This window comes from Phytophthora cinnamomi, assembly GCF_018691715.1.
Source record: "Phytophthora cinnamomi strain GKB4 chromosome Unknown Contig10, whole genome shotgun sequence".
Classification (NCBI taxonomy): Eukaryota; Oomycota; class Peronosporomycetes; order Peronosporales; family Peronosporaceae; genus Phytophthora; species Phytophthora cinnamomi.
The window spans coordinates 185,747-469,416 of NW_027150943.1; the positions used below are offsets into that span (position 1 = coordinate 185,747).

General features: G+C 52.5%; 34 protein-coding genes across 34 annotated transcripts; 16 read left to right on the forward strand and 18 right to left on the reverse strand.

Moving 5' to 3' along the window:
* Positions 1 to 15,968: 15,968 nt before the first annotated feature.
* Positions 15,969 to 19,963, reverse strand: IUM83_05602 (Pyruvate kinase; the record flags this gene model as incomplete). The annotated part of the gene is made up of 4 exons (XM_067929749.1): positions 15,969 to 16,136; positions 16,466 to 16,555; positions 19,543 to 19,597; positions 19,665 to 19,963. The coding sequence occupies 4 exons, from the start codon at positions 19,961 to 19,963 to the stop codon at positions 15,969 to 15,971; spliced, it is 612 nt and encodes a 203-aa protein (XP_067798244.1).
* IUM83_05603 (uncharacterized protein) lies at positions 19,863 to 20,090 on the forward strand (the record flags this gene model as incomplete). Its single annotated transcript, XM_067929750.1, has 1 exon — positions 19,863 to 20,090. The coding sequence occupies one exon, from the start codon at positions 19,863 to 19,865 to the stop codon at positions 20,088 to 20,090; it is 228 nt and encodes a 75-aa protein (XP_067798243.1).
* Positions 20,091 to 21,401: 1,311 nt separating this feature from the next.
* IUM83_05604 (uncharacterized protein) lies at positions 21,402 to 21,722 on the forward strand (the record flags this gene model as incomplete). The annotated part of the gene is made up of 1 exon (XM_067929751.1): positions 21,402 to 21,722. One exon carries the CDS (start codon positions 21,402 to 21,404, stop codon positions 21,720 to 21,722), a length of 321 nt encoding a protein of 106 aa, XP_067798242.1.
* A 33-nt stretch (positions 21,723 to 21,755) lies between these two features.
* IUM83_05605 (uncharacterized protein) lies at positions 21,756 to 21,977 on the forward strand (the record flags this gene model as incomplete). Its single annotated transcript, XM_067929752.1, has 1 exon — positions 21,756 to 21,977. One exon carries the CDS (start codon positions 21,756 to 21,758, stop codon positions 21,975 to 21,977), a length of 222 nt encoding a protein of 73 aa, XP_067798241.1.
* Positions 21,978 to 21,985: 8 nt separating this feature from the next.
* IUM83_05606 (uncharacterized protein) lies at positions 21,986 to 22,759 on the forward strand (the record flags this gene model as incomplete). Its single annotated transcript, XM_067929753.1, has 2 exons — positions 21,986 to 22,213; positions 22,292 to 22,759. 2 exons carry the CDS (start codon positions 21,986 to 21,988, stop codon positions 22,757 to 22,759), a joined length of 696 nt encoding a protein of 231 aa, XP_067798240.1.
* A 5,285-nt stretch (positions 22,760 to 28,044) lies between these two features.
* Positions 28,045 to 29,454, reverse strand: IUM83_05607 (eukaryotic translation initiation factor; the record flags this gene model as incomplete). The annotated part of the gene is made up of 1 exon (XM_067929754.1): positions 28,045 to 29,454. One exon carries the CDS (start codon positions 29,452 to 29,454, stop codon positions 28,045 to 28,047), a length of 1,410 nt encoding a protein of 469 aa, XP_067798239.1.
* An 894-nt stretch (positions 29,455 to 30,348) lies between these two features.
* Positions 30,349 to 47,788, forward strand: IUM83_05608 (Coiled-coil domain-containing protein 57; the record flags this gene model as incomplete). The annotated part of the gene is made up of 3 exons (XM_067929755.1): positions 30,349 to 31,076; positions 44,488 to 46,090; positions 47,453 to 47,788. 3 exons carry the CDS (start codon positions 30,349 to 30,351, stop codon positions 47,786 to 47,788), a joined length of 2,667 nt encoding a protein of 888 aa, XP_067798248.1.
* A 196-nt stretch (positions 47,789 to 47,984) lies between these two features.
* Positions 47,985 to 49,026, reverse strand: IUM83_05609 (serine/threonine-protein phosphatase 2A catalytic subunit beta isoform; the record flags this gene model as incomplete). The annotated part of the gene is made up of 2 exons (XM_067929756.1): positions 47,985 to 48,057; positions 48,158 to 49,026. 2 exons carry the CDS (start codon positions 49,024 to 49,026, stop codon positions 47,985 to 47,987), a joined length of 942 nt encoding a protein of 313 aa, XP_067798247.1.
* Positions 49,027 to 49,370: 344 nt separating this feature from the next.
* On the reverse strand, positions 49,371 to 50,673 carry IUM83_05610 (tafazzin-like protein; the record flags this gene model as incomplete). The annotated part of the gene is made up of 5 exons (XM_067929757.1): positions 49,371 to 49,753; positions 49,830 to 49,911; positions 49,989 to 50,085; positions 50,163 to 50,216; positions 50,288 to 50,673. The coding sequence occupies 5 exons, from the start codon at positions 50,671 to 50,673 to the stop codon at positions 49,371 to 49,373; spliced, it is 1,002 nt and encodes a 333-aa protein (XP_067798061.1).
* A 9,534-nt stretch (positions 50,674 to 60,207) lies between these two features.
* Positions 60,208 to 61,215, forward strand: IUM83_05611 (Gag/polymerase/env Polyprotein; the record flags this gene model as incomplete). The annotated part of the gene is made up of 2 exons (XM_067929758.1): positions 60,208 to 61,079; positions 61,158 to 61,215. The coding sequence occupies 2 exons, from the start codon at positions 60,208 to 60,210 to the stop codon at positions 61,213 to 61,215; spliced, it is 930 nt and encodes a 309-aa protein (XP_067798062.1).
* A 6,971-nt stretch (positions 61,216 to 68,186) lies between these two features.
* IUM83_05612 (Integrase catalytic core protein) lies at positions 68,187 to 69,178 on the reverse strand (the record flags this gene model as incomplete). The annotated part of the gene is made up of 2 exons (XM_067929759.1): positions 68,187 to 68,515; positions 68,593 to 69,178. 2 exons carry the CDS (start codon positions 69,176 to 69,178, stop codon positions 68,187 to 68,189), a joined length of 915 nt encoding a protein of 304 aa, XP_067798063.1.
* A 317-nt stretch (positions 69,179 to 69,495) lies between these two features.
* IUM83_05613 (Integrase catalytic core protein) lies at positions 69,496 to 69,992 on the reverse strand (the record flags this gene model as incomplete). The annotated part of the gene is made up of 2 exons (XM_067929760.1): positions 69,496 to 69,824; positions 69,887 to 69,992. 2 exons carry the CDS (start codon positions 69,990 to 69,992, stop codon positions 69,496 to 69,498), a joined length of 435 nt encoding a protein of 144 aa, XP_067798064.1.
* Positions 69,993 to 70,172: 180 nt separating this feature from the next.
* On the reverse strand, positions 70,173 to 72,173 carry IUM83_05614 (Copia protein; the record flags this gene model as incomplete). The annotated part of the gene is made up of 1 exon (XM_067929761.1): positions 70,173 to 72,173. The coding sequence occupies one exon, from the start codon at positions 72,171 to 72,173 to the stop codon at positions 70,173 to 70,175; it is 2,001 nt and encodes a 666-aa protein (XP_067798057.1).
* Positions 72,174 to 108,727: 36,554 nt separating this feature from the next.
* IUM83_05615 (uncharacterized protein) lies at positions 108,728 to 109,617 on the reverse strand (the record flags this gene model as incomplete). The annotated part of the gene is made up of 2 exons (XM_067929762.1): positions 108,728 to 108,753; positions 108,849 to 109,617. 2 exons carry the CDS (start codon positions 109,615 to 109,617, stop codon positions 108,728 to 108,730), a joined length of 795 nt encoding a protein of 264 aa, XP_067798058.1.
* A 330-nt stretch (positions 109,618 to 109,947) lies between these two features.
* On the forward strand, positions 109,948 to 112,869 carry IUM83_05616 (uncharacterized protein; the record flags this gene model as incomplete). The annotated part of the gene is made up of 2 exons (XM_067929763.1): positions 109,948 to 110,696; positions 112,536 to 112,869. The coding sequence occupies 2 exons, from the start codon at positions 109,948 to 109,950 to the stop codon at positions 112,867 to 112,869; spliced, it is 1,083 nt and encodes a 360-aa protein (XP_067798059.1).
* A 31,316-nt stretch (positions 112,870 to 144,185) lies between these two features.
* Positions 144,186 to 150,385, forward strand: IUM83_05617 (uncharacterized protein; the record flags this gene model as incomplete). The annotated part of the gene is made up of 2 exons (XM_067929764.1): positions 144,186 to 144,827; positions 150,059 to 150,385. The coding sequence occupies 2 exons, from the start codon at positions 144,186 to 144,188 to the stop codon at positions 150,383 to 150,385; spliced, it is 969 nt and encodes a 322-aa protein (XP_067798060.1).
* Positions 150,386 to 164,454: 14,069 nt separating this feature from the next.
* On the forward strand, positions 164,455 to 165,847 carry IUM83_05618 (NPP1 protein; the record flags this gene model as incomplete). Its single annotated transcript, XM_067929765.1, has 4 exons — positions 164,455 to 164,944; positions 165,002 to 165,271; positions 165,358 to 165,443; positions 165,506 to 165,847. The coding sequence occupies 4 exons, from the start codon at positions 164,455 to 164,457 to the stop codon at positions 165,845 to 165,847; spliced, it is 1,188 nt and encodes a 395-aa protein (XP_067798065.1).
* A 3,967-nt stretch (positions 165,848 to 169,814) lies between these two features.
* IUM83_05619 (uncharacterized protein) lies at positions 169,815 to 170,169 on the reverse strand (the record flags this gene model as incomplete). The annotated part of the gene is made up of 2 exons (XM_067929766.1): positions 169,815 to 170,057; positions 170,140 to 170,169. The coding sequence occupies 2 exons, from the start codon at positions 170,167 to 170,169 to the stop codon at positions 169,815 to 169,817; spliced, it is 273 nt and encodes a 90-aa protein (XP_067798066.1).
* A 498-nt stretch (positions 170,170 to 170,667) lies between these two features.
* Positions 170,668 to 171,414, reverse strand: IUM83_05620 (Serine/threonine-protein Kinase rio2; the record flags this gene model as incomplete). The annotated part of the gene is made up of 2 exons (XM_067929767.1): positions 170,668 to 170,717; positions 170,811 to 171,414. The coding sequence occupies 2 exons, from the start codon at positions 171,412 to 171,414 to the stop codon at positions 170,668 to 170,670; spliced, it is 654 nt and encodes a 217-aa protein (XP_067798257.1).
* A 4,980-nt stretch (positions 171,415 to 176,394) lies between these two features.
* On the reverse strand, positions 176,395 to 176,736 carry IUM83_05621 (uncharacterized protein; the record flags this gene model as incomplete). Its single annotated transcript, XM_067929768.1, has 1 exon — positions 176,395 to 176,736. The coding sequence occupies one exon, from the start codon at positions 176,734 to 176,736 to the stop codon at positions 176,395 to 176,397; it is 342 nt and encodes a 113-aa protein (XP_067798256.1).
* A 170-nt stretch (positions 176,737 to 176,906) lies between these two features.
* On the forward strand, positions 176,907 to 177,791 carry IUM83_05622 (uncharacterized protein; the record flags this gene model as incomplete). The annotated part of the gene is made up of 1 exon (XM_067929769.1): positions 176,907 to 177,791. The coding sequence occupies one exon, from the start codon at positions 176,907 to 176,909 to the stop codon at positions 177,789 to 177,791; it is 885 nt and encodes a 294-aa protein (XP_067798259.1).
* A 17,606-nt stretch (positions 177,792 to 195,397) lies between these two features.
* IUM83_05623 (Neuron-specific calcium-binding protein hippocalcin) lies at positions 195,398 to 202,726 on the forward strand (the record flags this gene model as incomplete). The annotated part of the gene is made up of 10 exons (XM_067929770.1): positions 195,398 to 196,120; positions 196,236 to 196,274; positions 196,339 to 196,542; positions 196,616 to 196,765; positions 197,258 to 197,302; positions 197,366 to 197,539; positions 197,621 to 198,063; positions 198,128 to 198,221; positions 198,287 to 198,351; positions 201,091 to 202,726. 10 exons carry the CDS (start codon positions 195,398 to 195,400, stop codon positions 202,724 to 202,726), a joined length of 3,573 nt encoding a protein of 1,190 aa, XP_067798258.1.
* Positions 202,727 to 203,104: 378 nt separating this feature from the next.
* IUM83_05624 (transcription elongation factor 1) lies at positions 203,105 to 203,504 on the reverse strand (the record flags this gene model as incomplete). Its single annotated transcript, XM_067929771.1, has 3 exons — positions 203,105 to 203,169; positions 203,245 to 203,315; positions 203,392 to 203,504. 3 exons carry the CDS (start codon positions 203,502 to 203,504, stop codon positions 203,105 to 203,107), a joined length of 249 nt encoding a protein of 82 aa, XP_067798261.1.
* A 538-nt stretch (positions 203,505 to 204,042) lies between these two features.
* Positions 204,043 to 205,114, reverse strand: IUM83_05625 (atp synthase subunit mitochondrial; the record flags this gene model as incomplete). Its single annotated transcript, XM_067929772.1, has 3 exons — positions 204,043 to 204,610; positions 204,685 to 204,809; positions 204,881 to 205,114. The coding sequence occupies 3 exons, from the start codon at positions 205,112 to 205,114 to the stop codon at positions 204,043 to 204,045; spliced, it is 927 nt and encodes a 308-aa protein (XP_067798260.1).
* A 1,478-nt stretch (positions 205,115 to 206,592) lies between these two features.
* On the reverse strand, positions 206,593 to 208,692 carry IUM83_05626 (Transmembrane prolyl 4-hydroxylase; the record flags this gene model as incomplete). Its single annotated transcript, XM_067929773.1, has 1 exon — positions 206,593 to 208,692. One exon carries the CDS (start codon positions 208,690 to 208,692, stop codon positions 206,593 to 206,595), a length of 2,100 nt encoding a protein of 699 aa, XP_067798263.1.
* Positions 208,693 to 211,312: 2,620 nt separating this feature from the next.
* Positions 211,313 to 212,299, reverse strand: IUM83_05627 (DNA replication complex GINS protein PSF1; the record flags this gene model as incomplete). Its single annotated transcript, XM_067929774.1, has 6 exons — positions 211,313 to 211,486; positions 211,566 to 211,653; positions 211,750 to 211,824; positions 211,919 to 212,014; positions 212,083 to 212,150; positions 212,228 to 212,299. 6 exons carry the CDS (start codon positions 212,297 to 212,299, stop codon positions 211,313 to 211,315), a joined length of 573 nt encoding a protein of 190 aa, XP_067798262.1.
* Positions 212,300 to 212,413: 114 nt separating this feature from the next.
* Positions 212,414 to 213,303, forward strand: IUM83_05628 (tnf receptor associated factor 4; the record flags this gene model as incomplete). The annotated part of the gene is made up of 3 exons (XM_067929775.1): positions 212,414 to 212,894; positions 213,146 to 213,187; positions 213,266 to 213,303. 3 exons carry the CDS (start codon positions 212,414 to 212,416, stop codon positions 213,301 to 213,303), a joined length of 561 nt encoding a protein of 186 aa, XP_067798102.1.
* Positions 213,304 to 222,546: 9,243 nt separating this feature from the next.
* On the forward strand, positions 222,547 to 224,688 carry IUM83_05629 (Transmembrane prolyl 4-hydroxylase; the record flags this gene model as incomplete). The annotated part of the gene is made up of 1 exon (XM_067929776.1): positions 222,547 to 224,688. The coding sequence occupies one exon, from the start codon at positions 222,547 to 222,549 to the stop codon at positions 224,686 to 224,688; it is 2,142 nt and encodes a 713-aa protein (XP_067798255.1).
* A 73-nt stretch (positions 224,689 to 224,761) lies between these two features.
* On the reverse strand, positions 224,762 to 225,706 carry IUM83_05630 (uncharacterized protein; the record flags this gene model as incomplete). Its single annotated transcript, XM_067929777.1, has 1 exon — positions 224,762 to 225,706. One exon carries the CDS (start codon positions 225,704 to 225,706, stop codon positions 224,762 to 224,764), a length of 945 nt encoding a protein of 314 aa, XP_067798089.1.
* A 1,277-nt stretch (positions 225,707 to 226,983) lies between these two features.
* IUM83_05631 (1-phosphatidylinositol 3-phosphate 5-kinase FAB1) lies at positions 226,984 to 229,083 on the forward strand (the record flags this gene model as incomplete). Its single annotated transcript, XM_067929778.1, has 1 exon — positions 226,984 to 229,083. One exon carries the CDS (start codon positions 226,984 to 226,986, stop codon positions 229,081 to 229,083), a length of 2,100 nt encoding a protein of 699 aa, XP_067798090.1.
* Positions 229,084 to 229,399: 316 nt separating this feature from the next.
* Positions 229,400 to 232,105, reverse strand: IUM83_05632 (Lateral signaling target protein 2; the record flags this gene model as incomplete). The annotated part of the gene is made up of 2 exons (XM_067929779.1): positions 229,400 to 231,865; positions 231,974 to 232,105. The coding sequence occupies 2 exons, from the start codon at positions 232,103 to 232,105 to the stop codon at positions 229,400 to 229,402; spliced, it is 2,598 nt and encodes an 865-aa protein (XP_067798087.1).
* Positions 232,106 to 238,971: 6,866 nt separating this feature from the next.
* IUM83_05633 (uncharacterized protein) lies at positions 238,972 to 239,628 on the forward strand (the record flags this gene model as incomplete). Its single annotated transcript, XM_067929780.1, has 1 exon — positions 238,972 to 239,628. The coding sequence occupies one exon, from the start codon at positions 238,972 to 238,974 to the stop codon at positions 239,626 to 239,628; it is 657 nt and encodes a 218-aa protein (XP_067798088.1).
* Positions 239,629 to 249,091: 9,463 nt separating this feature from the next.
* Positions 249,092 to 249,382, forward strand: IUM83_05634 (uncharacterized protein; the record flags this gene model as incomplete). The annotated part of the gene is made up of 1 exon (XM_067929781.1): positions 249,092 to 249,382. One exon carries the CDS (start codon positions 249,092 to 249,094, stop codon positions 249,380 to 249,382), a length of 291 nt encoding a protein of 96 aa, XP_067798085.1.
* A 15,023-nt stretch (positions 249,383 to 264,405) lies between these two features.
* Positions 264,406 to 264,642, reverse strand: IUM83_05635 (uncharacterized protein; the record flags this gene model as incomplete). Its single annotated transcript, XM_067929782.1, has 1 exon — positions 264,406 to 264,642. One exon carries the CDS (start codon positions 264,640 to 264,642, stop codon positions 264,406 to 264,408), a length of 237 nt encoding a protein of 78 aa, XP_067798086.1.
* Positions 264,643 to 283,670: the final 19,028 nt, after the last annotated feature.

The window sequence follows — 283,670 nt, forward strand, 5'->3', positions numbered from 1 at the left end:
ATTTCACGCAGCGGCAATTTATGGCAATGCAGTACATTTGGAGTATGTTTAAAGCATGAAGAGACGGCATGTCGTGCTACTCGTGGCTAACGAGCCAAATTGATGAATCGTTCGAAGAGGAGGGGGAAAATCAGCTAGCAAAGCGGGTCATTGCATCATGGCCGCACGAACGACTTGATGGGTTTGGAGATGGGTTTCATTTGGATTGGACGCATTTGTATTGTGCTCGAGCCAAAACCTGGTATCACGACAATTTGATCAATGTATTTGCGATGACACTTGCGGCTAAGTATCAGAACAATACTACCATCTTCCTACCAGAGTTGAGCACACCGTCATTTGGCAAGGGAAAACGAATCCCACCGCGAACGCTGAGCGCTTTAGCTGGTGTTGATAAGGATATGGTGTTTATGCTCCTAAACATCAATGGCAGTCATTGGACTTGCCTAGCAGTTGATCGATCGACGGAGACAATCTACTACTACGATAGTTTTAACAAGCGAGCGCACCAGAATCTACTCGCAGAGCTGGCTGATGAACTTTCGAAGAAGAGCCTACCCAGGTCGTACAAGGTAACCCCAGTTCACAGTCCCGTGCAGAAAGACAGTAACAACTGCGGGCTGTTCATTCTTTTGTTTTTCTGGCGCCGCTTGGATAAGGAGGCAGCGAACGCCTACAGTGCACAGGGACTATCACGTCGACGTTGGAATATCCTGCAGACCGTGGTGAACTTCAGCGACGAATGCAACGATACCAACAACACGGGCAAGTGACAACTTAAGATCGTTAATACATGTCTCTCCATGTTATTGCTGGGTTGACCATGTTTCCCCGTGTTTTGCCCACATCAACAATGTATCCATTACTTAAAGCAGTTTTAAGTAATGCATCTGAGCTAAGCAGGCTCCGACAAGCCGGCACACCGGTCAGTCTTCAATTTTCATGTTGTACTGCCAACATGTTTTGGTCATGTATCGAGATGGAAAAACATGGACGTCATATATTACCATCACCGTAATTTATCCGTTATCTATTTGTGTGTAACATGGTCGAAACCTGGGGAAACATGGCTATTGTCCAGGTTCCGGTTACCTAACCCTATTTCAAAACATGGGCGCTCTCTTCTGCCTTTAAATTATACTTGAGGACTAAAGTATATTTTATTCTGTTTAAAACTAATCTACCGCTTCCTGATACACGTAGCGCCACGTGTAAGCTTAAGTACTGAGCCAACGTAGGTCCACTGCACCTTGATTGTCATATCCACACACTTAATGTACTTCTTTGCGCTCCTCATAGGCCGGATCTACCCCTTGTAATAATCTGCTGTCACCTCTTGGATCTGGATCCAGCTATGTTAGTCTTGCGGTTTTATGACGTGGTCCGGATCCCTCATTCTCACATTTCCAAATTCTTTGAGAACCACTTCACCACACGGGTGTTGCCGTCTCTAATAGCCCAGCAAGCAAGTTTGTCCTGGAGAAACAGAGCACCATTCGGGTCGTAAATAAATCCGCCGTAACCTGTTTTAAAAGATATTGGATATGCTATTGACGCAGCTCGTTTGAAAATATAATCGCCCTACTTCTTCACCATCGAACTATCAGCACCTAAGTTATGTATTAGACTTAAGCCTTGTGTAGTCCGTAAGTACCAGGACGCTTTCACCGCGCTCTTCCATGCGAATGATAGTGCGCATGCACAAGTTAAGCAATCTTGCAAACGTTTACTTGTTCGCACGTGGCTAACCATCTTGGATCAACCATATTCGTAGAGCCGTCGCAACCTGGTTTAGAAGATGCAGCACATCACTATTGACACAGTTCGCTTGAACATAGAAGTTTACAACTCGTCTATCGTTGCTATAGTACACACGGACTACATTAGCCTAATACGCCTACTGCATCACTTAAGCACGGGGACTCTCGTCGCGCTTTTCCACGCTAACGATAAGCACACGTTGTTTCCAGCGAACCCACGGTGGCCGGATCATATTTGTAGGTAGAGTCGCCACGTGTTTGAAAAGATACCGGACATCACTATCGACGCATCTCTCTTGAAGATAAACTTCCTCAACTAATGTATCGTCCACATCGCTTTGCCTGCGTATCCATTACCTGTGCATTCATTACCTGTATAAGCTACCCTCTCCTCGAACGATAAGCGGCATGAATAAGATATGTTTATCGAAGCACTTGATATTTACAAACCTGCCGTTCAAGACTCACTAACACGTCGCCCATTGACTCGTTATGCAAGCCCCCCCCACCACCACCAAACGTTTGCTACGAAAGGCTACATTGTCGTCTATCACGCCACTCCCCACGACAAAGTCCACGAGTGGCGCAGCTTGGCCCACAAGGAAAGCTCCAGTGTCGTCTGGTTCAGCGATGTATTTGATCGTGTACAAGAAGCCATCTACCGCGAGGAAGCGTATCTACCGGATTGATCGAGAATCGCGCAGGATATCTGCTTCTATCAAGCACATATACAAGTCATTTTCCGGTAGTCGAAGCGAACGATTGGCGCTTTCTCAAAACCGCCGCTAGAAGCGTCGCCCAGCCTGTTCGACGTAATTTCCTGCCTGCACCGTTCCCTGGTCGATCATGGTAGTGTTGCAAGATGACACCTATCTACATGGGTATGGTTGGAACGTGCCGATGTGATGAAGTTGGTCCAAAGTCTTCGTATCAACCCATCAACAAATGTCAGTGACCCCCCTCTCGGTCTCAGAATCGAGTGATTTGAGACATTACAAGTACGTTTGGAAACTGGCTCGATAGTGTACGACAAAGTGTGCACCGGCAGGGTGACTTCCCAGTTAGGTCTCCGGATCCCATAACTGAGCAGCGAGGTGGTGAACTTGCGCGCGAGCGCTGCAGGCATGCCGTTTTGATGTGGTGCATTCCGGAAGCCGATATGGTGAGTAGAATCTGTGCGTACAACCTTGGATCCCAGAGATTGATGGGGATCCCAGGGTGCGATAGTGTAATGAAGGCCTTGTATACTGGGAAAACCAGTGAGGTTGCGGTGGGGCCACGGCGTCCTGGGAGAGTATTTGGTGTGCTGAAGTGTGTGCAAGTACCTTCGGATCCCAGGGTTGCGTGACAATCCCAGGGTTGTCTTAGCATGGTCGCTCGGATCTCGAATTCCAGTATGGGCATGAATGCATTTCGATCGATTCCAGATCAGCTTGGTCGATCCCAGAGTTACGCGGTGGTCCCAGTATTTTCACACACATCCCAGCGTGGGCCCTCGGATCTCGGATTGCGGTGTGGGTCTGAACATGGCTTGGCAGATCCCAGATCAGCGTGGTTGATCCCAGTACCGGATGGTTGATCCCAGCAGTGAGTTCCCGATCCCAGATCGCCATGTACCTATGCGACAAGAATCGGGTCGGTGTCGCGGATCCCAGTGTTGATGGTCGATCCCAAGAAGCGATTTCCGAGTTTCAGGTCTCGTGGTGTGGACCACTCCAACTTGGTGGAGATTTCGTGTGAATGATATCTTTGGCCAAGGAACGGTCGGCACACTCACTCTCAATCGAAGGGTCAATGTGGGTACAACTCAGGTGAGGCGCACCCGGCAAGATTCGATGATCTCACTGCGGCCAGCCTATCAGGTCGCCGGATCTGGGTGACGGCGCTTGGCGCTTAACTCAGGTCCGGGCTTTTGACCAATCATGGGATAGTGGGACGGCTGACATGATGAGACGCAGGCTGCCCCGGCTTTCGGCCAATCCCGGGATGGGTTGAATAATACTTTTGACCAACCCCGGGATAGCAGCCAGTCTATTGCCAGCTATTTGATGTGGAGCGGCGCCCTGGCGCCGGTAGGCCTCCGCTTGCATGTGTTAATTATAATCAGAGTTCAATTTGCCCCTAAGGACGTAAGAGAGTGCTGCGGATTCGCAAAGGGTCTCAAGCGGCACTAGGACCAGGCGCGCGCCGGTGTAAATACCCACTCCAAATAAATTCAAGTTCGTCAATGAAGTTATTTTCGAGTTTATTTCGTTATTGGCTTGTTGACGTGCGCCCCCACTCATCGGTTGACTGGCTTCGGTTAGATTGCTGGTGGTGCTTCATGTTTCGGGTCGAAGGTGATCGGCACTGAGGTGTCGGCAGAACATCGCCACGTGATAGTGGTTCGCGTGCATTGCTGGGAAATCCGTGTGGCTCGGATCTCAGGATAGTGGTTCCTGGATCCTTTTTTGTTTCGCCCAAGTCGGCATGGCGCGCGGTTGCCCCCAGAGTGCAGACGCAGAGCTCTCGACAGACCCATTCCGGGTCAACCTTCTCTGTCTCCTTCGGATCAAGGGGCGAGTGCAGATCCAGTCCGCGGTTCCCAGTCTGAACCGCCCGGAGGAAGTGGAGTGACTGAATCGACTCGAAGCCGGAGTCGCGAGGAGAGCGGATGCTGTTAAGACCCGAGTCCAGGGTCTAAGAAGAAGTGGACAGGAGTTTGTGTGGAGGGTGAAGTTTGTATATTTTAAAGGGGAAATCCCGGGGGAATTTCAGGTTCGAGCAGACACGTGCAAACTGGAATCTACTGGGTCAGGGCCAAGCTTCGCTCAAGTGGATTTGGAGATTTCTGGGATCAAGCAGCAGCTGGTGTGGCCGACGCACGTCTGGGCCAACAGCGTAGCTCCCGTCAGGACCACCCAAGGGATTACAAGCGAGGGAACACACACACACTCCCGACGCAGTCCGAGCTTCGATTGATCCCGGGATCAAGGGCTCGGGTTCTGGAATTCCTGGATGTTTAACCTGGGATTCTGAGATCTGAGTTTGTGATTCCTGATAGGCGCGTCACCACAGCTGGTGCGCGTGCCCGGATCAGGTAACGCTTGTGGACAGAAGTGGTGCGATCATGTCGACTACTGCTGACTCAAAAGTCTCCAAAACAAGTGAAAAGAAGGCTGAGACTTCGCTCCGGCGGAGTCTCAGAGTGGCCGGCCTCCCAGGGGAGGTAGTGCCGGAAGCGGCTGGATCGTCCAAGACGTGAAGAGCGACTTCGCGGGTTCCAAAGCCCGGTGCTGGTTCGAGTGTGCCGCCTACGAGTGAATCGGGCCCAAGTTCTGGAGCTGAGGTGCCGCCTACAATGGGAAATTTGGAGTCACCACCTGGTTCTCCTGTGACGAAAGACGACGGTGAACCAACCGGCGATCCCAGTGACAACCAAGTGGTGTGAATGTTTGCTGAGGGCAGCCGCCTCAGATCCAAGATTTGTCGGCGAAGAGCGGCCCGATGGATGTGACTCCGGGATCTCAGTCCCAGAGTGCCAACCCGAAGCCAGCTGCTACGGATACCCGCAGTAGCCAAGTCGACGGTGTTGCACTCAGCGTTCTAAGAAAACGCGAGTTGCAGGTTAAGGCGTGGAGCGTACCCGGAACTGGGACGGATCGAGTTCGACTGGGTTTCGCACCTAGGGTTTTACCTCCCGAACATGTGGGCAGTGGCACCTGGTCGAGTTTACTTTGACCGGAGCAACGCCGGTCGCAGCGTCTAAGAGATGTCCCGGACGTCGGAGGGACTGGAATGACACTTGCACTACTCCCGGATATGACGGATGCTGAGATGGTTTCATACGGCCAATCTCAGTTCGAACGATGGATAAGGGTACCCCCGGATGTGGTACTCCCGCTTGATATTGCGTACACACCGCGACATAATGGTTACGATTTCTGGGATTTCATTCGATCGGCAGGAACGACCGCCAGACACTGGATGTCGGTGGCTCGATCCCCATCCTGGCGTGGGCTCAATGTCTTTCGAGCCGAGGGTCGCTGGATCCCAGTGGTCCCCGATCTCCGAGCTGTGAAGGTGTCGCTCAAGCTGATGCCGCCGGTGGTATGTGTCGCTCTACTCCAGACTCTGCTGTGGGAAGCTGGGTTTGAATTCCTGAATCGAGTGCTAGTATCGCTGTCATTGGTTGAGGTAACTGGAATACCGGAGTCTCGAATCCGATCTGAGATTGAACGCATCGGTAATTTTATTGGTATTGAACTCGCTGCCTGGAACGCTGCTGTCGGGGCTACGCCACATTTCGTGCGGCTGGTCACAGACCCGCTGCTGATGGCATCTGCGACGATGGCTGTAGATGGAGATGGTGATTCGCTCATGGATGAGGACACCCAGCTGTTCCTTGGACTTGATGTCGTGACGCGACTCCAACTTACCGGTCTCAGACCTCGCAGTCCAGCATCCAGTGTGGAAGGTGAGCCGTTTTGAAAGAACCTCAGATACTCTGATCGGAACCTGGGATGTCGATTCCGACTTTGAACGGTTCCAGTGGTGCCTCTGGCAACACTCAGTCTGGGATCAGAGGCCCGGTCCCAAGTGTGGTTGGTGTGAATAATGGCTCCGACGCGTCTATGAGATGTTGGACGAAGCAGCGACTCAATTTGGATTTAATTGCTCGGATTCATCACTTATGTCCGTCACCGATTGCATGTGTGCACTTGGGATGGCTACCTCAACACCAAATGCTGCCGTTATGATGGAACCAGTCGCAGCAGCTGCGAGAAGCTCGTTCCCGGGAATGATGATTTCAGTTGCACCTCAAGCGTCTCAAGGTGACCGGCGTTTTGTCCAATCTGGATTAAATCCGGCTAATGTTCCGCTACCTGATACCCCTCGGTATCGGATGACAACTGTTGCTCGTAAGTCGCAGTGGTTGTCCTCAGACCCGCGTCGCTTCAGCGGACAATGTTGGTTTGAGCCAGTTTGGCTTCACCCCGAACGTCACGTTCCAGTCTTGGAGCCAAGTCCAACCGATTGTCACTCAACTCCGTGCAGACAGATTGGCTCAGATCGAAGTTCGTCAGAATCAGAAGGTACATTATTTAGAACGATGACTACGAGCGGTGATCTCCCAAGGTCGTTCAGAGCATGATAAGTGTCTGGCAGAACAGATGAAATTGCAGTATCTCGTCCCTCAGATGAACAACCTTCAGCAACGTGCCGAGACGGACCAACAGGATCAGTTGAGAATGCAGGAGCGACTAGCTCAACAGCGTGCCGCCAGCGAGGCCGAAGCCCGCAAAGCTGATGAAGTCCGGGCCCAATACCTCCTTGATGTTCAGCAACAGATCCAGGAGTCTGGAGCTCGAGCTCGACATGCCGAGTTTCAGAAGGCAGATGATGCTGACGCTGCTCGTTTTAGCGCTGAGTATGAGGCGGAGCTGAAGCAGCTGAAGGAGAAACATGACCGAGAACAGGCTGAGAACGCGCGAGTGGTGAAGGAGGAAGAAGATAAAGTATGCCGTTTCCAAGCGGCGCAAGACCAGCTTCGCAATCTCGCGCACTCCAACTCCCAACCAGCGACCCAGTCAGCCCCGCCTCCTGCCCTGCCTGGCGCTCCCCAGATTCATGACCCAAGTGACCCTTTGGTCGCTCAAGTCGCACAGATCGCTGCTATTGTGCAACAGTTGCAATCGAGTCAGGGACGTTACGACTCGATAGGGACGGGTCGCCCATTTGAAAAGTCGCGCGGAAGGTCGGCCATTGGTAACGTCCGAGCCTCATCTCAATCGACGATTTCAGTTTCAGGACGGCGTTCCGGTGGTCGACCCGTGCATCTAAACAGCCCAAACAACACTGGCTATGACTCAGATGACTCAAGCCCGAGTGGTGCATCGCAGGACTACCTTGAATGTTAATGTAGTGCCACGTCCCCAGCTAAGGGTCTAACGCTGGGACTGAGACGAAGGTGGTGGTCCAGGCGATCGTTCCACGTGACCCATTGGAGAAATTTGACGAGCGAGCTGTGTTGGAGGATCGTGTTAATTGGTGGGAGCGGCTCATGTATTTCGCTACCATGGCTCCCTGGGACGAGAAACCCCGGATTGTCCAGTTGAGGATGCTGGTGTGTCCAACTTCCGGACTATGTCCGTTCCGACTGGAAACACCTTCCCCTTGTTTTCAAGAAGGAGTGGTACCGATCTGTGGGTTCCCGGTCCGAGCGTTGTTACAACATGGAGATCCGAGATGGTGAGACTCCCAGGATGTTCTTGTATCGGCTGAACCGTGCTGCTACGAGAGCGAGCATTGCTTACGATACACCGAAGTCTGACCGAGAGGTGTATATCCGCCAGCTCATCAAAGCTCTGGGAAATTCTCGGTCGAGGACTACGCTGCAAGGCCAACGATTCGATACTCTGAGTGAACTGGAAGAAGCCTTGAAGCGAATTGACCATTGCAGTGAGATGAAAGTAGTGATGATTCGGATTCCCAGCAAAAGTGGCGCCCGGCTCAAAACCTGCAATTCGGGAGATATAAACCCCAGCACTGGCGACCCGAGGGACGAGTTTCATGGCGGATGGAATTAGAAATATCCTAGTCTCGGAACGTCATGCACATTTCGAGGATGACTGTGATCCCAGAGGTGAAGTTGGTACTGAAGGGATGAACATTCAGCCGGAACCGGTGCTGGTGCCAGAATCTACTGCTGAACGGCTTGAATCAGTTCCAGAACCGGTGAGTCCCCGTTTGGCAGAAGCTGCGATTGAAGAAGTAATTTTCCGAGTTGCGGATCAACTGGCTTGGAAACTCCGATCAAGATCCCAGCCATATGGAGATGGAGGAATCCAGCACAAGTAGAAACAATATGAACAATGTGGAAGCACTCGCCATGCGACCGAGTAGTGATGGAGTGGCCTCATCTGTGGACGCTGTCATGAGGAGGGACATCCCATTCAATATTACAGACGTCAGGCGTGTTCAAAATGCGGTGATTATCGTCACCGGGGGTTGTGTGGCATGTGGTCGGCAGTTAAGGCGGCACAAAACGCGATTCGAGCTGGATGATCGATCGAAGGCCTGGATCCTAGGATCCCCCAAAACCTGATGGACGGTCCGGATCTCAGGATGCCGTTAAATGACTAGGCTCGCTGGCCCGGGAACCAGTGCTTGACGAGCCGAAGCCCCAAGTTTACTGTCCACTGCCCAGCCCTTCCTTATTGGCGCAGTGATAACCCCAAATGTACGTCTTCATTTGAGCAAGGATTGTGTATTGCGTGGATCTCGCAAATCCGGTTTGGGCCAAGAACCTGAGAACCGTATCGGGTTCGCCCTGGTGCCCTGAGAGCGATACGGTTGATGGAGTGATCACATCCTGGCTCAAGAGAAGCGAGCGATGGCGATGGTGCACGGAGTTATCTTCAACACTCGGACCCAGATCCTATTGGATTCCGGGGCCACGACTAGCATTATAAGTTTGGATCTTGCACGCAGACTCAAGCTTAAGCTGAGACGTGGTTTTAATCTCCTTGTGACTGGTATGGGAGATGTTCCGACGTACGTGTCGTATCAAGCTCAGATCAAGCTGACACTGGGAACACGTCTGGTCTATGTGATGGATACCTGGGCCAAGACTGGATCACTCGGTGGAGGAGGCCTTGGCGTTCCAGCTGAGACTCGGGTCTGAGCTGAAGGCAGAGCTGAGCCAATCACTCTAGCGTTTGAATTAGCACGAGTGTTCAACTGCTCTTAAGCCATCTGGAATCTTTGGATCTTCTCCTCTTGTTCATCAATTGCACGCTTGTGGTCAGCTTGGGCTTGAGCATTCTTCTCCTTCAGTCTCAGCAAGTCGACTTCATACTCAGCTCGGATCTTCGAGGCACGTTCTTCATGAGCCTTCTGCAGTTCAGTCTGTCTGGTTCTGGCTTCAGCTTTTTGAAGTTCCTTCTGCACACCCAGGAGATACTGAGCCCGAGCTTCGTCTGCCATGCGTCTCTCACCTTCTTCGGCAGCACGTTGCTCAGCTAATTTCTCCAAAGCTTCTAACTGCCTTCGCCGTCCTATCTGAGCCCTTTGCTGGGTTTCAGACATCTGGTCGTTTGTAGCTTGCAACTTCTGATACTCCTCACGAAGTCTCTGCTGCTCAGCTTGGTTATCCGCTAAAGCGGCGTTCAGCCGAGCATCTAGCAGCTGTCTCTGATCCCGCTCAGCATTGATTCGAGTCCACACATCAGCACCGTGCTTAGCTAAGTCCCGCTGAAACTGTTCTTCCATCATCAACGCTTCAGCTGAGACTCCCGTACCTTTGGCGGGGGTCCAAAGTTAAAGCCAACAGATCCAGGAACCCGCTGATCACCAAAACCAGTATGCCTAATATGAGCCAGTCTCCTCGATTCGGGAGTGCCAGACAACGGTATCTGGGCCGGGTTCTCAAGTCTGAGCGTCCCAATCTCAGTTCCGGCTGAAGCTGAGCCACCTCGGAGAGGCTGAGACGTGACTGATATCACCATCCCAGGGTAGGAACCTCTCGGCATAGCCGTTGTTGATCCTCGCATCACCGTGGCACTTGACATGGGCATATGCGCCCCAGTCCCAACCATATAGTCGGTCACAGACATAAGGGACGACCCCGAGGAACTTAATCCAGACAGGTCCGCACCCTCATCCGTGGCCATCACAGATAGGTCGGCACCGGCACCGACCATGCTAGGCACGGGACCGTTTCTGGCACCACGAGTCGCTCCGGAAGTGGCTTCACTTCAACTATGACAGCTCGGAATCGAAATCCCAGCCTCACACCCCGTCACCAATGGTCGCCTTCGCGAAGGCTCACCTTCATCACGTAAAACAGGACTCCTAGGCCTGAACCCTGTCAGCTGAAGTCGCATAACCACCTCAGGACCCAAGAACAGCTGGGTGTCTTTATCCATGATGGTATTGTCGTTGCCACTGGTTAGAGTGGCATGAATCCGAGTCAGAGTTGATGGCTCGAGGCAGCGCTGATAACCTGAGGTGCCCTGTAGGTACAGGTAGGACGAGGGTGAGCAGGCCATTGGGAAAACTCAGCGGTAACTCAGTCCTAAACTCACCACCTTCACGACAGGTTAACAGCCTCTCTTGCTTGTTGAACAAACGGAGGTGTCCTCGCACAGATCGAATGAATATGAAGAAGTCGACCGTGAGACTGGACCGCGAACGGAAGAAGACGGGGAAGCTGGCCAAGGCGGGGAAGCCGATGAAGCCACCGTGGAGATCGCAAGTGAACCTAAGCCAAACATCAACGTAAAGCTCGTCATCGTCGAGAATTTCTCCGGTGCGATACGGGATGGCTACCTTGACGCTGGTGCTCACGAAAGGTTTGAGCGTCTACAAGTGCAAATTTAGGATGCACAAACTCTCAATGGGCGTACGACGGACTGTAGTGGGCCTACTTTGGTTCACTACTTTAGCTTACACGTCGCGCTACGTGTTTGAGGAAGCGTAAGTACTTAGTAATTACTTGATTTAATTATACTTGAGTCCACAAGTATAATATAAATCAAATAAAACACCAAGTACCTAGTTTAAGGTAGAATGAGAACTGTATTGTTTGTAAATTGATCTTCCTCCTACATCTGCTAAAACTGTTTATCATCTATGAAAGGGGTTGACAGCGGCTGGCTGTCAGAGCCCCGCCAATATGCACGTCTCTAATTGGTAGAAAGATGCTGCTTTCTACCAATAGGATCTTTGGGTAGGTGTGGACCACACATTGTGGTGGCCCTCTTCAAGGTATCTATTGGTGTGCCTCACACCAATGTGAGGAAGTATCTAAAACCTTTAACAGATATTAATCTGTTAAACAATAAGTGACAAATGTCATGCACAAGTGACTGTTGTCACTTGTGTCTGTAACCCCGTTACACGGATCGCTTGGTATTGTACACAACGTGGTCTACATACCATCTCTCGCTCGAACGCTCCTCTCCGTATCGGTGCTTACAGCAGATGGATACAAGTGTGATTTCGGTGATAATGGATGTACCGTGTACGGACCGGCTATCTTTCCGAACGCTATCCGTGACGGAGCGTACGTGAACACTAAGACGACTGCAAGTGAATTTGCAGCGACATCGCACGCAGTAACTCTCCCGACAGTATCAAAAGATTCACTTGAAGACTGGCATCGCTGATTGGGTCATTTGCCTTATCAAGCAATACTGGACATGGAACGTGGTGGCCTCGTCGAAGGACTCCGCATCAAAACGAGACACCCGAGGACGGGTATCTCGCTCGCCCCGAAGATACACTTCTTCAGGTTCGCGTAGAGCTTATGCTTTCGCATAAGCTCAAGTAGCTTCCGGAGATGCACCCGGTGCATCTCAATGTTGGTCTTCCCGTCCACAGCCTGGCTGTGGATGAACACATCATCGAAGTAGCTCGGTGCGAAGTCGCGCACCGAGCGCAACAAGTGTGTAACGCACCTGTTGAAGGTCGCAGGGGCGTTCGTAAGCCCCTGCGGCATTACCAGTCATCCCCAGAGCATGCCGCTTGGCGTGCTCACTGCCGTGAGAGGAATATCGCTCTCACGCATTAGGATCTGATAGAATCCATCTCGCAAGTCGAGAGCACTGTAAACGGTGCTCCCGACCATCGAATCGATGATAACATCTTTTCGCGGTATCGGCGTCTGCGCCGGTACTGTCGCATCGTTCAGCTTGTTATACGCATGAACGATGCGCCATCCGCCCTGTGGCTTTTTTACACAGAACGCCGGAGCACTGTGCGGGGACTTTGATTCCCGCACTTGTCCTGCTTTGCGACGACTTTCAAAGAAGTCGTCGATTGCTTTTACATGCTCTCGCGGCAGTGGCCACTGCCGCGTGACACAATACTTCGTGCCCGGCACGAGATCAATCTCGCGCTGAATGCCCTTGTCCAGCGCAAGCTCCGCAGGAATCTCTTCCGGGAGTACGTCTTTGTACTCCCTCAATAATTCGTAATAGGGACTCGACTTCAGCGAGTCCCAACCTTGTTCCTCGAAGCGCTCTCGCTTCGTCTTCGCACTGAGAGTGTCTTCCCTCTCAGTGGTACTTCCCATGAAGAGCCGCCTTAGCTCTTCGCCCTCGCTCTTCGTTCTTTCGCTGTTCGAAAGAACGCAGACCTGCTCGATGCGTCCATCGTGCAGGTCGCGTTTGAAGCGCTTCCAGCTCATGACTGGAAGCGACGTCAACTCCGACGCCGTCGTCGGAGGATTAGCGAGCTCCATCTCACGATACTGGAATCCAGTATCGGTGCGCGTCAAAACACTTAGCGTCTCGACTTCCGGCGTCTCCGCCTCAGTCTGCCCAGCAGACGATCCTTATCGCGTCTCGGTCCCGGGCCGAGACTTGCGCAGCGTTCTTCGCATGCGCCGTCTTCTTGTTGTGCGGAGCCCGGCTCCGCACAGTTATTCTTCTGTTCTAGGCCCGGCAGTGGACAGTTGTTCGCCGGCAGACCCTGTCCGCGGGCGCGCGGTATCAAACCCGGAGTAATAGTATTAATCCAATTACTGTCAATCCCTGGCTACAACATCTGTTTGTTGACTATCTTCGTACTACCATCGTGACACTGAGCAGCTGTGAGCATTAGTGCTATTTTGCATTTGGTACACAGGTCTGTGCTGCCACGAGAAGAAGGAGTGGTCTCCGATATGGCACTCTAGTGACGAAATCGAGGGGTGATGAGTCCTAACAGCAGCGGAGACCATTCGCATAAGTATGGATACATTAGTAGTGATAATAGCACTACTATTTATGAGTTTTTGGCTATTATTTAAAAATCACTACTAATGACCTCAAACCCGGTACTATAATAATAATAATAATAATAATAATAGTAATTGGGGCGAAGCCCTCTCTATAATCGTGATGCCCTTATTTACACCCTGATTTATTGTCTAGTTTACTTCTTACCACTGGTACATATTAGTTCTTCGAATGGGTTAGGCTTACGTATTGGAATCTTGCTCACTAGAGGCCCAAAAACGCACAAAAAAAAACTGTGTTGAAGAACATTTTCTGATATGGGTTCCCTGACATTTCTGTTCAAACTTGCGGTTTCATTTCCCATCGACGGGTCGCAGCCATTAAACTGAGGGGTTGTGTTATATATTATGGAAATCGGCCGTTAGCATGGGACGCCTAGAAAATGGGATAAAACGGTATTTTTTAGACTGGTGCACCCTCGATCCGCGCCCCGATCGCACTCTTATATAGGCCCCTAATATGTAGCACTATCGGTTATGTATTATACGGCCCGTAAAAAAGTCGTAAAAACTTGGGCATGGCGTGCGTGCAGCAAGCACAGATGAGCAGGAATCAAGAGCTCGAAGCAGCCCTGGCCTGAGTAGAAGACAAGAGCTCCGTGCAGCCACCCAGGCAGTCGCCCGTGGGTGGAGAGCGTGCTGAAGCCGGCCGCGCTATCCAGTAACCTGGTGGCCACCAGGGCTATAGCTGCCAGCCGCAGCGCTATGTGAACGGGCTGTGTGACCTGCACGCCGTGCTCGAGGAGGTCGTTGGAGCGCTGGTGTGGAACCTGATTCCGGCCTTCGCTGGTGCTGCATTAGGATGCTGTGAAGGGGTTCATGCTGCAGAGTAAAGGACGCAAGGACTGGATGCTGTTCCACCCGGTGCTGTCAATAAGTGTTGCAGAGTCTTCTCGCGCTTCATGGCGCGCCAGGGTTGCTGCCCGCGCGTCGTACCGCCCAGCAGCCCGGTACGTTCACTGTATGTTGTCGAGTATGCGAGGAGCATAAGACGGGTGACCATTGTTGCGTGTTAAGGCCTCACGATCATAACGTATGAAGGCGTTATATGATACTATGCAGCAATCAATAGAAGAAGCTAGAGGTTCAACGAGCGAAAAACGGTGACTGTTGTTCCTAACAGGTTCCAGTGATTTTCAAAGGCGATTCCGCACAACTCGATCATGTAGTGCCGCATTCATTGTCAACACTCCTTTCAAAAACTAAAAATCCAATTCAAAGAATGGGACGAGAGATCTGGGAGGGAATTCAACATGTGTGCACGTTGACGAGTCAAAACAGAGGAAAACGGATCTAGAGTGGTTTGCAGCGTTGCGTCGCCTTCGTCGAAAGTGCCCCACAGAAGAGGACATTGCCTTATTTAATACTAGAGCCTGCAGCACTTCAGAGATGCCGGCTTGGGCTGCAACTGCAAAACATATCGCTTACAAGAACATTGACGTCGTGGAAACAAACCATCGGAGTCTTCAAGCGTGCTCGTATTCAATTCTACGTATCCGACCAAAGCATATTGTACAGTTAAAGAGACTAGCTAAACAGCGTGAGATCTCACAAAATACGATTAAGGAGCCGTTAGAGGAAGTTGAAACATTAGACTCGAGCAGAGACAGAGTTGTAGCAACATGTGTAAGATTTGCGGTCGGTGCACCTATAACATTGACTTTCAACATAGAGCAGAGTGCTGGCCTCTGCAACGGCACGAATGGTATTATTTACGACTTCATTTTCCCCTCTGGCACCGATTTGCCTATAGTCTTAGTACAGATATGGGATTTGTATGTCGGTCGGTCGTTTTTTTTCTGACGTACCGAATATGATGCCAGTCATCCCGATAAAAATTAGTTGGAGTAAGAACTCAAGTGACTTGAGCGTTTTCAGAGAAGGTGTCCCTGTTCGACTTGCATACGCACTGACGGTTCACAATGTACAAGGCTCACGTGCGCTAAAATTATGTGTTCACTCGTCGTCAATTCCTAATCTTCCTTTGCGTATGTGGCTCTCTCTAGAGTTCGATGCCGCGACGATATTGTGCTCACGACCCCGCTAACCTTGGAGAAACTATCAACAGCGAGTGAAATGCGCTCAAGTTTTTCGAACGAGGAACAACGTGTGCAGGAAGCCGTAGACAAAACTAACAGTACGGCTTGCTATATTGTAGATGCATGAAATAAGTAGCTTTACTTCACAAGCAAACATTGGGACCAAGGTGATCTGATCACTACGCTTTATTTGTACGCACAACACAGACCTTGCTGAATCAACCAATTTTTACTTTTTGCAAAAGATAAGCCAAACAGGATGTCCAAACTTGCTGTTTCACACACCTTCTAGTGATAGCAACATCTTGCACTCATTTGAGACTCACCCACATGTCGATCCCCAGCTTCTTCATCATATGGGAATGGAGTTCTTGGACGTGCCGCGCCTTCAGCATGTTCATCGAGTCAGATTTGAAATTCCTGAATGTCGTGAAAGGCAACGTCGCTCTTCTTCATCCCGCCCAGCTTCTTGCCGGTCTCCGTGGCACCGCACAGGATTGAGTCGGTTTCGATCATCGAGCCCACGCAGCGAACCACAAAGTCCTTCAGAAGATCGTCCGAGTGTCCGGCCGTCTACTCCAGAGCACCAGCACCAGCATCGACATCTGCGGGTGTAACTTTGACACCAGGTGGGCAGTGTTTCCCGTATCCGTCAGCACCAACAGCATATTAGATGACGCCACGACCTCTGTCGTCTGCATCGGGCCGTTCACGACCAGCACGGCGTTGTGCAGCGACTGGTGTACACGTCGTCGTAGTGAATGGCGGATCGGCGTGAAGGCACGTCGCGGCCATGACTTTCACGGTCTGGCGCGGGTAGTCGCCGTTGGCGTTCTCACTCGAAAGTATCACAGCGGCCGTGCTGTTCGTTGGCCACATCTATGGACTCGGCCAATACGCACCGGGTGCGGCCCCTTGAGCAACGACTCATGTATCTGCGAGGCCGTCACCACGGGTTTGCCGGCCAGGTTGGCTCTGGAAATCATCCCCGTCTGGGCAAAAATGCCGTAACCCCATGGTCAGTCACCACGGGCACTCATGACACCATCCGTTTCCGGCATTTATATCATGTCCGCTGCTCGATTACCCAGTCGACATAAATCTTCAGTCCCAAAGGAGCACCCATTCACGGCTCACCATCCGCGTCCACGTCAGCGACGCATTGACCGCTGGCACCCTCGGCCTTCGCACGCTTAAAAGCTCTCGCATGAGCGACTTGCTGGACTCGCAGTTTGTATACCTCCTTGACTATTGTCAACATACTCTTTTAGCATCGCAAACCACTCATCTAAACGGCACATGCACAACAGCACTAACGGCGCAAATGCTTTTCAGCTTCATCATCGCATAGCGAGTCCAACCTGACTTCGCTCTGTTCTCTTGACCAGTGTGGGGCTCGATAAGCCCTTGGTTATCTGGTTCTTTCCCTGGTTTGCGTTGGGTGATGCGATACAAGCACAATGAGGTAGGACAATGCATACACCACGCGGATACGTGCTCATAGCATATTACTCTTAGTACTACGCTGCTTGCTTCCTGCAGCCGACATTGTCTTCATCTTCGCCATGGATGGAATTGGTTGAAGTCCGCCTAAAATTGTGTGTACACAATTTCAGGCGATCGCTCCCATACTAGTAATAATAACAATATGGTATTGTCTTTTTCACCCAAATTTGTAGAACCTGGATAGAAATGAGGAGCGTTCAGAATGGATTCGAACCGCTTTTTGACCAATCAAAGGTGGCTTAGGACGCGCACTTCACTTTGCATTCTTCTAGTAAGTAGTGAGCACAGCAACTCCGGTGCAGCGCAGCTCTCCTCGACGCGTTTCGCTCGATGCTAACACACCCAACCAAGACCAGGCAGCCCAAATCACCAATCGTCGGTTCTCGCCGTACCAGAGCCGAAGTCCACACCAAGTGAGGAGAAGCCCACGTCTCGAGCAGCAGCGAGAGGAAGTTTCTTCGCACGATCCGTTGATCAAACTCTCAGTCGATGTGCGATTGAAGAACACTGTTAATCAGCGTCTATCATCGGCAGGGCGGTTGGGTACGCACAGAATTCATTGTGACACATGGGACGAGGTGAAGACCAGGCTTTGGGACATCATCCAGCGCGAGTTGAAGCCTCTGGCTGTTCTGGATGGAACCCCACCATCCTGGAGAGCTGATGAGCATGAGCCAACGATCGAGATGTTCGAGAAGTACACTTCGATGAGGATGAAAACCAAGATACTGGATCCATGGACAAGCGCGAAAGATCGCCGATATCTGTCCAAAAACAAGGATGAATCGGTATTGTTCTCCGTCTACAAGTACGGTAACGAGATATCAACTGTTAGTCAGCTTGTGGAATTTGAAGAACAGTGCATTGGTCCTGCTGCAACTGACCGAGGAGGCGCTGCGACGGAAGAACTTCATCAACTCATGATCACTACACTGAAGGAGAAATGGGGCAGTACGTTCACAGCACAGGACATGTCGTGGCGTCTGTGGGCTTCTCTCATTCTGAAAAAACCAAGACCTCAGCACGATCGAGAAATCGCTAAGGGGCCGCCACCAAATCTGGTCGTTCAATTCAGATCTGCAGCAAACGCGAGCGACCAACACCTGCACCGTGTGCAGCGTAGTATGAAGATGGCGAAGAAAGTCGTGTAAGGCATGCAGGCAAAGATCAAACACTTTGAGCAAACTGTCCAAGTGCTGCAGACAGCCATCGTGTCGATGAACCAGATGCTGGAGAACCATTTGGATGTGATTGAGGCAATGGGCGAGGATGTAGTGATACAACCAGATAGCATGGACGTCACGTCCGCGTTGGCCGCCATTCCGAATCAAGAGGACGTCGACCATGACTAGCACAACCAGTTCTTGCTCAGAATAAGCTCGAAAGCTAAATTACATCTCTACTACACTAGTTCAGTCTTTTCCACTTGAGCACTCGTCGTCATAATCAGGATCACCTCGCTCTGAAAACTCCAGCAAGTCGTTCACAGCGAATTGCTCAGCTCGCGGTGTGCTTACGTACTCGTCCCCCAGAGCCGACATAGGGTTAAACTCGCCGGTAACACTCCACCCACAGTGCTAGAAAATGTTGGTCAAGTCGAAGTCTTGGAACTGCTGGAGCACATTTGAAATGAGAACGGCTTGGTTTTGCTTGGAACCCTCCACATATTGTCGCTTGAACGCCTTCTTAATCAAGCCAAACAGGTACTCGATGGGGTTGTAGAATGGGCAGTATGCAGGAAGAAAGATGGGAATTATCCCTAGCGACCGCAGGTAGTAGACAATGTCAGGGTGGCAATGGATCTTGGCGCCGTCCAGAATCCACACGGAGCCGCTTCCTGGGTACTAGTGCACAGTTTTCCCTGAATGGGCATGCATACAACAGCACTCAACAAACTTGGAGCGGTCAAATGTCCCGTCCGTGTGGAATGTTTCCACGAGACCATCCACAGAGATAAAGCAAAGCAATGACACGCGTGCCTTCCGATTGAACTCGCCACGAAATGCTAGTTTATTTCCCTTTACGCAGTAACCACGCGAGCGCAGCATGCCCCTGTTGTCAAAGCTAACTTCACCGAGGAATTGAATATGCATTTGACACCACTTAATCGTGCTCAGCTCCAGCGTAAATCGCAAAATGTCGTTGATCTTGATGTTCATCGCCCGTCGCTCAAGAGCTTTCCATGTAAGACCATGCTGCTGCAGTGCCCTCCACACCGTAGAAATTGCAATAAAGCGTGTAAACTTTTCTTCAAATGCAGCTTTCGCTTCATCGAGAAACGCAACCGGGTTCCTTGTGTAGAAGTCCAGCAGCCACTCTCGCTGCTCTCCCGTGAATCGGCTAGTCTGTTTAGTAGAACATCGCTGGTAGTCATTGTCAAACTCGAAACGCTGGACCCAGTTTGAAATGGTGTTGATGTGCTTGTTGTAGATCGTTGCCAGTTGTTGTTTTGACAGGCCCAGATAGAAGTAACCATAGAGAGCATGCATGATGGTGTTTGTCGACGCGTGGTGGCCATTGACTGCTTGCTGAATGCTTGTCATCGTTGTCGGTTAGCTATCTGAGGTGCACTTCGGCCGACCCAAGCAGCCTCACCAATTCCACAAATGCAGCTCGGCCAACTCCAGCTGCGGTAATAGTGCAGCGTGGGCGACACCAGGAGCTCCAACAGTACAGCGCGTCGACTCCAGCAGCGGCAACAATGCAGCTCGGCCGATTACAGCAACTCCAACAGCTCCAGCAAGTCCACGAGGTGCAGCTAAGTCGACCCCAACAGCTGCAGCGGGGGACAGCTTGGCCGACTTCAGCAGCGGCAAAACGTTTACGACGGGCGACACAGCCGACTCCAGCAGCGGCAACAAGTCCACGGTGTGCAGCTCGGGCGCCTCCAGCAGCGACCACTACTTCACGAGGTGCGAGTTGGACGGCTTCAGCAGCTCCAGCAGCTCCACGGAGTGCGGGCCAGCAGCTCTGGGATGGCTCGGCAGGGGTGGTGGCTACACTGAGAACGCTGGCAAGTGACTTCTGATTGGCTGAATATCGCCTGAATCGATTCGAAATCGATTCGTGAAATCGATTCGATTCAGGGCATCCTCACAATTTCGAATGAAACTCACAATACTAGAAAAAATATCCTTAATAATACGTTATCAACTTAAACAGGGATGCTTAGCGCGCGTCCACCACTCGCCGCAGACTGGCTTCTGAGCGCTGTGGCCCCCTTCCGAGGGAGCAATGGGACGCTGGCTGACGATCGAGAACAAGCGCGAGCTGATTGACAAGAGCGCAGCGGAGCCTGGCATGACCCATTCGGAGCTAGCGCGGTGGTCCAAGCGAGCATTCCGCTTGCGCAAAGCCCCAGCCCGCAACACAGTATCTGACATACTAAAGAACGCAAGCACTATCAAGAAACCAGAGTACGGTGAGGGCAAACGGCGTAAGCCGCTAAAGGTAAAGGCGCCTGCTTTAGAAAAGAATTTAGAGGAGTGGGTGGGTAGCGTAGAAGCGAGGGGGCTCTCGGCGACATGGTGCTGACGAACATCAAAGTTCAGAAGCTGCCGGCCAATACTACCACCTATCTGCAGCCTCTGGACGCCGGTGTTATTGCGTCCTTCAAGGCACGCTTTAGGTCGTTACAGATTGACCACGGGATCGAAAGGTTTGAGGCTGATGCAAATGTTAATGGGCAGTCTGCATACAAAATAGACCAGCTTCAGGCGACGCAATGGAGCTCGCTGTTGTGGTCGTCTACGGAGGCCAAGACGGTGGCGCACTGTTGGCAAAAGACAGGTCTTGCGACTCCCCTTCGTGGAAACGACGAGCCGGACGAAGACGGCGAGGACGAGGGCGTTGAAGAGGGCGATGCCGACGGCGAGATTGTCGATCTGATGCTCAAAGTGGCGTCAATTAGTCTGTAGTGGCTAAATCCTGCAATAATTTTTCATGTACATGAAAAATACACAACAGCTGGTGTCGGAAGTGGTAGTACTACCTGTAGTAGTCTCAAGAATAGTAGCGATACAGTACATGTACCAATCCTTCACTCTCATTAGTCGTGCTTCGATTAAAGTTGTGTTTTCGTACTTAACCGCAGTTTCGGCTGATTTGTTCAGCCTCAAATCGCACTGGTGTCTCTAGTGCGATTTGAGCCTGGCGATAAACGCTTTAATAGCCCGGCCATTTGTCCAGGGACGTTCGTTTCATGCATGAGCACCCACTTCTTCTTCGTAGGCTGTGGGCACGCGCATGGCAAGACTAGACTAGACGATGCTAGCAGCACGAAAGCCGCAATTGTAGTGCCTACTGCCGGTTCTCGCACTATACGTGGTCGGCATGACGGTCGTCCTGGTCGGGAATATGAGCAGCACGAGCAGCTCTAGGAAGAGCTTCCTCCGGAACCGAGTCGCCGGAGAGTCCCCGTTCCACCAACGCAGTCACGCCTTCGATACCAGCATTTCTCGCGACAAAGCCATCGTGCTGTGCATCCACGACGGCGTCTTGGCCATGGGCGTATCGCTAGTTCGAGAGTTGCGGTGCCTCGGGAACGAGGAGCTGATTCAAGTGTATCACTGCGGTCTGGAGGAGTTGTCCGATGAATCGAGAGACTTGCTCTTCAGCATCGACAACCGACTAGAGACCGTGGACGTGTGCTGAGACCTTGTGGGGCGCGGAGTGATCAAGCGCGAGATGGCAGGCGACTTCCGTAGCTGGTGGATCAAACCGCTGGCCATATACCATACCGACGTGCGCCACATCATTATGATGGACGTCGACGACATCATCATAAAGGACCCCGCCGTTCTGCGCAGCATGAAGCCATACGAGACAACGGGCACCACTATCTTCTATGATACAGTGCACGCCAACTGCAGCGAGCACTTAAATGGCGAGGATGGGGACATGCAGTAACAGAAGAAATGCTGACCACGTTCGACTACGGCCGGTTCCATTTGCGCGAAGAGTACTGGCACGCTCCCTCCCGTCAAGTGTTGGAATCGTTCGCATACGCGGGGAAAACATGCCACGAGATGGACTCCTCATTGCTACTAATAGACAAGGAGCGAGCAATACAAACCGCACTGGAGATTATGCTCTGGTTTATAACTGAGGAGCGCCTTCGATTCCGATATTCCTTCGGTGACAAGGTACACCCTGATTACATTTACCAAAGTTTAATCACCGGAACTGAAGTATCTTTTGTTTCTTTTGTTTGCTTGTATTAGGAGACATTTTGGTTGTCCTTGGAGCTGGCACACGTGCCGTACGCATTCTCGCCGTGGGGCGTCAGTGTGGTTCCGTCAACTCCGAGCCAAGACATGGAAAAACACCCCGATTCACTTTGCGGTAGCATTCTGCAGTACATGCCCACTGATGATCCAGTCCCTGAAATGCTGTACGTGAATGGAAAGGCGTTACTGGACCCGTACCCGCAGGGCATCGCGTTTGTGCGACAGGCGCAGTGGAACAACATGTTTATCTCGCTCCCAACACACATGACACCACGCTTGCCGCGGACAGAGCTAAATCGGTTTGGGCACGACAAGAACATGTTCTCAAAGTGCCTTATCGGTCTGGGCGCCACCCCATTACCCAAGCAATTCGCTGGAAGCCTGCTTCGCAGGTGGCTACATTACTGGGGAGTACGCGCAGGCGTTCCAGGATCTCTGCAGCAGTGTGACATATTTCAGTAGTACAAGAAGCGAAAATCGCTGGATTCATTGTACAAGTGAGATATATTGTGTTCATTTAATGCTATTATGCCCTAACGGCCTTAAAAGAAGCGAAGACTAAATTTTAGCTTGCGTTCGACGACCACCCTGCTACTCGCAGTGGTAAACGATCTCTTTGATCATCCTCAGCACCTGAAGCCTAGGAAATGCGCAGATCCCTTGAGTCTCGATACCACCATAACCCTCTGCACCCCATTCACTGCCAATAACACAAGTTTGTGGGAAAATTGACACCTTGGCGGTGGACGTCAGCTCGCACATTCGGTCTCCGTATAGAGGTCCAGCATATTTCTTGTGCTCAACGGGCCCGGTACGAATCCGGTGGACAGAGGTGGTCGAACCTTGCGATGACCCACCCACGCGTTTCGATCGTAGACGTCCCAACCGCCATCACCAAATTTGCTTGCGACCAACGGGTGTATGATATCGAGTCCAGCTGCATCATCACAGACACACTTGGGCGTTAGACCCCCGTTATCGATGGCATATTATACAGAGTTTGGACGTACACTGAGTCATTTTGGAGAACAGGCCTGGCGGGATCGAGGCGACGTCTGCGTCCAGCCACACCACGTGTTGGTGCCAGGATTGAAGAGTCAGCAACAGTGCGTAGTTTCGATAGCGAGCGAGCATCCGCCGACGGCTTGCCTGGAGATCGTCATTGTGACGATTTTCGCGGGTCAAACCCTCGGAGGCGAAATCGTTGCGAAATACTACCGATAGCTGGGCGTACTGGTGAATATGGTCGTTGAAAACACTCTTCACTCCCTCGAAGTCCATCCCGGAGGATGTCAGCAGGGTGATTGACGTTTTCTCTTTCGGGTAGGCCATCGAGCCAACAAGAGAAAAGAAGTCGGCGACTGTGCGGTTCGTGCCCCAGGACTTGCCGTCATTGAAGACTGAGATCAATAGTAACGCATCGCTGTCCCGGTTCCCACCTTGGGCAAGAAACTGCGTATTTTCGATGCGGTAATGCTATTCTGGTTCAGCTTTGCAGTACTGTGGGAACGATTCCGAATACTCGGTGAATCGCGAAACTACTGATCGGCTGGAGAACGCGATATCAGGATCGAGAGACGCGTGCACGAGCGCTTCGGATGCAAAATGCTCATTGGTGGAGGAATAGGTTCCGTAAGTGTCATCATATATACGGCGCGAGGCGCCACGGAGACTTTCCCCCATAGGATCAGCATTAGGATGGACGTAGCAACGAAAACGAGACTTCGTCGGTAGCCTGCTGGTTGCTCGCAAGCGACAAAGGTGGAGGCGCAACAGTAAATCCTGCCACATTTCGTTGGGCGTCGTTCCAGCTTTCGTAAATGCGGGTCGTATCTCTCTGCCGTGAGGGTTTTCCTGCAGAATACGCACTGAGGCCCTGGCTGGCGATGCAGTGCGGAGTTTCCCCGTAACGACATCGGGACTCGACTTAAAAAAAGCGGACGTAAAACAACTCCGTCGAGGCATGATTTTCAACCGGTTAGGACCGATGTACGTTCAGCGCAGCCGTTAAATCACCGGTCGTGGTGGCCTGATCACATACTGTGCGATCTATATTATGCATCTCAGCGATTCTCACCTACAGTACCCACCTCCCCCGCTTCCAAAATATTTTTTGTGGGTGGGTAACATAACAGGCAAGTAGCGACGACCCTAGTCCGCACATATACAGCTAGGCAGCGTCGTCATGCGGGGGTTTCGCCCGCCTTTCGTCGGCGACTTGCCGGTGCTCTAATCGCGGTAAGCTCCGAATACTGTATACGATAGCCGTACCAATGCCTACTAGGCTAGCGGCTGTATTTCCTGTACACGTGTTTCCCGGAACCACTCTCTTTTATATACCATACGACTGTGTGGTAAACTTCAACATAAGTAGCCTATCAAACGCAAGTAAGAGTCATTCCCCTACTGAAGATCTCCAGCATATCTCCACCTGAAGATGACGCGACGAGGCCCTAATAAGCATCTGCTCCCTTGCGGGGTTAGCGGCGAAACGTTTGTCGTTAACAGGGTTACGCGTGATATTTATTCTCCTTAGCGTGCGCTCCCTTTGGTTTTTCTTGTTTTTTCTTTGCATTGACCTTCAACCGCCGTTAACTTTGAGAAAGCAATTCCCATCCCATCGCTTGGTGTAGTATGCGGCGATCCTGCGGCCTTCGTCACGCCAGGACAACCAATCTGTTTGATCGTTGGGAGACTGCTCTGGAAACAAATCTATCAGCACATCGTGGTCACTTTCGACATTGTGCAATTGCATCCAGTCCGTGATGCCATCGAAACGTAGACGTAGATGACCACGAACCACTGACATCTTGTAACCTGGGACATTGCTGAAGACGCCTCGGTCACCAAAGTGGGCCTTACGCTTAAGTGAACGCCCGACTCCATTTTGTATAAAGCCTCCGTCGGGTACACCAGTAATATCTGCCAAAGTGTTGAGAATATCGTACTGTTCAACCGCGTCTTCGATCACAAGTCCCGTAGCATTACCCAGTCGACCTTCAGCAACGATCGCTGCAGCCACACGAGTTACAGATAGCTCATCGTTATGAATAGAGTCTGCTTCGGGTGCTTGTCCGTGATCACCCATGATAACGACAATGGTATCGTTCAATACGCCTGCGTCGGCCATGCGATTCATGAATTTCCCCAATTCCAAGTCCGTGAAATATCGCATCTCCAAATAATTCTTAATGTCCTCGGCATATTTTTCACCTTCATAAAGTGTAGAGAAGTTGGGTTTATCTGACTCGGCATACCACGTCGGTCGCGCGTCGAATGGCGCGTGGCTGGAGATTGTGTAGTGCGTGATGAATAGGGGTCTTTTTGCTTCGCCACTAGCGCGGCGCTCACTCTGCTCCCGCGTTTTGTTCACGAGCAGATTACCCAGAAATTCTGGGCCCCCCAGAATTTGCAGATTGAGATCGTCATGCACACCCCAGGTAAATCCTCGATGCTGGTCGCCATACCATTCATCGTGCGTAATACCCAAATCTCTCTCTGCCCATTCCGCGATATCTTCCTTTCCCCAAACGGTATCGAAGCCGTGGCTTGGAAGAAACATATTCCAGTTTTCGAAGTCTGTGGCACATCCGGTCGTGAAATATGTTTCGTACCCATTAGCTGTGAAAAGTTGGGGTAGGCCTACAAGCTTAGTATCTTTCCTGACTCCAGTTATGCCTGTTTTGACAGGGCTGTCGTAGGGAATCTGGGCGAACAGCATACTTTCCAGCGAGCAACTGGTTGGATTACTTGACCACATATTGCGGAGAGCCACTCGGCGCTTTGCCCACCTATCGAAGTTCGGCGTGATTGTCATGTTTGCACCTTTAAACCAGTTGGCAGAGTCTTCGTCCCCGACTAGGTAGCGCGAGTCGTGAAATCGGAACGACTCCACCCCGATGACGAGGACGTGGGGTGGGTTCTCAGCCGTGACGTTGATATCAAACGCCAGATCCCCTTGGAAACCAGTAGTGCGCCGGTAGAGCGAGTTCTTCCCGAAAAGTGTGTATAACTCCGTTGGGTGGATGTTCGTCTCTATCGGAGGCATGTTGAAGTTTTCGGTAGAGGTGGCAGTAGGTAGCAAAGCATGCCCAAAAAGTTCGTTCAGAGTCGCGTTCATTGCCGAAAACGCAACAAGAGGGGGGCTCGCACAGCTCACAGCAATTGTAATCATGGGAATAATGATTAGCCCCACACAAATGACTGCGGCTTGTAGCGCGCGGAGAGGGGGGAGGTTTTGGTGGATGAAACCTCGCATATTGTTCTCAGGTGCTGAGGTCGAACCTTCCTCTAGAGAGAGCTCAATATATGTTACGCGTTTGACCATATTGACTTTATCGCCGCGCATTTGAGAAACGAATAGATGCGTTGGATTCCAGCGGCGTAAATTGCACCAGCGAGTCCACGTCCGCACAATCGCGAAAAAAGTAGACATGACCGCAAGAGATGCCACATTCATGAAGCCTTCCGTGTACTCCTCGCTTGATATCGGAGCAGCACTGACGTAGTTCCGCTCGTTGACAGCCATGATGACGAAGTCGAATGTGAAGCGCATCTCTCGGCGCTGCACCAGCAGCAAGTCAGCAACAAACGGAGTCATCATCGCGATGAATAACCCCCACGACGTGATAAAAGTGGCGTTCGTCCACACCGTGGGCGCCGTAATGCACTTGTGCTTGCCACTGCTCGACTTGCACCATTTGGACGCGACGTGCTTCAATGTATCAAACAGCCACAACACACTTGCGAAGTAAGTAGTACACACGAAATCCTCAAGAAACCCGAGGCCCATTGCTGCCACCCTCGCTCCGCTCGTATGGTCCGTAGACGTGCTATACATGTCAACCAGCGCGTGGAGTGCCACACATCGGTGGCCGGAAAAGAAGACAAGCGCGGTAGTGTAGACGAACACCCACCCAAGCCACGGCACGTTGCAGATTTCAGCAAGTTGAAGTCGTTCTTTGGGACGTCTCCGCTGGCGATTTGCCGTGGTCACTGGGGCTGAGGCAAGTGCATCAGGCAAGTCTCCGCTCGCAGTCGGGGTGGAATCCACCAGGCCGCTACTGGTGCGTGACTTCGTCTGCGTTGAACGTGGTGAAGGCCGCTTTGACGTCTAAGTGAGTTACCTAAAACGATTCCTAGTGATCGGTTTCCGTTCCTGAGGTGGTGGTGGTGTCGGTTTGAGGGGATGCGGTTGCACAGGTTAGTCAGGAGTTTCATTGTTGGCTGACTTCGGGATTTCCAGGGGATATAGTGATGGAGGTAGCCGAGGTCGGAAATAGACTGACATGGCGTTTGTATCGGGAATCGCTCGAATCCTCGCTTCGTCTGAACAAATAGTAATAATAAATAAACAATAAAGAATGATCGTTCCTCTAAATTGATCCGTTAATAATAGATCACATAGTAGTGACGTCACCCGGCGCATGACTATTTTAATTAGTTGTGCACCTTTTTAAAGGTGCACAACTAATAAGAATCAGTTTCCCAAGGCCTGCACTTTTGAGTGATCGATTGTGGCGAAGGCACACGAGATATCGAATAGAGTACGAACTACGTAGTTGGATTCTCAGTAAAGCGTAGCAATCTAACGTTAGTGGGATACCGCCTCGTGCTTTTTCGCCCTCAAGATGTCGATTTATGGTCCATCACAGCGTGGTGAGAAAAAACTAGAGAGGGGTGCAACAACCTACCGACTACTTTCGTGCCTACTTCTGTGCTGCGGTGGATTTCTCTACTTTGTTGCGCTAATAGGCCGTCACACGATCATTTTCTCTCTGCCAGACAAAAGTTCTCATCTCATTTGGATGCTTCTGCGCTGTTGCAGCAGTACTGCCGGCCACATCTGGTCGCTGGAACCATTTGGGGTTCGTCTTCGAGTTCCGATGGATGTCTACAGATAGCAAAGCAGTGCGGTGGTAAATCTGCAACGCGTTCCGTTTGTCGGGATCCACACTTTTGTCGACATCTGCTACCGTTATGCCCTCTGGGCTGAATAAGTACAAGGTTCTTGGTAGCACGTTGTTCAGGATGCCTACCAGGGATAGTATGACGTCCGTCGCGCCGGTTTGGAACGGGATCTCAACGCCCGTATTCGCTTGGCCATAGCCTTCGCGCATGTTGAAGTAATGGATAGGGTGTTTGATGTTGGGCTTGGCGCTGTAGTATTCGCAGTTCGTCCTGTTGCACAATTGCTTTGCTGCGAGTATGAGACCGACAACGTCCTGGTCCTTCGCACCACGAAATACAGCCGCCGTCTTACCAGCTTCGCACCATGGCGCCACCTCCGGAGTATCGCTGGTAGCTGTAGGACAAGCATCCAGCTTTTCAATGAATTCTTCAATGTCGCTAGCACTCTCAGCGTAAACCAGCGAATCCAGCGGTTGCTCCACGTTCGCAACTTTGTTACCGCGACCGAGCTGGTGGTCGAAAATGTACTCACGTAAATCCAGCGCGGAGCCAACAGTCGCAGCATAGTCCTTGCGCGGTAATTCACGAGCCTCGAGGGCCACTTTTCCGCCGTACGTGTTCAAATTCAAGTACTTGCGCATAACATGTGAGAGGTGCATGTCTTCCGCTGTCTCCCACGACGGCGGACGCTCTTTCGCAAAGTACTCGAGCCACGTCTGCTCTAGAAACCACATCCCGCACAGGTAGTCTTGCTCGACCCAGTCGATCGCACCGAGATCGTAGCCTACATTTGGCCAGCTCTTGTACCCAGCGAAGGTCGGTGCCCGAAGATGTCCAAAGTTCCCCCACACTCCTTTTTGCAGGTTCATGTACTGGATGTAGTCGTGCACAGTCGTCGAGTCGATGTTTCTGTCGTCGTCCACGACCAAAACGTACTTGGTCGTCGCCATGTAGGCTAACAGGAAGCGTCCATGGAACTTGTGGTTGTAGTTGGAAACTGTCATTACGAGCTGGCCTGATCGTCCAGGGTATTGTAGTCTCATTGATTCAACAACATCCCTATACGCGTTTTCGTTTGGCGAGTTGAAGCTCATGACCCAGACGTGTGGCGGCGTCACATTTTCTTGATTGAGCGCTGCCTCCAGTTGAAGTTTCAGCGCGTGGGGGCTGCCTCGGAATACGTTGAAGATGATCGTCGTTGAGGTGTCGTTCTTGTCGTAGCTCGACGTGTAGAACTCGTCGCCCATGGGAAGTTGCTCACTCCGCGGAACCGCATTGATACGAGAATCAATGCTTCGCTCGGGCACATTTAGCAAGACCTGTTGTGCGCCGACCCCATGGATAGATGCTCGCAAGTTTCTGCTGGCGAGCTTGGCCAACCCGGACAGCGATCCCACAGACCAACACACGGACGCAACCCAGAGCCCGATAACGAAGCAGCTGATCTTGGGTCGCTGCCGCAGTGACTCCAGCAGTCTAAAGCTTGGGAGTCGTCTTGTATCCATCCCGCCGGCCAGGAAGAAGTTGCCGAGTGGGACCCATACGGACAGTCTCACATGCGTGGCAAAAGGTGAAAACGGACGCACTGTCCCGCAAGGAAGAGCAAATTCCGTTGTAACTAACTACCATGGGCAAAAGCCCATTCGGGCGTTACTTTGTTCCAGCATCACATTGGTGGGTCCAGGAAGGAGTAGGAGTCTTCTAAGATGACATCATGCCTGAGGTCGATCTTGCATTTGTCGAGCGCGCGCACACACGTGCGGATACCAATGTACTGCATGCCGGGAACGCCAGTTGCCAGTATGGCAGCGATGTTAGGAGCCATCTTCTTGAACAAAAAAAGAAAGTTACTCAAAAACTCTAGTTGTGTTGTCAGGCGCATGATACATCTCTCTGGCATCTCTAGCTGACCGGAGACCAATTCTCGCGGGTATCAAGTTGCTCCGATGACCAAACTAGTCATCTGTGGTCCGTTGCGGTGGTTTCACTGAACTCAAATTATGGAAGTCGTCAGTGGTTACACAGCGAGCAGTTGTTGCTAAAACGAAAGTGTGGGTAGTCCTCGCAACGGACAGCAAAATATGCAGCCATGCGCCAAACTCATTCACCAACCGACCATATTTCGCAGCTTCGAATCCAACATGTCGGCAGCGGACCTTGCGGAACGCGCGAAGACGCCCACCAAGAATGGAGCCTACCGTTCTGCCACCGCCGTCTACGAGTACGAGCAAGTCGGCGGAGAAAGCCCAACCTGCCATCTTCGCAGTGACGCAGCTCTGGTTGCTGTCAACGGCGACGAAGACACCATCGATCTGGAGAAAGCCAAGATTCAGGACGGGGAAGACGATCAAAAGCAGAAGCTGGAACCCAGCGGAAAGATCAAGCTCAAGTTCCTCAATGGCTTGCGGGGCATCGCCAGTTTGATGGTGGTTCACATCCACGCAGGATATTTGAGCGAGTCGACAATTGCGCCGAGCGGCGTCGACACCTTCTTCGTGCTGTCGGCGTTTCTCCTGACAATGCTCAACGAGTCCAAGATTAACCGGCTGATTAGTCGCAGAGATGGCCTCCGCCAGTGGTTAGTCACACTGCTGGACTACTTCGTCAAGAGAGTTCTGCGCGTATACCCGCTGTTCGCGTTCGTGGCATTTGTGCTCACGTGTATGCCGGAAGAAACGCGCACTCATTATTACAACCTTGCGCACTACCACATTGAGAACTGGAGCATCTGGGATATCCTGACTTTCAAGCGGCGATACTACCTCTTCTGGACCATGCCGATCGAGATTACCTACTACTTCATTATCCCGGTCTTCCTCGTCGGAGTCTTCCTCCTGGGCAAATTCAAATGGGTCGCTATCGTACCGCTGTACGTTTGGGTGTATTACGAGGGCGGGCACATGAACCGAACCGGTCACGGTGAATTCCGACCTCACTTGTCGACATTTCTGGCCGGGTCACTAGCTGCCGTGGTGTACTCAGAGCTGAGCAAGTGGATGAAAGAACGCTGCTTCAAACCATGTGCATGGCAACTTGCTGTCATTCGTGCGTTCGAGTTTCTCATGATATGCTGCGTGCTGAGCAACGTATCCCGCGGAGATTTCGAGTCCTGGTTCCGGTTATTCCCCAGCCAGAGCCCACAGGTGCCCTCAATCAGCCTTCCTGTTTCAGCAATGATTGTAATCGAAACTTTATTTCCATCAGCGATCTCGCGTGGGCTCGAGTGGAACTTCCTTTGCTATACGGGGAAGATCAGTTTCTCGATGTACTTGCTCCATCCGTTCGTCAATTTCACGCCGTTCCTTACCGAACTATCGCGAATTGATCAGTTCATTGTGCGACTGGTCTTGGTGTACGCTTTAGCGTCAGTCTCCTATTTTCTCATCGAGCACAACTGCCAGTGTCTTGCGGTAAACATCGGCAAGAGATTAGCCAGATTCGCGGGATCTGCGCCAGCTCATGTTGAAACTGCATCGACGACTCCGCAGACATTCGTCGCTCGTTTGATCGCTCGATTTCGATACGCGTAAAGAAAAAAAGAATAGCCAAATCCGATTATTTGAAGCCGAATCAGATGAAGCCTTCTTTAAAGTTGACGTCTTACGGTCAGGGGGCAGGCCCTGCACTTTGTAAGCCGTTCCATCGCTTGTTTTCCCCATCTACTACAGATTCAGGTACGGGACGGCAAACGTCGTCAGCCGGTTGTTGATCGTCGTATAGATTGCCAGCAAGAGGGTGCGTTGGGCGACGCACACGCTGAATGCTCAAAAAGAAGAGGTGGTAGCCCTTTTCCCACAGCGCAACGTCTAGTTCGTTGTTATCTGCGATTTCTCCATGTGTCTTATTATTATTATTGAGCCATTGCGAACTGCTCCTAACAGAGTGGACGTCACCACTGAGGAATGGTTTAGGGCTTGCAACTCCTCAAACACGGCGAGAAGTAAATGAAGAACACTGGCGTAGGATCGCGTTGAAGTCGACTTGAGGCATAAGTAAATCCATGCGATCGGCACCGGGCAGTGGGTATTGACGAATCGTGATTAAAGTTTACTAAAAAAAAGACTGGAGATTAAGAAAGAGTGGTCGCCATGCAAACTGCTGTTATTTCTGGAGAATGCTCAAGAATTTGTCAGCGCCAGGCGCAGACAAATAGTACCGTAAAAGTCACAATTTTGACTGTAGGATATCGTCGCAGCGAGTGGCCATTTATGCGGTCCTTAAGTTGTGCAATGACATTTGTATTTCCGAAAAGTGCGTTCTGACGAAGAGGATGGTTTGAATGCAATGTGCACGATAGAGAATGATGGTGGTAAACAAGTGATGTAACGGGGTTACACTCACAAGTGGCTACAAGCCACTAGTGATTTTAACAGATAAGATATCTGTTAAAGGTTTTAGATACTTCCTCACCTTGGTGTAAGTCACACCAATGGACACATTGAAGTGGGCCACCACAATGAGTGGTCCACACCTACCCAAAGATCCTATTGGTAGAAAGCAGCATCTTTCTACCAATTAGAGACGTGCATATTGGGGGGGGGGGCTCTGACAGCCAGCCGCTGTCAACCCCTTACATAGATGATAAACATTTTTAGCAGTTTTAGAAGGAAGATCAATTTACAAACAATACAGTTCTCATTTTACCTAATCTAAGTCACTTGGAGTCTTATCTGATTTAAATTATATTTGTGTATTCAAATATAATTAAATCAAGTAATTACTAAGTACTTACGCTTCCTCATACACGTAGCGCGACGTGTAAGCTAAGTAGTGAGTCAGGTTAGACCCACTACACCTGGTATCACTTTGTAGTCCGTCCAACGACCGACTGCTTGACGTTCGTATGAGGTGTACGAACGCGGAGCCGAGAACCACATGAGCACGGAGGTGCCCATGGAGAGCTCCAACACGCCTGCAACGCATGTTGTACGCGCGGACTGCCCCCACCTGTCAGACCCAGAGTGGGAGGCCCTCCAACGACTGTCAACAGTCATTGGAGAAACGGCGATAGCTACGATGCTGCGTACGCTATCGCCGACGGAGCAACATGGTGTTGGTCTAGGATTCATCATGAAGGAGCAGCGTGATGCTGCTTCCTCAATTACGGCGTCGTCAGGGACGACACAGCGAGCTCAATCATTAAAATTGAGCGTGAGCAATTACGTGGGATGAGAGGGCGAACCTCTCCTCCGGTGGCTTGTCGAACTCGACACAGCCATAGCGGCTCGACGCATCGTCGACCCGCTGTCGAAGGTCGCGTTCGCCATGTCCTGCCTTGGCGGACGAGCGAGGAGATGGGCGTATGGACGCTGACTCTCCGATCCTACGTGCTTCAGCACGTACGAAGTGTTCAAAGAGGAGCTCAGACAAGCGTTTGAGCCCCCGCAAAACGAGTTCCGGTCGAGGGCGGAGTTCCTCGACCTTCAGCAGGGTAAGCATGACGTCCATGCTTACGCGCAGTGCGCACGATACTTGGTCTCAAATATCGTGACTAATCCAATTGACGAGGCGACTAAGGTCGTCACGTTCATGAAGGGACTTCGAGATGGGCCGGTGAAGACCTATCTCTTCCGAGAGTACCCGAGTACTCTCGAAGCTGCAATCACCCTTGCCATGCAAGAAGAGTTTAGCCTGCGGCAGGCTAAACTGCATGCGAACGCGCCGAGGCCGCAACCGCGCCCGGTAGCGTGGACGGGAGGTCCAGAACCAATGGACCTCTCGAACGCAACAACTGCTGGTTACCAGCAGCAGGGAGGTAACGTGCGATGCTTCCGTTGCGGAAGGATCGGTCACTTTGCACGGGAGTGCACAGCTCCCATGCCCCCTGGAGGAGGCCGTCGTTGCGATGCTAGGCATCGCCGCGGACCAACAAAAAACGCGAACATCCAGTAGGCGCGGGGCGCCCTACTGGTAATGCAGTCACGCGTGCCGACATCGGACACGCGACACTGAGGACTGTAGCCCCCAGTGAGACCAGCTCTCACTGCAAGAAACAAGATGACAGGCCGAACCTAGTCATCTTGAAGGTTTACTCGAAGAGAGCGAGCGACTCTCTTCGAGCATTGGTAGATTCAGGCGCGTCGAACAACTTTGTTCGACTACGGAGCCTGCCGAGTCTTGACTTCGAGGAGGTAAATGTACCTCGAAGTCTTCTGGAAGTGCGACTGGCAACAGGTGCCATCGTGAAGACCGAGAAGCGCGTCGTGAACGTGCGCTTCTCATTCAAACAACGAGTGTTTGTCGAACACTTTATCGTCCTGGACCTGGACGATAAATTCGACGTGGTAATGGGCATGCCGTTGCTTGTACGGCATGATCCGGTAATAGACTGGATGAAGCGCACGCTCGTGCGCTTGGGCCGCGACAGCGGAACAGAGAGCGATGGCCCTGTTACCGCAGCGCACGCACCAGCAGGTGCGCGCGGCTCACCAGTCGAGACAGCGCTTAATGCTGCTGTCCCGGAGTGCCCAGGAAGTGCGCGAGGGCGCGCACAAGTGAGGCCCACGTCGGCGGTGCTGCCGACGTCGGAAGATAATGATGTGTCGGTTCCGGGAACCAACACTCGCGTTCAAGTACGCATGGGACAGTCCCTGACCCGAAGATGTCAGGTCGATGACGACGCGTCGACTCCGGGAGCCGACGCACCCTCGGTCATGAGGGGCTCCGCCAATGAATGGCGTCGAGGTGACGAAGGCGTGTCAACTCCGGGAGTTGACGCTGCAAACAGTGCGGACGGTTGCAAACGTACCGCACTCACGCAATTTGCATCCTGTCGTGCAGCCGGACTGCACGACGAAGCGCCATGCGATCGAGCCGGGCCTGATATCGCACGCCCGCAGACAGGGTCTGCCGGCAAAGGAACACATTTCCGTGCAGCCGGGCTGCACGAAGGAACATGCGGTCAAGCCAGGCTTGATACCGCGCGCCCGCGGACAGGGTCCGCCGGCGAACAACTGTGCGGAGCCGGGCTCCGCACAGCAAGAAGACTGCGCCCGCGGAGAACGCTGCGCAAGTCTCGGTCCGGGACCGAGACGCAACAAGAACTGTATGTTGGGCAGACTGAGGCGGTGACGCCGGATGTCGGGACGCTAAGCGTCTTGACGCGCAACGATACTGGATTCCAGTATCGTGAAATGGGACTCGCTAATCCTCCGGCGGCGGCGTCGGAGTTGACTTCGCTTCCAGTCGTGAGCTGGAAGCGCTTCACGCGCGACTTGCACGATGGACGCATCGAGCAGGTCTGCGTTCTTTCGAACAGCGAAAGAACGGAGAGCAAAGAGCTGGGACAGCTATTCATGGGAAGTACCACTGCGAGTGAAGACACTCTCAGTGCGAAGACGAAGCGAGAGCGCTTCGAGGAACAAGGTTGGGACTCGCTGAAGTCGAGTCCCTATTACGAATTGTTGAGGGAGTACAAAGACGTACTCCCGGAAGAGATTCCTGCGGAGCTTCCGCTGGATAAGGGCATTCAGCACGAGATTGATCTCGTGCCGGGCACGAAGTACTGTGTCACTCGGCAGTGGCCACTGCCGCGAGAGAAAGTAAAAGCGATCGACGACTTTTTTGAAAGTCGTCGCAAAGCAGGACAAGTGCGGGAATCAAAGTCCCCGCACAGTGCTCCGACGTTCTATGTCAAAAAGCCACAGCGCGGATGGCGCATCGTTCATGCGTATAACAAGCTGAACGATGCGACGGTACCGGCGCAGACGCCGATACCGCGAAAAGATGTTATCATCTATTCGATGGCCGGGAGCGCCGTTTACAGTGCTCTCGACTTGCGAGATGGATTCTATCAGATCCTAATGCGCGAGAGCGATATCCCTCTCACGGCAGTGAGCACGCCAAGCGGCATGCTCTGGGAATGGCTAGTAATGCCACAGGGGCTTAAGAACGCCCCTGCGACCTTCAACAGGTGCGTGACGCACTTCTTGCGCTCGGTGCGCGACTTCGCACCGAACTACTTCGATGATGTGTTCATCCACAGCCGAGCTGTGGACGGGAGGACCGACGTTGATGTGGACAGGGTGCATCTCCGGAAGCTACTTGAGCTTATGCGAAAACATAAGCTCTATGCGAACCTGAAGAAGTGTATCTTCGGGGCGAGCAAGATACCCGTCCTCGGGTGTCTCGTAGGGAATAATGGTGTTCGCCCTGACCCGGAAAAGGTCAGAGTGATAAATGAATGGCCAACGCCTTCAAGTGTCAAGGAACTGAGACGATTCCTTGGCTTGGCCACGTACTTGTGCAAGTACGTGGAGGATGACGCGGGCAAGATCCGCCCGCTGTCACCGCTTCTTAAGAAGGAAGCTGTGTGGAATTGGACAACCGATTGCCAAAAGGTATTCGATGCAGTCAAGCGGGGCTTGACTGAGGCGCCGATCATGGCAGTGGCTGACCAAGATCGCCCATTTCACGTAGTGTGTGACGCATCCGATTTCGCAATCGGATACGCGTTGATGCAGAACGATCACGAGGGCCGTGATCGTGTCGTCTACTACCAATCGCGTCAGCTGAAGCCAGCTGAGCGCAACTACCCGGTGCATGACAAGGAACGCCTTGCCATGAAATACGCACTCGCAAAGTTCCGAGTGTATTTGCTTGGAAGTAGACCGTGTGTGGTCTACACCGACCATGCATCACTGCGCACCGCAGTGAAGTCGCCACACGTATCACAAAGAATGGCGAGATGGCTCTCATTCTTTGCAGAATATAACTTCCGGGTCGAATACAAACCCGGAAGATTGAATGTGGTGGCCGACGCGTTATCACGTCGGCCGGACTATGCAGAAGCTGCTGACGTCAATGCCATTGACGTCATGCGAACGAGCACACCCACGTCGTCTCTGTTGGACGATGTGAAGGCCGCGTACGCGCACGACGCGGACACGAAGCTCTTGCTGGCCTATGGCACAGCGCCTTCTGACAAGGCTCGTCAGAAGTTGCCCAAGCACCTTCGAGCGCGTGCACACCGCTTTCGAGTGCACGACGGAATACTGCTTTATAATGCAGTCGAGGACAACGCGGACCACGTTGTCGTGCCGAATGACCATGACCTGCGACTCAGGATCATGTACGAGTATCACGAAGCCCCGACTGCGGGACATCTCGGACGTGAGAAGACATACGTCCTTCTCACGCGCGACTTCTACTGGCACCACCAGTATAAGTGGGTGCGCAAGTACATCCGTGCTTGCGAGGTATGCCAACGCGTAAAGCCCGCGCCATTCGCGCAGGCTACTTTACAATCACTACCGACTCCGTCGGAGTGTTGGAAGTCCATGTCTTTGGACTTCATCTTTGGTCTTCCCCTGGACAGCGGAGGGAATACCGGTGTTGTGGCCTTCGTCGACCGCTTCAGCAAGATGGTACATCTTGCTGCGGTGCCGGCAGAGGTGACAGCGAACCAGACGGCCCGTCTGTTCGTTGACATGGTGTTCAAACACCATGGCATGCCGACCGACATCGTGTCGGACAGAGACCCGCGCTTCACAGCGCACCTGTGGCAAGAAGTGTTTACACTACTTGGGAGCCAGCTTTCAATGTCGACTGCGGATCATCTGCGGACGGACGGTCAAACCGAGCGCGTGAATCGCGTGCTCGTCGACATTTTGAAGAGGTACGCTCACTCGTTCCAATACTGGAGCGAGTGCTTATCGATGGCAGAGTTTGCCATCAACAACTCAGTGCATGCCTCGACCGGGCATACACCGTTCTACGTGAATGCCATGCGGCATCCACGTCTACCGAGTTTACTCGGAGTGATGGCTCCCACTTTAAGTGGGGGAGGGTCTACGACTGCACATACAGCAGCCGCAGAAAACCGCTGACACTTGCACAGTGTCAGCTGCAACAGCAAACAAACCACATGCGCAGACTCCTCCAACAACAAGGACAAAGACCACGGGTCTGCGCAGGGCGCAGACACCGCAAAGAACCACGCAGAGGCCGGGCCTCTAGCGGAAAACGAGCTGAATGACTTCAGCTCGGATGCAATCAACTTCCTTACCAAAAGACAAGCCGTGATTCGGTTTGTCCAAGATGCAATAGCAGCTTCTGTTGACCAACAGAAGCTGAACGCAGACAATGTGGGCAGAGGCAACACAAATGAATTTAAAGTTGGTTCATTAGTTTTGTTAGCTACTCAAACCCTGCCTAAATATGCAGTTTCGGATTTCGGAGCAAACAAGCTTGCTCCGCGCTTCATCGGGCCGTTCACTGTGTTGGCACGGCACGGCAACGCTTACACGCTAGACATACCGTCTAGCATGCGCCTCCATCCGACCTTTTACGTCGGACGGCTGAAGCCGTACCTGCAGCACGAGCCATCTAGCTCGGCTGACCCGAAGCCTCGGCAGGAGCCGAGGCAGAAGCGGAAGCCTTGGCCTCGGCGACGAGCAGCCTCTCCTCCAGCGCGTCCGCGCGCTGGAGCAACCCCTTCATCTGGGTCCCCAACTCGACCTGGATATTCGAGGCGGTCTGCGAGACCGCCGCGACTTGGGCCTTCTGGTTCACCAGCTCCTGCTTCAGGGCGGCGAACTCAGCGCCCTGCAGACGCTCCACGGCGGTCACCCGGTCGTGGAGAGACGTGTACTGATCAGCCCGGGGCTGATCATACTCGGGGCGTGTTCCCACCCCCGCCACCGCCGATCCGTGACGCCCGCGGCTCAACCCGCTGGATTGTTGAGCGGATTGTTGACCATAGTATCCCGAAAACGAACCTTCAAGTGGTTCGTTTTCGTATTCGTTGGAGAGGATTTCCTCCCCATCAAGATACATGGGAGCCGCGGAACGTCTTGCTGGAGGACGTTCCGGAAATGGTGAGGGCGTACGAGGAACAGTACGCGCTGGCGCAGCGGAAGTAGTACGAGCGCTGCGGTCATCACCAGCGCTCGAATCCTCACGTGCTAAGAACTTAGGACGGAGCTCTTTGAGACTCTCGGGCACACGGAATGACGTGTACCCGTTCAGGTCGCGTTCGCTCAAGCGGACCGCGCCTGGGAACCACTTCGCGCACTGAAAGCCCTCGGGCATAGCGCACGGCACATTAGCCTCCTCCGCAGCAACGTGGAGTTGCTCCAACTTTCCACGCTTCGAGTGCGTCTCGAAGCGATCACGCGCTTGCTTAATCCGATCACGGTAAGCACTCGGCTTCTTGTTGAAGTTCTCAAAAAAAGCAATCCAACTTTGACAAAGTGCCTGCCACTCGGGCACTTTGCTGCTAGAAGATGTCTTCTTGCTTTGGAACCATCGGAGCTCATGGAAGAGTCCGATGTAATAATCGCGCCTTTGATGCGTTTCCGCATCAAAGTGCAGCTCGGCAGCCACAGCGTCATCTTTGATGGCGCTGCACACATACAGTGGCACCTCATTCGGAGGTACCGAGTTCCCATACCGGTCCGAGATCTCGGACGCGGACGGCATCCACGGATCGCGCGCTGCGCCTGCAGCGCGCGGAGAGCCTTGAGCTTTGAAATCATGCGCTGCAGTTGCAGCGCGCGGAGTACTGAGAGCCCCAGCGGAAGCGAGTGGGGTATCACTCTCAGTTCGCGAACTCTTCGAACTCGAAGCGTCCGATTCGTCCCCCTCACGCGGACGAATGTTCTTAGCGTGGGGGTCGAGCGATTCGCTCGACACTGAGTCTTTGCGCTTTGAGGACGAGTCCTTCTCGTCCTCCATGTCTTCATCGTCGTCGTCGAAGTCGACGACGTCGCCATACTTCGCCTTCTGGCGCTCGAAGTAGTCATCGATGGAGAGATAACTCTCCACCGCCTTCGGATTCTTCTTCTGGGGCGCGCTCATCGTTGAATGAGCGCGGATTTCTTCTCCAAACGCGGAGAATTGACGAATGGTCAATTCAGAAGATTGACGTGCGGAGACCCCGCGCGTCTAACCTTAAGGGGGGGGGGGATGGTGTAACGGGGTTACACGCACAAGTGGCTACAAACCATTAGTGATTTTAACAGATAAGATATCTGTTAAATGTTTTAGATACTTCCTCACCTTGGTGTAAGTCACACCAATGGACACATTGAAGTGGGCCACCACAATGAGTGGTCCACACCTACCCAAAGATCCTATTGGTAGAAAGCAGCATCTTTCTACCAATTAGTGCATATTGGGGGGGGGGGGCTCTGACAGCCAGCCGCTGTCAACCCCTTACATAGACGATAAACATTTTTAGCAGTTTTAGAAGGAAGATCAATTTACAAACAATACAGTTCTCATTTTACCTAATCTAAGTCACTTGGAGTCTTATCTGATTTAAATTATATTTGTGTATTCAAATATAATTAAATCAAGTAATTACTAAGTACTTACGCTTCCTCATACACGTAGCGCGACGTGTAAGCTAAAGTAGTGAGTCAAGTTAGACCCACTACAAGTGATGCCAGCAAAATTCTTCAGTGCGTAACAATCGTGTCGGTAGAGAAGAAAAACAGCGAAATTGCATTTTGACTAGTAGCATTGACATCGGAAAAGAATGGAGGTAGGATAGCGAAGCCGGTTTCTTCAAAAGATAATCCGTCAACGTATCGACCCACAAACATGTCGCCGGCAGCTTCATACCGAGTGTATCTATCCTGAACGCCTGGAAGAGTCTACCCAGCTCTTATGCATATTGCCGCTGCGAAAGGCCCTCCGTTGGAAGAAGAAGAGACATATGTGGCAGAACCTTTACGAGCTGACTGTGTTCCAATAGCTATGTAGCAACACAGATGGTTCATGAAAGAATATGACAATTTCTGGTACAAATGGATTAGCGTAAACGTGTCGGGCGTCGCGAGGCCGTGAGCCATTTTGGTCATTCTTCATGTGCCCAAAACGAATGGCTAAAGAGTCTCCCCCCCTGACCTATATGGCCAGAATGGATTGATGCCGTATTTCCAGCTCTGCAGATTAGATTCCAACTGATCAGTAGAAAAGTATAGGCAAACACGAGCTCGGTATTCCGTGTTGCAGCATAGACATCAAAGCACCGAAAAAAGCAGTGGATCTTTTCCCTCGGTTACTTCTACACCACTGTTGTGGTTGCGGCGAGCAACAGTCCTCTTCAATCCCTTAAAAAAATACAGTCAAGCCAGCGGCGAACTCCACACTCATTAGACGTCCATAGGCACGGTATAAGTGAAACAAATTGGAGCACATAGTTCCAGTTACGGTGGAAATGTACCACCGTTTTCTTACCTATAACGTTACCGCTGTTGGCCTCAACTTGGCTGGTGACGTCGCAACGATCATTCAACGTGGTTCTGGTGTTCATGGTGGGCTTTGCGTTTGTGCCTCTTCATAGTCTCCACAACACTACAGATTCATCTCAATTAGGTACGAGCAGACAAAACGCAGACAAGTTCATGCTACAGTACATATACTGTACATATCCATGTGCATCACCATCATGTTGATGACGAAGATGGAGAGGGCAAGATTTCCGACCTACTATCATCGCCGCACCGGTGGCCACCGATGCATGAAGTGAGAGGGGAAACTATGTTCACAAGTAGTTGTAGAGGAATTTCTTACACGTAATTCTCGCTAAACATACTTCGAAGTGCATGCCTTGGAGAGTTATTGTTTGATATATAGAACAAAAATGTTTTGGTTGGGGTTTACGACGACGCAGGAACAGATAACTACTTCGTAAAATAATACATATACATTGCGAGGTTACGTTACGTGAGTGTCTATTTGGATACAGACAATGGGCTAATTAGAGCATTTGAGACATTATTCGGAAATTGACATGCGATCCGTCTTCGCTTGACCGGCTATTGTTATCTTTTTTTAATTACCATTCACAACATATCAAGGCGCCAATTTCGCAATGCTGGATCGTGCACTGGCACTTCGCACCCTTTCTAAGTCCTGTCAGGTAGGTGAGGAATACATATACCACGCTGTATGTAGTGTGGTTTGCAGATATTTTGTCGCTCGGATTTAGGGCTTAGATCGATCTCTGAGATAAAATAATTCGAAGACATAAACATGCGACATGGTAGTAAATCGACCTCCAGGCGTAGGTAAGTCGCACCACCTCTTCCTACTAAATATAACGGGCGCATCGTTGGTTCTCAGGACACCGCGGTAACGTCGCCGGCCACTGCTACTCCGATACGGCTCTGTTGGACGTGTTTAACGGCTCGTTAGCTTTGTCTGTGAGTGCACTAGCGGCTCCTGTATCGCTGGGCTTTCCGCTTGTCTGTCGCGCGAGCAGCTCCCCGCCATGTAAGACCACATGTTGATACTACGCTACCATTTTACTTTAGGAAAAGCGTTTCGTATGAACTGCTGTAGCTCCTCTAAATAAAATGTAGGGTGGGCTTTCACGTACTTTCGAACACGGGTTACCACGTCGTGCGGCCAACGCGACGAGCGATTAGTTCGACCTCCTTCATCAACCACACCATCGGTCAAAAACAATTTGTACCAACGTTGCAGTGTTCGCACGTTAGGCCCAAATATATCGCTAACATACTGCATACATATTCCATACACATGCGTAAGAAAAACGGCTCGCCAACGGTAGTCGAGAGAGTACATGCTGCACTTGTGCAAGGTGAAGGTTTTCGGAAACTGCGGTGCTTCGACAGATCAGCAGCGCGATCTGCCGACCACTCGTCAAGTGTCCAGATGTAAGTGTCCAATTGCGTATTTTATATATATAAAGCGCGGCATTATAATCCGTACACAGCCATCGCGATTTAAATTAAATCGGCCCGAATTTCGTTTTTGGATCGGCAATCCGACCACAGATAGCGTAAATCGAGATCGATATCGAGGCTTGCGATTATAACTTGGAGGATTTAATGGCCATCTGTTTTTATATCGGGCGCCAGATATTATAACTCGGGCAAAACACTAGGCGAAAACGACAAACGCATTGCAAAGCATAATATATGCGATCATGGACATGTCGAGATAGAAATGCTATCCACAGTAACAATGATTGTCTCAAAATCTCAACTTAGTCACGTGGCGCATCGATACTACTTAATTAAGAAATCTCTCCACTTCCGTGTCATCGTGGACTCAGTCTTTGTCCTTCCTTTAATCGCGCAATCGCCCGCCCAGGTGTCTCAGATGAAAGTCTCTGAGGGTGTCGATCCTAGTTCACCCCATGGGTGTGGATGCCGTGGTCGTCTAACGACAAAACACAAAGCATACATAGTGACGTCTGTCGTGCTAGCTCCTCGACAAAATGCAAAGCGAGTTCCCTGCCGTAGGCAAAGCGCTCGACTCCTGGAAGATCATCGGCTCCAGCGTGCTGTGCGAGACCGACCCGTGGGTGCCAGGCAGCACAAACGAGACGACAAGTTGATAGAAGCCCTGTATCAACAACAGCGCTCGTACCGCGAAATTCAAATAGACTATCAATGAATGACTTCCACAGCGTCAGAGAACTTCGTCTGTGGCGACAACCTCGGGTGACGACGTTGCAAAATAGATTTCTGTTGGTAATTTATTGCTCGTTTCTACAGCAATTACAGTCAAACCTGTTTATATGAGGCCCCGTTGGTGGCCATCTACAACAATGACTCATATAAAATGGACTCAGTTAAAATAATTATGTGGTGCACGTAAAGAAATCGCGCATAATTCGCTGCCGCTTTGCCTTCACCGTACCAAAGCGGTCACGGTCTGTAAAGCTCTTCGTTCTCTATCAGTCTGCTCTCCGCATTGAAGCAGAAATGCAGACAGCTCCATGCAGTGTCTCAGAGCGATGGCAGGTTGAATTGTGGGTTCCTGGTCCTCCTCCTCCTCCTGCTCATCCTGCGAAACTGCATCACTTCCTGCTGCTTCGTCCACTATCACATCTGGCTCGTGCGCAGGCACGTCCTCGTCCACTGCCAGATACTCACTAGCGCTCACAGCGCCCTCCCACTTCGATAAAATCGCTGTCAAATCCACTCAGCGAGCATGGGGTTGTTCATGCCAGGATTCTGCTTGAGCTTTAGGTGCACTTGGAGCTTTTGTTCTAGCGTCAGACAGGTGCGAGGAGACATTGCGAGGGAAGGGGGCTTGCGTTGGGCATTGGGCGTTGAGCAGTGGGGGCTTTGAAGAGTGTGTGGTCGTGAACAGTGTGAATCAAATAAACAGGTTAGACCTAATTTGGTCCTCCAAAATGTGACTCATATGCCTTGTATACATATAAACAGCGGTTATACAAAAACTAAGTAAAATATTTGGTAGCAACAAAGCTTGCATCAAATAAATGGCAAGGCTCAAATAGGGAGGATCATATAAACAGGTTTGACTGTATTGTTTTTGTTTTTTTTTACCAGAAAGTATCGCAAATCCGGGCCACAACCGCCGCCCATGGAGCCGCCGGACGCGGGGCTGTCGCCGTCGCTGGCGGCGCGCGCGGGGCCGGGCAACATCCGGTCGCTGATCCTGGAGAAGGAGAAGGAGCTGCACGACATCAACGAGTACCGCATCCGCACGCTGGAGGCGCTGCTGCGCGACAAGGAGGCGGCGGCGGGCGCGGCCAAGCACAAGCTCAGCAAGCTGCAGGAGGACTTCAAGTACAACCTCAAGCTGCTGGAGGGCCGCGACGAGGAGCTGGCGCTGTACGACGCCAACTTCGCCTCGCTCAAGGGCGCGCTGCGCGAGCGCGAGGCCGAGCTCAGCGAGCTGCGCGCGCGGGAGGCCGAGCTGCTGGCCGAGCTGCAACGCGCCCGGCAGCGCGCGGACGAGCAGGAGGCGCAGGCGCAGCAGAAGCTCAAGGACGCGCGCGCGCAGATGGAGGGCGCCCGCTGGAAGTTCGACGACGAGCTGCGGAGGCAGCAGGACGCGCTGGAGACGCAGCGCCGCGCCGCCGAGCGGCAGCTGCGCGAGAAGGACGAGGACGTGGAGACCCAGCGTCGCGAGCTGACGGTGACGTTCGATGACGTCATGAGGCAGCGCGAGGCGGAGTTCAAGCGCGCGAGCGACGAGCTGCAGGCCAAGGTGAGGGACCTGGAGCTCAAGAACAAGGCGCTCAGCAGGGAGGCGGACGCGCAGCACGCGCGCGCCGAGGAGCTCAAGGCCAAGAACAACAACCTGCAGCAGATGCTGCAGGAGAACGACAAGGAGGTCAAGTCCCTCGAGTGGACGCTCGCAGACGTGCGCGCGGCCAAGGACACGAAGGTGGGCGTGCTGGAGGGCGAGGTGGCCAAGCTCAATGAGGTCAAGCAGCAGCTGTTGGACGAGTACGAGAGCAAAATGGCGGAGCTGCTGCAGTCGCTGCACTCAGTGGAGAAGGCGTTCGTGCAGCAGAAGGCGCAGTACGACGAGGAGCTGCAGCGCCTCATGGAGCGGAAGAAAAGCGAAGCTCAGGAGACGAGTGCGCGTACTGACGCAAAGATAGAGGCCATTACAGGGAGACTGCGCGAGAGTGAAGAGCGCGTCGAGGCGCTGCAGAGTGAGCTGAAGCAGGCAAAGTGGGATGCGGACGACAGGCTTATGGAGAAGGAGCGCGAGATCGAACGGGTGAAGAGCTCGTTGCAGGATCTTGAAGACGAACAGCATCGCGCAGCCAGCGATGTGCAGAAGCAACTTCGAGCAGGGGATCGAGAAATCCAGGTGCTCCAGGAAAGACTGCAAGATTATCAACGGCAAATAGCTCTTCTGAAAGAAAAAGTCAAAGCGCAGAGACAAGAGCTGTTGGAAAGTATGGAGAAGCAGGAAGATCTGCAGCGCGACCTTGTGGCTGTTAATCTACGCTGGGAAAACCGTTGGCAAGACCAGCAACAGGAGCTCGATGAACGACATGAGTTGCGGCTTCGCGAATTGCAACAGGTGAAAGACCGCCTGCTGAGTGAGAAGGAGGCTGTAGAAGAACGCCTCCTTCACGCTGAAAACGAGGTGCTGCGGCTTCGTTCTGAGCTATCGGCGTTAAAGTCTAGCGTACGTATTACTGAGTCGTTTGGTTCGCAGTACTTAACGGCCAGGCGAAGTGGAGATGTAAGGAATTCTTCCCACTCAATTCCTGTGGCTCCATCTCCGCTGTGGAGTGATGACCCAGGCACACTTTCTCCTGTCCCGGGAGTATCACCTCTGCTTACAGACAGCCCGCAATTGCGGTCCAGAGATGCCACTAAAACTGCTGGTACCAGTTCGTTAGAGATGGAAAATGCAAAGCTGCGAGATCTAATTCGACAGATGAAGGAGTCACTGGCTGAGCAAGCTGAAGAAATGGAGGGATCTACCGGTCAAGCTAGCGGAAGTCGAGGCGCCTCTAAACTTGCGGCACAACTGTTAGAAGCTCAGGAGCACTGTGTAGCTCTCGAATCACGGTTGAACGAACTCTCTGGCAACGATAGGATCACCCTTCTACAACTTGAGAGCTGCAAGCAGGAGCTTCTTGAGGCGCAGCAAATTATCGAAATCAAAACGAAGCAGATTGCCGAGTTGGAAAATCACGTTCAAGAGCTTGAGGGAATGCGGTCCGCTGAGCCAGAAATGCAGAGTGGGCGTGTAGCTCTGGAGACTCAGCTGATAGATCTAAAGCGAAAGCTTGAAGCTGCGAACGGCGACATCGATCGTCTGGTTAGAGAACGCAGCCAACTGATGGAGCTCAGTAACCAGCTTCGTGCTGAACTGCGTCGGAGCGGATCTGGAGAAGCTGGATCAAGGTCTTCGACTCCACGCGTAGAATTTGCTGGAATGAAGGACTACGAGAACATGATCGCCGAGCTTACCCATTCGTTGGAAGAAGCCCGAGTCCACAACAAAACACTCAAAAAAGAGCTTCGCCGCATGGTAAAAGTGAACGTGCAACTTGAGCAAGAACGAGAGCGAGAAACGCAAGTAATTGATCATGGAAGTGAAGGTGTGGGGTCATCGAAAGACACCCGTAATAACGATGACGCCCAAACCGAGTCAGGTAAGCGACGCTCGAGCACGTTATCCATGATGAGATCGTTAGACCCTGGCCCAGCACGTGGTACGACGCGCTCTAGCACCACTACATCAATACACTCCGCGTCTGAAGATGGAGATAGGGCAAGTACTGCGGACCTGGACGAGCAGTTGCTGGCTCTGGCGCGAAATAAGCGACCGAATGGACGAGGACAGTCAGATAAACCGCGTCGTACAAGTCGATCAGTTCCTCCCACGATTGCGGAACACGCGACGGATAGCGACGGTGAAGCTGATACCTCTGTTGCGGATGACGATCGCGCTGAGGATAGAAGAGAGGAGAGAGTGCCATCTCGATCAAATTCTGCGCACAGCGCAGACAAGTCCCCACTAGCGAGGCTCTTTCAGGGAACAGACCGACGCGATTCGGCAGGGACTGAAGATTCCAACGCAACTATCGGCGGCAGCTCCAGCACCAAGGTCACGGATGCGCGATTAAAGCTCCAGCAAGCCAAGGAGATGCTGATGCTATCTGGTAAACGAGCTCCTGTTGGTGGATCGCGCGCAAGCCTCGCAACCTTTGCGGCGTCTGCTGCTATGGGGGCACCGACGACTGCGCGCTTGAGTGATCGTGAAACAAGCAGCCAGCGCTCTGCCGTGAAGAAACTGAAGCAGCTGCAATCCAAGCGGGCTGAAATGGTCAACGAGCGCAAGAAGGTGCGCAACTACAGCCTGGCGTCGTAGGTGACCTCCAACCCGAAGAAGTAGTAGTACTAGACAACCAGTAGAATATCATCGGGTAATAGAAGCTAACTTTATTCCTACCTTGTTGTCTGGTATTGTGCTGGTTGGGTGAAGCAGAGCTGCCGACAAGATGAAGTGGCAAGACGTAACAAGCATGGTCCAGTCGCGCAGAGCGGGTCTCGGTGCTGCCAATCGACTACAAGAAGTAGTCGGGCGTCCGGCGCGACACATGGGGCTCTCCACGACGCGGTGCCGGGTCGAACTGCAAGCTGTACACAGCAAACAACAACAAAAAACAACAGCATCAAAAGAGCACGTTAGTAAATAGCTCCCTGTACAAGTCCTCTTCCCTCCACTGCAGCCACGCACAATGTGTACTGCATCTGCTCGTCCACCTCCATGATGGCGGCCTCGTTGCCGCAGCGGTAGCAGTAGTTGGGCGCGCTGAAGATGGTGACGACGTTGCACTTGTGCGACCAGTTGTAGCCCTCCATGACGAGCTGGTGCGCCCGCGCGATGAGCGTGAGGCCGTTGGCGTGGTTGAACTGGTCCGAGATGTCCTGGCCGAAGGTGTAGCCCGCGCCTCGCGGCGAGATGCCCCAGCCCGAGCGGTCGTCCGGGTCGGACCAGAGCAGGTCGCACATGGCGCCCTCGTGGGGCACCTCCTGCAGGCGGTCGAAGCCCCGGATGTAGTCGAGCGTGTCGATGGACGGCGACAGGCCGCCGTGCAGGCAGAAGATCTGGTTCTCGACCACGGCCGTGAGCGGCAGGTAGTCGAACACGTCCGTGAAGTAGCGCCACACGTTGGGGCTGCCGTATTTGCGCAGACACTCGTCGTAGAAGCCGTAGACCTGCGTGATCTGGCGGCTCTCGTGGTTGCCGCGCAGGATGAAGACGCGGTCCTTGTAGCGCACCTTGAGGCACACGAGCAGCGTCACCGTCTCGACCGAGTAGTAGCCGCGGTCCACGTAGTCGCCCATAAATAGATAGTTGGTGTCGGGCGCGTGGCCGCCGATGCGGAAGAGCTCCATGAGGTCGTGGAACTGGCCGTGCACGTCGCCGCAGACCGTCACGGGGCAGCGCACGGGCTGCACGTTGGACTCCTGCACCAGCACCTCCTTGGCCTTGGCGCACAGCTGCATCACCTCGTTCTCCGTCAGCGGGTTGCAGCCCAGCAGCTTCTCGCACCACGCGTCCAGCGTGTCGATGGACAGCTCGAACGGCGCGGCGGAGCTCATCGGCGTTATCTAGCTACCAGGTAAGTATCAAATCCCCCTTTGGCGGGGCGCGAGGATATCTCGGTATGTCCAGTTTCTACCAATGACAGGATTTGGAGGTGCGGTTTTGACCAATTGAAAGGGCTTTCGACGTCACGCTGGACTGGGGAGGTTGGTTACATGCTGCTGTATGGCAAGTTAAGAGTCTAAGCCTAACGGTGGTGTGGGTCTGCCGCTGCAAGGTCCAAAGAACGACTCTAGTGCCTTGGTCGATGGACAAAAAGGCGGGCGTCTCTTGCGGTGCGCGGCGTTGCTGGACTCGATCCATCCCTAACGCTTCGGTCGGATCGATTGGCTGGGCTGGTCTATTGCTGCTGCTTCGTGCGGTGCGTCTTCTTCTCGAGGGCGAGCAGCGCGTTCTCTATTCTCCGCGTAATGGCCGAGTACAGCGCCTTCTCACGCTCCTGCGTCTCCCAGGGCAAGTCGCCGGCCACGCGGTCGTCCGCGTACCGCTCGAAGAGGTCGTCGAACGACAGCGGCTCGCCGACGATCACGCCCAGGTCGAGGTTCGTCCTGGGCACGACGCTGATCAGGCGGTTCTTCTCGTCCTGCGGCATGAGCTGCTCCATGTTGTAGTGGTAGACGGGCACGACGATCGGCCGGGTCGTCGCGCGTGCGATGAGCTTGCCCACGCCCCACTTCAGGCGGCCGATCTCCTCTCGACGCGGGCTCGGCCGACCACCGAGCGCTACACACGCAGACGAAAGATTCGCAGCAAGGGTGAATGCCAACGATTGCTAGCGAGCAGAGCGTTGAGCTCTCACCTTCGTGCTGAACGATCTTGCCCTCGGGGAAAATGTGCACCCAGGCGCCCTCCTGCACCTTGTCGAAGATAGCTTGGATCATCTGTAGGCCGCCAACACAACAAACACAGAACACATAAGAAACGTAATCTGCATGCAGGAGCACCCAAGCAATCGCACCTGGTGGTCGACGCCTGCTCCTCGCTTCACCGGCAGCGTCTTGGCGCCGAAGAACACGGCCGACAGCAGCTTGCCCTTCGTGTAGCAGTACTCCTGGCTGCAGCATCAACCAACCAGCCAACTACCATCAGCGCTCCCTCCCCACCCGCACCACCAGAACGCAACATCCCTCACCTGGCCAAGCTCCAGCGTCCGTTCCACGGCCACGCGTACTTCCACGGCATCATACTGCAGCACCACACCCCAGTCAGTCCTCCCTTCAACCTGCCCCCATTGCACCAACAGCATGCGTCTCTTACTTGGCGAACACGGCGGGGTCGTCCACCGTGGCCGAGTGGTTGGACACCGTGATGACGGCCGTGCCCTTGGGCCGCTGCTCCAGCTGCCGGGTCAGGTGCTCCGTGCCCTCCACCGCCGTCCTGTTCAGCAGCTGCAGGTAGAACTTGGAGGCCAGCGTCGCGGCGCCGAAGATGGGCACGCGCGCCACGTCATGCAGCCACTCGGGGAAGACCTCGGGCCGCCGCCCGCCGTCGTAGCGGCCGTCCCCCAGGTCCGCCACGGGCGCGTCCACATACAGCGCCACAGCCCCCACGCCCACGGACACGGCGCCGATGGACAGCGCGCCCAGGGACAGCGAGCGCGCCAGCTGCGAGCCCGTCAGGGGCTTGGCCGTACGCCGCAGCATCGTCGAGGAGACGCGAGCGGAGCAGATCCACGAATAGAGCTGTCGACTGTGTTAAGCCTAACCTCCGTTAACACCTTATTTCTAACAACCTCCGCTATTATTAATAACCTCCTAACATCCCTAACCCTTTCCAAAAAAGTAAAAAAAAAATCTACAAATCAGTGACCGGTGTCACTTCGAGTCACGCGGAATTCAAGGGGACGCAGACCCGTTGTTAGGACTGCGCAGTTTTCTCGGACTCCGGCCAAGACCAGCACAGGGTGCTCCAGTGCCAGCCGCAGCTCTAAAACGGCCGGATCAAGTCGAGATCCCCCATCGGTGTCAAGACCTCCCTCTAGCAGAAAACTGGGAATTTCGAGCGTGCGAAGCAAATGCGAAATAGAGGTTTCGTATAAGAGGGGGAAGCCACGCCAACTGTCAGCCAGGTCGCGTGCCAGCGCCAACTTCCTCCAAAATTAGCCGAGCGTCAGCAGACGCTCTTGGGGTCTTCGGCACGCAGTCGCCAACTCGCCTCGTCGGACGCAACCAGCTACACGGCCAAGACCCAAGCGCTCGGCCACCATCGCCAGCTCGAGCGAATTCAACCCACCACACCACACCCTTTAAAACGGGACTGGCTCACATCAACTCACATTCGTGAGCCTCAGTGAGCCTTGTCTTCAATAATCGAGAGCGTCTGCTTTGCCGTGCTTCTGACAAGTAGAGACGAAACTAGTATATAGCCCTCGATCAGAGCGCTAGTCACGACCAGATACGCAGAACCTATAGCTCACCTCAAACCGATGGTGGCACGACAATCCGAGCGCACCGACTGTCTGCTCTTCCGTCGGGAAGCGCCCTCGAACAAATAGATCGGCTAAAAAGAAGAAAAAAAGACGATCAAGCCCGCGCCAAGAAGTTACAGCCAGCACATCCAGACGACGCCCTACGTGTTGTATTTTCCTCAGCTGTTCGACGATCGAAGATTTACTCGACACAAATGATGACTCAATGTGATCTACCGCTGGACCGGACTGCGCATATTCAAGTATGCACCCCGGTGCAATGGGTAACAGTCTGTTTGTGTAACGGGGTTACACGCACAAGTGGCTACAAGCCACTAGTGATTTTAACAGATAAGATATCTGTTAAAAGTTTTAGATACTTCCTCACCTTGGTGTAAGTCACACCAGTGGATACATTGAAGTGGGCCACCACAATGAGTGGTCCACACCTACCCAAAGATCCTATTGGCAGAAAGCAGCATCTTTCTACCAATTAGAGACGTGCATATTGGGGGGGGGGGGGGGGGGGGCTCTGACAGCCAGCCGCTGTCAACCCCTTACATAGATGATAAACATTTTTAGCAGTTTTAGAAGGAAGATCAATTTACAAACAATACAGTTCTCATTTTACCTAATCTAAGTCACTTGGAGTCTTATCTGATTTAAATTATATTTGTGTATTCAAATATAATTAAATCAAGTAATTACTAAGTACTTACGCTTCCTCATACACGTGGCGCAACGTGTAAGCTAAGTAGTGAGTCAAGTTAGACCCACTACACCTGGTATCACTTTGTAGTCCGTCCAACGACCGACTGCTTGACGTTCGTATGAGGTGTACGAACGCGGAGCCGAGAACCACATGAGCACGGAGGTGCCCATGGAGAGCTCCAACACGCCTGCAACGCATGTTGCACGCGCTGACTGCCCCCACCTGTCTGACCCAGAGTGGGAAGCCCTCCAACGACTGTCAACAGTCATTGGAGAAACGGCGATAGCTACGATGCTGCGTACACTATCGCCGACGGAGCAACATGTGTCGCCATGGTGTTGCTCTGGGGTTCATCATGAAGGAGCAGCGTGATGCTGCTTCCTCAGTGACGGCGTCATCAGGGACGACACCGCGAGCTCAATCATTAAAATTGAGCGTGAGCAATTACGTGGGATGAGAGGGCGAACCTCTCCTCCGGTGGCTTGTCGAACTCGACGCCATAGCGGCTCGACGCATCGTCGACCCGCTGTCGAAGGTCGCGTTCGCCATGTCCTGCCTTGGCGGACGAGCGAGGAGTTGGGCGTATGGACGCTGACTCTCCGATCCTACGTGCTTCAGCACGTACGAAGTATTCAAAGAGGAGCGCAGACAAGCGTTTGAGCCCCCGCAAAACGAGTTCCGGTCGAGGGCGGAGTTCCTCGACCTTCAGCAGGGTAGCATGACGTTCATGCTTACGCGCAGCGCGCACGATACTTGGTCTCAAATATCGTGACTAATCCAATTGACGAGGCGACTAAGGTCATCACGTTCATGAAGGGACTTAGAGATGGGCCCGTGAAGACCTATCTCTTCCGAGAGTACCCGAGTACTCTCGAAGCTGCAATCGTTCTTGCCATGCAAGAAGAGTTTAGCCTGCGGCAGGCTAAACTCCATGCAAATGCGCCGAGATCGCTACCGCGTCCGGTAGCGAGGACGGGAGGTCCGGAACCAATGGACCTCTCGAACGCAACAACTGCTGGTTACCAGCAGCAGGGAGGCAACGTGCGATGCTTCCGTTGCGGAAGGATCGGTCACTTTGCACGGGAGTGCACAGCTCCCATGCCCCCTGGAGGAGGCCGTCGTTGCGATGCTAGGCATCGCCGCGGACCAACAAAAAACGCGAACATCCAGTAGGCGCGGGGCGCCCTACTGGTAATGCAGTCACGCGTGCCGACATCGGACACGCGACACTGAGGACTGTAGCCCCCAGTGAGACCAGCTCTCACTGCAAGAAACAAGATGACAGGCCGAACCTAGTCATCTTGAAGGTTTACTCGAAGAGAGCGAGCGACTCTCTTCGAGCATTGGTAGATTCAGGCGCGTCGAACAACTTTGTTCGACTACGGAGCCTGCCGAGTCTTGACTTCGAGGAGGTAAATGTACCTCGAAGTCTTCTGGAAGTGCGACTGGCAACAGGTGCCATCGTGAAGACCGAGAAGCGCGTCGTGAACGTGCGCTTCTCATTCAAACAACGAGTGTTTGTCGAACACTTTATCGTCCTGGACCTGGACGATAAATTCGACGTGGTAATGGGCATGCCGTTGCTTGTACGGCATGATCCGGTAATAGACTGGATGAAGCGCACGCTCGTGCGCTTGGGCCGCGACAGCGGAACAGAGAGCGATGGCCCTGTTACCGCAGCGCACGCACCAGCAGGTGCGCGCGGCTCACCAGTCGAGACAGCGCTTAATGCTGCTGTCCCGGAGTGCCCAGGAAGTGCGCGAGGGCGCGCACAAGTGAGGCCCACGTCGGCGGTGCTGCCGACGTCGGAAGATGAGGATGTGTCGGTTCCGGGAACCAACACTCGCGTTCAAGTACGTATGGGACAGTCCCTGACCCGAAGAGGTCAGGTCGACAACGACGCGTCGGCTCCGGGAGCCGACGCACCCTCGGTCATGAGGGGCTCCGCCAATGAATGGCGTCGAGGTGACGAAGGCGTGTCAACTCCGGGAGTTGACGCTGCAAACAGTGCGGACGGTTGCAAACGTACCGCACTCACGCAATTTGCATCCTGTCGTGCAGCCGGACTGCACGACGAAGCGCCATGCGATCGAGCCGAGCCTGATATCGCACGCCCGCAGACAGGGTCTGCCGGCAAAGGAACACATTTCCGTGCAGCCGGGCTGCACGAAGGAACATGCGACCAAGCCGGGCTTGATACCGCGCGCCCGCGGACAGGGTCCGCCGACGAACAACTGTCCACGGCCGGGCCTGGACCGGAAGAGCAGCTGTGCGGAGCCGGGCTCCGCACAACAAGAAGACGGCGCAAGCGGAGAACGCTGCACAAGTCTCGGTCCGGGACCGAGACGCAACAAGAGCAGTCTGCTGGGCAGACTGAGGCGGTGACGCCGGATGTCGAGACGCTAAGCGTCTTGACGCACACCGATACTGGATTCCAGTATCGTGATATGAAACTCGCTAATCCTCCGGCGACGGCGTCGGAGTTGACTTCGCTTCCAGTCATGAGCTGGAAGCGCTTCACGCGCGACTTGCACGATGGACGCATCGAGCAGGTCTGCGTTCTTTCGAACAGCGAAAGAACGGAGAGCAAAGAGCTGGGACAGCTCTTCATGGGAAGTACCACTGCGAGTGAAGACACTCTCAGTGCGAAGACGAAGCGAGAGCGCTTCGAGGAACAAGGTTGGGACTCGCTGAAGTCGAGTCCCTATTACGAATTATTGAGGGAGTACAAAGACGTACTCCCGGAAGAGATTCCTGCGGAGCTTCCGCTGGATAAGGGCATTCAGCACGAGATTGATCTCGTGCCGGGCACGAAGTACTGTGTCACGCGGCAGTGGCCACTGCCGCGAGAGAAAGTAAAAGCGATCGACGACTTTTTTTAAAGTCGTCGCAAAGCAGGACAAGTGCGGGAATCAAAGTCCCCGCACAGTGCTCCGACGTTCTGTGTCAAAAAGCCACAGGGAGAATGGCGCATCGTTCATGCGTATAACAAGCTGAACGATGCGACGGTACCGGCGCAGACGCCGATACCGCGAAAAGATGTTATCATCGATTCGATGGCAGGGAGCACCGTTTACAGTGCTCTCGACTTGCGAGATGGATTTTATCAAATCCTAATGCGTGAGAGCGATATCCCTCTCACGGCAGTGAGCACGCCAAGTGGCATGCTCTGGGAGTGGCTAGTAATGCCGCAGGGGCTTACGAACGCCCCTGCGACCTTCAACAGGTGCGTGACGCACTTCTTGCGCTCGGTGCGCGACTTCGCGCCGAGCTACTTCGATGATGTGTTCATCCACAGCCGGGCTGTGGACGGGAAGACCGACATTGAGATGCACAGGGTGCATCTCCGGAAGCTACTTGAGCTTATGCGAAAGCATAAGCTCTACGCGAACCTGAAGAAGTGTATCTTCGGGGCGAGCGAGATACCCGTCCTCGGGTGTCTCGTAGGGAAGAATGGTGTTCGCCCTGACCCGGAAAATGTCAGAGTGATCAATGAATGGCCAATGCCTTCAAGTGTCAAGGAACTGAGACAGTTCCTTGGCTCGGTTACGTACTTGTGCAAGTACGTGGAGGATGACGCGGGCAAGATCCGCCCGCTGTCACAGCTTCTTAAGAAGGAAGCTGTGTGGAATTGGACAACCGATTGCCAAAAGGCATTCGATGCAGTCAAGCGGGGCTTGACTGAGGCGCCGATCATGGCAGTGGCTGACCAAGATCGCCCATTTCACGTAGTGTGTGACGCATCCGATTTCGCAATCGGATACGCGTTGATGCAGAACGATCACGAGGGCCGTGATCGTGTCGTCTACTACCAATCGCGTCAGCTGAAGCCAGCTGAGCGCAACTACCCGGTGCATGACAAGGAACGCCTTGCCATGAAATACGCACTCGCAAAGTTCCGAGTGTATTTGCTTGGAAGTAGACCGTGTGTGGTCTACACCGACCATGCATCACTGCGCACCGCAGTGAAGTCGCCACACGTATCACAAAGAATGGCGAGATGGCTCTCATTCTTTGCAGAATATAACTTCCGGGTCGAATACAAACCCGGAAGATTGAATGTGGTGGCCGACGCGTTATCACGTCGGCCGGATTATGCAGAAGCTGCTGACGTCAATGCCATTGACGTCATGCGAACGAGCACACCCACGTCGTCTCTGTTGGACGATGTGAAGGCCGCGTACGCGCACGACGCGGACACGAAGCTCTTGCTGGCCTATGGCACAGCGCCTTCTGACAAGGCTCGTCAGAAGTTGCCCAAGCACCTTCGTGCGCGTGCACACCGCTTTCGAGTGCACGACGGAATACTCTTTATAATGCAGTCGACGACAACGCGGACCGCGTTGTCGTGCCAAATGACCATGACCTGCGACTCAGGATCATGTACGAATATCATGACGCCCCGACTGCGGGACATCTCGAACGTGAGAAGACATACGTCCTTCTCACGCGCGATTTCTACTGGCACCACCAGTATAAGTGGGTGCGCAAGTACACCCGTGCTTGCGAGGTATGCCAACGCGTAAAGCCTGCGCCATTCGCGCAGGCTCCGTTACAATCACTACCGACTCCGTCGGAGTGTTGGAGATCCATGTCTTTGGACTTCATCTTTGGTCTTCCCCCGGATAGCGGAGGGAATACCGGTGTTGTGGTCTTCGTCGACCGCTTCAGCAAGATGGTACATCTTGCTGCGGTGCCGGCAGAAGTGACCGCGAAGCAGACGGCCCGTCTGTTCGTCGACATGGTGTTCAAACACCATGGCATGCCGACCGACATCGTGTCGGACAGAGACCCGCGCTTCACAGCGCACCTGTGGCAAGAAGTGTTTACACTTCTTGGGAGCCAGCTTTCAATGTCGACTGCGGATCATCCACAGACGGACGGCCAAACCGAGCGCGTGAATCGCGTGCTCGTCGATATGTTGAAGAGCTACGCTCACTCGTTCCAATACTGAAGCGAGTGCTTATCGATGGCAGAGTTTGCCAGTGCATGCCCCGACTGGGCATACACCGTTCTACGTGAATGCCATGCGGCATCCACGTCTACCGAGTTTGCTCGGAGTGATATCTCCCACCTTAAGTGGGGGAGGGTCTACGACTGCACATACAGCAGCCGCAGAAAACCGCTGACACTTGCACAATGTCAGCTGCAACAATGAACAAACCACATGAGTCTGCGCCCTGCGCAGACTCCCCCAACAACAAGGACAAAGACCACGGGTCTGCGCAGGGCGCAGACACCGCAAAGAACCACGCAGAGGCCGGGCCTCTAGCGGAGAGCGAGCTGAATGACTTCCGCTCGGATGCAATCAACTTCATCACCAAAAGACAAGCCGTGATTCGGTTTGTCCAAGATGCAATAGCAGCTTCTGTTGATCAACAGAAGCTGAACGCAGACAATGTGGGCAGAGGCAACACAAATGAATTCAAAGTTAGTTCATTGGTTTTGTTAGCTACTCAAACCCTGCCTAAACATGCAGTTTCGGATTTCGGAGCAAACAAGCTTGCTCCGCGCTTCATCGGGCCGTTCACTGTGTTGGCACGGCACGGCAACGCTTACACGCTAGACATACCGTCTAGCATGCGCCTCCATCCGACCTTTTACGTCGGACGGCTGAAGCCGTACCTGCAGCACGAGCCATCTAGCTCGGCTGACCCGAAGCCTCAGCAGAAGCCGAGGCAGAAGCGGAAGTCTTGGCCTCGGCAACGAGCAGCCTCTCCTCCAGCGCGCGGACGCGCTGAAGCAACTCCTTCACCCGGGTCCCCAACTCGACCTGGATATTCGAGGCGGTCTGCGAGACCGCCGCGACTTGGGCCTTCTGGTTCGCCAGCTCCTGCTTCAGGGCGGCGAACTCAGCGCCCTGCAGACGCTCCACGGCGGTCACCCGGTCGTGGAAAGACGTGTACCGATCAGCCCGGGGCTGATCATACCCGGGGCGTGTTCCCACCCTAGCCACCGCCGATCCGTGACGCCTGCGGCTCAACCCGCTGGATTGTTGAGCGGATTGTTGACCATAGTATCCCGAAAACGAACCCTCAAGGGGTTCGTTTTCGTATTCGTTGGAGAGGATTTCCTCTCCATCAAGATACATGGGAGCCGCGGAACGTCGTGCTGGAGGACGTTCCGGAAATGGTGAGGGCGTACGAGGAACAGTACGCGCTGGCGCAGCGGAAGTAGTGCGAGCGCTTGCGGTCATCACCAGCGCCCGAACCCTCACGTGCTAAGAACTTAGGACGGAGCTCTTTGAGACTCTCGGGCACACGGAATGACGTGTACCCGTTCAGGTCGCGGTCGCTCAAGCGGACCGCGCCTGGGAACCACTTCGTGCACTGAAAGCCCTCGGGCACAGCGCACGGCACATTAGCCTCCTCAGCAGCAACATGAAGTTGCTCCAGCTTTCCACGCTTCGAGTACGTCTCGAAGCGATCACGCGCTTGCTTAATCCGATCACGGTAAGCACTCGGCTTCTTGTTGAAGTTCTCAAAAAAAGCAATCCAACTTTGACAAAGTGCCTGCCACTCGGGCACTTTGCTGCTAGAAGATGTCTTCTTGCTTTGAAACCATCGGAGCTCATGGAAGCGTCCGATGTAATAATCGCGCCTTTGATGCGTCTCCGCATCAAAGTGCAGCTCGGCAGCCACGGCGTCATCTTTGATGGCGCTGCATACGTATAACGGCACCTCATTCGAAGGCACCGAGTTCCCATACCGGTCCGAGATCTCGGATGCGGACGGCATCCACGGATCGCGCGCTGCAGGCGCAACGCGCGGAGAGCCTTGAGCTTTGAAATCACGCGCTGCAGCAGCAGCGCGCAGAGTACTAAGAGCCCCAGCGGAAGCGAGTGGGGTATCACTCTCAGTTCGCGAACGCTTCGAACTCGAAGCGTCCGATTCGTCCCCTTCACGCGGGCGAATGTTCTTAGCGTGGGGGTCGAGCGATTCGCTCGACACTGAGTCTTTGCGTTTTGAGGACGAGTCCTTCTCGTCCTCCATGTCTTCATCGTCGTCGTCGAAGTCGACGACGTCGCCATACTTCGCCTTCTAGCGCTCGAAGTAGTCATCGATGGAGAGATAACTCTCCACCGCCTTCGGATTCTTCTTCTGGGGCGCGCTCATCGTTGAATGAGCGCGGATTTCTTCTCCAAACGCGGAGAATTGACGAATGGTCAATTCAGAAGATTGACGTGCGGAGACCCCGCGCGTCTAACCTTAAGGGGGGGATGGTGTAACGGGGTTACACGTACAAGTGGCTACAAGTCACTTGTGAATTTTAACAGATAAGATATCTGTTAAAAGTTTTAGATACTTCCTCACCTTGGTGTAAGTCACACCAATGGATACATTGAAGTGGGCCACCACAATGAGTGGCCCACACCTACCCAAAGATCCTATTGGCAGAAAGCAGCATCTTTCTACCAATTAGAGACGTGCATATTGGCGGGGCTCTGACAGCCAGCCGCTGTCAACCCCTTTCATAGATGATGAACAGTTTTAGCAGATTTAGGAGGAAGATCAATTTGCAAACAATACAGTTCTCATTTTACCTAATCTAAGTCACTTGGAATCTTATCTGATTTAACTTATATTTGTGTATTCAAATATAATGAACTCAAGTAATTACTAAGTACTTACGCTTCCTCATACACGTAGCGCAACGTGTAAGCTAAAGTAGTGAGTCAAGTTAGACCCACTACAGTTTGTATGAGTAGCTAGATTCCTACATGTCCTGGCAGTGCTGAAGGTTTTCTCGCTTCCTTAGCAGGCTCCAAACAAAAATGAATCATTCTCACATTTACTCTCAAGTCCACAAGTCTCCTCCACTCTCCATCCTCAACTACTTCCTCTACTCTACCAAGCTCACCAACCTTCGCCTCTCCTCACTCCGACAAGTTGCACTCGGCCGGCTGAGCCCCGAGGAGTGCAACAATTGGTAGCACTTGCTTCTGTCCGTGGAGGATTGGGGGAACTTTCGTCGACGAACAAGAACCGGTGACCGGGTGTGAGCCGCAGTCCACCTGTGTGAAGAAAGAGTAGGCCGCCACACCTGCCAGCAAGCAATATGGAGCAGACCGCCGCTGCTTGGGATGCAATGACTGCAATCGCCCGTTTCGCAGAGACGATGGCATCGCAGCAAGAAGAGCTGCGCAATCTCGTGAATACCCTGTCAAATAACCCGTCCAAGGAGCGCCGAGTGGAGGGCATGTCCATGCCGACGTTCTCCGGCAAGAAGGGCGATTCTCTGGACCTCTTCCTGGATCGGGTCCTCATGTACCTGGAAGCAAAGAATATTGACTACAATGCTTCCCACAACCAACAACGAGTCGTGGCAATGGTGGCCTCCCACCTCAAGGAGCCCGCTGCGTATTGGTACTACGCTTCGATGTCGTCATTGACTACGATGGACACGCTGGCCGAAGGCCTTCGTCGGGAATTCGTGCCTATCAACCTACAAGCACGTCTCCACAGCGAGCTACAACAGCTGCGACAACGCAAGTGCACCGACCTCGATGACTACATTGCGCAATTTCGGCAGTTGTTATCGCAGATTAGAGGTATGGGCGACCTCGACCAGGTCACGTGGTTCGTTCAAGGCCGCGTGCAAAAGACCCGCGAAGAAGTCATTTATCGTCGGTGCCAGACAGTTTCGGACGCTATGGCAGTAGCTCAGCAGTATGGACGATCGCACCCCAACAACTATCCTGATCGGATGGAAGGAGCCAATCGCTGGGTACAGAGAGGACGCTCGTCAGCTCGCTTCGCACGTCCACGACTCGCACCGCAGAGTAATCAGCCGGAGCCCATGGAAATTGGCATTGTGCAGGTGTCACGCGAGGAGTGTCGCCGCAAGCGACTATGCAACTACCGTAAACAAGCAGGTCACATGCTCAATCGCTGCCCCAAGAGCGGCAACGCCCCAGCTAACAGGCGTGTGTACGTCTCACAGATGAGTTCAAACCCCGCCAGTCACGTGTCTACTGCTGAAGTCGCTGATGCTATTTCCGCGACCAGAGTAATTCACTTCAACATGGCTCGGGTCCGCGTGGATAATCGTGGGAAGCCACGATAAGTTGGGCTACAAATGCAGTAATCAATGGCAAGTTGGTTCGTGTTTTGATTGACAGTGGCGCTGATACCAATTTAATTCGACCCGGCTACCTGATAGGACAATTGGCCGAGCGCAAGGTAAACATTGAAGGCTTTGATGGTGCCCACATGGAGAACGTTATGGTGAAAGAATGGGTGTGCGAGGTTACGCTGGACCAGCAGCGTTTCCCGAAGGTCAACTTTACCGAGTTTGACCTGCCCGCTAGTCATGACGTGATCCTCGGAAAGCCGTGGTTGACCCAGTTTAATCCTCGTATAGACTGGATAACGCACGAGATCACGTCGGACGCTCCTTCGGTCACGCCAACCAATTGCTTTTCTGTGCTGAATTTGTCCGCGGCGTACAATGAAGGTCCTCTCCGGTCCGATGAGTGCGGCTCTCCGATGAAAATGGAGTCGCCAGACCTTCCTCCGCGGTCGTCATTTGGATTCGCAGCAATTCCTGCCATGAAACATGCATTCTACGTCAAGGTGAAGCCATTGCAGCTGAAGTCGACATGGCCTCGATACGTACAGTCAATCCTCAATGAGTTTAGTGACGTAGTGTCCGAGACCCTACCAGCGGGACTTCCTCCACAACGTGCCGTGGAGTTCGAGATCGCGCTGAAGCCTGGAGCTATGCCACAAAAATCGCGCTCTATTTCGTCTGTCAAAACTGGAGCAAGATGCCCTCGACATTTTTGTTGCTGACATGCTGGAGAAAGAGTCGATTGAGCTCTCTAACTCTCCGTGGGTGTCAAACGTGTTCGGAGTTCCGAAGAAAACCCAGTGACTGGCAAGGCTCCAACTAAGTCAGAATGGATAAAGGCCGGTGATACAACACAGGCGATCCGCTGCGTGGACTACAGATTTCTCAACAGCAAGACACTCGTGCCTAAAATTCCGATACCGCACATCGATGAGCTATTTGATAGAATGAGTGGTGCAGTATTCTTTTCTACGCTGGACCTAGCCCAAGGCTATCACCAAGTGAGGGTGAAGCCGGCTAGCAAACCCTACCCAGCGTTTCGTACACGCAACGAGACTTACCAATGGGGCGTGGCTCCGATGGGGTGTAGCGGAATGCCTGGAATCTGGTCTCGCTTAATGCGTTCGCTATTCGACCGATTCGATTTTGTCGTAGTTTACCTCGACGATATTTGCGTGTTCTCACGCACCGCGAGCGAGCATGAAAAACACTTGCGTCAAGTTTTTGATGTACTCCGTGAGCAACAGCTGTATGTGCGCCTCGCGAAATGCGAATTTGGACAAGTCACCATTGACTTCTTGGGGCACACGATCTCTGCTAACGGCCTAGCGGTTGACTAAAAAAAGACGGAGGCAATTGACCAGTGGCCAGCACCGCAGAACGTAAAGGAACTACAAAGTTTTTTTTAGGTCTGGCGGGATATTATCGTCGCTTTGTTAGTGATTTCGCCAAGCTTGCCATGCCTCAGAGCAACCTGGTGAAGAAGGACTCCGAGTGGTACTGGGACAAGGAACAAGACGCTGCTTTTACAGCAATTAAGGTTGCTTTGCAGGTGGCCCCCGTTCTGCGTCTTCCTGACTTCTCGCTGCCGTTCTGCATCATGACGGATGCCTCAGGCTATTGCTGTGGTGGAGTGCTCGGTCAGGTTGTGAATGGAGAAGATCATCCCCTGGCCTTTTATTCGAAGAAGCATTGCAAAGACGAACTCAGCTGGCCGTATCATGAAAAGGAGCTGTTTGCAATTTTGCTTGCACTTAAAAAGTGGTGCCACTACGTCTACGGCTCGCGCTTTACCGTGTCTACCGATATATTTTTAACAAAATAACCTGTAGTTTCAAGAAAGTTTGAGGTACAATTTCAAAATGACACAAACACATTTATTTTGCGAAGGACGGTACATGCGTACGAAGATAATCACAGAGACTTACCCCATGCTTCGTACGGGAAGCTCCGGATTTAGTTGTGGAGTGGCTACCAGCAAAAAAAGAACTCTAAATAGCAAGCCACGAGTGCTACATGGATGTATGTTTCTGTTGTGACCAGAAACAAGTTGCACTTACACTAAAAGTATGGCGATATGAAGTGACACAACAAGTGAGACTACGGCAAACAAAATGCTGCTAACGTGCCTTTGAGAGTTATCGAGATAATCGGCTTTAAAGTTGACCGACTGAAAATTGTACATAAGCGAAGTTTTAGAAACGGGCCTATTAGCAAATTCAAATATTTGAACGGGGTGTATCGACACTCTCAGTTGCAGGTTGCAGCTCATTCTTAGACGCGCTTGCAACGAAAGATGCAAACCCACGAGCCACACGCCTCCTCGTCACCACCTTCGCCGCTGCCGACTCCAGCCTCTGGCACTGAGCCTCCCACCGCTGCTCGGACCGAAGCAGGCGACGGCAAGCTACCGACGAATCACCGCGTGAAGACCAAGTCTACTCTACGAACAGTGGTGGGGGTGCCCAGCAGGCGAATCTTGCTCCAGTGAAGAGCGCGACGACAGTGGCGATGAAGACTTCTCGCTGGAACGAAGTGACGAATGCAGCGATGAATCGGCGTTGACTTCAGAGAGCGTACCGAGCACTGAGGAATCGGAGGAGGACTTAAGTAACGTTTTGTTCGCCACCGACCTCAACGCTCAGGCGACGAAGCTTATTCGGTCGGACCAGTGCGAGAGCCATTGCGTGCGAGGCAAGGCGAAGGAGTTGGAGTCTCTGCTGTGCTCGGTGTCACAGATGCCCCAGCAAGAGAACAATACTGGTCTCTACACTCTCCTGGCGGTACTCATGTAAGTGCCAGTCGATCGCAAGCGAGGGAGCGGCAAACGCGAGAGGTTCCACTACTACCTTCCATTCGTTGGTCAAGTATGCCGCCCAGGCTTCGCTCGCTGCTACGGAGTAATACCGATGACACTTCAGCGCTACAAGAAACGGATTCGTGACGGTAAAATGGCCGTCAAGGACTACCGGAACAAGCTCAACAAGAGCGCAGCTTAGGTCGACGAGGGTTGGCTAGTGAAGTGGTTTACAAGATATGCAGGGGAGGTTGGGGAGGTGGTCCCAGTGCGCGTTCACATGTAGAAAAACATTGACGGGACTATCCATAAATTCTACAGCAGTGACAGGTACACAGTGCTACCGGCGCATTTTACGTGGGATGCAATCTGGGATGAAATGCACAAGTTCGTAGAGTCCAGCCTCATGGTGCGCGAACCCCCAAGAGCTATGATGCGGAAGCTACTTACGCTACACTGTCCTACGATTCGGATTCGGTCTCCACGCAGTAACGTTCGCGATATTTGCGCTATTTGCCACGCCGGGATGCGTGGCGGTGTCACGACGGACAAGACAGAGGCTCTCGGTCGCCATGCCGAATCCGCTCGGCAAATGCGGTAGTTTCGTATCGGGACGTAAGTAACTTATAGAATTTATTTGGACTTATGAACGTGGATGTTGGTAACATTTTGACTTACTTAAAGGGCGTGTACAGAAGTGACAAGTCTGCCTGCTCTAGCGAGCGCGTGGTGATTGTCATGGACTACTCTCAAAACATGACTATCCCCAGCGTAGTAAATACGCCGTCTCAATGGTATTTTTGCTCGCTGCTGTCTGTGAGCTGTTTCGGGATTAACTGCGAAAATGATGGAGTTCAAACGAACTACATCTACGACGAGGGCACAAGTGGCAAAGGCAGAGACCAAATCAATGCGATGCTGACTCATTTTATAAATTCAAATCTCGTGCCGTCTGGAAAAACCAAACTTACTGTTTATGCAGACAACTGCTCGGGTCAAAACAAGAACAACTACGTGATCAAGTTCTTACTGACCCTCGTTAACATGGGCATTTTCGAGCACGTGTAATTCAAGTTTTTCGTAAAGGACATACGCAAAACTCGTGCGACCGTGGCTTTGATCACATCCGCAAGCACATGGTCCCTGCTGAGTGCTGGGCGATGAATCGAGTCATTGACGCTGTCAATGCGGCCGCGTCGAGCTCTGACGGTACATATTCCGCGTGGTAGTGATCTGTTCAAGTCGCACAAACCAGGGTTGACTGAACTATACAAGCGCCTGGACGGCGTGCAGCAACACCTGATATTTTCTATGGATAGTGCTAAGCCAAGTGCTGTGGCGTGCATGAAGGGCCCAAAGCCGAATGTAGAAGAGCAGGATTTACGACGAAAGATTAATGGAGTATTGACGGCGAAGAAGAATGTGGTGCGAACCAGGGCAGACCACATCGAAGTCCTACCTCCGCCGCCAGTAAATGCCGAGAAGAACGAGCAGATGTACAAGTCTATTAGGCCGTACGTCGCGGACGAATTCCATAATGACCATTTAGACGCAAAGCGGAGTTAGAACGAGGGAACTACTGTAGAGTCGGTGAAGCAGGCTGGCTTAGCGCATCGCGCTGTGATAGCGGCGGCAGCCAAGCAGAATCAAGTCAGGCGTGGAATGGCTGATGACTCAATCGACGCAGTCTGTAAAGAAAGAGGCAGCGCAAAAGAAGAGAGGAGCGCCAAGCAAGAAGCCTGCAGCAAAGACCAAAAAGCGCAAGTCTCCAGGATCTGACAGTGAAGATGCGCAGATATGACAGAAAAGTCCACCATTTTGTTGCTTAAGTCCACTAGTAATTCAAAATGTTACAGTGACTGAAGTAAAATTTGGAAAATATTCAACAATATACTCCAGGGATATGTAATGAACAGAGAAAATGTTACTTTGTGACTGAAGTCAAAATTTGGAAAATATTCAAAAATATACCCCAGGGATTTGTAATGAGCAGAGCAACATGTTATTTTCGTGATGTTAGGCTTCATTTAGTTAATTCTGAGACTACCACTGGATTCCTCGCATTATTTCATTATAGAAACACAAATACAATAATCTTGTGCAGCCTGTGGGGTATACAAATACACAAACCAAACCCAAACACACCACACTGATATGCAATATGTGTAGATTGACCTGCGCGGTCCTAGGAAAAATCACGGCTGAGCTAACTTTGACGGCGAGGGCGAGCACCTTGCCACCACCACTACTCCCTCCAAACGTACTCTCTCTGCTGATACCTTGACAATCTTGTTCACTCCCTTCCCTTCCTGGCACGCCAGCCAGAGCACCTAGCCAGCACCATCCCGCTCATCTCTTTCGACTTCTTCATGTACGTGCCCATGTCATCCACGCTGCCGCCCACCTCTCCAGCCGTCTCCTTCACCCGGCCGCACCCGGCCACACACTGGCGTCGCCCGGACCGCTGCAGCAAAATTGCCAACTGAGAGTGCGAACGCCGCCGAACTTCAGTTCAACCCGGCGCAGTACATGGTGTGCCAGTTAGTCCCACAGTACTCATCTCAGATCCTCGCCCCCTCCCATTTGTCACCAATTAACAGGGCCCGACGTGGAACGTTTAGGAACCGTTTCAACTCGGGACACTTTTCCAATGCAAAGAAGAGCCGTTCTATTCTCACAACGACAAAACGCGCTGATTCAGATCCAAGATTTAAAAAAAAGGGGGGGGGGCACCCCTCCACCTTTTTCGGATTTCGGACCTGGGGTTTAATAAACCTCCGAAAAGGAGTAAAAGCCCCTATTTGAGCACTTTACCGGTCAGCAGTCTCAACTCCGGAGTGTTTCTCGTACCTATCAATTGTCAAAATGGAAGACTCGCAATCGCGTGCAGATCACAGGACCTGGATACCCTTTTAAATTTTTACATTATCGTTGTACAACGTAAACTAAGGTTTGCCTTCTGTATTGATGCAACCCTCTATAAGAAAATGCAATGGAGACTGACTCTCCATTCATTCGTTTTTTTTCTATTTAAAGAAGAGCGAGTCAGTGCCATGAATTGGCCTAGTGAAAGTAACACTTCGCGGTTGGATGAGGGACTTCATCGCGTTGCCGCCGATGGCATCACGGCCGCCGATCGTTCGGATAACTGGCCAATAGAGCAAGCCGGTGAACGCAGCGGAAACCTGTTCATTCTCCTGGTCGCCACTGCCAGACGTTCACTGCGGTCAGTTAACCTTGTCACCACACTCTCCAAGCATTGCATGTACGGCGATACATCGCCCTTCGTCACAAAGTTGCCACACTTAGAAGCCTGGTGGGGCGATTCCGAAAGGTCCCGCCTGCTCCGACTTGACATTCCACGGCAACCTGCCGCCGCAACTGCAGCGTCCGAATCCTCGGGCATTGCTGTCCTAGCTTCCCAATCATCACCTTCATCATCTCCACTGATGTCCGAGAAATCAATCACCGAATTGTTGTTCACCGAGTGTTCAACACTCGACTCCACCCGAACCCTCGGTGGGACCGCACATGAACTTCCGGAGCGCCCCGAATCCTCGGAGCGCATTCCGCTTGACCTAGCCGGCGTAGCTGGTACCGCTGCCTTGACTTCTCTCGCCATACCCTTGTTCTTCTCGTCTTCTTCTCGTTTTCCTCTTCTTCTACTCTTTCTTCTCCTCCTTCGCTCGATAAGGTTAAGACATACAACAACCAAAACACACCGAAGGTCCCACCAATCCCGGGTCGCGGCTCCGGTTGTGGTGATGTAAGTCCACTAAAATCCTCGCTACCGTTCGGTGCGAGGTGTACCAACAACGCCCGCCTTACCAATAGGGTCAACGGGTGTTGGATCATTACCTGAAGACCAGGAACGATCCCTGACACCGGGTCGATTGCAATCACTTCTGTGCGGCGAGGCTATCTTCGATCAACCCAAAACCTGCACCACTTAGCCACGAGCGAGAGCTAGGATGCAATATAGAGCTCTCGAGCAACCCCCTGCAGTCCCTCAGAATGAAGGGTACCGGCTGGTAAGACCTAATACGAGGGGGGGGGGGGGGGGTCGTGCGTCCTATCAACTAGTGCGTCTAATCAACCATCATTCTACACTACTCGTCCAATCAACCTACTCGTCTAAACAACGTGTGGTCGTATTGGACCGGTTCGGCTAACTGGTTCGGGTACCTCGGAACTGGTACAGTGTACCAAGGTTCACTACCCTGCAACACGACCCCTCAATGCGATAACACGCGTGAACGCCGAGCGCAGCCGTCAAGTCCTTGTGGCGTGGTCCGGCAAGTCCCTTGGTCATGATGTCGGCCAGCATGGTGGCAGTCTCGCAGTACTCGACGATCACTTCGCCGCGCTTGACTTCGTCGCGGATGTGATTGTACTTGATGTCGATGTGCTTGGCGCGGCCATGGTTGACGGGGTTCTTGGTCATCTTGATGCACGACTGGTTGTCTTCGAAAATCTTCAACTCGGGCGTGACTCCGCCTGCAGCAATCAGGATCTCGCACAGCAGCTTGTGTACCCACTTGCCTTCTTGAATCACCAAACTCAGTGCGATGTACTCGGAGCGCTTGTCGAGAGTGACACACTTGACTGCTTCTTGGAACCCCACGAGATCGGTCCGCCGGCGACTTGGAACAGGTAGCCCGACGTAGACTTGCGATCACTAAGATCACCAGCCCAGTCGGCATCCGAGTAACCTTGAAAGTCGATGTCCTTGCCCGGCGAGAAGCGGATTCCGTGCGACTTGGTCCCTTGAAGGTAGCGGAAGATGCGCTTGACCGCAATCCAGTGCTCTACTTGCAGGTTCTCCATGATGCGTGACACGTAGCCAACTGCGAGCGCAATGTCCGGGCGAGTCGATGTCATCAACTGCATGAGTGCACCGACAGCCTCGCGAAATGGCGCGTCCAACTTGGCCATGGCATCGCTTGAGACTAGCTTCATGCTGATGTCGATCGGACTTGAGGCGGGTTTGCAGTCTTGCAAGCCGAAGCGCTCCAGGATGTCGTTGATGTAGCGAGCTTGGCTTAGCGTAACACTGCCATCCGTGTTGTCGACCACCTTGATCCCGAGGATAAAGGAACACTTGCCACTGTCGGTCATCTCGAACCGCGACTTGAGTTGGCGCTTGACTTCCGCGATCATTTCCGCCGAACTTCCGGTCACCAAGACGTCGTCCACGTAGACCAGCAGCAGAACGCATTCACCGCCGACGACCTTGATGTAGAGGCATGGGTCGTAGTTGACACGCGAAAACCGATGGAGCGCACATACTAATCGAATGTCTCGTTCCAAACTCGCGAAGCTTGCTTGAGCCCATAAATCGCCTTGAGCAATTCCACGCAGTCGAAAACGTCGTCCAGTTCCACGCCTTCAGGCTCGCTGCAGAACACCTTCTCCTTCATCGAGCCGTACTGGAACGCAGTCACCACGTCGAGCTGGTTCATCGGCCATCCGAAGTACTAGGCAACCGCAATGATCATTCGCAGCGTGACGTACTTGATCACGGGCGAAAACGTCTCGGTGTAGTCGATCCCATACTTCTGCACGAAGCCTTTCGCGACGAGCCGAGCCTTGAACTTCTCGATCGATCCGTCCGCGTTGCGCTTGATCTTGAACACCCACTTGGTGCCGACTGCGCGCTGGTTGTTGGGCAGTTTGGCGGCGCGGAAAACACCTCGCAGCCGCATTGACTTGAGTTCGGCGCGAATTGCCTTGCGCCACTGGACTTGATCTGGTCCGTTCACAGCTTCTTGAAACGTCTTCGGCTCCGCGCTGTCACTTGTTTCCACTGCATTCGCACTTGCACGCCAGAACATGGGTGGGGTCGAGCCGTCTTCATCGTCTTCTTACGATTTTTCTTCTTGCGCCGCCGTAGATTCACGTTGGACTTCGTCTTGCGAGCGTCCAGGCGCACTTGCTTCTTCGAGTCCAGCACTGCGACGAGGACGCCGAACATTGTCGCGATCTTGGTTGTCCCGACGCGATTTGCGCTTCCCCGCCTGCGTGAACACCCTTGTGCCGGAGTCGTCGGAGACTTGCATGTCGTCGAAAACGTCGGTAAGTCGGTTGACTTCTTCACCATCAGCAGCCTTGGAGTCATCGAAGCTTGACTCATCGAATGTGACATCGCGAGAAGTCACCACCTGCCCGCCTCGATGTCATAAACTCGATACGCCTTGGAACGCTCCTCGTAACCCATGAATATTCCTTCACGAGCTTTCGGGTCCCACTTGAGTCGCTTCTCCTTCGGCGTCAAAACGTAGGCCTTGCACCCGAAGGTCCGCATGTGCTTGACGTTGGGCTTGGACTTGTAGACGGTCTCGAACGGCGTTTTGTCGGGCGACTTGGGAGACGGCAGACGCTTCTTGATGTAAATCGCCGTCATCGCTGCTTCCGCCCAGAACGTTTTGTCCAACCCAGCGTAGTGCAGCATGCTGCGGCCGATGGTCACGATGGTTCGGTTGGCGCGTTCAGCCGTCGCGTTCGTTTGGTGCGCATACCGAACCGTGGGCTGCACTTCGATGCCGTGGTCTTCGTAGCACGCCAAGAGCGAATTGGTCGCGAACGCCTTGGCTCCGTCATGGCGCACGAACTTCACCCAGGCATCGAATTGCTTCTCCACCTTGGTGATGAATCGACGCAAGCAGCCTTCGCTCTCCGACCTGACTCGCAGACAGAATCCCGACATGCAGCCGCTGGCTTCGTCCGTGATCAGCAGCAAGTAGTGGCTGCCACCCAGCGACTCTTCCTCCATGGGCCCGCAAATGTCGAAGTGGAGGAACTCGAACGGCTTGTACTTGCGCTTGTTCGGGTTGCTTGGGAAGGGCTTTTGCACCATTTTCCCTTGTTGGCACCCACGACATTGGCTTGACTTCTTCGACGATGTCGGCATTTTCGCACCTGTCACCATGCCACTTGAGACCATCTTCCGAAGAATGTCATTCGGCGCGTGACCCAAACGCGCATGAAGATCCACCGCGTTGACCGACGCCTTGGACACCGAATTCGCAGCGCAGCTTGGGACTCGGAGCCAGTAGAGACCGTCGATCAGGTCCGCGGAAGCCACGATTTTCTTCGACTTCTTCTGTGCGATGTGCATTTCAGCACCGTCAAACACCACCTTGAACTGTCCGCTTCGGTTGATCTGCGGCACCGAAAGCAGGTTCTTGTTCATGCTTGGGACATACAGTGCATCTTGAATGCGGATGTCGCGCTCCTTGCCGTTGGGCAGAGTGACCTGCTGCACGACCGTCCCGACTCCCAGGATCTTGGCCGTGTTGCCGTTGGCGACCGTGAGCTCACCTTCGTCGCACACCTTGATGTCGACAAACTTGGTCTTGTCGTTGCAGATGTGGTGCGTGGCACCACTGTCGATCGCCCATGAGCCTTGAAACTTGTTGGTCCTGGAGACTCCACACTCCATAGAGACCGCGAACGCGACGCAGTCGTCATCGCTGTCGTCACGCCACTGGACGTTGTTCGCACCGCGACCAGACAGGCCACGTCGTGCACCTCGATTCTCCTCCTTCTGCTTGGTCCAGCACTTTTCCACGACGTGCCCCGATTTTCCGCAGTACGTGCAGTGGCGACTTTCACGCTCGGCATTGAAGGCCCTCGCAGCGTCTTCAATCTTCACCTGAGCCGTCTTCTCGCCCTGCCGCTTGATGTGCTCATTCGTGAGCACCTTGATCACATCTTGAGTGCGCAGCTCTGCGTTGCCCATCTCCAAGTTGAAAACGACGTTCTCGAAACTCTTGGGCAGACTCCTGAGCAAGCAGATCGCCACGTCTTCATCCTCCATCTTGGCGCCGATGTTACTGAGCTTGGCGCTGATGTTGAGGACTTCATTGCAATGATGAAGCGCATTACCGCCTTCTGCCATCTCCATGCTGAAGAGCTGGCACTTCAGGTAGAAGCGCCCAGCCTTTTGTGACCCCCCGTAGAGCGAACGCAGTCGCGTCCAGGCCACCCACGCTTCCTCGCAGTCGTCGACCACATGATGGTAGTCAGCATCCATGTGGAGCAACATCAGTCCGAACGCGATGTTGCTCGACTTGACGTAGTCGTCCTTGGCCCTCGTGTCCGCGAAGCTTGGTTTCGTCTCGCGGTTCACGACGCTCCACACCGACTTGGTCAGGAACTAGCCACGCATGTAGCGGTTCCACGTGTCGTAGTTGTCGCCGTTGAACTTGTCGATGGAGATCTTGGTGTCTTGGACAGAAGACATGGTGCTTGGGCTCATAACCTGAAGAAGGTCGTACTGGGATCTTGCACTGGTTGACTTGGTCGTAGACACCGCCGAGGCTTGGGGCGAGGCGAGGAAGGTCACTTGGGGGGGTTGAATCGAAATTCAGAAGTGATTGGATTGTTGGAGCTTACACCCTAGGCTAGTGCTAAAGACACGCGGTCGTGCGTCCTATCAACTAGTGCGTCGAAGCAACCATCATTCTACACTACTCGTCCAATCAACCTACTCGTCTAATCAACGTGTGGTCGTATTGGACCGGTTCGGTTAACCGGTTCGGGTACCTCGGAACTGGTACAGTGTACCACGGTTCAGTACCCTGCAACAATTATAACCGTCTTACTCCAATCTGTTGTATCACTTCTACAAGCACACATCAACTACGCGGCAGCAGCGGAACAAGAAAATATAAGAACCATATGCCAAGACCGGCAGCGAGCCCCGCGCGTCGGAGATTTACAGAACCCGGCGTTACTGCTCTGCCTGACTTTGTACCTTTGCACCCACGCTGGGGAGCCGAGAGATCGTGGTAGTGGCAATAGACCTGACGCAATGTTCCCTCAGTCGATGGCAAAGCCAAGGCATACAAATTTTGCAGTATAATGTTTCATTTTGACAGTACTAACGTTACGTTGTCCTTCACGTCCTGCAGCGCCGTGAAGGCGACCGCTACTTCCTACTTGTATCTCAGCACCACATGGAGCACAAGTACTGCGTCGGAGAAGATGCCTCGGAACTGCGTGCGACTGAACAACAGCGAGTTGTCGGATGTGAATCCGCCGCGGCGGATCGGGGTGGCACGAAAGAAGATCTCGAAATACATCTCGGAAAATACGGAGTCAGAACCGTGCATGGTGGACGTTGACAACCTCCTCACGAAGCTCAACCTGGACGAGGAGGTTGTAACGACGGTTTCAGAGCGATTTTCTGCAGATTTGAATAATTTTTGTGAGGTGGAATACGGAATTTTGTCTCAATAAAGAACGGTTCCAATTCAATAACTTTGCGTGCTTTATAGAGGCAGAGACTGTATCCACTATATCGAATGCACAATCTTATCACATCTGATTTTCTGTGATCCACCAATCGTGCAGCTCCCACCCGGATCCCGCCAATCAAAGCTTGTAAACCGAGAAATAAAGGCGAAAATGCTAGGTGTATTGTGTTTGTGCGCGCAAATCACGACGAGGCCGCTTTCGCTCTTAAATCACTTCTCATGACAGTATTTGTCTCCTACGCACAAGATCGCAATGAGGCCCCCATGCACGAAAGTGCACGTTCAAGAAGCGCGTTCGATTCACGAAGGTGTACGAGCTGGCAGTCTGCTAGCACCACCGCTGTAGTGGGCCTACTTTGGCTCACTACTTTAGCTTACACGTCGCGCTACGTGTATGAGGAAGCGCGGGAGTTTATTAATAATTTGAATTAATTATGCTTGAGTCCGCAAGTATAATATAAATCAAATAAAACACCAAGTAGCTAGTTTAAGGTAAAATGAGAACTGTATTGTTTGTAAATTGATCTTCCTCCTAAATCTGCTAAAACTGTTTATCATCTATGAAAGGGGTTGACAGCGTCTGGCTGTCAGAGCCCCGCCAATATGCACGTCTCTAATTGGTAGAAAGATGCTGCTTTCTGCCAATAGGATCTTTGGGTAGGTGTGGACCACTCATTGTGGTGGCCCACTTCAATGTATCCATTGGTGTGACTTACACCAATGTGAGGAAGTATCTAAAACCTTTAACAGATCTTATCTGTTAAACCATAAGTGACAAATGTCATCCACAAGTGACAGTTGTCATGCACAAGTAACTGTTGTCACTTGTGTGTGTAACCCCGTTACACAATCCCCCGTTAAGCTTAGACGTGTCGGTCTCGACACGTCAATTAATATTGACTGCTTGTCAATTGTTTGTGCTGGGGGTTTCCGTGCTTATCCGCAATTAGCACGACCAAGCTGAAGACTGCCATTGCAGCAGAGTGTAAACTCTCAGTTGCTGAGTACCATGCGCGGTAGCGCGAGGTGCGCCGCTACCACGGGGACAGACAACACAGTGTCTGTGTACGATTCTTCGATGTCGACCACGTCTATGCGTCGACATCTCTAAGCGAATTGCTGTTGCTTACCGTGATCGGGTAAGCAAGCGCCAAAGCACTTCGAGTCCTTCTCGAAGTGAGGCAAGTATTAACAACTCCACGTTGTTGAGGTGGAGGCTGGTGCTCGTGCGCCGTGCGCACTGTCCGTCCAGGTGGCGGTGCGTATTAGCAACCGCGACCACAATACGTATACTATATGTATACCTGAAAGCTTCAATGATCTCCGTGCTAATTATCTAGCACGCGAGTCGTCAGGCGTTGTAGATTACTACAGCGCTCGCACTACCTTCTTGCTGGTAGTGCGTGTTGGGTTTCGTATTCCTTCACCATGTCCGGAACGTCTTCCATCAGGACGTTCCGTGGTTCCCACGTGTCGTGTTGGGGAGGGAAACCTCTCCAGCGAATACGAAAACAATCCGGACCTCGGATAGTTTTCCTATAATCAACAATTCGCTGGACGATCCAGCGAATTTCTCCGCGTGCGTCTCGCAGCGGTGGTGGAGGTGGTGGAAACACGCCCCGATGGTCAATGCCGTGTTGACCTTCATCTCGTGTTGCTCCACGACCAGGTGACGGTCGTGGAGTATCTACAGAGGGCGGAGGTTGCCTCTCTGTACCATCGTGTCCCGGCTGTGGCGGTCTCCCAGACCGCCTTGAACTGGCCGGTCGGGCTGTAGGCCCGACTGTATTAACTGCTCCAGCGCGACCACGCGCTGGAGAGGAGAGTTTCCCCTGCCGAGTCTGTCTCTTCGAGTCAGACGAGCCACTTGGCTCGTGCTGGAGGTATGGCTTTAACCGCCCGACATAAAATGTCGGGTGGATCCGCATGCTAAACGGTATGTCTAGCGTGTATGCGTTACCGTGGCGTGCCAACACAGAGAACGGCCCGATGAAGCGCGGAGCAAACTTACTTGCTCCGAAATCCGAAACTGCATGTTTAGGCAGGTTTTGAGTAGCTAACAAAACCAATGAACTAACTTTGAATTCATTTGTGTTGCCTCTGCCCACATTGTCGGCGTTCAGCTTCTGTTGATCAACAGAAGCTGCTATTGCATCTTGGACAAACCGAATCACGGCTTGTCTTTTGGTAAGGAAGTTGATTGCATCCGAGCGGAAGTCATTCAGCTCGCTCTCCGCTAGAAGCCCGGCCTCTGCGTGGTTCTTTGCGGTGTCTGCGCCCTGCGCAGACCCGTGGTCTTTGTCCTTGTTGTTGGGGGAGTCTGCGCAGGGCGCAGACTCATGTGGTTTGTTCATTGTTGCAGCTGACACTGTACAAGTGTCAGCGGTTTTCTGCGGCTGCTGTATGTGCAGTCGTAGATCCTCCCCCACTTAAGGTGGGAGCCATCACTCCGAGTAAACTCGGTAGACGTGGATGCCGCATGGCATTCACGTAGAACGGTGTATGCCCAGTCGGGGCATGCACTGGCAAACTCTGCCATCGATAAGAACTCGCTTCAGTATTGGAACGAGTGAGCGTAGCTCTTCAACATATCGACGAGCACGCGATTCACGCGCTCGGTTTGGCCGTCCGTCTGTGGATGATCCGCAGTCGACATTGAAAGCTGGCTCCCAAGAAGTGTAAACACTTCTTGCCACAGGTGCGCTGTGAAGCGCGGGTCTCTGTCCGACACGATGTCGGTCGGCATGCCATGGTGTTTGAACACCATGTCGACGAACAGACGGGCCGTCTGCTTCGCGGTCACTTCTGCCGGCACCGCAGCAAGATGTACCATCTTGCTGAAGCGGTCGACGAAGACCACAACACCGGTATTCCCTCCGCTATCCGGGGGAAGACCAAAGATGAAGTCCAAAGACATGGACTTCCAACACTCCGACGGAGTCGATAGTGATTGTAACGGAGCCTGCGCGAATGGCGCAGGCTTTACGCGTTGGCATACCTCGCAAGCACGGGTGTACTTGCGCACCCACTTATACTGGTGGTGCCAGTAGAAATCGCGCGTGAGAAGGACGTATGTCTTCTCACGTCCGAGATGTCCCGCAGTCGGGGCGTCATGATATTCGTACATGATCCTGAGTCGCAGGTCATGGTCATTTGGCACGACAACGCGGTCCGCGTTATCGTCGACTGCATTATAAAGAGTATTCCGTCGTGCACTCGAAAGCGGTGTGCACGCGCACGAAGGTGCTTGGGCAACTTCTGACGAGCCTTGTCAGAAGGCGCTGTGCCATAGGCCAGCAAGAGCTTCGTGTCCGCGTCGTGCGCGTACGCGGCCTTCACATCGTCCAACAGAGACGACGTGGGTGTGCTCGTTCGCATGACGTCAATGGCATTGACGTCAGCAGCTTCTGCATAATCCGGCCGACGTGATAACGCGTCGGCCACCACATTCAATCTTCCGGGTTTGTATTCGACCCGGAAGTTATATTCTGCAAAGAATGAGAGCCATCTCGCCATTCTTTGTGATACGTGTGGCGACTTCACTGCGGTGCGCAGTGATGCATGGTCGGTGTAGACCACAAACGGTCTACTTCCAAGCAAATACACTCGGAACTTTGCGAGTGCGTATTTCATGGCAAGGTGTTCCTTGTCATGTACCGGATAGTTGCGCTCAGCTGGCTTCAGCTGACGCGATTGGTAGTAGACGACACGATCACGGCCCTCGTGATCGTTCTGCATCAACGCGTATCCGATTGCGAAATCGGATGCGTCACACACTACGTGAAATGGGCGATCTTGGTCAGCCACTGCCATGATCGGCGCCTCAGTCAAGCCCCGCTTGACTGCATCGAATGCCTTTTGGCAATCGGTTGTCCAATTCCACACAGCTTCCTTCTTAAGAAGCTGTGACAGCGGGCGGATCTTGCCCGCGTCATCCTCCACGTACTTGCACAAGTACGTAACCGAGCCAAGGAACTGTCTCAGTTCCTTGACACTTGAAGGCATTGGCCATTCATTGATCACTCTGACATTTTCCGGGTCAGGGCGAACACCATTCTTCCCTACGAGACACCCGAGGACGGGTATCTCGCTCGCCCCGAAGATACACTTCTTCAGGTTCGCGTAGAGCTTATGCTTTCGCATAAGCTCAAGTAGCTTCCGGAGATGCACCCTGTGCATCTCAATGTCGGTCTTCCCGTCCACAGCCCGGCTGTGGATGAACACATCATCGAAGTAGCTCGGCGCGAAGTCGCGCACCGAGCGCAAGAAGTGCGTCACGCACCTGTTGAAGGTCGCAGGGGCGTTCGTAAGCCCCTGCGGCATTACTAGCCACTCCCAGAGCATGCCACTTGGCGTGCTCACTGCCGTGAGAGGGATGTCGCTCTCACGCATTAGGATCTGATAGAATCCATCTCGTAAGTCGAGAGCACTGTAAACGGTGCTCCCGGCCATCGAATCGATGATAACATCTTTTCGCGGTATCGGCGTCTGCGCCAGTACCGTCGCATCGTTCAGCTTGTTATACGCATGAACGATGCGCCATTCTCCCTGTGGCTTCTTGACACAGAACGTCGGAGCACTGTGCGGGGACTTCGATTCCCGCACTTGTCCAGCTTTGCGACGACTTTCAAAGAAGTCGTCGATCGCATCCACTTGATCTCGCGGCAGTGGCCACTGCCGCGTAACACAATACTTCGTGCCCGGCACGAGATCCATCTCGTGCTGAATGCCCTTATCCAGCGGAAGCTCCGCAGGAATCTCTTCCGGGAGTACGTCTTTGTACTCCCTCAACAATTCGTAATAGGGACTCGACTTCATCGAGTCCCAGCCTTGTTCCTCGAAGCGCTCTCGCTTCGTCTTCGCACTGAGAGTGTCTTCACTCTCAGTGGTACTTCCCATAAAGAGCTGTCCCAGCTCTTTGCTCTCCGTTCTTTCGCTGTTCGAAAGAACGCAGACCTGCTCGATGCGTCCATCGTGCAAGTCGCGCGTGAAGCGCTTCCAGCTCATGACTGGAAGCGAAGTCAACTCCGACGCCGTCGTCGGAGGATTAGCGAGTTCCTTTTCCTGATACTGGAATCCAGTATCGGTACGCGTCAAAACGTTCAGCGTCTCGACATCCGGCGTCACCGCCTCTGTCTGCCTGGCAGACAGTTCTTGTAGCGTCTCGGTCCCGGACCGACACTTGCGCAGCGTTTTTCGCATGCGCCGTCTTCTTGTTGTGTGCAAGCCCGGCTCCGCACAGCTGCTCTTCCGGTCCAGGCCCGGCCGTGGACAGTTGTTCGTCGGCGGACCCTGTCTGCGGGCGCGCGATATCAAGCCCGGCTTGATCGCATGGCGTTTCGTCGTGCAGCCCGGCTGCACGACAGCATACAAATTGCGTCAGTGCGGAACGTTTGCAACCATCCGTACTGTTTGCAGCGTCAACTCCCGGAGTTGACACGCCTTCGTCACCTCGACGCCATTCATTGGCGGAGCCCCTCATGACCGAGGGTGCGTCGGCTCCCGGAGTCGACGCGTCGTCGTCGACCTGACCTCTTCGGGTCAGGGACTGTCCCATGCGTACTTGAACGCGAGTGTTGATTCCCGGAACCGACACATCCTCATTTTCCGACGTCGGCAGCACCGCCGACGTGGATCCCACTTGTGTGCATCCTCGCGCACCCCTTGGGCACTCCGGGACAGTGGCATTAAGCGCTGTCTCGACTGGCGAGTCGCGCGCACCTGCTGGTGCGTGCGCTGCGGTAACAGGGCCATCGCTCTCTGTTGCGCAGTCGCGACCGAAGCGCACGAGCGTGCGCTTCTTCCAGTCTATCACGGGATCATGCCGTACAAGCCACGGCATGCCCATTACCACGTCGAATTTATCGTCCAGGTCCAGGACGATAAAGTGTTCGACAAACACTCGTTGTTTGAATGAGAAGGGCACGTTCACGACGCGCTTCTCGGTCTTCACGATGGCACCTGTTGCCAATCGAACTTCCAGAAGACTTCGAGGTACCTTTACCTCCTCGAAGTCAAGACTCGGTAAACTCCGCAGTCGAACAAAGTTGTTCGACGCGCCCGAATCTACCAATGCTCGAAGAGAGTCGCTCGCTCTATTCGACGTTACCTTCAAGATGACCAGGTTCGGCCTGTCATCTTGCTTCTTGCAGCGAGATCTGGTCTCACTGGGGGCTGCAGTCTTCAGTGTCGCGTGCCCAATGTCGGCACGCGTGACTGCATTACCAGTAGGGCGCCCCGCTCCTACTGGATGTTCGCGTTTTTTGTTGGTCCGCGGCGATGCCTAGCATTGCCACGACGGCCACCTCCAGGGGGCATGGGAGCTGTGCACTCTCGTGCAAAGTGACCGATCCTTCCGCAACGGAAGCATCGCACGTTACCTCCCTGTTGCTGGTAACCAGCAGTTGTTGCGTTCGAGAGGTCCATTGGTTCCGGACCTCCCGTCCTCGCTACCGGACGCGGTAGCGATCTCGGCGCATTTGCATGGAGTTTAGCCTGCCGCAGGCTAAACTCTTCTTGCATGGCAAGAACGATTGCAGCTTCGAGAGTACTCGGGTACTCTCGGAAGAGATAGGTCTTCACGGGCCCATCTCTAAGTCCCTTCATGAACGTGATGACCTTAGTCGCCTCGTCAATTGGATTAGTCACGATATTTGAGACCAAGTATCGTGCGCGCTGCGCGTAAGCATGAACGTCATGCTTACCCTGCTGAAGGTCGAGGAACTCCGCCCTCGACCGGAACTCGTTTTGCGGGGGCTCAAACGCTTGTCTGAGCTCCTCTTTGAATACTTCGTACGTGCTGAAGCACGTAAGATCGGAGAGTCAGCGTCCATACGCCCAACTCCTCGCTCGTCCGCCAAGACATGACATGGCGAACGCAACCTTTGACAACGGGTCGACGATGCGTCGAGCCGCTATGGCTGTGTCGAGTTCGACAAGCCATCGAAGGAGAGGTTCGCCCTCTCATCCCACGTAATTGCTCACGCTCAATTTTAATGATTGAGCACGCGGTGTCGTCCCCGACGACGCCGTCGCTGAGGAAGCAGCATCGCGCTGTTCCTTCATGATGAACCCCAGAGCAACACCATGTTGCTCTGTCGGCGATAGCGTACGCAGCATCGTAGCTATCGCCGTTTCTCCAATGACTGTTGACAGTCGTTGGAGGGCCTCCCACTCTGGGTCTGACAGGTGGGGGCAGTCCGCGCGTGCAACATGCGTTGCAGGCGTATTGGAGCTCTCCATGGGCACCTCCGTGCTCATGGGGTTCTCGGCTCCGCGTTCGTACACCCTGTACGAACGTTACGTAGTCGGTCGTTGGACGGACTACAAAGTGCTACCAGGTGTAGTGGGCCTACTTTGGCTCACTACTTTAGCTTACACGTCGCGCTACGTGTATGAGGAAGCGTAGGAGTTTATTAATAATTTGAATTAATTATACTTGAGTCCACAAGTATAAAATAAATCAAATAAAACACCAAGTAGCTAGTTTAAGGTAAAATGAGAACTGTATTGTTTGTAAATTGATCTTCCTCCTAAATCTGCTAAAACTGTTTATCATCTATGTAAGGGGTTGACAGCGGCTGGCTGTCAGAGCCCCGCCAATATGCACGTCTCTAATTGGTAGAAAGATGCTGCTTTCTACCAATAGGATCTTTGAATAGGTGTGGACCGCTCATTGTGGTGGCCCACTTCAATGTATCCATTGGTGTGCCTTACACCAATGTGAGGAAGTATCTAAAACCTTTAACAGATCTTATCTGTTAAACCATAAGTGACAAATGTCATGCACAAGTGACAGTTGTCATGCACAAGTAACTGTTGTCACTTGTGTGTGTAACCCCGTTACAACCGCAGACGATCGTAGGAATCGTACAATGATGTAGCGGAGTAGGCCAGACTCAAGTTCACCCCGCTCGGCAAGCCTTCTAAACAAATGATAGGGCGCGTAGTCAAGGCTACGACTACCCGTTACCATACGACCCCAGCGTGTTTAATCTGCAAAAGGCAGCTGCCACCGCATCAGTTGCGCATTGACCAGTGGCGTCGAATTCGTCGCGTATTGCGAAGGGTTTTAGCTGCCACTCGCTGGTGCCATGATCATTGGCCACGCTCGGAAGCTGTTGCGGCAACTCCATATCCCCCATCGGCGCAGCCTTCTCCCGGTTGGTCATGGCTGCGCCGCTTGCAGGCACGCTATGGCATCCGCTGGCGCCGGGCATATGGGTGAGTCTGGGGCGGTAGACTTGAAGACCATGACCTCGGATTTTGGGCGTCTTTGAAGCATCGTTGGTCTCTACGCTTCAACCGACGTGTTCAACATGGATGAGACAAGTTTCATGTACAACAATGTCCCTCGGGGGTCTATGTGCCTACAGGATGTTCCTGTATGGAAATAGAACAAGTCCCAAATTATTCTTGTTGTTTGCCCTAACGCAACGGGATTCAGTAAATTGCCTCTGCTTCTTATCGGAAAGTCTGCCAAGCCTCAATGGGTTGACAAGCAGCCCCATGAAGTTAAAAACACGTCCTACAAGAAGTCTCGAGTGACCGCGGACCTGTACAAATCGTGGTTGAAGTACCTGGACAAAACTATGCAGCGGCAAGACATAAGGATTTTTTATTAGTAAATAATACGGCGAGGAAGGTCTCAGTTTGGCGAACGTGCGTGTCGAAGAGCTACCTCCGAATACAACTTCAAAGCTACAACACTCGGCCCAGGGATAATCTACTGGGTGAAATGCAATGTATAGACTAAGAAAATGAACTTTGCGCTTGAGGAAATTGCTAACGGTAACGAACAGACCTATAAAGTAGGAATGCTTAGAGGTATAGAGTGGTGTGCAGCTGCACGGGAGGAAATTCCTGCATCCACTATTGAGCACTGCTGATTGCACTTCGGTCTGCTTACCAAAGGCGATGTCAGCTTCGTCCTGAATTAACAAAATACAGTGTGCTGCCACATCCACGAGGATTGCTGTGTGCCCTCATAGTCTATTACCTTGTGTTTTGAATATATATCAGATGTTCTTATTGAGGTAAGTTCTGTAGTATGGTGTCGCCCACGGCGTTGACCGAGTTTTGTTACCTTACAAAGGTTAAATGTCTCCATACAGTCCTCAATCTTGAAATGAAATAACATTGATCGAGTTGGCAATGAGATAAGCCAATGCTGGAATTCACACTCTTACAAGGAATCTATTAACGCTTAAACTATATCGTTGAGTAGGCAATTGTACGATGTATCGTATTGCCACCAGTCCATATGCAGCCACTGTTTTTAAGCTTTCCTAAAACGATTATTGTGGACACTACACATGATACAAACGCGAATTGTACCTACTGTTGTCCATTATGATTATTTTGTCCATGGCCAGCATGTTCAGGTAAGCCGCTCCAGTCATGCGAGCGACGCAATACCTGTCTTTAGTTCAAACCGTTGGCTAGAACTTAAATTATGGTGGCTAGTATCATATTGTATTGGATTGTAAATTAAATTGTAGCTGATTGTACTAGTTTGTGCTAGATTGTTTCCTAACTCTACTGCATGTTTTGCTACCAGCATTCCCGTCTTACAGTTGAAAAGACATACAGAAACGCTCCAGCATGCTATCCGCCAGTTCAAGCGATGCAATCCGCGATGGACAGACATTAAGTGCGTCGTTGTTCACAAAGCCTTTACTGAAATTGAAGTCTTCAAGACCAAACAATCGCAAGCAAGAATGCTACTAGGCCAATTTCATACCGTCAAGTATATCCAGGTAAGAATTTCTAAGGTAGCGTACGGACTCTCGGTTTTTCAAAGGAATAGACTGAAGCCACTGGCTAGCCTTGTAACAATGGAGGTCTACTGGTAGACCTTCGTCAGAAAAAAAAAATTTACGAGACGGACACCACGTGCACGGCGAACGCTACTTGCGCGACAAACGCGACGTGCGCGACGAGTGCAGCAAGCACAACGAGCAGAGAGTGAGTTTGTTGTGGATGCGTTTCGGGAATGCTGAGGAGAATCAGGCGTGCGAGTTGCACCAACGGAGGCGCGCATTGGCGGAGCGCGCGACCGCCGTGCTACCGAGCGCGTTGAAGTACCTCCAGGCGGGCGGTTTCGTAAACGTGAGGTGGGTGAGGGCGACGGCGAAGTGAGCGCCCCACTTCCAAATCGGACGCGTCGAGGTGGAGGCTCGGTTACGGATTGGACGAGTGAGAGTGACGTCATAATGAGCGCCCCACTTGCAAATTGGACGGACGAGAATGCGGTTGCGGATTGGACGATACGGAGAGAGAGAGAGCTCCCGAGTCGAAAGCAACTGAGATCGAGTGTAGTGATGGAGACGTCGCTTTGGGCTACAAGTGTGGCAGCGAGTGGTGCAACGAGTGGGCTCCATGCGGCATACGACGTGGGGGTAAGCAACGGTGGACACTGAGGTCCGGGGGTGTTTCAGAAGCGTCACACGCGGGTTCTGGGGACAGTCGGCGTGCTGTTTGAACCTGTGCGAGTGGTTGTACGAGGACGAGTATAGTGTTGGCATTTGCTAGATTATTGACTAATCTCTTAATAAAATTGGAACAAACGCATGGGGCGGGCATTCCTGCAGGGGGAGACCAAGTGCATCTCTGACGGCCAGTACGGTGTTGAGACTACGAAGCTCACGGGCGACCTCGCAGCGGGAGCACACGACCTGCCTAGCCGTCCCGGCAAGATAAGAGGATCGGCACAGCCTTGTCGTGGAAGCTAAACCGAAGTAGATTATGACGAGTGCTTTCGCTTCATGCGCCAAGAACGTAGGGTTCCTGATACACGTTGATGGAAGCGAGTCAGCTGAAGACGTTAGTGCTCCTCTATTTTGGATTTACAGATACCGCTGAGAAGCTTTGGCATCTTCAACTTTTTGTTCATAGAGGGTATAGATAAGCCAAGCGTAATGTGATGTTACAGTGTAAAATAGCTGGTGCATTCTAGAGCAATGGTGTCGGCGCTTACCTCCCCCCCCCCCCCCCCCACACACACACACACCTCATCAATTCAGTCCATCGCTTGTTGTTGCTCAACTTGGTAAACGTTCGTACCAGGAGGTGCTCGCACGGGTTGGTCGTCGGGTGAATGCGTGCAAGTTTATGTGCACCTCTCTAACATGATTTCATCACATAGTTGGGGTATTAGCTGATCGTGTGCCAAAGTTTATCAGCGGTATCTGTACATTGCACAGATGCCAAGAGATGTGGTGCACATAATATGAGCACTAGGTAAATATTTTTTACGCGATAACGCAGTCCATCTTCGCAACAACACCAATACTAAGATGGACTCATCGTGACAAAAGCTCAAGACGATAGTCGATCAAAATGTGGACATTGATAAGTCTGTATTAAATATGATCTGGTGGGGTAAAGTTGAGCAAAATGCCTTCACTACGGAGGTGACCAGGGTTGTACAAGGTTTTGACCATATCCGCCATATGAGTGTGGAGTTGACACGGCTGGAGGAGATGACAAGCCACTACGCGTTTGATATCATTAAGAGCAATATAATATAACAACGAACGCAGATACGTACTACGGTATTCGCAATGAGGGAAACGAATTGCACATGTTGCTAGCGCCTCTACCATGTGCAAAGTAAACATATTAAAGAAGCCGCCATGTCGGCACATACTCTACCTACGAAAGCGCTTGAATATGTCTGCCCTGATTCCGTTTGGTTTTCTTGGTGATCACTGGAGATTTAACTCCACAGCGATGCTAGCGTTAGTGACTACGAACTTAGTGGATACGTAGAAAGTAATTTTGTTTGACTGCAGGCGCTACGTGAGCCACAAGGATTCCCTGGTACAGGCTAAGAGAATAGCACAAGCGGTCTGCCAGTTCGGAGGATGTCAATATGAACAAAGTCGAAGAATTTTAGATGCAATTACGAGTGCATTTACCTAGGGTAGATTAGACAGCCTCGATGCCGCTGTTACACAACTTCACGGTGACCCAAGAGATTAGTGTGAGAACAGAAGTGAGAGCAGTGCGTTCAGGCAGTCCGATCACATGCGCGGTCACGAGCACTAGCCATCTGCGTTCGAGTTGGAGCTCAACGCTTTTAGCCGTTCTCACAACAGTCACATCGACGGTCGGAGCCAGTGCCACTACTACTAGTACTACTACTCGTACTACTACTCGTATTACTGCTGCTGCTTCTGTTGTTGCTACTACTACTACTGCTGCTGGAAGTGTCGTTGATGATGGCGCCGGGGGCGGAGGAGGGGGCCTTCCTTGGCTTCCAGCGGCTAAATCACTTCCATGCGGCTGATATAGCGTGCGACAATGATATGCCTGCTAAAACTCTCTGCCTGCCACGTATCCGTGCGGTACCTGTAAACATGACATGTTCAGAGATTTCAGGTGCATGCACTGAAATGAGGGATTGGTAGTAATATCGATATCGCCGCAAAAGTAATATTATTAATTCGGGAGACGATTTTGATTTAGTTAGTATATTAATATTACTAGTTGGGTTCGTTAAGAATGTAATATTAATAAATATAGTTACTAATCGTAAAATCAAACTGCTAAAACGCCCTTACCACAGATTCCACTCGCATTTCCTCATCCGCCCAATCTCTACGTCGTTGTGAGAAGAATTATCTGGCGCTGGGCTCGCGCATTGCTCGTGCGTCTGCGGAGAGGGCGCAATACAAACGAACCTGATGAAACGACTCTTGAAAACGTGTTGAGGAGCAACGGGTGTCCCGAGCTCGGGAGGGTTTGTAATGACCAATATCAACCGGAATCCTAACACCAGATATACGTACGGTTGTCAGATTCCGGCGAATAGCTTCATCCACCTCCGTAGCTTGACTCGACACAAATATCCCTTGACTGCTTGCTAGGGAGGGCTCACCGTCCGGTTGATCTTTATTCCTAAAGAGTAGGACGCTCCCTGGACTGCAAAAGCTACGCATAGAGGTGAACGCGTTAGATGCTAGCAAACTATGCACCCAAGTAGTGATAGCCGTACCGTTTGGAAAGCTCTGCCTCGCCCCAGACTTCATTGCTGCAGATATGATGGACAGGACGACCGCAGATGCAACACGACGCCGTTTCCTTCATTTCAGGCAAACGCAACCCGCCTTGGAGCACCTCGCGCGTCCTTTCAAGATATTGACCTTGAACTTCAACTTGAAATTTAGTAGGATATTTAGTAGTTTTTAGTACTAATATCGTATTCTTTCTCCTACTACGTTTATGTTAGTACTAATTGTTATTCTTGGAATTTGTAATATTACCATAACTAATAGTATTATACTATTAGTACTATATAGTACTAATCATGATTTTACTACCAATTCCTGACTTTCGTCGCTAGCTGTGCCCAAGTGATGCATTGGGGTGGGGGTTCCCACCGGCAAATGTTCAGTAGGCTACTGAACACTCACGACTCAATAAACCCACCGAAATCAGTTGTGTTCCCACCGGCATATCTTGAGAAGTCGCGGCGTTTCGTCCATTTCAAGTAGAGCGGATTGACGATGGAAGAGCTGACCGGCGGCAAGCTGCTTGCTCTGCATTGGTTTCTGTCTCGGGGCTACGCAACATCAAGCAGCACGAGGACAGTAACGACACTGATGAGGCTGCACAGTACTTGCTCGGTAGCAGTGCCAGTACCAGTGGTTTTATTGTTGGAGTCGACCATTGCAATGACGAAGAAAAGTGATGGGTGAAACCGCGAAGTGGGGAGTGGATCCGTAGGCTGGTGGCTTCACAGTCGCTGTTTGATGATGAACGCTTCTATGGAAGCTTCAGGATGCGGCGAGCCACGTCTGAAAAGCTATTTGCCATGGTGGAAAATCGTATCAAGAGAGAAAATACCAACTATCGCGAAGCTGTTCCGGCACGAAACGTGTTGCTAGCATTTCTGTATTATAGTGCTCATGGAGTGACGCTGAAGGTGCTACACGAAAAGTTTGGAATTGGTCTATCTACGTGTAGTGAAATACTTCGACGCGTAGCTGACGCTATCTCTACACTTGGATTGATACGTTTGCCGTCAGAAGCTGAGCTTGTTGAAATTGCAATGCGAAACGAGCATCGCTCTGGAATTCCACAAGCCACTCTCAGTTTCTATGGGTCCCACATCCCCATTCTTCGGCCACGTAAATGCGGACAGAAATACTACAATCGCAAGGGATCTTACAGTACAGTTCTCCATGCTGCGGTGGATGATCGACGTAACTTTCGTGATGTAGTTATTGGATGGCCTGGTTCGGTAGGGGACAACCGTATTTTCACTAACAGCTACTTGGGACGGAATTCTGAAGCGTGGGAAGTATGCGAACCAGACAGATTCCTACTTCTGCTACTACAACTGCAGAATTGCCGATGTTTTTACTCAGAGATTGCGCGTATTGCAATCGACGCAATTTTGTCACGACTTACGAAATTTCGCAAGTAGCTCAATATGCAAGCATAAAGAACCTGAATCGTGCCTTATCGAGAATTCGCTACAAAGTAGAGCAAACATTCGGAATCCTGAAGGGCCGTTTGCGCATTCTCCTTCGCGCAAATACCACCGCTGTTACTGACTTCGAGTTTGTACCAACGTGTGACGTGGACGTCCCTCTGCCAATGAGATGGCAGAGGACTCCCACGTCAATTGCTAATGCATACCTTTCTGTTTACGCTGTACAGCGTAATAAAACATTGCATGGTTTATATTCGTTACATGCTATCCTACTGGTCAACATCAAGAATAATCATGAGTATGGGACGCATAAACATGGAGTTTCATGCGACCTCATTGGCTAAAAATCCTGGAGATGTGCAAGAATCAAATTTTCGAGCCGAACTTTTGATTATGGGACGCGAGTCGCATATTTGGATCAAGCTACGTTTTGGATTAGTAGATTCTCATTGGTAGATCAGGATAGAATTAGGATCTGAGATTGATAGACTTTAGGATGGGACCTGGATACTTGTTTGCGTGTCCAGGTCGCCAAGAACTACTGGTTGTGCGGCGGCAATGAGCCGACGCCAAACTAACGATTCAATCAATCACTTTTCAACTTCCAATCTTCCTCTCAAGTGTTCGACGGGCGCCCGCCACTGCGCCCTCAAGCTTCGGGTCTTCGTATCGGTTTGTGTGACATGGTAGCACTTGTTGGTCAAGCTTCGGTTCAAGTTCAAGAAAGGTTTACTCGTGGCCACATCGTGGGAAGCGAGTTTTACCTGTGACTATTGAAGCCAGCCACATCGTGGGGAAGCTCTAGGTTGCGAACGTGCAGCTTTTGAGGAGCACACTTCGAAGAAGTGGGTACATTATCACTCCGTGTGGCCGGTGGAAATACCACGTAGGGGCTTTGCCTCCGCCTAGATCGGATTGTACCTAACCTTCGCTGTGTGCTGGGCTTTCACTAGAAGCCGGTTTAGCACCAGGGCGCCTGCATTGTGTCTGCGAAAGCGGAACTTTGTAGAAGTATAACGGTCCTTGGTTACCCGGTGGTAGTCCCTTGCCTCTTTTTCGATCTTTGGAGTCGGTCTATGGCCCGCTACAAGAAGGGTCACAACCAAAGCAGTAAGAGGAAGCATCAGAAAGCGAGTGACATCAAAGTATCATCGACGTCCACTCCTGCTCCTCCACCTGTTACGGCGATTGACACCAGTCTTTTCTTCTCGCCAGCCGAGGCGGAGAGTTTCGCTAAACTTCAAGTGAATCTCCTCCGCCAGGTCAAAACGGCTAAGCGGGTTTTGGGCAAGTTTCGCAAAGAGACTTTCTGGATCAAGGACGAGAGCATCGAGGCCCAAGTTGATCGCCAACTTAACCTGGCGTTTCTGAACCTTTTGGAGTGCCAAGACAACCTTGCTGCGAAGCTTAACAGCCTTATTCGCCAGAAACCGCAGCAACACTAAGTTGTAAAACACTTTTTGAGCTTTTAATTCCTTTTCCGTTTTATTTCGCCGTACTTTACGGATCACTCACCGAAAAGTCCATCTCCTACCCCTAATGACTATGACAAGGAGTAGGGCAGCTGAGAGTGAATCGCCTAACCCGCGGCAACGCCAAGTGCCACGGACGGCTCAAACGGAGGCGGCAACGACGCAGGAAACTCACCACGAAGTCCCACCCGCCGGAACGGCAAACGTTGCACCTGACGCAATGTCAATGCAACAGTTAATGATCTGGTTAACGCAACAACAGCAAATGTATCAGACGCAGATGCAAACGCAATTTCAGATGCAAATGCAGCAAGCCAATAACCGTTTTGAACACTTGCTCGCATCACAAGGTGAACGACGGAAGAAGGATCCTCCTATGTATGAGGGGAAATTCGGTGAAGATTTGGAACTATGGATCTTTGCCATGGAGGAATATTACGCTAACAAGCGCGGATTGATGGAGGCCGATACGTCCGATTTTGTGACCATGATATCCAGCAGTTTAGGTAAATCTGTGCTAAACTGGTATCGCGCTTTTTTCGTCAGATTGTGAAGCGGCAGGAGTTCCCAAAACATGACAATTGTTTAAGGCGAAGCTACGTGAACGCTTTCGTCCCAAAGACTTTGAATACAATCTACGTGAGCGATTGTTTCAGCTGAAACAACACGGGACCATCCATGAATATGTGTCATCGTTTCAGGATCTGATGTCTCAATCCGAGTTGGAGATTTCGGAGATGGAGAAGCGGTTCTACTTTCAGAACGGACTTCGGCCGGAGACAGCGAAAAAGGTGAAGGAGCTCAGTCCAAGATTCTTGCATGAAGTAATTGAGATTGCAACGAATTTCGAGTTTGCTCACTATGGAGGATTCTCGGCAAAGACCACGGCGAATCACCAGCCTTCTTCGAAAGCGGCATCATCTGTGAAACCAGCGGCTAACAATACAAGCAAGCCGCTGGAGCGAAAGCTGTCACCGAAGAGTGGACCAAAAGAGGATTGGCGAAAGTCAGCCACTTGTCATAATTGTGGACAAGTCGGTCATATCAAGCCGCAATGCAAGTCCACCAAGGAAAGCAATCACTATGTTGGCGGATCATTCTACGCCATTTTGGAAGTGAAAGCTTTAGCCTACAATCAGGAGGAGGCAGCGACTGACGTCTCAATATTCGTCGACAATGGAAGCAGCCTCAACGGTGTCACTGAAGATCTAGCTGTACGACTTCAGCTGGACATCAAGGAGCATCCTGACGACATGATGACAGTTCGTCTAGGATACAACCAAACAGTGCAAAGACCAATACGTACCGTCGAAATGATGTTGCAGATTCCGGATTTCCCGGTGACATGTGAAACGTTTACGGTCATGCCTGTCCCGGAGGATAAGGATGTGCTTCTCGGAATGAAGTGGCTTCGGGAGAATAACCCTGACATCGATTGGGAACGTTTACTATTGCGCCCGCGTACAAGGACTGAGGAACCCCAGGCTCTTCAATTGGTGGTACCTAACAGACCTCGAACGCGTATGATCGGAGGCCGTCGTTTCAAGAACGCAAACCAGAACCGCGAAATCTTCCATTACTACCGTCGGCATGGTCACAAGGGTGCGTTCGGTGAAACGAAACTGATCACAACGAAGCAATTTCTGAAGGAACTCCGCAAAAAGAAGGATATCGAAGCTGTGTTTGTTGTCAATCCACACGACTCAGAAAAGGCTGAGCGTTTTAAACAACAAGGATGGGAGGCACTGGTGAACAACCCCGCATATGAAGTCTTGCTCAAGTATCGCGATACTGTGTTTCGCACTGAGCTGCCAAGTACAACACCCCCTGTCCGCGAAGGGATTGAACACGAAATTCAACTTCAGCCGGGAACACAACCGATTTCGGTGAAACAATGGCGCCAAAGCCCGGAGCAGCGAACGGTGATCCAGGATTGGACGAAAGAGATGGCGCAGGCAGGTATTATTCGACCTAGCACCTCTGCATTCAGCGCTCCGACGTTCTGCGTCAAGAAGCCCGTGGGTTGTGCACGATTATCGTCAACTCAATAGTGCCACCATTTTGCCAGCGATACCGATGCCGAGAAAGGAGGACACATTTGATGCGATGGGCGGTAGTTACTGGTTCTCCTGCATGGATCTCTTGTGGGGTTACTATCAGGTTAAACTTCGTGAAGCTGATATTCCATTTACTGCTTTTTCGACGCCCGATGGGCTGTTTGAGTATCTTGTAACCCCGATGGGTTTGAGCGGTAGTCCGGGCACATTTAACAGGCTGTTACAGCGAGTGTTCAGTGACTTGCGCGATGTGATGCGCATCTATTTTGACGACATCTACGTTTTTACGCAAGACAAGGACGTGCAGGTGCATGTCGACGCGTTGGACAGAGTGCTTCAGCGGTGTCAAGAACAGCAATTGTACGTAAAATTGTCGAAGTGTCAGTTCTGCGTCGAAGAAATCCCCTGTCTCGGTGACTTTGTGGGTCGTCATGGTGTTCGAATGGACCCTGACAAAGTGCGCGTAATCAGCGACTGGCCGATTCCACGTACCAAGAAACAAATGGAAAGCTTCTTAGGTACGACGGTCTACGTCTCGCGTTTTTGCGCCGAGTTCGCACAATTTGCAGGCCCACTGCACGAAAGTACTAAGGGTTTACGCCCAAAGGAATCGTTACACTTGTCTGAGCATCAGTTGGAATGATTCCATGAACTCAAACGCCGTCTCTCCACCCCACCTGTACTACAACTTCCTGATTTCGACAAACCGTTCGGTATTCGTATGGATGCCTCGAATTTTGCCATAGGGGGAGTCTTGTTTCAAAACGAGGGAGGGTTGGAGCATCCGATTGCATACACAGGACGCAAAATGAAACCAGCGGAACTCAACTACCCTGTTCGTGAGCAGGAGTTACTGGGTATCATGCATGCCCTTCGTGTGTGGAGAGTTTACCTTCTCGATCGCCCATTTACCGTTGAGACAGACCACAAGAGCATCGAGACTATATTGACGCAAAAGACAACCAATCGTCGTGTTGCGCGCTGGTTTAACGAGCTAGCTGAATTCGAACCGCAGTTCAAGTGGATTCCAGGAGAAAGTAACCAAGTGTCGGATGCAATGTCCCGAAACCCACTCTTTGAGCATAAAGCCGCTCAGGTTAGTCTCAGTGAGCTCATCGAAGCTGCTCGAAACCGTGAAATTGTTACTAGCATCCAAACGCCAAGTGCGACTGTGACGCACTCGGCCAAACAACTGTACTCTACCGACCGGAGAGTTCAGGAGTTGTTGCAGAGTATTTCTAGTGGTAAAGAGGTACCACGCTACTCTGTGAAGAATGGATTGTTATTTTACCAAACGAGAGATGATGAAAATGCTCGACTGGTAATTCCGGATAATGAAGATCTGAAGAACCGTGTTATTTGTGAAAACCACGATGTGGTCACGGCAGGTCACCCCGGATACTTTAAGACATACTTGGGTGTCCAGAAAAAGTATTACTGGCCCAAGATGTCGAAATACATTCAACGCTATGTCAACACGTGTGAACGTTGTCAGCGGAATAAGGCACGCCAAACGAAGCCGCCCGGACTACTACAGCCTTTGGAGATTCCAGGAGGTAGATGGGTTGATGTGTCGATGGACTTTATGATTGCACTGCCGAGCACGGAAACCAGAAAAGATGCCATTATGGTTATTGTGGACCGGTTGACGAAGCGTGCGAAGTTCATCGCAACCAATACGAATGCGACAGCAGAAGAGACTGCTGCGCTATTCATGGTCAATTATGTGAAAGACCATGGCGTGCCGAAATCGATCATTTCAGACAGAGACTCCAAATTTTGCGTCCAAGTTCTGGCAAGAAGTGATCAAGACTTTGGAGACGACCCACAATCTGTCGTCTGCCTTTCGCCCACAGACTGATGGTCAGACCGAACGTACTAATCGGTTTATTGAAGACTATCTTCGGGGTGTTGTGAACCCATTCCACAATGACTGGGATGAATATTTGCATCTCGCTGAATTCGCGTACAATAGACGTGTTCATTCCTCAATCGGTATGTCACCGTTTGAGGCTGATCTGGGTTATGTGCCCTATATGCCAGATGATGTGGCTAGGGACCCGGAATTTGAACAGTTGCACAAATCGTCGCAAGAATTTCTGCTCAAGCAAGATGCAATTTTGAAGATGGCACAAGATGCAATGAGTGAAGCCCAAACTCGTATGAAGTCTTACTACGACAAGAACAGGCTTGCTCAAGACTTCAAACCTGGAGATATGGTACTCCTAGATGGACGAAACTTGGACATTCGTCATAAAGGCTTCGCACAGTCAAAGAAGCTCGCACCGCGGTTTATTGGACCTAACCCGGTTGTGAAACAAATTCATCGTGACTCATACGAGCTGAAGTTATCGAAGGGTCTCAAGTTGCATCCCGTATTTCACACCTCATTGCTCAAGCCGTATCGCAGTGATGAATCACGGAGCCAAAGTGTGAACAAAGTGATTTTGAAGGACGGTACGGAAGGTCAACTTGTGCGCGAAGTAATTGGTCATCGTAACAAGAAGAAGAAACTTCAATACCAGATTTGGTGGCTTGGTGAATCACGCGAAGAAGCAACGTGGGAACCAGTAGAGAACCTGAATCAGATTCCAGGTCTCATTGACAAGTACTGGGAAACCAAGAAGAAGACAAAGCCAGCTTCGAAATAGCGGGGACTTCTTGGAAGGGAGGTCATGTGACGTGGACGTCCCTCTGCCAATGAGATGGCAGAGGACTCCCACGTCAATTGCTAATGCATACCTTTCTGTTTACGCTGTACAGCGTAATAAAACATTGCATGGTTTATATTCGTTACATGCTATCCTACTGGTCAATATCAAGAATAATCATGATTATGGGACGCATAAACATGGAGTTTTATGCGACCTCATTGGCTAAAAATCCTGGAGATGTGCAAGAATCAAATTTTCGAGCCGAACTTTTGATTATGGGACGCGAGTCGCATATTTGGATCAAGCTACGTTTTGGATTAGTAGATTCTCATTGGTAGATCAGGATAGAATTAGGATCTGAGATTGATAGACTTTAGGATGGGACCTGGATACTTGTTTGCGTGTCCAGGTCGCCAAGAACTACTGGTTGTGCGGCGGCAATGAGCCGACGCCAAACTAACGATTCAATCAATCACTTTTCAACTTCCAATCTTCCTCTCAAGTGTTCGACGGGCGCCCGCCACTGCGCCCTCAAGCTTCGGGTCTTCGCATCGGTTTGTGTGACACAACGCTTGTCTACGCATTTTGTTCACTCCACAACTTTCTCATTCAAGAAAATGATATTTACTACCACCACCGCTACGTTCGGCGTGAGAGAGCAGTAAATCCACCTCAAGCCAGCCGCAGCCTTCCAGAATGTCCAACCACAAAAACTCGCGATACATTGCTGCTGTTCAGTAAGAACAAAACCCGTGCTAGTCGCGCCTCCCAAACAACTCGCGCAGTAGCTCGCGATCGCGTTCCCTCTCGCAGTCATGGTGCTCACGACTCTCCTGCTTTTCCTTGACACGTTGATGTAGAGCGGTACGACGATCGGCTTGTATTTCCTCGAGCCTGTTTGCCACAGTATCTGTCTGTAGCTGAACCAATTTCATGAGGAACCGGTGTTCACCATTTGGCCCCGAAATCTGCTTTTTTTGCCTTGAATTAAGGTTTTCTGTTGTGTGTTTTCTCGGTCTTCGGCACGGTGTCTGACTCTGGTGACGGGGGGATATTGTCAATAATAAGATCTTCGTCTCCACCATTGCGCAAGACTTGCGAAGCTTCAGTGTGTGTGCTGTTGTCAACGATGTTTCCAAAATATGCTTGAAGAGAAGAATCATTGTCGTTCCTCTCGAAGATAGGCGTAGACGAAATTAAGGCGGAAGGCTCTACAGAGTCATCGCCGCCTAAGATGTACTTCACAGCATGTAAGACGGCTACATCCACGGCTGCATTGCGCGCGTCCGTCTTGTTAGCAGCCTTGATGGTTTTCTTTTGCTCACGTGACAGTTCAAAGCAGCTCGGCTGGCCGGTCGATCCAACAACTCGATTATTGTTAAAAGCAACAATGAACTTGTACGCAACAGGCAAGTTGTTCTTCTTGTCGATGACTGCTTTCTCACTCCGAGACGTGCTACGTGCTACCACCACACACTGTCTTGAAACGCTCCAACACTCGCGTGTTGAGAAGGGCCGCAGACTCCCCCTTCTCTGCTGGGATATCCAACTCAGCTCTCCATGCCTCGATGAGCTTCAGGATCTCCGTTGTAGTTCAGTTAGGCTCTCGAAACCGAGATTGACCCTGTTGCTTCTGCTTCTTCTTCTTCGCCGTGAGTCCTTCTCCGCGCCACCCTACTCAAGATTTTTGCGGTAGCAAAATTCCTACTGAAATAAACTGCATCGTCTGACGCGTTTTTGTGTAGGAAGGTAATGAATCAGGTTAGGTTCTCAAGATCGCCTACTCAATATTTACCGGTGCTTGCCCTCCTATTTGTCTTATTGCAAAAAGACCTGATCAGTCCTGTATATGCTACAAATGAGAGTCTACCAGGATTCCTTGAAACCATTTCTAATGGCTGGAGCGTTAGCGTCAGCCAATACCGTTTTCGAGCGCGGACGGCGACATGAACATGTGCTTCCAGGTCGTTCTTGTGCGCTGGTAGCGCTGGTTTATCGTTGACGATGCAGATACTGTGAAGACTATCCGTGCAGGGGCGGCCAAAACGAGAAGTGATGAGGTTGCCGCCCCACGCAGTTCAGGGAGTTGGGAGCGAAGCTCCCACGGACTGCCCTACTCTGCGTTTATACTAAAGTTTGTATAGTAGTAAATCCTACCCTAAAACATACCCTAAAATACAGTAACAACTGTTACACTCACCCATCCTCCAGGAGTCGTCCGTCCGTGAATAGCCAGTCATTCGGAAATTTGCTCGGGTGCGCCACGGTGGCATTTGAACGGCTCCAAAGTTCCTATGCTTCATATGACGCTTGGTTCGGGAGGGGCTGGTCCCTCTCTGAGGTTGCCGCCGGTTGAGACCATGGTCTAGCAAAGTTCCGAGCAAGAGGTGTTCGTGCCACCACTTCAGGGAAGAGTGGTGGCTGCGCCAGATTACGGTCTTGGCCTCGTGCCTGACCTGCTCGCTGCTGCTGGTGTCATCGAAACGCCGCCGCCTGTGCTTGAGCGGTCTTGCCAGATCGACACGCTCGGTGGCATGACCGAGGAAGAGCTGACCGAGTTCCTGGGCTCCCATTCGCCCATGTCGCTGCTCAACGATATCTCCACGGCCTCCCAAACGGTGAATCCAGGCTCCAGCTGTGCTGCTCTGCCTTCTCCAGTGGTCTCTGCGACTTCGCTTCGCTCGGCTTCGCCTCCACCGTCGCCTGATGGTGGACCTTCGTCTCCAGGCAACTCGGACTCGGGTGAGTCGGTTGCCGAGACTGTGATTTCACCGGAATCTCCTGTGCCTTCGGCTCCAGCGTTATCTCCTGCAGTTGATCCCAGCGCCGCTGACAATAACTGGGTTAATGAACCTCCTGCTTGGATCGTTGGCGTTGATCAAGACGAGCTTGATGACCCTTTTTCGGCAGACAACTTGCTGCTAGAAGCCAAGGAAATCACCGAGCGTCCGCTGCTGCCTGCGCCTCCGGAGCGTCACCCATCACCGCCACACGCTAAGAATTGCTTCAATGCAGATGATCCGTATGACCCGGAGCAGATTTGGCAAGTACGACGTCTAATCGATCGGTATGGAGAGCCTCCGGACGTCGCGTTCCTAGTCGAGTGGGAGACCGATGATCTGCAGTTGACGTGGGAGTGGCCTGAAAATCTCGAGGGTGTATACTGGTGCGTGAACCATATCAACCAGTGGATCGAGTCCGGCAAGCGCGTTACCTTCACCAAGTTCTTTGAGCAACACTTTCGTGGAGCTGGAGCGTCGGAGACAATTTTGTGCTTCCTATACTCGTTTCAAGCAGCTTGTTATGGACTTGACTTGGATGGTCTTGTAAATCATGGTCACTGGGACCGGTTCTGCCGTGCAAGGAACAGCACGTTCCCATGTGGCGTTCTTACAAGGGACATCGATGCTTTCATCAACTTCGTCCGTGGTGAGCGTGTTCCGCTGGACTATGTCAGCTTGTTCAAGGTGTTCCAGAAGTCTTCTATGACAACTCCTGCTGAGCTGGAACGTAAAGCGCTTGAGCTTCCGTCTGGCTGTTACATCGTCCACGCTGCTCAGCACTTCGTTGAGCATTGCTTCACGCTCGTGGTGACCAAGACGGACTCCAAGCAATCGGCAATGATATACGATGACTACGATGACAGCGCGGACCCCCCTTGCAAGTTGGAGCCTGTGCGCAAGTTGGGATGGCTTAATCGTGTCTATGCCATCTATCGCATTGCTCCAGCAGTTCCCAAGGTTCCCAAGAAATCGAAGATGTCCAAGAAGCAAAGATTGCGCAAGAAGGCCCAGCATAGCCACAACAAGGACAGGCATGAGCCTTAATACATGTAGGCCTTGAGCCCCCTTTCATTGTTGCTTGGTTCTTCTTCGCCGCTTCAAGCGTCTGTTAGCTTCGAACTCTGCAATCAAATCGGGTACTTGACTTAGATTCTCCACCGGTTCCCAAGTGGGTTCCTCTTCGCCCACCCACTCCACAAGAAATTGCGTCCGTTGTTTGTGATGGCGCTTCTTAAGTAGTCGCTTGACTAGTTGACCGACACTTCCGTCCGCAAGAATCACATCATGGGGTCTTGATAATCTTGATGGTTCAATGTACGGCTTCAGTGATCCAGTGTTAAACACTGGGTGGAGCTTGTTGCCTGCTTGAATATTCAGCTCGTAGGCATGATTGTGCACCTTCCGCACGACGGTATACGAACCAATCCACTTAGGCCCAAACTTAGTCGAGTTGGGTAGCCCAGTATGTTTTGGATCCAAATGTTGAGTGCTCAGGTACACTCGGTCGCCAACATCAAATGTTTGTTCCACACGGTTGCGATCGTATACATCTCGCATCCGTTCTTGCACCTGCGCGAGTGTCTCACGGCAGCGCTGTAAGATGGATGCTTGACGATCCAAAAAGTCAGATCCACGTCGACTTGACGGCACCTTAGCTAGCTTTTCAGCTGCTAGTTGAAGTGGGTTCAACGGGATGTAGCCAAGATCAGCTTCAAATGGTGCAAGCTTGGTGCTTGAGTTGACGGTGGAGTTGACACCAACCTCAGCGTTGGCAAGATGGATATCCCAGTCATCTTGCAAAGGTCCAACGAAGCATCGCAAATACTCTTCCAGAGTTCGGTTCATTCGCTCCGTCTGTCCGTCACCTTGAGCTCGATGAGCGACCGTCATGCTAAGCTTGGTCGCGATGGACTTGAAAACATGTTGCCAAAAGCTGAGACGAACTTCCTGTCACGATCGGAAACAATGTTGGTCGGCATACCGTGGAGCTTCCAGATGTGATTCACGAACAATTGAGCGACACCTTCTGCTGTCACGGTTTTCGTGGTCGGCACGAAGTGACATCTGTTCGTGAGGCGATCCACAACAACCCATATGGAATCGGCCTTGTTCTTCGTTCGAGGCAAGTCAGTGATAAAGTCCATAGAAATGGATCTCCATCGTTCATCTGGGATACTTAGAGGCTCGAGCAGACCTGGTGGTTTGGTTAGCCGAGGCTTGTTGCGTCTGCATTGCTCACAATCCGCGATGAACTTCTGGATCGACGCTAACATTTTTGACCAGTACCACCGTCTAGCGAGAGTCAGGTATGTCCGTTCCGCACCTGGGTGCCCACCATAATTGGAGTCGTGGCACTCGCTGATGATCTCGTTCCGAAGCTTAACATCGTTTGGAATGACAACACGGGGTACGTCGTCTGCAGGAGTTTGGTACCAGAGCAAGCCATTGTCCTATGTGTACAGCCGGTACTACTTCCGTTGCTCACGCTTGTCTTTTTGCTTCATCGATTCGGAACGCTGCTTGATAGTGGCAAGTATGGCTTGGCTCTCACGATCTTTCACGTACGCTGCTTTGATTTTGTTGACAAGTTCGGTGTTTGAAGTCATTTCGGTGATGGATAAGCTGAACGAAGTGTTGTTGAAACCAGTCACACTTAAGTCGTGGAAGTACTTCGTTCGGGCTGTAAGTCAGGTCTTCTGCTCACCGTTCTTCGCTCCAGGAAGATACGAGAACGCTGGTTGGTACTCCGCGAGGATATCATACCATCGCGCGAGGCTGCGGTTAGACATCTTCTGCGTGAATAGACCTTCAAGACTTTTGTGATCGGTCTCGACAATTGGTGGCTTGTCCAAGCAATAGATCCGGAAAGCAGCTAGCGCGTGAACAATAGCTAGTAGCTCTTGCTGTTGCGTCGGGTAGTTGAGCTCTGCTGCCTTCATCTTTCGACTTGTGTAAGCAATTGGACGCTCAACTCCGTCAACAACCTGAAACAGAACTCCACCAACAGCAAACTTGCTGGCATCCGTCCGCAGATGCATTGGTTGATCGAAATCCGGGAGATGCAGTACGGGTGGATTGCACAGCCGTCGCTTGAGCTCTTTGAAGTTCTTCAACTGTTCGTCGTTGAAGTGGATCTTGGCATTCCTCTTCTTTTGTTTCTTGAGCAGATTAAACATGGTTGCTGTCAGAGCGGCATACTCGGGACAAAAGCGCTGAACGTAGCCAGTGAGACCAAGAAAACTGTGGAGCTCTTCTTGAGTTCTCGGGACCGGCCAGTCTCGAATCGTCTGCACTTTGCCAGGATCCATCCTTACACCATTGCGTCCCACGAAGTCTCCCAGACATGGAATCTCCGAGGCGCAAAACACACACTTGGCCAGCTTGACATATAGCTTGTTGTCTCGCAGTATATCCAGCGTCTTGCGTAGGGCTTCCAAGTGGACGTTGACGTCTTGTGACTTGGTGAAAATGTAGATATCATCGTAGAAGGATCTTGTATGTTTCAATCGGCGAAACAACTTCGACGTCAACCTGTGCATAGTAGCAGGTGCATTGCAGACTCCCATAGGCAACACTAGGTATTCCAAGAGTCCGTTTGGTGATTGAAACGCCGTAAACTTGATGTCTTCTTCACGCATTCGGACTTGGTAGTATGCAGACATCAAATCCATTGTCGAAAAGTAGTAAGCTCCAGCCATGTCGTCCATGATGTCTTCTTTCCTGGTCATTGGCACACTCTGTCGGATCGTATTCGAGTTGAGGTACCTGTAGTCGTGGACAATTCGCCACCCGCCAGGCTTCCGCACACAGAAAGTTGGCGCTGCGTGAGGACTGCTGCTTGGTCGGATGAGCTTCTTCTTGACCATATCTTCTACCCAGCGCACAATTTCACGTTGTTGCTCTGGCGACTGCCGCCATTGCTGACGGTACATTGCCACGTTTGGATCTCGCACATCGATTCGATGCTCGATCTCGCGCTTCTCGGGTAGACCTTCAGGGAGTTCAGGACGGAACACGGTGTCCTTATACTCCTTCAGCAGCTCGTAGGCCGGGTTAGAACGAAAGCTTTCCCAGTCCGTATCCAGATAACGTTGAGCTTTGGCACTACCAACGCTATCAGGTTGATCGTGCCGTTGTAACGAGCTTGCGACGCGCTTGATCGTATCGTTCGACAAAACCAGCATGAAATCAGGTTCGTCTGGAGTTTTGGTCTTGATTCTCAGGAACTTTCGCAACTTCTTCCGCGTGATGTACTTCGTCTCCACGCCCGCTGCATCAACAACTCCCATCGTGGACATCTTCTCCACGACGCTGTTGTTACCCCCAGCGCTGCTCTTCTCCACAGTGCCTTAATCCGAGGATGACCTCGTGTCACTCCTCTCTGCCGAGTCTCTTTCCGCTGACTCGCGGTCGAGTTGCCCGCAAGCAACTCTCGGGGTATCCTTCTGCTCAGTTTACCAGCAAGTTCAACCGTGGACCTCACATCCGTTTCCAGCGCGGCACCTCTACAGGAATCAGGTCTTTTCGCCGACAAGCCTATCGCTCCGGCAGATCTCCGAAGCCCGGAGGCAATCACCTGTCCGCCTTCCTCGATCGGCCCACTGGTCTTGCTTGCTTGCTCCGCTTACAGGATTTTCGTCCTCGTTCCTTCAATCCGTCGACCGCTCCAGTCGATCATCGGCTGCACATCCTCGAAGAAAGGTACCCCGAGGATACAGTCGAATTCATCTGGAATCACATAGGCAACGGCAACACATTCGTATGCTTCCTGCAATCCTTGAATCTTGATGGATAGAACCAGTAGCTCTAGCTCAGCTTCAACCACTTGGTTGTCTCCCAGCTTGACGCGTATGCTCTTTTCGCTGAACGTTGTCGTCGAAAGCTGGTTCTTCTCGACCCAATGTTTGGACACGTACACCGCTGTAGCTCCGCTGTCCAACAGCATAGTGGGTGTCGTGAAGCTCTTGTCGCCGACGCTAATCTCGCCACCAACGGAGAATAGCGGACGCGACTTGTACACGAGAGGGTTTTCACTCAGAACATTGATGCTGATATTCTCCAACGTTAACGCTCCAGTTACTCTCTTGACCACGGCAGGACCCTCATTCACTGACGCGGTTTGTCGTTTCCCTGCTCGCCTTGTTTCTTCTTCCACGCGAAGCAGTTGGGCTTGATGTGACCCGGTTTCTTACAGTAGAAGCACGTGCGAGTCTCTTTACCGCCCTTGGGTTTCGCGCTGGGTTTGAAGCGACCCTTTCCACGGAAAGGTTTCCCATTGTTCCGCCCTCCTTGGTTAGCTTCTTGCCCAGTCGAAGCCTTCTTGTTGTCTAGATGAACTTGGCGAGTACGGGCTTCCTCGACGTAGTGGGTCACCTCGTACTTGACTGCAAGGTCCATCGCTTCACTTAGCTTCGCTGGGTTTTGGAGCATCACGTAGCTGCGCGTGCCCTGCCTGAGACCGTTTGCGTAGTTCAGGACTTGGTCTAGCTCGCTCATGCCTTCAACACGGAAGATGAGAGCACTGTAATCTCCGTTGTATGACTCGATGTCGGCTGTCTGTTTGAGCCGTTGAAGCTTGTCACGGAGCGAGGCTTGATAGTTCGACGACTCGAAGTGTTTGAGTGCATGCTCACGGAAATTCCCCCACGTGTACTCATCCACTCCTGTCGCGGACGACCAATGCACGCGGGTTTCTTCATCGCAGATCCGGCGATTCCTGGCAGTCTTGCGCTTGTGTCTTCAACTTGGATTCCGTTGATCCGGCACGCGTTCTCGATCTGGAATAGCCATCCTCTCACGTCTTCACCACGCTTGCCCTTGAACTTAGGGAGGTTGTTTGGGACCTTGGATCGATCGGCGACCAACTGGTTGAGTCGGTCGATCTCGGCACCTAACTGTGCATTCGTAGGAGGCATCGTCTTCTTGAACAGGGGCTGGGACCAACAAGTGCTACCAGTTTATCGTTGACGATGCAGATACTGTGAAGACTATCTGTGCAGGGGCGGCCAAAACGAGAAGTGATGAGGTTGCCGCCCCACGCAGTTCAGGCAGTTGGGAGCGAAGCTCCCACGGACTGCCCTACTCTGCGTTTATACTAAAGTTTGTATAGTAGTAAATCCTACCATAAAACATACCCTAAAATACAGTAACAACTGTTACAGCTGGCGTCTGGGCGCGTCGAAGAAATGGCGCCGCGCTTATCGCGGGAGTCTGGTGGTCACTCTACCTGATCAATTTGCACCCATACTGCTACGTCAACACACGTTCTACATGGGAGCTCGAAAGGGTGTACCTGGAACGTTCAAAGACTGCTATCCATTCGATGGATAAATGCGGGAACGATTCCGAGTACTCTCGGAAGGGACTGGTCGTCGTCTTAATAAACGACACTTCTCGGCGGTGGTGGTGGCGGTAGCATTGGGGGTTCAGGAATTGGTGCAGGTGGAGCACGGAAGAAGTTGGGTCGATTTGCTACGAAAGATCGCAGTCCGAACCCGAGCAACGCAATTGCGACGATTGGGGGTAGTGCCGAATCCACGAAGACTCTCGCTAGGCCACCCACCCGTGAAATTCGTCTTGGTCACTCCATTTGGCGCGCGTTTACTCCGAGGAGTGACGTGCGTTGGATTCGTGTTGTACAGCACATTGGTTGTTGCTGTGTGGTGGCTAGTTAGCCCCTCTGCGAACGGATCCAGCAAAGCCTTGCCGTTAACGTACAGGAATTCAGGTATCTCGCTTTCCACTGGCATGAAGTGCGCGATGCTGCCGCAGAGAGAATCGTTGTCCATCTCGAGGTCGCGATTCGTCGACGAGTCGACGACGCTGACGCCCCAGGGAGCAGTGCACCCGAACGAATAATACCCATTAAAGTGCATTCCGATTTTAATATTTAATAATTAACTGAACACACCCAATTCATTTTGGACTACAATCAAATTTTCTTGTTTTTTAAGTGTAGTTGCTGAGTTTACAGCCAACCGTTCTCAGCTCGGTGAGAGCCATTCGTTTGTTTTTCTCCTTCTTGTGGTAGCCTTGCATTTCCAGACTCCAACTTTCCCCAGTCCCCTCACCCAACACCGCGTCCTCGCTCAACCATGGCTCTCAGCAACAAGCAAGTCTGTTCTCTACTCTTTTCTAAGGGAACTGAGAGCACCTTTAGCTGCAACACATGCGGTAAAGTCTACAAGAAAGGCAACGGCTACACAAACCTGCTCAACCACCTGATGCGAGAGCAACGTGCATCTCGAACCAGCCATTAGCCAACTAGGCCACGGCGTGCTAGTGGACTACGACTTGCAGCCTCTACTGCTTCGGCGAGCTGAGCACGAGCGCGCGCGCGGGCTGCTCAAGGACTTGACAGCGTTCGAGGGGGTGACGAAGGCACTGCAGAAGACTACGCTGACTCTCTCTGCTGTCCGTCGGCTGTTCGACCAGGTCGTGAAGAAGTACTCGGCAATGAAGGCAAGACTGACTGTCAACGCAGCTATCGTCAACGATCCCAATTTAGAATCTGGCCTCGTGAAGTTGCAGCGGGGAGAGGCGCTGACGGCTGCTGACAAGGTGGCGTCCTCTTGCGAGATGCTCGGTCGCACTCGCAGCACTTCGTCTATGTGGAACAGGTAGTAGCGAGATGGTCACACGTGCCCGAGCGTCGAGTAATAGAAACAAGTGTGCGATTCGAGAGAAAACTGATTGTGTTATTGTTGTTTAAGTGTTGTTGTAGGGGAAAGCACCTCGAGCCACAAAACCCCCGTTGACTACTCTTGACTACACCGGCCGCAGCCTTAGAAGAATTCTGCACGCATGCAGAAGCAGTTCCCAGAAACCCGCAGGTATTATCCGGCAGAACACTATTAATTCTCTCATAGTCACAGGCATCATGGTCAAAGACCTCAACCACCACTCTCTACTTCAACAAGTACACTAGTCGGTACTCAACCAACTTCACCTTTCAAACATGCTGTAGTAACCAGAGTGACCACGGAACGCACTCAGCGTCTCGCACCTCTCAATTTAGACTGCGTGGTGCAGACAAAGCGGGGGAGGCTGTGGAAGAACAAGGGGACTCGATTGTGAAAGAGGCATTCAAGCGGCGCAAGGTGGCCAAACGTGCGGCGTACGAGGATGTAGCTTACATTCCACCAACGTCCAACGAGTGCGAACGCTTTTTCTCGTCCGTGAAACTCGTCTACACAGACCTGAGGAAGAGGATGGAGCCGGAAACGCTCGAAAAGGTAATGTGCTTGCTTATAACAAGGAGCTGTGGGACGTCCAGGTAGTAGACGATGTGCGCCGCAGTAATGCCAATTAATGCAATAATTCATTTTTTGCTGCCGCAGCTAGGGATTAATCCATGCATTGCATTATCGGGATCCCGGCAGGGAGAGAAGAAGTACTCATTCTTGGCCAACTCAAAGCTCAACCAGAAGGTCTCTTTGTCGCCGAACGAGAAGGGCGAAGAGGATTGCCACAATATTAGGGATCATAGCCAATCCTGGCTCTGCTAGGGAGTCATCAGTGAAAATTGCACGTCAAATCCGACAACTGTATGAAGGATAGACTAGCAGCAAAATAGGTGGGCGATGACTTTCTGGAGCCGCTGTACTTTTACTCGGTGTGGTTGGTGCAAAATACAACAGCTCGTAGACGTCTACGCTATAAAAGAGCGCTGGAATCTCTGCTTCTTGGCGGTCTGCGTCAAGGAGCGTACCAGTGCTCCGAAATCTTTCGTTTCGAGCTGTGCCAGTGCTCGGGACAGCTTTTGAACCGCCTTTTGTAGCGGGAGCTCCACCAAGTAGAACGACGCCGTGGCAAGCGCCAACAGGAAAATGATGCGTTGAAAAAGCCTGTCGAAGTAGTTCGGCTTCTGGCTGATCGTCTCGGAAAAGATGACGAACGGGTGCAGCAAGTAAACCGAAAAGCTGATCTTGCCCCAGTAACGCAAGACGTTCCACTCGAGCGTCGTGGACACGGAAGACGGCAGGACCATCTCAATCACGATGATCGCAGCCAACAACGTGCTAATGAATGGATCGCCAGGAGAAACAGGCGCAAACTGGTGCACCCACTCACTCAGCAGCACGCGAAAACACTCACCGATGAGCAAGATAAGTATCAAGTACTCTGCAGCCCGGACGCCAACCACGTGCCTGGTTTGAAACTCGAACCCTGAAGCTTTGCACCACGAATTGAACTTGACAAAGAAGACGGCAGCGAGGGATCCTTGGAGGAACGTCGTAAAGTGCGGGCGGAGGGGTATGTGGTGCGAACGGAACACGTAGAATCCATCGTACAGGACCCACGCCTGCAAGGGAATGAAGGCAGCCCACCAGTATCTTTGCAATCGAGCCATTGCCACCACAAACGCCGGGATGAAGAAGTAATACGCGATCTCCAGCGGCAACGTCCACAGCATGAGGTAGCGATGTTCGAAGTCGAACGTGAGCACCTTGTAGAGATCGTACTTCTCCGCGTTTTCGACCAGAAAGAAGCGGTTTTGGTACTCGAACGGAAGTCGCGAAAGCAGAACCGCGACCAAGGCGAAGAACGGGTACACCCGGAAGAACCGCTTGAGGAAGTAGTCCACCAACGCAACAGCCCATTTGCGATAGCTAGCTCCTTGCGCCAGCAGAGTTTCGACCTTTTTCAGGAACAGCATGGTCAGCAGGAACGAGGACAGCACGAAGAACGCGTCCACGGCGATCGCCCCCACGTTGATCCCATTCATGTACTCCTTCGAGTGCTGCAGCACCACGAGCATTGCAGCCAGGCCGCGGATGCCATCAAGGAAGAGCACTTTAGCTGGCGCCGCCTGAACCGGAACCGCCAACTTCTTCGGCCCTTGTCGCTCCTTGTCCGCGAGCTCGGGGATGCTCACCGCCACGCTCGACTCGCCCGTATCAACACCGATAGCCTTGGTGTCACCTCGTCCTGCGCGCAACATGAGCGAATCGCTGCTTTTTCGCCAACGTCCGTTGAACAGGAGTGAAGCTATGGCAAGTTAGCAATAACTAACGGACCTGGTGGAAAACGGTTATATTTTCTCGAAACCACTTGTAATGCGCACGTTAGCGTCAGTCACTTCCGTTTTCGAGTGCGGACGGCGACATGAACATGTGCTTCCAGGTCGTTCTTGTGCGCTGGCAGCGCTGGCGTCTGGGCCCGTCGAAGAAATGGCGCCGCGCTTATCGCGGGAGTCTGGTGGTCACCCTCGTCGCAATTGTGTTGCTCGGGTTCGGACTGCGGTCTTTCGTAGCAAATCGACCCAACTTCTTCAGTGCTCCACCTGCACCAACTCCTGCACCAACTCCTACACCAACTCCTGAACCTCCGACGCCACCGCCACTACCACCGCCGACCAGCGTACTCCACCCGAACACGCCGGCCCAAGCGTCCCTCAACCCGGAGGTGTCGTTTTCCATTAAGACGACGACCGGCCCCTTCCCAGAGTACTCGGAATCGTTCCCGCAGTTTGGCAAGAGCGAACCGGGACAGCACTACCGCATCGAGAACACGCGGATGCTGGCCAAACCGTCCACACGCAAGGAGGACTCGTTGCTCCTCGTCACGGTGTTCAACGACGGCGAGTCGTGGGGGACCAACCGCAGCACCACGGACTACTTCCAGCTCGTGAGCTCGCTCGACTTCCCGAAGGAGAAAATGTCGATCGCCATGCTGACGTCGTCTGCGGAGGAGTTCGCGAGGGTGAAGAAGGTCTTCAGCTGGCAGATTCATGAGTACGCGCGGCTGTCGGTGATCTTCCGCAACGATTTCACGCAGGAGGGGCTGACGCGTCTCAACCGACATAGCGACAAGCTCCAGTCAAATCGCCGGCGAATGCTCGCTCGATATCGAAACTACGCGCTGCTCTCGAACCTCGAGACATGGCACCAGCACGTGCTGTGGCTTGACGCCGACATCATCTCCATCCCAGCCGATCTTTTGCCCAAGATGATTCAATGTACGTGCGGACTCTGCCAAAGTTTGGAGCGTATCGAAGATGATCACTAATGACTCGTGTTTCTTGGCAGCGAGACTCGACATCGTGACGCCCCTGTGTATCCGCAGATACAACTACCAAAGCAACGACTCCTACGACTACGACTTGAACGCGTGGGTTGGACATCGCAAAGTTCGGTCACCTGGGGAAGAGAATTTCGTGCCAGGGCCTCTAAGTTTAAGGAATATGCACGATCTCCAGGGAGAGAACCAAATTGCTGTGCCGCTGGACTCGGTGGGTGGCACGATGCTGTACGTTCGTGCAGACGTTCATCGACAAGGTGTGATCTTCCCAGCTCACTACACTATCGGAAGCGAGTGGGGAGCGGAGGGCTACGACGGCATCGAGACTGAGGGTTTCTGCTACAACGCACACTTCCTCGGCTTTAGGTGCTGGGGCATGCCCAAGGAAATCATCTATCATGCTGTATAGTCTTGTGCTTCGGAGACTATATTTCTTATCGGTCTATTAAATGCCTACAACCTGATCTTCACTTCCTTATACGTTGCGTAGCCCTAGGGCATTTACCCGTCGAATGGATAGCAGGACTTCAACGCTCCAGGTACACCCATCCGAGCTCCCATGTAGAACATGCGTCGGCGTAGCAGTATGGGTGCAAATTGATCAGGTAGTGGGGTAGCGCCGAATCCACGAAGACACTCGCTAGGCCAACCACCCGTGAAATTCGTCTTGGTCACTCCATTTGGCGCGCGTTTACTCCGAGGAGTGACGTGCGTTGGATTCGTGTTGTACAGCACATTGGTTGTTGCTGTGTGGTGGCTAGTTAGCCCCTCTGCGAACGGATCCAGCAAAGCCTTGCCGTTAACGTACAGGAATTCAGGTATCTCGCTTTCCACTGGCATGAAGTGCGCGATACTGCCGCAGAGAGAATCGTTGTGCATCTCGAGGTCGCGATTCGTCGACGAGTCGACGACGCTGACGCCCCAGGGAGAGAAGAAGTACTCATTCTTGGCCAACTCAAAGCTCAACCAGAAGGTCTCTTTGTCGCCGAACGAGAAGGGCGAAGAGAAAACTTCTCGTTTAAATCCATTGTTCTTGAAACGCTCCTGAGTGATAAGCCACCACAGTGCTGCCATGGCATTCCCAGACCGAGTCTTATCCACAACGACGACTGACGAGTCTTGTTCGTGGTGGGTCTCACCCCTGAAGGCGAACGACTTCCTCAGATGAGCGGACGGAGTGTAGCCGCTACTCACCCCAATACTAGAGTAGTTGAATCCGTGCAGGAGGTTATCCAGGTACGACCTATTATTTACCATTTCTTGGTTGAAAAAGAACTTGCCATCGATCACTCGATCGTAGAAGAAGGTGGTCCCCGTGCGCTTGTAGCCCTCGGTTGTACGCAGTACTGCTGGGTCACGCATGAACAGGTCATCTACGTCGAGCAGTATGACTTCAGTCGCGTCCGAATGGTACAGGGCCAGAGGCTTGATCCACCAGTTACGGAATTGTCTCGCCAACTCAATGTTCATTTCGCCACGCTCCACAAGATCCGAGCACACGTCCACGATTTCCAGCCGCGAGTCCGCCTCAAACAGAAGTGCTCGGGACTTATTTGATAGCTCGTCCGGTAGGCAGTGGTAAACCTGGATAAACTCACGATTCCCGAGACAGCGCAGCTCTCGTACCAACGAAAGCCCCATTGGCACAACTCCGTCATGCATACACATCACAATGGCCTTGTCCCTGCTTACACTGTGGTCGAACTTGTCGCCACGGACGTGGAACATCTGCGGCCGTGTGGTCATCATGGATAACCCCGTGTTCACGACAACCACGGCCAGCATGAAGTACAGGAGGAAAAGGGTCAAGCGTACAAACCACGAACGCTCACTAATGACCCTGAGAAATCTCGCGAGGGGCTTGTTGCGGGGGTAGTGGACACCACCATTCTCCAAGTCGTGCTTCATGCTGAGAACTACGAGTTTTAGATCAAGAAATGCTAACGGATGCTGCGGGTATTTCCGCCCGAAACCACCGCAACTAACCGCGACTAAGGTCGCAACCATTCGCCATTTTGGTTCGGCTTTCCCACAATGCTGGGCGGGCACTCTGCTCAAAGACGCAAGTTTTTAATTAGTGGCAGCCAGCGACTGGAACCTTGTAGGATTTTGAGTTCGCTGCTGGATTCAACTGCTGTTGGCGCTCATGGCAAACGAGGTGGCGCGGCGATTTCTGTAGTGAGGGTCTTCGTCTTGTGCGTATTAACGCTTGCGACGACGTTGACCCTATCCAACCTCATGGCCAACAGCTCAGAAGAACTTCGCCCCCTTCATCGACACCAGAAGACGCCTGTGACTCAATTCGATACCTCTGTTTCGCGTGATAAGGGCATACTCATGTGCATGGACAACTCCGCTGTGCCCATGGGCCTCTCGCTTGTGAAGGAGCTGCGATGCCTCGGGAACCGAGAGCTTGTCCAGGTGTGTCACTGCTTCCCAGACGAGATGTCCGAGCAATCCAAAGTTCGGTTGCTTCGAGCCGACTCGCGACTGGAGATTGTCGACGTGTGCTCGGATCTGGTGGAACGCGGGGTGCTGACACACCAAGTAGCAGAAACGTTCCGTAGCGGGTGGCTCGAGCCTCTCGCCTTGGCGTACACAGATATCGCCGAGGTGCTACTGACTGATGTCGACAATGTTTTCTTTCGTGACCCTGCTGTGCTGCGGTCAACGTCGGGATACAAACGCACGGGCACCGCCTTCTTCTACGATCGAGTGTTCAACCAGGAAAGCAACAACTTGACACACCTGAAGATTCTGCTGAGTGAATTCGGCTACGCTACTTTCGAATCGAGTGAGAGGGTAGAACTTCCGGACTACGTCACCCGCAGTTATGCTTACAAGGACCAGACATCGCGAGAGCAAGACTCCTCGTTAGTCGCCGTGAACAAGCTACAGTCGGGCAAGGCCATGGAGCTGCTGTCCTGGTTCATCACGGAGAAGCGCTTCGAGAGAGAATTCTCCTTTCACGAAAGCGAGAGTTTCTGGTTGGCATATGCTCTATCCAAGCAGGAGTACACCTTCTCTCCATGGGGTCCCAGCGTCATCGACTCATCCCGGAACCAAGACATGAAGGACCATCCGGATTCACTCTGCGGTAGTACGGCGCAATTCATGCCAGCGGAGGACGATGCACCAGAGTTGCTGTACGTGAACGGGAAATCACTTTTGGATCCGTTCCCCGAGGGACTTGATAAGCGTGGTGGAGCCCCCAATAACCTGCTCTACAACCCGACACCGTCCTTCGTTTCGCCGCGCCAAACCCGTCGACCAAATGGAATCACAAACACCAGCTACACCGGTGACTTCCCGAAGGAGTGCCTCGTTGGCTTTGGAGCCGAGGAATTATCCATTTGTTTCGCACCCCAACTGCTTCAGAGGCGAACCTTTTACTTGGCCATTCGTATGGACGTGCTTTCAGCGCTTGACACTTGTTACGATTTCGCGTAAGATGCACCAGAGAATCAAGGTATCTTCATCGTAAAACCTAATAAATATGAAACGAAGCTTGTGTATTTTCGTTAGCATGTATTCAAGCAAAGCAGAGGAAAATTTTGAGTAGTGTTGAGTGCCGTTCTAACAGCTAGGACGTATCCCGCACATCATCGTTTGCAGCAGCCCAGTTTGCTGTTCTTACCAGAAGTTCCAGAAGTCTGCACCACTGCTATAAGGAATGAGCGTCACACCAGTCGATGAAATGTTCGGACGCATCACGGGCATTGAAAAGATGTCGTCGAGGGAGCCATATTCTTTCAGCTTGGCATCCCTGCACCAAGTGCACTGCCAGTGGTGCACAGCGTGCGTGTTGTTGGTGTATTCGCCATTGTGGAACTTCTGCATCCATTCACAGGCCTCTTTTGCGGCGGCGTCATCTCGAGTGCGGCATGCCGCGTCGAACGGCTCGGAATTCCAGTACGTAATGTCAGGATAGAAATATTCAGGTGGGAATACTATCACCTCCGCTGCTTCTTCAGACGTTGAAGCCAAGTAAGTCTTCTTCACGATACGCGGGCCCGTCAGCAACACTGGATCTCCAACTTCGTCCCCCCTGTCGAACTTATCCTTGCTGTTGTCCAGTACGTGTAACCAAAAGGGGTGCCGCGGTACGGAGGCCATCAGTACATTACGTAGAGCAGCGGAGGCCCCACCTTCTAGTATAACCGAGTGCGCTAGCGGCTCCGTGCTTAGGAAAATACGATTGGCTCGGTGCAGTTTTTCGAAAGGCTTTAAGCACTCGAAGTCCGCATCGATGTATAGCCCACCGACGCTGTGAAGCAATACGTACCGCGCCATGTCCGCTAGCGCCACCTTTTGAACGCTTTTGGCGACGTGGAGGTACTGTGGATAGAGGCGATCGAATAGCGGGAGGTTGTCCTCGTCCGTCCAGAAGAGGTAGGTCCACGTCGGGTTGAATTCCAGCCAGCTGCTCATCCACGGGAAGAACCGAGTTGGGATTTTGTCGGTAGATTTCCAAGACTGGTGAATGATGTGAGGAATGGTAGGCTCGGTCGCGCTCAAGCTGGCGTTAGCGCCGTCTGCATCGAGGAGCGCAACACCCTGCCCAACCGCTCTGAAAGACAGTCGATTGGCTTTGCCTGCAGCCGCTGGAACCAAGGTCTGGGTTTGATCAACTTGTAGGAACGACCCCACTCGAGACGTCGCGACTAGCACTCCCACAACAGACAGCGCCATGAGAGCCAAAAAGAGAGACTTGGGGCGAGAAGCGGACATCCATGACGCACTGGAGAGGCGACGACGCGATTTGTGAGACTTCGCCATGGAAAACGGGGAAGAAGTCTCACTTCTTCTTCGTAGACTGTGGGCAGGAGCAAGTCAAGACTAGACTGGACGATGCTAGCAGAACGAAAGCCGCGATTTTTGTGTCTGCTGCCAGTGCTCGCACTGTACGTGGTCGGCATGATGGTCGTCCTGGTCGGGTATATGAGCAGCACGAGCAGCACTAGGAAGAGCTTCCTCCGGAACCGAGTCGCCAGAGAGTCCCCGTTCCACCAACGCAGTCACGCCTTGGATACCAGCATTTCTCGCGACAAAGCCATCGTGCTGTGCATCCACGACGGCGTCTTGGCCATGGGCGTATCGCTAGTTCGCAATGTGCGGTGCATCGGGGACAAGGAGCTGATTCTAGTGGTTTATAACTGAGGAGCGACTTCCATTCCGATATTCCTTCGGTGCCAAGGTACACCCTGATTGCATCGGAACTGAAGTATCTTTTGTTTGTTTTGTTTGCTTGTATTAGGAGACGTTTGGGTTGTCCTTTGAGGTGGCGCACGTGCCATACACGTCTCGCCGTGGGGCGTGAGTGTGGTGTCGTCAACTCCGAGCCAAGACATGGAAAACACCCCGACTCACTTTGCGGTAGTATTCTGCAGTACATGCCCACTGATGATCCAGTCCCTGAAATGCTGTACGTGAATGGAAAGGCGTTACTGGACTGGTAATTCCCTAAAATTAGTGGGCCAGATGCAGTGGTTTCGGTAACCTCCAGTTGGGGTCATATTGTCGCGAATACCCGGTGTCTTGTTCCAAAGAGGAAAGTTGATTAATGAGCAGAGTTATTCAGGTAGAGAAAGCAAACTACGACTGACTACAACCCCTTCGCTGGTGTACTCCTAGTATGCTTTCGTTCATGCAGCGTGGTGGACGCGTGCCATTCACCACTAGAAACTCTTGCCGCGTGCCTTGATCCCGTAAATCTAAGAAAGACAGTCCGTGCTTCCTTCATAGGCAGCGAGGCACACTCAGTGAGCTGCTATTCGACGGATCGGGATGTTGACGCTCCGCAGCAGGCTGAGCTTGATCATAATCCGCCGACACATATATGTAATTGGCCTTTTGCAACCAAGGTAGTATTTCCGCTGAGCGAGCGATCCCATTGGTGGATAACGGCTCTAGGCTGTGGTATCGCCCCCAAAGATGGCGGAACCCCTGCTAACTTTGAGGTATCGTTTGCAATTTCTGTTGCTCTAGGCGTTTGTATTGTCGCATGGATATGCTACCAGCTCCATACAAAAAAGACGTGGATATTTTCCCCCTTGTTGCAAAACTGGCTTTGCGGTGTGGAGTGCAAGACGGAGAAAAATGAGACCGAAGCGCTACAGAGCGATTTTGACGGAGTTCATGAGCTTTGACGATGCTCGCGCCTATACTGCGGAGACCGTATTTACGACAGAGATGCTGTTAACCGTCACTCCTGAAGATGTTAGCCGGTGGATGAATTTTCGTGCGTTTGGTGAGCCATACCCTGGCGAGGACGCTAAGCCAGTGTTTGCCAGATCTTCCACTCTCGCATTCGCCAAAAAAGCTATCTCGTGCTTTATTCCTCGAGTTGCTGTTACCTGGGACCCGATTCGAAAGAAGGCAATCCGACGCGTTGACCAGAGATTTTATAAATCGTCGCGGGAGGTGGCGTGCCCAGAAGAGTGTCGTCGACGTTTATATTGATAAGACGCAGCCTTATCCGGACGCCGCAACGGCCAGCGTGCTAACAGGTCCACTGGGCCCGTGCTTTTACGTTGTCGAAGATGGCATGAGATTTGTCACCGATAACTTGCTCGTCAACCGAATCGGCAGCGCCATCAAGCAGAAAATGGGAGAAGGCGAAGCACACGAACTGAGTATAGTCTTGTTGTGGGCGTCGCTGGTGCCCGACGGCTCGTTTGACTATGCATTAGTCCCTACGGCGCTGAATCAACGCGTGATTACAGCGTATCGGGATGCTGGCGGAAACCCTACGGTAAATCCCGTCAAATGGGTTCCCATTCAGGTCGTGGGGGAGGGTGCACAACTCCAGCTTATTGAGTTCACAGAAGACGGTCCATATTCTGATAGCAGCACACCTGTAGAACACAGCAACATTCCCACCAGGATGAGCGCAGACAATACTCGAACGGAGTTCACAGCATTACACTCACAGTTATTTGGAGTGCAGCGCCAGCTCTCAAACACCATGAATGAGGTCCTTCGGCTGAGAACAGAAATGCAACAGGAGCACCGAAGAATGATGGCTGTGATGCGATGCATCGCATTGCAGCCTGTTGTCCGAACGCTGGCAGAGGGCAGTGAGGTTTCTGACGTTGCTGCTGGTGTTGGTGCAGTTCGCAGAGTCGTGCGGCTGGCCAAGAGGCCGCGAAATTTGTTCCAGTTGTGGCACGAGTATGAGTTCGGCTTGAATGGAACCAAACCTGCAAAAGAATTCACACGAGCAGAGAGAGGAGCAAATAAGTTCGCATATTCGCGACGGAAAGCTTTCTGGGATAGTGTGGCGTACCTCGTTCGAGCGGGACTCACGAGCGACGTCGCTATCGATAGGATCTACGCAGCGTACGGACGCCAGCGGCCAGTGACAGCGATCCTGACAGCTCTTCGCCGCGACAATAAGTATGGCGGACACCCAGCGCTCCGCGTGTAGTTTAGAGCGACTTTTTACCAATCAAAACGTAGTTGCACTGATTGTTGCACCGATGGTCGATATTTATATGGTACAGATTAGTTATAGGATCAGACAAACTTACTCTAGCAGTGATCAGGCAGTGATCAGGCAGCTCATCCAGGTAAACAAACGTGTATTAATCTCCTCGATTAGGTCTACCTGCTTGCTATCGCACCTCCTCATTCAACCCGCCAGGTTCCTCATCGGGCTTCGAAGCGCGCTGTCAGTTGGCAGCTCTACTGCTGGAGGCTCCTCATCCTCAGGGTCATCCGCAATGTCATTTGGTATCTCAACTGGCACAGGTAGCTCAATTCGTTCGCGTGGTAGGCGGTGGGTGCGCCCACGAGGGACGTCAGCAAGACGCTGTACATACTGTGCAGATAGCGTATTAATGACACCCATAAAGCTCGCCATACTAGGGCGAGGCTTAGGAAAGTGACTATTGAGCTCTCTATTAAACATCTCAAGAGGATTATTCGTCCGCGCAATGAGCTCGTAGTTTAGACCGGCAACATTCCAGACACTCATGTCGTAATACTCTAGCCACGTTCGCTGAAAATACCCCCAGAACCCTCGCCACTTAGCTTTCAAATAGGATATCCCAGCCTCACGACAACGTTGGTGGATTTGACGCTTCACCCACTTGATAGCTTGCTCTATCAAACTATGCTCAACGACAGTCAGTATGTCGACGACGCCACGTATCATAGGGATGCAGCGCCCCTCCTCAGGAATCAGAAACCTCTTCATAGCGCGTCTGAGCGCCTGCTTAAGGTGAAATTGACACCCCAGCACAGTTGCATCGGGAAATTGCGTCTGAATGGCTTCAATTAAGGCTCTCTCAAAGTCGCACACGACTTCGGCAGGCTCCAATTGCTGATCTGTACCTTGACCTACAAAATGCACCATGTCCCAAAACGAATCGCCACTACGAGAAGTACTCAAAACGTAGTAAACAGGTACAAAACGTCCTGAAACCTCTGTCGTGTACCATGAAAACTACGCACTATTTGTACCCTGATGGTACACAACGCAATGTACCGTCAACTAAAATCGTAGTTCCATTGTAGCGTAGGAGGTTGATAAGGGAAGGGTGCGCCCAGCCGATCGGTCGTGTAGGTTTGCTGAGATTCTCGCGGTTCACATAATGAAACTGAAAGAACGAGACAGTTTCGTTCAACGCCAATGAAAGTGGTGGAATTTCAATCGCTCCATGTACATCTCCGCTGAAGTGCCTGCTTCTTGCTTGATAAACACACCGAAGCACTTAGGTCTCAGACAACCCACGCACCACATGCTCATTATTCGCACCGTAAAACTCGTTGCGGACGTCTTCCCAAATACTTCGCGCAGGTAGCACAACCTGATCAATTGCTAGCATGTCCGCTCTATCTTTCATTAGAACCGATCTCCGTGGGCCAGTGGTCAAACCCTGACGCGGAGACCGGGAGGTACCGGGATCGATCCCCGCCGAGTGCGGGACTTTCCACGGAGGCCGGAGATAGGCAATATCTTGGACGAGCAGCCACTCCGTGGAGTGGTCCGCCCTGCCAACCCGCACCCCGGTGTAGGATAGTTGGGTGGGCTGGAGGCCCCAAGTGCCGACAAATGCCCCATAGTGTAATGAGGGGTATCAGAACCCGGTCCCGAAATGGGTCGGATAGCCACAAGCATCCCCACCAGAGCAAGCCTCAAGCCTGGTGTGTGGGTTCTGGTGGCTTAAATCTCTATCTTTTATTAGACCGGTGACATCCACAAGGCTACTACCAGCAGCATCAACCTGGCGACAGGTGTGAGGGCGTCCTGCCGTGTAGCCCATGGTACCTGACACGAGGCTGAAAAGGATTTTCCCCGAATGCCACCAATTGCTTACTGACATGTGGCTAAATCCGCCATATTGATTGGCTGGTGTTAGAGACCTTTCGGTGCCAATTACGTTTTAGGTTTACGGGATCGATGCACACAAATGGGCCATTTCCGCGCCGCTTCTGTCGAGCGACCTTTCGTTACCAAATTGTCTTGGGGAAAATTGGCTTTGGGCCCGCACTATCCAAGATTTGATTTCGGATTCAGGACCGGTCTACAGCGATAAGACCTTTTTTTTTAATACAGGCACCATCGATAACAAATGAGAGGTCACTATGCGTGTCATCCCCCCTCTTGCAAAACTCTTAAAGATCGCATGTGGCTCCCGCATCCGAACTTCCTTCAGCGCGTCGCTCCTCAAAGTGCGCAAATGCCCCAGCCCGAGGTGGTTGACTTCCGTCGATCTCTCTCTTCGAGGACGACGAGTGAGTCCAGCAATGATAGCGAGAGGAGCGGCGACTATGGCAGCGGTGACGAAAATCATTGTTCAGACAGCGAAGCACAACTACCAGACTACGGAGGGGATTTTGGTGAAGGTCATCTGCCAGCGAAGGATCCAGTACTTGTAGCAATGCGGGAGACGATTTGGAAAGAGTGTTGGCTCAGCCGACACATAACTTGTCCATGGGGCAAAGTGCTGAGAGCGCTAGTGTTGAGCGCGAACCAAAAAAGCCTGCGTCGTCGGTTTGGGCCCGACGAGGACTACATGCTCGCCATACAGGTAAATGCGGGCGAGCCGTTCAAGGCTAAGCATGGGGAGGTGGGCAAGTGCTGGGACATCCTCGCGGACAAGCTGAATAAGAGTGTGAATTTCAATATGCACGCAATCAAAGGCACGACTACCAAGACACGACTACCAAGACACGCTTCGAAGCAATACTTGAGAAGCACAACACGTGGGATAAGAAGTCAAAAGGTAAATCTGGTGTCAATGAGAGAGATAACAAGTACGTGCAACCCATGACGGAATTGGCGACGAAAGTCTCGGATCACGCTGACGAAGCAGCAAAGGAAAATGAGAGCAAGTCAATGAAGGAGCGTGCGAAGGTTTCGTCTGGCGAGGTCGTTCGGACGCCTGCTGTCTCTCAGCTCGGCAAACGAAGTGCAGACGATGCTTTGAATACCAGCAGAGAAGATACAGAACCGCAACAAAGCAAGCGCAAACAGAAGCAAGACGCAGCTCTGGCAGATATTTTTGCAGAACTCAACAAGCAAAGAAGCAATGTCTTAGCTGATCTTGTCAGACTACACGAAAACATAGCGGAGAAAGCGGCCACAGCACGCATTGAACAGCCTAACAAGCAGCTGAAATTGAAGCTGAGCGGACGAAGCAGCGTCGCTTGGAACTGGAGCATGAAAGGAAGCAACGCGAAAGAAATCACAAAGAACTGATCGCGTTGCTCTTGCGACGCGAAAAAGAGTGACATCATGTGTTAGGCTGCCAAACTCGGCGCGGTAGAGTGACGTACTCCCGTAGAGCAGGCGGATTGCAGCCAAAATACGCACTGATTTGATTTCCACCGTCAATACATGTAGCCGCATTAGTCAGTGTCGTGTAGGAACACTCGCTAATTTATATAAGGCACACTTTCCCCACCAACAACACCCACCAAGTCACCGAAGACTCAATGGGCTTGTTAGGGTTAGAATCTGAAGGCCCAGGAACTTCCCCTTGCACCGGGTTGATGTTTCCCCTGTGTACCGAGCTTCCGCTAGTCGACCGACGGAATACTCAGCGTCACTAGCCACGAGCAAAAGCTAGCACGCTCTCACACACAATATATACCTCGCAGGCCGTCAGAAGGAAAGGTCCCGGCCTGTTACGGCGTGATACGAGGGTGCCGGAGCTATACTCCGGTGGGAAGAAATAAATGGAGTGCGCTCTCGCTCCTCCAGTTCCTGGCGACGACTCGTCGCTACCAATACACCGGCCACTAACACTTGGCCCTGCTAGGGATGAACACACGCTACACTAGTAGATGTGCCCACCGACAGTCATAATCCTACCTACCACGTTTACCTTGAGCTGCAGGTCGTTCACTGCAGGCACCGGTGTCGCCCTTGCGTGGTTGGGAGGAAAAGCTGTTCTGTTATTGTTGCCCGAAGGCTTATCTTGTCTTCTCTTAAGTTTCCTATCGATCAATACAAATATCAAGTATAAACGCGTCCGGTTTTGACCGCCAGTTGTAACTCACGACTCTTCGGCGCTTTCTCTGCGACGTGGCGGCGTTACCGACGACTCAAACGGCCGCTGAAACGCCACCGACGACTCGGGACAGGCGCCGATGACTCATAGGTTCGGATCTTGTCAGTAGGTTCGCACCGTACTTAGCGAGCTGCAACCGCCCGCTCTTGACTTGGGATCGTCGACGAGTCATCGTCACCGGCCTATTTAGACCAAACAGCGATCGGGGAGTTTGGTCCAATGACTGGTGATGGGTTGTGACTTGCCAGTTAGCGCCGGCGCCTCGAGTCTTCTTCGCCCCTCGTCCCGCCTTTGGGTTTTGGCTTCGGCTTCATTTCCCGATACCACAACTGCCCCCACCGCGACTCGAGCCGCGTGCTGGTGAGCGTCGGGGTGCTCCTGTGCCATGGTTGGTTCTTTGCGTGCTGCTCAGTCCGCCGTGAACCCGGCCCTCAGGGCTCTCGGTGTGTCTCGGTCTTCGCTCCAGGTAAGCCGTCTTCTTCTTGTTCTCTTGCCGTCTTCACTTCTAACCCGGATCTTGGTATCTTGGTCAGTCTTCGCCAGGTCGAGGAAGCTCGCTTGGTGCTGGTAGTTCGCCTGCTGCTCCTGCTCCCTCGCAGTCGGCGGTGTCTGAGGATGAGAGCGCTGCTGAGTCGACGGCCAGTTCGGCCATGGTGAGTTTCCCGCCGTCTTCTCGCTTTCTGTCAGCTTCACGTGAGATGCTGATGCTTGGCGGCTTTGTGTGTCTGCTTCCCAGGTTGTCCTGTCATCTCCGGAGTTGGGCTCACTCGCTGTTGGCGATACACCGAGCCAAGCTTCGCTGGAGGCTTCCACTGAGTCGTCCGCGTCTCTGGCCACCTCTCCGGCTGCTCCTTCGGTACGTCTTGTTGACTGGCACCTTGATCTTGAGCTGCTCTCGCTTACCTTCACGGTTATTGCCTTCGTTTCTTGTCATTCAGGATACTTCTCTGGTTGATGTGCCCGTTGGTAATGCTGCCGGCGACTCGGTTGCGATCCAGTCGTCGCAGCTAGTTGCTCGGCGTTCTACTTCGAGTGCTGAAGCTGACTGTTCCATCACCGACGACTCGCTGGTCACGGTGTCGCGTGAAGCTCTCGAACAAATCGTCATGGATGCCAGTGCTGAGGCGTCGGAGCGCGTGATCGCGGTGTTGGGTCCTCGGCTGGATCTCATCGGCCGTCTCAATGTCACCCTGCACCAATGTCCCAACATTCGTGGGGATTGCCACGTGGGCTCTCGCTTGGCTGCTGCTCGCTCGCTGGAAGACGTGGTGGCGGCGGCTCAGCCCAACATGGGGGTCCACGATGACATCAATTTGGACTTGGCTGTGATGCGAGGCCAGTTGCATTCCGCTGAAGCTGCGCGTGCTGCTGCCGAAAACTCGGCGATGAAGGAGTCGTTCAAGCACGAGAACACCATGGTGTTCCCCAAGCAAGTGCGTGCAGAGCTCGAGCACTCCAAGAAGGAGGTCAAGCGTCTGCGGGTCTTGGAGGCTCACTACCTCCAGGAGATGGAGGGTCTTCGTGGAGCCGTGGATGCGCACACCGAGACGGCCGCCCGCTTGGAGAACCGCGTTAGAGCTGCTGACGACGAGTGCAAGCGTCTGGCTCTCCAGCTCACTCGCGAGCAGACGGCGTTCAAGGCTGCCGTGGCGTCGTCGACTGCACAGAGCAACAGTCTTCATGATCTTCTGGCTCGCTTGGATGCCGGCGATGACTCGTCGTCGACTCGCCTCCAGCGCCGAAATGAAGACCTTCAAGAGCAGGGGAAGCGGCTAACGCGCGCCAACCGGACTCTTCGGGCGCACGTCAAGTTTGAAGACATGGACCCAGACGTCCTTGTGCTGATCTCGGAAGGTTCGTACCGGTTGTTGAGTTGCTGCATGTGCTGGTTTGTGTTCTGATTCTGGGCGATGACTCATGCCTTACAGTTTTGTCGACTGGCGAGTTGAACCGGAACCTGCTGGACATTAGCCACGAGACTCGGCGGGTCCTCAAGGACATGCTGGCTAATGCGGATCCGTCTCGCACCGAGGATGCCATTGCTGTTGACTTGGCCCACGCTGCCTTTCTGGAATCGGATTCTCACGTTGAGTTGTCGTCGGAGGAGCGGTCGGCTGAGGCGAATAAGACAACGCCTGGAACTCGTGCTGCCGATGTCGAAGCGGACCCGGCTTCACGCGCCGCGCAGGTTGGTTGCTCACGCAAGCGCTCCTCGCAAGAGGAGGCCGGTTCCCGTCATGTGCGTGGTCGGTCAAGCTCTGTTTCCCGTTCGGTGTCGCAAAAGCGTGTTCGTTCTTCGTCACTCCGTCGCAGTCCGTCCGCCAGTCGTCCGGGCAAGAGACCTCGCCACCTCGCCGAAGACTCAGCTTCTGCTGTTCGTGGATCTCGTATGTCTTCTTCTCGTCGAGGAGGTAGCGGTGAGGCTTCGGTGACGGCTCCTGGTGATTCTCGGACTTCTTCTCAATATGGAGAGCACTTGGAAGCGGGGGAGGAGGTTGTCGAGTCTTCCGGAAGTGTTCCTGCGGCTACAGGGTCTCCGTCCGCGTTGGCGGTGCAAACTTCGAGTGCTTCTGGGGCTTCGTCGTCCAAGGGCAAGTCGATGCGGAAATCCAAGGGGCGATGGGCTCGTTCTCAGCCGTCTATCGGTCCGCCAGCTCGTGCCGTCTTCTCCGGGGCCGCTGCCAAGTCTTCGTCGGACAGCTCACATGTCGTTCCTTGCCGCAAGCCTTCTCGTGTGGTGGAGTCATCGGATGAAGATGCTGTCTCGTCAAGCACTCTTTCTCCTCCTTCCGAGCAAGTTCACGTCAACTCTGGCGCTTCTCTCGAGTGGTTTCCAGACACTCGTTCGGAGGCGGAGAATTTGGTTGTTGGATCAGTGATTGAGTTACCGGAGGGCGTTCCCCAATCCTCTTCTCTCACGGGGCCTCCAGGTTCCTAGTCGTCGGGAGCGTCCCGAGTATTGGTGTGGAGCCTAAGAAGACGCCTCCTGCTCCACCGAAGACTTAAACGACTCACCGTCGACACCGCCGTCGTCCTTCCGTTCCACGCTAGCCTGCGCCTTCCGGAAGCTGTCGAGCCATCGCCACTTTGTTGTCCACCCATAGGTCGGATCCGAGCTCCCAGCGTCCTCTTGCGGTGCCGTCGCCTGCGCGGGGCCAGTTACCCCTCGTCCGATTTTCCAAACAAGTGTCCAAGTGGGCTGTGCCTTCCATCGAGCCGCCCTTTACGCGTCCTGGGGCTCTCAAGTGCTGGACCCAGATGCTGAATGCTCGGTTGCCTGCACCGGTGCCCCGGGATCTCCGAATTATTTCCAGTCCTGAAGGCATCGCGGCATTCGCGGATTACAAAAACCCTGATCATCCGTGGCAGAAGCTTCGCCGGCGACTCCCGTCTCAAGCGTGTCTTTTTGACACTTCAGAGTTCGATCCCGACTCCAAGGTGTCCCAGCGGGCTTCGCCGATGACTCGGGTGATGGGATACTGGAGAAATTTTCGTGGGAGCGGCGACTCGGACAACGTCGACCTTGGTTTCTCGCTTTGGGAGCGCGATCACTGGATCCTTCCGAAGGCCGTGGAGACTACGTTCTCCGCAGTTGCTGCTGACTTGGATATGATGGACTGGACTGCCGCGCGGAAGACTCGGACGAGGAAGGACTTGGATGCTTTGAAAGCTGCCTGGTCGAGGTACGTGGTCGAGCGCAACAAACGCAGCGACCGTCTCCGCGCCAAGGTGGTTCCGTACATCTGGAAGTGGGGCAGCAGCCAGGACCCGGGTTTCTAGGAGGTGACACCCGAGTTCATGCTCGAGCCGACCATGCCCGGGTATTCTCTGGAGTACTTGCCTTGGGAGCCCAAGACTGTCGACTGGTTGAGCGAGGTCGCGGCCCTGGATGCTGCGGAGCCTTAGCGGAACGGCTGGATCGATGTGCTGGAACAGCACCCCTACAACACCGCGTTCGTCCCGTGCAACCCGTCGGCTCCGCTCTTTGTCCCGGCTGGTTCTTCGCGCGCCGATGTTGGTCGTCGAGTTGTTCCAAGTTCGTCGCTGCAGCCGGGTGAATTGAGCTCAGAATGGGTGGCCGAGTTTGGTGATGCTCGTGTTCCTGCTGCGTCTGAGTCTTCGCTGAATGCTGCGTCAGTTCTGGGAGGACAAGCTCTGGATGCTGCTGGTGGCTCCGACGACTCGAGTTTGCTTGGTGTCTTGGCTCGGGTAGCTGTTGCCTCCGATCCTGATTGTGTTGAAGTCGGGTTCAAGCGAGTCGTCGGCAGCGTCTTCTATCCATTTGGTTTTCATTTCCAATCCCGATTCTGAGTTGTCGTTGAGTTAACTGTCCGTCTTGATAGCGTTTTATTTTTTTCAAATGCACAAAATAATGCCGCAGTAGCTGTTGTCGCTGTGGTCTTGGGCTGCGTTGCCCCAAGTACAGGTCATCATTGCGGTGACTCATAGCCACTTAGTCTTCGTCGGCAATTTGAACCATCTGCAGGCGTTGTTCACTTCGTTTCCGCCGCAGGTAATCGTAGAGGAGCCCCCCGCAAGAAAGGTTAGCGACTGGCTCCCACGTTGGTTCATCGTAGCCGACCCATTTGACTCTAAACCCGCGTACTGCTCTTTCTGTTCTCGTGGACAACGGCACACGGTCGTCGAGGATGGCTTCAACTTCATATTCTCCTGCCACGTGATCTGGCTCCCAACTATGCGTACTTGTTTTGAGCGACAGGTCACTTGGGACGGGGGTGTCTTGTCCCGTAGACGGTTTGTCTTGTGCCGCTGCCGACAACTCGGAATCCGGAGCCTTCGCCAGTATCGTCTTCTCTTTCCTGCTGAGTTTGGCTTTGTGTTCCCGTGCTCTGTGAGTCTTCTCGGTGGCATGGTATTCTCTGGCCATTTCCATAGCAATCTGCTGTTGTCTGTTGACCTCGCGGCGCCACGCCAGTGCGTCTGATTGCTTCGGCGTGCCGTGTCGGAGCGAGGATGACATGGCTTTCAGCGTTGACTGGGCATCCCACCCGTGCACCACGTAGAATGGTGTTTCCTTCCGAGTCGTGTCTTGTGAGTTGTTGATGGCGAAGACTAAGCGCTCCACGATCTCGTCCCAGTCTTGTTGGAGCGGGTCTTCGGCGTATACCTTGACGGATTGCATTACAGTTTTGACTGACCGTTCTTGCTGTCCGTTGGCTTGCGGCCGGTAACTCAGCGTTGCTCGGGACCTTGACTGCATCATTTCTGCAAACGCTTGGAACACTTCGCTCATGAACCGTGGGTCGCGGTCATGGCGGATGAGTGATGGCGCACCGACTCGTCGGTATATGCATTCCTCGAATGCTTGTGCCACCTTGAGTGCGCCCGTATCCGCCATGGCTTTCGCAATGATGAAACCCGTAAAAGAACATTGGAAGAGTAGCAGGGCTGTATTGCCCCTGCGAGTCTTCGGCACTGATATCACGAAGTCCATAGACACTATCCGGAAAGGCCGTTCCGCCAGCACGTTGCCAGGGGAGTATCCTTTCGGTTGGGGGCGGCTTTTGCTGGTGCTGCAATCAGGGCACGATCTCACGTGCTTCTCCACGTCGGTGTAGAGTCCCAACCAGTAGTAATTTCGCTTGACTCGCTGGTAGGTTCTCACCACACCCTGATGGCCACCTTCCAGCGAGACATGACAATTCTGGAGCACTTCTTGAATCATCGTGGTGGGTACCACCAGACGCAGCGAGATCTCCTCTTGTAACTCAGCGTCACGCCGACGACTCGTTCCCATGTAGTGTAGCAAATTGTCCTCCGACAACACGAACTTATCTGCGTTTTTCCATGCATCTCTGGCGGCTCGGTATCCAAGTTTCTCGACATCTCCACGTAACAAGGTCTTCAGGTTAGCCCATCGTAATTCATCGTCTTGTGCAGCAGCTATGCGCCGTCGTCTCTCCTCTTGGACTTCCACCGGATCAATGGCTTGTGTGTTAGGAGCTACTGGTGGAGCTTGAGTCATTTCTGTATATTGAATCTCAGGGGGTTTCCGGTTAGGGCGAGTCTTCGGCGGTGGCTTCGGCTTGTCGTGCGTGAATCGGACATGTTTTTCTTGCTCTTGGTCTGCGCCCGAGTCATCGCCCGTACCATTCCAGGCTCTGGACCTACGAAATCAGCAAATGTCTTGCGTTTCAAGGTTGAGACGCCGTCCAGAATTTGAATAGAGCCTCCTGGAACCAGGTTTTGTGCTTCTGATCCTTGCGGCGGCGACTCGTAGATCACTTCTTGTATCCGATTGAGTCCGGCCAGCTCTGCTTTCCGGTTTTCACTCAGAATGACCTTGGAAACCTTTGACTCCAAGGCTTCTGTTGCCAACGAGCCCGCGGCTGCATTGTATTTGCGTACCACGTGCAGGTATTTGACTGACCGCAATCGTGCCGTGATCTCCTTGTGATGATTCAGCTATGCCATCAGTGATTCCTTCCGGCAAGCTATCACCCCTAAGTAGGGATTGCTGGATCGCGAGTCTCGAGTCTCCCACGACCACTAAGTCTTCGGCGCCGTGTTCGATCGCGGCGAGAACGCCGTTGTTCATGCCGGTGTACTCGGCGATGTTGACTGCGGTTTTGTCGAGGTAAGCGTTCGCTGCAATAACTATTTTCCACTCCGCAAGGCTCCACACGATCCATGAACAACTGCCGTAACCACCGTACTTCTCAGTCTTCGCTGACCCATCGAAAGAGACCACGAAGCCTGTATGAGTCGTCGGTAGGCGTGCATAGAGCAAGTTTGGGTCCATGCGAGTCGTCGGTGAGCCCTTAGTCGGCGGGGCAACCAGTTTCAGTGAGTCATCGAGATCCACGAAGTTGGTCACCGTCGACTGGAGCAACTGGGTGAAGGCACAGTCCTTCTCCTTGACTCGTTGGACGATCAGGTGCCACGGGGAGAGCAATACCGCGAATTGTACAGCTCTCCCAAAGAGTGACGTCGACTTGGTAATCCACTCCAATGTGGAGAAGCGAGTGTAGACTCGTATTGTCCGTCCCGCCAACTGGGTGTAGCAAGTCCTCAGTAGTAGCAACAGTGCTAGCACCTCTTTCTCCTCCGCATGATAGTTCATTTCTGCATCCTTCAATACACGTCCGCAGAAGCGAACAGGGTGTAACTTGTCATCATGCAACTGTAGCAGCGTGGAGCTCAATGCCCACTCATTTGCGAACAGCATGACGTGCACTTCCTTGGTGCGATCGAAGTGGCGGAGTATCGGCGCTGCCGCAACCTTGTCTTGGAGAGCTTGGAAACTCCGGCGGGCAACTGTGAGGTCACCCCCTGGTGCGAAATCGTCTTCTTTGAGCTGGTACAGAGCCGCGCCGTAGACAGCTAAGTCTTGGATGAAGCGGCTGTAGTAATTCAGCGCACCTAGGAAAGACTGCATCCCCTTCTTCGTTCGTGGGAAAGACAGCTTAGTGATCGCGTCCAGCTTCTTCGGATCGGGCCGGATGCCGTCTTTTGACACTTCATGGGACAGGAAGTCAACGCGTCCTTGCACGAAAATACTCTTGGTAAAGCTGACGCTGATCCGGCACTCTTCAAAACGACTGAGGAGCCGATCCAGCGTCGCCAAACAACTGTCGAAGGCTTCGCCACCGAAACAGATATCGTCCACGAAGGATCGCCGGTCGAACACAGGCACCAGCGACGACTCGTCAGCTTCGTTGGTCGTAAACATATCGGCTTCTGGGCTGTTAATGAGTTGAGTAATGGGTTCAGCTGTCTTCGAGTCATCGCGGGCGGCTGCAAACTTGGTTCGAGTCGTCGCTGTAGTGCCTGGTAGGCAAGGTGACGACTCGAGTCGTCGGCAGTGCTCTGCCGAGTCTTCGGCGGCCTTCATCTTTGCTGCAAAGGCGTTCCAGCCGCCCTTCGGTTGCACAAATCCCCACAACGCGTTGTCTATCATCCGTTGGTAGATCATCGGCGCATTCGTGAGACCGAAAGGCATTCGTAGCCACTCGAAGTGCCCCAGAGGGCACACAAATGCCGAAATCTTGCGCGCACGTAGAGTCATTAGGATGGCCCAGAATCCACTGGCCGCGTCGAACGAGCAGAACCACAGGTAAGTCTCCAGGTCCGCGAGCAAGTCGTCGACGAGTGGCATGGCGTACTCCAGGATCGCCGTTGCCGCGTTGACCATCTTGTAATAGATTCAGAGGCGGATATCTTGGCCATTCTTCTTGAGGACAATGACGATTTGCGAGGCCCACGGGCTGTCCGAGATCGCGATGAGCCCTGCCGTGAGCAGTCCTTTGAGTAGTTCGTACAATTTCTTGAGATGCTTGAGCGGGATCCGTCGGGTCCGTTGTTTGATCGGCGCGTGCCCTTGCCCATCGGTGTCGCAGACAACGCCATATGCTGGCGGTGTTAGTGCATTTCCGCTTGCAATCATGATACTTTCATGGCATCGGAGTACTTCAATCAGATTCTCTTGCTGGTTTGCCGACAACTCGGGATTCTTGACGTTAGCGGCCGAGTAGTTGAGTGTCGTCGGCGCCTTTTCCGATAAATCGGGGAGGAATGCTAATTCATGCGCGTAGTCCTCCAGTTCGATGTCCGCCACCGGGTGCTCAGTCATCTCGTCGTTTCTGTCGCCGGTACCTTCCGTGGCCAGTACGCGCATTACTGCTATGAATGTCTGGTCGAGAGTCGTTGAAATGTCTCCGGCTTCTCGGCTGGATGCAGTGTGAGTCACCGGTGGACGCCTCTGCGGATTGTACCCCAGTCCTTGGTCTTCGTCGCGGCGTACCGTCGACTCAGTGGTGTCCCGTCCTGGTCCAGCTGCTTCTGGAGTCATGGCTTCATCGTCAGTCGTCGTCACCCCCGTCGAGTCGCCGGCAGTAACGTCGAGTCGTCGGTGATGTTCCTCCGCTATCCATTCTGAGTCATCCGTCACCGGCGAGTCGTCGGCACTGTCACGTTCACTGTTGACGGGTGGTTTCTCGGCCGAGGCTTCGTCAGGTCGCTGCAGGATACCTTTGGGCGTCGGGTAACTCACTCGTTCCACCGCTGGAGGCTGCTTGGCCAACCATTGTTGGTAGAGTTCAGGCTCCCACTTGAGTAATGTCTTGTCTCGTGCGGCAGCGTATGCGAGTACCTGCCACTCCTTGTACTTTGCGGAATCTAGCCGCACGTAGCCTTCAGTCCTCGGTAGCGACCCAATCGGAACCCAGACTATCACCGGTAAGTGCACCGGACAACTCGCCAGCCTATCCGTGGCGTTGGTAAGTCGAATCCTGACCGGACGTCCTTTGTAGAACCTGGTGACAGTCGGGATGAACGTCTCAGTTCGGCGAATCCAAGGCACGTGAGTCGTCGGCTCGGGTTGTCGCCGCTGTAGTTTGAACTCGTCCCATTCGTGGCCCGGTATTTGCATTGGTTCCGTCGGACCGTACGTGACGTGGCTTCCTTCGGCCTCGTCCATCATGTTTTGAGTCTTGATCAGCGGGATCATTACTTCGTCGGGAAGCTTGGCCGTCGCGTTTAGGAGGTCCAGTCGGATACCGGCCGGGATCATAAAGTCGGACCAAGCGCCACTTCTACCCCCGCGCAGTGATCCATTATCCAGACTTCAAAAACATAAACGCGTTTCCATCCAAGCGTAACTTTCACCTTCGCTCGGCAAGTCGTCATCATCTTCCCTTTGGTGATCCCTTGTACATCCATGCAACGACCATGCCCCACTACTTCGCGGAGCTTCAGTCGCTTGGCAAGTTTCTCCGAGATGACACTGACATTTGCCCCAGTGTCCAGCAATATCCTCGTGCGCGAGTCGTTCACGGCTCCGTTCACCAGTGTCCGCATCCTTACGCGCTTGTCAAATTTCTGCGCCGACCACCATCCCATCCGTTCTCCAGCTAAGAGTCGTACTTCCGGAGCGAGTCGTCGGCTTGAGTCCCCTTGTACTGCGCTTGTCAGCCAGTCTTCGGCGGTATCTCCAACCTCTTCCTTATCGTCTTCTTCACACCATACACCTCCACCGAGGCAGTCGTCTCTCTCCTTTTCCAATTCCGTCGTTTTCATGTCGTTATCTTGTTCAGGCTTCGTCCATTCGCACTCGCCCACAAATGCAAAGATACAATCGGCTTCAATTGCGGGCTCGGCTAACTGTGGCATCCGGATTGGGACCAACCCAGTCGTAGTTGGCGGGCTGCCTAGTTTAAATGGTCCGAAAACAGTAGTTCTTGGAGCCCGGGTGTGAGGTCTTTCTTGTCCACCTTGGACTTGATGATCTTGGTGAATTTCTTGGAACACTTCACATTTTCCAGCGTCGTACACTTGTTTGCACAGCTTGCACCGACGTCGGCAGTAGTGCGCCGATTGATCGAGGCCCCCGCAGACTGCGCACGGCCCATACTGGCGAGGTTTCTCGTCGCGGTAACCGCGGTTCTGGAACCGATTATCCAGGCCTTGGCTGCGCCCCGCTGAGTCACCCCAGGGTTGTCGGTTGGCGGACCGGGCGGACGTGCCTTCAGCGGCAACTCGTCGTTCGTTGTCATTGGCTGCCGCAAGGTAGTGGTCGCTTCCGTCTGACGAATAGCTATCACCCCAGTCTTCGCCGCAACGTTGCGAGTCGTCGCTGCCGTGTTCACTTCCATCTTCGCTGATGCTGTCACCATCATATCTGTGGCGTTTTTGCTGCAACTCGCTCCGCGTGTTCCGCGTGTCCCGTCCATGAAGTTCGGCGACGATGTCGGCGACAGATGCTTCAGCTAGGCTCACGCGAGGCATATTGCGTGAGTCGTCGCGACGACGCTCATAATCTCGTTCGCGTCGGACGCGGCGGTTGCAAGCATCCCGCGAGTCGTCGCGGCGGCGGTCATCACGTCGGCGAGTGTCTTCCGAGCGCTCGTGGTGGCGCGTGTCATCGCGACGTCTGTCATCACGTCGTCGGGAGGCATCCCGAGCTCGGGAGTGAGGCAGCGTCGACTCGCCGAACGAATTGCGCTCGTCAATCTTCAATATCTCTTGGGTCATCTCTTCCAACTCATGTATGTCTGAGATGCGCAGGTGGCACAGGCGCCGTTCGAGTCCTCGGTCGCCGCAAGTCTCGAGGAACCGGTTGACGTGGTCGCGTGCTTTGCGGCCGTTGTTCTCAAACCGAATTCAGGCGTTCCTGGAATAGCCATTGAGCCGGTTTAGGTAGTCGCAAACATGTTCCTTGTCTTCGCGCTTGCCTGAGTAGTAGCGAGTCTCCGCTGACTGGCTGAACTGGGAGCAATAGTATTTGATGAAAGCTTCGCTTAAGAGGCTCCACGTTCGCTTGGTATTCTTGGGCAGTTGTCGGTACCAATGTAGAGCGCCGTCCCGAAGAGTCAGCTCGAAAGGCATGCACCATTCGTTGGGCGATACTCGCGTCCCTTTCATCTCGTAGACAAAGGCGCGAAGCCATTGCATCGAATTCTCGCTCTTGTTCCTGATGCCCGAGAATGCCTTGATCTTCCCTAGTAGGCGATGCGTTGCCACCTCGATCCTCGGAGTCGCGTTAAGTAGCTCAGATTCGGTCACCTAACGGATTTGGCGCAGGTATTCACCCATCTGCGCCCCTCCATCACCGGTGAAGTCCGCTTCTTCGTCCGACGAGTCGTCGGTGGACTGGTAGCGGCGGCTCCTGCTCCGTCCCGAACTGCTTTTCGTGCTCCTGGCTGATTTTGAGTCATCGGTGGTGCGTTCAGCGCGGTCTGAGTAGCCCGTAGTTGGTGGAGTCACCATGTGGGAGTCTTGAAAGTACGGGGATCGCTCCCCCGACGCGCTAAACACTCCTCCGGTGGGTTTTGGCTGGGGTTTTCGAGGATTGCCCTCTTCGGAGTCGTCGGCAGCGGTACGCTAGCCGGGTCGACCACTTCGCGAGCCGCACGAGTCTTCTGCGAGTCGTCCAGAGTGAACGAGTTCACACCGAAGGCTGTGAAGAGTCGCTTCTTCCATTTCCAGAGCTCCGCGCCCGGTTCGGCCGGCACCCAGCACTCCAGAGTCGACGGTGAAGGATGCTCCAGAGGCCGAAACCCCAGTGCTTTCAGAAATCGTTCGGTTTCCTTCACCACTTGTTCGATTGTTATGGAACTCACTGGGCGAGCCAACTCGTGACACAAATCGGCCCAAACCGCTTGGCGAGTCATCGTGGGCTCGAATAGCTCACCCCAGTCGCTCTTCTTCATCTCTTCGTAAAGTCGACCGAGAACCTTATTGGCCGCCGGCGTGTCACCGTTGAGTGGCGGCCGGTTGGCGGAGGTTTGCTCGATCGCTTGAGTCGTCAGGACCTGTGACCTTGAGTCGTCGTCGGCGTCTTCAAAGTCTTCCAAGTCGTCATACGCTGGCCCTGGACCATCCACATCATCCAGTTTATCCGCGAGGTTGCGCGTTACGGAGAGCGTGTCATCGTCAAGCTCAACTGCGAGGTTTCGCGACAACGAACGCGTGCCCGCGCTGCGTCCCGCGGACAGCACTACATCTTCCGGAGTCTCGGGTGTCACCACCGCTGGCGCAGGCGCCTTCTCCTCCAGGTAATCGTCGTAGTCTCCATCCATTTCTTCGTCCTTGGCGTCGGATCCAGTCATCGAGTCGTCGAAGCTGACGATCCGCTCAGCAATCGGGTCGATGTGCGGCGTGATCAGGGCCGCAGTCGAGTCGTCGCCACGAGTTCCGCCAGTCTTTATTGGAGTTGCTGGTACCGCTAAACGTGATCCTTTTCATCCTTTCTTTTCTCCTTTCTTCGTCTTTTTTCTTCTTTTTCTTGTTCTTGTTCTTCTTCTTCTTGGTTGCTCGTAAAGTCGATCGACCTGCAGTAGCACGAAATACAGAAGGTCACACCAATCCCGGGTCGCGGCACCAGTTGTCGTGTAGGAACACTCGCTAATTTATATAAGGCACACTTTCCCCACCAACAACACCCACCAAGTCACCGAAGACTCAATGGGCTTGTTAGGGTTAGAACCTGAAGGCCCAGGAACTTCCCCTTGCACCGGGTTGATGTTTCTCCTGTGTACCGAGCTTCCGCTAGTCGACCGACGGAATACTCAGCGTCACTAGCCACGAGCAAAAGCTAGCACGCTCTCACACACAATATATACCTCGCAGGCCGTCAGAAGGAAAGGTCCCGGCCTGTTACGGCGTGATACGAGGGTGCCGGAGCTATACTCCGGTGGGAAGAAATAAATGGAGTGCGCTCTCGCTCCTCCAGTTCCTGGCGACGACTCGTCGCTACCAATACACCGGCCACTAACACTTGGCCCTGCTAGGGATGAACACACGCTACACTAGTAGATGTGCCCACCGACAGTCATAATCCTACCTACCACGTTTACCTTGAGCTGCAGGTCGTTCACTGCAGGTCGTTCACTGCAGGCACCGGTGTCGCCCTTGCATGGTTGGGAGGAAAAGCTGTTCTGTTATTGTTGCCCGAAGGCTTATCTTGTCTTCTCTTAAGTTTCCTATCGATCAATACAAATATCAAGTATAAACGCGTCCGGTTTTGACCGCCAGTTGTAACTCACGACTCTTCGGCGCTTTCTCTGCGACGTGGCGGCGTTACCGACGACTCAAACGGCCGCTGAAACGCCACCGACGACTCGGGACAGGCGCCGATGACTCATAGGTTCGGATCTTGTCAGTAGGTTCGCACCGTACTTAGCGAGCTGCAACCGCCCGCTCTTGACTTGGGATCGTCGACGAGTCATCGTCACCGGCCTCTTTAGACCAAACAGCGATCGGGGAGTTTGGTCCAATGACTGGCGATGGGTTGTGACTTGCCAGTTAGCGCCGGCGCCTCGAGTCTTCTTCGCCCCTCGTCCCGCCTTTGGGTTTTGGCTTCGGCTTCATTTCCCGATACCACATCAGCAATACGGCAACCCTCACCATCCGTCCAACTGGAGTGAGAAGAATTTTGTGCTTGCTATTCCAATCCAGGAGTCCCCAGTTACGCTTTACAATGCCAAACAACCACTCGATCGAAACACGAACTTTGCTCATGATCACGTTGAAATCTCTTTCATTTCTGCTCAAATCCACGCCACGGACAGGACTCGTCAATCGGTCACTAACACCATAGGCTGGATCACCATACATTACTGCAGTGATACTCTGTAGAGCAGGATTATCCATTAGATAGACTAGCAGGCCACTCTCCTTGAGCATTGTGGAGTCATGACGCGTGCCCTCTAGCGGTCCAAAGAACGACATGCATAAACCTAAGCTTACACAAACACATTAGCATAATAATACGACAGCAATTTTCTAGGCATTACTTACGCTTACCGTCCGGCGTACAAACGCCTTGGAAGTTTAAACAATGACGCCGCTTGTGCCCGTTGTAGCACACTTTCTGGAGATTCTCGCCGTCTCCTATTGCTATGTCATTTAGTATGCCATGCACACTTCGACCCCCCCCCCCCTTGCGCTTGCCGGGCCGGCAAATAAAAGCCTTTGTGAAATCAATGAACATTGACACTGCATCAACAAGCCCACCAGTTTTTTTTTTTTTTCAAGATTGCTTGGACGTATTCTTCGTGATGTGCTGTGTACACAGCGTCGTGAAAAAATAGGATGCTGCCCCATTGTTTATCACAAAAGCAATCTGTCAAAGAGTTCGTTAGAAAACTAGCCGATGTATGAGGCAGGTGAGCAAAACGTACAAAGGTCTGTGATAATGCAGCTACACGATGCATCTGATCGCTCAAACAGCTTGCGAATTCTAGACAACTTTCCAGGATAAGAGAGGCGGTAGCAAAGCATTGTCAACGCCTCTTTCCCTAGGATGCGATCCCCAGCGCCCGAGAAGAATACATGAGGAATCAGCATCGCACTAGATAGCTCGAATAGTTGTGTACAAGTGAAGGGATAGTAATTGAGAGCGTCTCGATCTGGATATGACGTCAAATCAACGCGAACATTGGGCACGAGAGGATACTCGACGGTAAAGTAAGTTCCTGCGTGCCATGCTGCGATCGCGGCGTCCTCGATGTCATTCAGCTCGCGGAGGAGGCCGATAGCATCCGAACGTGGTGCGATCTCTGGGTTCATTCGTGTCAGGAATGGAATCTCTGTCTGCAACCCTTCAGGCGATGATGATCGTTGTGGATCCGCTAAACGATAAACCAGATCGCTTCGAAAGCAAAAATGCCTGGTTATCGTTTAGAGGATAGCGTATGTTCCCGTAAACGCTAAGCCGTAAACGAAAAGACCCCGAAAGGTCGCTAATGTCCTCGGACCCGGCTGTGTACCATGCGACAAGCTCTGAGCCGGAATTCGATTGTGTTCCGCGGAACGAAGTGCGAAGAAACCTAGGATGGGCCCTTTAGGCTTGGAAGACCGCATTGAAATGAGAAACCCTGAGCACGGATCTCCGTCCAAGCCACTCCCATCCCTCAGCGGGTTGACACAAAGAGGAACGTCGAAAACGCCTGCACCAACGTATCGTGTATGGTGTCCCGCCTCGCCTAGGTTTTAAACGCACACAGATTTCGTGCACTCGGAGCCCAGAGATTCCCGTGAAGCCAAGTGCACAGTGCCCAGACAGCTGGCCACCCGAGCCAGGCCCTGACAAGCGTCACGCTACAGCGTGGAGTCATCCTACCGTTGACCGCAGAGCCCCAGGCAAGGCAGAGCCCCTGAGTGCACGTTATCCCTTGTAACGGGGTTACACACACAAGTGACAACAGTCACTTGTGCATGACAATTGTCGCTTATGGTTTAACAGATAAATATCTGTTAAAAGTTTTAGATACTTCCTCACCTTGGTGTAAGTCACACCAATGGATACATTGAAGTGGACCACCACAATGAGTGGTCCACACCTACCCAAATATCCTATTGGTAGAAAGCAGCATCTTTCTACCAATTAGAGACGTGCATATTGGCGGAGCTCTGACAGCCAGCCGCTGCCAACCCTTTCATAGATGATAAACAGTTTTTAGCAGATTTTAGAGGAAGATCAATTTACAAACAATACAGTTCTCATTTCACCTTAAACTAGCTGCTTGGTGTTTTATTTGATTTATATTATACTTGTGGACTCCAGTATAATTAATTCAAATTATTAATAAATTACTACGCTTCCTCATACACGTAGCGCGACGTGTAAGCTAAGGTAGTGAGCCAAAGTAGGTCCACTAGAAGTAGGCCCACGACCGACTACGTGACGTTCGTACAGGGTGTACGAACGCGGAGCCGAGAACCCCATGAGCACGGAGATGCATGGAGAGCTCCAACACGCCTGCAACGCATGTTGCACGCGCTGACTGCCCCCATCTGTCGGATCCAGAGTGGGAGGCCCTCCAACGACTGTCAACAGTCATTGGGGAGGCGGCGATAGCTACGATGCTGCGTACGCTATCGCCGACAGAGCAACACGGTGTTGCTCTGGGGTTCATCATGAAGGAGCAGCGCGATGCTGTTTCCTCAGCGACGGCGTCGTTGGGGACGACACCGCGTGCTCAGTCATTGAAACTGTGTGTAAGCAACTACGTGGGAAGAGAGGGTGAGCCTCTCGTCCGATGGCTTGTCGAACTTGACACAGCCATTGCGGCTCGACGTACCGTCGACCCGTTGTCAAAGGTTGCGTTCGCCATGTCATGTCTTGGCGGACGAGCGAGGAGTTGGGCGTACGGACGCCGACTCTCTGATCCTACGTGCTTTAGCACGTACGAAATATTCAAATAGGACATCAGACAACCCTTTGAGCCCCCGCAAAATGAGTTTCGGTCGAGGACAGAATTCCCCGACCTGCAGCAGGGCAAGCATGACGTCCATGCTTACGCGCAACGTGCACGGTACTTGGTCTCGAACATCGTGACCAACCCGATAGACGAGGCGACTAAAGTCGTCACGTTCATGAAGGGACTGAGAGATGGACCTGTGAAGACCTATCTCTTCCGAGAGTACCCGAGTACTCTCGAAGCTGCGATTACTCCCGCAATGCAAGAAGAGTTTAGCCTGCGGCAGGCTAAACTGCATGTAAACGTACCGAGGCCGCAACCGCGCCCGGTAGTGAGCACGGGAGGTCCGGAACCAATGGACCTCTCGAACGCAACAACTGCTGGTTACCAGCAGCAGGGAGGCAACGTGCGATGCTTCCGTTGCGGAAGGATCGGTCACTTTGCACGGGAATGCACAGCTCCCATGTCCCCTGGAGGTGGCCGTCGTGACGATGCTAGGTATCGCCGCGGACCAACAAAAAACGCGAACATCCAGTAGGCGCGGGGCGCCGTACTGGTAATGCAGCCACGCGTGCCGACATCGGGCACGCGACACTGAGGACTGCAGCCCCCAGTGAGAACAGATCTCGCTGCAAGAAGCAAGATGACAGGCCGAACCTGGTAATCTAGAAAGTAACGTCGAAGAGAGCGAGCGACTCTCTTCGCGCTGTGGTAGATTCGGGCGCGTCGAATAACTTTGTTCGACTGCGGAGTTTACCGAGTCTTGACTTCGAGGAGGTAAAGGTACCTCGAAGTCTTCTGGAAGTTCGATTGGCAACAGGTGCCATCGTGAAGACCGAGAAGCGCGTCGTGAACGTGCGCTTCTCGTACAAACAACGGGTGTTTGTCGAACACTTTATCGTCCTGGACCTGGATGATAAATTCGACGTTGTTATGGACATGCCGTGCAAGCCACGGCATGATCCGGTAATTGACTGGAAGAAGCGCACGAGCGTGCGCTTCGGTCGCGACTGCGAAACAGAGAGCGATGGCCCTGTTACCGCGGCGCATGCACCAGCAGGTGCGCGCGACTCGCCAGTCGAGACAGCGCTTAATGCCGCTGTCCCGGGGTGCCCGAGGGGTGCGCGGGGATGCGCACAAGTGGGATCCACTTCGGCGGTGCTGCCGACGTCGGAAGGAAAAGATGTGTCGGTTCCGGGAACCAACACTCGCGTTCAAGTACGCAGGGGACAGTCCCTGACTCGAAGAGGTCAGGTCGACGACGACGCGTCGACTTCGGGAGTCGACGCACCCTCGGTGATGAGGGGCTCCGCCAATAACTGGCGTCGAGGTGACAAAGGCGTGTCAACTCCGGGAGGTGACGCTGCAAACAGTGCGGACGGTTGCAAACGTACCGCACTGACGCAATTTGTATGCTGTCGTGCAGCCGGGTTGCACGAAGAAACATGCGTTCAAGCTGGGCTTGATACCGCGCGCCCGCGGACAGGGTCCGCCGGCGAACAACCATCCATGGTCGGGCCTGGACCAGAAGAACCACCGTGCGGAGCCCGGCTCAGCACAACAAGAAGACGGCGCATGCGAAGAACGCTGCGCAAGTCTCAGTCCGGGACCGAGACGCTACAAGAACTGTCTGCCGGGCACACAGAGGCGGTGACGCCGGGCGTCGAGACGCTGAACGTCTCGACGCGTACCGATACTGGATCCCAGTATCAGGAAATGGAACTCGCTAATCCTCCGACGAGGGCGTCGGGGTTGACTTCGCTTCCTGCTCATGGCTGGAAGCGCTTCACGCGCGACTTGCACGATGGATGCATTGAGCAAGTCTGCGTTCTTTCGGACAGCGAAAGAACCGAGAGCGAGAGCGAAGAGCTGAGGCAGCTCTTCATGGGGAGTACCACTGAGAGTGAAGACACTCTCAGTGCGAAGACGAAGCGAGAGCGCTTCGAGGAACAAGGCTGGGACTCGATGAAGTCGAGTCCCTATTACGAATTGTTGAGGGAGTACAAAGACGTACTCCCGGAAGAGATTCCTGCGGAGCTTCCGCAGGATAAGGGCATTCAGCACGAGATGGATCTCGTGCCGGGCACGAAGTATTGTGTTACGCGGCAGTGGCCACTGCCGCGAGATCAAGTGGATGCGATCGACGACTTCTTTGAAAGTCGTCGCAAAGCTGGACAAGTACGGGAATCGAAGTCCCCGCACAGTGCTCCGACGTTCTGTGTCAAAAAGCCACAGGGCGGATGGCGCATCGTTCATGCCTACCTCAAGCTGAACGATGCGACGGTACCGGCGCAGACGCCGATACCGCGAAAAGATGTTATCATCTATTCGATGGCCGGGAGCGCCGTTTACAGTGCTCTCGACTTGCGAGATGGATTCTATCAGATCCTAATGCGCGAGAGCGATATCCCTCTCACGGCAGTGAGCACGCCAAGCGGCATGCTCTGGGAATGGCTAGTAATGCCACAGGGGCTTAAAAATGCCCCTGCGACCTTCAACAGGTGCGTGACGCACTTCTTGCGCTCGGTGCGCGACTTCGCACCGAGCTACTTCGATGATGTGTTCATCCACAGCCGAGCTGTGGACGGGAAGACCGACGTAGAGATGCACAGGGTGCATCTCCGGAAGCTACTTGAGCTTATGCGAAAGCGTAAGCTCTACGCGAACCTGAAGAAGTGTATCTTCGGGGCAAGCGAGATACCCGTCCTCGGGTGTCTCGTAGGGAAAAACGGTGTTCGCCCTGACCCGGAAAAGGTCAGAGTGATAAATGAATGGCCAACGCCTTCAAGTGTCAAGGAACTGAGACGATTCCTTGGCTTGGCCACGTACTTGTGCAAGTACGTGGAGGATTACGCGGGCAAGATCCACCCGCTGTCACAACTTCTTAAGAAGGAAGCTGTGTGGAATTGGACAACCGATTACCAAAAGGCATTCGATGCAGCCAAGCGGGGCTTGACTGAGGCACCGATCTTGGCAGTGGCTGACCAAGACCGTCCATTCCACGTCGTATGTGAGGCATCCGATTTCGCAATCGGATACGCGTTGATGCAGAACGATCACGAGGGCCGTGATCGTGTCGTCTACTACCAATCGCGTCAGCTGAAGCCAGCTGAGCGCAACTATCCGATACATGACAAGGAACACCTTGCCATGAAATACGCACTCGCAAAGTTCCGAGTGTATTTGCTTGGAAGTAAACCATTCGTGGTCTACACCGACCATGCATCACTGCGCACCGCAGTGAAGTCGCCACACATATCACAAAGAATGGCGAGATGCCTCTCATTCTTTGCAGAGTATAACTCCCGGGTCGAATATAAACCCGGAAGATTGAATGTAGTGGCCGACGCGTTATCACGTCGGCCGGACTACGCAGAAGCTGCTGACGTCAATGACATTGACGTCATGCGATCGAACTCACCCACGTCGTCTCTGCTGGACGACGTGGAGGCCGCGTAGGTGCACAACGCGGACGCCAAGCACTCGCTGGTCTCTGGTACAGCGCCTTCTGACAAGTCCCGTCAGAAGCTGCTCAAGCACCTTCGTGCGCGTGCACACCGATATCGGGTGCACGAAGGACTGCTTCTTTATAACGCAGTCGACGACAACGCGGACCGCGTTGTCGTGCCGAACGATCATGACCTGCGACTCAGGAACATGTACGAATATCACGATGCCCCGACTGCGGGACATCTCGGACGTGAGAAGACTTACGTCCTTCTCACGCGCGACTTCTACTGGCACCACCAGTATAAGTGGGCGCGCAAGTACATCCGTGCTTGCGAGGTATGCCAACGCGTAAAGCCTGCGCCATTCGCGCAGGCTCCGTTACAATCACTACCGACTCCGTCGGAGTGTTGGAAGTCCATGTCTTTGGACTTCATCTTTGGTCTTCCCCCAGACAGCGGAGGGAATACCGGTGTAGTGGTCTCTGTCGACCGCTTCAGCAAGATGGTACATCTTGCTGCGGTGCCGGCAGAAGTGACTGCGAAGCAGACGGCCCGTCTGTTCGTCGACATGGTGTTCAAACACCATGGCATGCCGTCCGACATCGTGTCGGACAGAGATCCGCGCTTCACAGCGCACTTGTGGCGAGAAGTGTTTACACTTCTTGGGAGCCAGCTTTCCATGTCGACTGCGGACCATCCGCAGACGGACGGCCAAACCGAGCGCGTGAACCGCGTGCTCGTCGACATTCTGAAGAGCTACGCTCACTCGTTCCAATACTGGAGCGAGTGTTTGTTGATGGCGGAGTTTGCCATCAACAACTCGGTGCATGCCTCGACCGGGTATACACCGTTTTATGTGAATGCCATGCGGCATCCCCGTCTGCCGAGTTTACTCGGAGTGGTGGCTCCCACTTTAAGTGGGGGAGGATCTACGACTGCAACACAGCAGTCGCAAAAAGCCGCTGACACCTGCACAGTGTCAGACGCGACAACAAGAAACAAGACAACCAGGTCTGCGCGGGGCGCAGACCTTGGCAGGAAGAACCAAGGGTCAACGCAGGGTACTGACCCCCAGAACAAGAAAAACGAGTCTGTGCAGAGCACAGACTCCACAAGGGACAAGGGCCAGGAGTCTGCGCAGGGCGCAGACACCGCGAAGAACAATGCAGAGGCCGGGCCCCTTGCGGAGAGCGAGCTGAACGAGTTCAGCTCGGATGCGATTGACTTCATCAATAAAAGACAAGCCGTACTTCAGTTTGTCCAGGACACGATTGCAGCTTCTGTTGATCAACAGAAGCTGAACGCAGACAATGCGGGCAGAGGCAACACAAATGAATTTAAAGTTGGTTCATTAGTTTTGTTAGCTACACAAAACCTGCCTAGACATGCGGTTTCGGATTTCCGAGCAAGCTTACTTGCTCCGCGCTTCATCGGGCCATTCACGGTGATGGCACGCCACGGTGACGCATACACGCTAGACATACCGTCTAGCATGCGGCTTCACCCGACATTTTATGTCGGACGGTTAAAGCCATACCTCCAGTACGAGCCAAGTGGCTCATCTGACCCGAAGAAACAGACTCGGCAGGGGAAACCCTCCTCTCCAGCGCGACTACGCGCTGGAGCAGTTAATACATTCGGGCCTACAGCTCGACCGGCACGTTCAAGGTGGTCTGGGAGACCGCCACAGCCGGGACACGATGGTACAGAGCGGCAACCTCCGCGCTCTGAGGGTACTGCACGACCGTCACCTGGTCGTGGAGGGACACGAGAGGAAGGTCAACATGGCGTTGACCATCGGGGCATGTTTCCACCACCTCCGCCTCCGCTGCGAGACGCACGCGGAGAAATTCGCTGGATCGTCCAGCGAATTGTTGATCACAAGAAAAAAAATCCGAGGTCCGGATTGTTTTCGTATTCGCTGGAGAGGTTTCCCTCCCCAACACGACACGTGGGAACCACGGAACGTCCTGATGGAAGACGTTCCGGACATGGTGAAGGAATACGAAACCCAACACGCACTACCAGCAAGAAGGTAGTGCGAGCGCTGTAGTAATCTACAACGCCTGACGACTCGCGTGCTAGATAATTAGCACGGAGATCATTGAAGCTTTCAGGTATACATATAGTATACCTGTTGTGGTCGCGGTTGCTAATACGCACCGCCACCTGGACGAAGAGTGCGCACGGCGCACGGACACCAGCCTCCACCGCAACAGCGTGAAGTTGCTAATACTTGCCTCGCTTCGTGAAGGACTCGAAGTGCTTTGGCGCTTGCTTAACCGATCACGGTAAGCAACATAAATTTGCTTAGCGATGTCGACGCACAGACGCGGTCGACATCGAAGAATCGTACACAGATACTGCGTTGTCTGTTCCCGTGGTAGCGGCGCACCTCGCCCTGCCCCGCATGGTACTCAGCAACAGAGAACTTACCCTCTGTTGCAATGGCAGTCTTCAGCTTGGTCGTGCTCATTGCGGATGAGAACGGATCTCCCCAACACAAACAATTGACAAGCAGTCAATATTAATTGTCGTGTCGAGACCGACACGTCTAAGCTTAACGGGGGGATGGTGTAACGGGGTTACACACACAAAACAGTCACTTGTGCGTGACAATAGTCATTTATGGTTTAACAGATAAATATCTGTTAAAGGTTTTAGATACTTCCTCACCTTGGTGTAAGTCACACCAATGGATACATTGAAGTGGACCACCACAATGAGTGGTCCACACCTACCCAAATATCCTTTTGGTAGAAAGCAGCATCTTTCTACCAATTAGAGACGTGCATATTGGCGGGGCTCTGACAGCCAGCCGCTGTCAACACCTTTCATAGATGATAAACAGTTTTAGCAGATTTAGGAGGAAGATCAATTTACAAACAATACAGTTCTCATTTCACCTTAAACTAGCTGCTTGGTGTTTTATTTGATTTATATTATACTTGTGGACTCCAGTATAATTAATTCAAATTATTAATAAACTCCTACGCTTCCTCATACACGTAGCGCGACGTGTAAGCTAAGGTAGTGAGCCAAAGTAGGCCCACTACATCCCTGAACGCAGATTTCGGATACAGTTGCGTTGAAGGATGGCTGACTATGAAGCTCAGTATCAAGTATGTGCGGACTCGTGGAACCTTGCCCGCAGTTGGGTACGAAGCCCCCGAGAAGCCAGTCACGAACAACGATACGTATCTTGAAGCTGTGCAAGATCCAGCCCGGATGTGTCGACGTCAACAGCTGGCCAGTCTAATCAAGCCAAGACGGATATAATGAAGTCAAGGCAAAAACGGTTGGTATATTCAAGTCAAGACAAGCTACCCCAGTATAATCAAATCAAGCTTTTCGCCAGACGCACGACGATGAACATAGAAGAACACCAAAGAAGGATACCTTTACATACCCCTAGTGATAGTCTAACATATAACAAACAGAGAGTTCGTTTTACCCCCTACTGCGCAAGTGGAAGCAAGTGCCAGCCAGGAATCGGGTCCGCTGATCACCAAGGACAAGGTCAGCGCGGAGCTCCCCACATACTCAAGTCCAATTACGTGGGGATCAGGTGCTCCGGCGCTGAAGTGATCCGTGTATTCCATATCCCAGTTGGGCCCACTGCGTGTAGGTAAGAGTGGTTACCCATTTCATGTTCACAAGGTTATCTCGGGTGGTTAGTTAGCAATCACCCCCGGGAATAGTTGATCGACTGCGTACAAAGAGCGATTGTATTTGGTTTGTATATATCTCGCTTCGGAGAGTGGTGCGCGTGAAGGAAGAAGCGTATTAGGCTGACCAGTGCCTTGAACGTTGATAGTTGACAGGTGTACGACCCACCGCCCGAGGGTCTAAGAATAAGTGGCGGCTGTTTGTTTGTGTATAACTCTGTATTTGTATTGGTTATCCGGAAGGGTGTATATTCTGTGGTTCAAACTCGTGGTAGCAACCCTAACTCCTGCACTGCTTCGACCTCTCGGCCATTTGGATAGTGCGTTCAAGTCAGTGAACGTTTCGCCTGACTGGTCAAGGCCTCCAAACCACCAAACAACTCACCCGGTGACCTATCCAGGCTCCCCGAAGATAAACGACACCGACAGGGAACTCATAAGGTGACACGCCACCCTCGTCCGCGGCCCCCCGTAACCTGCGTTTAAGGCTTAAGGGGCTGCGTCAAGGGTTTACCTTCCCGAGAAGTGCATTTACCCACTTCTCCGGGCTGGCCACCGTACACCTGGGCGAGTCGGGTTTCACCGGCCTCGCCACAGCTGGTGCGCGTGCCCGGATTTCGGGTCCTCGGATTTCACCGAGTTGATTTTACATTTGTAGGAATTGATTAGTTGGGCTTCGTTAAGTATTTGACGATTTCTATGGCGGGTGGACGAAGCAAGAAGGATGAAGGGCGCGGTGACGGAGGTCGTGGTGAGGCGACGCGTCAGTCGCGCGCTAGGACTGCCGGCCGCAGAGCACAAGGACCTGGATGTTATCAACCGGGAAGCGTAGGCAAGGGCGGAAGGCACAGCGGGATGCGAAGGCGGCCGAAGCGAAAGCCAAGTCGACTGAACCTGCTACTCAAGACGACCAAGCGTCGACGGAGGTGGCCGGTGAAGGAGACTTGCGTTCGGAGTCCAACGCTGAACCCGTCCCGGAGCAGGCTCAGGCGACTGGGTCTCCGCAGGCGTCTGAGGGAGGCGCCGATGTGGGTGAGCCTCCGGCTGGAGATCGAGTTTCGGACTCTCCGCAACCGGAACAAGAAGTGGAGACGGCTAAAGATATGGTCAAGATCGAGGTCATCGAGGTTGAAGACTCGGATGCTGAAGTGCGTTCATCGCGTGGAGGGGCGGATGCACCTTTACGCCCGCCGCGGAGTTCAACTACTCCAGCTCCGTCTTCGTCGCAGAGTCAAGTCCCCGGACCCGAAGTGTTTGCCGCGAGGTGCCACTCCAGTCCCGACACCTCGAAGCTCCGACGTTGTTCCAAGTTCGAGCGCAAGTGGTGACAAGACTCAGCTTGATAAGACGGCGGCGAAGAACTTTGTGGCGCGCCAGGTGTACCTCTGGGAGCAGATGCGTTCTGGACGCATCGTCCCGCCTTCAGTGGAGCATGCTTGGCCGACGCCGAGGCCCGACTTTTCAGCCTGGATGGAGGCTGCGATGGCAACCTCGGACTACTTACGACGTCGAGCAACTCTAGAGAATCGCGATGCCGCTTGGATTGCCGAGCTGCGTTCTGAGTGTAGAGTGCTGAGCGTCGCTCAAGACCTGACCGCTGTGGCCATCCCTCCAAGCATCATGGCTTCGAGAGAATGCGCGGCCGTGTGGGAGACTCTCTTCTTCGAAGCTGGTTTTGAGTTCATCAACGCTGTTCCAGAATGGTTCATGACGCACGCGTCCAAGATCAACGCGGTGAATGTGCTCACAGTTGTCGAGGAATTCCAGCAACTACTGACCGTCGAGCTTATCGAGTGGAAACAACTCGCAGCTGGAGTGCCATTCAAGTTTGTCCAAGCCTTGAGTGCGGGATACCAATCATTCAGGACGTTATCAAACGTGTTTCGCCACTTCAACCGGACACAGCTGGTATCTCGGTGGTCGTATCATCTGATTGGTTTGCCCCAGCCTGTTTCTCGTGAGCTAGTGCACTTCAAGCCTCGGACGCACGATCATTCACACTCCACTTAGCGTCGGTTACTAAACAAGGTTCGCCCGAGGATTAGAACCTGGTGGCAGCGGCTCAACAGGGCTCCGGGTACTACTCGTAGTTTCATCGCACACCGGTTTTCCGAGCCACCACTCCATAAGCCTAGGTCACTCCGCATAATCATCTATTAGCGTTCATTCTTGCTGTATAGTTACTTCCTGTGACTCCAAAGCAGTGTCAACCATCCACATTCCAGTTTTCCAAACTCTTCTCGTCATGATTCGTCCAATCAACATGAAATATGCAATTCAAATTCAGTAAAATTCTTCGTCTGTCACTGCAGGCTGAATCAACCCCGCAGGTAGTTCAAACATCAATTGCCACAGCAGCTAGCCCTCGTCTGCGACCTGAACTTTCTGTAATCGTCAACTCCGTGGATACATGTGTGTAGCCATGATCAGAGCATCACCCAAAGAATTACCAATTCCCATGTCGATACATCATCTCACGCTAATACCCCAAATACTCGGACATTTTACCCCGGTCCCAGTTGGACCAAACGTGCGTCACAGCCCCGAGTAAAAGCTTCGGCCGCGCTTCTGGAGCAATGTTATCTACCTCCGGTCCTAAGGGAAGATTGTCCGACGTTTCGTTCTCCGTACTTAGTATAGGAGTCAACTTGCGTCGTGCGTGGTACTTGGCTTCACAACGTGATTGAGCCACTTCCGCGTCATTCGCCTTGTCGAGTAGTGACTTCGCGACTAGCGACCGACACTTCATCAGTAAACTTGTTGTAGTCACGGGGATATGCACCAGCTTCGTTCAAATCCCCGATTGGATCAAAATCGTCATCGTTATACAGTAGTTCACCTCTGCACACCACCGCCAGTATTTGCAACGCTTCTTCTTCAGTCCAATCGTCGAGGGTCCCCTCCGCGCGGCTGAAATCATTATTATTCGCTGTTGGTACGTCGAATGTGGCACTATCTTCGTTCGAATCCTTTGAGGGTACATGAGCGTCATCAGCGTGATCCCTGTCAACGCTGATCACCACGGCCGAGGGTTGTAATACCCCCAGTTCGTGTAAACCATCGGAGAGTCCCTTCATAATCTTGCTCCGAGCCAGGTAGTAGTGACCCGTCGCTGCGATGCCTCGGAGTGATTTCTCTTTAGGCGCCATCCTGGAGATTGAACCCTCGGTCGCGTAGCCATTATGTTCTTTATCACATATTTCATCAATTTCATCGTCACCGAGGCTTGCGACTGCGTCCTCTCCGTTTATCAAAGGTTTAACATAATAGCCACCGCACTCACTCGTCATTTCATCAGGCCGTTTGCTTTCACCTGTGAACGCGAACAGGTAGTCCGCATCAACAGCAGGTCAGCCAACTGTGGCAGCCCGATTGGAACCAACCCTGTTTCAGTTGGCGGAATGTATAATTTAAATTATCCTCATACACCAAGCTGTGTAGCTCTGGGGAGAGATCTTGCTTGTCGACCTTTGACTTGAGGAGTGTGATGAGATCGTGAAGGGCTTTGCGTTTTTCAACTCCATGGAATAGTTTACATACCTAGCACCGTCGATTACAGAGTGGTGCTGGGTGAGGCGGGTTATCACGCGCCGAACCTGGCCCATACAAATCATGATAGCCTCGGTCTGGGTCGGACGGGTTGCTCCAACTCTCGAAGTGTCGGTTAGTAGGCCGAGCGAAGGTTTTGTCGGTGGTGGTCTTGCGCCCCAACTCGTTCGTAATAGCCACGATTCCATATTCTTCATCAGAACCATAACCTCCTTCTGAACGCTCGTCCGAGTATTGATCACCTTCGTACTGCCGTTCATTGCTATTGTAACCCTCGGTGGTGTCTGCCCCGTGTCGGCGATAGTACAAGGCATCGCCTTGTGACCCGACCAAACTTTCGTTGTTCCATGCGGCGACTTCATCTGCCAGGGCGTCCTCAAGGGAAATCCTGGATTGGTAATGCGAGTCGTTGTGTCGGCCGCGACGGCGATCATCACGCCGGCGATCACGGTGACAGTTATCACCTTGGTAGTGTCGGTCATTATAACAGCTGCCTCGGTAACCTCAGTCGGCTTGCCATCACTTCGGCAGCCTACGACTTGACTTCTTGGGTGGCATAACGATGAATCACGAGCCGATTTTTGTCGCGGAGACGCAAAATGTCGTTGATCATTTCTTCAAGGACGTGGGTGTCCTTGACCCGGACATGGCACAGACGCCCTTCCAAATCTCAGTCATCACACGTATCGATGAAGTGTTCTACATTGTCATTTGCATCATGCCCGCCGTTCTCAAACTACGAACTGGCTGCGCGTGCGTAGCCATTTAGCCGATTGAGGTAGTCGCACACTTGTTCTTTGTCCAATCGCCTTGCCGAGTAAGTTGGGTTCAACGAGCTACTCACGATTGCAATCATCATACAATGCAAAATTGTCTGCGCCGTGGTCGATCTGCTTGGGATGTACCTTTGTGTCTGACGGCGAACTCGGGTTTATCTACGCGTAGGAGTTCCGTAAATCTTTCGTTGTCCAGATCTCCCACTAACGCTGGGCGTACGATTAGCACGAGCATCGCCGGAACTCCCACTTACATCGGGCGTACGGCGTGCATCAACACTTCCAGTACTAGCACTCCCAGCGCTCCCACTAGTATCAATACCAGCGTCAGGTGATACACTCCCACTATCACCAACACATTGAGGTCCGGCAGGTGATCATCGTAACCGCCGGCCATTGTATCAATAAAACCATCATCATAATCATCGAAATCGCTATCATTATCACTGCTGTCACTGTCACTGTCACTGTAGCCCTCATCGATTGCTGAGTCGTCCTCACGCATCATAAATCTCCTCATCAACCTCCATAGGTTCCGGTTCCTCTGTTGTCACTTCGTCATCGATGTCGATTTGCATATCATCGGGTTGGAGCACACTTCTCACGGGTATGTTCACAACATCGATAGCTGTGGGTAGCTCCACATCTTTCCTGAAGTAAGTTTTATCAACTAAGTCTTTGACATAGTTTGGCTCAGCACTAATATCTTCGTGGAACACCACATCCCGGTGCTGAATCAACTTCCCCGTACGCTAATCGAGTATTCGGTAGCCCAGCGATGACTTCGCGTATCCGAGAAAGAGACCAGGGTCCGCGCGCATATGCAACTAACTTTTCCGTTTCTTCTTCGGAATGTGGTGACTTAATATGCATCCAGAGACGTGTAGATCACTTACTTCACGTTTCTGGCCGTAACGTTTCTCAAACGGGGTAATCCCGTTGAGGGCTTTGGTCGCACTCATGTTATCGACTTCGATCACGTACCCCAACACTTCACCCCACACTCGGAATCGAAGAGCAGCTGCTTCACCAATCGCTCGAACTTTACCCATGAGAGTGCAGTTCAACTTCTCCACCAAACAGTTTTCTTCGGGAGTGTAGCCATTGGTCGTAAGAAGCTTAAATCCATGATCATCAATATATTTCTCGAGAGTTTTTTTTACAAATTCTTTCCCTTGGTCGCTAAAAAAAACCTTGATTTCATCCTCCTTCTCCAGCTTCCGAATTAACTTAATAATATTTGGGGAGGCTTCATCCTTGGACTTCAGTAGGAGGCACCACTTAAATCGCGAAGCTTCATCTTGAATGATCCGGAAATACAAGTTTCCACCAGGTGTGAGCTCACCAACGTAACCCACATCAGACATTATTCGATCAAACCACTGTTTTTTCGCTTTTGGTGCCGTTTGTATGTCATTCGCCGTTGCTTGGCACGCTGACACGCAATACATCGAAACGGAGCCTTGAAATTCCCCAAATTAAGAGATGTCATGCCCTCTACCGTAATCTTCTCAACCATTTTCCTCATTCAAGAGGCGCTTGCGTCGGAGAATGCAACGCAGTGGAAGCGTGCAATGGATGATGAGTACCAGTCCCTCATGCAGAATGAAACGTAGATATTGGTGCCGAGACCGAAGTCAACACGGGTCAATCCTGTAAATGCGCTAAGTTGTATTTGGGTGCTGGCGTTAGAACGGAATGAAAAGGGGATGATTGATAGACATAAGGCAAGACTCGCGATAAAAGGATACAGACAGGAATATGGGATAGACTACTTGGAGACATATTATCCGGTGGTACGGATTGAGTCTGTGAGATTGATCGTGCTTCTAGCTCTACTACTTGGGTTGGATGTTCGGCAAGTCGATTTCATCACAGCGTTTCTGGATAGAGCGTTGAGTGGTGTGAACGTCTATATGGAACAGCCTGAGGGTTACGACGACTGTACCGGGGGAGTGTGTTTGCTGTTATAAGGCCTCTACGGTCTGAAGCAGGCATCACGCATATGGAACCAAGCACTTCGCAAGCACCTGGAAATACTAGGATTTCAGAAATGTACGTTCGATGCTGGAATCTACTGGATGCGAGGTGACAGCAACACCATCTACGTCACAGTCTATGTCGATGACTTGGTGATCGTCGGCAACACTGCGGATCTTTAAAAGGTGGTGCTGAACCTTGGCGGTGAATTCAAGCTTAAGGATTTGGGTCGTGTTAGGCTCCTACTTGGCATGGAGATAAATTACGAACCAGGAAAACTATTATGCATTTCGCAGACGTCCTACATAGAACGGTTGCTAGAGAAGCTTGGTATGACAGAGGCGAGAACAGTGAGATCTCTGCAGATGCAAAACGAGCCGACACTCAAAGTAGATAAGGACCCAGCTTTGATCAACGACCCGAAGCTACCATTTCGCGAAATGGTTGGCTCCTTGCAATACCTGGTGCACTGTACTCGACCGGATTTGGCTAATGCGGTGAGAACGCCTGGGAGATACGGCGGTGCATATATCAAGGAAATTTTCCGGCTGGCTCAACGAACCCTGCGGTGCCTGCGAGATACCAAAGAGCTGGGATTAGTGTATCGCTATGTAGATATTGGAAGTGAAGGTGTGGTAATTGATGCATTTTGCGGATGCGGATCATTCCGGATGCCCAGACACGAGTAAGTCTGTGAGCGGATGGGTGCTGTGCTTGAACGGAATTGCCTGTCACTGGCAGAGCAAGAAGCAGGGCAGTGTAGCTGATGACACATGTGTCGCGGAGTTAATTGCCGCGCACAAGTGCACGAAGGAGATCAAGTGGGTACAACTGCTTTGGAAGGACATTCAGTTGCCACAGAAGAAGCAAGGAACGCTGTTTTGGGATAACCAGAGTGTCATTCACGAGGTGAAAAACAACGACAACTCCCAAAATCAGAAACACCTAGCCAAGAAGACAATAGCTGTTGCGGAATGGGTGGGCCGTGGCAAGCTGGCGCTGGAGTATGTGCCGAGCGCAAAGAATGTTGAGGACGTTTTACCAAGCATTGGGGTCGTGTGTGTTTGAGCGTCTACGTGACAGCCTCAACCTAGAAGATGTCCGAAAAGGTAGGCAGCAGCGCTAATGGTGGATACGTGTGTGTGCGCTGAGGCGTGAAGGGAGGAATGCTGTTGCTTCATCAGCTGGCAAACCAGATTTTATGAGTGCAAGGTGCATTTGTGTTTTCTTTCCGAATGCATGTAGGTTCTTCTACTCGAACACATTCATGGTGTGTATGGGTTTTGCATCCAGAGCGAAGTGGGAGTACGAGACTTGGCTGCTTGCTAGGTCGCTATGGCTGCAGAAACATACGTGCGGAGTGTGTATCCGGCAGATAGATTGAAGTGGTGGTTGTGAGTGGCGGTGACTGCGAGGGAGAATTCCAAATAGAAGTCCGCGGACTTCCTGGAATTGCTCGTGCACGAGTGCGCTCCCACTAAACGGGGACCAGTATAGTCAAAGTAGGTCTGCGGGGGGTTTGACGCTTGCGAAGCTTTCCCCTACACATCAACACTTGAAGAACACGAGTCATTCTTGATTTTCACTTGAACCGAGCATATTGGTGTTTCCTAGCTTACCTTCACGGACGCCACCACGCGACTTAGTCGTTTGTGCAGTCTTGACCTTTGCAGCGCCCACACCGGCGCAGTGCCTTTGAGAGTCTAATTCTCCTAGCCCCGCGTGCTGCGGGTTTGCACTATAGAGGTGGACAGATGCGAGAGCACCATAAGTTGCGGGAATCAGTCCTGCAGGGAGAAAGGCTGACGGCGGGTTGCGCGGTGTGGTTGCTCTCGAGTTGCCCCGCCGCCAGCCAAAACCCAGAGCTTGTATTCCAGAAACGTGTAGTACTGTATACAACTAGAACTTAGATTGTGGAGATATGGCAGCCACTGTTCCGCTGGACAAGCACTGCAAGCATGCGTGCATAGTGAGGGGACCTGGCCACCTCAGCAACCACAATAATCCCATAACATCCATTGGTGACCGCGCTCCACTTGGCTGGGCGCCCTTTCGGAGCCCACGCGTAAAGATAACATGTTCTGGCGAGTACAATGCGCGACTCACTGGAATGCTCGTCACTGGGCCCGCATCCGCAAATACCGCGCGGTCCTGCTGCGCGGGCACCGTTGCTGAGGTACGCTTCCCGGTTTGTATCGAATCGCATTTTAGTGTGTTTATCAGGGATCATTTGGTGTTTATGATATTTTCTCATGCACGGTGCACCGTTCGGGATTGAGGCGCAGATCTTGATCTGGCCAGCTACAGTGAGAACCGCACTTGTACTACAGTAGTTCGGCTCATCAGAAAATCGATCTCATCATCGAACTGTACCCTACAATTCTGTAGCTAGTGTGGTTATACAGTATGATAATAGCGTGATACCGTAATAGCACGGTTCTGTTGAAAGTGTGTTGCACAGGTGCCGAATATTTCTGTATTACTACCACCGATTCAGTGTACCGTAAACTCTTACAACCACACGGGTCTTGGAGGGGGGGGGGGGGGGGGGGGGCTGTGGCACTATATCGAAGAATCGTCATTCTGCAATTTGCTTGCTGGCCCCTAGCAAGTCCGTCCCGACGATGGGACTCAACTGTATCGCAGTCTTGGTTGCTGTTGCTTTCCTGACATCCGCTGATAGCGCGTCGACGTCTACAGTCTCTAAGACTATCGCAAACGGCTTTCAAGCTACCATCATGTCGAGTGCTAAATCTCGCCCATTGCGCCACTACCACCATCAGCAAAGATATCCCTGGTGTCAAGAGAATGCTGAGGGAAGTACCAGACAAGGAAAATGAGGAGAGAATGTTCACCAGTATGATATTGAAAGCTTGGCTTCACGATGTAACACCTCCCAGTTACGTCTTGGTGAAGCTCGAGCTCAACGGGGGAGTGGGCGAGGCTCTTATCGATAAACAATGGGAAAATCTGGTCATGTGTGTGGACACGTTCAACTAGAAGTACCCAAACATCCAAGTGTTATTGGTCAGGACGATCGCCGCGCACTACAGAGAAGATGTAGTGGCGAAAGCTATCATAACTGCGAGGCAGTCAGATAGCACGGAGCATATCGCGACGACGTTGCAGAAGCAACAATTTGAATATTGGTTGAACAACAGAAAATCCGGCGACGACGTTTTCGAGCTTTTCGTAAACCGACAGCAAGTGGGAGCGCATTCAATTCATGTTGATTGTTAGCTAGTCCAGCTCGAGAATGAACGTTGAGCTGGACAAAACCCCTCCGGCGTAGCCGGGCTAACACGAGACATTGCCCCTTGCGTCATGTCGTAGGCGAGTGATCTTGACACCGTGTCGTTCATTCTAGTGTACAACTCGAAAGCATCCGAAGATCACCTTCCAAAGCTTTTACTCGTGAGTCTATCAACGCCAGCGGCGAGCATTGTTGTCGGTCCGCCACTTCACATTGAGTGTGTCCCAAACCAAGAAGGATCAGCTCCGATTGCTGCCCAGCGTTCTTGATTTCGTCTCCCAGCGTTTTTGCACTGAGGATTGTTCTTGGCCAGTGGAGCAGAGTGCGCCTTCGTTATCGAATCGACGCGCGATCTTGACGAGCTCCCAAGCAGCCAAAACATGACAAAGCCAAGGTGAGCCGGACCGGTGGAGAGTTCTTGAGGTCCCCGCACCAGCTTAGTCTGTCTTGCTGCCACGGTAGCGCACAGACACGGCTACCGCTTCGCTGAGTGAGTGAGCAGTGACCCCGTGTCTTGCTATGAGCCGGATATCGTTGACGCGGATGATGTACGGTTTGATGCGTTTGCCGTCGGCAACGTACTCTGAACACCTGAGCAGGAAAAAAAAAGCCGACGACCGCAGCCCCCCATAGCACGCGATCGTGGTTTTTTTCAAAGTTGCACCGTGATCGAATTTCGCTGTGGATTGCAAGGGTGACTGGTTGCTTTTGTCGCGAAGGTGGGGACATCCTTTGCATCCCGCGCACGTCCGGTTTGTGTCCTGCATGGAGACCGACCGGATATCCACGTTCCTTGATATGATGCCTTAAAATATGGCTAACCACGGTCTTTGTAGATAGTGTCTTCCCCGTCTTAGTTGTTGCTGAGTACCAGTAATGGACTGAAAGAGCTGCTGTAATTGCGTTCGTGTCGTAGATTTCTGGTTCATCACTGCTGTGACACGTCCGAGAGCTTTGAGGACCTTTTCGTGAGGCATTGAAATTGTGCAGGATTCAGTATCAAATTCAAGTCCTAGAACTTGCAGCTTCGTTTCCCATGATGAAAACTTTGTTCGTTGATCGATTTGGGGCCGAGCGTAGCTAGCATGGAAGGACGAAGTGACTCACTTGCGATATGTAATCAGTTGCCAATGTCAGGTTCAATGAGGGCGTGACTGACCACCCATTAGTACGCGAAAAAGGGTTCATGATCACTGGAGGCTGGGTCCATGGGCGCTGGTGATTAGCGTTGAATTAACCAGGTAATGGCACCTCCAAATGCTCCGTAAAATGCTGGAGAGCTCGTCCAGCCGAAAGGTGCTGACATGTCGATGATCAAAACGCCTAGTTCTGGTATTGTGGCCGCCATCCACCGTTCGTGAACGCTGGCTAGCATGAGGTGTCGGAAGGCTCCTTTCACGTCGCCTTTCATGATTTTGACGACCGAACCGGTATGCGTAGACCGACATGCCACGACTCGGCGAGTAAGCGTTGCAACGTGTTGGAACACAATTTCCGGCGGTAGGTCGGATCTGGACATGTCATTTGTGGAGATACCGCGAGGAAATGAGAGATCGTGGATAAGTCGAATGTCTTCCTCCGGGATACAATCTTTCTTCGGCACAGCTCCTAGAGGACTGATTTGGATGTCCTCCCAATGATTGAGCACGTCGATGCCCGGCACTAAATGATGGCCATTGTCTTGGCCCTTTCTTATTGATTTCAGCACTCCGTCCATGTGCCGAAAGACGGAGTTGTGGTTTTTGGACGGCTTTGTACGCTGTGGTTTGTTTACTTTCCAGGATGGCTCGAATCCAGTGCGATCAATATTTACAAGAAGGTCCTTGTGCTCGTAACCTTCGAGTAGGCGGTGGAGCTGCGAGAGGAACATTGCCTTGTTAGGACGAGAATCTGTTCAAGTTTGACATTGGACCAGTTCAACAATTTCTTGTATGTTCAAACCATGCTCCACTGTCAAAGCTGTCACCACGCGTTGCTTTTCCACATCGAGTTGCCATTGGTGGATGTCGCGTTGGGCCCGAAGAGTGTTTGTCGTTGAAGTGGGTGCGAGTGTTGGTCCTGTCGAGAAGCGCGGTAGTTGTGGTCGATGTGCGGGGTAGACGGTTTATTTAATACTGAATTGCTACTGCTAGCCTAACATGCATGCCTCGCTGTGCTCCTACGCGAGCACAGGGCTCTCTTTGCGTATTTCTGGGGTTTTCCTTGACTATGCGCTACCCTGCGTCTTTTTGTTTTCTTTTCATTTCTTTTCTACTAAATGTATGTTCCATGTTTCTTTTTCATGTTTTTCCTACAAAATGCATGTTCACTGTGACGGCTGACCCTCTCGGGTAGCTGCCACAGGAACTTCAAGCCTCTGACCGCTAGCAAGCAAGCCAGAGCCTTTGCGCCGCATCGCTCTGGCTTGCTTGCTCAGCAGGCCAGAGGTGGGCCTGACAGTGTATGCCGTTGCGTGCCGGATGCGATTTTGGCGGGTAGATCCCCAGCTGACTTCTGGAATGCTATCGCTCGGCGGGATGAACTTTCCATCACGACTTGGTTTAGCTGATTCTGGACTAAACTTGAGTGTGGGCATGTGAAGCCTTGCTGATTGCTCTGCGGTCCGACCAATTTGCACTTGTGATCGTGCGGCCGATGGTGAAGTGCGTTTCTGCTAGTTGGCAAACCAACTTTTGGAACTGGCATTGCTTCACCTGAACTGGTACAACTTGTACCTTGGTGCTGACTTGGCTGGTGTGACTCGAACCGAGTCTCGCCGACCGAACTGGTGCGACCTGCGCCATGCTGTTGGAGTGGTTGCGCTAATTCCAAACGAATGGCTTCGACTACCTTCGAGGTAGTAACGTATCCTGTACAGCGTTTATCACGTGAATTTGTTTCTTGAAGGACGTGGGTCTTTTGAAAGATGCCTTCATACAGTCTTGTCAAGACATAACGTGAAATTGTGTCTATTGAGACGGGTTCACTTTGTCGGTCCGGGCTAGCATGTCCAACGAGAGGTGGACCACCGGTCCCTGGACCTTTCAATTGTATTTGCTGTTCACTCCACCAAGTTTTACGACGAAAGTAGCTACGAAGCTGGTTGGAAGGCGCTGCCGGAAAGAAGTGCGCTCTGCTCGCGAACACACAGACGCTTTGATCACTTGACAGGCATCCCTTCTTTGATAAGAACTTGAGGCATACTTCTTTCCCGTCCTGATGCGGGAGCGGCAGGTGAGCGTCGTTTTGCTCTTTGCGACTGTTGTAGTTGACTTGACGCTGTGCGCGTTGATGACGATGGTGAATTGTCGATTGCACTTCTGTGGTATGATGATGACAGGCGGGTGGCCTCGCCGCGGCTCCGTCGTTCAGCCAGGACGAGACCGTGGAGTTCAATGTGGTTGAGCGTGAAACTCGCCGAAATCCAATGCCTCGTTGTTAACGCAATCTCAATGTCTGAGACAACAGCATTTCGGTGTTTTTCCAGCTGGGCATCGATCAAGAGAACCAGATTGAGTAGCATGTCTTGTTGCCACAGTTGGTCAGCCTTGGCGCTAACGAAATTGTGTGGTCTAACTTGACTCACTACTTTAGCTTACACGTGCGCCACGTGTAGAGGAAGCGTAGGAATTTATTAATAATTTGAATTAATTATACTTGAGTCCACAAGTATAATATAAATCAAATAAAGACTCCAAGTAGCTAGTTTAAGGTAAAATGAGAACTGTATCGTTTGTAAATTGATCTTTCTCCTAAATCTGCTAAAATATCATCTATAGAGGGATTTACAGCGGCTGGCTGTCAGAGCCTGTCACACAAACCGATGCGAAGACCCGAAGCTTGAGGGCGCAGTGGCGGGCGCCCGTCGAACACTTGAGAGGAAGATTGGAAGTTGAAAAGTGATTGATTGAACCGTTAGTTTGGCGTCGGCTCATTGCCGCCGCACAAACAGTAGTCTTGGCGACCTGGACACGCAAACAGTATCCAGGTCCCATCTAAAGTCATCAACTTCAGATCCTAATTCTATCCTGATCCACCAATGAGAATCTACTAATCCAAAACGTAGCTTGATCCAAATATGCGACTCGCGTCCCATAATCAAAAGTCTGGCTCGAAAACTTGATTCTTGCATATCTGGATTTTTAGCCAATGAGGTCGCATAAAACTCCATGTTTATGCGTCCCATAATCATGATTATTCTTGATATTGACCAGTAGGATAGCATGTAACGAATATAAACCATGAATGTTTTGATGACAGCGTAAACAGAAAGGTGCATTAGCAATTGACGTGGGAGTCCTCTGCCATCTTGGCAGACGGACGTCCACGTCACATGACCTCCCTTCCAAAAAGACCCCATATTTCGAAGCTGGCTTTCTCTTCTCCGTTTCTCAGTACTTGTCAATGAGACCTGGAATCTGATTCAGGTTCTCTACTGGTTCCCACGTTGCTTCTTCGCGTGATTCACCAAGCCACCAAATCCGGTATTGAGTTTCTTTTCTGTTACGATGACCAATGACTTCTCGCACAAGTTGACCTTCCGTACCGTCCTTCAAAATCACTTTGTTCACACTTTGGCTCCGTGATTCATCACTGCGATACGGCTTGAGCAATGAGGTGTGAAATACGGGATGCAACTTGAGACCCTTCGATAACTTCAGCTCGTATGAGTCACGATGAATTTGTTTCACGACCGGGTAAGGTCCAATAAACCGCGGTGCGAGCTTCTTTGACTGTGCGAAGCCTTTATGACGAATGTCCAAGTTTCGTCCATCTAGGAGTACCATATCTCCAGGTTTGAAGTCTTGAGCGAGCCTGTTCTTGTCGTAGTAAGACTTCATACGAGTTTGGGCTTCACTCATTGCATCTTGTGCCATCTTCACAATTGCATCTTGCTTGAGCAGAAATTCTTGCGCCGAGTTGTGCAACTGTTCAAATTCCGGGTCCCTAGCCACATCATCTGGCATATAGGGCACATAACCCAGATCAGCCTCAAACGGTGACATACCGATTGAGGAATGAACACGTCTATTGTACGCGAATTCAGCGAGATGCAAATATTCATCCCAGTCATTTTGGAATGGGTTCACAACACCCCGAAGATAGTCTTCAATAAACCGATTAGTACGTTCGGTCTGACCATCAGTCTGTGGGCGAAAGGCAGACGACAGATTGTGGGTCGTCTCCAAAGTCTTGATCACTTCTTGCCAGAACTTGGACGTAAATTTGAAGTCTCTGTCTGAAATGATCGATTTCGGCACGCCATGGTCTTTCACATAATTGACCATGAATAGCGCAGCAGTCTCTTCTGCTGTCGCATTCGTATTGGTTGCGATGAACTTCGCACGCTTCGTCAACCGGTCTACAATAACCATAATGGCATCTTTCCGGTTTCTGTGCTCGGCAGTGCAATCATAAAGTCCATCGACACATCAACCCATCTACCTCCTGGAATCTCCAAAGGCTGTAGTAGTCCGGGCGGCTTCGTTTGGCGTGCCTTATTCCGCTGACAACGTTCACACGTGTTGACATAGCGTTGAATGTATTTCGACATCTTGGGCCAGTAATACTTTTCTGGACACCCAAGTATGTCTTAAAGTATCCGGGGTGACCTGCCGTGACCACATCGTGGTTTTCACAAATAACACGGTTCTTCAGATCTTCATTATCCGGAATTACCAGTCGAGCATTTTCATCATCTCTCGTTTGGTAAAATAACAATCCATTCTTCACAGAGTAGCGTGGTACCTCTTTACCACTAGAAATACTCTGCAGCAACTCCTGAACTCTCCGGTCGGTAGAGTACAGTTGTTTGGCCGAGTGCGTCACAGTCGCACTTGGCGTTTGAATGCTAGTAACAATTTCACGGTTTCGAGCAGCTTCGATGAGCTCACTGAGACTAACCTGAGCGGCTTTATGCTCAAAGAGTGGGTTTCGGGACATTGCATCCGACACTTGGTTACTTTCTCCTGGAATCCACTTGAACTGCGGTTGGAATTCAGCTAGCTCGTTAAACCAGCGCGCAACACGACGATTGGTTGTCTTTTGCGTCAATATAGTCTCGATGCTCTTGTGGTCTGTCTCCACGGTAAATGGGCGATCGAGAAGGTAAACTCTCCACACACGAAGGGCATGCATGATAGCCAGTAACTCCTGCTCACGAACAGGGTAGTTAAGTTCCGCTGGTTTCATTTTGCGTCCTGTGTATGCAATCGGATGCTCCAACCCTCCCTCGTTTTGAAACAAGACTCCCCCTATGGCAAAATTCGAGGCATCCATACGAATACCGAACGGTTTGTCGAAATCAGGAAGTTGTAGTACAGGAGGGGTGGAGAGACGGCGTTTGAGTTCATGGAAGCATTCCAACTGATGCTCAGACAAGTGTAACGTTTCCTTTGGGCGTAAACCCTTAGTACTTTCGTGCAGTGGGCCTGCAAATTGTGCGAAGTCGGCGCAAAAACGCGAGACGTAGACCGCCGTACCTAAGAAGCTTTCCATTTGTTTCTTGGTACGTGGAATCGGCCAGTCACTGATTACGCGCACTTTGTCAGGGTCCATTCGAACACCATGACGACCCACAAAGTCACCGAGACAGGGATTTCTTCGACGCAGAACTGACACTTCGACAATTTTACGTACAATTGCTGTTCTTGACACCGTTGAAGCACTCTGTCCAACGCGTCGACATGCACCTGCACGTCCTTGTCTTGCGTAAAAACGTAGATGTCGTCAAAATAGATGCGCATCACATCGCGCAAGTCACTGAACACTCGCTGTAACAGCCTGTTAAATGTGCCCGGACTACCGCTCAAACCCATCGGGGTTACAAGATACTCAAACAGCCCATCGGGCGTCGAAAAAGCAGTAAATGGAATATCAGCTTCACGAAGTTTAACCTGATAGTATCCCCACAAGAGGTCCATGCAGGAGAACCAGTAACTACCGCCCATCGCATCAAATGTGTCCTCCTTTCTCGGCATCGGTATCGCTGGCAAAATGGTGGCACTATTGAGTTGACGATAATCGTGCACAATGCGCCAACCCACGGGCTTCTTGACGCAGAACGTCGGAGCGCTGAATGCAGAGGTGCTAGGTCGAATAATACCTGCCTGCGCCATCTCTTTCGTCCAATCCTGGATCACCGTTCGCTGCTCCGGGCTTTGGCGCCATTGTTTCACCGAAATCGGTTGTGTTCCCGGCTGAAGTTGAATTTCGTGTTCAATCCCTTCGCGGACAGGGGGTGTGGTACTTGGCAGCTCAGTGCGAAACACAGTATCGCGATACTTGAGCAAGACTTCATATGCGGGGTTGTTCACCAGTGCCTCCCATCCTTGTTGTTTAAAACGCTCAGCCTTTTCTGAGTCGTGTGGATTGACAACAAACACAGCTTCGATATCCTTCTTTTTGCGGAGTTCCTTCAGAAATTGCTTCGTTGTGATCAGTTTCGTTTCACCGAACTCACCCTTGTGACCATGCCGACGGTAGTAATGGAAGATTTCGCGGTTCTGGTTTGCGTTCTTGAAACGACGGCCTCCGATCATACGCGTTCGAGGTCTGTTAGGTACCACCAATTGAAGAGCCTGGGGTTCCTCAGTCCTTGTACGCGGGCGCAATAGTAAACGTTCCCAATCGATGTCCGGGTTATTCTCCCGAAGCCACTTCATTCCGAGGAGTACATCCTTATCCTCCGGGACAGGCATGACCGTAAACGTTTCACACGTCACCGGGAAATCCGGAATCTGCAACATCATTTCGACGGTACGTCTTGGTCTTTGCACTGTTTGGTTGTATCCTAGACGAACTGTCATCATGTCGTCAGGATGCTCCTTGATGTCCAGCTGAAGTCGTACAGCTAGATCTTCAGTGACACCGTTGAGGCTGCTTCCATTGTCGACGAATATTGAGACGTCAGTCGCTGCCTCCTCCTGATTGTAGGCTAAAGCTTTCACTTCCAAAATGGCGTAGAATGATCCGCCAACATAGTGATTGCTTTCCTTGGTGGACTTGCATTGCGGCTTGATATGACCGACTTGTCCACAATTATGACAAGTGGCTGACTTTCGCCAATCCTCTTTTGGTCCACTCTTCGGTGACAGCTTTCGCTCCAGCGGCTTGCTTGTATTGTTAGCCGCTGGTTTCACAGATGATGCTGCTTTCGAAGAAGGCTGGTGATTCGCCGTGGTCTTTGCCGAGAGTCCTCCATAGTGAGCAAACTCGAAATTCGTTGCAATCTCAATTACTTCATGCAAGAATCTTGGACTGAGCTCCTTCACCTTTTTCGCTGTCTCCGGCCGAAGTCCGTTCTGAAAGTAGAACCGCTTCTCCATCTCCGAAATCTCCAACTCGGATTGAGACATCAGATCCTGAAACGATGACACATATTCATGGATGGTCCCGTGTTGTTTCAGCTGAAACAATCGCTCACGTAGATTGTATTCAAAGTCTTTGGGACGAAAGCGTTCACGTAGCTTCGCCTTAAACAATTGCCATGTTTTGGGAACTCCTGCCGCTTCACAATCTGACGAAAAAGCGCGATACCAGTTTAGCACAGATTTACCTAAACTGCTGGATATCATGGTCACAAAATCGGACGTATCGGCCTCCATCAATCCGCGCTTGTTAGCGTAATATTCCTCCATGGCAAAGATCCGTAGTTCCAAATCTTCACCGAACTTCCCTTCATACATGGAAGGATCCTTCTTCCGTCTTTCACCTTGTGATGCGAGCAAGTGTTCAAAACGGTTATTGGCTTGCTGCATTTGCATCTGAAATTGCGTTTGCATCTGCGTCTGATACATTTGCTGTTGTTGAGTTAACCAGATCATTAACTGTTGCATTGACATTGCGTCAGGTGCAACGTTTGCCGTTCCGGCGGGTGGGACTTCATGGTGAGCTTCCTGCGGCGTTGCCGCCTCCGTTTGAGCCGTCCGTGGCACTTGGCGTTGCCGCGGGTTAGGCGATTCACTCTCAGCTGCCCTACTCCTAGTCATAGTCATTAGGGGTAGGGCAGATGGACTTTTCGGTGAGTGATCCGTAAAATACGGCGAAATAAAACGGAAAAGGAATTAAAAGCTCAAAAAGTGTTTTACAACTTAGTGTTGCTGCGGTTTCTGGCGAATAAGGCTGTTAAGCTTCGCAGCAAGGTTGTCTTGGCACTCCAAAAGGTTCAGAAACGCCAGGTTAAGTTGGCGATCAACCTGGGCCTCGATGCTCTCGTCCTTGATCCAGAAAGTCTCTTTGCGAAACTTGCCCAAAACCCGCTTAGCCGTTTTGACCTGGCAGAGGAGATCCACTTGAAGTTTAGCGAAACTCTCCGCCTCGGCTGGCGAGAAGAAAAGACTGGTGTCAATCGCCGTAACAGGTGGAGGAGCAGGAGTGGACGTCGATGATACTTTGACGTCACTCGCTTTCTGATGCTTCCTCTTACTGCTTTGGTTGTGACCCTTCTTGTAGCGGGCCATAGACCGACTCCAAAGATCGAAAAAGAGGCAAGGGACTACCACCGGGTAACCAAGGACCGTTATACTTCTACAAAGTTCCGCTTTCGCAGACACAATGCAGGCGCCCTGGTGCTAAACCGGCTTCTAGTGAAAGCCCAGCACACAGCGAAGGTTAGGTACAATCCGATCTAGGCGGAGGCAAAGCCCCTACGTGGTATTTCCACCGGCCACACGGAGTGATAATGTACCCACTTCTTCGAAGTGTGCTCCTCAAAAGCTGCACGTTCGCAACCTAGAGCTTCCCCACGATGTGGCTGGCTCTAATAGTCACAGGTAAAACTCGCTTCCCACGATGTGGCCACGAGTAAACCTTTCTTGAACTTGAACCGAAGCTTGACACGGCAAGTGCTACTATGTCACACAAACCGATACGAAGACCCGAAGCTTGAGGGCGCAGTGGCGGGCGCCCGTCGAACACTTGAGAGGAAGATTGGAAATTGAAAAGTGATTGATTGAATCGTTAGTTTGGCGTCGGCTCATTGCTGCCGCACAACCAGTAGTTCTTGGCGACCTGGACACGCAAACAAGTATCCAGGTCCCATCCTAAAGTCTATCAATCTCAGATCCTAATTCTATCCTGATCTACCAATGAGAATCTACTAATCCAAAACGTGGCTTGATCCAAATATGCGACTCGCGTCCCATAATCAAAAGTTCGGCTCGAAAACTTGATTCTTGCACATCTCAAGGATTTTTAGCCAATGAGGTCGCATGAAACTCCATGTTTATGCGTCCCATAATCATGATTATTCTTGATATTGACCAGTAGGATAGCATGTAACGAATATAAACCATGCAATGTTTTATTACGCTGTACAGCGTAAACAGAAAGGTATGCATTAGCAATTGACGTGGGAGTCCTCTGCCATCTCATTGGCAGACGGACGTCCACGTCACACAATGGGTGGACAGTGCTCGCTCTGTAGCGTCATTTACCAACGAGAAGAAGGTAGGAAGGCGATCGAGTTCAAGTACGCAAGGGGGGACATTCACGCGCGAGCTTATCGAGTACAAGCCCTGTGTTCAGAAAGAACAGTGCTCGTTCAACAGAGCTCACTATCGGAAGAAACAGCGCCGGTATGTGCTCGAACTTGCGCAAAATGTGACACAGCTGCACCAAGAAGTCAAACGCTTGACACGTCGAGCATGCCGCACGCGTGACACACAGCTCACGCAGTCAAGTGGTTAAGATATTCATGTTGCTGCAGATCAGTTTTCACTCCGCAGGTCGCGTGGCGGCGACGAAACAGATTGTTGACTACCCTGTAGCCCAGCCGAGATCGTTCTTCCTTCGACCATCTTTCTTTGCCGAAGCCGTCGAAGACTTGTACGGCGTCGATGCACTGATGACTCAGTTACAACCATTCTCGCTGTGCTTCAACGACTCACGCATCGAACTGCAGCGGGTCCGGTTCGTAGCCGCGGGCGTGGTCGAAGCGACTGCACAGATCAACGTGACTGTCTCGGAGTTCACGCTGCAGCGTCTAGTGCCTGAGCCTGAAGACAGGGACAACGTGCGCGATCGACTTCTGGGCCAGAGGCTTCGCTGCAAGTGCGTCATCAGCTGCCTCCTGAACGAAGCAAATCGTCGCGTGGCTCAGGTAAGTAAGTGCATCGACTTCATTAGGCCGCTCTTTGACGTGCTAGGCGATCTCTCGATCGTTGGGCTTGGTGTGATCCACAAACAGTTTTAGATCGATGACCTCGGCAACTGCTCGACAATGTAATACACGCAGACTGCAATCGAAAAGTTGGCAACCGCACCACGAAGGCATTTTGGTCTCCATGAAAAATAATACATCGCAAAATGAGGGCCTTGGCGTAAGGGTACCGGTAGCAGTCCTATTGGTCAGCCTGTATTACGCCGCAGAACCTACCATTTTCTATATATGCTTTTTTGGCGGCGGGGGCTCGTTTAGCGCCATTGGGTGCCTACCATAAATACATTAAACGCCTGTCATATCTGCAGCAGATATGACAGGTTTTAAAAAGATATATGTTGACATAGCGCTCGGAAGCTCCACCGCAATTACCTTACCGCATCGCCGAAGTCATAATTCGCGCTTTTGTCATAAGTCCTTCGGAGAATGCACCAATCCGCGTAGCATAATATTCCTGTCGCAGGAATCGATGTCATAGATCACCGTGTAATTTACTCGAAAACCGATATCATAAATCGCTTTCACGGACAGCCAACAATATAAATTACGTTCGAATCGATGTCATAAGTCGCACTCAAAGCAACCACCACCTTCTGCCATAACAAGTTTTAGTTCCAAGACAAGATGGCAAACGCAGGAAGAAAACGTACAACAGGCAAGGGGGCACGGCCGAAGCTCTACAAGCGCACGGCTGTTTCCTACCAGCACAAGCTAGATGTGCTTGTCTTTTTAGACACGGCAACCATGGAAGATGCTGTCTCGCACTTCCACCCTGAGATGAGCCCCAGCAAGCGACCGAACAAGAAGCGCCAGTACTACGCGTGGAAGGCTGTTCGTGCCACGATAGAGGCAAAGTGCTTGAGCGGTTTTCGACTCCACTGCCGCGACCGCAGCCGTGGCATGGGTGCGACTCTCCCCCCTACAGCGGAGGAGCAGCTTGTGGAGTGGATCAACTCCCTACGAGCTGACGGTGTACCGGTGACAGCGCTTATGCTGAAGCTTCAGGCTCTCGAAGTCTTCCGCGGGTGTCAGCTAACCCACGGTGCATTCGCAGCAACCTGGAGCTGGCGCAAACACTTCCTTCGCCGCCACAAGCTTTCCATTCGCCGGCTAACCCGTGCTGGTCAGACGACACCCGACGATGCTGCAGCCAAGGCCGCGGAATTCAGCGTCATCGTACGAGACAAGATGAAGGAGCTCAAGATATCGAAGGTGTACAACGCTGACCAGACTGGTAAGCTTGTAGTTTCTTTAGTTATGGTAGTGTTTCTTTCTAACAGATCTCGCATAGGTGTCAACTACGAGTACGTTCCTACCCAGACTGTCTCGCCGCTGGGCGCTAAGACGGTATGGGTTCGGTGTGCAGGAAAGACCAAGGAACGCGTGACGGTCATGCTGCTTGGCGACAACGAAGGCACCAAGCTGGACCCCTTTCTCATCTTCAAGACGAAGCCATCTAAGATTGCCGAGACCGCGAGAGAAAACACCGCGACACGTCATGGATTCGGCCGGAAGCTTTGGTCCGAGCTTGGCCCACTCCAACATGGCGTGCAAATCTACGGTAATGCTACCGCTTGGTGGAACAGTGAGCTGTCGATCGCTTTCCTCAGCTACCACTTTCTGCATCACCTAACATGCATGAGCCAGTGTTGCTGCTTTGGGATGATTTTTCCGGACACTGGCGGACCGACGTGCTCATGTTTGCGCGCCTGCTCAATGTCGAGCTCCTCAAGGTTCCCCCGGGGTACACGTACGTCTGCCAACCGGCTGACGTCGCGTGGAACCACCCTTCAAGGCTCGCCTCCGCCATGAATGGGTCGAGTTTCTTGTTGCCCAAGTTCGTGCTGCCGGCGCGGCGGTGGCTTTCAAGATGTTGCCGCCAACGCGTACAGAGCTAGTGACGTGGATCAAGGATGCCTGGGCGGACCTTTCGTCGACGACGATCAAGGCAGGCTTCCAGAAGGCGAAGATCGAGACAAGCTTACAGCCAGAACAACCTCTGTCTCTTCCTGCTCCTCCCTGCACAGTGCCTAGCCTAAACGCGATGGTCATGCTTCTGCGTGAGCACGAGGTCACCACCGAGACTATTGACGCTACTAGCGACATTGAAGAAGATTACGAAGAAGCCATAGTCTAAACATAGCGAACAGATAAGAACTGAAAATAAGACGCTCACTCAGTTGTATACATTACGTTGTTATTGCCTCGGTGCTGGCTGCGTGACTGCGTGCATGGTGCCGCAGTCGAGCCTTGTTATTTCAGTGCAGATCGACGTTTCACCAGTGCCTGACGTCACTTCTGTCGCTTCGACCACCGAGGTGCGCCTTCGAACACCGAGTTGCACCGCTTGACCTTGGGGTGACTCTTCGACTTGGAGCTGAAAATAGACCACTGGGAGGAGTTGAACCCCCGTCTCCCTTGCAGGGCGCTCTCCCGTTGAGCTACAGCGGTGAGCCCTGCGACCTACAGAGCACAGCAATACAGCGCGGAAGTAGACAGCGATAGCGAAGAGCTATATGCTTGATGAACGCACCTTTTAGTGTTGGACGGGGAATTAACCAAACGGCGACAACCCTCTTAGGACACAAGCCCCCCCCTCAATTCGCTTCACGCGGTCAGTCCAACACTGACTGCAGAGGCGAACCGGCGGCGTGGCGAAGCGGCGCCAACCAAGAATAGCCAGAGAATGAAAAGTGTGTAATTTACCAGATGGCTACAAAAAATTATCTGACCGAATGTATTTGGACTGTCCCATGTTAGCATTGGCACCCACAAACACCTTGCAGATCAGGGGCGAACAAAGACTTCGGCGATGCGGTACATGTGTCACTTGTGTCCGCTTGATGTCGTCCTGAAGCAGGCAACTGCAATAGCCGTTTGATGGCTCAGAAAATGTACCCGTCACTTCACACCGGACACCTCCAACGCCGCACTCCTTCCAAATTTCATCACTTTCGGATTTGGTGCGCCTCGGGCCCACGTGTCGAAGCGATGGGTGCAGAGGACGTCGATGCGCCGGTGGTGCTGACTGGTGCCTTTCTCAGACAGGATGAAGCGCTGCACAAGGTGCGCAGGGAGGTGTACAACAAGCTGGTGGAGGAGGCGTGGAAAATTGTCATGCGAAGCCGACACTACCTGACTACCCAGTGCCTGGACACGCCAAACGACTCCGCGTGGAAGATGCTGTGCACGTACGGCAGCAACACCAATTTCCTGAACGCGACGAGCCTAACCAGGTATGATGTTATCTTAGTGTCGCTAATGTTCTGCGCTACATCTAATACGTGCACGTTGTCAGGTCTGCTTTCGACCAGCTACTACGGCGGTTTCGCCGCTTCTACTACATTCCACGCAGCACGTCACGTGGGCGCCCCCCCGAAGCTACGCCACTACCACCAGATCCTGGGCCTGGTCCTGTGCTTTTACATTGGATCGATGGAGCAGAGCTCCCTGTGTATGATGTTCGGTGCTCCGCCGAGCACCATATCGAGAACACTACGCCATGCGGAGAAGGCACTAGCAGGTGCGCTGGACGGCTACGCCCCGGCAAATCTCGTGGCCGTCCCCCTCTCGCCAAGCCGAATTGGCACAGCTCGTGGAAGCCCGCGAGCCACTTCTCAAGCACATGTTCGGCTTCATTGATGGGAAGAACTTCAAGGTTAGTTTCACTTTGCAAAACTGTTATTTGCTTAAAGAGAAATACAACGTACTAGTAACTAATGCTTTAGGTCCAACAGCCTTCAAATGCAGACTTGCAAAATGCCATGTATAACGGATGGTTGCACACGGTATTCGTGACTGGTACGATCTGCTTTGCAGCCGATGGCTGCACCATTTGGTGCAAGCATAATTGCCCCGGGTCATGGAACGACTCGGACACCTCGTTCGGCTTCAGAACTAAGTTACTCGACCCCACGTACTGCCCCGACGCACGTATGAACGTGGTATCGGACTCCGCATTTCCATGTTCGACCGCCATGGTCGGTCGCATCCTGATACCGCTCAAAGACGGAGATCTCGAGAGAATTCTGCCGTCGCTGAGAAGCTCTGCGCGGACGCTTCACAACGCCATCACGTTGGTACGGCAGGCGGCGGAGTGGGGGATGGGGAGCATGCAGGAGGTATACAGCCGCCTTAATCTCCCGCTGCCGTACGACCCCGTTCTTCGCGGCCGCAGAATCAACAACGTCTTCGGAATGGCTAACTACCGTGTCCGCACGGTCGTCATCTCGCAGATACGCACGACGTTCTCAGGCGACATGGAGCTGTCTCTATCAAACGAGTAGAGTCCAAGCTAGCATTGTTTGTAATGAACCAAAAATATATTTCTCTTTGTAGTTGATTTGAACGGTATCGTCGACTACAACAGCAACTTGTTGTTAACGTTTTGCATGAGGGTAGATGCAATATGATGAACGCGCTAGCGGATCATGAAGTTCTAGCGAGCATGCTAGAATGTCATGAAGTTATTGTGCAAACGGTAGAAGATCATGAACAACACGTTTGGTTTGGGAGGTTTAGTGGTAAGTGACAAATACAAAGGAACTGCAAGGTAAATGGTTAGCCTCGCTTTGATGATCACGCATGACATCTGAACTTGTCAACCTCCACGCACTCCTTCTTGGTCAACGCACTAATCAATAGGAGCAGATCTCGCTGCCTTGGACAGGGGGCGGCTTCTCTCAGGTGTCTGCCACGGAGGGGTTGCCGTGCCAGTAGCACTGGCGGAGTCGCTGACACCATCGTCACGGTGCTTGCTGCCGTGGTCGTACTGTTGACAGGACTGGGTGTTCGGAGGCGTTTTTTCGTCCTCGCTTGGCGTGTCGTTGATGCACCGAAGCCTCCAGTGAACTGCAGAGTGCATCAGGCGCGCCATTGTTACTGCATACAAACAGCTGGTGAGTCCTCTCAAAGAGCAGCACATTGAGTTCTTCAGCCGCACACACCTTCTTGAAGTGGAGCTTGCTGTCGTCTTCGCACCGTCCGAATTAGATTCGAAAATGAGCGTCGCTTTGCTCTGGCGGAAGATATATGAACGGCGATATACACGCAGAGTGAAGGATGCAAGCGTAGGAGTGATGATCAGCATAAAGTATACAAACACCAAGACAAAACTTTTATGATGGCTACACGCATAGAACTAGGGATAGGGCAGTTTATCGAGACGATATCTGCGTCTCACGAGATTTATGCGCGGATATGCCGCTGCATATCTGCTGCAGGTATGACAGGCGTTTAATGTATTTATGGAAGGCGTCCATTTGCCAATATGAGACCACGGGACACAAAATGTTACTTATCAACCATTTAGCGTTTTCGAGATAATCGAGTTTAAAGTTGACCAGTCAAAATTCGTACATAACCGGACATCAAAAAATAAAAGTTAAAAACACTCGTAGAAAGTGAAAACAACTCTAATTCGATTTCTTTTTACACGAGCTTTCCAATAATATAAAATTGAAAAAACATATTGAGGTCACACGCCCGAAATATAATCCGAGATTTCGGGGTCTAGAAATGGAGATGATTTTTTGTCGTCCGATGTAACTCCACGTTCCCAACATTTTCTAACGATTAATAGCTTACCAAAAAGAAGCCCAAGTCACAGTTCCTTCGATTCATGCGGTTAAATCGCGATTCGTACTTAGGTTCATAAGAAAATTTTTGTTTGCCGTGGTCTCATATGGCGCCCAAGTATTGTCTTTTTCACCCAAATTTGTAAAACCTGGATAGAAATTAGGAGCGTTCAGAATCGATTCGAACCGCTTTTTGACCAATCAGAGGTGGCTTAGGACGCGCACTTCACTTTGCATTCTTCTAGTAATGAGCACAGCAACTCCGGTGCAGCGCAGCTCTCCTCGACGCGTTTCGCTCGATGCTAACACACCCAACCAAGACCAGACAGCCCAAATCACCAATCGTCGGTTCTCGCCGTACCAGAGCCGAAGTCCACACCAAGTGAGGAAAAGCCCACGTCTCGAGCAGCAGCGAGAGGAAGTTTCCTCGCACGATCCGTTGATCAAACTCTCAGTCGATGTGCGATTGAAGAACACTGTTAATCAGCGTCTATCATCGGCAGGGCGGTTGGGTACGCACAGAATTCATTATGACACATGGGACGAGGTGAAGACCAGGCTTTGGGACATCATCCAGCGCGAGTTGAAGCCTCTGGCTGTTCTGGATGGAACCCCACCATCCTGGAAAGCTGATGTGCATGAGCCAGCGATCGAGATGTTCGAGAAGTACACTTCGATGAGGATGAACACCAAGGTACTGGATCCATGGACAAGCGCGAAAGATCGCCGATATATGTCCAAAAACAAGGATGAATCGGTATTGTTCTCCGTCTACAAGTACGGTAACGAGATATCAACTGTTAGTCAGCTTGCCGAATTTGAAGAACAGTGCATTGGTCCTGCTGCAACTGACCGAGGAGGAGCTGCGACGGAAGAACTTCATCAACTCATGATCACTACACTGAAGGAGAAATGGGGCAGTATGTTCACAGCACAGGACATGTCGTGGCGTCTGTGGGCTTCTCTCATTCTGAAAAAACCAAGACCTCAGCACGATCGAGAAATCGCTAATGGGCCGCCACCAAATCTGGTCGTTCAATTCAGATCTGCAGCAAACGCGAGCGACCAACACCTGCAGCGTGTGCAGCGTAGTGTGACGATGGTGAAGAAGGTCGTGCAAGGCATGCAGGCAAAGATCAAACACTTTGAGCAAACTGTCCAAGTGCTGCAGACAGCCATCGTGTCGATGAACCAGATGCCGGAGAACCATTTGGATGTGATTGAGGCAATGAGCGAGGATGTAGTGATACAACCAGGTAGCAAGGACGTCACGTCCGCGTTGGCCGCCATTCCGAATCGAGAGGACGTCGACCATGACCAGCACAACCAGTTCTTGCTCAGAATAAGCTCGAAAGCTAAATTACATCTCTACTACACTAGTTCAGTCTTCTCCACTTGAGCACTCGTCGTCATAATCAGGATCACCTCGCTCTGAAAACACCAGCAAGTCGTTCACAGCGAATTGCTCAGCTCGCGGTGTGCTTACGTACTCGTCCCCAAGAGCCGACATAGGGTTAAACTCACCGGTAACACTCCACCCACAGTGCTCGAAAATGTTGGTCATGTCGAAGTCTTGGAACTGCTGGAGCACATTTGCAATGAGAACGGCTTGGTTTTGCTTGGAACGCTCCACATATTGTCGCTTGAACGCCTTCTTAATCAAGCCAAATAGGTACTCGATGGGGTTGTAGAATGGGCAGTATGCAGGAAGAAAGACGGGAACTATCCCTAGCGACCGCAGGTAGTAGACAATGTCAGGGTGGCAATGGATTTTAATGCCGTCCAGAATCCACACGGAGCCGCTTCCTGGGTACTGGTGCACAGTTTTCCCAGAATGGGCATGCATACAACAGCACTCAACGAACTTGGAGCGGTCAAATGTCTGGTCCATATGGAATGTTTCCACGAGACCATCCACAGAGATAAAGCAAAGCAATGACACGCGTGCCTCCCGATTGAACTCGCCACGAAACGCTAGTTTCTTTCCCTTAAAGCAGTAACCACGCGAGCGCAGCATGCCCCTGTTGTCAAAGCTAACTTCATCGAGGAATGGAATATTCATTTGACACCACTTAATCGTGCTCAGCTCCAGCGTAAAACGCACAATGTCGTTGATCTTGATGTTCATCGCCCGTCGCTCATGAACTTTCCATGTAAGACCATGCTGCTGCAGTGCCCCCCCCCACACCGTAGAAATTGAAATAAAGCGTGTAAACTTTTCTTCAAATGCAGGTTTCGCTTCATCGAGAAACGCAACCGGGTTCCTTGTGTAGAAGTCCAGCAGCCACCCTCGCTGCTCTACCGTGAATCGGCTAGTCTGTTTAGTAGAACGTCGCTGGTAGTCATTGTCAGACTCGAAACGCTGGACCCAGTTTGAAATGGTGTTGATGTGCTTGTTGTAGATCGTTGCCAGTTGTTGTTTTGACAGGCCCAGATAGAAGTAACCATAGAGAGCATGCATGACGGTGTTTGTCGACGCGTGGTGGCCATTGACTGCTTGCTGAATGCTTGTCATGTCGTCGGTTTGATATCTGAAGTGCACTTCGGCCGACCCAAGGAGCCTCACCAATTCCACAAATGCAGCTCGGCCAACTCCAGCTGCAGTAATAGTGCAGCGCGGGCGACACCAGGAGCTCCAACAGTACAGCGCGTCGACTCCAGCAGCGACAACAATGCAGCCCGGCCGATTACAGCAACTCCAACTGCTCCAGCAAGTCCACGAGGTTCAGCAAAGTCGACCCCAACAGCTGCAGCGGGGGACAGCTTGGCCGACTTCAGCAGCGGCAAAACGTTTACGACGGGCGACACAGCCGACTCCAGCAGCGGCAACAAGTCCACGGGGTGCAGCTCGGGCGCCTCCAGCAGCGACCACTACTTCACGAGGTGCGGGTTGGACGGCTTCAGCAGCTCCAGCAACTCCACGGAGTGCGGGCCAGCAGCTCTGGGATGGCTCGGCCGGGGTGGTGGCTACACTGAGAACGCTGGCAAGTGACTTCTGATTGGCTGAATATCGCCTGAATCGATTCGAAATCGATTCGTGAAATCGATTCGATTCAGGGCATCCTCACAATTTCGAATGAAACTCACAATACACTCAAGAAACTCAAGACTCTGCTGTGGCGAAGGTTCACATTTTGCGAGTATAATTAACCGGGTATTACTGCACGGCGACAATCCCTGCTACGATGGACTCGCAGGGACTCGAGCCCTCGCTAAGCACAATGACCCTCAATAAGCCCTGCCAGCAGAGATTGATAGTAGGACAAATTTTGACCAATCTAATATAGTAATACCGGAGGACCACATCCAAATCTAATAATCTAACAATATATTGGGGGGTAACAACCTGGTCTAATATAGCAGTACTACCATATTAGTGAAGTATTACTACTGTCGATCACCAATATTGACGACTACCAAGATGACGACCATCAAGATGACGAGCACTTAAGCAGCGCTGTCGCCGTTGTTAGCTTCCATGTGCTTGATGACCTTTTGGTTGTGCTTCAACAGCACTTGCATCTCAGCGCGGCGATTGTCCGTTCGAGAGCGCCGGTTGTTCATCATGATCCCACGAATCGAGAAGGCGCGTTCTTGAAACGCGCTGGAGGTAGCCTTCCCCAACCACATACGAGCTAGCGCGTCTTGCTGTATGGTGGCTCCAAGCGATGAGCGACATCCCATGGGGTGAATGCGACTGGCGATACTGGTAAACCTCAAGATCGATCCCAAAAGCATCGACTACTGACGATGATGGCGAATGGCAAGGTGAAGTTGGGGGTGCACCGGAAGCCACCGTCATGTTCACCACCGTCGATGTCATCAAACTGGCCAATCGGTAGATATGCGGCTTGCGAATCCAGTGGTGCTAACACCTGACTTGATCGTCCAAATAGATCGCGAGCTTTCCGCCGTTACCGTAATCTCGGCACACGAGCAATCGACGCTGGCACACTTCATAGTGTCGTTGGTTTGTTACTGGAGAGGGGGCGGGGGGAGGGAAAATTGCAGAATGAGCGATGAACTTGGTCATTCGCGGTTTCTGAGCTCCCACACAACCCGATGTTTGTGACCACAGGCTGCGGTTCACGAAGCCATCTCGTGCGACGAACCGCGTACTCGCTTGACTTGCTGTTTGTGAGTGTCGGCCTGCACAAAGCGAGCGATCCCTGCAAATATCTTGTCGTCACTATGGCAAACTCGATCTGGGAATTCTGACGCAGCTTGAACCGTTGATCTAAACCAGTCCGTATTCAGATAGTAATACCTGAGCCCAATCTGAGTTAATACTTATTGTGAAAAGCTCCGCGACACCAATAGTTTGACTATTACCCAGCATTAGATATTTATTACTTATTACCACATTACTAGCTTTAGGTACCGCTAGTATCAATCGCTATCTGCCAGTTAGCCAGAGCTCGCAATCGGGTACGCGAACCCGGTTAAAATGCTTACCCGACCGGGTTAACCCGAACTTCAGGTAGGGTGCGGGTACCCGAAATCATCCTCGGGTGGGTGCGGGTATACCCGAGTCAATCTGTAATGTCGTATACAATATAACTGCGTGCCTGCCTTGTTATAGATGCGGTATAGCCCGCCAAGCGCGGTATCAGAACGCAATTTCCCCACTGCGGGAACCACCATGTGTAAATCGTGGGGTTCCCCCCAGTCATCGATGCTAGATGATATTCTCGCAGTGAGATCTAATAGCGATCTAATCAAAGACGAAGTCACAATATATTGCACGCTTTGTTAGAATGGCTCTGTTTGTAGTATATAATTGGCCGGGTGTGTTCGGGTACACGAACTGCCGTATCGGGCGGGTCGGGGTACCTGAGGTGAACCAAGAGATGCGATCGGACGGGGCGGGTAACCCCATTTTGCGAGCTCTGCCGTTAACCATCCGAGCTTTCAGCGCTGAGAAAATGCTATCATATCCACAACATAATATTCCGTCAATACACGCACCGATTACGTCTGGGCCACTCCAACCCCTCGGGTGTGTCTCACCACTACAGAAACCGGAAACGGCCAGATTCTGAGGACAGCATAGTGGCCTCAAGGTAACAAGTGATGCGAAACTGGTTGGAAGGCGTTTTGACTGGTTAGCATCGGCGAGCGGATTGTTGTGGTCCTGCTGTTGTGGTCAGCGCACTGAATACTACCAAAAAGTACAAAACTTCTGCTGTCCGTACCTACCACTTTTAATTGCAAATTCGTGTCCGTTGCTGAGCAATGCGAAGAAACAGAGATGGTTACAGACGCAACACTAAATTGGTCGTACCCTTCAGGGATCTTGCTTACCAAAAATAGTGCGGAGCGGAATAGATGGCCGGAAACTTTCTGCCCGCGTCGACTAGGCACGGACAGTTTCCTGTCCGCGTCGACCGTGCTCTTTTAGTCCAAACCGTGCCATTCAGCGATCTGCGTCGGCCCCTACTACCGCCAAACATCACAATCGCGAAGACCAAATCTCCAACCAAGTTCCGATCCCCGAAGAATACTAAGTCTCCAACCAGACTCGCGCGGCGCCACCAAAAGAAGCTGAATTGTCCACTCTGAGTAACAACCCCAGCGGAAAGAGTGGTGGCAACGCGTTCGGTCACGAGCATCGCTTTGGCAAAGATAAATGGAGGTACCCAAGCTCAATACCCCTAGTGTGGTGTAGCGGGATCCGCGAAATCTGGGAGATTGCTAGATCCAACTTCCCAACAGCGCCCGGACACCGACTAACGGAGGGGGTCCCCCGATGATCCGTGATCTGTGCTGAACTTCTCACCTTGTGTACCCGTCGGTAGGGCTGGATCTTGCTCTACTGGTAACTTCCGAAGAGCCCAAGCGGTGGAGAAGGATTGTCTTGGCGAGACGCGGGGATCCGGGCGGAGCGGTGTGGAAATCCTCACTCTGCTCGCGGTATATACTCCAGATCCAATACCCGTGTACTTGGATTTGGCAGCCTGGGTCTGGATCCGGCCGTAGGGGTGCCTTGTATGTGTTGTGGTGCCTTTCCTTGCCTTCGCAGGTCTTCCTTGTCGTACTTGCCGTCTCCTATGATGGGATCTTGGGTTGCGAGAGCCAAAGGTGTCCACCGACCAAGTCTAGAACTCCGGTTGATCTGGGGATTAGACTTAGGATGGATCACTAGGAGGTTGGATCTGGCCAATATATTATCCAAAATTAATAACCAACACTAGATCTCCTACCGTTAACCTCTCTAAGCCGTGTAGGGCCAATGTAGTTCCCGGATCCAGGCGCGGGAGGGAGGTCTTGTGGTGTCCAAAGCAAATTCGGTTCTGATTTACCGTTAAGTCCAGTCCTGTCCCAAAGGCCTATCATTCCTATGGATCCTATCTTCCCATCACTGTCTACTGACTCTACGTGGCCTGTCTATCTTCCTTGCGTGTCTCTTGATTACCTCCGCCATGCCACAGTCTCAGATCCAAAGCATATCTCCAGATCCAGGAATCAGGTTGGATCCAGGAATCAGATCCCTCCAACCTTTCGATCTAGCATCCTCGTGCCCTGCATCGTCTTCGGGACCCCTTGAATATTATTTTCACACACTCCATGCATCTCGCAAAGCTCTCCATAGCCCATCCTCCACCGCTAGTATTAATCCACCACCAGTAATAATCTGCCTCCATTTCCAGGGTCGGGATCCAGGTCCGTCAGTCTTGCGGATTTGTGACACAGTCTGGGTCTATCATTTCCATCTGTCCAAAACTTGAAATTCACTTCACCACAGCCGCCTCCTGCTCGTAGTCATTACCGCCCAACGGCATCCTGCGTGCACATCTTCTCCTTCCACGTCTTCCGCCCGCCGGGCGTCATGTCGGATCCCCCATACAGCCCGCCTCAGGGTCCTCCCACTCACAGCCCCAGGCTGGATCTAGGCCACACTCGCTCGGCATTGGCGCACAGTGCAGCCCCGACCCGAGACCAGCTGACGACGGATCTGCGAGCTGCCGTGGTTGCGCGTGATGCAGCAATCCAAGAGCAACAAGAGGTCGCCGCGTTATTACTACGCCAGACGCAGGATCTCCGCCGAGCCGGGGAGCACCCCCAAGAGGTACAGCGCCTCCACGCCGAAATTGACCACATTCTGCACTCAGTGAATCCCGCCACCGGGGAGGACGACAGGATCCAGGGACTCCAGATCCAAGTCGTCCACCAAGCACGCGACATCCAAGACCTCGAGCGACACCTTGATAGGGCTGCACGTACCCGGGCCCACCTGGAAGAAAATAACGAGCGTCTCACTTCCGAGGTGAATCTGACCGAAGCCGAGATCCAAGATCTTCAGGAACAGTGCCAGGCCGTGGAGCAGGACCGAGACGACCTCTCCTAAAACCTGGGCCTCGTCGAGGGCAGCCTGTATCGCGCCCAAGGGGCTTTGCGTCAGGCGGATGCGGAACTGGGGTCCATGGAGCAGGATCCACCGGCCCACCATCAGCACCTCGACGACCTCGAGAAGGAGAAGGATCGCGCCCTAGCGACCGCTGACGAGACGGTTCGGCGAGCGGATCGGCTGCACTACGACCTTCAAGCGTATCAACGGATTCATCGCGAAGCAAGATCCGAGCTAAATACTTTGTGGGGGAGGGGGTACACCAGGCCGCTATGGTGGACTTGGATCGGGCGATCCAGGCTAGGGACGCCTCCGACCGAGAGGCGGATCGCTTTCGTGCCGAGTTCGCGGAGCTCCAAACCACGGCTAGCTGCTCTGAGGACACGGTGAACGCCTTGACACAGCAGATCCGGGGCATCGAGAGCCAACGTCGTGCCCTAGCGCAGGGCCTCACTGTTTCGTATCAAGAGCACGAGGATCTGCTGCGAGAACATGCGATTGCACGCCGGCAGCTGGCCATGGTGTCCGCAGTAGCCGGTGCGAGCCCCGCTGCAGTCGAGGAGACGCTGGATCCAGCGTATTTGCTTAGCTTGCTTCGCAACGCTCCTCTCACGCCTGCCAGCCAACAACCAGCAGGGGATACGCCCGATCCACACCGCCCAGATCCAGAGTCTCGGATCGGGACCTCGGGGTCCACGTCGTCACGCGTGGAGAACGCCCCCTCGGATCCGGATCTGGAGAAAGAGAGTGGATCCCGAAGACGAGCTGACCTCGCAGCTTCCAAGCGCGCCCGTGCTGAGGGTGTTTCCTCCGATCCAGGCCCAAGTCCACCTGCCAAGCGTCGCATCTTCCCCACCGCGCCTGAACGTGACGACGCCTTCGTGGATCTAACCTCCGGGGGCCAGATCGCTGACGACACCGGTATTGGGGACGAGAATCCCGACGAGGATCCTGACGAAGAGAAAAAGGCGCGTGAGGATTCTACCACCAGCGTCGAGGAGGAGGACGAAGTGACGGCGGCAGTGACAAGCGAACGCTTCGAGGCGCAGACCCTGGAAGCGTTGTCCCAGTCACGCTCGACTGAGAGACGCCGCCAGCACGCTTCTCCTCTTCGCAGATCCACGACTAGCGGAACTCGCGCCCCCAGGCGGGGATGACGACCCAGATCCACGCCGGGACCCAGAGGGAACGCCAGATCCACGTCGCCGGGGCCCAGATCCTCAACCGCAGGAAACTCTAGATCCACGTGACCGGGATCCAAACTCGGGGCCACAGGGGACACCAGATCCACGTGACCGGGGTCCAAATCCACGTCCGCGAAGAACTTCAGATCCAGCTCGCCAACCCCCGGCGTTCGATGCACTGGCTCCCACTGCACCTTTCGGCCCCGAAGAGCGATGCATCCCCGGTCGGGACCGCCCCCGGGTTCTGGGTATCGCCGAATCTTACCCGTGGTTGGGAGCCCGCTTGAGCGGTTTGACTATGACGACCATGCTGATCGACGTGCTGTTTCCCGTGCTGCCCACATCCCCTGGCTGGTTATTCCCGTTCTTGGATCCAGGCAATCGCCGTTCGTATGGATCCAATGGTTACTGCTCCGAGTTGATCACTGAGGACAATGTGGAGACGCTTTACGCCTCGACGCCGTGGGAGATCCTGGAGAGTACTGGTGATTCACTTTCCTTTACGGCGGGCGTGGGCGGTCGACTGAGTGAGTTGCTCGAGTCTTACAGGACCTACGGGGAAGGCCACTTGATGTCTTACTGGGAATCCACCCACAACTTCCTTGTTACGGATGCGATGATCTCGGCGTATCCATGGCTCGCCGCATTCCACAAGGAGCGCAACAACCGGAGATCCCATGCAGACCGGGCTAGGAAGCAGATCCTGGAGCAGCTAATAATTGTCATGCGGGAGGGTTGGTGCGACTTGGATTTTTTGCTGGATCCATATTTCCTGCACTTCCCCAAGCGCACCGAGACGGTGACGTGGTTCCCTGACCTGCGGGCTCGTCAGGCCAACTTGGCAGATCCAAACCTGCATCGGCCTGAGCCCACTGACCTTCTCGAGGCTTTGGATGAGTGCTATGCCGACGATCTATGGCGCAACCACTACCGCGACACACCCCAGTACCATCCGGCACGCAAAATTGCGCGCATCCCCGCCAAGTTCTACAACGTCTACGCCATCACCGAAGTGTAAGGGCTAGATCCAAAGGCACCCGCCCGGGTGAAGTCGGGATCTGTGCCTCACTTCGTCATAACTGGGTACGGGGTAACCTGAGGCGTCATATCGTAGCGTAACTTCTTGAATACACCCCTATCGTTATCATCTTGCCATCCTTATCTCCATTTCATTAGTTCCGCTCATCATGAGGTGTAATTCCATCAGTAAAACCCAGATCCACGCTCTCATCTCAGATCCAGAGCCCAATCCTTCAGATCCAAACTCGCACGACCTCGATCGGTAACGGTGGATCTGGGCTCTGGAGCTCAGACCATTCCATAGTTCACCTTCCTTTGCTCCATTCTGATGCTCGAAGCACCAGATCCATCATCAAAAACAAAATACAAAATACACAGTTCCCTGTACACCGATCTACGACCACCCCGTAGATCCCTCACCATACCCACCACTCAAAGTGACCAACTCACTTTGGTGAATCTGAGCCCTGCTACTCCTCATGGGATTTCATCACACCGAACCGATTCTGGCTCGTGCGATCCCGCAAGAACTCATACAGTATAGCCCCACGTTGAGATCCGCTTTATCCACCCAGTCTGGATCCTCGTAACCACGCCAATGTACCAGGAACTCACGGTGGATCCGGCCATAACGAGTCCTCTTGCCTGTCCTCATATCGGTAATTTTCTCCACTTTGTACTCGTTTTTATCCAGATCCTGGATCCAGCTGTCCTCCGGCAGTAACGCTTCATCGAAATCAAAACGGTCAGTCACATCTTCGGCTAAGTGGATTTTGGGTCGGTCCGGGAAGATCCTCACGGGCTTTAGCTTGGACACATGTACCACCGGAAATAGCCGAGTGTCGGTGCCTGTAGTCTGGATGCTCACCGCATATTCGCTCACCTTCTCAACGACACGGAACAGTCCGTGCCACAGATGCACTAGTTTACGTGCGTACCTTCCTTGACCCGATCCAAATATAGCCAGACGCGGGATCCAACCTCAATCTGATGTGGGTGGATCTCTTCATTGTGCCGATCCGCCCGATCCGCAATCGCCTCCTCTAACCGAGCATTGATTTGCGCTCTCGCTCGCTGGTAGTAAAGTTGGATCTGGTATCTCCACCGTCTTGGATCCCGATCATGACGTCGAGTACAGCCAACCGGGATCGTAGCCTCTAAGGTGGATCTGGGGTCCCATCCATGTATTATGTAGAATGGGGTTTCTCCCCGGATCCGATCCTGGGCCGTGTTGACCGCAAAGGCGACCCGCTCGGCGTAGTCGTCCCAGTCCCTTTGGTCCAGATCCTGCACATACATTTTCAATGCGCGAGTGGCCGTCTGCACCATGCGTTCCGCCGTTCCGTTCGCCTGCGGCCTACACGCCATTGTCGCACGCTGCCGCTGACCTAGGATCCGGTTGAAGGATCTGAAGAAATCGGCCATGAATCCTGGCTCTCGGTCATCGCGGATCACCTCGCTGGCGCCGAATCGTCTAAAAACACATTTCCTCATACGACTCAGCGATAGTCTGCGCGGGTCTGGATCCACTGGCCTTCGCAATTGCATATCCTGATAACAGATCCACCCATATTAATAACTCTGTATTCGCTTTGTAGGATCTGGGCAGCGAGGAGATGTGATCCATAGCGAGGATCAGGAAAGGGTACGTCACCCGGATATTACCTGGCGACTCACCTTGGATCCGGGGTTTACCCTTGCCCGTCATACGACCCCCCTCCAATATAGCGTTCACACTGCGGTAAAGACTTCCCCAATGGAAGTGATCTCGGATCTGCTGTTAGGTACGCCCGATCCCTTGGTGACCTCCTTCCAGACTTGCATGGTAATGGTGTAATATGTCTTGTTGGAGAGTCTCCGGGACTACCAGCCTCATTAGTCCATCACAATCCGACTCGGATCTCTTCGTAGGGGGGGGGGGGGTAGAACAGCAGATCGCTCAGATTTACATCATAATCCATCGCGACATTACTGTAGGATGTGGCCTCTTCAGGCGTCAAATCTTGCACCGAGTCCATCAAGAACTTCTTGAGACCCCAGATCCACACCTCCTCACCTTGCGCTCGCCGGATCCGCTCGATCCTCATCTCTCTCACAACTTCTTCCTGAAGAGCGTACGGGGTGGATCTGGGCCTGGATCCAGATCCAGCACCGGACCTGGATCTGGATCTAGATCCAGCGTTGGATCTGGTGGTCACGGACGAGGTATAGGCTACCGAGTCGTCGCTCTCTGCCTCCGACACCAAGATTTCATTTAGACGGTTCAAGGTGGCCAGATCCTCCAGATCCTTCGCCTCATTCACCAGGATTCAACCTTGCCGCTGCAATGCCGGACCCGCAAGGCTATCATCACTGCTATTCCAGTCGCGCTTGACATGTACCAGCTCAAGGTGTGGCGTGATCCGCAGTCGATCCAACGTCTTCAGTCTCAGCAACGTAAGCCCCGGCGCCTTGCAGTCGATCTCTCCTCGCACTTGGCGGATCACCAAATTCGAGTCCCCACAAATCATTAGCCCTCGCAGATCCTCCCCTCCCAGCAGATCCATGCATAGTAATAAACCATGATATTCCGCATCGTTAACGGCCAGTCCTTCGGCGTAGCCGGATCTTGCCCTCACAGTACTCCACTCAGGTAATTTCCACAAAATCGCGCTGTAGGCACCTCCACCACGCTTGACGCGCGCAGATCCATCGAAACTGGCGACAAAGAGTTCTTCGTCCGGCTTCACAGTCGGGATCGCCACTTGGATCTGGCGTTTAGTCTCCTTTTTAGGTACGATCGCTATAAACGCCCGATCCACCTCGGCCCTGGAGGTAATACTGGCTGCCATTGCGCCCAGGATCTCTTCTTCACCCTTACTGCACTTCACAATTTGAGTGTCCACGGGGACAACAACGCGGCCCATTGCTCAAGGCGACCTTGTAAACCTGGTGACCGGAACAACCACGCCAGTGTACAGCGTCTTGTTAGGACCCGGATCTGGCGTCCCACCAGCAAGTTGTAGCTCAGATCCAGGATCCGTAATAACGCCAGCACGTCCTTCTCCACAATACCTTAATTCAGTTCATTCGACTTCAGGGTGCGACTGGCGAAGGTGACAGGATGGTAGACTCCGTCGTGCTCCTGAATCAGCGCGGCTGAGATCGCCCAGTCATTTGCATATACCACTACCACAGATTGTAGATCCGGATCGAAGTGATGCAGGATCGGGGTTGATCCGACCTTGTCCTTGAGTCTTGTAAACGCTCGGTAAGCCCGGATCCAACGCGGACCCACGTCACCCAGGTCACCTGCTCCCAGCTCCACGGATCTGGATCCTGCATGGTCGCCTCCTGGCGGAGTCGGTACATCCTTGTTGGATCTTGGGACGCTGGATCCGACATCATCGTCTGGGGTCGACCCCAGATCCACGGATCCTGGATCGCGAAGTAGTGGCCGAACTGGATCCACAGCGGGCTGGCTCACCAATGTCTGGATCTGAGCTTGGATATCGGGCTTAGACATCGCGGCGAAGTCTACTTCTCGTAATTCGTAGAGGACGGCAGCGTACACAGCATAATCTTCAATAAACCGACTGTAATAATTCAGACTTCCGACGAATGACTGCATGGATCTGAGGGTACCCGGAAACGGCAGATCCACCAGCGCGGACACATCCTTGGGATTCGCCTCCAGGCCCGAGTTTGACTCCCAATGACCCAGATACTCCACCTTGCTTTTACCCCAGAAACCCTTCACCACGCTGACCGAGATATCTCATTCATCGCACGCCTCCAGTAGAGCATCTACGCGTTCACATAAGTGGTCCCAGGATCTAGCTGTCACTATGATGTCATCGATGTAGGATCGACGCCCCAGGACCGATGGCGTAATCGAACCGTCCGAATCGCGGCCTCTCAGGCTCATATCCATGGATCCGCTGGATCCAGACCCACCAACATTAGGTCCAGATCCACTTGCGCTGGATCCATATCCATTGGATCAGGAATGTGGGATCCGGGTGAACCCGTACAATGCATTGTCCAGCATTTGTTGATAAATCTGCGGGGCCTCCTTCAGACCGAAGGGCATTCGATTCCATTCGAATAATCCTAACGGGGTAATGAAAACCGAAATCGCAAGAGCTCGATCCGTCATAGTCACCACCCAAAATCCACTGGCCATGTCCAACGAGCAATACCACAGTAGTTTGTCCAGATCCTCCAACATGTCGTTAATTAGGGGCATCGGGTAGATCATCAGTCGAGTTAGACTGTTAACCACTCTGTAATCAATACAAAGTCGTACATCCACACCATTCATTTTGATAATCACCACAGTAGGCGAGGCCCACGGCGAGGTTGAAGCTTGGATAAACTTGGATCCGAGCAGACCTTTGATTAGATCCGACACCTTCTCGCGAAACTGTGGGGCGACCTTGCGGCCACTGATTTTCTGATTTTGCATTCCCGACGTCAATATCATATATCACACCTCGTGCCGCCGGGGGCAATGCATTCCCTTCGCCAGTCACCAAGTGTCGGCGCTTCCAGATTAATTCCCGTAAGCGGTGGATCTGGCCTTCTGACTGGATCTCCGGGTCACCCACCTGTATATCGTCAATGGTGACTTTGTCAGTTCCCCTTGAGACTTCTGGCAGCACAACCATCTCCGCTTCGACATCCTCTGCGTGTAGATCCCCACCTTCGTGGAGACACACTTGTTCGTCCTCGGCTGGATCTGGCCTTGATGGATCCACACTCAGTGGATCCAAGCTCGGCGGCCCCGCGACTGATGAGTCCGTCGTCTGATTTGGTTCCTGTCTCATTCCGCCGTCTGGATCCACGCCTTTTCCCACTTGGTCATCATTTGATGCGTGTACACCTGCCGGATATTTGACCCGTTCCGTAGCACAATCTGTCGGATCTGTAGATCCGCCGGGTGATTACCACCCTGATTACGACCCGATGGTACGATGGGATGCTCCGTCTGTCCCACACCAACTGGATCCACTTACACCCCGTCGCAGTATGTAACGGGCGTCGGACCTTGTCCCAGCAGGTGGATCTTCGTCGGATCTAGATCCACGTCAACTTCGGCGGAGTGCGGGCGGTCTGGATCTGGCGCAGGGGCGCGTCCAGGCACTTTGTTTGGGCCTTCCATGGTTTGCGAAGCATGCCGTGCCAGCATCTTCGGGGGCCCTCCTTCGTTGACCGGCGTCGGTCCTAGATCCACTGCCCAGTCGCCCTGGCTACACTCGCCGGCCGGTCCCTCGGTCTCGGCTGACAGGATCTGGGTGGGCACCCGTCCCGGGGACGCGTTGTACATTACGGCGATCCTCGAGCGCATGGGCGTCACCGCTGTGCGGACGCAGGCACCTCACCGTGCACCAGAGGGCTAGGAACCAGGACAGGATCCAGGCTCCTGGCTGCCGGATCCAGGTTCTTGGTCGCTGGATCTCCGCTTCGGGTCGACTCCTTCGACTTGGGCGGCACTTGTTTCCGGGAATCCGGTACTTGCAACACTTGGATCCGCGAAATCTCGGTAGTCGACACCGTCCAATCCCCCCAGGCCACCCCATCGGGAGGATCGGGAGGCGGATCCATCCGGCCGTCTCCGGAGTCTCACGATCCTACCTTCACTCGCTGGATCCAGGTTGGATCTGGCCGACGCAGTACTGCACGCGACACGGGGTACTCGGGGCGCTCCATTAGCGGCAACGGCGGCGCTTCTGGAGGATTCACCAGCGTCGGCGTACGTCGTGGCTTGCAGGGCTAGGTTCTGCCACTCCATGTAGCGGCGGATCCAACGGACACGAAACCTTGCAATCGCGGGATCCGGTCTCTCGCCAACCACATCGCGATCCGTTCATCGCGCTTCAACACCAACTTCTTGTCACCGACGTTGGTGATCTGCAAGTACTGAGTTTTGCCAGGTCCACTGACCACCGTTGGTACCTCGGATCCGCACGTGTGACCCACAACTTGCCATGCTGTGATGCTCGCAGGCGTAGCGGAAGCTCGAAGCACTCACCGATCACCAGCTGTAGGCGCAGATCCAGACGCATGAGCTTGGCTCTGTCGTTGTATAACTGCCGGCGCCCGCTGAGCTGGATCCGGATCTCGTCAGGCAAACAGAGATCCATCGGCCAGATCCATCCGGATCCCGGCCGGGACCATGAAATCCATACCCAGAATAGCCTCCTGGTCAGCCAGATCCCCGACCCAAATATCGAAAAAATACACCAGGGATCCAGCTAGGGTGGTCTTGAGCCGTGTCCTTCCTTCCGTTGTATACACATTGTCTCCGATCCCAACACAGTCTTGAATCTGGCTCCTGTCGACGTAGCACCCAACCTTACGAGCAAAGGCGGTGTCCACGATGGACACCTCGGCACTTGTGTCTAGGAGTAAGATCCCTTCTCATTGTTGATCTTGCCTGGGATCTTGGCCTGTCTAATCCACTTCCCTGGCGAATGTTGTTTCCAATACCCGCGAGACTCTCCACGTAGGAGGTCCGCGGATCCTGGATCCAGACCGCCAGATCCACGGTAAGCGTTGACATGCTTAGCTCTGGAATTTTGGGATGTAGTATCTTCACCGTCGGTAGGTCTGAACCACAGATCCGGATCCTACTGCTTCCAATAACCCTGGGGTACTTGAGGATCCAGATCCACGGCCACCGTCACATCGAATTTAGCGAAGGCATCCCGTTGGTAGAGGCTCGAGATCACAGCGATACGTTTCCCATGCAGATTACATGTATTATCGTGTGGATCTGGATGCTTACCAACTTGATCTACCGATGTCTCGTCCACAAATGCATTAGTGCAATACGTAGAACGATCGGCTCGTACCGGATTCCAACCCGGCGAGCGTCCTAGTTTAACATCTTCTCAGCCTTTTCAGGCAACATCCCCGCGTGCTTGGTCGGGTTGTACCATTGGCGGCTCCAGAGGTAAAACTCCTCCATCGGACATTTACCCATGTCATGGATCTCGCCACACCCCCGGCACACGAACAGGCAATGATCTGCCAGATGTCCCTTCTTTCCGCACTTCTGGCACGTCAAGCGCCTCCAGCATCCAAGTTCCGTATGCTTCCTGGATCCGCAGTGCGAACAGCGATTGCGCTCGGATCCATCAGCTTGGATCCTGGATCTGCGGTCACGAGGTGCTCGATCCAGTGGACGACGTTCGGGTTGGCTTGGACTCAAGGTCCTGGGCTCTTCTCCAGTTCGGGGCAGGTGGTCACCGTTCTCTGCAAGATAGATCCGACGATATTCATCTCCCTCAGAGTCAGATCCATCTGAGGTGGAGTCGGATCCAGGGCCGGACGCTTGGATCTGGATCGCGCGTACATACTTGGTGGAGGCTGCCGGTGCGGGTGTCACTGGGGCCTTCTGCCGATACTTGCTGGATCCAGCCGCCGACATCTTCTGCCGGTTCTTTTCCCGTTCGTCAACATCGGGAAGCCTCAACAGCGTCAGCCGATCCGCCAGATCCGGGTCGCCCAAAGTCTCGATGAAATGGTCCACATGTTCATCCTTAGATCCACCATCCTTGACCTTCAGACGGGCTCGTAGCCCAGCGACATTGAGTAGGTGCAAATACTCCAGCGGCGACTCGTCCGACCGTTTACGCCCATGATAATATTGACGCGCAACGGAGTTCCCAAATTCACAATATTGGATCTGGAAACTGCGGAGCAGATCCGGCCACCTATCACGGGTGGATCTGGGTAATTGGCGATAGCAGTTCCTGGCGGATCCTGACAGCAGATCCGCAAAGGTCGGGCATTTCTCCTCGTCGGACGCTTGGTCGCGCAGGAACGCTGACTTCACCTTACCCATCCAGGCCCTGGCCCGATACTCGTCGTGGTCCTTGCCGGAGAACTCCTTCAGATCCGAGATCCCTGAGATCCGGACTCGCTGTATCAGAGTGGATCCCTTGGATCCAGCGGTAGCAGTGACCACTGCGGCGCGAGTCGACGTCGGGAAGTCGAGTTCATCCGGGTCATGCTCCCCGTCCGAGTGGTCGGGATCCTGCGACTTGGTTGACTCCATCTCGACATCTTGGGATCCAGGATTTTAGGGCTCCGCTGGCGGCTGGATCTGCGACCGAGCCTGCTGCTCCTTCAAGAAGCGGCTCATGGCGGTTTGAAAGAAGGACTCCTGTCTGTCAGTTGTCTCGTCAGATCCACATCCAAGTCCGGATCCAGATCCAGATCCAATAGTCGTCACGGTTGGATACACTGAGGTAGCAGGTTGCCTCTTAGATCCAAGTTGCTGCCTACCTTCGTGTTGGATCTGGGCTCTAGCCTGGATCATCGAGGTACCGGATGGTCCAAGCGACATGCGCTGCGGCTCAGATGAAGTGTCAGATCCATCTTCGGCTGCGGACACATAGGTTGACGACGTCCGACGAGATCCTGTGGATCCCGGCTGGGCCGTAGCTGATACTGGATCTGGGGCCACCGGAGCCGGAATCGCCGGGATCTCGCCCAACCAGGCCTTCAGCTTGTCGAAAATCTCTTGGACCGAGGACTGTATCACCTCCAGATCCAATTCGAAGAGATCCTGCGGGTTGAACTGGCCAGATCCAAGTCCGGCCTCCCGCAGCAGATGCATCAAATCCTTCACCGCGGTCAACTTGTTTCCTGTCGCCGTGGGGGCCGTAATCGGACCTAGTGGATCTCCCATCCACTTCAGATCCAGGATCCTCTTGACTGGATCTTGGACGATGAAGACGCGTAGCACTGCCTGGCGAAACGCATACTCCAGTGTAGCTTCCGACCACCCAGATTTAGGATCCTTTGGATCCTCATCGTCCAGATCCAGGGCCCTCATCTTCGATCGCGCCGCCGACTTCTTCATCCGTTCTAGGTCGGCCGGCGCGGGGAGCGGCGACTTGTAGGGGTATGGCTTGGATTTTATCGGTGAATCAGCAAATATACCGATCCGAAAGTATCTGTTAAAAGTTTTTGATACTTCCTCACCTTGGTGTAAGTCACACTAGTGAATACATTGAAGTGGGCCACCACAATGAGTGGTCCACACCTACCCAAAGATCCTATTGGTAGAAAACAGCATCTTTCTACCAATTAGAGACGTGCATATTGGCGGGGCTCTGACATCCAGCCGCTGTCAACCCCTTTCATAGATGATAAACAGTCTGAGCAGATTTTAGGAGGAAGATCAATTAACAAACAGTACAGTTCTCACTTTACCTTAAACTAGCTACTTGGTGTTTTATTTGATTTATATTATACTTGTGGCCTCAAGTATAATTGACTCAAGTTATTACAAACGCCTACGCTTCCTCATACACGTAGCGTAACGTGTAAGCCACAGTAGTGAGCTAAGTTAGGCTCATTACACCTGGTAGCACTTTGTAGTCAGTCCAACGACCGACTGCTTGACGTTCGTACGAGGTGTACGAACGCGGAGCCGAGAACGCCATGAGCACGGAGGTGCCCATGGAGAGCTCCAATACGCCTGCAACGCATGTTGCACGCGCGGACTGCCCCCACCTGTCGGATCCAGAGTGGGGGCCCCTCTAACGACTGTCAACAGTCATTGGGGAGGCTGCGATAGCTACGATGCTGCGTATGCTATCGCCGACAGAGCAACATGGTGTTGCTCTGGGGTTCATCATGAAGGAGCCGCGCAATGCTGCTTCCCCAGCGACGGCGTCGTCAGGGACGGCACCGCGTGCTCAGTCGTTGAAACTGAGTGTAAGCAACTGCGTGGGCAGAAAGGGCGAGCCTCTCCTCCGATGGCTTGTCGAACTCGGCACAGCCATTGCGGCTCGACGTATCGTCGACCCGTTGTCAAAGGTTGCGTTCGCCATGTCATGTCTTGGCGGACGAGCGAGGAGTTGGGCGTACGGACGCCGACTCTCAGATCCTACGCGCTTTAGTACGTACGATATATTCAAAGAGGAGCTCAAACAAGCGTTTGAGCCCCCGCAAAATGAGTTCCGGTCGAGGGCGGAGTTCCTCGAACTTGAGCAGGGTAAGCATGACGTCCATGCTTACGCGCAGCGCGCACGATATTTGGTATCAAATATCGTGACTAATCCGATTGACGAGGCGACTAAAGTCGTCACGTTCATGAAGGGACTGAGAGATGGACCCGTGAAGACCTATCTCTTCCGAGAGTACCCGAGTACTCTCGAAGCTGCAATCGCCCTTGCCATGCAAGAAAAGTTTAGCCTGCGGCAGGCTAAACTCCATGTAAATGTACCGAGGCCGCAACCGCGCCCGGTAGCGAGGACGGGAGGTCCGGAACCGATGGACCTCTCGAATGCAACGGCTGCTGGTCACCAGCAGCACGAAAGTAATGCGCGATGCTTCCGTTGCGGAAGGATCGGTCACTTTGCCAGAGGGTGCACGGCTCCGTGCACTACAATGGTGGCCGTCGTGGCGATGCCGGGCATCGCCGCGAACAAACAAAAAAACGTGAACATCCGGTAGGCGTGGGGCGCCCTACTGGTAATGCAGTCACACGTGCCGACATTGGGCACGCGACACTGAGGACTGCAGCCCCCAGTGAGACCAGATCTCGCTGCAAGAAGCAATATGACAGGCCGAACCTGGTCATCTTGAAGGTTTACTCGAAGAGAGCGAGTGACTCTCTTCGAACATTGGTAGAGTCAGGCGCGTCGAACAACTTTGTTCGACTGCGGAGTTTACCGAGACTTGACTTCGAGGAGGTAAATGTACCTCGAAGTCGTCTGGAGGTACGACTGGCAACAGGTACCATCGTGAACACCGAGAAGCGCATCGTGAACGTGCGCTTCTCGTACAAACAACGGGTATTTGTCGAACACTTTATCGTCCTGGACCTGGACGATAAGTTCGACGTGGTAATGGGAATGCCGTGGCTTGCACGGCATAATCCGGTAATTGACTGGAAGAAGCGCACGCTCGTGCGCTTCGGCCGCGATTGCGGAACAGAGGGCGATGGCCCTGTTACCGCAGCGCACGCACCAGCAGGTGCGCGCGGCTCACCAGTCGAGACAGCGCTTAATGCTGCTGTCCCGGAGTGCCCAGGAAGTGCGCGAGGGCGCGCACAAGTGGGATCCACGTCGGCAATGCTGCTGACGTCGGAAGAAAAAGACGTACTGGTTCCGGGAACCAATACCCACATTCAAGCGTGTAAGGGACAGTCCCTGACCCGAAAAGGTCAGGTCGACAACGACGCACCCTCGGTCATGAGGGGCTCCGCCAATGAATGGCGTCGAGGTGACGAAGGCGTGTCAACTCCGGGAGTTGACGCTGCAAACAGCGTGGGCGGGTGCAAACGTACCGCACTGACGCAATTTGCATGCTGTCGTGCAGCCGGGCTGCACGACGAAGCGCCATGCGATCAAGCCGGGCTTGATATCGCGCGCCCGCAGACAGGGTCTGCCGGCGAAGGGACACATTACCGTGCAGCCGGGCTGCACGAAGGAAAATGCGGTCAAGCCGGGCTTGATACCGCGCGCCCGCGGACAGGGTCCGCCGGCGAACGACAGTCCACGGCCGGGCCTGGACCAGAAGAACAACTGTGCGGAGCCCGGCTCCGCACAACAAGAAGACGGCGCAAGCGGAAAACGCTGCGCAAGTCTCGGTCCGGGACCGAGACGCAACAAGAGCAGTCTGATGGGCAGACTGCGGCGGTGACGCCGAATGTCAAGACGCTAAGCGTCTTGACGCGCACCGATACTGGATTCCAGTATCGTGACATGGAACTCGCTAGTCCTCCGACGATGGCGTCGGAGTTGACTTCGCTTCCAGCCATGAGCTGGAAGCGCTTCACACGCGACTTGCACGATGGACGCATCGAGCAAGTCTGCGTTCTTTCGGACAGCGAAAGAACGGCGAGCGAGAGCGAAGAGCTGAGGCAGCTCTTCATGGGAAGTACCACTGAGAGTGAAGACACTCTCAGTGCGAAGACGAAGCGAGAGCGCTTCGAGGAACAAGGTTGGGACTCGCTGAAGTCGAGTCCCTATTACGAATGGTTGAGAGAGTACAAAGATGTACTCCCAGAAGAGATTCCTGCGGAGCTTCCGCAGGATAAGGTCATTCAGCACGAGATTGATCTCGTGCCGGGCACGAAGTACTGTGTCACGCGGCAGTGGCCACTGCCGCGAGAGCAAGTAAAAGCAATCGACGACTTCTTTGAAAGTCGTCGCAAAGCAGGGCAAGTGCGGGAATCAAAGTCCCCGCACAGTGCTCCGACGTTCTGTGTCAAAAAGCCACAGGGCGGATGGCGCATCGTTCATGCCTACAACAAGCTGAACGATGCGACGGTACCGGCGCAGACGCCGATACCGCGAAAAGATGTTATCATCGATTCGATGGCCGGGAGCACCGTTTACAGTGCTCTCGACTTGCGAGATGGATTTTATCAAATCCTAATGCGTGAGAGCGATATCCCTCTCACGGCAGTGAGCACGTCAAGCGGCATGCTCTGGGAATGGCTAGTAATGCCACAGGGGCTTAAGAATGCCCCTGCGACTTTCAACAGGTGCGTGACGCACTTGTTGCGCTCGGTGCGCGACTTCGCACCGAGCTACTTCGATGATGTGTTCATCCACAGCCGGGCTGTGGACGGGAAGATCGACGTAGAGATACACATAGTGCATCTCCGAAAGCTACTTGAGCTTATGCGAAAGCATAGGCTCTAGGCGAACCTGAAGAAGTGCATTTTCGGGGCGAGCGAGATACACGTCGTCGGGTGTCTCGAAGAGAAAAATGGCGTTCGTCCTGACCCGGAAAAAGTCAGAGTGATTCATGAATGGCTAACGCCTTCAAGTGTCAAGTAACTGAGGCAGTTCCTTGGCTTGGTCACGTACTTGTGCAAGTACGTGGAGGATTACGCGGGCAATATCCGCCCGCTGCCACAGCTTCTCAAGCCGGAAGCTTTGTGGAAGTGGACAACTGATTGCCAAAAGGCATCCGATGCAGTCAAGCGGGGCTTGACTGAGGCGCCGATCTTGGCAGTGGCTGACCAAGATCGTCCTTTCCACGTCGTGTGTGACGCATCCGACTTCGCGATCGGATGCGGGTTGATGCAGCACGATCACGAGGGCCGTGATCGTGTCGTCTACTACCAATCGCGTCAGCTGAAGCCAGCTGAGCGCAACTATCCGGTGCATGACAAGGCGCTCCTTGCCACGAAATACGCACTCGCAAAATTCCGAGTGTATTTGCTTGGAAGTATACCGTTTGTGGTCTACACCGACCATGCATCACTGCGCACTGCAGTGAAGTCACCACACATAGCACAAAGAATGGCGAGATGGCTCTCATTCTTTACTGAGAATAACTTCCGGGTCGAATACAAACCCGGAAGATTGAATGTGGTGGCCGATATCACGTCGGCCGGACTACGCACAAACAGCTGACGTCAATGTCATTGACGCCATGCGATCGAGCACACCCACGTCGTCTTTGATGGACGACGTGAAGGCCGTGTACGCGCACGACGCGGACACGAAACTCCTGCTGGCCTATGGCACAGCGCCTTCTGACAAGTCTCGTCAGAAGCTGCCCGGCCACCTTCGTGCGTGTGCACACCGCTTTCGAGTGCACGACGGATTATTGCTTTATAATGCAGTCGACGACAACGCGATCCGCGTTGTCGTGCCGAATGATCATGACCTGCGACTCAGGATCATGTACGAGTATGATGATTCCCCGACTGCGGGACATCTTGGACGTGAGAAGACATACGTCATTCTCACACGCGACTTCTACTGGCACCACCAGTATAAGTGGGTGCGCAAGTACATCCGTGCTTGCGAGGTATGCCAACGCGTAAAGCCTGCGCCATTCGCGCAGGCTCCGTTACAATCACTACCGACTCCGTCGGAGTGTTGGAAGTTCATGTCTTTGGACTTCATCTTTGGTCAGTGCGTGCCTCGACCGGTTCTACGTGAATGCCATGCGGCATCCACGTCTGCTGCGTTTACTCGGAGTAGTGGCTCCCACTTTTAGAGGGGGAGGATCTACGACTGCAATACAGCAGCCGCAGAAAACGGCTGACACCTGCACGGTGTCAGCTGCAGTAACGAGAAATGAAACGCAAACGTCTGCGCAGGACGCAGACCTCACCGAAAAGAAGGAGCATGAGTCTGCGCAAGGCGCAGACTCCTCAAGCAATAAGGACAAGATCAACAAATCTGTGCGGGGCACAGACCCTACAAACAACAAGGACCATGGGTCTGCGCAAGCCGCAGACACCACCAAGAACAACGCAGAGGCTGGATCTCTAGCGGAGAGCGAGCTGGATAGCTTCAGTTCGGATGCAATTGATTTCATTAACAAAAGACAAGCCGAGATTCGGTTTGTCCAAGATGCAATAGCAGCCTCTGTTGATCAACAGAAGCTGAACGCACAAAACAACAAACAAACAATGTGGGCAGAGGCAACACAAATGAATTCAAAGTTAGTTCATTGGTTTTGTTAGCTACTCAAAACCTGCCTAAACATGCAGTTTCGGATTTCAGAGCAAGTAAGCTTGTTCCGCGCTTCATCGGGCCGTTCACTGTGTTGGCACGGCACAGCAACGCTTACACGCTAGACATACCGTCTTTATCCGGGTCCCCAACTCGACCTGGGTATTCGAGGCGGTCTGAGAGGCCGCCGCGACCTGATCCTTCTGGTTCGCCAGCTCCTGCTTCAGGGCGGCGAACTCAGTGCCCTGCAGACGCTCCACGGCAGTCACCCGGTCGTGGAGAGGCGCATACTGATCAGCCCGGGCTGATCATACCCGGGGCGTGTTCCCACCCCCGCCACCGCCGATCCGTGACGCCCGCGGCTCAACCCGCTGGATTGTTGAGCGGATTGTTGACCAAAGTATCCCGAAAACGAACCCTCAAGGGGCTCGTTTTCGTATTCATTGGAGAGGATTTCCTTCCCATCCAGATACATGGAAGCCGCGGAGCGTCTTGCTTGAGGACGTTTTCGGAAATGGTGAGGGCGTAGGAAGAGCAGATAGCGCTGGCGCAGCGGAAGTAGTACGAGCGCTGCGGTCATCGCTAGCGCCCGAACCCTCACATGCTGAGAACTTAGCACGGAGCTCTTGAGGCTCTCGGGCACACGGAACGACGTGTACCCGTTCAGGTCGCGGTCGCTCAAGCGCATCGCGCCCGGAAAACACTTCGCGCACTGAAAGTCCTCGGGCACAGTGCACGGCACGTTAGCCTCCTCCGCAGCAACGTGGAGTTGCTCCAACTTTCCACGCTTCGAGTACGTCTCGAAGCGATCACGCGCTTGCTTAATCCGTTCACAGTAAGCATCCGGCTTGTTGTTGAACTTTTCAACAACTAGTGAAAGATTTCATGCAACGTGACGAGTGTCTGCTGGACAGGGTCCACAAGTTGATGAAGAAACTCTGTACGGTGAAGGCAGAGCCCTCCTGTGGTCCTACACGAGTCTGGCGCCTGTGATGCGCAATGAGTCTAGGTGGTCAAGCTCTCACGCGATGCTACAGCGCTACACCAAGTTGGAGCCTTTACTGTTGACAAGAGCGGAAACTATTCAGGTCTCGTCTCTGCTCAAGGATCTCGATAATTTCGAGTCGGTTACTAAATCTCTTCAAAGAACAACCCTCACGCTTTCAGCTGCACGCCGCCTTTTCGACAACGCCATATCTAAGTATCCGGAGCTGAAGCCTCGACTGGTTTAAAACGTAGCGATCGTCAACTACCCTGCTCTAGAATCCGGCCTTGTCAAGATTCAGCCGGGCCATAATCTCACGGTCGCTGAGAGAACTGCTTGTGCGGAGTTTCGTGCCGATGGCGCTAAAACTGGTGACGGGGACCAAGGTGGCGAAACCAGCACGCCCTTCGTCGCTCAGGCCTTCAAGCGACACAAGATAACGAAGCGCAGTGCCTACGTGGACGTGGGGTACGTTCCTCCCACTTCATGAACGTCTATTCTCACGCACTAAGCTGATATCCAACGACCTCCGTAAGAGTATGGAACGAGTTACACTCGAGACGCTCGTTTTACTCCACTGCGACCGCTTACTGTGGAATGTCTACACAGTTGATGAAGTTCGTCTCACCATTCGACGCAATGTTAGCAATTAACTAAATAATTCACAGTTGACGAAGTTCGTCTCAACATTCATCGCAATGCTAGCAATAAACTCCATAATTCATTAAATGAATTATTGAGTTAATCTTGCTTTTTAATTTTCCCTCCCCTGCTCCTGGCGCGCTGTCGGGCGTGGCGTCTGAAATCTTTGCTGCTGCCATGGGTGCTCAAAGCTCTCGGCTCGCGATTGGTCAATAAACATTTTGATTAAAAAAAAAATAGTTGCTGCTGCTGGCAATGACTACCCCTAATGTAGTAAGTAAACCCTTTGCCACTCTTGCGAATGGAGTATTGAGATGACTCCTCGTGCTGCTGTCCAAACAACCTACCTATACTACATGTATACACACACTGTCCTCCCAGACTAAAGCTTCGCCTCTAGTATAAAGGACGTTTTGCCACACAAAAATCATGAAAACACAATGGGATTTTATGTACCGAAACGTAATGTTGCCCTTCAACATGTATCTTTCGCCGCGCCTTCCGCGATGGAGTCGCTCGACCGCGCCCGCGCGCTGAACGCGCTGCTGGCGCTGCCGCGGCTGGAGCGCATGCTGCGCGTGTACCGCACGTGGGTGAACGTGGAGGGCGTGGAGGGCGGCATGGCGCTCACGCGGCGCGAGCTGCAGTGCGTGCTCGAGTTCCCGACGCAGGAGCGGCACGTGGACTTCCTCTTCGACACGTTCCGCTGCGCCTCCAGGCCGCGCGTGGACCTGCTGACGCTGCTGACGACAGCCACCGCGCTGGCGCAGGGCGCGCTGGCCGACAAGGCGCGCTTCGTGTTCGCGCTCGTGGACCTGGACACGGAGGACGACATCGTGGAGGCGGAGCTGGCGCTCGTCATCAGCTCGTGCTGCGGCGGGCTCCACCGGCTCGGGCTCGTCCCGGACGAGGACCGCGTGTCCGAGATGGACGCGATGGCGCTCGCGTACGAGGCCTTCGACTTCGTGGGGCTCGAGGACGGCGACAAGATGACGCTCGCCATGTTCCTCAAGTGGTGCGTGTTCCACCCGAGGCCCCGGGCGCTGCTGGAGAGGATCGGCTGTCTGTTGGCTGCGTGCGACGCAGTGAGGGAGATGAAGGAGGCGCTGCAGGAGCACAAGGAGAGACTGGAGGTCGGATCGCTCGGGCGTCACAGCGATGTCGACCTTGGCTCGTTGGATAGGGGGGTGGAGAAGAGTGGGGCTGTCGTGGGACCAGGAGCAGGACAGGTGAGCAGTAGGACGAGGTTCGGAGGTGGTGGGTCACATTGGTAGCACTGAGCTGTGGTTGTTGCTGCCTGGTGCTTTGACTGTGGTGGTGGGATACGCTCTCTTCCGAGCGCAGCCCGTGCCATTAGACGGGTCGCGTGAAGTTCGCCGAGTTGTAAGCTATCACAACACTCGCGTCTATAGAAATGCTTGCGCTCTGACATCATTATTTGATGCAGTTAGGCCCTGTTGTCGGTTGTGTGTCGTCTCGCGCTGCCCGCGTCCTCATCGAGTGTGATGCAAAGGGCGATATTGCCTGCGTGGCTGTCGACCGGATCAGCTTAAAAGAGCATCGCGCCATTCAGCGAGTGAAAGCGTTCCGTCCGACCATATTCACCCTGACAGAACTGACACCAGGGCGCACGTACAATTTATCGCTCCAGGTACGCTGACTTCGAGTTGAATGCGAGTATTTGCTAGTAAGAACGATTTACTAAGCTGGTGTAACATTGTCAGGGGCTACTAAACGAAGAGTTTGGAGTTTTGCAAACGCCGCTTGAAAATCTACCGGCGTTTCGACTGGTGATAGTGTCAGAGGATCGTTTCTTGGATGGTGTAACAGAAGAGAGCGTGTTGTCGGGTATATCGCCTCCTTATCTGGGAAACGTGTCGTGCAATTACTTACCTTTGGTCGGCTCACTCCAAGCCAATGTCACAGTGCATTTGGGATGCGTCGTTGCCTTGGCACACGAACTCCAACGAATGTATCGGCTTTTTGCTCAAAACCAGCAAAATGATCGAGCTGCGGATTTGGTGGATTTCGTAAGGCAATGCGTACGCCAGCATTGGAGTACACCAAGAAGTCAGCAACTTTTTTCACGCGGAGGACATTGGTTTCCAAGTGTTGGTGTTTTGCGTGCACTCCTAACAAAAGAAGATATCCCTGTGTCGTTCCTTAAAGTGGTTCAGAAGATTTTGGCGGAATATGAGGAAGTTGGCGATTTTCGGTCGCACAGCGATTTACCGTCTGAGAAGTATTTGTATCGCCTCCAAAAAGGTGTAGCCGTGCTTATGATTGATACTCTTGAGACGGTACTCGGTAGTTCGAAATTAACACCGTTTGTTCAGCTCTCTGAAACGTTGCTGTCGGCATCCCAGTGGAAGGCTTTGGAGTTTTGGTTGGACTCGGCTAACGGTGAGGAAGTAAGTCTAACTGACATGCCTAATACTCTTGTCATTATGTGTGACCTCCCGCTGATATCGCAGCGGGAAGAAAGCGAAGAGATTATGCAAATGTGGGAGCAACGTTTGAGAGTGAAAAACGATGCAGCTGATTTCCGCAACCGTATTAGCACAGGCGAGATGGGTGTCACGTCGTGGGGGTTGTATCCAAATGAGCAAACGCGCCTACTCCGCCTAATATTTCGCAAGCTGGGGGAGGTATCGACATGCATATTCGTTTCGGTACACTGTGGGTGCACTTGCTTACGTCACGCTGGTGCTGTATTTGCTTTTGGGTAGCATCCCAGGTTTCATGTCGTATTTGTTTGTAGCGGTGCATATGGCTCGCGAATGAAGATTAAAGAGATCTCGACACAACGTAGTTTTGAGCAGATCGTTGTGGGTCCTATTTCCCAGTCAGCGTCACCCTCGTGGGTAGATCAGGCTACAACCAGAATTCCCGCTTTTGCTGACAAAAGTCTGTCGACCCGCTACTCGATTGAGCAAGAGATACCCAAGGGGGCTACAAAATCTCAACAGTACTGCGCTCTTGAGTTAGTCCCGCATCCACTTGGTGCTTCAAGTGATGTGAAGTTTTACGTGCAGAACCACGGTGAAGCAAGACTTATCCTAGGCCCCATAATTGGCCGGGTTACCCCCAGAACGGCGAGAATTCTGATTGAGCTTGACCGATCAGTGCCACATCTAGTCTGCACACTGACTGATCCTGCGACGTCCCAAAGGTATGCACACTTGGTTTTTGTGTTTATCTGTTGTGAGCCTCCAACATTTTATGTACTCCTGTAGCTACTCTTCAAGAACCAACGTAGAAGCATTTGCGCCAATAATCCTTAAAGTGGAAGGCCTCCAGCCAGGAACCCGCTATGCTATCAACTTTGAGGTAAGGAGCAAATCTATATTTCATGCTGAGTAGATTTACTTAAACTGTCTTCGTGTGCTCTACAGGGCTTGCTGGAAAGTAAAGACACGGTGTTGGGGCATGTCCTCACGCCAGCTTGGGTATCACTGGCGTCAGAATGGCTTGTGGTAAACTGTAACTCGATGATAGATTTTTTGCCTGCACCGTCCGCAGACTTGCTGTCATCAAGCCTTCAGTCTAATTCCCAGTGGTCCAGAATTCTCGCAAACGGTATACCTTCGTTCAACGCCCAGCTAGCTGGGGAAAGAAGTCACCGCAATGGCGATTATCTTGGTGATTACGGTGACGAGGGACAACAAAATTTTAATCCCTGGCACAGCATTGAAGACGAACATCTATCTGAACCTCTCTCAAGCCCACAAATGCTGGTTCACCTAGGCGGTCAAGTGGACATGAGCCGAGCTTTCACTGACGAAGAGCTCGCTAGTCTCGCGGTTCGTCTAGCAAAATATGTGGAGAGTGGTACTTTTGATGAAGATAGTGAGGAGTTTAGTCTCCTGCGATCAGAGCTGCGATATCGTATGCAAGAGGTATATCGCATCGCTTGGGGGATGCCACCGATGAAGCATTTGCTTGGATACTGCAGTAACCTCATGCTTTTAAACGACGACTCAGATCTTTACTTCAGTCCAAGTAATTTACGCAGTATTATCAGCAGAAGCAAGTACAGCAGCTTATCCGATATCACTTTGAGTAGTGTGGTGGCAATACTACGAGGAGTCGCGTTCGAGCTGTGGCAGCTATACCAAAATCAACTATGGGCCGACCTTGCAGAGCGAGAGCTTAAGTATGGCAGCAAGAGCAGTGGTAACAAATCCGCATTCTCCACCACGTATGGAATCAACCGCATCGTTGCAGCCAATGTTAGTCATGAAGTGTATCAGTACTGCAATGCGATTGAAGCTGAAAACAATGTATCTGCACCGGCCCCGCGAGCGACAGACGAACCAAGCGGTATACCAACAGTTAGCATATTTTCTGTCGCCTCTTGGAAGGTTATCGACGAAGCTCTGGAGGCTTCAAATACAACTTCCGAGGCTGCGCAAAATCGGGCAGCACCCACTAGACCCAAGAACACTGTTCAGCAACTGGTTTTGGTAATTTCAGGTGATTTAATGGCTTGGGGTGGATCGAAAACGTTTCCTGCTCTACGCTCCGAAATCGTTAAGTTATTCGAGAAGTTGTTTTCTTGGAAATTCGCTGATCGAGTTCGTCGAGATGTCGCTGTGATATGTTGCCGCACAGCTGGAAGTTCCATCGCTTTCGAAGTGACGGATGAAAAGATCAGTGAAAGCCTTAAACTTACTTGCGTAGGTTCCATCAGTGAGGCTCGTGAGCTGCTTCACCGAGACCTAAAGAAAGCAAAAGGAGCTGCTTCGGTAGCCGCGAAGGGTGCAACAATATCCAAAGGCCATTTCTCCAAGCGGTTTTCGTATCGGAGCATCACTAGCACTGCCAGTTCTGCGGTAACTGGGTCCAGTTCGGTTGCAGCGGGACGAGAAAAACAGTCGTCAGCTGATATTGAAGTGGCAACTCGTATACCCGCACGTTGTCGAACATTTGTCAGCTATCGCTTTGTCACTGATTATCGTCGAGGCTTCTTTGACGAAACCCTTCGATTTTTCCCACCTCGGGTATCCTTGCCAAAAGCTGTTGTTGGTCCCGTTATTGGTCGAATGGTGCTTAGCGAGGTTCCCAGAGCGGAAGTTGGCGAACCGCTTGCTGAGGGTGATCCTGGCGATCCAGCAAAAATGCAGTTTACAGTGCCTATTCTACTTGAAGTCAACGCAGATGCACACGTCGTTTGCGTCGTGACGGACATTCTGGCAAATCAAGACGTCCATGTCGTGCAAACGCTGACCAGATATCACCCCCAAGTGTTTGAAATCACGTCCTTAGTACCAGAACGTCGCTATGTCTATCGCTTCGAGGGTATAGCAAATTCTGAAAGCCGTCGCGGGAGCTTTCACACACCGTCAAGCTCTTCAACGGCGCTCAATTTCTTGGCTGTTAGCTCAAACTTCCCGGAGCAGATGGAGGAGACATCAGATAGTTTATGGGCAGCAATACGAAAACGCGTTCAAGTGTCGTGGTGTGGACTAAATATGCTCTTGCACTTAGGTGGCCAGGTGCCCATGCACGAAGCTGCATTCGAGTGTTTCGAGTGGGTGCGTAGAGAGTTGAAACATCGAGGCAGAGGTCTCGCGGACAGTGAGATTGATACGGAGCTGACATCAATGCGTCGAAAAGTACGTCAACGGCTGCAGCAGCGTTATCACCTATGCTGGAATATACCAAATGTACGAGAAACACTAGCACATACTAGCAACTGGTTCCTACGCTCACAGACGGACGTGGCGCCTTTTTTTCGGAATCACGAAGTTCTTTACACGAAAGCTGCACAACTTGTGCTTTGTGAAGCTAAACAGATTGTTGCAGACTACCAGATTTCGCTAATGCTTCGAGAATCGGAGGCTACCCACGAAATGTTAACTGCTACAGCTAAGATCATTCCCGACCAGCAACAAGATAAAGCTCGAGAAGAACCTACACGTGGCGATGCACAAGTTGGAAAAATCAACGTTCCTGAAGCATCCAAAGGCGATGGCTTGGATAATAACGAAGGTTCTAAAGCAAACAATCAGGATCAAAACGAGGGCGAATCGGTTGGTGAAAGCGTTTCCGAGCGTGTGGACACTGCCCAATTCATTCAGACTGGTGAGGTGGGGATCTTTATGTGTGATATGCGCAGTACGCCTCGCGATGACGTCGTAACATGTAACAACCGACTCCTAACTCCGCTCACCCAACAAGAACGTGCCGTCATAAGTGAAAAGCAATGGATGCAGTTGGAGAAGGCTCTGAAAAAGAAAGTCGTGATGGTGTTTGTGCTCTGCTTGGAGCTTCCGCTGATTCTTACTGACGCAAAATACGTCGACGCTATGCGTGAGGAAGCTGCCTTGTCAGGAGTTGATGTTGGTCAGGAGGAGGCTTCAGGTCGCTGGAAGCTGTACGATCGCCATACAGTAACGCAGCACTGGGTTTCGTGCCGCCGGCAGCTGGAGCAGTTGCTGAACTTGCTTTTCCGATGGAAAGCGAAGCATCGTGGCCGCGATGTGATCGTCCTCAGCGGTGGAATGCGTGCTGGGCTCGAAACAATGGTGCATGATCGCGAGACGAAACTATCCGTTCGCAACTTTACTGTCGGCCCGCTGACAGCACGTGTAGAACCAGACTTCAGCGATATGCCACTCGCTGGTACCGCGTGCCCCACTTTCCTGGGCGGTTCAATGCGAGACGAACGCTTCACGTTCTCTCACTCGATCGTAGCCAGCAAAAACTACCTGTTGACGCACGCTGTCATCGCTCGTGAGAAAAATGAGCCACAAAGTGCAGCACGAGAAGCTGAAGAGATACGATCGGCAAGCATTGAGACAGAGTTCATCGTCGACGATGGCCAAGTGGATATTGCTCACCCTGTCAACCAATACCGACGATTCCCAGCCTGGTGGGTGAACTACGTTCCCATGGGCAAGATTGTTTTCTGGGACGACACCGTCATGATGCGAGCACAGTCTGATGAGGATACAACGTCGTTGGTACGATATCTGCAAGACGGTCGCGAGTTTACGGCAGCGCTTGAGGTGCTCTTCGAGAAACATCAGTTCGCCGAGGCAGCGCGCATGGAAGAGCTGCGCAGTAAACACCGCAGACGACAACGAGGCCCGGAAGAGCTGCGGACAAGTCTTCGCGAAGTCTTCGCCGAGCTGTGGAAGGTGCTCCCGGATTCACACCGCCAGCGGGTGGCCTACTTCCGAGACGAGTTCGTGTTCGACTTCTTGCTGGGATACCTGGCACCGGACTTGTTCGAGGACAACAAAGCACAAGACGATGACGAGAGACCACCACTTGAGTTCGCCGCTTTCTCCGCGCTGTGTCGCGACTTCATCTTCAATGCTGGAGTGCTGAATTTGATTCTGAATATGCAGCAAGAGGACGAACGCCGCACGATTGCACTTCATCGCGCTGAGGCGCGCCGCCAGGCTGCCGAGCGCGAGGCTCATCGACTTCAACAAGAGCAGCAGCGCGCTGAGGAAGAGGCCGAACTTGAACGTCTGCAGGACGAAGATCCTGAAGAGTACGCGAAGCGCAAGTTGGCGGAACACGAACTCGCTCAGCAGGAGAAACTGGCTAAGGCCGAGGCAGCCCGAGAGCAACGCAAGGCCGAAAAGCTGCGAGACGTCGAGGAAGAGCTGGCAATCGCGAAGGAGCAACGTAAACTCGACAAGTTAGCTGAGAGTGGCAACGACCCCCACGAATTCACCCGCCGACGCGAACTGCTAGCTGCCCGGGTCCGCAAATTCGAGGAGCGCAAGCGCCTCCGCGAAGCCGACGAAGCGCGCCGTCGCGAGAAGAAGGAGAAGAAGAAGAAAGAGAAAGCCGCGCCGCAAAAGGAGAGCCACTAACTTGCGTCCGCCAACCTGATAACAACACTTCAAGATACAGCAAAACCCACCGAAAAACGACAATCATCAGTGCCTCAGTCCACCCTGTCTATTTACCTAAAACTTTGTTCACGTTGCGTCGGCTCCGAGGCATTGCTGACCAGCTCGAGTCGGAAGGCTCGGGCCTCGCGCAACGCGTGGCACCAGACCAGACCCGCGAGCTGCCCGTGCTCAGGCAGCCGACGACGGGGGTGGCCCTCTCTATCTCGCAGGGCTCGCTGCGGCTACGCTGTTGGCCGGTTCATATGTGCTGGTCGTCGCCTGTTCCCTCCCCTGCGAGCGGCGCAGGGGTCGAAGCCTGCCTGGTCTGGCGAGTGGGGGAGCTGCTGCAGCTCGCACCTATGCATTCAGCGCCTCGCACTCGTCGATCCAGTCCGTGTACACGTCAATGGGTGCGCTCAAATCTGCATACAGCAGCCACGCGGGCGTCAGCACAGTCTCCACAGAAGCTCTTACAGCTCAGCCACAGGGCAGCGTACAGTGGATGGGGGTCTGGAAGCTCTCGGTGCACACGCGGCAGGACAAGTGGCCGATGTTGCGCTCGCGGTCCCTGCGCAATAGGTTAAAAGGGTTAGTAAAACAAGTAGGGGGAGTGTTGGGGGGAGTGCAGCGTCGGCAGCATTTACATTTTGCACTCGACGGCCTCGTCGTGAGAGCAGAAGGGGCACTTGAACACGGTGGAGACGACCTGCTTCTTGCGCGTCTGGATCTTCTTGGTGGATTTCTTCCTCCGGCCCATGGCTGTGTCTGTCTCGCTGGGTCTCCTGGTCTCCTGGTCTCCTCGCCTTCTTGATCACTTGCGTCCTTCAGGATGAATTCAAAAGTGGCCTGCCAGTTATATTTTGCTCCGCGCGGTGTATTGTTTCTACACAAGCACCCTTATGTTGCAACTGTCCGATGAAACTGCAGTTGATGTCCCCCCCTTTCGGGCAACTGATAAAGCTACCGTGGTGTGTGTTTTGAGTTTTTGTTGTTACGGTAGTGTTATCCTTCATAATTAAATGGAATATTTGATCTTGAGGGCAAGACTACCGTTCGACGCGATGGACACCTTGGTGGACCTGTGCAATGATGGACCCGTTACTTAACATGGAATGCTGGACGCGTGCGATGTGGACTGTCACTCTGCCGTCTGCTTATTCTCTCAAGTAGATGGATGGTCCATTCATTTTTAAACTGCCGAGGCCAGGATTCTGGGGGGCTCTTGCTAACTGGCACGCACTTGGCTCCGCCGGCACTGCACTGCATGCACGGTCGGGTCAGAGAACGACAGCAGCTTACATGAGCTCGAGCTTGACCTCCTTGGGGGCCTTGAAGTCGGCGTCCTCGAGGCCGAAGCGCTTCATGTAAGCGTCCAGGTCGGCCTGAAGCTCGCTCTGCTCCGCCTCCGTGAGCGTGACCACCTGGCCCTGCTTGGCCTCCAGGTCGGCGGCGTAAGCGCGCAGCTCCTGGGTGAAGAGAGCAGCCACGTCGTCCTCCTTGTTCTCGTCCACGTCGGCGTTGCCCAGGATGTCCAGGGCGTGCTTGAAGGCCGCGTCCTTGAGCTTCTTGTCGCCCTTCTGCACGACGGCGCGCACCTTGCTGGTGGCGCTCTCCACCATGCTCTTCTGCAGCTCCAGGTTGTAGCTGGCCTCGATCTCGCGGATCGACTCGAGGTTCTTCACGAACGTGTCGCGCGTCTTGTGGCGCAGCTTGTAGGCCTGCACCTCGCACATGAGGGCCACGGCCTCCTTGTGGGCCTCGGCCACGGCAGCGATGTCCTCGTGGATGTTCAGCATGGCCTTGTGGGTCTCGAGGGTCTCCTTGGCCAGGTTCAGGTTGGCGTCCTCCACGGCGTTGTGCTCACTGCGTAGCACACACAACCAACCAGGTCAGACATGTCCCCTCCTGTCTAAATCTCCGCCCCAATCAGTCCTCACCCGAGGATGGCGGCAGCGCGCTCGTCGAAGAACGAGGCGATCATCTCGCCGCCGAACTTGTACGAGGCCGAGCAGAAGAGCAGGAAGCAGCAGGCCAGCTGCGACTCCTCGTTCAGCACGTAGAACTGCGGGAGGGGAACGAATTAGCCTCAGTTTTACGAGGAGGAGAAGGAGAGAGGGGAGCTGAGCAGCGTACGTGGTTGGAGATGGCGGGGATGGCCAGGGCGCCGATGATCGGGGCCGAGATCTTCCAGTCCGTGAGGCCGGCCTGGTCCAGCAGGCCCTCGGTGGGGACGGCGATCTCCTCCGAGGCCTCCTCCTGCTTGCGGGCGACGCCCGTGGTGTGCAGGCCCATGGGGCGCAGCGTCTGGGCCGACGCCAGCTTGGACGAGCGGAGCGCCGCCTTGCGGAGAGCGATACGGCCGAGCATGGTCTCACAGAAGTCTCTCTTGGTCTGTCGGCTAAGCAAAGTGCAGTCAAAGGCCCCCCTGGCCGCACGATTCCAGGGCCAGTGGCTCCGGCTACGGGTAGAGGCAAGGCCCGGCGGAACACGTGTGCAAAACCCGTTTGGCGAAAAGCCGCTACTACTGGTTTTGCGCAATAACATACAATATTTGAGTTCGATGCGCTATATGTATGGAACACTCTGCCTTTTCCCGTACACTTAAAACGGGTTTTGGACGCTCGACATCACAACCCATATTTATCATAAAAATGTGCCATCCGAGTGGTACATCCCGGAGCCCTTCAACTTGTTGCCCACTTGGTCACGTCCACCACAATAGCCACTTTGGTATCTCCTCCACCAAAGCTGCAGTAGCCGCTCGGATGCCACGTATGGAGCCGCTTCGTCGATGACCCCTTCGATATGCAGCAAATGTCAGCGATGGCATCACTGATGCTGCCGTTCGGGGAATGGACCCAACGACCTTCTCCGTGAAAACCAAGTGCGTCGACGACTCCGCCGGGATTCGCCCCACCACCTCAAACAGCTCGGACGGGTACAACTCGATCCACCACTCCATGGAAATGACGTCGGAAGACACGCGCAAGTTGAGGTGGTAGTCGGAATCGGGTTCAGGGGGAAACAGGTTCGCGAAGTTCACCGAAGTGCCTTCCCAGTCACGCAGAAACCATTCAGAACACGGCGCCCTCGGCGGAGCCAGGAACAGGGTCGTTGTGTTGCTGGCTGGGGTGTCCAACTCATCAACTGCGTGTGGATCGTCTCCAAAGTGGGGTTTGCTGCCTCTTTGATTTCGTTCTTCACTATTCCGACCACTGTGTTTACTTCAATCTCCACAACCACCAGAGGTGCGCGCACACCGATCAACACGCAGAGATTCTGCAGCTCCCTTATCGGAATAGAATTTTGTTTTCAATTGCCGTTACCATCGACAAAACTCGAGTTGTAAAATACATGAAAGTTCTGCAAAAGTCTAAAATGCGCATGTCGCCGTACTCAAGTACTGTAGTACACACATTTTGACCGGCTCGACACAGGGACTCGTCGTGGTCAGGCATCATCACATTGTCTACGCATGAGTTGGGGGCTGCTGGGGCGACCCGATGTGGTAAAACTCCGTCTGAATCAGTCACAACTGTAGTGGCAGCCAGCCAACTCGAGGATGGAATGCGTTACTTCGTGCATTCTTGTATAGTATAGGTATAAAGGTTATACCGGCTCGATGGCGACACAGCGCCAATTGCACGGGTACACCTTCACAACCTTCATGGATAAACTTTTTTCACTTCAGTTTTTCAAGGTCCAAAAGCCGATCTGACTACACTGTACACACAAGCTAGGCCGGTACAGTGTCCTCTTGGACAATGATGTGCTGCGGCTAGGCGCAGTTTCTGCTTCATTTCGAAATCCTGTTCGGCTGGCCCAGCCAACATGCAGTATCAGCTTCACTTTGTAGTCCACAGATCCGCAGCTTCATCAGCATCCGAATCCCACATGAACGAGTTCGAGCCCCACTTGGTGCCCTCATGGGGTGGGCATCCGCCATGTCGACTCATTAGGTCGACATCACCTTCGGGTGTTTGAACGTAGAAGAGAGAGGCATGCAGACCGAGTGGGGGAACGGCCAGCCCCGACGAGCATTCGTCCATTCCCTCTCGAATAATCTCCTCATCCGAGTACCGGTCGACCGAGTAAGGAAATACCGTCTCGCCGCCAATCTTTGTTTGGTTGTTCAAGTACAGAAAGAGGGTCACGTAGCGCTGCGGGTGGAAATGCTTGACGTATGCAGGCAGAGTGTATCGCAGCCGAGGAGGTGCGTGGACGCGAGTTTCCCATGTTTTGATCGCTAGCTCCGCAAGCTGCGGGAACGTCTTCAGCGCCTTGAACAGGACGTGGTTCTCCCCACGGTGCTCGACCATCCAGTCATACCATTCAGCGTTGGTGATGCGCGTGACTAGTCCGGGTGTGTGGTCGTCGAGGATAAGTCCGAGCAACTGCTCTTGGAACGCAACCGTGTACTTCGGATAAAGCTCTCCCGATGGGCGGGCTGCAGCTGGAACCTCGTCGCCCAAGAAGGCGACCCTCTCCTTAGCCCAACGCACCCACGCGAAAAAATGCGACACCGAGTTCACTTCAGGCTTCGGGAAGGTATAATGTAGCTCTGGTAACCCCAATGCGCTCTCCCAAGCTTTGACGAGAAGCGGAAGATATTCGGGTTTCTTGTCACCGGCGAGGAGGCTGTCGATGACCCCGAGAGCATTGTTATTGACGTTTTCATCCAGCCAGGAAAGCCAAGCTTCATCTCCAAAAGCTTTGAAGAAGTTACTAGCGTTAGCTGCAGGGTAGAATAGTTTGGCCAACGCATTTGGAAAGCGCTGGTTATCTTCAGCATTCGGGAACAGTGGCCCGCCTTCACGAAAGTCTTCAGGGATATCTCGCTCAGCACTCAGCTCACGAATTTTGTTTGCAGCCCAGTTTGCCCATTGTTTGTACGCATCTAACCCCAGCTTGTGTTCCGCCCCCTTTGGCAAAAACTGGCGCGAAGCAAAGGTGTCCAAATGCTTGCGGTAGAATTCTCCTGCGTTGTAGCGCACGAGCTGGAGTCGCTCCGCAAACGAAGGACTTGACAGTCGAGCTACACGAGCCGACCGGACACGAAAGTCTCTCGTAAAGAAGTCATCCGGAAGAAACGCTGTGTGGCTAGTTCGAGACTTGGTCACTACCTTGGACGAGTTACTGCCGTCCACTTTCGACCGATCAAGGTGTGGTGAGCCCAGCTCGATGATCTTATCGGCCTCCTCTTGCGTCAAGAAGTACTCGACATCGAGCACCTTGGGGCTCATACCAACCGTCGTCAGCGTCACGCCGTCCTCCAACACATACTTGTACCCCTTCTTGATACCAGGCCACTGCCACAACTGGAAGTCCAGCAGCACGTGCACAATGTTCCTCGTCTCCTTCAGCTCCTCCGAGTTGCGAACGGGCCAGCCCATCTGGTTGTACAGACGCACGCCGTTCACCATGACGTCGCGGTCGGCGCCCAGCCACGCCGCCGCCACCTCGGCCGCCTGACCCACGCACTCGAACTGGCCGTTCCACGAGACGTAGACGCCGTCGTTGGCGCCGTTGAGCATGAAGAAGACTCGGTCGTCGGTCATGGGCTGCGGGGCGTCCATGGGCTCCGTGACGGGAAACAGCTTGCCGTCGAAGAGCGTCGCGGCCGAGTAGTCGGAGTCGTTGCACTTGAGTTCGCTCACGAGGTGGCGCACCTCCAGGTCCACCATGTCCGACTCGTACTTGTCTGGCAGGAACCCGATTGAATCGAGGACGCTGGAAGGCATCCGGGACAGCAGCCCGGTGTCTCTCAGCACTCTCAACGCCACGTCATCGAACTCCTCGCCCTGCTGGAAGAACCAGGCGCTGGCGATCGCGAGCCCGACTACTGCCAACGACAGGAACCTCAGGACGAACGAGCCTGAGTCGCGCACTTTGGTCGCAGCCTTGGATGCTTCTGCCTCGGGGGCCTTGTCCGCCTCCTTCGTCATGCTCGTGCTCGAGTCGTGCGCGTGTTCAGAGGCTTTTCACGATGAACAACTGGCGTAGGGCTGGAAAACCGTTTCCACGGGCCAGAAACGAGCCAAAAGGCATGGCGAGCGTCTAGCACTTCAACGCGAACGACACCAACGAAACAAAGACTTGATTGCAGGTTATGCATGTACCGAGGACTACAACCGACCCCCAGGATGATTCATCGCCCTGTGATCCACTACTGCTAGGAATGGACGAACTTACTTGGTGGTCCACAGGTCGGCGCCTTCCTCGGAGTCCGAGTCCCACATAAACGAGTTGGCGCCCCACTTGACACCTTCGTGAGGCGGGCAGCCGCCGTGGCGGCTCATGACGTCGGGGATTCCCTCCGGGGTCTGCACATAGAACAACGAGGCATGCAGGCCGAGTGGGGGCACCGCCAAACCCGTGGAGCACTCGTCCATGCCGTCGCGAACGATTTTCTCGTCCGAGTATCTGTCGAGCGAGAACGGGAACACGGTTTCACCGCCGATCTTGGTCTGGTTGTTCAGGTACAGGAAGAGAGTGACGTAGCGCTGCGGGTGGAAGTGCTGGACGTACTCGGGAAGCTTGTAACGCAGCTCGGGGGCGTTGCCGACGCGCGTCTCCCATGTGCGAATCGCCAGCTCGGCGAACTGCGGCCAGACCTGCATCACCTGGAAAAGCACGTGGTTGCGGCCGCGGTTGAGCGCCATCCAGTCGTACCATTCCGGGTTGGTCATGCGCGTGACAAAGCCCTTGGTGTAGTCGTCCAGAATGAAGCCAACCAGCATCTCCTGGAACTCCACCGTGAACCTGGGGTAGAGGTCTCCATCGGGACGAGCAACGGCCGGCGCCTTATCTCCGAGGAAACTCACACGCTCTTTGGCCCAGCGAACCCACTGGAAAAAGTGCGACACCGAATTCGTGTCATGCTTTGGGAACGTGTAGTGCAGCTCGCCGAGACCTAACTTGTTTTCCCAGGTGTCGATGATGCGTGGCAGGTACGACGGACGCCTCTTCTCCTCCATCAAGTCCTTGATCAAGTTTTCAGCGCCGCGGTCTACGTTCGTGCGAATCCACTCGTCGTAGTCGGTATCGAACAGAGCCTTGAACTTGTTGGTAGTGTTCATGTAGTCATAGAACACTTCGAGTAGAGCATTGGGGAAGACCAAGGGGTCCTCGGCATTCGGGAAGAGTGGACCGCCTTCACGGAACTCCTCAGGCACCTTTGCCTGGTCCAGACCGCGAAGCTTCTCAGCAGCCCAATTTGCCCACTGCACATAGTCATCGAACTCGTAGGATTCCGCGCCCTTCGGAAGGAATTCGCGCGAGTGGAAGGTGTCAAAGTGCTGGCGGTAGAACTCACCAGCAGCGTAGCGCACCAACTGCATGCGCTCCACAAATGACGGACTGGGGAGGCGTGCCACTCGGGCAGACCGCTTTTGAAAATCACGCGTGAACAGACTATCCGGAAGGAATGCCGTGTGGCTCGTTCGAGACTTGGTCACTACCTTGGACGAGTTGCTGCCGTCCACCTTCGATCGGTCAAGCTTTGGCGATCCAATCTCAATAACCTTATCGGCTTCCTCCTGGGTGATGAAAAATTCCACGTCCAATACCTTGGGGCTCATACCAACCGTCGTCAGCGTCACACCGTCCTCCAACACATACTTGTACCCCTTCTTGATACCAGGCCACTGCCACAACTGGAAGTCCAGCAGCACGTGCACAATGTTCCTCGTCTCCTTCAGCTCCTCCGAGTTGCGAACGGGCCAGCCCATCTGGTTGTACAGACGCACGCCGTTCACCATGACGTCGCGGTCGGCGCCCAGCCACGCCGCCGCCACCTCGGCCGCCTGACCCACGCACTCGAACTGGCCGTTCCACGCGACGTAGACGCCGTCGTTGGCGCCGTTGAGCATGAAGAAGACTCGGTCGTCGGTCATGGGCTGCGGGGCGTCCATGGGCTCCGTGACGGGAAACAGCTTGCCGTCGAAGAGCGTCGCGGCCGAGTAGTCGGAGTCGTTGCACTTGAGTTCGCTCACGAGGTGGCGCACCTCCAGGTCCACCATGTCCGTCTCGTACTTGTCCGGGACGCGCTCCGTGCTGGAGGACACGAGCCCGGGCTTGGCTCCGAACTGGACAGACACCTGGTCCACGAGGCTCTGCAGGCCGTCGGCGCTCAGCGGCACATCCGCGTACTTTGCGGCGCCCGCAGCGAGCGCGACGATTGCGGCCGAGAGCAGTAACGGCACCACCGAGCCCTTCTTCTTGGCGGCGGGCTTCTTGGGGCTCGCAGGCGGCGCGCTGGCGCTGGTCTTGGCGTCCTGAGGCGTAGCGTCCTTTGTCATCGCTGCGCTGGCACAAACTGGATAGTGTAGCTGCTGGCGATCGTCGCAAAAGTAGCCGTTAAGACTGACGTACGTCTGCCGTGCGCTGATTGGCTGTGAAAGTGCCCGAGCGGTGCTGCGATTGGTCATAAGGAACTGGGATTGTTTAACTGAACAAAAGCAGGACACGCAGCCCTACCCGCTGCCCGGCGGTGCAGCGCATAGTGGGAGCGAATGAAACGGACGCAAAAGACTGCTGCATAGGTAAAGAGTGCCATTGAAGTCCTCAGCGCTTGATCTGCTCGAGCAGCCCCTGGCGGATGAGCTGCTCCACGTCCACGCGGCGCAGGAAGTGCTGCGAGTGCGCCTCCAAGTTCACAAGCCCGCTCTCGGTCATCACCTCGCCGCAGTCGCGCAGCACGCGCACCTCCACATACAAGTCCTTGGGCGGCTTCAGATCCTGCGAGCCATGCAAACACAATGCCCAGGATCAGCGCACGAACAGAAGCCAGTGGGCTGTGCAATTTTGAAGGCCGTACCGCCGACAGGTCGAGCTCGAAGTCGGCCATATAGTCTGTCAGCAGCTGGTCGTACTGGTTGAAGAATTGCACCTCGCGCTGGCACAAGCTGCAGCGCACCACCACGACAACAGCATCAGCACCTTGCTTGCCTCCACCACAGCGGACAGCACCATAATAACGCTGCACTACTGCTTGCACTCACTTTTGAGCCAGCGGGCCCGGGATAATGGTGCCCGTTTCCCACCGCAGCGCCTTGATCTTCTCCATGCGGTGGTATCTGCCCCACAGCACAGCACAGGCCGACTCAGCTCAGCAAAACCGCAGCCCTGTAAACAGCAGATCTCTCGCAGCGTAGACGCCATGCCACATACAGGTAGGCGATCAGGCAGCGCTTGTTGCGCAGCAGACACTGGTGGCTCACGACGAGTCCGCAGTGCACCGTCGACGGCATCCCCTCGTTGAACGTGCTGTGCACCGCAACGCAGCAGTCAGTGAGCACATACAGCAGCTACCAGCACCAGTCGCCCCGACTCACGTGAGCTTCCTGTTGAGCTCCTCGTGCAGCAGTCCGGACTCCTCCACCACTTGCCGCACCAGATCTTCCTGCGCAGTCCGCCCGCCATCAATAGCCGCACACACAAACACCCCACTCGACCGCTCTGTCCGCTCAGGCCACTCACATTGTACGGCGGCAGCCAGTCGCTGCGCTGCAGCTCGCGCAGCAGCTCCTTCCCCTTGGCGTTCAGCGCCATCGCCGCCTTTTCCCGCCAAAAACGAATAGTGCGAACCTAGTCCGAACTTAGTGTCAGAGTGATGGTCCTCGCGTCGCTTCAACATGGGCGGGCACCTTCCTGCCTTCCGCGCTCATGACCAGCGTCTCTCCTTCCTCTGGCTATGAAATCCCCGACGAGTTCCGCGCGAGCTTTACGCCCGCGCAGGCCGAGGAGCTGGCCGCGCAGTTCCGCATCAGCGACGCGGACGGCAGCGGCGCCATCGACGAGCGCGAGTTCCGCGCGTTGCTGGCGCGCATGGGAATCGAGCTCGGCGCCGCGGAGGCCGACGCGCTCGTGTCCAGCATCGACGTGAATGGGGACGGGCTGCTGGACTTCGCGGAGCTGGTGCAGATGGTCGTGCGGCTGCAGCGTGGCGACGCCAAGCTCGCGGCGCTGCGGACGTTCATGCAGGCGCTGGACACGACGCCCGCGGCGCTGCTGGAGCGCGAGGCGAGCAAGTTCGGGCTGCAGGTGGAGTACCGGCTGGTGGAGGACGAGGACAGCGAGGCGGACGAGGCCGAGCCGTCTTCCGAGCTCTTCCAGATGCAGCTGGAGCTGCGGGGCAAAGCCTGCGGTCCGACGGGGCAAGTGACGGTCTTATCGACCGGCAAAACCACGCGGGAAGCCAAGTTTAAGGCCGCGGAGGTCGGGCTCGTGAAGATCAAGAAGCTACAGCCGGGGCTCGCAGTGGAGCCTGGCGAGCTGCCGCAGCAGTGGGAGAAGTGGCTGTTCGCGAACATCGAGAGGGGCGCTAGTGTGAAGAAACTTATGCACACGTTGGCGCAAAAGGGGTTCCTGCTGACGGGGAATGTACTGATGATGCAGAGGATCTCGACCAGAGCGTCTTCGTTCCGACTCCGGACAAAGGTAGGAAATGGGATCGGGTCGTTGACTAGAGTTTTGTCGCCTGTAGTGAGCTGACCCCTGCAACTGTGTCGGTTGCAGCGCAATGCTCCGAGTGGCATCTATGGTTCAGGCGTTGATGCATCTGTAGGGCCTGACAATAACAATACGTCTCGATCAGGCTCGCCGATCAAGTCGTCGCGCACAGCACGCAGCATTGCTGCAGTGGAAAAACTCCCGTCGCCACCCGTGCAGGTTTTACACCCGCAATGGGCTCACTGGTGCCAACAGGAACTTGCTCGAGGTATTGACGGCAACATCGTCTTGAGCGAGCTTGTCTCCCAAGGCTTTGAGCCGGATAGAAGCCCGCTGTTCACCCAGCGATTGCTGCGCGTCGTTAAAAGCCGAGATGACAGCTGTAGCAACAGTGCGGAATCTCCGCGAACTGCGGCAAATAAGCCGTTTTCTTTTCTGAGGGTGCTCGAAGAAGGCATACTGAAGGAAGTTGAGCTTTTTGTGTTCGGCGGACAAGACGTGAACGCTTTACAATTGGACGCGAACACGAAGTTAATGCAATCGCCACTCCATATCGCGAGCAAGCATGGATACCACTCGATTGTAAGACTGCTTATTGAGCGTGGTGCCGAAGTCGGCCACTTGGACTCTTTTCGTCGCACTCCACTGATGGTCGCAGCAAGATGCGGTCACAGTGAGATCACTGCACTGATGCTGGAACACGGGGCAAACATCTTTCAATTGGACAACCTGAAGAACTCTGCGCTGCATTTGGCTGCGTTTAGTGGAAGTTCAACGATTGCTTCGCAACTGCTAAGCGCGCATGACAGCTCTTTTCGTTTATTCGTAAGTAATCTACCGCAGCAGCGCGGCGAGTGCTATGAGCGTTTACTCCAGAAAACCTATGATACTATCATGAAGAACAAGCTATGTGAAAATGAGCGCCGGCGTTTTCACGTTTCGTGGCTGTTTGAGTCGGTTCAATGGTTGCACGCAGAACTATTTGGTAGCGGTGGCGACAATACCCGCATTTGTAAGATGCCTGTACCGCAGAAGGCTTTCATGGATTATCTGGTGTCGCGCTTTCACAAGAAGCTTCCGAAGCGTGGTATTCATGACGAATTTGCAGCGATGGGCGACGACGACAGTGAAGATGATGAAGAAGGCACCGCCGATGAACTGGCAAGGCGCCAAAAGGAAGGCGACCCGGCAGATTGGATTTCTGTATCAGAAATGTCCTTCTTTATGGATACGTGTTTACGTGAAATGTATAAACACTTGCCAAATCTCCAGGGGCGCACGGCGCTGCATGTTGCATGTGACGAAAATCTGGTATGCACGCACGAACGAGTGATCCACTTCCTAGCAGAAAAGAATGGATGCAGCCCTTTTCTACTTGACCACAGCGGTAGAACACCGCTTCAACTTCTACTGGCGTGCCGAGGTCGTCCAGGCAGTCCAAAGGGAGACGCAGTTCATGAACAGTATGTGATTCAGCAGCGTGTAGAACGTGTTCATGCGAAAGAAGTCCGGCTTGAAGAAGAGCGTGTAGCTCATCGACGAAAGGTGTGGCAAGATGAACTCGACCGAATGAGTCATGATTTCAATGGGCTAGACACCTTGAATCGGATGCGAAAGCTTGTCAAGGAAAATGACGGCAAACCTGTCGCGCGCGGCACAGGCTGGAATATCTACGAAGAGCCTTTGAGCCACAACCGTTTATTTGAAAACACGCGCAGTGGCTTCGTCCAGCGGCAGGTGCCACCACAAATTGCTGAAGAAGGTCGAACACGATTAGGCTGGAAGGAAAAGATGGAGACAAGCGCACATTTTGTAGAGCGTCATCGTTCCCACCCAGCATGGGAACTTCACCGTGTGAATGGTACCGACGTGTACTTCTTCTTCAATCGTGATTCGGAGGAATGTCAGTGGGTGTCGCCTGAGGGCTTATCGAGTCGAGAATGGCGAACTAAGCGCTTCTTTGAAAACGCCGAGCAACTCGAGGATGAACCAGATCAGGAGAGTCTTGTGGTGAAGTTCTCTGGAACAGCATCGGCGGCGCTAGTAGACAACGCCGTAAAAGGCCGAACGTTGGGGGATTGGCGTGAATGCCGGGGATTCGGCGGCGTTACGTTTTATTTACACGCGGTTGATAAACGAATTGTGGTAGACAAACCTGTGGAAGTACTTTTACATGAAGGCTATCGGTATGCTCAAACACTTATACTTGAGCGCAGTGAGGAGATCGAGACACACGATCGCGGTTGGCATCGGTACTACGATCCCCAAACATCACATACGTTTTATCTCAATGAGCTTTCAGGGGATTGTGTTCATGACACATTCGCAGCAAAGAAATTCTTGCAGGAGATTCGACGGCCAAAACGCCAGGCACGATTCGCTCTTACTACTGAGGAGCTGCGTCGCCGCCGAGAGGAGCAAGAATGGAAATCAGCGTTGCAGCGGGCACGGCGACACGACGATCAACTCAAAACTGAGCAAGAGCAAAATATTGTGGCTAGTGAACAACAGAAGCGAGAGAAAGAGGATCTTGAAATTGCACTCCGTCAACTCGAAGGTAGTGTCACAGGTGAACACTTGACCATAGCTGGTGACGATGAGAACCTCGGTGAATGTGAGACCGACAACAACTCCAAGGAGAACACACAGCCCAAGAAGAAAGGGAGGAAAAATACTAAGGGAAGAAGTTTGGCCTACATCGATGCCCGGTTTCGCCGAGAGCGTGAGGTGTTCCTCCGAGCTAGAGAAAACAACATCCTGACCTCTATTGATCCGGCTCGAGTAGACCCCCGACGTGAAATTGAGCGAGGGCAAGAATTGGAACAGGAAATGAATAACGAAGAGATTGAGAATGCGCGACTGGAGGATACCGATACCAAGCCTGCAATACGAGAGCGCCGTCGCGTTAGTCGTATTTTGACACGAACTGATAAGCGATTGCATTTGGGTCGAGGACTGTGCCGGTGGGGCTGTGAACACTGGTTTCCACGTGAATTCAGTCTCGAGGAGCACGAACGCGTTGAATGTCCGAGGAGGCTCATGGTTTGCCGCCTGGGCTGCACGACAGTTATGGAGCGACGACAGTGGTGTGAGGTCATCTATGATCACGAGTCCGAGTACGAAGAGCAATGCTCGAGTCGCATCGTGTATTGCCCCCGAGATTGCGGTGTGTGGTTACCGCATTTCGAGCTTGCGGCACCGCATATGCGGGATTTGTGTGTGCGACGGCCTGTGGGGGACTTGCGATGCAGGCTAGGTTGTGGACAGGTGTATCAAGGCGGTGCACATGAACTGTTGTCACTGGAGCAAACACGTTTAGCTCACGAACAAGACGATTGTGAGTTACGTAAGGTTAAGTGCACGTGGCCGAAGTGCAACGCAATGATTCTGGCTAAGGAACGCAATGCTCATCGCCGCGTCCACCTGCTCTCGTCTGGCATTTTGAGCTTTGTCACCGCCGAAATTCACGAGTATAAAGTGCCACGCGACGTAAAGCTGCTAAAGCTTCAAGCGTGGGGCGCCGGCGGGGGTAGTGGTCTTCTGCGTGGGCAAACGGTGGGTCACGGTGGCGGCGGCGCGTTCGTAGAGGGTATCTGTCCAGTGTTTCCTGGTGAGACGCTTTACTTCTCTATTGGATCGGGAGGCACTGGTGGCAAGTTCGCTCGAATGGCCGAAGTTCCTGACAGTGAAGAGAATGATAACGCTGGCGTAGGAAAGAAAACTAAGACGGTGCCTGGAGGCGTACTTGTTGCCACACAGGTGTCTACGGCTGCTGGTGGCATTCCTGGCGGTGGTCAAGGCCACAGCGGCAACAAGGAGTCTGCTTGCGGAGGCGGTGGGGGCTTTACGAGCATTTATCGACAGGGGGCATACGGGATCGAGTACATTTTGATCGCTGCGGGTGGTGGCGGCGGCGGAACATGCCGAAATGGCAGTGGAGGAGGTGCCTGCAAGGCCCGAAAGCTGTGCAATGGAGATGACGTTCGGTGTGGATGGCCTGGGGGTGACATCGGGGGTGGCTCTGCTGGAGCTTGCGATGAATTCAATCCGATATGCAAGTTCGTGGGCACCAGCGGGGCGTCGATGCAAGGTGGGGATGGCGCTGAGTTCGGTGGGGGCGGAGGGGGTGGACTCTTTGGTGGAGGAGGTGGCGGATTCGCCCCAGGCATAGTTGGTGGGGGCGGAGGCGGATCCAGCTATGTTAATGCAAGTCTCTTGAACGTCAAAAGTATTTGCATCGAAGCGGGTGGTGCGGTGAAGCCCGGTGGAATGGACGAGAACCCACCGCAGAGTGTACGAGGTGCATACTGGGACGTGGTTGAAGGCGTGGCAGGTGAAGGTGGCACCGGTTCAACACGTGTGACTGCGCGTGGCAACCATGGAGGGGTGAGAATCGCAAGGCCCGGGTTCTTTGACGATATGAAGTTCCATCGCTAGGCTGTGGATGCAGCAACGATTTCTTTTATCAAGGTGGTGGGGATAACCTAGATGGTGTCGTTTTTCCTAGGGTATTAGACGTTGATGAAAATGTCGTCCATGTTTGCAGCACCAGTGCTGGCTGCAACAACTTCAACTGCACTGCTTTCTTCAACGTGCGGGTCGTGCTGGAAAATTTGCTTGAGCACGGAATGACTTGGTGACAAGCGACGTTTGTCACTGGGTTCGCAGGGTAGGGCAACGACTGCAGCTGACGTGCTACCAGGTGAAGACGCGCATGACGAAGGATCACCGGCAGAATCTTCAACCGAGGCAGCATCGGTGGGCTCTGTACGTTTGACCGAATTTGGGGAAGCTGTTGCTGTAGCACGAGCTTCATCACCAGCAGCTGACCCAGCAGACTGCCGGCTTTTGTTGAGACTACGACGTAGTGTTTCCGCGGCAACCGCGGCCAAGACGCTCGTCTATCGAAAATGACAGCAGCAGGAGAGTCATGGTTTGTACAAGAAGATCATGTGCACGTGTAGATGTTAGACAATGTGATCAAGCACACGCACCCGAAATTTGCGACGCATGAGGTGTCGGTATTGCTCAAGGCCCTCGATATCAGAAGTTGAGACAGCCAAAGACAGACGCGAAGTGTGTTGGGACTTGAACCATTCGTAGGTGAGAGCCTCCGCAGCTGTGGGTCGCGCTTCCGGTGAAACTTGGAGCATAGCCGAGATCAATTCCTTAGCGTCAGTAGATATCGCATCCCAGCGAGGTCCAGTCATGGAGAACTGCCCCGACTGAATGTTGTTTATTATTTGATCCCGGGTCTGACGTCCATCGGGGTCAAACGGGTGAATTCCACTGAGTAGCACGTACAACACAATGCCCACGCTCCACAGGTCACACTGAACCCCCACTTTCGAGTGCCGTGCCGGCTTAGGTGGCGAGGCATCCCCCGAGTCCTCCAGTCGCGACTCTGATGAACGCATCGCTGTGAAGACTTCGGGTGCACAGTACGCCCAGGTTAATCTACCATTGGAAAGCAAACTGCTCTCTTCGACAAGTGCTGCCAGACCGAAATCAGCCAGCTTGATGCTTGCACGCTTTGGGCTGGCAGACGTCAGCAGCAAGTTCTCTGGTTTGATGTCCCTGAGTACATTGATCGCGTTAGAAATGCCACTGCCAGCTGCATGCACGCTCAATCTTTTGCGACTTACCTGTGCGCGATGCCAAGCCCGTGCAAGAATTGCAATGCTTCGAGGAGGTCGGCAATAAAGCGTCGAGCATCCCATTCCGAGTATGCCCCCTCGTCAATAAGCGCCTGGAAAAGTTCTCCACCTTCTGCGAGCTCCGTGACGATGTGCACGAAAGTGGGTGTCTCCACCACGTCAATGAATGCCACAACATTTGGGTGAGAGACACAACGACGCAGCAATGCCACCTCGCGCTGCCACTGGACAGGGTCGTCATCAATTAACCTTTGCTGCGCCTTGTCCAAACGCTTGATAGCAACCAGCTTTCCAGAGGCACGTTCACGCGCACGAAACACCCGCGAGCAAGTACCTTCACCGAGAAGCACCTCCGGTGAATCCACCTCATAATTTTCAGCCAGCGAGGGCCAACGACGACTTGCACAAGCTCCCATCGCGAATCAGGAATCGGTTCTGGAGAGTCCTGAATAGGAAATGAATGAACCACAGCGCAACATCTTGGGCATTCGTGTTATAAATACCTTGAAGACGAATGCAAACGAGTTCAAGACAAGATTAGTGCAATTGACGTCTTACGTCTAACACGCAGTCTCAGTCGCACAATGCTGGCCGGAAGAAGTACATCTGGCGCTCCTTCTAACAACCCATGCGCGCTCTCGTTGAAAATACTCTCTTAGCCGCGCTGGTCACTGGATTCGTCGGTGTCGGCATCCCACATGAACGAGTTTGAACCCCACTTCGTACCCTCATGAGGTGGGCACCCACCGTGGTAGCTCATGAAATCCACGTCACCCTCTGGGGTTTGCACGTAAAAGAGAGAAGCGTGCAAACCCAGTGGAGGCACTGCCAACCCCGTAGAGCACTCGTCCATTCCGTTGCGAACAATGTTTTCATCCGAATAGCGATCGACCGAGTGAGGGAAGACGGTCTCGCCGCCAACCTTGGTTTGGTTGTTCAGGTACAGGAACAACGTCACGAAGCGTTGCGGAAAAAAGTGTTTGACGAACTTGGGCAGCTTGTAACGCAGTTGAGATGGCGCGTTCACCTCTGCCTCCCATGCCTTAATGGCGAGTTCAGCAAACTGAGGCGAAACCTGCAGCACCTGCACAAGCACATTGTTTCTTCCTCGGTTCTCAACCATCCAGCTGTACCAGTCATCGTTCGAAAGGAAGCGAGTGATGTAGGTCTGTGAGTAATTGTCGAGGAGGATATCCACGAGTTTGGACTGAAAGTCCATGGAATACTTTGGGAATAAGAAGGAACCTGGACGGCTAATAGCTGGAGCTTTGTTTCCCAGAAACGACACTCGTTCCTTAGCCCAGCGGACCCACGCAAAATAATGCGTGACTTCGCTGACGGTTTTTTTTGGGAGTGTATAGCGGAGCTCTGGCATGCCCAGCGCATTCTCCCACGCCTTAATGATCAGAGGCAAGTACTGGGGCTTTGCTTCAGTTCCAATAAACTTGGGCATAATATCTCGAGCCTTGAGAGCTAGATTCTCTGCGATCCATTCGATCCATGACCCGTCTTGGCGGGATCTTAGCATGTTGGTCGCATTAGCGACCGGAAGAAACAAACTCAAGAGAGCGTTTGGAAATGCCACGGCATCGTCTGCATTTGGAAAGAGAGGCCCTCCCTCCCGGAAGTCTTCAGGGATGTCTCGATCGATACTCAATTCACGGATTTTGCCAGCAGCCCAATTGGCCCATTGCTTATAGGCATCCATCCCGGCTTCAAATTCACTATCGGTAGGAAGGAACGGAAGCGGATGGAACGTGCCGAGGTGCTGACGATAAAATTCGCCCGCGTTATAGCGCACGAGTTGCAGGCGTTCAAGAAATGATGGACTTGGTAGCCGGGCCAAACGCGCTCCGCGAACTCGAAACTCGCGGGTAAACAAACTATCAGGAAGGAAAGCAGTGTGGCTTGTGCGTGCATCGGAAACTACATGCAGGCCTCCTTCCGTGGCATCCTTGACAATTCGTGACCGGTTCAAAATTGGAGATCCGATTTCAATGATCTTGTCTGCCTCCTCTTGAGTGAAATAGTGCTCCACATCAAACACCTTGGGGCTCATACCAACCGTCGTCAACGTCACGCCGTCCTCCAACACATACTTGTACCCCTTCTTGATACCAGGCCACTGCCACAACTGGAAGTCCAGCAGCACGTGCACAATGTTCCTCGTCTCCTTCAGCTCCTCCGAGTTGCGAACGGGCCAGCCCATCTGGTTGTACAGACGCACGCCGTTCACCATGACGTCGCGGTCGGCGCCCAGCCACGCCGCCGCCACCTCGGCCGCCTGACCCACGCACTCGAACTGGCCGTTCCACGAGACGTAGACGCCGTCGTTGGCGCCGTTGAGCATGAAGAAGACTCGGTCGTCGGCCATGGACTGTGGGGCGTCCATGGGCTCCGTGACGGGGAACAGCTTGCCGTTGAGGAGCGGAGTGGGTGAATAGTCTGCATCGTCGCAAACCAAATCACTCACAAGGTGGCGCACGTCCATCTTCACGAGCTCCGAGGCGTACTTTTCTGGCAAAGCTTGTGAGTGAAGCTGGAGAAGTTCACGTGCCCCGCCATGAACCGCAGTATTGTTGACGCTCGCAAGCTTCAGGGGTCTCAAGTACCAAGCCGCTGCCAATGATACCACGAAGACGAGCATCGAGGCGGGGATTAACGAGAACGACTTGGACGCCATGGGCTTCGTAGGCTTCTCCATTTTGTCCCCCGCTTCCGTGTTTTTTTCCTCGACCATGGTCTGCTGCTGAGCTCTGTCGACCTCGACGCTTGTTCGCAAATGAGGCGCTTCCGTGGCTTGCGAGTCTCCAGAAAGTAAATGGGTTCATCGATTTTCCAGCCTGTCCTTCCGGAAGCGACGCCAACTCCGCCGGACTGCTCCCGCACCCATCGCCTACGCCTCGTCCTTCCCAGCACTACCATTGCGCACTTCCAGTGATGTACATGCATTGCATTGCACACTTCCAGCGACCTGGACAAAGACAACTTCAACAAGCGAGTGTACCGAGCCGCTGGTACATGTACCCCATCGAGGTCGTCGCATCGTACACGCATATGCGGGAACCGCACTCACTGAGCGGCTCAGGGCAGACAGCTCTGACGTATATACGTGTTGGTTTGCGTGGTTCGCTGTTATCCTCGAGTGCATTGCTGATTTTGCTTTGGTGTCGACCAAATCGACGAGTTCCTTGTCAAAGGAGTCCGCGTCGTCAATCAAGTCGCAAAGCAATGGAGACTGTGCTGGTGGTACAGCGCATGAAAAAATTAATGGTATCTTCACATTCGCCAACTCCACGACAGCCATCAATGCATTATGATGAACCCAACGGCTGGGCGTGTGACTGCCTCGGCCTTGAGCTATGCAGCGCTGCGCTCACGTCGAAAAAATCTGGTGTATGCAGCCAATATGGCCATGTCCAGTATCGACGATGCAGTCTGCATCGCCGGCAACGATTTCAGCCAACCAGCGCCCGCTATTCCGCCGCCAGACCAATCAACGCGCAGCAGATCCGCATTTGACATTCGTCGACATGGACACGCAATGGCGTCGCCACCCCGCCCTTTACCTGCTCGCGGCGCGTGCCAGACGCCCCATTCTGCGGCGCTGAGCATTCCTGCATTCGCGCCAGCGAGTGCACTCCCTCCAGAGCCAAGCGCGGACCCCCAACTCGCTGTACAGGCCGAGCTATGGCCAAGCAACCCACGACCTCCGAGGTCTCCAAAACCTCGGCCAATGGCGACGTCGCCCCGTTGAAGCCCAAGGCGGCGTCATCGTCCTCCTCCTTCTCGCTGGTGACGCCGCTGCTGGTCGTAGCCGCCGCCGTGGGCTGGGGCAAGCTCGCGCAGAGGGAGCTGCAGGCCGAGACGGTGGAGGAGCTGGTTGCCAAGGTCTCGGATCGCCTCAGCGCCCAGTTCAACGAGTTCATGAACGCCTCCAGCACCTCCGAGCAACAGCAGCAGGATGAACAGGAGCTGCTGTACAAGTACGACGACGAGACGCTGATCGCCATGGAGGTGCGTCACCTCGTGAGTGACCTGAGCTGCAGCGACGACCAGTACGCGGCCAGGCCGCTCTTCGACGGCGAGCTCTTCTCCGTGCTGGAGCCGATGCAGTCGGAGCAGCCCATGGGTGATGACCGTGTCTTCTTCATGCTCAACGGACGCAATGAAGGCGTCTACGTGTCGTGGAACGGAGAGTTCAACTGCGTGGGCAAGGCGGCGGAGTTGGCCGCTGGCTGGCTCGGCGCCGACCGCGACGTTATGGAGAACGGCGTGCGGCTTTTCAATCAGATGGGCTTTGCTATCCGCAGCGCGGAGGATCTTGCACAGGCCAAGAACATCGTCCACATCTTGCTGGACTTCCAATTGTGGCAGTGGCCGGGCATTGAGAAGGGCTACCAGTACGTACTGGAAGACGGCGTGACGCTGACGACTGTGGCCATGAGCCCCAAGGTCTTCGACGTGCAGTACTTCCTGACCCAGAACGAGTCCGAGAAGATCATGGAGCTCGGCATGCCGGGCCTGTCCCGCTCGAAGGTCGACGGCAGCAACTCGTCCAAGGTCACGTCCAAGTCGCGCACGAGCCATACGGCCTTCTTGGAGGACAGCCTTTTCACGCGTGATTTCCGTGTGCGTGCGGCTCGCGTGGCTCGCCTGCCCAGTCCGACGTTCGCGGAGCGTCTGCAGCTCCTGCAGTACAATGCTGGTGAATTCTATCGCCAGCACTTCGATACGTTCCACTCGCGCGACTTCTTGCCCAAGGATGCTAACGCCTTTGACTACGAGGACTACGAGGAATGGACCAAGTGGGCGGCGGAGAAGCTTCGCGGCCTGGACCAGAGCAAGCTGCCGGAAGAGTTCCGCGAAGGTGGTTCGTTGTTCCCCAATGCGGAGGACCAGCAGACTTTCCCCAACGCCCTTTTGGAAGTGTTCCACCAGAAGATGGTGGCCACCAACATGTTCAAGGCCCTGGTGGACGAGGAATATGAGCGTTGGATTCGCATCAACTTGGACAAGGACGCTGTGGACCTAGTTAAGGACTTGATGGACGAGAAGAGGCGCCCGTCCTACTTGCCGCGCATTGTCCAGGCATGGGAGGAGAAGCTGGGTCGCGGTGAGCTTCGCTACACGTTCCCGAAGCCGCAGGTAAACGGCCAGTCACACTATTACAACTGGGTTCGTTGGGCTAAGGAGCGTGTGAGCTACCTCGGCGACGATTGCCCGCCTATTGCGCGTCCTAACGGCGACCTGTACCCGCAATACACCGTGGAGTTCCAAGAACGCTTGCTGGAGTTTGTTCACGACGACTACAGCAAGGATTTCATTATTCAGATGACGAACGCGGAGTGGTACAACTGGCTGATGGAGAACCGTGGCCGCTCACTTGTGCTCTTCCAGGTACTGAAGACGTTCCCTCACTTCGCGGAGCTGATCATCCGGACGTGGGAATCCCGTGTACGGAGCCCTCTGCTGCGTTACAAGCTGCCCAAGTATGTGAAGCACTTCCACCCCCAGCGCTACGTGACTCTGTTCATGTACCTGAACAACCAGACGAAAATCGGTGGAGAGACCGTCTTTCCGTACGCGCTGGACCGCTTCTCAGACGAGGAGATTGTGCGCGACGGCATGGATGAATGCTCGAAGGGTTTGGCCGTGCCGCCCCGTGGACTACATGCCTCGTTGTTCTACACGCAGACCCCCGAGGGCGATATTGACGACATGAGCCGCCACGGAGGCTGCCCACCCCACGAAGGAACGAAGTGGGGTTCGAACGCCTTTATGTGGGACTCAGATGCCGATGAGGGCGCCGAGCTCTGGACCACTAAGTAAGCTAAGGAGGAGAAGGGAGACTATATGTGCAATGCCAATTCGTAATGAAAAGTAGTGTTTGCATCGCAACATCCTATTGATTCCCGCGCGGCGTTGCGGACGCGCCCGAGTTATTGACGAAAATGATGAGGTCTTTGGAGCGGTTCTTGACCCACGGCGGCCGGAACGCAAAGTAAAGCCCGCCGTCGCCTGGCTTCGCGTTCCAGTCCTCTGCAACCTTGTGCAGCCCGTACTTGCTGGCCACTCGGTTGGTCTTGCAGAACACGTTCATGTAGGCGACGAGTCCGTTTTCGCACTCGGTGGACACTTGATCGAAGCGCACCACGAGGTTTTCGTCCCGAGCTGGTGAAATGGAGAAGTCGAGCCCCTGCCAGTCCGCAGCGATGACCTCATGCATTTCCTGGATGATCTGCGGGATGAGCTTCCGCGTGACAGCATCCACCGGGGGACGCTGGCCGCACGGCACGAAGGCTCCGTGCAGGATCTTCTTCTCCTCGAGGTAGCGCTGGTGCCTCTTCTCCTCCTTGACGTCAGGGTACGGCTCGTGCAAGTGCGGGTAGCGGAAGTTCATCGCCCCGAAGGCGTCCTCGTGCTTGAGTCGCGCGGCAGCGGAGCCACTCACGAAGTCCTGACCGCTGATCTCCGTGCGCTTGGCCTCGGAGCGCAGTCGCTCCATGTGCGCCTGACCGTCCGCGAGGCTGAAGCGCGACGGCGTGTACTCGAACTTGTTGAAGAGGCCGTTCTTGGTGGCGTTCCTGCCAGCCTTGGGCTGCGTGAGGCGGTTCTCGTTCATCTTTTCGAAGCGCGCCTGGTTCACGGCGTTGTTGTGAATCCGCGCGGGGATTTTCTGGATGTTGGCGTAGTTGCCCGTCCCGAAGGCCTTGCGGATCTGGTCGGCCTCGGCGTTGGCGTACTCGGGCAGGATGGACGAGAAGGTGGGGCGCATGTAGCGCGGCGGCATCTTGCTCACCGTGCGCTGCTGCGTTTCCTCGTCGTCTCGAGCGGACACGGCGGCCATCCCCTGCGGCGGTCGGTACTGTTGCTACCCTGACAGAGCCAGCTATAAGATGTTCCTAGCCAGTCGAGCTAAAAGTGGTCTTCAACGCATACTGATCGCTGATTGGTGGAGATTCTTGAAGTTGGCCCATCCCCCTTTCTAAACGCGCGTTAAGTTTGACACGCGCGCTTGACTGACTGTCCGACACTGTCAGCGGCTGTCCTGCTCTCCTTGCCGCCTCTGGGTAAAGTGACGTGACGCGCCGTTGGGTCTCGTGCCCACCTTCACTGCCACGTTGGGCGCGCTGCGCTGACACGGAGGCGAGCAAACCGTTGGCGCAGGCCCCGCCCAAATCCTAGCGCAAGCTCTGCATCCGCGTAGAGCGCTGCAAAGGTGCATTAGGCAGTGCCTCATAGCGGCCGGCGGCCGCAAAGGACCATAGAGATGGCTTGCGCGCCGGGTGATTTCGGTCGGACGACTGCGGCATCCGGAGAGGAGAATCTGTGCTCGAAGCGGAAAATGTTACAACGGCGACCGCCAGAGGTCCCGTGCGGCTTCCGAGTTGAGCCCGCCACATCGCGCAGCCTCCAAGCCGCGCTGCGCGAGGGCCACAGCTTGTCGGCCCTTTTCCGGCAGAGCGGCGGTGCAGTCGCTCGCTCGAGAGCGGAACAACGGCGGGATCGGCGGCTCCGGCTCCCGTGAGCGCCGCAGACAGACAGACAGACAGACACACACACACACACACCGCAACGCCCGTCGTGGCCTCGCAGCTCGCCCAGAGTGTCCCTGGGCGCGACCTATCCCCATCGAGTGACCGCGTGGCAGGGCAAGCAACAGCGCCCCGCATTGAGCTCACCTCCGCACCGACGCAGTACTGAAATACTACAGTAAGCGCCCCCCATTTGCGCAGATGCATCAGCGTCCTCTCCGCCTGCAGCAGCCGGGGGCACACGCGGCTCACCTGCTCGCATCCAGCAGGCCGGGGCGACCTGGTCCTGCTCCTTATCCGCAGGCTCCAGCCGTTGCAAATCCGGCCCGGCTCTGCTCGGTAGTCAGCGCCCGCGGCGTCGTTCGGTCGCCGCGGCCCCGCATTGGCTCAAAAGACGGCGTCCGCGCCGCGCCCATTGGCGCAAAAGGCGCTCCCCAGCCCCCCTTCTTCCTGCGCGAGCCCCCTCCCCGCCGTCAGTCAAGCATTGCGGCCAGACGAAGCCCGAGGCCCCTGGAGAGCAGAGCGGCGGACGCAGTCGCCGTTTCCGCAGCCCGCGAGCCTGCCTGCCCCGCCCCCGAGCCCCCAGCTCATGGTGCGCAACCTCTTCGACCTGAACATCGCCAGCAGCACCACCAAGTTCCTCAGCGGCAGCGTCGCGTCCGCCACCGCCAGCAACAGCCTCGACGACTCGTCCGCGTCGCTCTCGTCCGCGCGCAGCACCGCCAGCTCGTCCGCCGACTCGCACGCGCAGCCGGTGGCCGACGACAGCATGGAGGCGCTCTCCTCCAACGGCTCGCACCGCAGCCGCGCCAACGACCACAGCGCGCGCGGCGACCGCAAGCCCATGACCTTCACCACCACCAGCTCCATCACGGGCACCAACACCACGACGATCGTGGCGGGCGGCCAAACGCACCAGCAGCTCGCGGGCCACGTGCACAACGCCAACGCTGCGGCCGAGTCCAAGGCCAGCAAGAAGTGCAGCGTGTGCGGCAAGAGCTTCAACCCGCTGCGCCGCCGCCACTACTGCCGCACGTGCACGGCCGTGGTCTGCAGCTCGTGCAGCATCTCGCGCAAGGTCGAGAGCACCTTCGAGGGCGCCATCACCGTGCGCATGTGCGTGAGCTGCAAGCTCAGCTCCATCGCGTCGCAGGACGACTTCTACGACCGCATCTTCTCCACCAACGGCGGATCCAACACCGGCGGCGGCACCACGGACTCGCAGCCCAGCGGCAGCGAGGGGGACTTCTCCACCGACCGGCTCAGCTTCGCCTCCTACTCGTCCGGCACGGCAAAGGACGACATGGCCGTGGGCGCGACCAGCTCCAGCATGGTCGACATGCAGCCGCCCATGGACAAGCGCACTGCCAGCGCCTCGAACCTCCCGGTGAGGCGCAAGTCCAGCACCACCAGCGGCAACGACGGGGCCCCTGGCGCTCGCGGACGTCACGGATCCTTCACGGGTCCGCCGGCAGTCACGGAGGACTGCCCGTGGTGCATGAACGAGGCCTGCGCCCCGCTGCACGAGTACTTCGAAGTGCCCTACCCGTTCTTCCTGGAGCTCGCTGACCCGGCGGCGAAGAACCAGTACATTGCGGCCAAGCACCTGGACAACGAGAAGGAGCGTCTCCGGTCGGTCCGCACTATTCGCGGTGCCCTGAAGGCCGGCACTTCGGCTGCTCAGACTGTTCAGCAGCTCTGTAACATGGCTGCTATTGCCACTTCGAGCCCCATGTCTCTGGTGGGCCTGCTGGACAAGCACGTTTACGTGCCATGTGCTGAGACGGGCCTCGGATCGCTAGACAAGATCGACCGACAGAAGAGTTTGGCGGCTCACGCGTGCCGCAATGGATCGCCACTGGTGTGCAGCGACTTGACTCGTGACGTGCGTTTTGCTGCTAACCCGTGGCGGAGAGATGTTCTGCAGGCACAGTTCTACGCTGGTATTCCGCTTACGCTTTCCAACGGCCACACGATCGGAGCTATTGAAGTGTTTGACGTGACCCCGCGATTCGCGTGCATGGATGTCATTTCTCAGCTGCAGACTGTTGTGCGTGGTCTGCTGCGCAAGTTCGAGGAGATCCTAGCCAAGAATCCGGGGTCAACAGAGGAGGATGTACCGCACAAGTCTTCTTCTTCCTCGGGACGGCGGACACCCAAGAGTGAAAACGGCGATGGTAAGCAGCGTACCCCCCGCGCCCCGGCACCAAATGCCCCCGCCCCGCCTGCAATTCCTCCGCCGAAGAAATCGCCGAAGAAGTCGCCGAAGACGTCCCGATCAGCGGGAGTGCCGAACCACAAGCCGTCGGGCCCGGCGCCTCAACCTCCCAAGCCTGCTGCGCCGAAGGAAGCTCCCAAGGCCCCGGAACCTGCCCCAGCAGAGGTACCGGCACCGGCTCCGGCTCCGGCACCAGAAGCAGCAGCACCCGCGGCGGGTGCTGAGCCCACTCAGGAACAAATGGAGATGCGGCTCATGCAGCTGCTTTCTCAGACCACTAGCACACAGGAACAACTGCGCAACCAACAGGGTCAGATGGTAAGCGCTATCAGCAGTCACTCGAAGCAGATCAACGACCTGGCCAAGCAGCTTGAGCGCATGGAATCGACGCTCGCCGCGAAGCTAGGCATGGAGATGGACGACGACGAGGACTCGCCTTCTAAGGAGGATGCGGACGCAGCAAGTGCGTAGAGGGCTCTCAGCCCGTCCAGTTGCCCAGGTAGTGAATTAATCCCAGCGGCGTCTTAGCAGCGTGCTGTTGTGCAAGTAAGGTAGGGCCCCGTGCATGGCTCGCATTGGTTCGCGGGCCGAGCGTCATGCGTTTTACTTTGTACGTGAATGAACCAAAGCTGAACGAAGGCGAGGAATGTTGAAGCTGGTGATAATGAACGATAGTGTTGCCACCCCTGTTGTTGAGCAGAGACCACTGGTACCTCAATACTTTCAGTGAAAAGCGTGTTCATTCCATTGCCTCCTGATAATTAGATAAGGATTTCCTAGGTTTCGTCTACTCTGCTTGGGCTTCGTTGTTTAGCTTGGCAGCTAGCGTTGCTTCTATCCGCTCGAGTTGCTTGGCCAAGTTGTCGATCTGCTTGGAGTGGCTGCTGATGGCACTGACCATTTGGCCCTGTTGGGTGCGGAGTTGTTCCTGCGTGGTGGTTGTCTGCGAGAGCAGCTGAAGTAGTTGAGCCTCCATGGGGTTCACTGCGGGCGCCTCCACCTTGCTTTGTGCATTGGCCGCTTCTTCTTGGGCCTGCTTTTCGGCTGCAGCTTGAGCCTCTGCAGCAGCAGTCACGATCTCCTCGAACAGGTTGAGCAGGCCCCGAAGCACAGTCTGCAGTTGACCGATCACCTCGCCACACTCGAAGCGCGGTTGGGCGTCGAAGACTTCCAGCGCACCGACGGTGTGACCATTCGACAAGATCAACGGGATGCCGGCGTAAAATGCCGCGTTCTTGAGACTCTCCTGTCGCCACGAGTTCTCCTGGAAACGAACGTCGCGCGTCATGTCCGCGCACACCAACGTAGTGCCGCTACGGCAGGTATGAGCAGCTAGGGATTTCTTCCGGGCCACCGCAGCACCAAGATTCACGCCATACTGAGCTCCCAAGACGTAGTTCTCAGCGTCCAGCAGACCAACAACTGCGAACGAGCATTGCGAAGCGATCGCTGCCATGTTGCAGAATTGACGAAGCACTCGGGTAGCGCTGGGCGTGGCTGCCATGGTGACCAGGAGACTGTCGACGGTTTGCAGGCGCTCGGTCTCGTTGTCCAGCAACTTAGCTTTCACGAATCCATTCACCTTTGTTCGGTTTGCGGGGTAGGAGATCTGGTTGAAGTCCGTTAATGGCGCGCAGTTCTCGTTCTGGCAATGCATGCAAAACGAGTCCGGGGCTTCTTGACTGTTCGGTAGGATACCATTCGACCTGGTACGAACGCTGTTGCCCATGCCGTCACTAGCAGACGACGTACATGTTTGCAGATCACTCGAGCTATCCGACGTCTCGAGCTGCGCGACGCCGCTCGCCAGATCGTCAACGTCACTTAAGAAGGTTTCATTGGAGCTGAGCTTGCAGCTGATGCACACTCGCGAAGGTGACGTAGCCTCTTCACCCGCAGCTTCGCCCGCGGTGATGTTCGAGCGTCGGATCACACTGCAACTGCTGCAGATAACAGCGCGGCATTGGCGACAATGGTGACGTCTACGCAGCGGGTTGAACGACTTGGTGCAGACTGCGCACTTCCTCGCCTTCTTCTCCACTGGGATGTCCGGTTTCGGAGGAAGCATACCGCTGTGGCTGTTGCTCGAGCTCAGCATGGAAAAGCGAGATCCTTCGTCGTCGGAACCAGGAATGAGACCAATTACGCGTCCACTGCCCGACGAGCTGGTTGATCGATCGAGGAACGCCGCTCGGCGACTGCCGCTCGACACGTTACTGGCCGTAGTGAGCGAGCTCCCATCCACGGCGTCGGGGCTTGCAATGTATCTCCAGAACTTGCGCGAATCCATGTACTTTAAGAAGTGGGCGACATGGTAGTCGTCCTCCACGTCCACCAACCCGTCCGCATCATTGTCGATCGCCACGATCACGAAAGGCTCGGGCGAGTCGGTGAAGTCGCGGTCCCACATGACGTGGTGCAGCAAGTTCATGGCCACCAATTGGCGGCAGAACGCAGTGCCCGTGACTCGATCCGAGACGATCCCCTGGCTCACGAGGAATGTCACGATCGCTTCACCCGTGGCGCACCGCACCGTCAAGTCGGACCGGATGCGGATGGGGTGCAGCATCAAGTCGTGTTTCATTTTGTTGGAGACGGGGGTGAGCTCCCGGACCCCGAACCGAGGGTCGAGGCCCCGGGGACTGGCCAGGCATTGCAGGTTGGTGGCGATGGACTGCACCCACAGGTCCCTGTCCTTCCGCGACTTGGTGCGGAAGTTGATTTCCGTCTTGGGGAGCAATCCGCCGTTGCAGGTCAAGTCGAATCGCCTCGGGAACTTGGCGGACGCCTCCTGGTTCGAGATGTCCGTGACGCTGACGCCCAGGCCAAGCTCGACTGCACCTTGGCGCGTGGAGTCGCGCTCGCGCTTGTATACGCAGATCCAGCGGCCCTCGAGCCGCACGAAGCTGTCGGACCAGGTGGAGAAGGCCCCCGCCTTGAACTTGACCTCGAGCGGCCCAGCCAGCACTTGCAGCGAACCTGGCGACGGCATCGTGTGCGGTGCTCGGGGTTTCTGGGAGTGACCTGCTTGCGCTGATAAGACGGCAACAGACACACGGGAAGCAGAGAGCGAGTGTGGTGGACTATGAGTGACCACCACCCGGAATGGCTGGGGGCACAGATGGCCGAAGCAGAGGGCGTCGATTTCAAAGCACGCCACCTGGCGCTTGTCAGTGAGTAGCGAAGATGAATTCACCCAAATGGAGACACTCGCCGCCCTCTCCCAATGCTCCGCACCGATACTGATGGTGCTCTGCAAAGCACCACCACGTCGTGGTGCGCTTACCTTGGTTAGTCTCGCCGGTATTTATATAGCGAGAGAAACGGAACTCGCGTCAGGCGTGAGGTACCCGAGACGTACAGATCGGGAACGAAGGGCTCCAATGGGCACACGCCAGTCGTGGTGGATGGCAGCGGTTGTTGGAGAGAGTCGGGCGCGAAAGCGCTGGGAGCGTGGGGCTATTTGCTCAATGCTTCCGGCGCGGAATTCCATGGTTAGGCAGAACCAGACCTCTCTGGATCGTATCATATACATTCGACGTGCTTGCCATTGCATTATTGGCGCTGGTGGCCACAATCGAAGCGGGCTTGCGATCAAAGGTTCGTGCTTGTAGTCGTGGGATGTAGAAGCGCTAGTCGTGGATTACCAGTGACTTCACAATTCAGTCGGCCGCGCTTCTCCGGACATGACCGAGACCGGGTGTTCTGAAGCATTTCCGATGACCTTCCGCTTCTTTTCCAAGAGCTTGCCACGCGCACATGTTAGTTCCTCCGAACGAGTTGATCTGGCAACCGTTGCCACCGTCTGCTACTTGTCCCGGACAATCCGCGACGACGACGGACTCTCGCTTCTACATGTACAAAGTTGCAGTGTCCACTGCCTCCGTTTGTAATAGCCCATTATTTTCACAGACACAGTGCGCTTTCTTGCAGCTTTTCCATCTTGATGATGTTGTATATGTACCACAGGCCAGGTACAAAACTCTTGACAAATTTGAACAACGTTGATGTTAGTACAAGTACGCTTTCTTTCCGATTCCTCATACTTCAGTTGATGCTTCATTCAACCCTACAAAAACGCCACGCTGCCACACACCACATTTTTATGGTGTGTGAATGGAGTTTGATCGGAAAGACCAAATTCTTGTAATGAGAATGTGTTGGGCGATCTCTACTAGAATTAGCGGAATTTCGCATTCGGAGGTGGAAGCGTCGGGCTTACCAATCGTTATAGTCCTGTTGTTCATCGCTAAAAAGGAGACCACAAATGAGTCAGAGGTTGGCGTTTGAACCTTTCGGCAGTAGCTTGTTCGTATTACAAGCTTTGTTCATCCAGCATTTCCTTTTGTTACAGGTTGTTGATAAATCAAAGTGGAGTCTCACTATTCAGCCTCTTTGGTTCAGGAAATAGTCTTCGCCGGATGCAACCACGAGAATTTAAAGCTAAAGTCGGCCCCTGAGAGAAACAGTGGCTATTAGCATAGCGAATTGTTCAAAGCTGCTTGCCCGATTTAAAATCCGCTTACCGACGTGTTTTAGTGACACCTGCATGATGTAGACAAACCCACCGACCAGCTTCATCTGAAGGGTACTTGCCTGCTTCTCGAGGACGAATGCTAACTGACACAACGTCGAAAAGCCCAATGTCCGGTTCAATATTGTAGTGACCGCAACAAGAGAAACAAACTCAAGCATAGTGTAAACCACCCTAAAAGATACTCCCGCATAGAATTGGGTGCTGGAGAGACTTGCCAACGAAGGGTAATAAGCACGATTTGGCATATGGAATAAAGCACATTGATGCAAATCTATAGAATCACACAAATAGGTTAGTCGTCCGGTGTAAGGTAGAATGGCCATTTACTTACTGAAAATGATAGGCATGGCCACTTCGAGGTATTCCCCGAGCATGACGTACTCTGTTACAAACAACACTTGCGAGGTTTTCTGAATAAATAGAGCGCGCTCCTTGCGTGAGAAAATTACCTCAATTCCAAGTGATAGCTCGTCGGTAGAGGCAGCTTCGACCGCTGCAATATCCGAATACTCGCCTATATGGGTCTGGAAGTTGCGTCTGGTCCACTGTGGTGGGCGAATTGGGAAGACTCGCGCTTTGTGAGATATAATCCACTTTGAGCTCCTGTTTCTCCCGGTGAAGGGGTCATTATTTAGTTGCATGGTCGCTTCGCGTGGCGTGGCAGATCCTGTATTTGAATTGTTGGTGAACTTCACCCACACCTTGATGTGTTTTCGCCAACTCGCTGTTGAATTGGATGGGTAGTTGACTTTCGGTTGAGGTGACCCTTCCTTTGCTTCAACATTCACCAAGCGTTCTGCTATTTGGACAAAATTTTCTTTCGAGAGCGGGTGCTCACGCGGGATCCTTCTCATGAGCAATTTGACCTCGTCCAGAAGTTTCATCATATCGAACATTGCAAGACCAAACTGCACGATATCTGTGCCCATTATGATCACAATCGTTTTCCAGGACGATGCGCCTTGAAGAACGCTCGAGGAGTACAACGCATTGAATAACTCCACTGAAAAAACGACAGTCTCTGGTTTCATGTAGTCGTGATGCGTGAGTTTTCGGCTAATCCAATTCTTGGCAATGATCTGGATAACTGGCGACACAAGAACAAACGCTGCCTGGTTAAGGCCAGTTAGAGAAACGTAGCCATATATATAAAGTGGGTAGATGAACGTCAACGCTGTCTGGCAATGAAACACATCAAGTTGGCGCTTGAGTTCCTTCCATAGCGATGGGTCAGCTTGCAACCGAGGTTTGGATATGTGAATGACACCCGCCCCAATCACGAAGACACAAGGCGGACCAGCAACGAGGGTCCCGAACGGTAGGGGAAACACGATCAGACTGCAAAGCAACGCCACAAACGCGATAGATATTGTTGCTGCAAGAAGAGAGATGAAAGTCACCTGTCGCGTTGTCATCTTCAGCTGGGTCACACCTTGGCCTATCTGCACGAGTACACCCGCTCCGATCACTCCAGTGAGCACCCAGGACCGAACAAACACGAACCAGTTCCGAGACACCCCTTCTTCCATTGGCGGCAGAGGGACCACATCGCTCAATAAACTCAGGACAAGGGACGGCAATGGCGTTAGCAAACAAATTACCACCAGCCGGAAGCTACTAAGTTCTGCCGAGTAAGTCTGCAACTGCAGAAGACGCTGAGAAGAGTAGCGCCCCTGGAATTCCACGTGAAGAGATGCCCATGCCTCCAGAGTGCGGTGGCACCATCTCCAAAACCACTCGCTCAAGGCAGCGCTCGACGCCATTCGCACAGATTTTTGTGTACCGTTTCCCAGACAGGCAGACTACGATTTACAATGCTAAATTGAGTGCCTGTATCAGGTCGCGAAGTGGCTGAAGTAGCTGTGCGTGTTATCTTTTAGCATAATTGATACTGTCCGTCGGGAAGAATCTATTTTGGTTCGTACACCGACCTGATCTTGTTCACGATCAGGAATGCGGATCAGGCATGTGAACTGATCGATTTGACGGTGAAGCAAGTGTGTATTGGGGAAGTTGCTGCATTATAGGAACGTGCTAGTGGCTACCGAACAATATCTATAGTGTGACAGTGGCGCTTGAACCAGTGGCGGTGTCGGAGGGAGTCACATCCTCAGCCATCTCCTCGTCGGTAGGAATGTCGATGGCTCCAGGAAGCTGGATTACTTCGCTAGCAATTCGTCGGGAACGGCCACGACCACGAGGAACGTTAGCAAAACGACGCACATACTCGTGTGAGATCGTCTTAATTACCGTGACGAATGTCGCCACAGAGGGATGAGGCGTTGGGAACCTACTGTTTAACTCGCGATTAAACCGCTCGAGCGGAATGTTAGTCCTCGCGATTAGTTCGTTGTCCAGCCCAAACACATCTCAGACATCAATGGAGTACTGTTCAAGCCATGTGCACTCAAAATACAGAACTCTCCCCTTTTCCTACAGAATAGGCCACCCCAGCTATAGTGCATCGCCGCTTGATATCACGCCTTACCCACTTAATGCCCCGTTCAACTTGATCATGCTGAATCACAGCCAGTGCGTCTAACACACCCTGCGTCATGGCAATGAGGCACTTCTCCTCTGGTATAGCGTACTGCTTCATTGCCCGACGGAGGCAGGGTGCACCCAACCCAGAAGACGCGTAGGCTTAGTCAAGTCGTCACGGTTTGGTGTAATACAGTGAAATTGAAAGAAAAAAAACGTCACAGCGCCTCGTCGAGCTCTAGTGAGAGCGACGGGATCTCGATAGAGCCGTGTACGTTACCCGAATAAACGATGGTTTCTTGCATGGTGCACGCGCCGTATCACTTGCTGCTCCGACAGGCCACACACGACATCATGAGTGTCCGCTGAGTAGTAGCGGCGCTGATGCTCCTCCCAGACACGACACACAGGCCATGCAACATGCTCAATCGCAATGAGGTCTGTTTGGGCCTTCATTTCAGCTTCTACATTGGCGCCGGAGCTAGCTACGACTGTCTCGCTGCACGTATGCGCCCGGACACACGAGTAGCCCAATGATGCAATCGTAAACTCCATTTTTCCACAGCAGCTCTCTCGGTACTTAGAACACCGACAAACTGTCTTCCGCGAAGAAGCCCAAACGCGAGTGTACTTGTACCCCTTCAAGAAACACGTCGTACGCTCAGCACGTCTCGGGGCGTTGCTGCCCGTGAGTTCAGCTGGCCGGGCCGCTTGCCCGTCGCAATCATCAGGCACTTCTGCTACGTTCTTAGCTCGAGGGGTACCTTCGCCATCCAGCACTACGGCCCCCGCTCGCTCGTCCTTCTCGATTGCTCTAGCGCCTTCCACCATGTCACGTGAGCCCTTTGACACAACTTCTCGACTGATTCAGCACCCAACACTGCCTGCCCTAAGCCACTCTCCATCCCTAGTTTCCCGATCCCACACCCGATCATCGGTGCGACATCCGTCGGATCATAAAACCGATCTGTTCCATATACGACCCATTTGGGAGGTAACTGTCCGTCGGAGGGGTTGAAAAAGGCACTAAAATCTACTAAAATTAAATCGACACCAGTGCATTTAAGAGCCATGAATAGCCCGCAAACTTAGTCCCACGGTATCATTCCCTGCTAAGTCTGTCTTCTGGGGGTTTTAACGACCGAAAGACCTACGTTTTGTAACAGAGACTCACCTCCACGAGCCAAACATGCTGCACCGTCTTTCACCATGTTAGGGATTTCTTACTTATTTATTTTTAGTACAGTACGAGAATTATTTCCAGTGATTCCTAATAATATATGGTGGTTTCCATAAATACGCTATATTGTGATGCGCATAATGGATTTCCTTGATTTGAGATGAGCCTCCCATAATTGACTGATGACAGCAAATGAAATCCATAATTGGGGCGAAGCCCCCTTATAATCCTGTCTTTTTTACGTCAGGGAGTACCCTTTTACAGGGGCAAAATATAAGTTCTCAAAATCGGTTAGGGTTTCTATCTATCAGAGCACTTCCTGGGGCCCACAAAAGTGAAATTTACCTGGGGTTAACAACCAATCAGTATGCGTGCAGTATGACAGAAAGTGGACAACGCTTAAGGATCCCTTAGACTACCGGCCAAAATGTCGTTAGCACGAGGGTTATTTTTAGCGTGGTGGTGGAGCGCTATCTCTGCGGACATCCTCAGAATTAGTTTGAAGTGTGGGTAATCGTAGGAAAATAACATAATTAGCTGCGTCAGTGTCCCATCCGTCACACCGTTTTGCCAGGCAGTCAGTCGTGTCTGTTTTACTGGCTGATGTGCTTAAACAGACTACAAATGATACTGGGGACCTGTGAGGTGTTAAGCGTAAAAGTCGGATCTCGTAAAAAGCTTTCAGGCAACCGTGCTAATACGGTGCGCGACCTGGCGATTCGGCGGTGCACGGGCTACTGCGACCAAATGGATATTGTCAATTCCGTCCAAATTTGCCGCAGGCGGGCGATTTGGAGAAAGGCTGGAATCGGCAGTAAATCAACGCGTAGCTGTGAGTGGTCAAAATTGAGCTATAATAACCAATGGGGTGCTCGCATTATGTTGAAGTGCGCACCGCGCGGAGTGGACAATGGAGGAGGCTGCTACACGGCAACTAACACGGTGTACCATTGCTTGTTTGCGTACTACAAGCTCGGGTACTCAAGACAGACCCCTTCGGCCGCCGTAGTGACTGCAGCATCGGGTGGGGCAAGTTGTAGTGAAGGTGCACTCGCAGGATAATTCGTGTGATCCACGACAGCACTCGGTTATTTGCTCATTGGCAGCTGCCTTAGTTGAAGGGAGGGACTTCTCTCTCCGTCTCGCGATGCATGAATGCCCGTATGGAGGCGCGCGTTTGTTGTGGCGGCTCAGCGGCGTTCGGAGCATCGACGAGCTTGTATTCCACAGTGTTCGTACAGCAGGAGTGGTGGTTACTGTCGGATAGAATATTCCGCATGACAGGATGTTGCATTGGCTGCTCGATTGGCTGCTCGATTCACTTAGACGATCAAGGAAATTTCGAATGGAACGCACAATATCCATTCGGACATGTCGATGCGCACAATAGACCCGATCCGAGTACAATGGCAGTAGTGGGTAGACTAAAACGATAGATAGATATAAAACCCTTTTCGATGGAGTACATGTATTTGGTGCATCATTGGTAGGCTTATGCATGCGCCTGCGTTGCTTGACAGGTATTCCTAGACGCGCTGATGCTAGCTCGATCCACTTGCGGCGTAGACCAAGGACTGTTCGACGGGTCAGTCATGCATTCAATTTTCCGTTCGACGGAGGCTCCGTCATCGCATTTGACTGAACATGTAGATATGATGTGTCCTACGTGTTCAGTCTGTACTACTAGTTCAGCTTGAATGTGATCTGACTTGGCTAGCTAGACGAATTAGTGGGAAAGTTTTGCTTGCGTGTCCAGAAGTGCTGCTGTTCCCACGCAGGTGAGTAAGTGCAAGCTTTGACGAAGGCGCTCACTCATCCAGCATCGCATTCAAGGTGAGCCGTATCTATCGCTTGGTTAGCTATAGTATGTGTTCGGCATTAATTGACATTGCGTCTTCAGCTGCTGCTCCTCGGAGGACTAAACATGTTTGTGCAACTAAGGATCTTACGCTGAGAAAGATCGAAATGACGTGGTTAGGAGTGTTAGACGCGAAGGTCGTAGAAAAAAAAATGAAGATGATAAAAGCACATTGTTGGGCTTTGGGGAAGCATGATTTTGACTTATATTGCACGACGAGGTCCGGTTACGATGACGTTCACTTCCAATTCTTCCCTGAAGAACCCCCCCCCCCTGATCAACTCGACTTTTTAAACTCCCCCGATGGCTGCTGACCTCCTCGATCGCATTCGCGACGCAGTTCTCCGTCAACAAGAACAAGCGACCACCAACTATTTCACGCGTGTCGAGGATATTCGTGATTTCATCACGGATCACGCGCCGACCGCTGGTGTGGAGCTAACGGTCAAGTTGACCTGTTTTAGCGCTGAGAGACTTACGGCCGACAACGGAACACGGGTTACGCTTGTCGACTTCCTTGCCCATGCGTCGGTTGAGGATGTTCGCGAGGATTTGGCGGACCTCAATGCCGTCAACAGGAAGGACTTCATCGCGCAGGTGATGGTCTGGGATGCGAAGAAGCGCATCGGGTCTCCTAGATCGCCTCCCATGCAGTTCCGTCCTGGAGCTGTTAACGAATTTAAACAAGTTCACAATGTGGGGTTTTATGCCGACGTCCCGAAGGGAAGCGTCCAGATGGAAGAAGGTGCGACGGATCGCGTTGTGGAGTGTGCTGCCCTAGTCCGCAATCGCAAAAGCTCTCGTGAGCCAGCAAGACGCGCGTTCAAGTCGCGATCCTTGGAAATGGAGCTGGACGACGACGGCGAGGGTGCTGGCGAAGACAACGGCGATGGTGGTAGCGTCGGTTCTGCCATTACGGATACGGCTCCTCGCACCCGTGCTGCAGCGGCTCGTTCGTGATCGCGCGTGCCCGCGCATGAAAGGAAGAACGCCGGGTTCAAACAAATGGGAGAAAAGGAACGGTGTTGCTGGTAATGAGTGCAACACCCACTGAGTTTGAGTAAAAAAATGTACCAGAGGCAGTGACCTCTTGGGCGGATTTGTCTGCTGCATCTTGACTTGCTTTTTGGGAGCTAGTATTGTTGCATGAATAGTCTGGTCTGCTTACGTTCTGTCTGTTGGGGAGTAGCTGGCGATCATTGCTATCACAGACCAGCAAATGCCTAGCAGATCAGTGTTCAATTTGCTTCGCAAGCAGTAGAATCATGCCGAAATAACAGGCTCTGATGGATCGGTTTTGGAACGCGATAGTTCGGCACGATGGAGTCATACGCGATGGCAACGCTCGTCGGTAAGTCGAGTAGTCAAAGCAAATAGCATTTGACATCTAACAATGTCTGTGGAACCAGCATTTTGATAATCGCTCCGTTTTGCAAGCTCTCATTGAGTATGAGCCGATTGTCGAGAACCGCTATCCCTTTCGAGCTCGGCGCATTCTCAGCCAGGTATTCGTACTAGATGGAGTGGAATTGTGGAAACCTAGCTCACGTTCTGATGCTGAAAAATATGTAGGATGTAATTCCGGTTTGTAGGTGTTCGGCCTTACCAAACCCATCGGATGCGTGCGGTTGCGAAAATCGAGCGGTAAGGTTATAGCTATATGTGGGCTTCATCATCCTCTCCTCATATTAATCATTGTAGATGCAAGTGGAGTGTATTCTTGGGAACTGTAACACGGGTGGTTTCGATCAGCAATCAACGAATGCAGCTGGACGCCAAGCCTAGTTTAACTGTGGTCACGAGGACATCTCCGAAGGCAGTTTTGTCTGTGAATACACTGGGGAGGTCATAAGTCGCCTGGAGTACCTGCGCCGAGCCAAGGTCTGTAGCGCGTTTTGTCGTGGGTCTTAACTGATGTACGGAGGATTGTTTAGCGGTTCGCCCATAGGGCGACCAACTACTACGGGATGGCAGCTGCGCCAAGTGAAGTCATCGATGCACGGCACTATGTCAACCTTTCTCGGTTCATCAATCATAGTTGTCACCCGAATTGTGTTGTTGAGCGCTGGGAGATTCAAGGTGAGATACGCTATGGATTATTTGCGGGATCGGATATTAGCGCTGGTGCCGAGATCACGTTTGATTACATTGCTGGTGGCAAAGGTCTCAAGGTGAGGTTGGCAAACAATTTGCTGAATATGTGGTATGGCAATCTCAATGATGATGAGTGTTTGGAGGCAGGAACGTATTCCATGTTTGTGCAACGAGGACGGTTGCCGCGGATATCTTCCTCAGAATTGAGTGACACAGGTCACAGACACTACAAGTTTATTAAAGCTTCTAAGGTTAAGTGATCTGATTGTGTGATGTCTTGCGTTTCTGCAACCAAAACGTACTACGTATTCAGCTGCAGTTCAGCTTGAAGTTGCCTTTGTAGGAGTAACTTCGACTTCTTCCTGCATGTCCTACTTGCGTCACCACTCTTGCAATGCATTGGGCCAACTTCAATCGACGTCGTCTTCATCATCAGAGCAGTTGCAGTGTGCAAATTGAAATCAGCGCGACCCGCTACTACCTAACACCGTCGCTGGAGCAATCATCCAAAGGTATAGGCCATTCCCAAGGCATTGTTTGTTTAGCTAAAGCGGTTGTTCTCCAACACAGTCAATGCTCCGAGCAAAGTACAGTAGAACTTATTTGACACTATTATATTGGAAGCTACTAGTGCGACTGACCTCTGAAAATGCAGACCTTATGGGAAAGGCTTCGGATTCCTCGCGAGTGGCAAAAGGGGCGCGTCGACTGCTGAAAGGGTTGGCCAAGCGTAACGGGATTGCGCGACTAACCAAGCATCGCAAAAAGCAGGTCTCTCTTGAGTCTATTGAGGCCGAACATGCAGCAAACCGTCTTGCTCGGCATGACGAGACGAGAAAGCGAAATGCCTCAGGGCAGCTTCTCCCTGAACCGAAGAAGATGCGCAAAGTGAAAGGGCGACGACCGGATGGAGGTGACGTTAGTGTTGCTCGTAACGCCGATGCTAAGGGTATCCTATGTCCATGCTTACAAAGATAAAACATCCTAACTTCGTGTTTCAACAGACTTTTTTTCGGCTGTCGAAGGGCCGTTTCTTCGTATATGTGGTAGTTGTGGGGAATTGGTGAAATCGGTTAATACCACTTGCAAGTGCCATGACCCCAAAGCACAATTTTTTGCTCCGCTCTGCAACGATACAGGTATGTGCGAAGTAATTCCTGAGGCCGTTGTGTCTAACGAAGAATTGGGTGTACGAAATGTCTGGTTGTGCAGGCGATGTAACCTCAGTTTGGTCAAAAAGGCGGTGCCTACGTTTTTTAGGGCTAGTGGGTATCGCATAGCACCTTTGCCGGAGGAGCTCGCTGGACTAAATCGAACGGAAGCTCGGCTGATAGGTCTTGGTGTCTCTTTTACTACTTGCATGAACTTATATACCGATGGTCAATAGTTTACGCGCGGAAATTCCATCAACTACTGGAACAATGCTGTTGAAACTACTCTAGACCTCCCTCGACCAATACGGAAATGTGGTATGGTGTACCTCAAGACGTGCAACAACAACGCCGGACAGCTTTTCAGAGTTCGTCCGGATTTAGTTCGCCGCGCACTATGCTGGTTGATTGATAATAATCCCCTGTATCGTAATGTGCGCATATCGGAAGAGAACTTAGCTGCTTTGAGGGTGTTTGATGTAGAGACTCACTTGCCAACGATCCCGTTAAATTACGATGAAGCGCAACAACTTGTGGTAAGGCAAAATGAGATTAACCAGCCCACAAAAGAAATCGAGTCTTGTGCGCCTGGCACAAACGATAACACTCAGATGGCCTCACAATCTAAGGCTAAAAATGCTACCGTGTGTTGTTCTGAATCGAGCACATGTACAGCAAACACCGGCAGCGATCACGAGTCTGAAGCTGACCACTGCAGCGAATCTATCCATCCACCCGATCCACTCAACCAACTAGTTGAAAGTTTTGAGCTAGAGAGAAATGGTAGCGATACTCGAACCGAGTTGGAGCGAATTGTTGAGGCTGCAAACTTGGCTTGAAATACGGTGCAATATCCCGTGCAAGAAATTCAACGACACCCAGATCCAATTGACGAGTACAATACAAAACTACTCATATAAAGCTGTTTCCCTACACTTTTCCCAAATGGAGAAGGTGGCTATAATCCGATAGACGAAGAAAAGAGGGCTCACGAGTTCCAGCTGGCCGAATTCTGTGCGCACTTGATGAAGTGGCATGACCGTCGCTATGTTATACATGGAACCTTTAAATTTTTCTGTCTCAACCGTATTCAGCGACGCCAGATCGATGGGTTAATTCGTCGGGTAGGTGGTGATGGTAATCGCAGTACGGAAAATGAAAATGATGACGAAGGAGAAACTGACAGAGATACTTCTAAAGCAATACAGTTGCTAGAATCTCTAAAGCCATTTTTTCGCGTTGTACGCGGTAGTGGGCTCTATTGGGCTAACATTCGGGACGAACTTATGTCAATGATCGGCAGTCGAGTCCTTCCGTCAAGGTTCCCAACCTTTTTTCGTACTTTGAGTGCAGCTGATACAATTTGACCGGAGTTTTTTAAGGCGTGCGACCCTTCATTGACGCTCGATGAATGCCGTCATTTGCCGTCCAAGACCAGACGGCGATATCTGAACGAAAACCCTGATGTAGCAGCTCGTTTTTTTTCATCTTCGGTTCCAGGCTTTTATGGATAATGTGCTGTGCGGACGGGAGAAGCCGCTGGGACAAATTTAGGACTTCTTTTGGCGAGTGGAGTTCCAGCAGCGTGATTCGCCACATATCCATGCTCTTTTGTGGATCAAAAACTCGCCTGATGTAATCGAGCTCTCGAGTACTGAACAAGGTAGGCATGAGTTTGCGGCGTTTGTCGACAAGAGTATATCGGTACTATCAAAGTCCCTGCAAGATCTCGAATCGTGCTCCTGCACTACATGCTGCTCTCAAAAAGAAGCAAACGGTGATATCCTAGCAATGTGCCCCCCTCCCCCCTCTCCACGGGACTGGTGAATGGGAATGTGACCTATCTCGATTGGTTCAGCGTGTTCAACAACATATTTGTTACCCCGGTGCTCCTTGTAGAAAAAAGAGCAGCGATTGTAGATTCGGTTATCCTAAAGCCTTACAATCTTGCACGGAAATCAATGCAGCAATTGCGTCTGACGGAACCCCCTCCCTCACTGTTAAGCTCAAGCGTGAGGTACCAACTATTAACAACTTTTCCCCAGCTGTGCTATCCTCGTGGAGAGCCAATATGGATATTCAGTTAATATGGAATGCGTATGGCGCTGCCGAGTACGCCGGTGCGTACGTAAGTAAGTCAGAACCAGATACAATTCGCTTCAAAAAGGTAATTGCTACTGCTTTGAAACGCTGCGATCCGAATTTACCGCATCACGCGATACTCAAACGAGTAGCTAATACCGCACTTTCCATAAGAGAAGTCAGCGCCCAAGAAGCGATTTATATTTTACTCCGTGAGCTTCCGCTACATGGAAAATCTAGATCCGTCACTAAAAGCAAAGTTTTACGACACAAAATGAGATGCTATCGCGTAGAAAAGAACGAACTTCGGGACCTTGTTCAGCTCGCAAGCATACCTGAGCCCGGTATTCGCCTGGAGCCAAATGAGCGTGCGTATATGGCGCGACCTGAGCTTACTCAGTTTGCTCTATGAGTTTTGCAAAGTTCGTTGAGGAGTTCGATATCGTTGATGAAATCAGTAGTTTGAGATCCACCCAAGACCATTGGGAAAGGACCGATGGCAATGGATACATAAAGAAACGACCAAAGGCACAAGTTATTCGCATGTCACCATGGATAGCCCCCGACGTCTCAAATCCTAACTTCTGCTATGCAGAATTATTTCTTCATACCCCTTGGCGATCTCTAGACGAGCTACCTCAGACTGACGACGACTGCATCGCCAGGTTTGTCGCCGCCCAGGAAAAAACTTGGATAACGAACCGCTAGTAGATACAAATTCAAAAATTGCGCGGCAGCATAATTTAGAGCTGTTGAAGCGAGCAAACACAGTACAAGTACTTGAACGCCTCCCTCCTTCCGAGTATGTGTTTGTAGATACAACGGATGAGCCTTCTGTTCTGTCTCCTGTCATTGAAAGTGATTCATCGGTTAGTAGCCAGTCGCCGGAATGGAGACCAAAACATCAGTATTCACCTGAGGATGCTGTACGGGCTAGAAAATTATCAAAAAAAAAACTGTAAAACCATGGATGAAGAAAAAAAACTTCGCTTAGGAGACATAATATTGTTGGTGGTCGTGTATATAGGTATCCGGTAGACATGGAAGACGGCAGTTCTGATAGAACGGAGATGATGGCGGTATCACAGTGGGTACCATTCTCACTAGCAATGCAACAATCTCGTGCACGACTGAAAGCTAGCCTAGAACGCACAGAATGTCACCCCCTTCAGATAATTATTAGCGGAGAAGGAGGCTCAGGAAAGAGCTGGTTAATTGAACAAATTGTCCGTGATGTGCACTACGTGTTTAGCCAGGATAGTACTCACCACGCGACTCAGCGTGTTTTGCTCCTGGCGCACCAAGGCACCGCGGCGTTTAACATCAATGGCCAGACACTATGTTCAGCCCTCGGATTTGCTTCGTTCACTCGATCTGCCTTTTCCATTCCATATACTCCGCTCACAATCCAGAAAACTGGACCCGCAAAACTAAACAAACTACAGCAACGCTACAAAGACGTTCATTTAGTCGTGATAGACGAATTCAGCGTCATCTCATGTGGGATGCTTTACTGGATCGATGAACGGATGCGTGAAATTTGACCTAGCCACCGCCACCTACCGTTCGGTGGACGCTATGTAATTTTTACAGGAGACTCCGCTCAACTCGATCCTGTCGTGCCGTACTCCCTCTCGACTCCGATGCAAAAAATTGCAAATGAAAGTCATCGTAAAGGTAAACAAATTTGGGAAGACATCCCATTTGCATGGAAACTTACTAGTCAAAACCGCGGTAAACTAGATCCTGAATGGTTTGGCGCTCTACGGAGGTTGCGTCAGTTGTGTCCGACAGCATCTGATATTGAGCTTTTCAATTCTCGGTGCTATCAAGGTGATAAATTTCCTAAGGAGTTTTCTACAGCGAAACATATTGCTCACAAGAACGTTGACGTTGATGCCGCGAATCAAAAATGTCTTCGCGCGAGCGGCGCTAAAGTTTTTCGTATTAAATCTCAACACCATGTTCAGCAGAAACGTCTTCACTGTTAGCGAGAAATTCCTGCAGGTACCGTGCATGCTCTCGTTAGTGAGGCTCAATTGACTAATTCTCATAGAGATCGAGTTGTCGGAACTGAAGTTGTGCTCTGCATAGGTGCTCCTGTTACCCTTACGTTTAATCTTGAGCAGTCAGCAGGGTTGTGCAATGGTACGAACGGAGTTATCTATGATTTTTTGTTTACCTCTGATAGTGAACTGCCTATTGTGTTGATACAGATAACATACACTTACCTTGGCCCGTCATTTCTAGATAGTGTTCCAAATATCATTCCTGTACCCCCCCAGAGATATTAGTTGGGGAAAGAAAAAAATAGCGATTTTCGCGTTGTCCGTCGCGGCACTCCATTGCGACTCGGTTGTGCCATGACGGTCCACAAAGTGCAAGGGCTCACGTGCGAAAGAGTCATTTTTCATAGCAGTTCTGTTCCTAATGTAGCTTTTGCCTACGTTGCTCTATCGCGAGTAAGGTCGAGGTCCTCAATTCTGCTTACACCCCGTAAGTCTCGCCAAGTTAACAGCAACACCGGAGCGTCAGGCTGCGTTTGAGGCCGAGGAAGCCCGTGTGGAAGCCAAAGTGGCACGGACAATGAATATTGCTGTACCAGTCGCCCAGGCCATGCGGTTTGTAGCGCGAAGTCTTAATCAGAGCAATCTTCCTCGATACTAGGAAGAATACTTTTTAATCACTGCGGAGGGCAAATCGCCGAACGAGCCCACAAGAGATCGGCTGAGTAACACCATTGCGCAGTGAAATCACGGATGAAGCTGAAGCGCGCGATCGTAGAGTCATAACGTGAGTTTGTGAACGACTACAAAATATTGCAGTCGTATACTTAATTATATTCGTCTCGTATTATTGAGTAAATCAGCACAGCATCAATCACTGTCAAGCGGCACGTACGTCGCCCAGATTGCCGCACACCTTTCTTTAAAGAGTCTCGTAGCTTCTGTTTGTCGCAATACCTCTTCTCTCTCCGCGAGTACAATTTCAGCCAGTCCTCCTAATGTCACGTCGACGCTGTGTCCACCGGCACGCTGAGAAATGCATGACTCGGTCGCATGAACAGTGAGGTAGGTCATTTCTTCTTGCGTGGTCCTTGCTCGTTGCTGTGTTCCTTGTGCAGGCATTGGCTGGTGATCTTCCCTTGGATTGGATCTTCTATTGTTTCTTGGCGCTCGGTTCGTCCGGTGGTTTGCCGCTTTTGTCGGGCTTGCCGCTGTCGCTGTAGAGCATTCTGCCGCTGTCGATGCTTGTCGCACAGGCAATGCAGCTCGCCGTTCTTCTGGCGCGCCCGCTCGCGGTCACAGCCGGCAGAATACGTGCACTGCGTCGGTCCGAGCCGTCGACAAGTTTTCGCAGCACGCCTTTGCGCGAGCTTTATCCGCTGATAGTCGCGGTGGTTCTCGCACATACTGTGGCGTGTTCCGTCCCTCTTCATAGCCGGGCTGCCCCTGCACGCAGAAGAGAACCGGCAATGCCATTGTCCAGAGTCACCGTCCCCTTGCGATGTGGAGCAGACAAGGGCGTCAGATCCAGTTACACTCAACGCGCTTTTGATATGCGTACCTGCCATCGCAATTGGTCTGATGCCTTGGAACGCCACTATCTATCGACTTTGGGGGGGGAGGGGGGGCGTCCGTACCTATTTCCTGGAAATGGGTACGTGTCGCCCCCTAAGCAACCCGGTTTACCGGGATGCTGCCATACTAGTATATTCTAGATATTTGCTGACGACTTGTATTCAATCATGAATGCGGAAAAATAATATTGACCAATGCAATCATCCGAAACTTTGAACTTCACACCACCAGCCATCCCAGCCACCACAGGAATAAACAGCGGACTAAAGCACCACCCCAACTTTCATTTCGACATTGGCATCAATATACTGGACTTCCTACTATCGCCCGAGACGCCAAAGACTACAACCTTCACGAACAAGCAGGTGTGTGCCGTTTTTCTTTCAAGCCCATCCTTGACATCACCGATGAGCCCACAGGCTTATAACAGTGCCGTCGCAAACAAGACGTCAAGTGGGAAACGACCAACCTGAAGAACCACATCTCGAGGCAGCACCCTGACTATTAGAACGTACCCACCGACTTTCAAGGCGGAGTCAACGGCACCGTACTCAGCTACGACGACAAAACGAGTCCAAACCTCTTTTCGTGGATGGGGCGGATAGTCGACGCAATTCTCTCACTCAACTTCTGCGAGAGCCCTGCGGAAAACGAGATCCCATCTGCGACGACACACTAGTGAAGTACGTTGATGTTGTGGCCTGTTAGGTCTTACATGAGCTAAGCGACTTTTTACCCGAGAGATTTGGTATGATATTTGACGGGTGGACGTTCAAGACCGAACACGTTTTGGCTGTGCTCGCCGATTTTTGGACTTGACGGAAATCCGATAATGTGCTGCTACGATGGCGTCGCTGTTGGACCAAGAAGACGCCGCTGAGGATCCTCACCACATGGCAGACGTCCACATCGACTATCCTCAAGGACGCGAAAAGGTTTGGCGGCAGCGTATTGTTCCTTGTGGAATACAACTGCGCAGTGAACGGCAGCATGACTGCCAAGATGGGGGTGCCTTCGATAGGTTGCTTCAGTCACCGACTCAATTTGGAGGTTGCAGAGTCAATGGACTAGGTTAGGCTAGATAAGTTGGCGAGGAAACCGTAGTTTCCTGACGTCGCAGTTAGTAAAGATAGAACGCCACGGGAGGTAGGTGGGCGCTCATCGAGGGTGCTCAATCTCGAATTCACCTCCCCGCAGCTAACCCGCCACGCCACGCCCCCGCTGTGAAAGGGAAATAAAAGATCATTTGCTCCAACTCCACATCACTGGAAATTGGCTCTGGCGCGGTATTTGGAAGAGTAATCGGACATCCTGGACAAACCATGAGCTTGATGAAAGCATCGAGGAAGCTCAACAACGCTGCCAAGCTGAGGTATGCAAAATTTGGTAAGTTGTGTAAAATTGGATATGAATAAATTTTGTGCCTTCCTATTTTTACCCAATGTATCTATAGGCGGCGTACTTCGCTGAGACCCGTTCTGCCAAGCAGCTACTAGGGGTTCGACCACGTACGCAATGATCAAGCGACTCTTTAAGCTGAAGGAGTTCATTGACACGTCCAACGCCGAGCTGGCCGTGTTGATACTGACATCGCCGGAAGCGATGCGCCTCAGCACAGCTATGGAAGGACTGACCGAGTGTGAATTGGTTTCGAAGAAGCTTCAATTGGAGGATGGCTTAATCATGTGGGATGCAAGAATCCTTTTTAGCTCGCTGATGCAGCTACACCCCGAAATGGGAAGCTACATCGCCCCGCAATTCCCGATTGTGAAGTACCCTCTCTTCGAGGAACCTGCTTCCAAGTGATGAAAGGGAAGCGGCTGTCTCGACAGAGCGAAACAGCCGCGATGGTTGCGCCGACGCGAAGATGAGCTTCGCTGAGCGAGCCCTGAAGCGCCAAAAGGCGGTCAATCAAGCTTCAAGGTATGTTTACTGCCATGTAATCAGGTTTTGGTTATTTCAATTAATATTTCCCCGTGTGTACGCAGCTGTCCGCTCGTTCCGTACATCGAACGTTGTTGGGAGTCTGTTTAGCAAGGCGAAGAAGTTTTCCCCTCTTCGGTAATCCATGTCACCTGTATAGCTCGAGAGGGTGATCTTTCTAGAGGTTAACCGCAGATTTTGGTCGATCAAAACAGTCGTCACTGCGACTAAGCAGTTCTAAGGAAGGTTAATGCACAATCGATTTTGTTTTGTCTTTTAGAGTTGCCATAATGTATGTTTCTATCTTCACTGCGCGGCGCCATGATGGATTGCAGCTTGTTGGTTATCCTCCATAAAATAGTAATTTTGGAATCACTGATTATTTCCTTATTCCCTTTTTGAAAACATGGGCTGTATCAATTTGATCCCTTAAATCGCAGACTTGGTGTTTGGCTTGTGGGACGGATGGCAAGAACTATGTATTTGCTACGAAAACTATTGTTCAAGGTGAATATTTGCTGCCAATCGTAGATCTATCGCGCTCAGAAGACCGATCCAGCGCCATGCAAGGTATGATACCGGCATCTAGATGCCGGAATCCGAAAAGAGTGTTGAGGGTGTCACTATGTTGCACTACACCCGGTAGTTAAGCGAGGCACTAGAGCTATTCCTAGACCAGGCGCAATTAGGTTTTTAGACCAAGAACGTCAACTACGAGAATCCGATCAACCAAAACCGTGTGGTGGCTGTGATGGTTTCTGTTGCGCCAAATTGACTTGACCTTAGTGTGGTAAAAACAAGGAGATATGATAGGCCACTTAGATCTATTTTTACATTGTCTGATTGGATAATACAAAGGGTAACCAAGGACCATTCAATCGTAGGAAAGAAGCTGGCGCTACGCTGGCAGCAATGATAAGCCGAGGTATGTGGAGGAAGCGTGCGATTCATTTGCCATCACTTCCAAACTGACGGCCGACTACACAACCTACAACTATTGCACGCAACATTTCAAGTACAGTGTCAGATATCGATGCCAAGACTGGCGGCGGCCTCGAGAGATTCAACGGTAAGTCCTACACTATGTGGAAAGACAAGCTGTTGACACACGTCAACCCGTTGGACCATGAGTACCAAACGAAGCTGCTAGAGAAGCGGCAGCCGGAGGCACTGGTACTCATGACCGACTTCCTACGGAGCAATCCGGAGAAGACAGCGTCAACGACCACCTAAACTCCTGAGCAAGAGGCGCTCAGGATGAGGTGGGACGTGATGCACTGGAAGGGGGGGGGGGAGGGAGGGGCGACTTGCAGAACCTACTCAATCAGGTTCTGTCAAATTTCTTTCTGTCGACGCTGCCGGATGTGGTGTCCGCAATGGACCCATGTTAGTCCTCGAGAAGGATTTCGTTCAAGGGGATGCTGCCGACCTCATTGACTTAACACGGTCTCTGACTAAGTTGACACGCAGCCCCTGGTGCGACCTAAGAACCCTATTCGAGCAACTTCAGAAGGGAAGGAACGAAAATAATAGGAAAACGCGCAGGCTTTTTGACCAGGACATGGTGACGGATTCCTGGCTTTGCGTGGAAGTGCTGTCCAAACTGCCGAGCGAGTTCTGGGCCTCGTCAATCTCGATGACCTTGGAGGACTTCACGGTGGACAAGGTAGAGGGAGCCTTGCGCCTAATTTTCGGCGACAAGTAAAAAAGGGAGGTGGGCCTTATGGACAAGGGCCAAGGAACGCCCATCAACAGTGTCCGGGTCAAGCCTGGACATAAGCAAAAGCCCACCGGAACTGACGGAGACGAAAGGTGCTTCTACTGCTTCGAGGTGGGGCACGTTATGCCGGACTGCCCCACGAAAGCGGCCGACAGGGACACGAACCTCCAGGGCGGGTCGCTTTTCCGGATGGACATAAAGACGGCCCCAGGAGCTAAGAAAGCGACGAAGGCTGCGATCAACACCATCAAGGCGGTGGTAGTCGACGGAGAGAATTGCCTCGACAAGAACGGAAAAACCGCCCTCGAGAAGGCCGAGGAGAACCAGATGATGGGGGGGGGGTCTCCGGAGACTGGATCCTGAAAATTGCAGGGACGACGGCAACTCAGCTAAGTCGCCACTGCCAAAGGATATGGACGAATTCGAAGCCATGGAACGTAAGCGCCATTCGTCTTATTTGAAATATTTACGGAAAATAAAGTTAACGAGTGATATATGGGTCGTTGATACCAGTGGAGACCGAGGAATAACCCCAGACCGAGGCTGGTTTTCGGGAAGCCTCAGCCTGGCCAGGGCCACATCTTCACTTACGGTAATGGTACCGTTTCACATAGTGCATTAAAGGATCAATAAAACTCAACGTTTTAAACCCTGAAGGATATTTGAGTGCGTTAAGTTTAAAGGATATTTCGTATGACCGGAAATGTGATAGTAATCTACTGAGTGCATACTATTTGGTAAAGCTAGGATACAGGAACTTTCAGTTGAAATCTGGAGATTTCCTGTTTTTCTTAGGAAAATACTTCAAGCTATTGTTTGCAGCAGTGGTCATAGGAGAAGTACATTACTTATCAAACGTGAAACCAGTCCGACGAACATTGTTACGGTCCAAAGCCGTAAATTTGGCAACATTTTGAAAGAATGACACTTACGGCTCAGCCATGTTGGAAAAGAGCGTCTCATTCGAACGATAAACGGAAATATGAAGGGATTACCAAAACATTCCTATTCTGAACTTAAGTCGGTACATTTCTTTTGTAAGACATGTGCAAATGAAAGATCGCAGAATGTCCAATAAGAACATGGTGGGAGTTAAGGCCACTGAGCCACTCCACACTCTCCATATGGACTCTACTGGAAGGTTAAGCGTGAGTGGATTGTATGGTTCATTTGGTTACTACTATTCTTTGTCTGTTGTTGATGATGCCACAGTTTATAAGTGGTATTTTGTAGCGAAACCACTAAAGGAAGTTCCCGACAAGATACGGGACTTGTTGAAAAATTTGTCAGTCCAATTTCCGTTTAAGGTCGAAAGAATTAGAACAGACGGAGGTACTGAATTTCTGAATACAGCAGTATCTAAACTATTTTCTAAACTCGCTTTAGATTTTCAAAGTTCAAATGTCGAATCCTAAGAAGAAAATGGCAGTGCAGAGGGAGCGCACCAGACAATACCGGCTGGAGTTCGCTGTGCGCTTAGAGGAGCCAAAATGCCACCTAAGTGGTGGCCAGAAGCCCTAAATTAGATTGTTGATATCAACAACCGCCTACCTGTGGCTAGACTGGGGATGAAGACCCCGTATGAGCTACTGTACCGTAAGAAACCAAATGGCCTGGCACTGCAAATTTGGGGCTCGACGTGCTACGCACATGTACCCAAATCAAAGCAAGCATACCCAAAACTCGGTGATCGAGCGATCGAGTGTAAGCTTTTGGGCCTGGCACCCAAATAAAAGGGGTATCGGCTGTTAGACGTCAAGGCGAACAACTACCTTATAGCTCGTGACATAAAATTTAGCTCAACAAATACAGAGGCTGTGATACATAGATCATTCCCTACTCAAAATAATAGCGTAGATCAGGAAGAAGAAAAGATCATAGAGAATTTAGGAAAGCGATCTAGAATGGAAGCTGACGTTGAAGCGACCACCGAAGTTGAAACCACAACTTCAGTATCTGTTACGCAACCACCGACATTCCGAAAAGTGGGAGCAGAAAAAGGGGTCAGCAGTGACAGACAGAGGTCTACCCGAAAAAGATCAGGCTTACAAAATATGTCACACAACTAAATAACGTTACAACCTGTACGAAACGCATTCCCATTCCACGTTCTATAAAGGAGGCACGGGCTAGCAAACATGCTAAGCAGTGGGCGTGTGCCATTAGGACGGAGTTTGAGGCCTTATTAATGAACGGCACATGGAAGTTTGTAACCCTTCCAGAAGGGCGGAAAGCATTAGGTTGTCACTGGGTGTTCGACGTCAAATATAACGCGGACAGTTCGGTTGATCGTTTGAAAGCACGGTTGGTAGTCCAAGGGAGCACCCGAATGTACGGCATTGACTACCAAGACGTCTTTGCACCTGTCGCTAGGTACGAGTCCATGCGGGTTTTGCTCGCACTATCTACAATTCTAGAAGTGCATCCACACCAAATGGACGTTTCTACTGCGTTCCTAAATGGTATAGTAAGTGAAAGTATCTACGTGAGATAGCCGCTAGGATTCCACGATGGATCTGGGCTGGTTTGTAAGCTTCAGAAATGGGAATTTTCAAGCGGAGAGTGAAAATAGCATTTCAGCAGACGTAGCAAAAGATGAAACCAACGTAGGAGCACGTAGGAGGAGGCGGCTGGTTAGTTTCAGATTTCCTCCAAGCGTTTAAGCCCTCCTGCTTCAAGCCTACAGCCCTCAGCTCTCCGGATAATGGTTCTCCTGACGTCGCGCTCACACCTGCACCTGACTCCGGATCTACTGGACGGCGAGCACGATCAACCATTCTACGTCAGTGTCATCCGGCTGGATCCAACCAACGTGTGGTTTTGTAGCTTTGATGGAGGCGAAGGAAATATGCAGCGACAGGTGCCGAGGAACACGTCGTTATTGCACGCGAAGTGGATAAAGCGAGGAGAAAATCGTTCCTGAGGAGTGCGGTTTCGGCGCATGTTGCTCAACAAGTTCACTACGGGCAGGTTGTGGCGGTTACCGGCTTTCATTTGGTGATTAAATCTGGTGGAGAGTAAATTGAGGCAGCGGTGCACGCGGTTTCCAGGGTAGCTAGCACCCATTGTCGCCCATCTCCTAGAACACGTCCAGTTCAACTGCGAAGATTGGGTCAGTTCAGAGATCAAGGCGGTAGAAACTGAAATTCTCGACAGAGGGCTAGGCAGAAATGGTTCCGCCGCTTCAAACGAAATATCAACCGTGCTGGCAGACCTACTGACGGAGGATTGCTATCGTCCAATGGGAAAGGTCTGTCGATGGATCGACCCGCGGACAGGCCGGCAGACTGAGTTCGTTCTACAGCATGTATTAGACTTTGCGCATTATGTAGTAGGAGGCATAGAACCAGTACCTCGTAGTGTCGGTCAGTCATTTTGCTGTCCCCCACCCTCGCAGCCACGAGAAGGACAAGGATCAGTAGCGGAAGCAACAGAACTTTTGACCCTTTTTCTGACGATGACGAGTCCCCTCCAGACCAGTCGGAGCGTGACACAGGCAGAGGGCGCTCGGTCCCCACGGCGCAAGGCCGTGGTAAGGACGCTCGTGAAGTTACAGTCCTCGATGAAGCTGGTGACGGGCCGAAACGCCGCCGAACGGCATTAGCCCAAGACGCTCGCATCGTTGAAAAACTACGGGACGATCCAGATCTGTTAAATCGCTTTCTCAGCGTTCGTTCTGGGAGTAACAGCGATGTATGTGAACTCGTCGACCGGAAGTACACGGTAGTGCAATGTCGACCGTCTGTGAAAAGCTGGATGGGGGAGAAACAGAGTGTTGTCGGCTGAGGCCTTGCTGTCGACCGAATTCGGAATATGTGCCCGAAGTCAGAAGCAAGAATTATCTGCCACCAGTACCTTTAATATTGCAGCCAGCATCTGCCGTGAACCTCGAAGGTAGTGGTGGCTTGCACCGTTGTGGTCGCGTACAGTTATCTCTGACGTCCGCGGAGATTATTCGAGCTGCACTAGAGGAAGAGCTTCTCAGACAAGAATGCAAAATTTCGATCGCGCTGCGCAACAGAGGATTTATTCGTTCCCTGAACCGAGGGAAAACATTACATACTATTGATAATCTCGCACGTGAATCTCTCTCGCAAATAATTCGATCGGAACAGCTGACCCTAGAACAGGCGACCCAACTCATTCGGGGAGAGAATGTCGATGACCACAGACCCGACAGGGCGCTCGACACTGACAGGCTTCGACTTGTACTGAGAGGGTACCCTCATCTTGGCTCCCTGGTTGAAATTGCTGACCGAGGGATAAAGGCCCAGTGGCGGCAAGGGCCTCGACCACGGCGGCCGCCTCCTAAGAATCATGGGTCCTGTCGACGGTATCTACGCGCAGTTACCAGAAGTATCCGCGAGGGGCAAGACTCCGGCCAATATATGGTCGTTGATGCTAATATTCTTGATAAGTGGCCAGAAGTGGTGTGTAGCCCCATCGGAGCCGTGGAGAAGAAAGACATAGATCCCAACGAAGAAGTGCGCACGATTCATGATCTGTCATACCCAAAGGATAACTCCGTCAATGCAGCATTTATGGTTGAATCAGTCCCAAAACGGCGTTTCAAGTCGGTGGTAGTAATAGTCCGGCGCATCGAGCAACTTGCCAATAGCCCGCACGCTGGACGTATTCGCATGCTGAAAGGAGATGTGAAGGGAGCCTTTCGGCATTTAAGAACTTGCGCCAGTCAGGTATTTCGCATGGCTGCACTAATCGACGAGCTCGGTATCTTGGTCGTGGATATGGCTGATCCATTTGGATGGTCGGGGTCGCCTCCATGTTATACACTATTTGGGCGAACCGTCTCCTGGTTAATGGGCACCAACTCACCGGCTTCGGTGTCCGAATCCTCCGACAGGGACCCATTTTTCCCGTATGAGTGGGTTGATGACCATATTTTGGTCGAACCGGACGTCTGCGACAGGTTACATCTCGCGGACTACTCTACGACACGCTATGTTGGCTGTGCTTGGTCCTCGTTCAATAAACGAGGCAAAATTTTCGGGTTGGTGCACTGATCTCGTTGATTTGGGGCTACGCTGGACACCAACCACCGAACAGTATCCATTCCGAGTGAGAAAATCAAGAAGGCATGCGATCGAGTGAATATCGGGGTTAAGTGTGGCAAGGCTTCTAAGAGTGAATTCTACAAGGCACTTGGGTCGCTTCGACACGTGGCGATCTGTCTGAGAACAGCAAAGCCGTTTTACCAGCGGTTGCAGTCTCAATGCACTCCGGCCCCAGGGATTGGGCGGATCCAGCTGGCAAAAGGGTCCGTCACCGACTTATTGTGGTTCGACCAAATTCTGCAGCAAGGGTGCCTGGCAGAGCTGCCGCTCTCAATGATTGCGGGCACAGTAATTCCGCAGGATGAGCTGTATATGGATGCATCTAATAGTGGTCTGGCTGTCCTAGGTCCTGCATCCGATGAATTCATCCAAGTGAGATTTGATGACATCGAGTTGGCAATGATTAAGGAGCCCTCATCATCCGAGGCCGACTTTTCTATTAACGTAAGGGAGCACCTTTGCGTGGCGCTGGCACTTTGGACATGGGGTCCAAAGTGGAACAGACAAGCTTCTGGTCGTATGGTGCACGTGAGATGCTGGAGCGACAACGCTTCAGCTGTCACTTGGTGTAACAAACTTCACGCAAGCAACCAATTCAGTCAAGAAATAAGTAGGTGTATTGGTCTTGGAGAAGCATAGTTCAATTTAAGGATATCGGCTGAGCACATCGCTGGTTCCGCAAACGGGATGGCAGACGCAGCATCACGTGCGTGGACCGAACCATATTTAACAAGATGGACTAACTTTTCGTCGTGTTGGATACAGTCTCCAGTCCCAGCGATTTGCAGGAAATTTACACGGGTTTCTCGAGCAACTTCAGTTCCGCTCACTGGCCGCGGCATCCGCATCAAAGTATAATACCACCTGAGGTGAATAGTGCCAATGGTGTGACTGGCTTAATTTTCCAAGATGGCTGCCCGAGAGCGCCAGCCAACACTCCTATCAACTCGCTTTATTTGCCGTTTACTGCTGGAGATATGGTTGGGGCCAAACAGGCATCGGAAATACTGCCGGTACCGTGCTCTCAAAAGTTAGTCAGATCTCGTGGCATCATCGGCGGTAACTCGGATACAGTGTTAAACTGCTGCCCGCATACCAACTTGGAATCACCGGGATGCGAAGATCGGACCCGACTGACACACAGCGGCCCCAGATTTTCGCTGACGACCAGCCGTCACTGGTTTGACTTGGAGTCTATATTGAGTTGTGATTGGTGGAGAGAGAGGATGCCGCGCGGCCGTACCCGTGTGACATGAGTGGCGATAGGGATGGGGCGTGTTCTTGTGGAAGGAATCCTGCGCCTGACCGCAGATGGGCCCAACCGGCTGGAAATGTGAAATCCTGGGCGTGCACACCCAGGATTCAACAGTGCATTCAGTCCAGCCACCGGACTTTCCCTTACGACGAGTGCCTAAAGGCTGGCGGAAAGTGTCTCTGGAGAACGTATCCCAGAGTACATCTCGTCTTGCTGTGGTTCAGAGCGACAAGATGGATCAAGTACCAAGAAACACCCACTACCATCACCATGATCACGCGCTGGAAGCCGTACAAGTTGATGTTTGTGGAGTTTCACGCTAGTCTGTGATGAAGAAGAGTTTGCACCCAGAGTGCACCACGGAAACCCAAGATTCTTGTGTAACGACAAGTGCCCCAGGATTTCAAGATGGAATCCTGGGATTAAATCGTGAATCCAGACGCCCTATACTAAATCCAAGTATCTCCCAAGCCGACATCCAAGATTCACCAAGTTACGCCAAGATTCCAAAAATCACCCAAGATACCAAGTGAAACCCTGAGTGTGAATGCAAGGCAAGTTTGGAGCCAGTTTGAGGCCAGTTTGCAATCAAGTGATGTGTGACTTGAAGAACCGTCGAGAATCCATCAAGACCTGTCGACTCGACTTTTTCGAAGAGAGGAAGGAGAGTGCTCACACTATACTGCAACCAAGACAACGGACTCGCTGCATGGTGAAACCAAGTCATTTGTTAACCCACGACGAAGGTGCGACGACCAAGTCGTCGCTAGTCAGGATCTCTGAACCCAATGTATACTGAAGCCAAGATATTCGACCCGAAGCATAGTGAACCCAAGACATTTGCCCGAAGAAGAGTGCAGAAGAGAGAAGTGAAAGTGTAGTCGATAACCAAAAGAGAGTTCAATCTTCCCTGTAACGCGCAAGTGACTTCGGCCAAGCCTGCCGACGGAAATCCGGAGGACCCGAGACTACTACCGCGGGACATTAAGGGCACATCGACTACAAGGACGAGTCGTCTGTGTGAGCTCCACCTACTCTAATTCCAGTTAGGTGGTGACCAGAGACGCCTTGTGTTTCCTGGGGTGATCCATCTATTTCATATCCTAGTTGGGTCACTTGCTGTGCTCGTGGTAGCCCATTTCATGTTCCTGATTGTGGTCTGGAGTGCTAAGTAGTCGCCTCCAGGACATTGTATTGATTACTGCGTGTGACGGGAAGGTTAACTGATAGTGGTTGTATTTTCCCTCTTAATTGAGGGTGGTGCGCGTGTTGGCGAGTATTCAGGCGTGCTAGGCGCCTGGATTTCAGACTCGAGTGAGCCTAGTGTGTGAGTGACCCACCGTCCGAGGGTCCAAAAGAATAAGTGACGGCTAGTTGTAGTGTTGTATACTCTGTATTTGTTGGCTATCGGGCTAAGAGAGCACTTGGGTAAGGTACCTTCTGAGTTCCAAGCTTCACCCAGAGTGGAACTGAAATCCTGGATCCTGAATTCGTGATATTCTGGGTTCGGGTGATCTGAAATTCTGGGTTGCCTTCAGCATCGAGGACGCGTTCTGGATTAGACGTGCACCTCAGCGCTTCTTCATAGGCTACATTTAAAACTCCTGTGAAGTGCCATTCCGTCGAAGATAAGCGAGACGACAGGGATTACGCAAGGTACTCACACCAAACAAGGAGGAGTGAAATTCAGGGTTTGCTTTGCGGCACTCTGGGCTTTATTCTTCCTCTGTCGACTACCTGTATTTTCCTGGGCTACGGTATACACAACCCCCTGGGCGATCAAGTTTCATCGGTTTCGCCTCACGACCGGCAACCCTAAATGCCCGGTTACAACGACTATCCTCAAACGACTGCACGTGTCGCTCGACTTTTCATCAGCCCAGCACCGAATCATATGGGGGAGCTTCGGGGCTGGGCTTCTTCTTTCTTTTGAGGTGATCGGAGTATTTAGCCCTCGGCTCAAAAGTGATGTCATACGCGATTCGGCGCTCGGACACGAAGTTTGTGAACTACGAGGAGAAAGAGGTGGGAATTCTACAAGAGGTAACTGCGGTAGTGCTACATTTTCGTGGAAGCAAGGCCGATCAGTTCGGAAATGGCACCAGCCGCAGGCTGCAGCGATCAGGTTCTGCCTGGTGCTGTCCGGTTTTCGCAGCGTGGTATTTGTCAAAACACCACGACGGACTTGGCGTTGCGAAGACCTCCCTACTATGCAAGGTTGATGCTAACACAGATTTGCAAGTAAATCAAGTGGTGACTGCGATCAAGCGTGCTGCTGAGCTCGTCGGCCAAAAGCCTGAGCAGTACGGTTCACATTCACTACGGAGTGGCGGTTCCTCAGCGCTGTTTAACGTCGGCTACGACAGCTTGGCGGTGAAATTGTTTGGACGATGGAGGTCGGACGCGGTTAAGCGCTACACTCGGATCGGCGGGCACCTTATGGAGAAATTGGTTGTCCAAATGCTGGCAAAGCCTGCTTTGAAGCGTGATAAAGGGGTCTCCCCACGCCACTCCCTGACTGTGGAGACACTTCAATTCAACTTTCTTAGCTTTGTGCCATAGCATGGCACGCCCCCGAATCAAGTAACAAGGATGGCTGAAAAGTATGTACGGCCTAAAACAGGCACCTAGAATTTGAAGTCATAAATGCCTTTCAGAAAGGGTTAGGCTTCCAGATGCAAGAAAGAACATTGATTGTATCTGAAACAGTGGGTGGTTGAAGGAGTCACACACACATTTATTGTGTGGGTGTATGTAGATCTTACGATCGCTGCCTTACATTTGAGCTCAATCAATGATTTAAAAGCTAAGCTGTCTGCCATGTTTGCTATGAAAGATTTGGGTGAGTTGCACTATTTGCTGAAAATGGCGATCCAAAGAGATCTAGAAAAGAACACTCCGTCTGTCGCAACAGAAGTACATTCAGGACCTTTTAGAAAAGTTTCAAATGAAGGAATGTACTACAGAGCCCACACCGCAGGCTGCGAGTTTGGTTATAGAAAAGGAAGTCAATTTAACGCCTGAAGAGATCGCGGTTCAGCCGTTTGATAACCGGGGTTTGGTGTGGTTCATTAATGTATTGAGTAAGAGGCACTAGACCTGATAGAGCAAACGCTGTAAGAGAGTTGAGCAAGTACTTATCTGGCTATAACAAGACGCATTGGAGAGCGGCTCAGCGAGTGCTAAAGTACTTGAAAGGAACGTCGAATTATGGCTTAGAGTACAATAGAAATATTGAATTGGGTTACGGCCAAGTACTACCGACACAGTGTTGGTGTGATAATACAGCCTCAATGAGTATAAAAATATACTGAAAGTAGTCATTCGTCGACTAAACACATTAATATCAGGCATTTGTATGCCTGTGATAAACATGAAGAGAAACACATTAGTTACCTACTGTAACACTAACGACATGATATCAGAAGCGCTAACAAAGCCATTGAGTCAAGGCCAGTTTGAAAAACTCCGCTTTGTGATGGGCTTAAAAAAATGTCAGACGTAAGTTACCGATAAACTACGCTTAGACAAACAAATACTTTATACAACAAATAACAATTGATCAATCACAAATAAAGTTGAACTTTGTGTCATAGGCAATTATTAACGAGCCAGAAGTAAAATATACAGTTTCAAGAAGTTTTTCAACATAAGAACGATAAAAGTACAAAAGCAAAGGTTAAAGTTAACAACAAAAGCTGCGTGTTACTATTTTATGTGGTCTGTTTGGATAATACAAAATGCAACCAAGGACCATTCAACCGTAGGAAAGAAGCCGGCGCTACGATGGCAGCAATGATAAGCCGAGGGATGTGAGGGAAGCCGGCGATGCATTTGCCATCACTTCCAAATTGACAATCAACTATACAACCTACAACTATTGCACCCAACAGTTTTAAACCTATGGGGCCAGGCAGCCGCATGGTTCCCGAGGCAGCAAAATACAATCAGCAATAGTGCGGAGCCACCGCGCTGAGAAAACAATTCACGGGTCCTGCGCAACAAGCTGTACCACCTGTAGAAGGGGGAGTGTACGGATCTTGTCGACTACATTACCAAGTACCACCAGTTGATAAGTCAGGCCACGGAAATGAGCAAGCTAGATTAGATCACGCTTTTTGTGCGCGACCTCGTTGCCATAAATGGAGAAGAGGTGCTGTATCGGCGCTGCAGCACCGTATCGAAAGTTGTCTCGGTTGCGATGGAGTACGAGCGTAGGCACGTGGCGTTTCCGTCGTCTCTTGGGAGGCCAAGACACCAGGGGCGACGCCAGTACCATGAGCTATCGTATTCACGAGATGGACCAGAACCAATGTAGATCGGCGACACGCGCTACTTTGATCGCTCGGAGTGCATGCGCTAGAACCCCTGCTTTCGGTGCAAGAGACCAGGTCATGCAAAATTTGCCGGAGCGGAGGATCCGGTTAGTCCCATGCTCCACTGGCTTGACACCACAATCAAACGGAAAGACAGCATGGTTCCTCGGACAATCGCTATTGCTATTCGCGCAACAACGCGCCTAGGATTTGCCAGAGCAACTTTGAAGAGGCGCCGCGTGGGCCGCAAACACGCCGTTAGGCTTATCCTGTTTGAATACCTAGCAGTGCACCCAGCGGTCGCTATGCCTGCGACCGATTCGAAAGGCTGTCTAATACGCAAACAAGGCACTGTGTCTTTGTCCGGAACGCTCGTGGCCATCGTGCTAGATAGTGGTGCTGACCACAGCGTAATACCACTTGGTCTGGTCGGTGCAGTGGTACGCCGCAAACCCGTCTATATTGAACGATTTGATGGGAAACGACGACCGAGGATGTGGTGAACGAGGTAGAACCCGACATGTGCATGGAGCAGTAAGGCTACCACCGGCTACTCTTCGCGGAGTATATACTGCCTCGCAGTGATGATGTGCTTACCAGTGCTCCCTGGTTCGCGCAGTACAATCCCGACTTTGACTAGGTCACGCACGAGCTGCAGGTGGTGGAACCAGACGCGGACTGCGATGAAATCAATACATTCATCGGTGAGTTCACCAGCGAAGACCTTGGTGTCCCCATCGACCAGTTGAAGTAGGCTTTCGAGGGCCAGCCTGTTGAGAGTGTCTCGGGTTCAAAGGTACAAGAACATATATATATATATATCAACCATACCAATAAGCTCGGCAACAAACACCGAAGTTCTGAAGCAGTTTGGGGACTCTACGCCTGCTGTACTGCCATATGGAATACCGCCTCACCGTGAGGTGGGGTTCGGGCTAACTATGACACCGGACGGTACACCGAGCTTGCGTGACCCATTTTGACTTTCAAAGACGGAGCAAGAAGCATTAGACAGCTTCGTTCACGAGGCGTCGGAGCGCAACTGGATTGAAGTGTCAGATTCGCCGTAGGTTTCGTCGATTTTGGCAGTTCCGAAGGAAAATCTGTCTTCTAGCAAGGAGTTGGCCTTCGTAGAGCGGTTGGCGGCAGCGAGCAGTGAGCGAGCATGTACCTTCGTCAAGCAGTTGAAACACAGCGACGGGTTAGTCTCTTAGGCAACATATAGCAGTGAACTCACGGGTTTGCGTTTCAAAGCGGGTGGTAGGCAAACGCGCGACTGTCGGTCGAGGGTGGCCGGCTGGAAAGTTGCGAGTGGTCGCCATGCAAGTATTCCTCGTTCTTGTGACGCTTGAGCGGTGGGTTCTCACCAGGGAAGCTGCGCGTGCGTTGCGGTTGTCATGCGCGGCGGGTGTTGGCAGCGCTATCTCCAGCCACTCGAGTGCTGGGGATTGCAAACCGAAAATGATGTTATAGAGGTGGGCGTGTTCGCCTCACGTACGAATCCACGCGATTATTTTGCGACGACCGATAATTAGACTTTGTGTCTATATAAGAGAAAAAAAAACAGCGAGGGCAAAAACCTGATTGTGGTCACCACCTCTTTCCTTCAGCCGATTCACCGTCCTTATTCCCATGAGACCACCAACGCGTTCAAGCACTGACAGACAACCGTATGACGCATGCTACCTTCCTCAACGCCCAGATACCATTCGAACAAGCAAGTCGATTTAGGGTGCTCTTAAGATAACGGTATCTGACGAAGCCGGGCACTGGGCCTGAGTCCCAGCGCGACATAATCCACTTGTGCACAATCCTGTTCCGCCTGCTTAGCATAGACAGATACGCCTTGAAGATCTCGTCGAACGGCAGGTCGAACAACTGCTCCACCTCGCCCTTGTAGCGTATGTCGCTGACTATGTACCTAAACGCACGGTCAGAACCGCCGATCTGCACTAGCCACTATTTGATTTAGCCCACGCTCTGCACGTCATTGATCATCGCTGTCAGCTCCTCTATCTTCTCTGTGTGCTCACGGATACTATGTCTAGCTCCCACTTGTACATTTTCTACGTCTCGATAGTGTATCAGGCTTTATAATCACTATATAACACCCGATAAACAAACCTAAATGTACACACATGCATTCATTGAGTCGGTTCTTATTTTCTTAGCTCTAGTCATAAAGGGTCGCGTCATTAAAAATTCTAGCCTACCGGTACTACACACAGCGTACTTCGGTCCGCCTGATTTAGCGCGGGCAACGCGCATCGTTACCGGCTATGTCTATGCCTGTTCCGGCTCGTTGCCGGTGGTGTTCTGCTGATTGTCGTTGCTATCATCAGCGATAACGAACTCCACGTTGTTGAGGTCTATCTTGATCATGCACGGCTCGAGCTACCCTTCACCACGGAGAACGTCCGGCGTCGGTCTGAGCCGGTGTTGATCATGTAGCCACCGCTGAGCTTGAACTGGAGGTTGTTAACCATCCCACCAAACACATGGACTGCTAGAGCGCTGGCCGACGGAGCCCACATCGCGAGTCAGTCCTTGTGCTTGAGGAACGTCCCCTCAGCCGTCTTCTTCACCTCGCCCTTGAACGAGGTCGCCAGCCACTGCTCGCGCAAGAAACGCGCTGCATGACTCGTCTCCTTGAGCTTGAGCTCACGCTTGTATCTGGTGTCCGGCAGGTTCCGCACGTTGAAGTCGCTGATGTTGCGACGGAGCAACCAGTGAAAGATGTGGCATCCCGCGTTTTTGGTCAGCAGGGCCTTGGCCATCTTCACCCAGTACTCCTCCGCGACCGGCTTCCGAGGGAAGACCTTGCCACAGACCTCGATCGCGATGTTGCATTCGACAGAGCCTTACCAGCTCAGTAAACTCTGAGCACGTCAACTATTAATTTCCACGGCAAAACTGGAACTGCCACAAAATATTACAGGAACGCCCAACAATTCTGGGAAAAACACACCGTATAAACGGTATAGCTGGTGTTGCGATCAAGAAAAACGAAATCATGGACGTTTCCAGGACGTGAATACGACACGTCCATGACTAGAAATACCTGTATCATTCAATGCTACTCCTCGGGAAGATTCGCACGGATCTTCTCCATACGCTACGACCAGTTCCGAAGACGACGAGGAGATAGATGTGTCATACCTTCTTCTATTGGTATCTTCAAGCGCATGTACGACTATCGTTAGACAACAGCATGATCGACTGATAGGCGAGCATCAAATGCAACAGGTTCATGTGTGTATTCGTTACGCGCACTACAACACAGTGTAAGCGAATGCCTAAAGCCCTTTGATAGCCGCACCGTCGCTCACCTAAGGCGGTAGTCACATTTCCAGGGGTTTGCTCCGCAGACACGTCCTGGACACCCAGGGTTTGTATTGACGGCATGTCGTGAATCGTTCACGGGCGGTTTTGCTTCTTCGGTGGATGGGTGAGTTTGGAACACCGTCGTTCTTGGGCAAGGACGTGATCGAAAGTGGTTGTTTCGAAAACAGGAAGTGTCTGCGAATCCATGGTGTTACCTGCGACGGTGCCAGGATGACCCACCACACCACTCGAGCCTTTTCCACTTGGTTCGTTTGAGATAGTGTCGGTTCGGCATGTACTGTCCTCGCTGTCACACTTCAGGTCTGAACGCTCGCTATACCTTAGTTGGTCTTCACCAATACGACAGCGCACAATCACCGACTTGTGTACTCGCAGCACCTCCATCTTGCCAATCACGATGTAGTCGAACATTTCCAATCGGCGGGCAGTCGTAGTGGGAGCGACGAAAAAGCTGGATGCGTTGTCTACGATGTGCCTAATAAACAAGCAGCATATGAAGACGCCTAAATTGTAGACGTCCTTTTGGCACGGGATATTGATTGTTACCACGTCGGACCCACCTAACTCCATCAGCTTTTGGCAATGTCTTTTTACAGGCCCCGAGAACACCGACGGTAGGAGGGAGTCGTAGTTGTACATGCGTTTTTCCGCCGACCTGACAACGACCGCGCACCAGTGCGCGTCGTTGAAGTTGACGGGTATCATCACGAATTTCACACTACGTATATCGACAGCTGCCTTCATCATTGCTAAGACTCCTGGGTCCACCTCCTGGAGTTGGCGATTGCGCGCGCACTTCAGCTGTTGGTCAGCCTCAATGAGACGAACGCACAACGCGCGTATACAGGAGTCGCTTAGCCACACAGGCGGTGAGGCTGGATACATCATCGCCAAATCGTGATCAAGTACAGCTTCACGTCCAGCGCTTTTGACGTACGGGTGCGTTGTCGCCACCATGTCGGCGACCTCACGCACCTCACTATATATTTGAGGCTCGATACAACCAATAACTTTCTTCAATAGCCACTCGTTCATTATCCTCCGATCTCGTAGGCTTTCTTCAGGGTTTCAACCCGTCTGAACAGCTCTATCGGGTCGCTGGAGAAGTAGCCGACATCTTTGATGTGAACATCTTCGACTGGTTTTACGCTCCGTGTGCTTGCGCTCTCGTTGTCGCTCTCCACGGTGATCGCATCGTCTTTCCTGTTGCCTACAGGGAATGCGCTCACACACGCTTCGAGAAGACCGCGTGGTGGAAGGTAGAACGTATCAAGGATGAGTACAGGATTTTGCACTTCTTGTACGAGACTTTTCGGTACCCGTATCCTAGCCCTGTCAAGGTTGCGAGCGGCCGCGCGGCCAGTGCCTTGTTCTTCTCAACGGACACCAAGGGCGCGTGCAAAGGCAATGGCGAGTGCCGCGCGCTGGCACTAGCCACCAGGGACATCGGCATCGATCTGGCTACGTGCAGCGATAACACGTTCTTCATCACGCCTACCATGGTGGGTGTTGCCGACGGCGGCGAGTATTACAAGAACGTGACTTGGGCGACTGACACAAGAACGTGGATATGGGCCACATTGCGGGCAACTTACGCACAACGTGGTTGTGTTCGTGCGACAGCATACGGCTAACAACGAGAGAGCCTCCCCGTAGCAGGCGCTTGTCTGTGCGGTTGAGCTAGGCTCGGTTAACATTAGTGCCACTCTGATTGCGTACAGCGAAATCTACTGTGTGTGCAGCAGAGCTAGACTTGGCCAACGGCGGTATTAGCGCTACTTCGACTATATGCAGCGATGTATACCACGTAGCGCCTTTACAGACAAAATCATACGAGGGTGAATCGTCAAGGCATGGAGCGCCTCGGCGTATTTTTCTGAAGCCTTACATACAAGCTATTATTTTCATAGAGCGACGGCAGCGTTTTTTTTCCTGGAGCGTTGCTGTCCCAGCACCAGTTCAACAGCTGTCTCTTATCTAACGGCCGCCGCAGTTTAAGCTCACTGTCGCGCACTCCAGCTCCATCAGCCGTTCGACGGAGCCCTCGTATCCTGCGCTTCATGGCGTCTGACGTTCGCGGGAGACCAGAAACCGGGTTGCCGGTGGGGGATCAATGTCGATCCTCTACGTTTCCCAGACCTCGCGATGTGAACTCACCAGTCCCAGTCAATAACGATGAAGAGTCACACGACGAGGAGGATAGCGAAGAGATTGTGCTACTACCAAGAACGGGCAGGACGAGAGCGATGGATGAGGCCAACAGAATTACCAGGACTCAGAAAGAAGCGACGGCGTAGAGGAGGAAGCGGACGAGGCGACAGCGAATGTCACAGCCCAGGATATTGGAACCTACAATCACGGGTCCATCCAAACCGGACTTCGTGCGAGTTGACCCAATGAAAACCTGGCACGACTATTGGGACGCGTGCGAAATCTATGACGTTGTCTATTGCTGTCAAACTCTCCATGTCCTCCCTGAAGCTCGAATTGTCGCTACGCGACATTGTCTTGGTTTTGAAGCGAGAAGATATATCCCTGTTGGCGCGTTCATTGGAAAATACGCAGCCGTATCAACACTACACGATTTTAAGAAGGATACTCGTCAGTACGAATACGCATTGGAGTTATACGCGAAAACCAATACAATTTTCATTGATGCTGAAACATCTGGTGGTATTACGCTATTCAAGAATCATTCGTGCAAGTGAAACAGCCATTTTGTGGAAACGAGAAATCCCCAGCGCGTACGAGTTGTAATGCTCGCTATTGCCAAAATTTACACCTCTAAGTGAGGTATCTGTGAGCTAACAGAAAACCAAAACGACTGTACTTGCAACAAAACAACTACGTGGAACATATGCAACAGGAGTAGCGTAGAACACATGACATTCAATCTGCGCTTAGAATCGCATTACATAAATAAATTATTTTCTTTTTGCGCTAGAATATCGGATATGAAACGTTTCACTTCGGTACTAAAAATGAGACCACGGGAAATAAAATGTTACTCATCAACCATTTAGAGTTTTCGAGATAATCGCGATTTAAGTTGACAATCAAACTTCGTACATAACCGGACACAAAAAATAAAAGCTAATATCACTCGTAGAAAGCGAAAATAACTCTAAGTCGATTGCGTTTTACACGAGCTTTCCGACAATATACAATAAGATAAAATTGACAAAAATATTGATGTCACACGCCCAAAATAAAATCCGTGATTTCGGGGGTACGGAAATGGAGATATTGTTTTTCGTCTGATGTAACTCCACGAGTTCTCAACCTTTGCTAACGATTATTAGCGTAAAAGAAGTACATAACACAGCTCTTTCGATTCATGCGGTTAAATCGCGATTCATACTTAGGTTCATAAGAAACGATTTGTTTGCCGTGGTCTGCCAGCAGGTCGAGTTTTGGTGCAGCGTAGTTTTCGGGGCGTGCTGGGATTGACCAACATTTCTTTTCCACTTCTGCCCACAAAATAACGGTGTCGCATTGCAAACAAGAAATGATCGCACGCTGGGAACGTGCGACAGTATCGGCACAAACAGATTTGAAGACACACATTCATTTCCCAGCCGCTATTTGGAATCCCCTCATATTCCATCTGAGCGTAGTTTACACCGATTTGTGCTGTAATGGTAATGACCTTATCGGTGCGGTTTAGCTTGGATACACGTGTTATATTCCGTTCATTATTTGACTGAGTGGTTGGAAGTGCGAAGGTGGACACTTGAAGTACGCGAGCTTTGAGGAATACATGATGCTCCAGCTATTTGAATGGTATTGGAGGAGATTGTCGAGGCGTGGGGAATTTGCAAGGAGTATTGCACTCGATTCGGCCTTGATTCGGAGTCAAGCATGGTGGCGGCTGATACCTGTTTGGTGTAGAGCACGCCCCCTGGCCTATGAACTGCCCATAGTCCTATCGGGTCCTTGTGCATGAAAAAGATAAAACGTCACAGCAAAACCCGAGACCATCATTGAAGTAGGTGGTTGAGAAGAAGCCGGGAACTATTGAAAGTGAGTACAAAGAAGACAATAACTTGAATAGAGATGAAAGCGCGGAGATGGGGATTCTTCTCGAAAACGCCATCGAGGCCTTGAACAAGTTTCTGGACGAAACACGTCTGTATCTAGAGAAAACAGACATGCAGTCTATGCGCGCGATTGGGGAAGTGGTTTAGACACGGTCGGTGTACTTCCGGAAGTCGCCTACAGCATACCATCACCTAGCTGAAATTCACCAGTAGCAGCTCCGAGTTTCACCTGGTGGATTCGTAAATCTTGTCGTCGACTGCCCGACACTTTGGAATAGCTCTAGGGTAATGGTTGAACGATGCATCTGGCTGAAGCCCGCGCTGGATGAGCTTTTCGAGCGTCTGTTCACTTCCGCAGGGCGTGTGGGATTTGATGATGCACTAAAGCTATCAAAGCCGACACACAAACAATGGTGAGCTATCCGATGCCTTTGTGTTTTGTTGGGTTCGTTTGAAGCTAATCAAGAAACCTGGGTGGGCAATTGTAGCGGGTACTTCCAGTGGACATGCTCGCTCTTTACGTGTTTAAACGCGTCCTTCTGCGTTTTGACAGCATTTACAACCCTGCTGGCGAGGAAGCCCACGTCGATGAAGTCCGGCTATTAATGCTAGAATGTCCAGCAACAATTCGGCGGCTGTTCTCGCATCGATTTGACGACCTGAAGTCTTTCAAGCTAGTCTGGATTGCATTTTTGGAATCACGAATGACAATGTCAATGAGGCACTTGCTAGCCGAGAACCGGTAAAATACTCTCGTGGACTTTCTTCATGTTGTTGTTGAGCTGGTTGAGTTGCACACACCAGTGCCGCAGAATGGCCCTTCAGCCTTGACGCCAAACCCCGACAAAGTAGACTTTTTTTTGAAAGGTTCGTGCTGAAAGCTAGTCAATATGCCCCCAGCAAACACTACTGAGGAGCGCGTGCGTTGAGGAAATTGAAAGCTACTTGGTCGCTGCCCGCGCTCTCAGTCAGGCTGACAAGCTGGATCCGTGAGTGCGATGGGCAGGAAACAACGGGAGTGACTATCCTGGTATCGGTCGTCTGGCAAGGAAGTGGTTAAGAGCTGTGGCGACCAGCATTCCTTTCGAAAGAGCATTTTGCACCAGTGAGAGGCTCATTGACGTCGGATCTGGTGAGGGACCTAGTATTTGTCACTGAAAACTCTAAACGAAACAGGTGTAATGATGTCTAACAACGGTGGCACTAGGAGACGAAAATACTCGCGAAAGAAGCACGACCAATGATCGGACACATGGCACCTACTTGGTCAAACGAAAACGTAAAGCGTGTGCTGTGGGTCATGGAGTCAGTCAACTCAACTTGGTTTTCGTAACACTTGCAGCATTTTGTTTAGTACGCGTTGTCCAGTCCGTTAATGAAATCCGCATTGCTCAAGACCACCTCAAAATGCCGCCAGTAGAGTCAAGTCCACCGTTCTTGAGCGAGGGCGTCTAAGTCCGTCCAGTCAGCTTCGAAGAGGATGCTTCTCTGTGGTTGAAATGATGCGCTCGATACTGCCGTCCTAGACTGATGGCGTAACTTCTTGCGCCGTCACGTCAAACGCACGCATGAAGAGCTCGTTCAGCCCCGCGTTGACTTCCGAGTACGCCACGTGAGAGGAACACCAGTGGATGTTCGCGAGGGCGAGATGTTGCGAGGCCGCGGACTTGTCCGTCGTAGTGTCGCTAGAGATACGGGGTGGCCATGTGCGACGCGGGCACTGCAGGTTCAGGTACGCTTTATTGAGCTTCGACGGCGAGATGTACCACTGCCCTTTTCGTGTATATCAGCATGAAGACGATCTCGACCGCGATGCGCATGTCCTGAAACAGCAAAATGAGCCGATCTGATGCAGACGGCGTTATCATGTCGACGAACAGACCCACAAGATCGGGAGCACCGATACGCCGCCGTAGGCACGCACCACCAGCCGCATGCACTTCTCCTACACGTTAACGGAGCCGTCACCGCGACAGCTAAAGCGCTCACCGACGAACAACTTGACGTTTTCAAACATCCACAATCTACACGCGAAGTACGCGATGGAGACGAGATCTTTCAGGAAGCGGAGTGCTAGCGGCTCTGCTTCAACGTCCTAGGCGTAGTCGGGATTGGGCTGTCTAGAGGAGGCGTGGCTTGAGTCCGATGCACCGGTACATGAAGAAGAAGAGCAGCGTTACGACGTACCGGTAGACGATCCCGAGCCAGTTGCTGCCTTCGCACCAAAAATGCCTGGATGACTTTAGATTTATATAGGGTTTTGTATTGAGGGAGAACCCAGTGTGGACCACCTAAACACAGTAAAGGATAGTTGATGCAGTAAAGTTTAGAAAGTTAAGGGCAGGTTTAGCTATTTACGACAGCTATAACCACGAACAACCCGTGCGAAACATTCAACAGAGCTTACAAGCGTCACTACATCCAAAAGCGTAGACTGGATCTGGTTTGCTGCTACAGCAAATGCGCTTCTGCTGTTGCCAGCACTCTATGGCGCCGGCATCATTTGATCCCGGATGGGAATCCGACAAGCGACGTCTTGGCCGATCAACAGCACTGCAGCGAGGTGGGTTTCTCTCGGAACACACCTTCACCAAGATCACTATCAGCTTCCAAGTTGGCAATATAGGTGGCAGTGTCGAACGGGCACTCGCGATACCAGCGCTGCGCTTCTTCATATCATCGCGCGGCCGTTCAGAATAAGCCCTCAATGTTGCAGACAGTTTTCTGTCAACTACGCTAAGATGGAGATCGACGGATCGACGGACAGTGGAGGGGGGGGGGGAGATAGCTTGCATGTTGTCTGGAATTTTTCTATGGCGGCTGAAACCCCAGTGAATTTCACTGGAGGCTTCACTGGGGTTCCGCGACTATAGAAAAATAGTGAAGTAGGTATGGCGAACAAATATAGCATTTTTATGAAAATAAAACTAGATAAAGCGAGATAGTATATTTTTATTTGAGCAAAACAACATTTCCCCCCTGGAAACCCGTGATGCCCGATAGGCTATGATTTTGTAACAGCGAGAATAGCGCCCTTTAAGCATATCAAAATCAGCACGGCAGTAAGTGTGGAAAGTCAGGTTCCCAGGTCGCGTTGGGGCAATCTTGGTGCCGCATGCGTCCGCGCGGTTTGAGCATCCTTGGGAGCGTGGTGCTAACTCGTCTGGATAGCTTTAAGTTATCAACATAGAAGGTCGCCGCACCAGACACTGGCCCGCAAAAACGCCTAGGTAGACGTCAAGTGCGTCATGTGCGGTGCCGGTCAGTGGAGGCTGACGGGTGAAACAGTGAATGAAGCTTTCCTGGATAGTGCAGACGGATATGTATGCGTGCGCTAGGAGGATCAGGACGGCTTTGTATTCGTGCTGAGCGGTAGCTACGGGATTACGGCTGCTAGCCGTGGTCACCCAAACCTGGGGACATCGCATCAAGGCGCAAGCAGTGGGACCTTCGAAGTGAGCAGCGGCGGTACTACAGGAGATACATCCACTAGGAGACGTTGGGCTGCAGGTCGAGCAGCGTGGCCAGCGCGAATACCGGCCATGACCGTGTTGAGCTGGCTGTTAGAGGATCAATCACGAGCGCTATCATGGCAGTAGCCGTGCGTCAGGTGTGCGCGAGAACGAGCCCACCATCGACATGTACATCGCCACATGCCCCTGACCGACCCGTACGTGGGAGTTTGTCATGCCGACGAGGTGAGCGTCTTCATATATGTGGTGATCAACAGCAGAAATAGTAACGGTACGCCCAAGGTGCTCTTTAGCACTACCACCAATCACGAGTCAAAACCTTTGAGCTGCTGGTGTGCCTAGTTTACACCTAAACTACCGTTAGCGGGTATACGACAGCAGTTGTGTACTAAAGTGGTGAATATATATTCAATCAACCGTTGTGAAATCAAGTCGCATGCCATTGGCACTTTCTTTGCACCTTACGACTTCGAAGGCTTTTCCAAAATTATACGTTCTTGCGGAAAAGTGTTGTCATCCTCCACAGGGTACTGACGTCGATCAGGTGGTGAAGAGTTCGCCTCGTCTTCCTCCTCTTGGTCTTGGTCAGCTTCATTTTCGTTCGCAAACTCAACCAATGCAAATAGCGCTTGTAGCACGCGGTCATCCTCATCTTCCATTGCCGACTAAACCGCCTCCCAGTGAGCCACGACGCCATCGATTATGTAAACGTTATTGTCACCTTCGTCGTTGTTTATCACGACAGATGTCTCGACGATCAAGTGGTTCGATGACAATTCCTGGGGAGGAACGTGTAACAATGGTGAGGCGTTGCGTGAGCTGGAGCGCCGGCACTTCGGGGTGCTAAATGCTGAAGCTCGACGGTGTTCTTTAGAACCATGCAAATTGCAGGTATTGTGCCTCCCCCTTTTTCTGTCATATTGTCCCTCAAATGTTTCCGCAGTGCAGCAATCTCACGGGCTTTCTCGGGGTCCATTCGATTACATGCATTAGAACAAGCTCCGAGAAGTACCCTTTGCATGTTGCAGTGTTCACTGTGACAGAGAGTACAGCTACTGCAAGCTTCGGAAGGCAATGTACTGAGTTCTGCTTCTGCCAATGGCGCCAAAATGCCGGTAGCAGAGGCATCGAAGATGTTTCTAAGTGTTTCAGTTCTTTTGGAGAGTTTCGCATGTATGGTCCACTTAGCCAGGCATCTATCTCACCTGAACGTGTACTGGATCACCACTAAGTTGCCGCCTGTAGTAATGATCAGTGATTTTGCAGATACTTGAGTGACAAGACACTTTCGTATCCACCAACCGAGCCACATCCATACAGTACGCTGGATGCAATTAGAGAGCAAGCAGCAAGAGACGCTGTTAACATGCCGCCCATTTCGCAACCGGTTTCAGGCGCTCGCCGCCGTAGCTAGACATGAAAAGTTTGCTATACAAATATCGAAAAACGATAGCCACGTCAGTATGTGTGTTTTCGCCACTCTGTAATTAGTATGAAGAGAACGTTATTGGATAAATCACATGCTCTGCATCCTTCATGGTTGACCAGAATATATTGTCGTCTAGGCCGAATTAAATTCGGTGTCATTCCGGTTGCAAACATCCTAGAAGTTGTTTGCACCAAAAGGAGTGGGGCAATCCATCCTTGCTTCGCGCTCCACCTCGTTGGGCACAGAGTAGCAAATTGCCTGTATTTCCCGTAGGATGGTACCATGGCCTCTTGGGCTCGAGGCAGGCATTTTGCTGATGAAGAGTTGGGAAATTTAACAGCACGCTGTGCGTCTTTGGAAACGCGCCAAAACAATTTCACCCGAATTCTACTTTTCACCAGGTAATTCATATCGTGTGCGAAGCCCTTCCTAACGGCCACCTCATCACGAGCCTTCTCCTCGCATGGCCACATTGACCAGCATCATCCGTGACTACGCCACCAACACTCCAACCCTTTGCTTGAACATCAAGCATCAGCGTCTCCATTCCTTTTACCAGATCAAGTCTAACATGACGCGATCCAGTAGCAAAGAGACGTAACGTAATGAGGACACCTACTATAACAAGCCGGGCGCAGAAGGTGAACTTCAGCGATATTTTGCCAAATATCGCTGGGAAAGTTGACGCGACCACTAGACCGTCGTTACAGCGACATTCCCGTTGTGGCTTCTTCATTCATCACCACTCCAGCTAAAGCGCCCAGCTTAAGTCTACCAAACCCACATCAAGAGGGTAAGTGCAAATTGATCGTCTCCGATCGTTTTGAAGATAAAAGTGCACGAATCCAGCGTGGTTGCAGCTGCGTGGGCCATGCGAGCTACGAGTGTGTGTGTGGGTACTTCTCCAGGTGTCGGTGCAATCCTTGTACGCTGCCGTAAATCTTCTTGACAATTATTGCACTTTTTTCTTGTCCGTTCCGGTCTTTTGTGCAGTTATTGCAGTGAAGGCCGTAGTCGTAGTAGTCGTTGCCATGGTCGTTGCCGGGCTCATCTTCGAGTTTCTGGAAGTGTTTGCGCACGGGTTGGGCATCCACCGGATAATCAATTCAGGAGGAGGAGCCATCCTCGAGTCAACATAGCCCCTGATCGAAGAACCTCCCGCCGCTGTCGCCTAAGCCGCAGAAACTGATGCCAAAGCGCGCGATGGAACCCACCGGCCTTATCGTCAATACTGTGATGAAGGGGAAGAAGGCAGCTACCGTAGATGCCGGACTGATTCAGCCTGTGGTCGAGGAGACTACCGACAAGGTCGCCGAAACTATGGAGGCCGAGGGTAAAGCGCCTGCCACCGAGATTCAGAATGAAGATAGTCATAGGACCGCGTTCTCAAGTTCAATGTTAAGCCAGGAATTATAGACCGTTACCTAATAGAGCGCGGGTCTTATAATGTCAATGATTTTTTCCTGTACAAACTCCAAATGTGTGCTATTCGTACTTATGATGAAAACTAAATAAACATCTTTTTATCTAGTTTTATTCGAGATAAAAAGATTTAATTTTTTGCCGTCCCTGATTGAAGGCTGTGCACAGACAAGGGAAAGTTACTGAAACGCTCCTATAGTTAGTATCGCCCTCACTGGCTCGATTGATCCGACAGTGACCGTTCCTTTCTATGTGTACTGGTCTGAATTTTACGAGAAAATATTAAACGCACCAGTACGCCCCTGAAAAACACAGAATAACACACGAGCTGGTGCGCAGCGTTTAGGTTAGCGTTGGTGTTCTCACGTCTCGGTGCCGGCGCTATCAATAGCGGCACTCCCCACGGCAACTTCCCCGAGGTGTTGGCGTCCAGCTTGCTCTGTTGCTAGCAGAATGGAGTCGGAGGTCATTGACCAGCCCGCCTCGTTGTACATCCAAGACGTTGTAACTATCCCAAGTGAGGGATTGCTAATTATTATTTATTGCTCTACCACTATCTGCCTGTTCAGTAGCTGTGGTCACTACTCATGTGTCATTACACGCTGTCTGGGCGTAGTTCGGCAAGCGCCGGTGAAAGCAATTTCGAATCCATGAAGCGCAACTGCGAATACGTCTATTTCTTGCTAGAATAGACTGGTACTATAATATATGCGATAGTGGAGGTCGCACCAACTTCGGTTTGGTTCCAAGATGCTATCGCGCCACTACCACACGTTTTGGTGTGAAAGCTTTGGGACTTCAGCCTCTAACTCGGGTCATCAACGTCCTCACGTTTCGATTTGCATCGCACCACCTAAACCAACCAAGAAGCCTCGCAACCATGCCAAGGAGCTAAAGAGCACCAGCACAACTGCAGCCACTCCCTACACATAGTGGGTTTTCTTGAGAACACGTGGCATGTCCTTTTTTTACAAAAATGAATTTGGTCTTGGTCTTCTCGGATTTCAATTTACACTGGGTGGATTTGGTCTGGTACTTACCAACTATGTCTGAAAAGGTGTGGTATTGTTCAGCTGTTATCATCGGCACAACAGGTATTACAGGGTGATAAATGCACCCCCTTAGTGGGGGTATTCGTACCTTGTTTTGCATAACACCTTATAAGGCTAGAAATGCGCCCTCTCATCGCGAAAGGGTTAAATGTTCTTTTTAATAATGAAGCCAAGCCGGCATGAACACGCATAACCTGTTTCTAGCTAGTACAAAGCCGATGTTTGAACGAGTACGTGTGGCTCTAGTCATTACTAAAGGTAGAAATGTTCCATGAATAGCAGGTCCCTAGTTTTCAGTACCCGAAGTACTCGATACGTCTAACCTCTAATGTGATGGATCTACTGTCACTAAGTGGATCTTCAGGTACATCAAACTTGTTGTCATTCGGACCTGGAGGTTGTGAGCTTGGTTGAGGCTCTTGATAACTGTTCTTCTTCGTAGTCTTGCACAGTTCCATCTCCAAATCCCACTGACCTCTTGTACACCCCATCGGACAGCCGTAGGTTTCACCTCCCCTCTGTGCAGTGACACCAACTCCAACTCCAAAACTTTGATGCCTCTGGGGAAACGACCATTGCGGGAGTTCAAAATTTAGACGCGCGTTCATCATCGACATCACTTCCGTGTATTCCCAAACCACCCGCAATGTGCTTAGACACGTTGAAAAGTATGAAATTTAGATATTTTAAAATAGAGGCCATCGCATCACAACGGTCGAAACTACGTCCACTTTCACACCCAAGAACCACCTGAAACATCTTCGTATATGCTGCATTCGACTCAGTTCTCACAAACATATACACATACGGAATCAATCGGTGAACGAATTGTAGCCCGAAGTGTTCGACCCACAGTCTATCACAGTCCAACCCCCGAAATGTAGTTTGTAAGTGCCAGACTGCAGCTCCGACCTGATCTCTCACAGAGGCGCGCACGTTCCGGAACACACTATGAGTGGTATCCATAACACCAAGTAGGCGATGCAGACATGATTACCTCACACTGCCTCCACTGAGCAGTGCTCGGATCAAGGGGACCAGCCCACCCTGCCGAAGTGACGGACTGCTCTGGCTGGAACGCCCTCGCCTTCACACTCGATCCACTTGATAACCTCTTGTTTCTTGGCGAGTTGGATGGTCGACCGCTTGATTGACGTTCTGTAAAAGCTGCTGTGCTAGGAATAGCGGTATACCACTGGTCCGGTGCTTGGTGGCTGAAAACAAAAGCTCTCCCCTCTTCCATTCGTTTGATACCAGCTGTTCACAGGGTAAAACGTTTGTGCAGGGCTTTATTTTCTGATCCAAATTTTAAAACGCGACCGGGTTTGTATTTTGTGAAGGGTTTGTAATCGGTGAATTAGTTAATACAAACAAACTCTTAACACAGAGGTTTTTGTTCGATTGTTCCCAAAAAACCGTCGTTTTGTATGCTCAACCAGAATTTTAGAATATCCGTAAATCAACAACGTATGATGCAAAGCCAAGCATTGAATAGAGCTTGATCTCCTCTACGCGATGAGCTACCTGTCTTGTAAGGCGTTGCAATGCAAGAAGCAATGGATGCGTCGGAACAATGCCACTCAGCTGAAACGGTGGCTTGTTGCCGCTCGAAATGGGGCATTACCTGGCATTTGGGTATATTCTATAAATAGCGCTCACTACATTCCTCGTTTTGGACGTCAAGGCATGAAGCGCGATCGTTAACGTAACCTGAGGAGATAGGAGCTCGCGATGAGATAGGAGCTCCCGGTGAGATAGGAGCTCGACAGGGCTGTGGTCTGCTTTGTATTGGGTAATATGGTCCTGGACATGAAATTCTCTGTATCTTCCAGAGGGCTCACTATGTTGACGTTCTTGGCACGATGGCGGTAAAGGACCAACTAGATAATCGTGTTCTAAGAAACGGGGTGGTGGGAGCGGTAATGTGGCGAAGTTACTCCGCCGACTTATTGCAATCTTAGCGATACAGAATGATCGAACTTTGGCAAATCACCCAAACGAGCAAAACATTGGCCTTAGACGTCGATCACTGAGCATCAGGACATACCAATTGCGCACAACAAACCATTGACCGACGTAACAGCAGATCTTGGATCACTACTTAGGGTATTGTATATAGATGAAGCAGACAAATACCGCATACTTTCAGACAATTAGCTGCGGTCAATTCTACTCAAGCTTTAATGCAGTCATACTCTATATGCTGATTGCAGGTCGGTGGATACATGTAGATTGGCCAGCAATTTTCTTGTGTTTCAAAGCGTTGCTTTGTGGTAGTAGTCGTCTGGTAATTGCGGGTCCAGTTTCATTTTTCTTTCCTGGATGGCCGTCGTGCTAAGAACATTTCGGCCGTGGGAGAACAAGCTTTATCCTTCGCGTATTTACCTACATCATTGCCTGTTAGCTTTCATGAAGGTGTCCAAAATACTAGCACCAGTAAACCCAATTTGCCATTATTATTCTGGGGCATGGAAACTACTATATCTAGGGTGATAGTATCGTTTTCATGTCGCAGCTGGTTAGAGCTTCTGTTAGTTGATGAACTGAACCGTGTGATACTTTGCGGGATTACTTGCGACATCAAAGCAAGCAACATTGCAGATTAAGCGAAAATGTCACCACTTGAATTAACACAACTACAAATGTATTACCGCTGCACTATGAGCCTAGAACAGTTTTGTCTAATAGTATATGTTTTCCTTTTGTATCGCCACCTCAGTAATAAATATACCGTTCCGTGTTACCTATTCGTAACGAACAACCTCTTCCTTCGTCAGATGTTGTGGTGAAGTGAATGTCAAGTTTTTGGAGAGAAGGAAATGATAGATCCAGACTGTGTCACAAATCCGCCAGACTGACGGACCTAGATCCCAACCCGGGAAATGGAGGCAGATTATTACTAGTGGTAGATCTAGGTTATGGAGAGCTTCGCGAGGTGCATGGAGTGTGTGGTAATGATATTCAAGGGGCCTCGAAGGCGATACAGGGCACAAGGATGCTAGATCCAAAGGTTGGGGGGATCTGATTCCTGGATGCAACCTGATTCCTGGATCTGGAGATATGCTTTGGATCTGAGACTGTGGCCAGGAGGAGGTAATCAAGAGACATCAACGAAGATAAACAGGCCACGTAGAGCCAGTAGACAGTGATGGGAAGATAGGATCCATAGGGATGATAGGACTTTGGGATAGGACCGGACTTAACAGTAAATCAGACTCGAATTTGCAAGACCTCCCTCCCTCGCCTGGATCCGGGAACTACATTGGCCCTACACGGCTTAGAGAGGTTAACGGTAGGAGATCTAGTGTTGATTATTAATTTTGGATAATATATTGGCCAGATCCAACCCCCTAGTGACCCTCTCTAAGCCTAAACCCCAGATCCACCGGAGCAGCCGGCGGATCCCTTCGGCTCTCGCAACCCAAGCTCCCGTCATAGGAGACGTCAAGTAGGACAAAGGAAGACCTACGAAGGCAAGGAAAGGCGCCATAACACACACAAGACACCCCTACGGCCGGATCCAGATCCATGCCGCCAGATCCAAGTACACGGGTATTGGATCTGGAGTATATACCGCGAGCAGAGTGAGGATTTCTACACTGCTCCACCCGGATCTCCGCGTCTCTCCAAGACAATCTTTCACCACCACTTGGACGCTTCGGAAGATACCAGAGGAGCTTAGATCCAGCCCTACCGATGGCTACACGAGGTGAGCAGTTCAGCACAGATCACGAATGATCGGGGGACCCCCTCCGTTAGTCGGTGTCCAAGCGCTGTTGGGCAGTTGGATCCAGCGATATCGCAGATTTTGCTGATCCCGCTACACCGCAACGTGGTCCTTTGTCGTTTTGTTGGAGTGGTATGGCCTTTTAGTTTCGCCTTAATCGAAGACACTGTCCTTGTTACCTTTGCATCAACCCCATCACGATCGCTTAATGGAAATTCATTCCTTAACTGTGCTAGAGCATCCTTAGATTTAATGGATTGATCGTGGGAAACGAAGTTCTCCGGATAGTGTGAATAGGTTGGCCTCGTAGGTTCACGTCTGGACGCTGACTTCACATGGGTGTCGTAGTTATTGTTGTTGAGGACGCCATCGATATCAATTTCACCGTTTGCAACACGATCAACCCCCATCGGTATTGTCGATGGCGCTCTGCGCACCTTATTTCGGCTTAGTTTTGAAATTTCTGGGCGGATTTCATATTCAGACGCCAAATCATACGAATTGGGGCGGTTAGACACTAGCAACTCGAGCATGCGCGCAAAGCCGACCTTGCATGAGCTGTCCCCCCCCCCCTGTTGATACATTTCTGCAACCTCACTTTCATGCTTCTTGATATAGCGGGCTCCGTACATTTCCCTCCATACCGGCCGTCTAGCCCAGTCTTTTGTTAGGGTTGGAAGTACGACACTATAATCTTGAAGATATGCTGCAATTCCAGCTATTTCACGAGGAAGGCCACCATCTTCGATCATACAAAGATCCCCGGCATTTTTCATAGCTATGAGCGAGCGTTTCGCATACGCAGCGATATCTCGCTCGGCAGGATTAGCAAAAAACATTCGCTGGATACGCTGCCCGCATGGTACATGTAGCTTGACTTGATCACCGTACGGGCCGCCGAAGCTGGGCTACCGTCGTGGTTTTTACACCAGTGACTACACCAACAATGTTTTGAGAATGTGCTGTTGTAGCTGAAGAACCACTGTGCTGTAAATGTTTTTATTATTATTTCAACAAGCACTTCATCTTCACTGTCATCCTTATCGCTCTCTAAACAGACATCAGACAGATCTTGATTATTGTCATCTTTAGCGTTCAGACAATTATCGGCTTCACACTGGTCTCCGTTGTAACGTCCATCAAAAGTGTTGGATGGAATATTTGATTCTAACTGGGATTTTCCGTTGACAGATTGGATAACACATGTATTATCTTCCAAGTTGATAGCGACACGAACATCGTCACCAACTCCAGAATACGAGAAGAGGTGGGCCATGAATGCAGGAATCAGCATGCAGTGGAATTCGGGGCTGTCACCTGGGCGCTGAGGAATTCAAACTTCCAACGGAAACTCGTAAAATGTATCATTCACTCTCGACTGTATAACAGCACGAGAGCATTTCGGTAACAACTTGCATTATTGCTCTGGGTAGTGGTCGTAGAAACGTGAAGAAGAGCTCGTTTTAGTGAAATTACGAAAGCTTCAACCAATTTGATGATAGCATCTTTGTCCTGTTTCTTGTCCCCACTGGATATTTGGTCAAAGTAAAACTTGTTTTCTACTGGATCATACGATGACCATTATCTGGTCCAGAATCTAACCATGACACCATGCCAACTCATGTCTCGTTTCCGTAATGATCAGGTGTTTTTTTACGGAAATAAATTCGTTCTGCTTTCATCTTGAAATCGATACGAACAAACGCTTCGTTAGCTTGATCACCAACGCAGCGATCCCTTATTTCATCGAAAAGCTGGCACAGTGCTCGCTGTCGGTTAAGTATACGCAGACGATGACTTAAGAACAATTCAAGTTTCACATGGCACTCTTTCACAACCTGCAATACAGAATCGTCTGCATCGGCTTCTCGAAGCTGGTTAGTGACTTCATTTATTATCAAGTAATACCCTCGACATTGTTCACATGATACAGTCTTTTTGTTTGCATCTCCTACTGGACCCATCAAACTATATTTTACCTGGTGTCGAGAGCATGCTTCAGAATCGTCCCTACCGTTATCTTCAATGTATGCGGCAGTACCATATTTTAGTCAGCCATTTAGAATCCCCAGCTTGCGTGATAAATCATCATAACTATTTGGTAGAATATCGTGAATAACACGGTCCAACCGCAAAAGTTATCATTCAAAAATATTCCAGTAACGTAACCCACCGCGGAGCGCATCTGTATTTCTCAATGTGTCAGGATTAAAGCCAAATGATAGAATGTGTTTTTATTAAGACTATTCACATCAGCATGCGAATAGCGCTCATACATCAGATTTATTGACCGGTGGAGTAATTACTTGGCACGTCGTAGTATGTTCCGTCAACCTTAATCCGTTTGGTCCCCCACGATACAAAGGCCACATTATCAGCTGCTAAAATGCATCTGATAGCAGCATCAGCAACTTTGATTTCGAGACGCTGACGTGTCCAGCTGTCGCCGTGATGACGGTCAAAGTTCAGGCTTGGGCTGCGTTGTAGCATGAGTTCTCGCTGGTGTCCAATCAGCTCCACTTCGGACGGCAGGACGCGCGCCAAGATTATGGCATGGTAAGCTAGTGGACTGGGGCACGCAGTTTGTATATCGAGTGGGGGCTGGCACGCGGTTCTCGCCGTTAGTGGGCGGTGGCACGCTCTCACTTCATCTTCATGTAGGAGCGCGCTCTTGCGGAAGCGCTCGATTTGCTTTGCTTTACTTTGGCTCATTAATAAATTTCCTTCTTCGGAAACACCCCGGGTTCCGCGACAAACCTAGCTTTGTGCTCTTCCAAGCTCGCGTTTGTTGATCCCGGACGCCACTGTCCGATACTTCGCCTCTTCGGTGCGCGCGTCGACCGGAGGAGACTCCTGCAGGTCGTTGTGTCGTGGACACTACGGACTATTGTCGACTAAGTGTGAGTTGGAAGTTCGCACCCGTCTTACGTGCGGTTCGCATTAAGTTCGGTAACTTCAGCTTCAACGTCAACCATGCCGTGGCCACACTACATGGTGGACTCCGACGGCGACGTGGACATGTCGATCCCCCAGCCGATCTTCGAGGTCATCCGTGGTCCAGAATTGTCAAGCTGGGAGCACGCTGCTCTTATTGAGTGGCACCGCGAATGAAAACGTTACGTGGAGAAGATGCAGCACCGTTGCACGACTACTGGCGAGACGTTTGAGAACGTAGTGGCTACAGTGAAAGGTTGTCTGAAGCCAGCGACGCTGAAGAACCTAGCCACGTACGTGCTGAAGAAGCCGCTCGACTCCGTGACGGATGAGGACATCATGAACGCTGTCAAGGCACGCTGCCACACGCTCAAGAACGATTT